This window comes from Melanerpes formicivorus, unplaced genomic scaffold (assembly GCF_026170545.1).
Source record: "Melanerpes formicivorus ecotype bairdi unplaced genomic scaffold, bMelFor1.0.p_v2 SCAF_37, whole genome shotgun sequence".
Classification (NCBI taxonomy): Eukaryota; Metazoa; Chordata; class Aves; order Piciformes; family Picidae; genus Melanerpes; species Melanerpes formicivorus.
In genome coordinates this window covers 2,430,648-2,642,174 of record NW_027142389.1, presented here as the reverse complement: position 1 = coordinate 2,642,174, position 211,527 = coordinate 2,430,648, and the positions used below count along the sequence as shown (strand labels likewise).

Sequence of the window (211,527 nt, the reverse complement as noted above, 5' to 3'; positions counted from 1 at the left end):
GAAAGAGCCCATTTCATGATAATGCAGAGCTATTTCCAGCAGGGCAGCTGCTGCTTCTACTTTGAGGAGGGACAGACGAGCTATGAATACACCAGCCAGGGCTGGTGTCTTGAGCAGGACAAAGGGCACTGCCCAGCCTTTGCCTGGGGGGCAGATGCCCATGCTGGCAAACCAGCCTGTTTCCTCCGCTGCGGGTCCACTCCTGCACTGCAGGAGACATGAGATGGCTCTTGGGGCACAAACAGGATGTGGGCTGGCACTGGGCTCTTAGGACACCAACATGCTGCTGGGATGCCACATGCTGCACCAGAGACCCAGCATGCCAAAGCCTGCCTCCCTGCTGAACAATTAGGCAATTACTTAACCCCCTGGTGTGACCTCCCGCAGCAAAAAGAAACAGTCCATGACCAGGCAGCAACTGTGACCTTCTGGGGCTGGAGGCATAAATCCCCCAACCCCCAGGATTAAGCAGCCAGCTGGTCCCATGGGCATCCCCTCAGCCAGGCCCTTCTCTAGAGGAGCAGGACCTTCTCCCAGCACTTGTTTCACCCCTGACACCCACTGCAGTTTTCCTTGATCCGTACTCCCAGTGGCCTCCCCTAGGGGCCCTGAGCCCCCCTGGCTGTATCCACAGCTGGATGAAGTCTCCTACCCCCCTGGGCAACCTGTGCCAGGCTCTCACCACCCTCATGGGGAACAACTTCTTCCTAACATCCAATCTGAAGCTATCCATTTCTAGTTTAGTTCTACTGCCCCCAGTCCTATCCCCCCCTGACACCTTCAAAAGTCCCTCCCCAGCTTTCCTGTAGCCCCCTCCAGATACTGGAAGGCCACAAGAAAGTCTCCTCAGAGCCTTCTCCAGATTGAGCAGCCCCAACTCCTTCAGTCTGTCCTCACAGCAGAGCAGCTCCAGCCCTCTGCTCATCCTCGTGGCCCTTCTCTGGGCACCTTCCAGCATGTCCAAGTCCTTCCTGTAGCAGGGCCTCCAGAAGTGGACACAGTGCTCCAGGTGGGGTCTCACCAGGATTCTGTGATCCTCCCCAGTCCCCCCCAGAATCCTAGGGCAGGCTGAATCTGTGCATCTGCCCCCAGGGGCTGGGCTGGGCTGGTTTGTAAGCACCAGTCAGTGTATTTACAAACACTGCTTTATTTAGTGTGTGTCCCCCCTCCAGAGCTAAATAAACTTCTCAGATGATTAGTCCTCCCAGACTTGCCAAACTCTTCAGTTTCACTAAACAACAGATAACATAGCTGCAAAAAAAACCCCAAGCAACACCCAGACAAAAGCCCTCAACCACCCAGTTGCTTTGGTGGAGTCTCTGCTGCACAAGCTGCTCCTGCCACCACCCCCCCTCCACTGAGGCTCCTGCAGATCTGTAGCCCACAGCTGTCAGCCAGAAGGCTTGAGGGCTTCAGCAGCAGGCTTGCACCGCTAAATGCCTTTAACATAAACCCATTAGCCTCGTTGTGAGGCTCCTGGCGCTCTCCAGAGCCGGATGCCCTCCCTGGCCAAGGCCAGCTGCTGCATGCCCAGGACTCCCCAGTACCCACCACCACCTCCACCCCTCCAGGGCTGTGGGTGAAAAATAACCCACCTGACTCTGGTGGGCAGTGCAGAGCTGGAGCAGAGTGGAGGATCCAGGTGCCTGGCTCCATCCCTCCTCCTTTTCCTCCTTCTTCATCCACCCACAGCAGCTATCATCCATGGGGGGCACTTGGGTGCAGCCTTCACATTATCGCTGGCTGAGCACAGGGGCCCAGGGCATTCCTCACTCTGTGTTTGAGGCTGACTGGGGGCTGGTTGAATTTCAGGATGCTGCAGTCCCAGGGCTTGTGGTCAGCACGGAGGGAGAACACTGTTTGGAAGAGTGATCATTGGAAAGAGCATCACTGCTGTGGCAGCGTCCCTGAGATGCTACAGACCACTCACACAGCGAGACCCAACAGACACAGGAGGGAAATGGCTTTTATTTGAGACCTGCAGACCTGACCAGTTTTGATTCTGCTCCTACTCAAGCACCTAAGTGTCTGGGAAGAGTCTACAAAGACTCCCAGACAAACAGGATCCAGCAGGAGCCCTCTGCTCTGCCATGGTTTTCCCAGAGGCACCTCGAGGGTAAAGAGAAATACAACACAGGCTGTGTTCTGGTGCAGGGCAGCATAAACAGAATGCTCCCAAGGCAGCTTTCCCTTCCCATGGGAATATTGCAGAGCTGCTACAGCCTGGGCCAGGACCTTAATCCTCTGCCCCTAAGGCCGGCGCCAGAGCAGCCCAAGGAATTGTGAGCATCCCATATTATTAGCAGGGGCAGGGAGGCTCCTGTGGCACGTGGAAAGAAAGCAGAGGGCTGTGCTATTAACAGCCAGAGGACAGCCCAGGGCCCTGGGGCATGGCCTGGCTCTGTCCAGGGAGATGGATGAGGAGGGACAATCCCGGGTGCCCGCGCTGTGCCCGTGAGCTCGGGGCCTGAAATGCAGCTGGGGGGCACCTGGGAACCCTTCCCCTCCACGGCCAGCAGCCACAGGGCACTGCCCAAGAGAGTGGTGTGGGGAGGGCTGCCATCACACAAGGGGCACCAACAGCAGCACCCAGAGCCAGCAGCTGGCTGGGAGCAAGGGACCTACTGCCACTGGTGCCTGGCTGCTCCCTCTGGCAGCCAAGACCCCCAGCAGCTCACCGGCTGATGCCCGGCAGCAGAGACACATCTGTCTGTCAGCCCTGCACAGCCAAATGCTGTTTAGTAAACTGCTCTTCAGTGCCTGGTGTGTTTCCTGCACATGCTCCTGGTGCCAGCTGTTGTCTGGGAAGGATCCAGCCCTAATTCTGGCCAGGGTTTGGGATTAATGAACAAGAAGAGGAATCTCGTTCAGGCGCAGAGCCCTGCTCCAGGCAAGCAGGGGCAAGTTCCCCCTGCGTGATGAGCTCACAAACAGCCTCCCCTGGCTTGGGCAGGGCTGGACCATGCCTGTGCTGGGCTTCCCACACCTGAATCCAGAGGCAGATCCCATCCAGCACAGCCTCTAATGCAGAGCATGGTGGCAGGACGTGGCAGCTCTGATCTTGGAGCCAAACCTCAACTTCCCTGGTGGGCCCAGCATCAGGATGTGCATCCCCTCCTGAGCAGGCAGGAGCACAAAGGGGACAGGACCCAAAGGTTTCCACAAGGCAACCCATGCCCAGTTTGGCTTAAGAGGCTCTGCTGTCACAGTCCAGCACTCTGGGGTCTCCAGAGGATGGCCACCACGAGCCAAGGGCTGTGCCCAACCTGCTACCTGGCCAAGCCTCCTTGCTTGGCCCATGGTACAAATCCCACCTCCAGGAGATGCTCCTAGACCATCCCCCACAGCCCAGCTTTGCTGCAATGGCTGCAGTCACCCCCTGACACAGCTGGGCCAATCTGGTAGGCACCTCAGCAGCAGAGCACCCCAAATCTGAGAGGGGAACTCAGGTCCATCAAGTGGGAAGCAGGTTGCTGCAGGAGGGCCACACCAAAGGCACAGTGCTCTTCCCTCCCAGGAGAACCACAGAAGACAACTGGAACAGATCAGCAGCAGGCACAGCTTCTCTTGGCACCTTCTCAGATCACTGCCACGATGCCCTTTCTTCAGGCCAGAAGCAGAGATGCTTCTTGCTTGGGCACAGCAAGTGCCCATCCCATGCCCACAGGCACCACAGCCCCAGAGGTATTTCCAGGCTGGAGAGAAGCCACACACACTGCTGCTGACCTTCTTTGGGGGTGCCAGGAAAACTCAGAGGCAGCTTCAGAAACCCTTTCTGCAAACCCTCACACAAAAGCATGATTGTTTAGCAGGGAATTCTTTTCTTCCCCCAGTGGCTACAGGGTCTGCCAGGCTCATCCCAGTCCTGAAGGGCTGAGCTGGAGCCTCATGCTCCAGCAAACCAAGAGGTAGAAGAGGAAAAGCAAAGATAAACAGGTGGGATCTCTCTCCTGCATGCTCAGCCCGAGCTGGGTGTGCTGCTCTGGGCAGAAAGCATCAAGTCCTGCAGGCCCCCTGGCTGCCAACCTTGCTGCCAGCCAGGGAGAGGGCTCCACGGTCACAGCTACATGAGCTCAGGTGCAAACCCACTAGTCTGGACACCTTCCCAGCCAGGTTATAGATCCCTTAGCAAAGCCCAAGATCAGGACTAAAGCACCTTTCCTTTCCAAATTCCAGAGACAGCTTGAGGCCACTGATTCAGAGTCACCTCCTGGAAGCCAGCGACCCCTGCCACATCTCCTCACTCGCCCTGCTCACTGGCCCACTGCCTGTTTCCCCAGGGTGCATCCTGGCCAGGGGCTGGGTGCCACACCAGGCTGTTCCCATGCCAGGGCTGCACTCTCTCAGGCTTCTGTTGCCACTGCTGTGAAGAATTCAGAAGCCCTGAGAAAGAAAGAAAGAGAGAGGCAGCAGCCCCATCCCAGCTCTCATCTGTGGGGAGTGATGGGGAAAGGCAGGCTTTAAATAAGCACAGCATGTGAATCATTGCAGAGTCTGTTTATGGTCCTGAGACAGTGACACAAAACACCAGGATAAGGCTTGAGAAGAACCAGAAAATGCAATCCAAGTGATACCCAGCAGCTCTTCTGAGCTCTGACACTTACCCTCTGCCTTTTTCTGGTAGAAAGCAATGAGATCCTCACAGGCTCCCACCTTCAGTCAGGTGGCATCAGAGAGGGCAGGAGGAGCACAAAGGAGCCCAGCAGCAGCAGCTCCTCTCAGGAGGAGCACAGAGGAGCCCAGCAGCAGCAGCTCCTCTCAGGTGGAACACAGGAGCCCAGCAGCAGCAGCTCCTCTCAGGTGGAACACAGGAGCCCAGCAGCAGCAGCTCCTCTCAGGTGGAACACAGGAGCCCAGCAGCAGCAGCTCCTCTCAGGTGGAGCACAGAGGAACCCAGCAGCAGCAGCTCCTCTCAGGTGGAACACAGGAGCCCAGCAGCAGCAGCTGCTCTCAGGTGGAACACAGGAGCCCAGCAGCAGCAGCTCCTCTCAGGTGGAACACAGGAGCCCAGCAGCAGCTCCTCTCAGGAGGAGCACGGAGGAGCCCAGCAGCAGCAGCTCCTCTCAGGTGGAACACAGAGGAGCCCAGCAGCAGCAGCTCCTCTCAGGAGGAGCACGGAGGAGCCCAGCAGCAGCTGCTCTCAGGTGGAACACAGGAGCCCAGCAGCAGCAGCTCCTTTCTTTCCCGCTGAGCAAAGTGCAGTGGGCAGAGCACCTGCTGGGAAATCAAACATGGGCCATGGGCCAAGGGAGGGACTTCTCATTTCCTGGGCTGAAGGGGAAAAACCCAAGCAAGGATCTCTGTCCTATCAGTGAGGAAGTATGGCCTGCTCCTCTAGCCCCTCTCCCAGCAGGGAGCTCTGGTGTAAGCCTGGTCCTGCTTGTCCTGCACCCAGCTCACCTTCCATCCCAAACACAGCCATCAACATCTGCACGGTGCAAGCAGACGACAGGGAACAATGGTCAGCTCCAGGACATGTTTGGGTGGAGGTAGGGCACATGCTCTTGGCTCTGGGGAGACCTAATAGCTAGTTGGACTTGAAAATCCCCCTTTGAAGTGCTTCAAAACAGTGTGCACGTTGGAGATACAGCACTTGGCCATAGCTGCCTGTTCTGTGACCAGCTCCCTGCTCTGTAAGCAGCTCCCTGTATGTTCACAGAGTCACAGAATTCCAGGGGCTGGAAGGGATCATGTTGTCCACTGACACACCTCCTGCAGAAGATGTTACCCACAGTCATAGAAACACAGAACTGGCAGGGTTGGAAGGGACCTCAAGGCTCAGCCAGTCCCAACCCCCCTGCCATGGGCAGGGACACCTCACACTACAGCAGGTTGCTCACAGCCACATCCAGCCTGGCTGCAAACACCTCCAGGGGTGAGGCTGCCACCACCTCCCTGGGCAACCTGTGCCAGGCTCTCACCACCCTCATGGGGAACAACTTCTTCCTCACACCCAATCTCAATCTACCCATTTCTAATTTTGTTCCATTCCCCCCAGTCCTATCCCTCCCTGACACCCTCAAAAGTCCCTCCCCAGCTTTCTTGTGGCCCCCTTCAGACACTGCAAGGCCACAATTAGGTCTCCTCAGAGGCTTCTCTTCTCCACACTGTCCCTCTGGGACCACTGCTCAGCCCTTCCCCACCTGTGCTGTGTGTTCTCCATTTCTCCCAGGAGCTCAGAGAGCTTCTTTTATCCTTTTGGAGGGAGTTTATGTTTCATGTTATGCTCTTGATGCTGCCAGCAATGCAGCACTGAAAGAAGAGAGGGGGCTTGGAGGGGTCTGTTCCACCTGGGTGCTATCTGACTGCTAGTGCAGCAAGGAGATGTGGTCTCAGGTGTCCAGGGAGGAGCTGTGGCCAGACCTTCTGCACATGCAGGAGTTCAGCCAAGGCAGATGGTGACTGCCCAGGCATGGCAGCAGTGCTGGGGGAGCTCATTCCCCTCACTGCCACCTCTGCTCTCTACAACTCCCTGAAGGGAGGTTGTAGCCAGGTGGGGGTTGGTCTCTTCTCCCAGGCAACCAGCACCAGAACAAGAGGACACAGTCTCAAGCTGCACCAAGGGAGGTTTAGGCTGGAGGTGAGGAGGAAGTTCTTCTCTGAAAGAGTAATTGGCCATTGGAATGTGCTGCCCAGGGAGGTGGTGGAGTCCCCATCCCTGGAGGTGTTCAAAAAGGGCTTGGATGTGGCACTTGGAGCCATGGTTTAGTTGTCAGGAGGTGTTAGGTATTAGGTAATAGGTTGGACTTGATGACCTCTGAGCTCTTTTCCAAGCTGGTTGATTCTGTGAGATTGGAGCATCAGGGTGGCAGGAGGCTGCCTGGCTGCTCCCTGCCCACATCTGCTTCCCTGTCCCCACAGCTCCTGTTGACATTCAGCTCCCTGGCTTCAGCCTCCAGCACAAACAGCAGCTTCTCAAACACAGAAGGCTGAGGAAGGGAGATGTGCCGAGGTGCCAGGCACAGGGAGGCTGTAACAGGCTGAACAAAACCCTCCCTGTTTGCCTCCCTCTACAAGCCAGTGGCCTTGAGCTCTGAAACTCAGAGAGGGAAATAACTGGGAAGAAGGAAGCTGCTCTGCCCACAGAGGAAGCAGCCCCCTGCCACACCAAGCCCTTCAGCCACGTTATCTCCAATGAGATACCTGCTTTGCCCAGTCCAGCTCCTGGGGAGGGCAAGCTCCATCCCTGGAGCTATTCAAAGTCAGGTTGTGAGCAAGCTGCTCTAGGGGAGGATGTCCCTGCTGACTGCAGGGGGGGTTGGCCTAGATGAGCTTTGGAGCTGCCTTCCAACCCAACCCATCCTACAGTTCTGTATCCCACCCACCAATGACCTGGGCAGAGGGAAAAGAAATCCCCTTGAGTGCTTGCCCTGGGGAATGCAGCAGTGGATGACACACTTCAGAGCAGGAAGGCATTCATTGACTAACAAGCAAATAACCCAGAAGGTTTCAATGATTTCCTAGGCACTGCTCTAAGTGAAGTTCCTCTAACCCAGAGCTTGATCATTAGAATCTTGAGGGCAGGGGGGAAGGGGAAGAAGAAGAACAACGACAATGATGGGGTGCTTGGTGCCATGGGTTAGTTGTTTAGGTGGGTTGGATTGGTTGATGGGTTGGATGTGATGATCTTGAAGGTCTCTTCCAACCTGGTTTATTCTAACAAAAAAGAGTTTGTTCCCTTGCTGCCCCAGCAGGCTTTGGGAATGCCTCTTGTTGAATCAAAATGGTCTTCAGGCTGCAGATCGTGTCAGTGCTGCAGAAAAGGCAGGGCAGGCAGCGACCCTCTAGCATCAGCAGGCAGGCACAGCAGTGTGAGGAATGGCCGAGCTCGGCCGCTCAGCACTCACCTCCCCCAGGCTGCCTGAAAGGGAATTGCCCTGGCTGAACCAGCGCAGCCCAGGTCTCCTGCGGTGTGGCAGTAAAAGCCAGGAGGAGGTTAGACAAAGCGAGAGAGAAAGTCAAGCTCTGAGGCAGCGCAAGGTCCTGCCGCCCTCTTGTGACCAGCAGGACGTTGTGGCTTCTTCTTCTCCAGCCGAACCACCGAGGGCTCCGCAGCAGGCTCGCCCGGAGCTCTGCAGCCACTCCTCCCAGGGAAGGCTCCGCAGCCGAGGGGCCAGACTGCTGCAGGAGAGTCCCTGCTGTCACAGTACCGCCAAGGTTAGAAGAGACCTCGAAGATCATCAAGTCCAACCTGTCACCCAACACCTCATGACTCCTCATGGCACCAAGTGCCACATCCAATCCCCTCTTGAACACCTCCAGGGACAGCACAGTGCAGGAGCTTGGATGTGCTTCAGATGTTTGCTTCACACTCCAGTACCAGTCAGGGATGGGGTTTAATTGCCATTCACCAGGCCACCTTCCCACCAAGGTTCTCATCCCTCCTTCCCCATGCCTTGTTTAGCCCCCTCCTTTCTTAGTCTCAGCACACCAAGCCCTGGCGAGCAGCACTGGGGCACAGCTGGGACACTGAGGTGGTTATGGAGATCTCCCTGCCCTGAAGCTGCAGGCAAGGAGAGAGAGGCTGCCTGCACAGACATCAGTTCAGGGGTAAGCCACCACAGCTGCTCATTGCCTTTAACATCAGAGAATTGTCAGGGCTGGAAGGGACCTCAAGGCTCAGCCAGTTCCAACCCCCCTGCCATGGGCAGGGACACCTCACACTACAGCAGGTTGCTCACAGCCACATCCAGCCTGGCTGCAAACACCTCCAGGGATGAGGCTTCCACCACCTCCCTGGGCAGCCTGTGCCAGGCTCTCACCACCCTCATGGGGAACAACTTCTTCCTAACATCCAATCTGAAGCTACCCACTTCTAGTTCTGCTCCATCCCCCCCAGTCCTATCCCTCCCTGACACCCTCAAAAGTCCCTCCCCAGCTTTCTTGTAGCCTCCTTCAGATACTGGAAGGCCACAATTAGGTCTCCTGGGAGCCTTCTCTTCTCCAGACTGAACAGCCCCAACTCCCTCAGCCTGTCTCCACAGGAGAGGTGCTCCAGCCCTCTGCTCATCCTTGTGGCTTAGCAGAGTTTGGGACCAGACAGACCAGGCAAGATTTAAGCACAAACTGATGTCCTGGCTCAGCTCTGATGACTTCACATCTGACATACTCTGCTCTGAGTGCTTGATGGGAGTGCTGGGCAGGCACTGGGGGAGGTTTCTTCCCTCCTGCCCTGCTGCTGTTACCAATCACAGCTCCCCACTGGTGCCCTGTCCTGCAGAACCAGAGCCTCTCTCCCATGGACCTGTAAGAAGAGCTGCAGGCTTTTCCTGCTCTGAAAGCAGCAGTGATGATCCTCCCAGCACCACCTCCCAGCCCAGCACACACAGACCACCTGCTCACCCTGGTCTTTGCTCTTAGAAAACAGTAGGCACAATGGCCCAGGACATGAGGACATCAAATATTGACATGCACCTGTAATAGCAGCAAGGTTCCTCCAGCAGAGGGGGAAAGGATTGACACCTCACCCTGCTGCTCCTACCAACGTGGATTAACTCCCTGGTGCACACACACAGTGGGCACTTGCAGCCCAGAAGGCAAATGGCATCCAGGAGAGGTGATTCTGCCACTTGGCTCTGCTCTGGTGAGACCTCACCTGCAGTACTGTGCCCAGCTCTGGACAGGAAGAACATGGAGCTGATGGAGGGAGTCCAGAGGAGAGCCTCTGCTACAAGGACAGGCTGAGGGAGCTGGGGGTGTTCAGCCTGCAGAAGAGAAGGCTCCAGGGAGACCTAACAGCAGCCTGCCAATACCTGAGGGGGTGTAGAGGCTGCAGAGGGACTGTTTGCAAAGGCCTGCAGTGACAGGATGAGGGGCAGTGCTTTGAAGTTAGAGATTGAGATTGGATGTTAGGAACAAGCTCTGCACCATGAAGGTGCTGGAACACTGCAACAGGTTGCATGGGAGGTAGTTGAGGCCTCATCCCTGGAGCTATTCAAGGTCAGGCTGGACAAGGCTGTGAGCAACCTGCTCTAGTGGAGGCTGGCCCTGCTGCCTGCAGGGGGGTTTGGACTGGATGACCTTTGGAGGTCCCTTCCAAACCCAAACCCAAACCATTGTGTGATTCACCTTCTTTAACTCACCTCACAGCCATACAAAACACCTTTCTTTGTCCAAGGATCCCTTTGGAGTAGACACTGACAGGCTCCCACCTACACAGGCTCTCAGCCTGCCCTCATAGCAGAGGTGTTCCAGCCCCCTGGTCATTCCTGGGGCCCTCCTCTGGGCCTGCTCCATCAGCCCAGCATCTGGGTGGTGGGGCCCAGGGGGGCAGTCAGCTTGTCCCATCTCCCTTGCCCTGGGGAGCACCAGGACAGGGCCATTCCTTACCTCCAACCATGGGTACAGCAAGCACAGCACCTGTAATCCACACACAGGGCTGTCCAGAGGCCTTTCAGTGCACTTTGAAGTTACATCAAAGTCCTTTTCATGGATATTAACCAGATCTTGTTAGAGCAGACTGCATTAAACCAGGACACTCCTACACTGAATGACTCCTAGGAGTCAAAACCCAAATGGAATGATGGAAGAGCAGACTGGAAGGCACCTCTAGGATGACCTGGTCCAGCTTTTCATGGCAAAAGAACAGCCTAGGCAGAGAGAAGGCACACCCCTTCACCACCCAACCTGTACACTTCTGCCTCTTCTTGCAGGTTCTTTCAGACCAAAAGCTTCATTGAGCAGCTGCAAAGTCAAGCTAGCCAACACAGAAGCAATAGGAGGGGGAAGAAAATGAGACAGAAAGCAATGATGAGGCACACACCCATGTTAAAAACAAGTCAGGAAAAAGCTGGGACTTTAATTCCTCTTCCATTTCCCTTCTTTACACAGAGCTAGTGCAGCAGTGAAGTGTGACTCCAATGACCTGCAAGATCCAGCAGCAGCTTAAGCCCCTACAGAGAGAATTCCAAGGATTTCCCCAAAAGGAAGGTTAAATCCCTATGCTGCAGGAAATGTTGGGCTCAAAGAACCCCACTGGACCTTTACCATCTACTTCCCTTGAGTGTTTTTTCAGCTTCATAAAGCCAAAGCAATGTGTAAATAAAATGGAAAGCTCTGCACTTGGAAAGGGATTGAGAAAACAAAACCCATCACAGCCCACAGCAGCAATCATTTAATGGAGGTTTTCCATCTCCTCATCCCCACCAGGTTCCCATGGGCATGGAACACTGCAGCTCCTCCTGCAGCACTGACAGCAGCTGTGGGTGCAGGTGTAAGGGAGGGCAGAAGGAGCAGGGTCAGCCCCTGCTGGGCAGCCAAGCTGGATCCCTGCTGAGAGCAGCTGTTCCCTGCCCACTGCTCTCTGTGCTCCCAGCAGGGCAAAGCTGCCCTTTGGAGCTGCACATTTGGGGATCCCCCATCCCAACTGTCAAACATCTACAGTGTTTCCAGCAGAAGTTGCACTTTCAGATATGAATGAGGCATGCTTGCACCTCAGCAGGGCTCTCACAGACCCATTCCAGGCCTCTCTGCATCACTCCAGGAAGAAGGAAATGAAATGCTGCTCCTTTCCAGGAGTAGTGCCATTTTAACAGCAGCTTTTCTCCTCCCCCAATGTGTTTCAGAGCTCTTCCCCTGGACACTGACAGTAACAAGTAACATAAATAATTCCCCATACAGGTTTCAAAGAGCAGTTGCCTAGGTCTCAGTCCCTGTGCTGACATGTAAGTGACACTGTACCCCTGTGGGTGCTTCTCCAGGCAGGTGCACAGAGCATCCACCAGGGAGCAGGAGAAAACTTCCTGCCTTCTCATACAAAAAGTAGTAAGCAAAAAGAACAAACCCCAAAGTAACCAAAGCCCAAAGTAACCAAAGCCCCAAACCTCTAAGCACCAAGACACCCTATGAAATCCACAGCCATTGCTGTTTCAGTGCTGTCCACACAGCCAACCAAATGAAGCCTCACACAAGCAGGTCAGAGCACAAGCCACCTCCTGCTTCACAGCAGCCACCATCTTCTCCATGATTCAGTTTTCCCTCTCCAACCCTGGTTTAAAACTTTCAGGCCCAAGCCCTGGTGCTGGATGTCAGCACCCAAACACCTCACCTACTGAGTCCTGGACTCACTTCACAGCAGCTTTGGTTTTTAACACACAGAGACACTTCAGTAGGAGCTCTCCAGACAGTTTTCCATTCTCAGCCTCCTAGGACAGCTAAATCTCTCCTGCAAACCAGTTCTGTTTCTCCAGGACTTTTACTTCTCCAACCTATGGTCACATGTCAAAGCTGTGTAACTACCATGTGTAAACAGACTCCAGCTCAGCAAATGGGTGGCTCAGTGGAGCTGGGGTGTCAAAGGCATTTGGCTGCAACACTCTTTCTTAACACATGAAGGGACAAAACCAAACACACAGGACTATAAGCAAAGGCAACTCCCTTCTGCCCAGCTCCTGTTTACCTGTAAAGCAGGCCCAAGTTTTTGCACAGCTGCAGTTTGAAGGTGAGAGCTCACAGCCCTGTGATGTGCTTTATGGACACTTCTCTGCTCTAGAAGGGAATGGAGCTGAACACATTTCCTTCCTTACCCAACACCTAACAGCAGTTCTGCTATTTCATAAGGCATCTTCATCCTCAGTGAGAATCCAGGCACAGCAAGGACTCTTCCACCTCCTGCCATCCTGTGGCTTCCTCTTCCACCTGCCCAAAGCCTTGCTCTGTTCCTCAGGGGAATGGTCCCTGTCACAGCTGGCAATTTTTATTTAACAGAACTGAAGAGCAGAGCTAAAGGAAAAAAAACCAACCCCTCAGCAGCTGGAGCTCTGCAGCCTTGCAAAAGAGGGACAGACAAAGGACCCATTTGTGCAGCTCTCTGGCTTTATCCCATAACCTGCCCTGCTTTACAACACCTCCATGTATAAATTAGAAAGAGATAAAGCCAAGGATCAGCTGCAGCAGTGTCCATGAAAACAAAACTCCAGTCTGTATCACACAGTCTCTTCTGGTGGGAGCTCACTGAGGTGTAAAGGTGAGAATCATCCAGCTGATGACGAAGTAGAAGAGGAAGATGGGGTAGACCACCAGGGCTTTGCGGTTGGGAGGCTGACTGTCCGCCAGGAAGGCTGTGGATGCTGCGGGCAGAGAGAGACGTTGGACATGTGAGCAGCAGCTAAAAGCCCAAGGCCCCCTGGAGATGCTGACAGCTCTGAGTGGCAAGCTGCACTGCCTTCAACATGGACCTGGTGGAGCAGGCCCAGAGGAGGGCCACGAAAATGATCAGGGGGCTGGAACAGCTCTGCTGTGAGGCTGAGGGAGCTGGGGTTGTGCAGCCTGCAGAAGAGAAGGCTCCAGGGAGACTAACAGCAGCCTGCCAGTACCTGGAGGGTGCTACTAGAAGGCTGCAGAGGGACTGTTTGCAAAGGCCTGCAGGGATAGGACAAGGGACAGTGGCTTGAAATTAGAGGATGTTAGAAACAAGTTCTGCACCATGAGGGTGGTGGAACACTGCCACAGGTTGCCTAGGGAGGTAGTTCATAGTATCATAGTATCTGTCAGGGTTGGAAGGGACCACAAGGATCAGCTAGTTCCAACCCCCCTGCCATGGGCAGGGACACCCCACACTAGAGCAGGCTGGCCAGAGCCTCATCCAGCCTGGGCTTAAACACCTCCAGGGATGGGGCCCCAACCACCTCCCTGGACAACCCATTCCAGGGCTTCACCACTCTCATGGTGAAGAACTTCCTCCTCACATCCAGCCTGAATCTCCCCACCTCCAGCTTCATTCCATTCCCCCTAGTCCTATCACTGCCTGAGATCCTGAGCAGTCCCTCCCCAGCCTTCCTGTAGCCCCCTTCAGATACTGGAAGGCCACAATGAGGTCACCTGGGAGCCTTCTCTTCTCCAGACTGAACAGCCCCAACTCCTTCAGTCTGTCCTGTCTGTAGTTGAGGCTTCATGCCTGGAGCTATTCAGGGTCAGGCTTGGCAAGGCTCTGAGCAAGCTGCTCTAGGGGAGGATGTCCCTGCAGACTGCAGGGGTCTTGGACTAGATGACCTTTGGAGGTCCCTTCCAACTCAAACCATTCTGTGTTGGAAGAGAACAGCATAATCCACTGCTCAGCACCAACACCAATTCAAACTTCACCATACAGGAAGGTAATTGATGAACACTCTGCAACAAGAGCCAGACTTCCAGATTAAGAAAATAAACAATGCAAGTGCATCTGTATAGCAATCAGCACTTTCCAAGAGCATTTGTAACAGACCACAGACTAAAACACTCAGTGGCCTCAAGTGGGCTTCAATGCTCATTCATCTTCCTTCTGCTGGAAGCAGCTTGCACCATGACAATTAACAGGAGCAGAGGCTGAAACCCTGCCAACACAGCAGCTGAAGAGTGATGCCTACAGTACTGCACAGCCTGGGGAACCCCTGGACCCCAGGGATCAGTGCTGGGCCCCCTGCTCTTTAACATCTTTATTGATGATCTGGATGAGGGCATTGAGTCCATCAGCAGTAAATTTGCTGATGACACTAAGCTGGGGGCAGGAGTTGATCTGCTGGAGGGTAAAGAGGCTCTGCAGAGGGACCTCGACAGGCTGGACAGATGGGCAGAGGCCAAGGGCAGGAGATTGAACACAGCCAAGTGCCAGGTTCTGCACATTGGCCACAACAACCCCAGGCAGAGCTACAGGCTGGGGTCAGAGGGGCTGAGAGCAGCCAGGCAGAGAGGGACCTGGGGGTGCTGGTTGATGGTAGGATGAACATGAGCCTGCAGTGTGCCCAGGCAGCCAAGAGGGCCAATGGCATCCTGGCCTGCATCAGGAACAGTGTGGCCAGCAGGAGCAGGGAGGTCATTCTGCCCCTGTACACTGCACTGGTTAGGCCACACCTTGAGTCCTGTGTCCAGTTCTGGGCTCCTCAGGTTAGGAAGGAGGTTGACTTGCTGGAACGAGTCCAGAGAAGGGCAACAAAGTTGGTGAGGGGCTTGGAACACAGCCCTGTGAGGAGAGGCTGAGGGAGCTGGGGTTGCTTAGCCTGGAGAGGAGGAGACTCAGGGGTGACCTTATTGCTCTCTACAACTACCTGAAGGGGGGCCGTAGACAGGCAGAGGTTGGTCTCTTCTCCCAGGCACCCAGCACCAGAACAAGAGGACACAGTCTCAGGCTGCGCCAGGGGAAGTTCAGGCTGGAGGTCAGGAGGAAGTTTTACACAGAGAGAGTGATTGCCCATTGGAATGGACTGCCTGGGGAGGTGGTGGAATGACCATCACTGGAGGTGTTCAGGAGGAGACTTGACAGGGTGCTTGGTTGCATGGGTTAGTTGATTGGGTGGTGTTGGATGATGGGTTGGATGCGATGATCTTGAAGGTCTCTTCCAACCTGGTCTATTCTATTCTACTCTATTCTATTCTACCCTATTCTATTCTACCCTACCCTATCCTATCCTACCTGCAGACCCCAGCCCAGTTTACCAGCCAGCACAGCACGTGTTGCTCCCCGCTCCCGAGGCGCCGCGCTGCCCTGCCCGGCACGCACAGGGCGCTGTGAGGCCGCAGCTACTCACCCAGCGTGGACCAGCCAAACATGGCCAGCACTACAATCAGACGGATGATGAAGCTGATGGTCCCAGAACCTGCCAGCAGGACCAGCCTGCACACCAGCATGGCCACTGTCAGAGGCATGACGCAGTAACCCAGCACGCACAGGCTCTGAAAAAAGGATCTGGGATGGAGACAGAAATGGGGGGGGAGGGGAGGGGGGGAGAAGCAGTCAAACCAAGCAGGGCAGGAGCTCCGTGGGCAGCAGCCTTCTAAGCGCTGCTCAGCTCCCCAGCACTCACATTGTGCCTCCAAGCAGCTTTGAGTTCAGTGTGATGACGACAGCACCGAACCAGATGATGACAAAGACCTCGGCGAACTGCGGCCCTCCGTCGTCTTTACTGTCTGCTGATCCTCCCTGCAGCATCCTGTGGCAGGGACAGACAAAGAAACCAGCTGCAATCAGGGACTGAGGTTTGGCAGACTTGTAGCAGAGGACAGGAACTTGACTCCAGTGAGACTCATCATTTCTCATCTGTTTCCCTGGTTTTAGTAGCATCCTCAGTTCCATGGGAGAAAGGGAAATGGTTGTGGCTCAGCTGAGGGCATTTCAGCCTCTTCACCTGTTCCGAGGGCTGGGCAGCCCACAGAGGAGTATGAAACCAAAGGCAAGAGCCTGAGAGGAAAATTAAAGCACCTAAAGTCTGCTAACTTCTCAGAAAGGCTTACAATGACTACAGGATGGAAGCAGCAGAGTGGAGCAGCTGGAAGCTACCACCATCCCCATCTGTGATCTCCTACAACAGCTTCCCTCCTGCCATAGCTTCTCCAGGAGGTGTGCCATGGACTCTGCAGCTCTTACACGAAGGGCCTGCTCTGCAGGTGAGGATCAAAGCTGACCAAATCATAGCAGTAGTAGTACTAGTAGTAGTAGTATCAGTCAGGGGTGGAAGGGACCACAAGGATCATCTAGTTCCAACCCCCCTGCCATGGGCAGGGACAGCCCACACTAGATCAGCCTGGCCAGAGCCTCATCCAGCCTGGCCTTAAACACCTCCAGGGACAGGGCCTCAACCACCTCCCTGGACAACCCATTCCAGGGCTTCACCACTCTCATGGGGAAGAACTTCCTCCTCACCTCCAGCCTGAATCTCCCTACTTCCTGCTTCATTCCATTCCCCCTAGTCCTATCACTCCCTGAGATCCTGAGCAGTCCCTCCCCAGCCTTCCTGTAGCCCCCTTCAGATACTGGAAGGCCACAATGAGGTCACCTCGGAGCCTTCTCTTCTCCAGACTGAACAGCCCCAACTCCTTCAGTCTGTCCTCACAGGAGAGGTGCTCCAGCCCTCTGATCATCCTCATGGCCCTTCTCTGGACACACTCAAGGACACCTCCCAGTAAAATTGCTCTTAGAACAGGGGACTAAGAAGACTTCACCCTGAGTTTAAAGAAGGGAGGGCCTGAGCTTCAAGTGGCTCAAAGAGATCTCCCAGAAAAACCTGAACAGGCAGCACCTGCAGAGGACCAGAGAAGGATCAGAGAACTTGAACTCAACACACATCATCAGAAAGGTTTCATTTCTCCTTTCTCCAACAGAAACAAGTATAAACTCCCACACTTCCCCACTCTAAGTACTTACAGAGCAAGCGAGACACAAAGCACCAAAGGGCCCCAGAGATCCCCTGCAAAGGGAAAGAAATAGTGCCTAAGTATCACAGAGTGCTCTTCAGTTTGATCTTCCTGTGTTCAGTAAAGCACCTTTCCCAACTCTCAGTGCCTCACTTTGCACACCATGCTCACTTACAGATTTCAGATCACGCACCTTGTGCCAGGTTGCAGCATCACAGAATGGCTTGGGTTGGAAAGGTCCTCCAAAGGTCACCTACTCCCACCCCCCAGAAGTGAGCAGGGGCATCCCTGGAGCCTCCTCTTCTCCAGGCTGAACAATCCCAGCTCCCTCAGCCTGTCCTTGTAGCAGAAGTGTTCCAGCCCCCACATCATCTTCATGACCCATCCATCAGGTCCATGTGCTTCCTGTGTTGAGGGCTCCAGAGCTGGCTGCAGTACTCCAGGTGAGGCCTCACCAAAGCAGAGCAGAAGGGCAGAATCACCTCTCTCTATCTGCTGGCCATGCTGCTTTTGATGCAGCCAAGGATGCCATTGGCCTTCTGGCCTGCAAGTGCACACTGTCTGCTCATGTCCAGCTTCTCATCCACCAGTACCCCCAAGTCCTTCTCTGCAGGGCTGATATCAACCTCATCATCTCCCAGCCTGTACTGATACCTAGAATTGCCCTGACCTAGGTGCCTGATCATACACTTTGACTTATTGAATCTCATGAGATTCCCCTCAGCCCACCTCTCCAGCCTGTCCAGGGTCCTCTGGATGCTATCCTGTCCTTCAGGCCTACCAGCTGCACCACCCAGCTTGGTATCATCGTTTGCTGAGGGTTCCTCCATCTTGCTGTTGATATCATTGATGAAGACACGGAGTGGCACTGGTCCAAATCCAGACCCTGGAGGGACACCACTTGCCACTCATGTCCATCTGGACATCAAGCTGTTAACCCTTTGGATGCCATCTATAATATCATCTATTCTACAGACTCTGGCACATGTTCCACTCTCAAAGCCCTTTGCCAGCACTCTGATTTCTCACATTTGCCATTCTTCAGTCTACAACAACAGGAGGAGCATGGAACAGCCAGTTCTGACTCCCTGCTCCCCTGAACTTTCCCCTTCCCTGCTGGCAAGACATCCTTTCAAGATTGTGAAAGCCTCCTTCATACTCACAGTCTCTGAGGAGTGCACTGCTCTTCTTGGGATACATGACATGGACAAACTTCTTCCCAACAGCCTTCAGATCTCTCATCTGAAACAGAAGAAGCAGCCCTTTCAATCCTCCCTTCAGAAACATCACAGTCCAAACTAAAAGCTGCAAGATGGAAGTGAAGAAGCACTGATGGTGAATAAAACAGGACCCAACTCTGACATTTCTGCAGCAAACATCACCTTCCTTTTTCCTCTGCACTCCTTAACAACACAGTGGTTTGTTCTTTAATGGCATCCAATTAAGAGCCAGAATTTCTTTGCTCCTCTAAGCAAAACAAAGGGAAAATCCTATGAGTCAGGAGAGTTTTCTCCCAAGCTCCAAGCACCTGACAGCTTTAGCTTTGCAAAGATTTTGAGGCCACAGAGAAACTTTGCAGGCAAGGTAGCTGCCACTTCCAAAAAGAGCTCTGGGAGCAAAAGATGTCTCTTAAATAGGGCTTTGTCTTCAGTCCAGCCCAACTGGAAGTTTATTTGGCTTCACCTTTTAGGAGGTGTTCAAAAGGGGATTGGGTGCAGCCATGGTTTAGTAGTCAGGAGGTCTTGGGTGACAGGTTGGACTTGATGATCTTTGAGGTCTTTTCCAACCTTATTGATTCTGTGATTCTGTCTAATCCACCCCCCCCTGCAGTCAGCAGGGACATCCTCCCCTAGAGCAGGTTGCTCAGAGCCTTGTTGAGCCTGACCTCGAATAGCTCCAGGGATGTGGCCTCAACTACCTCCCTGGGCAACCTGCTGCAGTGTTCCACCACCCTCATGGTGCAGAACTTGTTCCCAGCATCCAGTCTAAATCTCCTCTTCTCTAACTACAAACAACTGCCCTTTTTCTTATCCCTGCAGGCCTTTGCAAGCAGTCCCTCTGCAGCCTTCTTGCAGGCCCCCTTCAGGTACTGGGAGGCCACTATTAGGTCTCTTTGGTACACCAGTTGGCCAAGACCACCAGCAACACAGATGTTTTACCACAGACTCACAATGGTATCCCTAACAGGCTCATCCAGCGTGGAGAACTCTTCATCAGGAGAGTGAGATCCCACAGGAACAGTGATCTCCCCTTCCACTGGAATATCTTCAGATATTGACACATCTGTGAGGCCTGGAAACTAAACGTTTTTAAAAGACCTTTAGAAAGAGGAATGCAACCCAGCTGGTGTTTCCTTGAGCTGGTTTATCATCTGGGCTTAGAATGGAAACCACTGCTCAGAAGTCAGTGATCCAACACATAACACAGTCAACAGAGCCCTGCCTGCTTCACAGCTCAGTCTGAAGAGGTGAGCAGAGATGCACAGACAAAACATTTCTGTCTTCCCCTCTGACTCCCATAACCTGCTTCCCGTGGTTTATTCAGCCAGCAATGAACTAACAGAAATCAAAGGTTTGTTTGTGGTTGGTAACGCCTGACAGCTGTTCAGCCACACCAAAGCACACAGGGACGCTGTCCCTCATGGACCCCGTGAGGAAATAACTCACGGAAAAAAAGCCCAGGCATCTGCAGGCCCAGCACAAAGCCAGGGCTGTTAACGAAACGACCTCTTCCTCGCAGGTGGAGGAAGATGGAAGCAGAGAGGGCGCAGCCCGGCCACTGACAGCGTGAACCCGGAGCAGACAGGGCAGGCGGGGAGCAGCAGGGAAGGAGCGGCGGGAGGCAGACTGCTCCCCGTCAGGGATCAGGCAGCCCCCGCCCCTCGCCCGATCCCCCTGCCCCTGCCTCGGCGTTGAGGGCCGAAGCCCAAGCGCCAGCGGCGCGGCCGGCCCTGCCACCCCGGCCCAGGGCACCGGAGCTCCCGCTGCCGCCCAGCAAAGGCAGGAGTGAGGCGGGCCGCGGCCTCAGCCCCGCGGCCGAGGCCAGCCGTGCCCGCCAGGAGCGCCCGGGGACACCCCCCGGCCCCACTCACCAGCGGCGCCCCGGCGACACTCCCCTCGGCCGCCGCCATCTTGGCTGCCCTGGCGACGTGGAGGCCGCCTGTGACGTCATCACCGGGCGCGGCCGCGGCCGCGGCTACGTCCCGCGCCGCCAGGGCGTCCGTGGCAACGCGGGGGCCGCCTTCTCCAACTCAGCCCCGCCGGCAGGGGGCGCCCTCGCCGCGCCCGGCCGGTGCGGCCCGCCCGCCCGTCCCCTTGTCCCTTATGCGTCCCCTCTGAGCCCGTTCCGTGTCCCCTTTGTGTCCTCGCCAGCGAGTGCAGCACGGACTGAGCAGTAACGGAGAAACACCGGGGGTGCTGCTGCAGCGGATCCTCCTGGAAGGATGCACACGGAGGACAAGGAGGTGGCTGGGGCCAGCCAGAACAGCTTCAAGCTGAGCAAGTCCTGCCTGACCGACCTGCTGACCTTCTCTTATGGAGTGACGACAGCAGTGGGCAAGGGGACAGCAAAAACTGTTACCTGCTTGGACTTTGATTCGGTGCCTCAGAATGTCCTTCTCTCCAAACTGGGGAGAGGTGGGTTGGATGGGGACACTGTTTGGTGGGTGAGGAATTGGCTGGATGGTTGCATCCAGAAGGTAGTGGTCAACAGTCACCTGGAGATCACTGACAGGGAGATCAGTGGTGTCCCACAGGGGTCTGTTCTGGGGCCAGTGCTGTTTGATATCTGCATCGACAACACAGACAGTGGGATCGAGGCACCCTCAGCAAGTCTGCAGATGACACTGAGCTGAGTGGTGTGGTTGACATGCCTGAGGGACAGAATCCATTCAGAGAAGTTGTCCCTTATAACCCTCATGAGTTTGAACAAGGCCAGATGCAAGGTCATGCGCCTGGGGCAGGGCATCCCGAGTATCAATACAGGCTGGAGATGAAGAGCTGGAGAGCAGCCCTGTGGAGAAGGACTTGGTGGTGCTGGGGAATGAAATGCTGGACGTTTCCTACTCACAGCCCAGAAGCCAACCATGCTCTGGGCTGCATCCCCAGCAGTACTGGCAGCAGATGATGGGGAGGATTCTGCCCCACTCTGCTGAGACCCCAGCTGCAGTGCTGGGTCCAGGTCAGGAGTCCTCTTGGAGTGCTCCATGCCTCCAGGCATGGACCTGCTGGAGTGGGACCAGAGGAGCTCACTGAAGTGACTGAAGGGCTGGAGTTCATCTGGAATAGAAACGGGGACAGACTTCTTATCAGGGCCTGTTGTGAGAAGACGAGCCGTGATGCTTTTGAAATAAAAGAGGGAGATTCAGCCTGAATGGAAGGAAGACATCTTTTTATGCCGAGGGTGGTGAGACCCTGGCGCAGGCTGCCCAGAGGGGCGGCGTTTGCCTTATCCCTGGAACCATTCCAGGTCAGGCTGGACGGGGCTCTGCTCACTGCAGGGGCTGCACTCGGTGACCTCTAACGGTGCCTTCCCACCCGAGCCGTTCCACGTCTCCATGACTGCCTGAACTACAGCTCCCGGCAGCGGCGGGGCGGCCGGAAGCGGGGGCGGGCGGGGGTCGCCTCATCCAGCGCCCTGCCCAGCCCCGCGGCTCGGCCATCCCGGTGGTCCCGTTGCCGGCCCGGCGCAGGCGGACGGGCCGGGGGAGCGGCCGTGGGCCGGGGCAGGCTCCGCCCGTGCCCGCGGGGCCGGTCCGGGGCGGCGCCGGTGCCGGCGGGGCGGTGCCGGCGGGGCGGGGCGGCGGCATGGCCGCGGCGCGGGGCTCCGGGGGCCGGGGCAGGGCGGGGTAACCGCGTCCGCCCCGCAGCATCGCGGCGGGGCCGGCGGCGGGAGGAGCGGCAGCGGAGCCATGGGGCACCCGCCGCTGGAGTTCAGCGACTGCTACCTGGACAGCCCCGACTTCCGAGAGCGGCTCAAGTGCTACGAGCAGGAGCTGGAGCGGACCAACAAGTTCATCAAGGAGGTGATCAAGGACGGCAACGCGCTCATCGCCGCCATACGGGGTGAGCGGCGCCGCCGGCGGGGGGCGGCCGGGGGCTCGGCGGCCTCCAGCCTGGGGATCGGCCGGGGACCGGGGGCCGTGTCCTGCCCTCCGCCGCCTGTGCTGGCGATGTGCCGGAGGTGGTCCGGGGATGGGGCCTCTGCGGGGCCGCTCCGGCAGCACCCGGCGCCTCTGCGCTGGGCTGAGCGGGATTTCTCCTCGTGGAACACCATCCTGCAGACGTTCCGCTTGGCTTCTGCCGAGCTTCATGTCCCCGTGCCCCACTGCTCGGCGGCTGCCTTTGTCACTGACATCGCTTCGGGGCGGACTGGCAGGCCGGGGGCACCAAGCTCTGCCGTGCCTGGGTGTCCATCCAGAGCTGGCATTGCATGGGGACATCGAGCTCCAGCATCTGAGTGAGCTGGGCTGACACCACCGGCATCGCGGGGCGCCAGCTGCTGAGCCCGTGGAGCTTTCACAGGCACCACCTTCGTTTAAGGCAAATAATACCCTGTTTGGGGAAAGTGCTCCGTTATTTTGCTTCACCAGGGAGCGGGTGGAGCATGGCCAGGCCAGCACGGGTCCCTCCTCACCCAGCCCCGCTTCCCTGGGGTGGCTGATGTGAGGTTGAGAGGGCACCACCAAAGATAGCCCGTGGTCCTTTCTTTGTCTTTTTTTTAGGGGCTATGAGAGCTTTTCCCAATTAAATGTCCATTTCAACGACTTTGAGGGAATCCCTTGCTCAGAAATACCAACCGAGACCATCAGAGGTACCTGGGCCAGGTTATGTCACCTGAAACCATACAGTCCTGTGTGGTTAACTCTGCAATGACCTCTCCTTCTGTTTAGAAGGCATTTCCTCCCCCCAAGAGCTGCAGATAGCTTTCCTTGTGTCATATTTCATGTCGTATTTCGTGTCTTCTCTGCTTTTATAGATGCACATTGCAATGTGGCCAGAAAGGCGTGACAGCAGGGCAGCTGCATCAGGCCCAGTGAAGGCAAATGACAACATCAGCAGGGCAGGCTCTGCTCGTACGCTGTTTTTCTTGCCAGCTGGTTGGTTTTCAGTTGGTATTAATCGGGTTAGCTGCTGCCCTTTTGTTACAAGTAATTCAGAGCTTCCTTGTTATCGAGGCTGTGGCTGGAATAGCCCATGTCTGCCCATCTGGAAAACAGCAAAGACAAAAGCTAGTGTGACTGAGAGAGCAGACATCACAGAGCTGTAAGACCCTATACTGTGCTGCAAAAAAAAAACACCCCACCCCACCAAACCACCCCAAATCTCTGCCCCAAAACCAACCCAAAAAAAAAACCCCAAACCAACCCCCCTCCCCCCCCCCCAAGCAACATGAAAACCAAAGGGATTTTAACAGTCCTGCTTGATAATATAAATACTTTGCTTTTTTTTGTTGTTGTGCTTCATGGCTTTGCTCAAAACTGTTTCTATTTTTGATGTTTCCAAACCCCTGAGCTGTGCTCGGGGCAGGGATGTGAGGGGATTTTGCTGGGTCAGCAGATGCATCCCAGCGAGGCTGGCCAAAGAGGAAGGGGAGAAGTAGAAGGAAACTGAGTCCACCCAGACAGCACAGCTAACCCCCTAGGACTGCAAAACCCCACATTTCTTCCCTGAAATGCTGTGGGGGTGGCTTTGTGCTGGGCTCTGTTTAAGAGTGAGGCAGGGGCAGGCTGCCGGACGAGGCTGGGAAGGGAGCTGTGGACAGTACCCACCCCGGGCTTCCCTCAGCCCCTTTGGATTCACCCCTTCCCCTTCAGGTAACAGATGATTTGAAAACAATTCTCGACCTTCTTTTCTGAATCCTGCCCAGGATTCCCTGGAAGGGGATTTGGGGCTGCTTACTGTGTGTGCCCAAAGCTGCCTGGGCTGCTGGCTGGTAAATCAGAGGTAGTTGATGGTTGTTTCTGCCCCTGGGCAGTGCTGTGGGATGGATCTGGCCCTCAGCAGCTGAGAAGCGAAAGCGCTGATATTCCCACCAGGAGAGAGAGAGTGAGATCCCTTTGTCAGGGCCAGAGGGTTAATTATCCTGGGTTGGACCTGTCATCTGTGCAAGAGGTCCTGCCCCCCGCCGTAGCCTGTCAGTGGCACACTTCAACCCTCGGCCAAACCTTCCCAAGGTCCTGACTCACTGGGCGGAGCACAGACCTCTGGTGGTGTTACAGATGTGGATATTGTCAGTGTGTATGCTGATTAACACATGGATAAACTCCACCAGGAGGCTTAAAGCAAACCAAGCCCCCATTTTGCTCCGGCTCCTGGAGCCGTCCAGCACCTGCTGTCTCCAGCTGGCGAGCTCTGCAGCCGCCACCGTGATGGAAACTGCTGAACAAAAGCCTCAGAGCAGCACAGGCTGGGTGCAAACAACACATCCACGTGAATTGTGCGAGTCAGCAACACCCCACACAGCCCCCCCAAGGGAAGAGGAGCAGTTCCCCCGCTGCAGGGAAACGGGGTCTGCTGTGATTTGCATGCTCAGCCATAAGCACAGTCCACACTGACTGAAAAATGGATGTGAGGAGGAAGCTCTTCACCATGAGAGTGGTGAAGCCCTGGAATGGGTTGTCCAGGGAGGTGGTTGGGGCACCATCCCTGGAGGTGTTGAAGCCCAGGCTGGATGAGGCTCTGGCCAGGCTGATCTAGTGTGGGGTGTCTCTGCCCATGGCAGGGGGATTGCAACTAGACGATCCTTGTGGTCCCTTCCAACCCTGACTGATACTATGATACTATGATACTATGAAAAATCAAGAGGCTGCTCAGAGTTGTCTTTGGTTTTACATTTGTCCTCAGCACAAGGCACATTAACCTGTTTGGAGCAGGTCCAGAGGAGGCCACAGAAGTGATGTGAGGGTTGGAAACCCTCTGCTGCGAGGGTAGGCTGAGAGAGTTTGGGTTGGTCAGCCTGGAGGAGAATAGGCTCCAAGGAGACATATGGAGGTGCTGGAAGGTGTCCAGAGAAGGGCCAGGAGGATGAGCAGAGGGCTGGAGCACCTCTCCTGTGAGGACAGACTGAAGGAGTTGGGGCTGTTCAGTCTGGAGAAGAGAAGGCTCCCAGGGGATCTAATTGTGGCCTTCCAGTATCTGAAGGGGGCTACAGGAAGGCTGGGGAGGGACTGCTCAGGATCTCAGGGAGTGATAGGACTAGGGGGAATGGAATGAAGCTGGAGGTGGGGAGATTCAGGCTGGAGGTGAGGAGGAAGTTCTCCACCATGAGAGTGGTGAAGCCCTGGAATGGGTTGTCCAGGGAGGTGGTTGGGGCACTGTCCCTGGAGGTGTTTAAGCCCAGGCTGGATGAGGCTCTGTCCAGCCTGATCTAGTGTGGGGTGTCCCTGCCCATGGCAGGGGGGTTGGAACTGGATGATCCTTGTGGTCCCTTCCAACCCTGACTGATACTATGATACTATGATTGCAGCCTTTCTGTACTTAAAGGGGCCTGTAAGAAAGAGGGGGACAGACTTTTCAACAGGGACTGTTGTGACAGGACAAGGGGTGATGGTCTGAAACTAAAATGAGATTCAAGCTAGATAGGAGGGAGAATATTTTTACCCTGAGAGTGGTGAGACACTGTCCCACGTTGCCCAGAGAGCTGCTGGGTGCCCCATCCCTGGAAACATCCCAGGTCAGGTTGCAGCTTGCTCCAGTCAGAGATGGCCCCTGCTGACTGTAGGGGGGTTGGACTGGGTTCCTTCCAACCTAAAGCATTCTGTGTAATAGGGGAAAAAGTGAGCACAGCCTTCTGTGGAGCGCTGCAGGACCTTCAGTTTGTGCTCTGGGTGAGGAGGGAGGTTTCTGAGTTGCCTGTGATACGAGGAGCACGTGTGGTGTTCTGTTCTTGGTTGCTGGCAGTGCTCTTGTGGAAAGTGTCCAGCCAGTTAAGGTTGTCTCAGCTGATCTGCTGGGTAGTGTAAATGTTAGGAGTGTTCCATCACCGTTTCTAGAGGTTAGAAAAGAAAAAAAGCCCTCTTGGTATCACTTGACTGAGTCAGCAGCACAAGCTAGGCATCCAGCAGGTAGTAAGTGCTATTTCAGTGACTTCTAGTTGAGATCTGGGGAGGTTTTTGGCTGCTTTGGTAGCCCTTTTGCTTGTGGATTGATTCACCAGGACTGCATGTGTAGCAGTGTAGCACATGAAGTTGAGTTTAAACAGGTCTCAAGTGAGCATGGAGTGTGCTGTGCTGGTTTCACGATGTGGATCACTCCTGTTACAGCTGCACACACTCCCCTTTTCCCAGTTTTAATCCCATCCTGGGTGATGGTCAGTGAATCACTCTAAGTGTGACCCGGCTGCAGTGTGCTGCAGGGAGCAGTTTTAAGGCAGCCACATCTTTATTCCAGGTTCATGTACTGGTGTTTATACCAGCTGTCTAAAGGCTCACTGTGACCTGGGCCCTTCCTCAGAGAATTCCTACTGGTCTGAACAAGGGGTCATTTAATCCCTTTCCCAAAGGGATTCCCATGTATGGCACACGTGAGCAGTGCTTCCCTAGGGAGGTAAGTGAAGGCCTGGTGGGACCTTATGTGTAGGTGTCCACTTGCTATCCCAGAGAGGAGAGGCGAGTCCCCTGTTCGTTGGAAATGCCATGGCATGGAGATCTGCCAGGGGCTGTCCCTGCCAAGGGAGCTTTGTCTGTTGACACAGCTTGGGAGCATTGCTCCCGCTGGCTGCTGAGCCAGATCTGCCACTCCTGTGCTCCTAGGTGGGGAGACAAGGGCAGTGAGGACCCAGGGTGAGGGCATGTGGGCTTTGGGGAGGAATCATCTGCTTTTGAACTGCTGCTCCTCTGCAGGAGTCTGCCAACTTCAGCTTCTCTGCATGGTTCTAATGAGAAGCTGAGCTTCCCCAGCCCGGGAGAGGCTGGAAGCACAGCCTGGTAAATGCTTTCCCAGGCAGTAGGGCTTCCCCGCCTCTCGCTCCTCTGCACGGAGAAGCGAGAGGGAGAGCTCTGCCCAGTGCTGTTGTCCAGGGGCCAACACTGGAAGCCGTCCCTGGAAAGCCCTGCCTCTGCTGGGTTTGTGGTGGGGCAGAGCCAGAGCAGCTCCCACACAGGTTAGCTGGGGTTGGGAGTGGGCTCAAGGAGGGCTGCCAGCGGCAGCTGTGGTTTGTGCTGCTCCAGAGCGCACGCGTCGGAGGAGGCTTGTCAGGGGGCTGCAGAAAGCCCCTCACCATCTGCCCAAACCCACACAAACAGGAAGGTGTGTGCTCCTGGGTTTAGTCATGCTGTCTTGCTCTGCAGAATAAAGGAGAACTTCAGCTCCCTTGGTCTGCTGTATGCCTTGGATTCCACTTCTGCAGAGCAGGTCTTACTTCAGGGCTTTGTCTGAAGTGGGGAGCTGTGCACCCAAATGAGGGCTGTCTTTCAGTGCCTTGAATTCCTCTTGCCTTTCCAGTGATTAAGAGCAGTGGGTTCCACCACACCCACCTGACTCTGACATGTTCCCAGCTGAGAGGTAAACAAAATCATGTGAGATAAATAAGAGACCCTCCTGAGCACCCTGCAGCACCCCACATCCTGACGTGGGTCCTTGTGCAGTCACAGCCATGTCGCTGTCTCTGTAAGGCTGACAGTGACAGAAAAGCCACCAGCAGCTGGCTGTAGGTGGGATGCCATGGGATGGCTGAGTGTGAAGTTGTGCCAAATGAGAAATTAAACTGTCTAAAGCAGAGAGAAATATTGTTCATTTGTGGTAATCTTGGGTGTGAAAGTCAGTGATAGCAAATGCCTTTGCAGCAGTAAGGGTGAGTTATTTGTGTTGTGCCGTTGGCTACAGCCTCTCTTTTTCGTGCCAGGAGTATGCAGAGTCTCTGGTGGTGCCAAGTGACAGGGCCGGTCCCATACGTTGTGCTGGCAGTGCTGAAGCCTCCTCATGGCCTGGCCCTGGCCAGGGAGGGAGAGAGAGGGGCTGGGAGGTTTGCCTTCCTCCCCAGGGCTGGGTAGCCAGCTGCTCTCTTCATCTGTGACAGAGTTTTCCTCAGCACTCCTCAGGCCAAGAGTCCTGAGAAGCCAAGCTCAGCACTCCATGCTGGCCCTCATGGAAGCTGCAAGGTCTTCCTCACTCAGAGCACACCAGGCTGGCATCCCTCTGCCCCTTGAGGTGGCGTCTGGCCCCTCAGGCTGGTCAGAGCCCGGTGTGGGCAGCAAGGATTTGCCCCTGTCACCGAGGGTTTGGCGCCGGCATCAGCTTGTTTGTGTCCCGGTGCTCACAGCCTGGTGGCCAGCACTGGTGCCACAGGCAAGACTCACTGCGGGCTCAAGGCCACAGGCAAGGATGTCACAAGTAGGTGACTGTGTAGGATCATAGCTGGGCTAAGAATGGCTTCTGTAGAGCATTTTCTGTCTGTGGCTCAGTATGTTGTGTGTGTTTTGGAACCTCTCCTCGCTGCGCTCCGCAGTGTGTGTGGTAATGCAAACCCATCCGTTTCCCCCCGCTCTTTGATCTTCCCTCGCCAATTATGTAGCAAATGGAGTCTGAGAAATGTCAAATTGAGGCTCTTTTTATTAATCTGCAAGCACTGCAAGGGTGTAAACCGTCCTTTGAAGCTGCAAGAGCTTTGAGTCCTCCTGCAGACGCTGCATACGTGGTTTGGAACTTGATTTCTGCACTGCATAAAGCTTTGCAGATTGCCTCTGAGTTTGCATGTCACCTAACCAGCCTCCCCAGGCAGTGCAAGTGGTTTGTCCTGGAAGGAGAGCGTGCTGCAGGAATGTGCAGAGGTGTCTGTGCCTGCAGAGCACACAGCAGACTGCAGCAGAAGGGACTGGGTGGGCTTTTGCCTGAGGATGAGGTTGAGTGGGGGACCCAGGGACGGTCCCGCTGTCACCCTCCACCTGCAGGTCTGGTGTGGGGAAACTTTGCTGTCAACTTAGGGGACTCTGTGGTCCTCAGTATGACAGACCTGTTCTCCACAAGTTTCTGTGCTGTTGTTGGAGGTGGTGCTTGGGAGCTAAATGGTTTGGAGGGTAGCAAGCAGAATGTAGGATTTTAATGAGGTTAGAACCACCCTGAGTGGCCTGGTCTGGCCAGTTCCTGCAGAGACCCCAGGGGCTGTTCAGTCTGGAGAGGAGAAGGCTCCAAGGAGACCTTATTGTGGCCTTCCAGTATCTGAAGGGGGCTCCAAGAAAGCTGGGGAGGGACTTTTGAGGGTGTCAGGGAGTGATAGGACTAGGGGGAATGGAGCAAAACTAGAAGTGAGTAGATTCAAATTGGATGTTAGGAAGAAGTTCTTCCCCATGAAGATGGTGAGACACTGGCACAGGTAGCCCAGAGAGGTGGTGGAAGCCTCATCCCTGGAGGTGTTTGCAGCCAGGCTGGATGTGGCTGTGAGCACCCTGCTGTAGTGTGAGGTGTCCCTGCCCATGGCAGGGGGGTTGGAACTGGCTGATCCTTGAGGTCCCTTCCAACCCTGACAATTCTATTGATTCTATGTAGAGCCTGGAGACCAAGGCTTGAGTCTGGTTTGCATTGTGTTACAGCCAGATACAGGGCTTGTTTTTTACTTTTGCCTGTGTCAGAGCAAACCTAAAGCCCCCTGTGGAAAAGGAGGAAGAGGAAGGAGCCTGTCCCATGTGTGCCCTTCTGTTGGTGCAGGAAAGACTGTGGCTTTCCAGGCAAACATTAGCTCTGCGCTCCCGTCAGGGCTTGGCATCGCGGCGCTGGCATTAAAAATACCCTGTCCCACAAAGGCAGCTCAGTTGTGAGCCAGCATATGGCACATGAATGAAGATGTGCAGAGAAATCCTCCGTGTGGCTGCACAGAGGCCTTCTGTCTCGTGGAAAGCTGCTTGTTAAGCTGCTCAGTATAACCAGGGGGCTCTGGAGCCCAAACAAGACTCACATAAGCAGTTTCTCTGATGCCACCGGCCAAGCGAGTGTGAAGAGCTGCTCATGTGCCCAGCTCAGTCATGCAGCTGCTGCTGAACAAGTCTGACTGCTTAAAAATTGGTCCATCCTCTTCTTTCTCCTCTGGTTGTCTCCCTGCACTTTGCTTATGCTGCACCCCAGCAGCAGTCGGTGCCCAAGCCTTGACCTGACCTTGTACCAGTAGGCATTGCTCTCACCACAAAGATTTGGCCTTAGCTAGGTATAACCAGCTGAACAGGGGCTTGGGGGGCTTGGCCAGCATGCCATCCCTGCATTGGGAGATGCATTACACAGGCTTAGGGGGATCCTCCACTTGCAGTTGCAGATGGAACAAGTGATGGAACACTCCTGCCTGGAGCAGGGCTGAGTCCAGACAGGTATCAGCCCCACTGCCTCACCAGTCCCCTTCCAGCTGAAGGGTGTTGAGGAAAGCATCACAGAGAAGAAATGCAGATACGGGTCTGGTGGTTTTCTCCTAATGCTTTCCCACTGAAGTCTTTTGTTTAACTGGGGACCTGCTTTTCCACCCATGCTGGTGGCACTGGGTGGAGCTGCCTTGGGCCAGCTCTTCACATGTGGCTCACTGCCACAGGGACACCTTCCCCCTCACTCCCAGAACACACTACACTGCAGCAGCTCGTGCTGAGCTCTTTCTGGACTTCAGCAGGGGAAAAATGACTTGCTGGAAAGTACATCATTCTCCTCCAGCAATAATGTATTCTCCTTGTCTGCTCCTTGCTGGTCTTCTCCATCCTCACCAGGGGTTTAATCCAGTAAAGAGCTTCACTTATTGCTGATACCTTAAGGTGTTCTCCTAACTTCTCAGCTCTAGTTGTCTGGAAAGACTTCAGACCTACCTCCAGCCTAAAAACAAGTCAGTTGCTTTAGGGAAATGGACTTAGACACCTCCCAGGCCTAAACCAGTTACACTCAGTGAGTTACAGACGTGGAAGACATACTGATTTAGCCAGGAACCAGGATTCTCTGCAGAAGAGAAGCGTGCAGTAACAATGAAAATGTCTTCTTGAGGGATTTGGAGACCTACACACTCCTGAGCACCACTGCACTACAGCTTGCAGGCTGTGGTTTGCAGTGCCTTATAGCAAAGTGGTGTTAGGAGTACCTGCCTGGAAACTGTTCACAGAGACCTTGAGTAGCTAAACTGTGTGTGGGAGAGAGAACAGGGCCTGGAGGTGTTCAAAAAGGGGTTGGACGTGGCACTTGGTGCCATGGGTTAGTAGTCATGAGGTGCTGGGTGACAGGTTGGACTTGATGATCCTTGAGGTCTTTTCCAAGCTGATTGATTCTATGATTCTGCAGCGCTGCTCCCACACACTGCCATTTGCAGAAGCGATCCTGGGAGCACTCTGCCATCACTGTGTGTAATGACCTCCACCAAACAGGACTCCTGCCACTGGAAAAAGAAATCACAGCCTTTTTTCCTCTGTGTGTTTCTGCCCTTGGCTGAAGTGGGAGTTCAAATTCCCCATCCCAGCAGCAGCTCTGCAGTGAAGTTTCTGTCTGTACGTGGGCCCAGGGGGCTTCAGCTGGCTGCTGCCTCTGTCACTCTCCCTGGCAGTGAAGCAGCTCATTTTGAGGGGGCTCAGGGGAGACCTTCTTGCTCTCTACAACTACCTGAAATGAGGTTGTAGCCAGGAGGGGGTTGGTCTCTTCTCCCAGGCAACCAGCACCAGAACAAGAGGACACAGTCTCAAGCTGCACCAGGGGAAGTTTAGGCTGGAGGTAAGGAGAAAGTTCATCACAGAAAGAGTAATTGGCTAGTGGAGTGTGCTGCTCAGGGAGGTGGTGGAGTCCCCATCCCTGAAGGCGTCCAGAAAAGGCTTGGATGTGGCACTTGGAGCCATGGTTTAGTTGTCAGGAGGTGTTAGGTATTAGGTAACAGGTTGGACTTGATGATCCATGAGGTCTTTTCCAGCCTGGTTGATTCTATGATTTTCCTGGGCTGTAGGCTCTGTGCACAGAGTGTAGAGCCCCATGTTGGTGCAAATCTAAACCAGACATGTTCTCACCAGAAACTAGAAAACAATAGCACAAAAGAAGAAAAAACCCTTCCCAAAGCCAGCCCTCCCCAGGCACCAAAGCTGTATCCTCACTGGCAGGCAGGAAGGACATGGAACATGCACAGTATCTGCTTGCTGCAGTTGTGAGCTCACTTTGGGGCCCATTGGTGTATGTGTGCTAGATCTTGCTCCAGGTTGGGGCATTGTGCTTGCCCTGCACATTGGCAGCGTTGTGTTTGCTTTGCCGTGTGGCTGGCACACTGGACTTGGTCGCAGGGCAGTGTGGCTGCGTAGCACTGGCTCTGTTGCAAGCTGTCTGGTGCCAAGCCCTATGGATGCTGGGAGTCCTGGGGCAGGCTACCAGCCCTGGAAGCCAGGGCTGTCCCCCAGGCTGGGTCATTGGGGATCCCAGCCTCCTCCCCAGGAACTGCTGGCTTCTGCTGATTACAGCTGCTCCCTCGCTGTCCTTGTCACCCACACAATGGGTGCCCAGGGCTGGGTTTGCTGATGGAAGCCCAAGCCAGGAGTATCAGCTGGCATCTGCTGCCAGCCCTCTTCCTGCCAATAGAGGGGCTAGGGAAGAGGCTGTGGACCAGCCGTGGTCCACCTTAAACCAAACCAATGTGCAGTGTTTGGTGATGGCTTTTCCACCCTGATCAGCATCCCCATATGCTTCCTGGGAGCGGGCCTGCACACATCAGCACAAAGAGCCAGGACAAGAGGTTAAGTTGTTTTCATCTCTTTAAGTATCTTTTTTTCTTCTTTGCCACACATGAGACATGCAGAGAGAGCTTTTCATCCATCTTCTGTGTCCTTTCCTGGCTCCTTCCCTGGGAGGATGTGGGTGTTATCCATGTTTTGTAATGTGTCTGACAGCCCATGGGCTCAAAGCAGCACTGCTGCTGACCAAAGAGTTTCCTCTTGAGTCACCATCTGAAGACTCAGCTTTTCTGCCTTTTTTCTTGAGAAATTTTTGGAATATTTTAATTCATTTTGTGGGTAGCACACTGGTGACTACAGACATGGTGTCCATGTTTGCCCATAAGCTTTTCATTGGTGGCTTCTCTCCTGCTGTCTGCCAGCCTCCGCACTCGTCTCTGCCATGGCACGGACCCAGTTACCTCCCCATGGCACAGCCCTGGCCATGCTGCTGCTCAGCTCTCTGCCATGTTGTACCTGCCTGGAGAAGATGACTCTAGAGCCCATCTCTGCTGCCCAACTATCGATTTGGTCTGCAATAGTTTGTTCATTGAGCAGGGAAAGGGCCAAGAGCATGTGATGGATGCTGGGCTGCAGCACAGTGTGCTGCTGGAGCTGTAAGTGGTGCCAGGAGCACAGTCCCTCAGCAGTAGCTAGCAGAAGAACAGAGGTTCTGTGCAGTGTGAAGAGCTGCTGGGTCCCGCACTTTGCTCACAACAACCCCAAGCAACTCTACAAGCTTGGGGCAGAGTGGCTGGAAAGCTGCCTGGTGAAAAAGGATCTGGGGGTGATGGAGGACAGCTGGCTGAACATGAGCCAGCAGTGTGCCCAGGTGGACAACCTCTATCAAAAACAATGTTCAGCAGGAGTAGGGAAGTGATTGTGTCTCTGTACTCAGTGCTAGTGAGACCACTGCTTGAGTACTGGGTTTGATTCTGGGCACCAAAGTGTAGGGCAGACATTGAGGTCCTGGAGTGTGTCCAGGGAAGAACAATGAGACATGAGGGGTTTGGAGGGCATGGCATAGGAGTTGCAGCTGAGGAAGCTGGGTTTGTTTAGTCTGGAGAAGAGAAGGCTAAGGGGAGATCTTACTGTTCCCTACAAGTACCTAAAAGGAGGTGGTAGTGAGGCTGGTGTTGGTCTCTTCTCCCAAGCACCCAGCGAAAGGACAAGAGGAAATGGGTTTGAGTTGTGCCAGAGGAGGTTTAGATTGGACATTAGCATAAAACCATTTACTGAGAGTGGTGAGGCATTGGAACAGGCTGCCCAGGGAGGTGGTGGAGTCACTGTCCCTGGAGGTGTTCAAGAAGCCTGTGGATGTGGTGCTTCAGGGTGCAGTTCAGTGGTCATGGGAGCTGAGTGATGGCTGGACTCGATGATCTTAAAAGTCCTCTCTGACCTTAGTGACTCTGTGATTCCATTTTCCTTACAAAAACACTACATGAATGATCCCAATGTGTAAGCCTTCTGTTTGAGTTTCTGATGTGTGTGAAGGGAAAAAGCCTTTGGAAACTCCTGATCTTTGTTTTGGGGACTTTTCCGCACCCGCCTTTGTTTTGCCTTGCAGGCTGCTGAGGGCTGTCAGCCCAGCTCCTCCTTGGGGAGCAGCGATCCCCAGGTCATGCTGCCTTTTCTGGGGCAGGTCCAAACGCTCCCTTTGTGGCTGGTGGCCTTTGTTGTCCCCGAATTCTCCGTGAATGTGCAGTCACGAGTTGTTCTAATGACGATAAGGGCAGCTGAGTAGAGGGAGATAAAGTTTACAGGCGTAAGCTCGGAATTCAGGTTGCTCTCTGCAGTCTGTTCCCTCTGCTCTCTGCAGTCTGTTCCCTCTCCATTTTATTCTTTATCCTGTTCCTCCAGACAAGTCTGATTGTGAAGTGCTGAGGCTAGATATTTTTAAGACAAGAGTGATTTTATTAATGTTGCTGAAACTCGTGGCTGTGAAGATGGAAAATAAGGGACAAGTTTCTCCTGTGGCATCAAGTGATGAACTGGGGACCTGCAGGACATCGGGAGCCCCTCCGCGGTGGAGGCAAGAACCAGACCGACAAGTCTTTGTGGGATCTGGGGCTTACAGAGGTGCCCAGAAGTGGGGTAGCTCTCATCAAAGCTGAGCCAACCGTGCTCTGCCGGGCGGGTGGGTTTGGAACATCGCAGCACCGGTTGAGCTAAGGCGCTCAGGGAGCCACCGGGCGCTGCTGGCTGGTGCGGGACTGTCCCACTGCTTACTGGCAGCGGCTCCCAGCCCTGGAGCAGGAGGGATGCGGCTTCCTCCCCACGCTGAACCGCTTCGAGTCACTCCTAAGCTGCTCGCAAGTCTTGCCCTTGCACCGCGAGTGAGTCATCTGGCCCCCTGCCTGCGCCCTTATCGAAGGAAACTCTGAAATCACCGAGTCCCGGGGAAGGGAGCCGCTGGCTCCGCTCGCCCCGCTGCGGCGGCCGCCAGCGCTCGGCTTCCCCTCGCCTTGCCCCTGCCTGGGAAGGCTGGAACGGGATGCGTCTGATGGCTCTGCGGATCATAAGATATCTCTGTGGGGATTGCTAATGCTCTGCCCCGGATAAGAGGCTGTTGTTTTCGTGTTTGTTTTCCCTGCTTTCGTACTGCTTGTCCAGCGGGGAGCCGCGGCTCTTGGAGCACACCCTGCTGCCGCTTACGCCTAAGCGGCCGTGCCAAAAGCCTGCGCGGCTGCGCTCCCAGCCGGGGAGCTCCGGGTGGCCCCAAGCTCAGCAAGCTCTGTGCGGCTCTGCCTTGTCCTTGCCGACCAGCCGCCTCATGCGCCCAGGAGGCTGCTCAGCCTCTCCTCCACAGCTCGCACCTCCCGAGGGAGAGCATTCACTGGTGTTCCATGGCTCAGCTTTTTTTTGGGGGGGTTGTTTTTCAAAGGGTCTGTCTTGTACTCACCATAGAATCGTTAGGGTTGGAAGGGACCTCAAGGATCATCCAGTTCCAACCCCTCAGCCATGGGCAGGGACACCTCACACTAGATCAGGTTGCTCACAGCCACATCCAGCCTGGCCTTCAAAACCTCCAGGGATGAGGCTTCCACCACCTCCCTGGGCACCGACTCTAAGCCTTGTCCCCCAGGTTGGGGAAAGCTGTTAGAAAAAGGGAAGCACCACCTAATGGTGCTCTGCAGTGTGAGTGGTTTTGGGGTGTCCTGCTGCTGGTCTGGTTGAGGGTGCTTGGGAGGCTCCCAGGTGGTGCTGCCTGGCATGGCATGGGCTGGAAGTGGCTCCTGGCAGCTGGGCTGGATCCAAGTCTCCATGTGATGATGATATAAATAGGTACATAACTAGGTGCAGCAGACAGAGCCTCCTCTGAGCCTCACCCTATTTCCTTGGAATTCCAGCTGCTTGAGTTCCAGCCCTAGTCCCTACCATGACACCCAGCTGCCACAGCTCACCTGGCAGTGCCATCCCTGTGCTCATTGGCAGCCTCGGCATGCTCTGCTGCAGGGCCAAGTGTCCAGCAGCCTTGGTTCTTGATGTTTGGAAAGAGAGCAGCCCCATGCACTGCCCTTGGAAAACACTCCTCTGAAGAGTTTAAGGGCTGCTGAATCCCCAAGTGCAGGAATAATGGCACCACCTTCCCCTGTGGCACCAGTGCCTGCAGAGCTGGGCTCTGTGACTCTCAGCAGGCTCTCAGCAGACTCTCCTTCATTCCCTCCAGTTCAGAGCACTCCAGGGTGGTGCTGAGCAATTCAGCTTTGCAGTGGTGGTTTGATGTAGACACTAGTTGGTCTGAAATTCATGTGGATGTTGCAGCAGCCAGCCTCCACAGTGGGATTTTGATCCATGGTGGACCCAAGGGCTGTGGCAGCATTTCCTCCTTGGTAGATCTTCTCTGTGCCTGTGACCCTTTGGCTATTTGCTCTGAAACCAGTTATTCCTGTCTGAGTGATTAAGGTGAGTCTTATGCTGGAGACATGCTGCATGATGCCATCTGTAACCCTGAGGTGCAGAGCTCAACCACAGCCTGTCACCCCTGTCCTGCAGCTGTGCTGAGCCCAGTGCTCACCAGTGTTGCTTCCTGGCACCCTTGGCTGCTGTGCTCAGGTGGTCTTCATGAGGCATGTTCTCCTCTGTGCCACCTTAACTCACCTGGAATACAAACCCCAGTAATTTTCTCAACACTTGGACTTTGCCAGGGGCTTGGTCATGAATGAAGGCATCCCTGGAGTGAGAGTTGGGGGTGGCATAAGCTGTGAGGAGAGACGACTGCACCACCCCACAGATGTTTGCCAGCCCCTCTGCTCTTTGGGGGTGGTTGGAGCTCTTCAAGGCAGCTTCTCTGTAAGCCCAGGGTTCAAATTGGTGCAGAAAATTGGTCCTTCCCCCTCTGGCATACTGAGTGGGTATCATGAGATGTATGATTGAGATAAATGGGAGCATTTCTTAATGCACATTTCATCTCTTTTGCTGGTTTCTAAGGCTGCTCATCAGTTTTTCACTTCCATTTCAGCTAGCCATGTGGTCTGGGCTGCCTGCCTGTGCCCTTTTCCAGCATTGCTGAAGGAACCCTTCCAGCTGTGTGGGGCTGTGAGATTAGCTTGAAAGGCCAGAAAAATGCCAGAGGTAAAATTTAGTTCAGGCATTCAGAGTGTGGTTTTACCTCTCACTCATAGAAGGAGCACTCAGTGAAGAGCTGGTGCCAGTTTTGTTTGTGGGGAGAGCACAAGGGTCCATGTGTGCTGTTCCTTGCCTGGCTGGGCTGTGTTCTTGTCTTCCTGAGCAGCAGTATCTGGCAGTATGAAGGCCTGGGGAAGAGGAGTTGTGTTGGATAACTAGTGCTCAGTGAATCAAGGGTGAGGGAAGACTGCATCATTCTCCCCAGAAGCACAGCACTCCCTCCCAGTCTCCTCCAAACCACATCCATATTCCCCACAACTTCCAGCCTTTCTTACTTGCTTTTGGTTTTGACTGTCTTTTTTGAGCTGCTGTGTTGCCTGATTTCTGAGCTGTTCACAGAATCCCAGGTCAGGGCAATCCTAGATACCAATCCAGGCTGGGGGATGATGACATTGAGAGCAGTCTTTCAGAATCAGACCTGGGGGTGCTGGTGCATGAGAAGCTGGACATGAGCCAGCAGTGTGTGCTTGCAGCCCAGAAGGCCAATCTCATCCTAGGCTGCATCAAAAGAAGTGTGGCCAGCAGTTGGAGAGAGGTGGTGCTGTCACTCTGCTCTGGTGAGACCTCACCTGCAGTACTGTCTGGCTCTGAACACAAGAAGGACATGGACCTGATGGAGCAGGTCCAGAGGAGGGCCACCAAAATGATCAGGGGCTGGAACAGCTCTGCTACAGGGACAGGCTGAGGGAGCTGGGATTGTTCAGCCTGCAGAAGAGAAGGCTCCAGGGGGACCTAACAGCAGCCTGCCAGTACCTGAAGGGGGCTACAAGAAGGCTGCAGAGGGACTGTTTGCAAAGGCCTGCAGGGATAGGGTGAGAGGCAATGGTTTGAAATGAGAGAAGATTTAGTTTGGATGTTAGGAACAAGTTCTTTGCCATGGGGGTAGTGGAACACTGGAGCAGGTTGCCCAGGGAGGTAGCTGAGGCCTCATCACTGGAGATATTCAGGGTCAGGCTCAACAAGGCTCTGAGCAACCTGCTCTAGTAGAGGATGTCCCTGCTGAGTGCAGGGGGGTTGGACTGGATGATCTTTGGAGGTACTTTCCAACTCAAACCATTCTGTGATTCTGTGGGGGGATGGAAGTGACCTCTGGAGATCATCTAGTCCAACCTGCCTGCTAAAACAGGGCTACCCAGAGCAGGTTGCCTCTTGATGAGGAGAGACCTGTGGTCTGAAACCTCTCACTCAGGGCAGCCAGAAAAGCCTTCTTTGTGTGTTTGACTTCCTTGCTCTTCACTCTGGCATGACAAGGCCTGCCAGCTCCTCTGAAGTGTGATGGTGTGGTGTGGCAGGTTCCCATCAGTCAGCAGGGAGAGAAGACAAGCATGAGGAATGCATGATAAGTGTCAAGAATTGCTGTGTTGGTCTTGCATTAATTAAACAGTAACCAAAGCAATTAAGCCTGTTGAGCTGGTTTGTGCACTTGCCAGGAGGTTGCCTGGGCAAGGAGGAGGATTCATGAGAATAAGAAATCAGGTGTAGGACAGGAAACAGAAACTGGGGGGGGATGGAAGTGGGAGGGTGAGGTGTCAGTTCAGGTGATGGTACAGAGGGCAGATATGCACCTTGCAGAGCAGCAGGCAGCTGAAAAACACATGTGTGCTTGAACCAGAGCCCTGCAGTCCGTAAAAGCCTCAGTCAAGAAGGGCTGATTAGAAAAGAGAAATGCCTGACAGGCATTAGACATCCAATGGATTCCTTTGGGAGAGGCCTGGGAAGTGCAGCTAAAGGCAGGCAGCTATTTTTAGAGGCTCATGCTGGCCATTTCCATCTGGCAAATGGAAAACCCACGCCAGGCTGTGAAAAAAAAGGCCCTTTGGGAGGTGTGTTGGTGTCTCTGAACCCCCACAGCCCCAGAAAGCCTCCAGAGTCCTCACCAACAGCATGCCCTGGGTTGGTGCAGAGCATACTCTGCACTGGTCAGGCCACACCTTGAGTCCTGTGTCCAGTTCTGGGGCCCTCAGTTTAGGAAAGATGTTGAGGTGCTGGAAGGTGTCCAGAGAAGGGCAACAAAGCTGGGGAGGGGTCTGGAGCACAGCCCTGTGAGGAGAGGCTGAGGGAGCTGGGGCTGCTTAGCCTGGAGAAGAGGAGGCTCAGGGGAGACCTTCTTGCTCTCTACAACTACCTGAAGGGAGGTTGTAGCCAGGTGGGGGTTGGTCTCTTCTCCCAGGCAAGCAGCACCAGAACAAGAGGACACAGTCTCAAGCTGTGTCAGGGCAGGTTTAGGCTGGATGTTAGGAAGAGGTTCTTCATAGAAAGAGAGATTGGCCATTGGAATGTGCTGCCCAGGGAGGTGGTGGAGTCACCATCACTGGAGGTGTTTAGGAAGAGACTGGCTGGGGTGCTTGGTGCCATGGCTTAGTTGATTAGATGGTGTTGGGTGATAGGTTGGACTAGATGATCTCAGAGGTCTTTTCCAACCTGGTTAACTTCTATTCTATTCTATTCTATTCTATTCTATTCTATTCTATTCTATTCTATTCTATTCTATTCTATTCGGCTCAGTTGGTAGTGCATAAGACCCTTAATGGGAAGGTCATGAGTTCAAGCCTGCAGTGGGCAGTAGTGTCCTCCCTACCCTAGTCATGAGGTCTGTGGTGACAGGTTGGACTTGATGATCTTTGAGGTCTCTTCCAACCTTAGTGATGCTGAAATACTGAAATATTCTATTCTATTCTATCCTATCCTATCCTATCCTATCCTATCCTATCCTATCCTATCCTATCCTATCCTATCCTATCCTATCCTATCCTATTCATTGTCTGCACTCTGCCAGGCCAGATTTAATTACCTAATGGTGACCATTCCTTGTTAGTGCAGTACCAGCAGCAGTGTTTTCCTCACTAGAGGCTTGGAGATGTTTGGAGCTACCTGCAAGGCTGATTGAAGCCTTTCCCTCCTCTGGTTTTGTGTTTGAGCAGCTGTAGGGTGTTTAGGAGCATGCTAAGAGTCAGGACTCACCTCTGTCATGGCACTTCTGGGCTCAGTCAGGGCTGAGCTGTACTGATTCCAGAGGTGAGGTGTTTTGGTGGGACAGTGTCTGGGGACTTCATCCAGTTCCTACATGCTGTGTAAACGCACCAGCTCAGAGCAGAATCCGGCCCTTGGGCTAAGCACTTGGTGTGTTGGCTCATAAAGCTTTGCTGCAAGCACAGGGAGTCCACTGAGCATCATGGCCAGGCCCTCCTCTCCGGGCTGGCAGCATGGATGAACTCCCATCTCCTCCCTGGGAAGTTCTTCAGTGGGAGTTGGTTACAATGGGCACATTCTTTTCCCCTCAGGGATCAGAGCCCTCTCTCTTTCATACGCTGAAGGAAAACGGGTAGTTCTCACGTTCTGCATGTCCTGTGGCACACGCAGCTCTCCCTGAGGAAGTGAAAAGTCTTCCATAGTGATCAAGCACTGGGAAGAAATGTAGGTGGATCCTCAGCTGCTGTGACCCCCTCCCCAGGGTCTTGCAACCTTGCCCTGAGAAAAACGGATTTCCAGAGTTCAGATCCTGAGCCTAAAAATCTGTGCTTGGCTTCAAATGCTTCTATTTAAGTACAGAATGAACTTGTATTGTCTTTTGTTTGCTTATTTGGAGGAAGCACAGAGTGTGTGGGTTTGATATTTCTGTTTTCCAGCAGGAGGAGAAGAAAACACAAGGCAGAAATGGAACTTCTCCATACCTTGTCTCCATTTAGAATGGAATAGAATAAACCAGGTTGGAAGAGACCTTCAAAGATCATCGAGTCCAACCTGTCATCCAACACCACCTAATCAACTAACCCATGGCACCAAGCACCCTAGCAAGTCTCCTCCTGAACACCTCCAATGATGGTGACTCCACCACCTCCCTGGGCAGCACATTCCAATGGCCAATCACTCTCTCTGTGTAAAACTTCCTCCTAACCTCCAGCCTAAACCTCCCCTGGCGCAGCCTGAGACTGTGTCCTCTTGTTCTGGTGCTGGCTGCCTGGGAGAAGAGACCAACCTCTGCCTGTCTACAGCCTCCCTTCAGGTAGTTGTAGACAGCAATAAGGTCACCCCTGAGCCTTCTCTTCTCCAGGCTAAGCAACCCCAGCTCCCTCAGCCTCTCCTCACAGGGCTGTGTTCCAAACCCCTCACCAACTTTGCTGCCCTTCTCTGGACACCTTCCAGCAACTCAACATCTTTCTTAAACTGAGGAGCCCAGAACTGGACACAGTACTCGAGGTGCAGCCTAACCAGTGCAGTGTACAGGGGCAGAATGACCTCCCTGCTCCTGCTGGCCACAGTGTTCCTGATGCAGGCCAGGATGCCATTGGCCCTCTTGGCTGCCTGGGCACACTGCAGGCTCATGTTCAACCTACCATCAACCAGTACCCCCAGGTCCCTCTCTGCCTGGCTGCTCTCCAGCCACTCTGACCCCAGCCTGTAGCACTGCCTGGGGTTGTTGTGGCCAATGTGCAGAACCTGGCACTTGGATGTGTTCAATCTCCTGCCCTTGGCCTCTGCCCATCTGTCCAGCCTGTCCAGGTCCCTCTGCAGAGCCTCTCTATCCTCCAGCAGATCAACTCCTGCCCCCAGCTTGGTGTTGTCTGCAAATTTACTGCTGATGGACTCGATGCCCTCATCCAGATCTGGGGGGTTTCCTGGTGGCTTGTTGAAGCTGTTGCTAAGTGGCTCCTTGCGGGGCATATCCATGGTGTGGTCAGCTGGGCAGATGCAGAAGCATAGGAGTGGCTTGTTCCCTGGTGGTCAGACTGACATGGATCAAAAATGAAGCATTACTGAAAGTAGATGAAGCACACAGTTGTCTTGGCAAGCTGAAGCCTACTCCTCAGCACCCTCTGCCCCTCCAGCATTCTTTCTTGGAGTTTTCACACCCCCAGCTCCCTGCTTCCTGTTGAACTGATTTTTGGGTTGGTTTGGGTTAGTTTTGGTTTGCTAGGATCTGTAGTAAACCACAGCTGTGAGGAGCTTCCAGGTGGCCTCCACGTTTGCTTACTGTGCTACTGTGAGCATTCCATTCTGCTGTTACTGTCACACCAGGCCCACAGGGTTATTTACAGACCCAAAGCATTCCCCTCTGGAATTTATGGCTTCAGCATCCTAATCTAGGACTGAACTGGAGTAAGGAAGAGAGGGAGGACATGTTGCTTGAAGCACAAGCCCTGTGAGGAGAGGCTGAGGGAGCTGGGGTTGCTTAGCCTGGAGAAGAGGAGGCTCAGGGGAGACCTTCTTGCTCTCTACAACTACCTGAAGGGAGGTTGTAGCCAGGTGGGGGTTGGTCTCTTCTCCCAGGCAACTAGCACCAGAACAAGAGGACACAGTCTCAAGCTGTGCCAGGGGAGGTTTAGGCTGGAGGTGAGGAGAAAGTTCTTCATAGAAAGAGAGATTGGCCATTGGAATGTGCTGCCCAGGGAGGTGGTGGAGTCACCATCAGTGGAGGTGTTTAGGAAGAGACTGGATGGGCTGCTTGGTGCCATGGTTTAGTTGATTAGATGGTGCTGGGTGATAGGTTGGACTCAATAATCTCAAAGGTCTTCTCCAGTCTGGTTAATTGTATCTCTGCTGGTTTCTCATCCCTTAACTAGCCCTCTGCTGGCACAGTTCAGTTGCTGCTCACTTTCCAATGTGGGCAGGGGCACTCCCATCTCAGTTCAGCTGGTCTTGCCCTTGCATGGATTCAAGTCAACTTCCAGGACCACAGGAGGTTCCACCTCAATGTGAGGAGAAACATCTTTAAGGTGAGGGTGCTGGAGCCCTGGAGCAGGCTGCCCAGAGAGGTTTGGAGTCTTCTTCTGTGGGGACTTTCCACCCCTGCCTGGGTGTGTTCCTGTGTGGCTTGCCCTGGGTGATCCTGCTTTGCAGGGGGATTGGACTCAGTGGTCTCTAGCGGTCCCTTCCAACCCCTACCATTCTGTGATGCTGTGGTTTGTTCCAGTAGTGTCCCTGGCCAGTGACACTACAGTGATGAGGTGGTGGGGCTTGTTTTATTTCACTTTTTTCCCCTCAACTGCAGTGTGACACACAGGGAGCAGTGTGTGACTGAGGGGGAGCCAAAGACCTGCTGGACCTGCTGCCTGTTGGGTCCCTTAGCTGCAGAGGAGCAGCAGCTCTCGCCTGGCTACATCCTAGGGAGAAGTGGAGATGGTGCTGGCATTCCCAACATCTCCTCAGCTCACAAATGTAACAAAATTGGGATGTTCAGGTTGGAATAACCTGTGTGAGGCTCCTGGCAGCTGTGAGGTGCATGCTCTGTGGCTCCTTTACACAGTAGGAGGCTTTGTTGGGTTTCAGAGTGTTGTTTCTGCATCTCTGTGACACTCAACATCCTGTTGTGTCCCTGTGGTGTTAGGTGAGGCAGTTCAGGCATGATCTGCTCTGATCAGGACAAGGAGCAATGGGTGTAAGCTGCAGCACAGGAGCTTCCACCTCAACACAAGAGGGAACTTCTTTACTGTGAGGGTCACAGAGCACTGGAACAGGCTGCCCAGAGAAGCTGTGGGGTCTCCTTCTCTGGAGACTTTCAAGGCCTGTCTGGATGTCTTCCTCTGTGACCTCAGCTAGATTGTATGGTCCTGCCCTGGCAGGGGAGTTGGACTTGATGATCTCTTTGGGTCCCTTCCAACCCCTGACACCCTGTGATCCTCCTTTCCTGGTGCACAGATATCCTGGTGGCTCTTGTAGCTGTCCCCAGTGGGCTGTCACTGGCACTCCTATTTCCCTCTGCTTGAGGATGTGCTTTCCTCTCTCAGCAAGGCAGGACCATTGCAGTCATACAGTTGGAAACCTGGGGAAGTGGGACCCTTCTCTGAGGAGTGCCAAGCTGATTGGAGATGTCTGTGATACACTGAGCACCTTGGACCCTGGAGCAGCTCCTCTGTGCCCCACTGCCCGGCCGCAGCCACTTGTCCCCGTTGCAGCATGTGGTGGTGCACAGGGCTGCGTTCCCCCTCGGGGTCTGTCCTGTGGTCATGGTTTCCTGCTGGCTTCAATTCTAAGCTTTGGGGAGGAAAAAGCAGAACCACAGGCTGTTCCAAGGCTCCTGGTGGCAATCTGTGCTGTTTCAGAGGCCTGTGGCTTTTGCAGAGGTAGCAAAATGTTTGTGGTCTTCAGTTCCCTGTGGACACTGTGAAAGGCTGAGAGGAGAATCCTGCCCAGGTCTTTGCTGAGCAGGCTGTGGGGCACAGCCTTCAACAGCTGCAGTCTCTGGAGGTGTGTTTCTGTACATACAGAACCTCTTTACCATGAGGGTGGTGGAACTCTGCAACTGATGCCCAGGGAGGTGGTTGAGGCCCTACCCCTGAAGATATTCAGGGTGAGACTCAACAGGGCTCTGGGCAACCTGACCTAGTTGAGGATGCCTCTGCTTACTGCAGGGGGTGTTGGACAAGGTGACCTTTGGAGGTCTCTTCCAAGCCAAACCATTCTATGAAATACCAGCAGAAAGTCCTTTGTGTGCCTCCTGTGAGCGGTGCAGCTGCAGCTGATGCTCCTTGCAGCCAGGCTGGGGTTGCTCTGGGCAGGGAGATAGATGGGGCCTGGTTTTCCCTAGAGAAGCACGTTGCTGTGACCACAGGTTGTGGAAGCTGGCATCACTTGCTGTATGCTGGAGGGGAGAAGAGTCCTAGAGGACTCCTGATCGAATTGATTTTGGTAGGTTTCCATGGAAACAAGCTGAGCTGCACCAAGAGCAGGCCGTCCTTGCCAGGGGGTGGTGAGCCTTTGCATGCTGTTTGCAGGGATGTCGCTGGCTTGGGAGCACAGTGGGATTCCTTCAGCAACGATCCAGCTCTCCACACATGTTCCTGGTGCTGTGTGAGCAGGACAGACCCTGCAGCTGCCTCTTTCCAGCCCGCACCCTCTCCCTCCTGCCAGGCTCTGGGTGTGTGGAGCGGGGGCGGTTGGCAGCCCTGTGCTGCTCATGGGGAGGGAAGAGCTTTCTGAGTGCCTGACAGAAGGAAGGAGAAGATGGGTTTATCTCTCCCAGCGTGGAGCTGTGGCCCTGTTTTTTCCCCACAGCTTCCTGCCCAGCTCCATGACCATGGTGGCTGCTTCCTGCTGTCGAGCTGCTTTCCTGTGCCTGTGTCTCATCCCTTCCTCCCAACCCCCCGTGCCCTGCCCCATCCCCTGCTATCAGCACAGCACCGTTTGGGTGTCACCGAGGGAAGGGACAGCTGCTCACCGAGTGTGTGAGCAGCACAGGGCCACGGTGCTGTCCTGGCTGCTGCACCCTGCACAGACACAGCCCCCAGGCAGGAGCATCTCCTGTTCCCTCGGTGGCTGCTGCTGTCCTCTGTGTGTGCAGAGGGTTTGTCAGAAGGCTGTGTTCAGCCAAGGCTCTCTACGTGCTCAGGGATGAGTCTCCTTGGTCTGGAGCAGTCTGGTTTCCATTAGAGGCTCCTCAGGAGCAGCGCCAGGCCTGTGTAGCGCTGCCTTGGCCTCTCCTTTCCTAACCCTGCAACTTCCACGCTTGCTTTTCTGGGGTGGGGTTGCCACACAGTGTCAGGTTGCTGCCCTGGCCACCCCAGTGGTGTTCTCAGCGTGGGGCAGCAGGGATGGCTCTCTGCCTTCAGCCACCATCAGCTCCAGGTGTTGGCATGGCACAGCATAGTGAACGAACAGTCTGTTGCTCCAGGAGGCACATTGAGGTGCTGGAGTCTGTCCAAAGAAGGGCACTAAAGCTGGTGAGGGCTCTAGAGCACAAGTCCTGTGAGGAATGGCTGAGGGAACTGGGATTGTTTAGCCTGGAGAAAAGGAGGCTCAGGGGAAACCTTCTTGCTCTCTGCAACTCCTTGAAGGGAGGCTGGAGCCAGGTTGGGGTCAGTCTCTTATCGCAAGGAACAAGTGATAGGACAAGAGGAAACAGCCTCAAGTGGCTGAGAGCACATACATGAGTGAACTCCAGCACAGAATGATGTCATTGATTTGATGGAAAACCTCAGCAGATAATTCACTCTCAGTCCCTGCAGCGTTTGCCTCAGGCCAGGGCTGGAGGCTCTAATTCAGTTGCAGCTCAGCAGAATCTTTCTTTGGTCCCCTGCAAACCCTCAGCAGCAGGCAGCTCAGGGACTTCCTGAATGCCCCATCCCTGGAGGTGTTGAAGGCCAGGTTGGATGAGGCCTTGACAACCTGCTCTAGTGAAAGGTGTCCCTCCCCATGGCAGGGGTGTTGGGAGTGGATGATCTTTAAGGTCCCTTCCAACCTAAACCATTCCATGAATTTTCCATGGCTGCTGCTGGCCTCTGCCCAGGTCCTCCTCACTTCATAACCATGTTTATTAATTGCCCCATGGAAGGTGTAGGTTGGACTTGAGGAACAATTTCTTCCCCCAAAACGCTGTCAATGCCTGGAACAGGCTGCCCAGGGCAGTGGTGGAGTCCCCATCCCTGGAGTGGTTTCAAAGCCCTGTAGATGTGTGGCTGAGGGCCACGGCTTAGTGGTGACCTGGCAGTGCTGGGTTAGTGCTTGGACTTGATGATCTTAAAGGTCTCTTGCAAGCAAAGTGATCCTATGAGTGCACATCATCACTGCTTGCAGCCTGCTCCTAGCTTTGGTGACTCCCCAAAATGAAAACCCTTCCTTGTCCCAGGCCAAACTGCAGAGCAGTGCAGCAATGAAGGGCTGCTCGTTCCTTTTTCCACTGTTAAGCTGTGAGACGTGGCTGGTAGCACATCCACCTGGATCGCCTTCAGCTGGACAACTGGCAAATTCAGTTGCAGGCCAGACAGTGCTTTGAAAGGCAAAATGTAACTTCAACTGGTAATGTTGTTAATTTTTTTTCCCCCTCCTGATTCAAATGTATTGTGTTTGGCTTTTTCAGACTCTTGCTGCTGTTTCTCCACCCCCTGTTTCTATAAACTCCCAACAGCAGCAGCTGGCCAAGTCCTGTTCCACCAGTGCTGGAGCTAACCCCCGAGCTGACACGTGGTGGGAAAGTGGTGCACACAAACCTTGGGTCCTGGCCAGGGGCAGTGAGAGGGGTCTCTGTGTGCTCCAGGCTGGTGGGATGCACACAACCATTGCTGTCTGGGCCTTGCCACCTTCCCCTCAGCCAACAAGTGTGGAGGGAATGAACAGAGTGAGAACAATTTAAGGAAGAACAATTTTAAAGGTTGGAAGAGATCTGCAAGATCATCAAGTCCAACCTATCACCCAGCACCATCTGATCAACTCAACCATGGCACCAAGCACCCCAGCCAGTCTCTTCCTAAACACCTCCAGGGATGGGGACTCCACCACCTCCCTGGGCAGCACATTCCAATGGCCAATCTCTGTTGCTGGGAAGAACTTTCTCCTCACCTCCAGCCTAAACCTCCCCTGGCACAGCTTGAGACTGTGTCCTCTTGTTCTGGTGCTTGTTGCCTGGGAGAAGAGACCAACCCCCACCTGGCTACAACCTCCCTTCAGGTAGTTGTAGAGAGCAATAAGGTCTCCCCTGAGCCTCCTCTTCTCCAGGCTAAGCAGCCCCAGCTCCCTCAGCCTCTCCTCACAGGGCTTGTGGAGGAGACAGCTGGACACTGGCTGGGATGTGGGAGAATAGGACATGATGGGCTGCTCAGGGACCCAGTGCTGGGTGAGGGTGAGTGGGTGTTTGAGGGCAGTGATTGAAGCTCCCCAACTAATAAACATGGTTATGAAGTGAGGAGGACCTGGGCAGAGGCCAGCAGCAGCCATGGAAAATTCATGGAATGGTTTAGGTTGGAAAGGACCTTAAAGATCATCCACTCCCAACACCCCTGCCATGGGGAGGGACACCTTTCACTAGAGCAGGTTGTCAAGGCCTCATCCAACCTGGCCTTCAACACCTCCAGGGATGGGGCATTCAGGAAGTCCCTGAGCTGCCTGCTGCTGAGGGTTTGCAGGGGACCAAAGAAAGATTCTGCTGAGCTGCAACTGAATTAGAGCCTCCAGCCCTGGCCTGAGGCAAGCGCTGCAGGGACTGAGAGTGAATTATTTGCTGAGGTTTCCCCTCAAGCCAATGACATCATTCTGTGCTGGAGTTCACTCATTTACGTGCTCTCAGCACCCCCACCACCAGCTGTGCTTAAATAGTCACATTCAGGCCTGAATCTGCCCATTCAGGAGCCAAGGTCTGACCCCTCAGAGGAAACTGCTGAAGGAGGCTTTTGAGGGGAAAGCAGGGACTGTGTGCACTTTGAGGCCATGCTTCTCCTCTAGGCTGGCACCTCACTGTCCCCACATGCCATGGCCACTTCAGGACTCTGAGGTGCTCCTGGCCTATGGACAGGGGAAGCAGAGCAGTGTGGGGACCTGCCAGGATCCCACACAGGCTGCTTGAGTTCTTTTCCCAGCATCCAGTTCAGTGGTGTCAAATCTTTCTCTCCCTTTCATAGCAGAGTTTGAGGAACCCCCATGTCTGCCAGTGAGGTGATGAGTTCTCTTGTCACTGAGCCTGCAGTGGAAAACAAAAGAACCAAAACCCCACCTGGATCACCATTGTCCTCACTCTAGGGGGTAGCTTATGCTCCGCAGACACCATTGCTCCGTTACTGACACTTCATTTTTGGCTGCCATTTCCCAATAGCTTTTAACAGCTGATTACAAAACCACACAGATGTGGAAGCCACACATGTTTGGCAAAGTGTGAGCTGGGTGCCTGCAAGGGCTTGTAGTGCTATCACTACATGGAGTGAAGCTGGAAGAGGGAAGATTTAGACTGGAGATTAGGGAGAAATTCTTTAGAGTGAGGGTGGTGAGACACTGGAACAGGTTGCCCAGGGAGGTTGTGGATGTCCCCTCACTGAGGATGCTCAAGGCCATATTGGGACAGGGCCTTGAGCAACCTGGTCTAGTGGAAGGTGTCTCTGCCCATGGCAGGGGGCTTGAAACTAGATGATCTCTAAGGTCCCTTCCAACCCAATCCATTCTATGAAGTGTTGATACCAATGTGTGTGCCATCCATGACTTCCACAGTTGCACTGTGCACACTATCTCTGCTGCACCCCAGGAATGAACCCAGCCTAGGACTGTGCCTATTGCTGGAGTCCAGAGGTGGGGAATATAGCCACATCAGTCAAAGTATAAAAACTATTCCTTGGCTTTTGTTTTAGTGTCTACATCCTATTCACTGAGATCAGACAAGCTCAGCCTCCTTCTGTGTGTCTCTTGGGTATTTGCTGTTGGAGAAAGACACAAAGACTCACACCAGCCCCAAAAGTGCATGCAGGAAGCTGTGGTTGATGTGAGGCTGTCAAATCCACCAGACAGAATCGTAGAACCAATAAGGTTCTATGATCATCAAGATCCAACCTGTCACCCAACACCTCATGGCTACTAAACCATGGCACCAAGTGCCACATCCAATCCCCTCTTGAGCACCTCCAGGGATGGTGACTCCACCACCTCCCTGGGCAGCACATTCCAATGGCTAACAACTCTCTCTGGGAAGAACTTTCTCCTCACCCCCAGCCTAAACTTCCTCTGGTGCAGCTTGAGACTGTGTCCTCTTGTTCTGGTGCTGGTTGCCTGGGAGAAGAGACCAACCCCTTCCTGTCTACAACCTCCCTTCAGGGAGTTGTAGAGAGCAAGAAGGTCTGCCCTGAGCCTCCTCTTCTCCAGGCTAAGCAACCCCAGCTCCCTCAGCCTCTCCTCACAGGGCTGTGCTCCAAACCCCTCCCCAGCCTTGCTGCCCTTCTCTGGACACATTCAAGAGCCTCAATGTCCCAGTGCTCTGCAGGAGAAGGACATGGTTTGTCCTGTGGTAGAGTGTTACCCGAGGCTCTCACAGCCCTCAGGGGCTGGGGGATTTTGGGGTCTGCTGTGAGGGTCACTGCTCCCCTGCCTCTCCAGCTCCTCTGCCAGCATCGGCAGCCGCCTGCAACAACAGAGCCACTGACCAAGCTGTGAAGCAGCCCCACAGGATGCGAAGGCACAAAGGATCCTTTTGGCTAGAAACATCTCTGCAGAGTCCAAAAATAATTTGGGCTGAGCTACCAACCACCATCAGGAAGTGTTTTTGCTCCAAGACTGAAGGTTCCTTCACCAGCGGGCCAGGAGCGGGCCGCGGGGCCATCTGCAGCTGCTGTGATGAGCCCAGCTTGAGCCCTCCGGCTCTCTGTGCTCAGCTGCAGCACTGCTGAGCTGCTCTTAGGGCCTGTTTGTGTCCGTGACCCCCTGAGGAGGGGCAGTTATTTTGAGTCCTGTCCTCCTCCCCACGTTTATTTTCTGACTCTACAGATCTTTCTCTCCTATAATGGAAACATCAGCCTGAACAGTGCCAAGCCTGTCTGGCAGCCTGCTTGCTCCCAGGAACTGTGTGGATGCCTGTGTGGCACCAGGGGATATCTGCTCTGCCTCTGAAACCGTTCCTGCATCCTGCTGCATGGGCAGCTGGGTGTTTTCCTGCAGGGGATAGAATAGAATAGAATAGAATAGAGTAGAATAGAATAGAGTAGAGTAGAGTAGAATAGAATAGAATAGAATAGAATAGAATAGAATAGAATAGAATAGAATAGAATAGAATAGAATAGAATAGAATAGAATAGAATAGAATAGAATAGACCAGACCAGGTTGGGAGAGACCTTCAAGATCATCACGTCCAACCTATCATCCAACACCACCTAATCAACTAACCCATGCAACCAAGCACCCTGTCAAGTCTCCTCCTGAACATCTCCAGTGATGGTGACTCCACCACCAGGCAGGCTAGATGAGGCCTTCAGCAACCTGGGCTAGTTGAGAGGTGTCCCTGCCCATGTCAGGGAGGTTGGAGTAAGGTGATGTCTGAGGTTCCTTCCAATGTGTCTCTTCTGTGAGCTGCAGGGCAGGAGGCTATTGATCAGCTGTCTGCTTGATGTGAGGCATCCATTAGCATTGCAGAAGCACTTTCAGCAGTAGTGGGAAAGAAAAAGAGAACAAAACAAATGCTCTCTGCAGCCTCTCATGATTATCAACATCATGATGGTTTCTAGAGTGCCTAAAGTCAGGGTTTCTCCTCTAGCTTGGTTCCATTCAGGCTAAAGCTCTAAGACTTGCTGTTTCTGTGGAACAGCTACACTAACACAGCCGTGGTCATTGCTCTCTTCTTTTCCAGGTTACTCCTCTGCAGTACAGAAATTCTCCCAGACTTTGCAGTCCTTTCAGTTTGACTTCATTGGTGACACACTGACAGATGATGAGATCAATATTGGTAAGTTTTCTGCTTTTTGATGCAAGCTTTCAGTAACTGAGGAAGTCTCTCCTTCTCTCCTTCTCTCCTTCTCTAGTGCCTGGTTCTTAGAGAGCATCAGGAGCCAGGTTGTTCCATAGTGTGTTTTAGAGGCAAACTTTCATGGGTAGAATTTCACATTCCCATTTCAATGCATAATTTCATAGAGTCATAGAACCATAGAATGGTTTGGGTTGGAAGGACCTCCAAAGGTCATCCAGTCCCACCGCCCTGCACTCAGCAGGGATATGTTCCTCTACAGCAGGTTGCTCAGAGCCTGACTTTGAATATCTCCAGGGATGAGTCCTCAACTACCTTGCTGAGCAACCTGTTGCAGTGTTCCACCACCCTCATGGCAAAGAACTTGCTCCTAACATCCAATCTAAATCTCCTCTTCTCTCATTTCAAGCCCTTGCCCCTCATCCTTTCCCAGCAGGCCTTTGCAAACAGTCCCTCTGCAGCCTTCTTGTAGCCCCCTTCAGGTACTGGCAGGTTGCTGTTAGGTGTCCCTGGAGCCTTCTCTTCTCCAGGCTGAAGAACCCCAGCTCCCTCAGCCTGTCCTCATAGCAGAGCTGTTCCAGCCCCCTGAGCATTTTCGTGGCCCTCCTCCGGACCTGCTCCATCAGGTCCATGTCCTTCCTGTGCTGAGGGCTGCAGAGCTGGATGCAGTACTCCAGGTGAAGTCTCACCACAGCAGAGTAAGGTGGCAGAATCACCTCTCTGGATCTGCTGGCCACACTTCTTTTGATGCAGCCTAGGATGCCACTGGCCTTCTGGGCTGCAATTTGCAGAGGTTTCCCATGGCTCCAGCCATGCTCAGTGCTGCCAGGCCCTGCCTTCCCAGCAAGTCCTGTTTCCCAGTGCCACAGGTGGAGCGGGAGCACACGTGGCACTGAGCATCAGCCACATTGGCCAAGCCAGGCAGATGCTGCTCCTAACACTGCCTTTGCTCTGCCAAGAACAAAACCAGAGCTACCCCAGAATCCTGAAAACTGCTGGGAAAAATTAATTACTGGATGTGTTGTCATATGGAAAGTAATCACCAGTCTCTGCCTTCACAGCAGGGGAGCCTCTGGTACATCTGTTTTGGGATTAGCAATCCTGAAGCCATTTTATGTCCCTGCCAGCCTCATGCAGCTCTGCAGAGAACACAACTGCCAGCTGCACCCAGGCAGCTAAAGCAAATGGCCTCAGTGCCCCTAAACATGATGCTTCTCACATCTGTCCTGCTCTTGGCTCAGCTAGTGCTGGTGAATGGCCAGTGCAGGGGTGTGGGTGCAGGGGGGACAGCTGGCAGAAGGAACAACAAGAGATCCTCCAATACCTTGGGGCTCTTGGGATGTGGTGGGGGCACAGGGCCTGAGCCAGGCTGCTGCCTGAGGGGGCTGAACAGGCAAAAATCAACAAACCCCAAGCTTTTGTCAGGTTGTTGTTGAAGAGCAGCTGCCAAGTGTGACATTGCTGATGTCAGGTCTCTCAGCCCTCGTGGAAAGGGGAAGGAAGTAAAGCCTTTGGGTTGTTTTATTTAAAGCCCTTCAAAGCAGCTTGCAGCTTGCCCTGCAAAATCTGATTTCCTTTATGGAAAGTCTCTAGGTGAAACCTGCTGGAAGTGAGTCAGCCTCCAGAGCTAATGGCACCAGAGGAGCTGAATTTCCAAACCCCTCCAAAGCAGAGGAAAATGCTGCCTCAGAAATGCCCCTTCTGGGAGCAGAGGGATCTGAAGCAAACAGCAGCCCAAGGAAGGAGCCTCCCTCCTCTTGGCTGGAGAGGATGAAGCTCCAACACCCTGTGCCTCTGCACTGGGGGTGGGGAGCAGAGCAGAGCAGCAGGGAGCTGGTGTGGCAGGGCTGTGCTGAGCCAGCGTGGTGGGGCTTTGGTGAGCTGGTGCAGCAGGACCACGGTGCTTGGTGGGCAAGGAAGCCTGCTGGAAATGGCAGAGGTTGAGCAGGGGCAATTGTGGGCAGAGGAGAGCAGGAAGATGCACAGCAAATGTAAAGCCCTCTGTGGTGAAGCCAGCCTTTCCCCTCTTCTGTTTCTGCTGGGGAATGTTTGTGTAGCTTTTTCTTTCTTTCAGAGAGGTCCCTGGTTTCCCCACTGAAGAAGCCTGGGCTGTGTTGTTCCTCCTCCTCCTCCACAAACCCTGCAGTGCCTGCTGCAGCTGAGCTGCTTCACAGGGCTCCCTTATTCCCAAACCAGCAGCAGGGCGTTGACATCTCCCTAGCAGCTTCCATGTCCTGCAAGGGTGCCAAGGAGCTGCGTGGGAGCTCGTTTGATGTGCAGGGGCTGGGAATGAAGCAGAGCATTCAGAGGCAGCTCCTTATCACGCTGCAGGGAATGCCTTTGATCTCTCTGTCACTGATGGGGCAGTTCTTGCTGTCAGTGCAGGCAGACAGCAGCCTGGCACCCCTGGCATAGAATCATAGAATCAGTAAGGTTGGAAAAGACCTCAAAGATCATCAAGTCCAACCTGTCACCCAACACCTCAGGACTACTGAGCCATGGCTTCAAATGCCATGTCCAAGCTCCTCTTCCTAAACACCTCCAGGGATGATGACTCCACCACCTCCCTGGGCAGCACATCCCAATGGCTGACAACTCTCTCTGTGAAGAACTTTCTCCTCACCCCCAGCCTAAACCTCCCCTGGCACAGTTTGAGACTGTGTCCTCTTGTTCTGGTGCTGGTTGCCTGGGAGGAGAGACCAACTCCCTCCTGGCTACAACCTCCCTTCAGGTAGTTGTAGGCAGCATGTCAGGTGGTGGCTTTGAGCACTGCCAGTGTGAGGCAGGACACAGAGCTGGGCTGCTACCTGTGGTGAGCAGCACTTTCCCTCAGAGGTGTTGGTAGCTGCAGACCCATCTGTGGTACAGCGTGGCTGCGGTGCCTCCACCAGCCAGCCCTGGGGGAGCTGGGATCAGCAGCTCCTCAGAGGTGAAGGGAGGAATGAAATGAGATGAGGTGTCCTTCCCCTCCTCCCTCCCAGGCACAGGAGGCTGAAATTCTCTTTTGGCCATTCCTGGGTGCTGCTGACCATGGGCAGCTGAGCCACTGCCAGGCAGCCCTCGGGCATGGCTGGGCAAGCAGCGCTGGCAGACGCTGGCGACAGGCAGTGGTGGCAGGCAGCCTCCCTGCTCTGCTCTGCAAGGGTTTGCAAGTGTCAGCTCAGGCCAGGAGTGTGGCTACCCCCTGGTGCTCTCTGACCCTGCCTTTGGACAAAGAGGTTTGCTCTGTGGCTGTGCCAGGAAATGTGCTCCTGGAATCTTTCTGTAAAGCAAAGGAAAAATGAAACAATATCTAAAGACGTTTTTAGGCACTGATATTTTCCCTCTAAGTTCAGGGCTGGGTTCTCTTTCTCCCCTAGATAATTCCTTTCCTGGCTCTGGCTCCTGGTGTCTGTGTGCATTTCAGGTTTCACTTCATCCTGAGTAACCACAGTGAAAGTCCTCATGTCAGCCCTGTGGTGAAGAGTAGTACAGTAGTAGCACATTGCACTTGCCAGGCTTTGAAGCTCTCGCTTTGGAGGAGAACTCAGAAGTTCCCAGCTCATCAGGCAGGTTCTGTTTCGATGCTGCCAGCTGAGGGAAGGTGTCACAAGGCTGTGGTTTTCCCTCTGTGTCTGTCTCAGCAACTGCAGAATGAATCCCCTAACAGCAGGAGCTGCTGTGCAGCAGCATCACTGCTGGTCCTGAGCAGAGGGATGGGTCCTTCCCCACAGGTACTGCCTGTGGATGAGGGAGGAGGGCCTCAGCTTGCAGGCAGAACTCAAATGCATCCCTCTCCCCCTCGTCTGTGGGATGAGCTGTTGCTGTGTGTCCTTGTGCTATGCCTGATTTGATCCCTTATGCCAAGCCAGGCATGCTGGAGCTCTGGTATGAGCCAGGCACTTCTGGGGTTCTTTGAGTCATTCTCAGAGAGTCTTTAAATTGCTCAGTGTGCTGGCAGGGAGTGCAGGGTCCTGACTGCAAGCTCACGAGCTCCTGTAGCTCCCAAAGCCATTCTGTGCTTTACACATGGCTGCAGGAGTGAACATGAGGCCAGACAGACCTGTCCCCAGCACTGCTCCCTGCAGGGTGCTGCTCTGACAGCTCAAAGGCAGTAAGTGGCACCGTGGGAACCTCTCCCAGCCAACTCCCAGGTAATTCCCAGGAACACTGGGGTGATCAGATCATTCCCCACAGGCAGTCAGCACCCAGACACGCTGTGTGCATGGCCAGGTGTTTTCCCAGCCTTGTCTTACAGCCTGCTGGAGAACCACCAAGGCTTCTGCAGTGCTCCTCATGTCAGTGCTGTGAGTGATTTTCTGATGAGAGAGGTTTTGTTGCTGCCCTGCTACAAATCCAGCCCCTTCCAGTGGGCAGAGAGAAGGGCTGAGTGTTCCTTCTGGGTGATAACCCTGTTGGGGGGGGGGAGGAGAGTCACCCCCTCCTACTTGGTCTCCTTTTTTCCCAAGGCTAAATAAACCTTGTTTCAGTTTGTAAAATAAAAGGTCTCATGTGTTTTGTTGCAGCTGGACTCCAAGGGAAAAATGTTATCAGCAAGATCTGTTTAATTGTTAACATTTGGGGGAGTGGTGGTGATGTCTATGACCATTTCTACACCCACAGCTTTCCCTGCACAGGTTCAGGGGATTACTGTTTCTTGTCAATGACTGCAATCTCTGTCAGGCTGGGCTGCTTTCATTTCCCAGACTTGTCGTGGCCCTGGGAAGCACCTGCAGCACTTCCCAGCTTGGGCAGAGGCGCTGAGCACATTCTGGTGCTGCTGGCAGCCCTCCAGGCAGGGCAGGCAGCCCTGTTGTGCCTGTTGTGGCACAGCCCATCCTGCTGCAGGCCCTGGTCTCCTCCCCTCCTTTGCCCCTTCCCTGCTGCCTGCCTTGCTGGCTTTGCAATAAAATCCCTAATGAAAGGTAATTAACATCCTCCTGCTTTGCCATGGCACTACCCAGGCAGGAGGCCCTCCTCTCCAGTGCCTGAATCACTGCTCCTCACAGCCAGCCTTCCCCCCTGGCCACACCGGGCCACCTCTCCTCCCTTTTTCTGGCAAGCCCTAGTGTGGTTGATGCTGGAGGTGCAGCCAGGTTTGGGTACCCCCACGTGTGATTCCATGCTTCAGTGCCCCAGGCCAGCTCCACTTGAACAGCCTCTTCTTTTCTTGACAGCTGAGTCCTTCAAGGAGTTTGCAGAGCTGCTCCAGGAGGTAGAGCTGGAGAGGTCCATGATGGTAAGGTGATGTGAACTGTGCTCTGGTACTTACTGCCTCAACACCATGTTTAAATGCCAAATACATTTGGGAAGCCCTGGGAATGTTGTGCTTTGTGCCAGGTCTGGTCCGTGGTGCCATCGCTGTGGGCCCTGAGCAAATGGGAGGTGCTTGGCAGGGAAGTTCCACACAGTGTCCAACCCTTCCTCTGCCAGGTGGGAGCCCCAGGGCCTTGCCATCTGCAGCAGGTTTGCCCTGTGGAGCCAGGTGCATGTGAGCTGGTGACGAGGTGGGTTTGGGATGAAAGAATAGGAAGCAAGATGTACTTTTGGCTCTGGTTGTGCCCCCTTCCCCTGCCCTCGCTGGCACCGCTCCGCAGGCGCTGCGCTGCCTTCGCTCTCCCGCTGTGCTGTGCCCTCTGCCTCTGCACAGCTCCTCCAGCCCGAGCGCTGGCTTCCCGTTTCACTCCTCATTCCAGGAAAAACACGGAGGTTAGGCTCAGTGGAGAGCTTCTGCAGCATGCCAGGAATGTGCTGCTTGGCTCTGCTTTCCTCTGCCTCGTGCAGCAGCGAGGGCTTGTGCCAGGCTGCTGGCTGGGCCACGCCGCAGGGACGTCCACAGCGCGGGGCCGCAGGCAGGCAGGGAACGGGAGGAAACCAGTCAGAGGCTGGAGGAAAGCTGTAAGGTTTCTTTATTCATTATATCCCCAGGCAGTGTGGCTCCTTTGGCAGTAGCTAAGTGGGCAGAAGGGATCATGAATGCTCTTAGGGATGGTGTCCAACTTTTCTGTCCCCTGCCTGTAGGACCAGTCCTTCGCAGTAGCCCGCTCGGAAGGTTTCACACTCTCACCAACGCTGAGCAACTTTAAATCAGCTGAAGGGGCCGGGGCAGTGTAGTGCTGTATCCCCTTCTCTGCCTCTCTCCCCTCTCTGGAGCTCAGAAGAGAGCCTGTCACGGCAGCATACTCTTCTCTGCTCCCTTCCTTCCCCTCAGAGCAGGCAGGGCAGCTTGCTACGGGCTTGGACCCAGCTGAGCTGATGCCTCCAGTGCACTTTGAGGATATATTTGTTCTGGTTTGTGCTTCTCTGAGAGAGAAACAAGCAGCCCAGCCCCCTGGGACTGCTGCTGTGAGGGCTCGCCCAGCCAGTGAAGAACATGCAGTGGTCCCAGCCTGCCTCTGTCCAGTGGCTCTCTTAACATGCAGTGGGTGGCAGCTGCTGTCACTGACAGGACTGTCCTGCCTGGGCACAGCCTGTGGCACAGGGCTGGTGGCAGGCTGAGGAAACCCAGCTGGATTCTACAGAGTGTCCCTCAAGCCTTACATGCCATCAAGAGAAGGCTGAGAGGGGATCTTATCAACATCTGCAAATACCTGGGGACCTTATTAACATCTATAAATATCTGAAGAGTGGGTGTCAAGATGAGGGTGATGCTCTCTTTTGGGTGGTGCCCAGTGATGGGACAAGGACCAGCGGGTACAAGCTGGAGCACAGCAGCTTCCACCTCAACATGAGGAGACACTTTGTAATGGTGAGGGTGCTGGAGCCCTGGGGCAGGCTGCCCAGAGAGAAGAGAATAGAGTAGAGTAGAGTAGAGTAGAGTAGAGTAGAGTAGAGTAGAGTAGAGTAGAGTAGAGTAGAGTAGAGTAGAATAAGAACAGAATATAATTAGAATAGAATAGAATAGAATAGAATAGAATAGAATAGAATAGAATAGAATAGAATTAGAATAGAGTTGAATTGAATTGAATTGAATTGAATTGAATTGAATTGAATTGAATTGAATTGAATTGAATTGAATTGAATTGAATTGAATTGAACTGAACTGAACTGAATTGAATTGAACCAGGTTGGAAAAGACCTCTGAGATCACCAAGGTTGTGGAGTCTCCTTCTCTGGAGACTTTGAAAACCCACCTGAATGTGCTCCTGTGTGGCCTGCCCTAGGTGCTCCTGCTCTGGCAGGGGGGATGGACTGGATGATCTCTGGAGGTCTCTTCCAACCCCTGCCATTCTGTGGTGCTGTGAGAGGGGTTTCTGTGTATTAACAGCTGGGGGAGCGTGGCTGTGGATGGGTGAAGTGGCTCCACTTATGGAGAAAGAGCAAGTTTGCAAGTCAGAGACACTCAAAGTCAGAGTTTCTTGGCTTCTAGCCCTCTTCAGCCTCTGGTTAGGAGAACATGAACCTGGGTGCTGCAATCAGACCACTCCTTGCCTTGTGCTGCAGGTGCAGAACGCCAGCGACCTGCTGATCAAACCGCTGGAGAGCTTTCGGAAGGAGCAAATAGGATTCACCAAGGTAAGGCTCAGGTGCTGGGCTTGGTTGCTTTCAATCTGACAGGTTTGTTTCCTCTCTTTGAGTTGTGTTGGTTGGTTGCTTCTCTTTCCTGCTGCTGTGACAGAAGAGCAGGCTATTGTGGTGCTGCATTTCCAAGGCATGCCTTCAGAAACTTCCCCACGTAGCGCTGCCTTTCAGCTGCTGGCACGAGAGCCTCTCTGCTGTGGCTCTGAGTCTGATTTTTCAATCCCAAGCAGCTCCAAAACCTTTCTCCTGAATTCTTTGGGTTCTCTTCTGGCCTAATTCCAGCCCTGCCTCCGTTCTGAGCTGGGTTGGGTTGGACTGAGCACCGCTTGTGCTGAGTGGTGATCAGGAGACACTCTTTGCTTCCTTCTCTCTTCTCCCCTTTGTTTGCTCAGGGCTGTTGAGAACAAAATACTTTCTTCAGCTAAGTGACTGTCAGAGCAGCACAGGCAGGCAGGCAGGGCTTGGTTGTGGCCATGGGGCTTTTGTTATGAAACATTTCACTGAAGCATCTAATGAATCTTTCAGATGGACCAAACTTTTAAAGAAGCAACCTATGAAAAAAGCCAATCCTGCACATGTTGAGCAGAAAAGATTGCTTTTCCCTTCCCTGCTACCAAGAAATCCAGGTTCCATGTTGCTCAGCAGCAGCTTGAAATGGGGCTGGCTCTGAACCAGTGCAGAAATGGAGCTGTTTTGGAGAGAGTTTGGGGCTTGGATTCAGCCCAGCCCATCTGGAGCCTTTGACATTTAATAAGTAGAGGATCTGAGAAATGGTCCTTGGTCACCATCCTGCCCTTCAGAAGCCCCTGTGCTGCTGTGTGTGTGGATGCCTCTCTGAGAAGCTGCAGCAGCGTGGGCATGGCCAGCAGTCTCGTGCTGGTGAAGTCGCCCATGCCAGGCACAGGGAGAAGGCCTCCTCTCCTCCTAGCCTTCTCACCAACCTACCAGTGGGGTTTGCAGCAGATCTGTGAGTTATGAGCAGGTGCCCAGGGCTGGGAGGAAGCTCCCTCCTGATTGATCTGTCTGCACCAACAACAGGGCCAGCACAGATTTAGGAAGCAGTCATGGGGACAAGGCCAAGGCCAAGCTGATTTTCCCCTCTGTGTTTATGGAACACTGCAGTCAAGAGGACAGCAATCTAAAAATGTTAAGATGACATTAATAAAGTGTCCTTCAGGCTGTCTTCTCAAGTAGCCCTTGAGGCATGTAAGAACTCCTTTGTGTCTAGACTGGGGTGCCCATGGGGCTTGTACCCTGTCTCCTGCTCTGGAGCTGGTTGGTGCCCAGCTGGCAGCAAGTGTCTCGACACAATTGGTGTTGTAGCCCTGGCTGCAGGTGCTCTGAGCACTGACACAGGTTCACCTGGCAACATACAGCCCTTCCTTGATGTCTGCTGATGGGGCAAGGTGCTTGGAGTACAGGCATCAGTGACCGTGGCAGGATGCTGCTTGGAAGCTATTGAGAAAGGTGGCAGGTGGTAGGGGGTCACTGCAGGTTGTTTGGAGCTCTGCGTGGTTTGGCTTTGGGTTTTGTTTCATGGAAGGAACACAAATGTCAGAATAGAATAGAATAGAATAGAATAGAATAGAATAGAATAGAATAGAATAGAATAGAATAGAATAGAATAGAATAGAATTAACCAGGTTGGAAAAGACCTGAGAGATCATAGAGTCCAACCTATCACCCAGCACCATCTAATCAACTAAACCATGGCACCAAGCACCCCATCCAGTCTCTTCCTAAACACCTCCAGTGATGGTGACTCCACCACCTCCCTGGGCAGCACATCCCCATGGCCAATCTCTCTTGCTGGGAAGAACTTCTTCCTAACATCCAGCCTAAACCTCCCTTGCTGAGAAGAAGGGCTCTGCCACAACTCTGCATTTGGCCCCCACTGCATTTGTAGGTGTCAAAGAGTTATGGCTGGGCTGAGCACTAGATGAGTGACAGACACTGCATGAACCACTCTGCCTTCCCAAAGGGAAGAGAAAGGGAACAGGAGAGAGAGAGAGACTGATGAGCTGGGAACAAAAGCTGAAACTGGGTTAATGGAAACAACAATATCATAAAATAGCCACAGACCAGTATCAAACCCACCCCCCAGTGGCAATTAGGCACAGTCACCACTGGTGCTGTGGGCAGTCACTGGGCTGGACTCAGTGGCAGACAGGAACCAGGTGAAGCAGCTGGATTCTGGAACAGGATTCAGGAACACAAAGATCAGGACTGAAGACTGAGGCCTCCTTGGACACTGGGCATTGAAGAAGAGGCTTGACCCTGGCCATCCCTCAGCTTTATACTGAATATGATGTCCATGGGATGCAATCCTTTGTTGGTCAGTCTAGGGTCAGCTGTCCTGTCTGCTCCTCCCCACAGGTGCCACCTGAGGCTGACTGCACCCAATGGTGAAGCACAAGCCTGAGCAGTGACCCTGGTCACTGCCTCCCCCAGCCCACTCCAGAGCCTTGCCCTCACCTCTGGTGCATTCCTGACAGGAGCCCACGCTGGCCTGGGTCCCAGTGTGCTGTGTCCTCCGGGTCTTGCCTGGGCACAAAGCCTTCCTTCACTGCCAGCCCACAGAGCTCCTTGGGGTCAGTCACATCCCTCAGGAGAAGGCAAGAAGCACAACTGAGAGCTCCTCACAGTGGGGCTCTGGCACCTGGGGGTCTCTCTCCGCTTCTGCTGTACCTCTGCTGAGTGGCATCACCCGAGGGGATGCTTCCTGGTTTCCAGCAGGGAGGAGAGAGGCCGTGGGCAGGCCGTGCAGCAGGGCAGAGGCGGCACAGGGAGCTGTGGGCTCTGCTTCGTTGCCGTAGCTTGGCTGAGTCGCCTCCTGGGAGATGTTTTCGGTTCTCTTCGCAAGATGCTGAAGCCAGATAGGAGAGGGCTTTGAATTGGGTCTTTGTGGTGCCTCTGGTTGGAGAGCAGCCAGCCAGCCTTGCCTGAGCCATCTGAGTCTGCATTAACCCCTCTTCCAGGGGCTGAAGGGAATCTCCTCAGCCCGATGGTGAGCTCCCACACACGGCAGCCCCTGGGGTGGCGCTGGGACCCGCCACAGCCACCCTCTCCAGCCACCTTCCCCTGCTAGCCACACACCTGTGGGAGCCAGCTGCTGGTGGTGGCAGCCCCAGGTAGATGCAAGGGACCATGTGCTCAGTCCATGCAGTGAACTTCAGTGGATGTTGTGCCATGTGCCATCTCTGCCGGGCAGGAGCTGAGCTCCAGGAGTGCTTGGTGAAGCCATGCCTGACTGTGAGGCTTGAAATCCAGCAGAGCAGTGCATGGGGTGGTGGAGTTCTGGATGAGGAAGGGTAATGAGGAGGGTGCTCACTGCAAGTGGGCATGGGAAGCATGGTGGGGCTGGTTGTGGCCTGAAGCCCCAGATGAGCATGCTGCTACTGAGCACAGATTCCAGAGCCCTGCAACGGGGTCATGTGTGTGTTTGGCAGCAGATGCAGCTCTGCAGCAGCCTGGGGACAGCCCCTCCTCACCCCCTTGAAGGACAGACCCCCTCAGGGTGCTGCCACAGAGGCCTCACACAGTGCTTGTCCAGCAGCCTGCCAGCAGAGCCTTCAGCTTCCAGCTCACTGCTGTGGGCAAGCTCTGTAGCCTTGCTGCAGTCATGAAGTTTAGGAGGACTTGAACAGGCAAAGTTTCATTCCAAGTCCACTTGGAAGAAGACAGCTGTAACAATAAAATAAAATAAAAGCCCCCAAACCAAACCCAAAACACAAAAGGAAGAGAAAAGCAGAGGGGGGGAAGCTTGCTTGGGCTCACTGTAAGCTGCTGGAGCAGTGTGTGCTTCACTCTGGGATGCTGAGTCAGTGCAGTGTCCTTCAGCAAGCCCTCACCCAGGAGAGAACACATCCTCCTCAGAGCACCTGCTTCAGTCTCATTCATACTTCATTACTGATAGCTCCAAAAGAAAGGGAGGACAGAAACTTGTGCTTGCTTGTGTCTCTGTGGGAGGGGGATCTAAGGGGCTTGGAAGAGAAGGCAGCAGGTGAGGGGAGAAAGACCAGGCTGGACTGAGTGTGCCTTTAGAGCAATGCTCCTTCAGCACCCCCCTCACTTCTGCCCATCCTTTTGTTGGATCAGCTGCTGATGCATCACAAGAGTCAGTTGAACTCAAGCATGAAGTATTTCTTTCCACATGATGACACCAAGCTGTGTGGTGCAGCAGACAGGCTGGAGGGAAGGGAGGCCATCCAGAGGGACCTGGACAGGCTGGAGAGGTGGGCACAAGCCAACCTCATGAGCTTCAACAAGAGCAAGGGCAGGGTCCTGCAGCTGGGTCGAGGCAATCCCAGGCACAAATCCAGGCTGGGCAGGGACTGGCTGGAAAGCAGCCCTGAGGAGAGAGACTTGGGGGTGCTGGGGGAGGAGAAGCTCAACAGGAGCTCTCAGTGTGCACTTGCAGCCTGCAAAGCCAATCAGATCCTGGGCTGCATCAAGAGAAGTGTGGCCAGCAGGTCAAGGGAGGTGATTCTCCCCCTCTGCTCAGCTCTGGTGAGACCCCACCTGGAGTACTGCATCCAGTTCTGGAGCCCCTATTGCAAGAGGAATCTGGAGGTGCTGGAAGGTGTCCAGAGAAGGGCCAGGAGGATGAGCAGAGGGCTGGAGCACCTCTCCTGTGAGGACAGACTGAAGGAGTTGGGGATGTTCAGTCTGGAGAAGAGAAGGCTCCAAGGTGACCTCATTGTGGCCTTCCAGTATCTGAAGGGGGCCTACAGGAAGGCTGGGGAGGGACTGCTCAGGATCTCAGGGAGTGATAGGACTAGGGGGAATGGAATGAAGCTGGAGGTGGGGAGATTCAGGCTGGAGGGGAGGAGGAAGTTCTTCCCCATGAGAGTGGTGAAGCCCTGGAATGGGTTGTCCAGGGAGGTGGTTGAGGCCCCATCCCTGGAGGTGTTTAAGCCCAGGCTGGCTGAGGCTCTGGCCAGGCTGATGTAGTGTGGGGTGTCCCTGCCCATGGCAGGGGTTGGAACTAGATGATCCTTGTTGTCCCTTCCAACCCTGACTGATACTATGATACTATGATACATGAACAAGCTGCTTTCCTTCCTATTTCTTCCCTCCACTGGTTGGCAGAAGCTGAGGCAGAGCCTGCTGCCCATCCCATGCCCTCAGCTCCTCTCCAGCAGCAGCTTGGGACTCCTGCAGGCTGGGCTTTGCGTGGGTCTGGTGCTGTGGTCATCAAGTGGTGGTGACCACATCACCCTCTGTGTGCACTGCTGGGTGTCCATGGCAGGAGCACAGCAGCTCTCTGCTGCAGGGTTTTTTTGCTGTTACCTTCATCAACACAGGGAATGCTGGGGTGGGAGATGCAGCAGACATGGATTCATTTCATATGGTCAGGCCCTCAGCTTGTGGCATTGCTCAGAGCCATGTCTGAGGAGGCAGCCAGGATGTGAGAGCAGGGAGCCTGGGAGCACCCAGTGCCAGCTGCACACCCTGCTGGGGGCTGATCCTCCCTTCAGGGGTGGAAGCTGCCAGCAAGCAAAGTGTGTTTCATTTCACAGAATCACAGAATTGTTTTGGTTGGAAGAGACCTAAGAATCATAGACTCAATAAGCTTGGAAAAGACCTCAAAGATCATCAAGTCCAACCTGTCACCCAACACCTCTTGACTACTAACCTTTGGCATCAAGTGCCACATCCAATCCCCTCTTGAACACCTCCAGGGATGGTGACTCCACCACCTCCCTGGGCAGCACACTCCAAGGGCTAACAACTCTCTCTGGGAAGAACTTTCTCCTCACCTCCAGCCTAAACCTCCCCTGGCACAGTTTGAGACTGTGTCCTCTAAGAAGAAGAGAAGAAGCCATGTGAGCTGGGCTCCTGGCTGGCAGCTCACTGCCTCTTCCAGGACAAGAATTTCAGCAGATCCTAATTAGCAGCTAGTGGTTAAGGAAGAGTTCTGGCAACTTTGGCCCTCCCTCCTTGCAGTCCTCAGCTGTCCCATCTCTTGCTCAAGCTGGAACTGAGTGGCTGCTGAGGAGCCCCAGATTTGCCCTTGTCCCACACAGAGCTGGCTGAAGCTGCTGGTGGATCAGCTGCTGGACAGGCAGCTCAGTGCCCCAAGGACTCCTGCTCATTTCTGGTTAACACATCATCTGCTGAAGCTTTTGGAGAGCCCCTGGGTGCTCTCCCTGCTCCACAACTCTGCCTGCATTCAGGTGCAATCAGCTCCTTTCCTCTAGGTGAGCAAAGAAAGTTGAGTGGCTTCTTGGACTTGGCAGATCCTAAGGGGGAGACAATGCTGTCCTGTGTGGAATATTCATGAGGAACTCATTTGTGTTCATGCTTCAGTTCATGCTTCAGCCTGGGTGGGTTCTTGGTGCTGTCTGTTTTTGTCTTGGCTCGCTCTGTTCAGCAGCCAGCAGGCTGTTAGAAGCCTTGGCTTGACAAGCAGGCAGGATCTGTAGTTCATCCTTCTGCTTTTCAGTTATGTGTTAATTAGCCAGAGTGGGAAGTGATTGGCAAACCCCCTTTTAGCAGCCAGAGACGCTGCTCTCTGCAGCTCCCTGCAGGAGCAAGCTGTGCTCCACACACTGCTGTCCATCTAGGCTCCTGGTCCTGATGCCCTCAATCCCTAGGGAATGCTTGAACCTCCACACCCTTGGCACAGCTGTGTCCCCCTGCCCACCGGCAAGGGCTGATGGAGGAGAAAGCATTCCCTGAAGGAGCTGCTGGCTGCCCTCTGAGCTCCTGCTGTGGACAAAGCTCTTCAATTGCTCCCTAGAAGGCTTTTCCTTTCTTCTCACCAATCCCTTCCTCTCTCAGCCTTTGCTGCAGGATGGGCTGTGCCTTCCTGTGGTGAGCTGGAGGCAGAGCTGCTGCATGGCTCCCAGCTCGTGGTCTCCCCTGCAGCTGGGGCTTGTGGTCCTTTGGCCACTCCACCAGGGTGGGGACAGCTGAGTCACCCCATGTTTGCTACTCTGGCATGGGGAGGCAGGACAGGACACCTGGAGGCATGCCTCAAGTTCATCTGCTCATCTGTGGGTCCCCCAGGGAGCAGGGCTGAGAGGTCACCTCCATGTGCCACCTCTGCAGGGGGAGCTGAGGTCTCCGTGGTCAGGTTTGGAGCTGGCTTGCCCTCAGTGGGAGATTGCAGGACCTGCTGCTGGTGTAGCCATCCTCTCCAAGACACAAGAAGTTGGCAGCAGGAGAGGTGTGGGCTGCAGCCCCACAGAGCTGTGTTGGCCACCTGTGCTCCTGGTGCTGCTCTTCCACTGTTTCACTGCATTTCTTTGGCCTTGGGGTTTGGTGGCTCCTGGGCACAGAAACAGGAGCAAGCCCAGGCTCCTGGCTCTGCTGCACATGGCAGCTGGTGTCACAGCCAGCCCACAAGTGCAGCCTCAGAGCCCTTCACACTGGCTTCTGCTTCTCTAGCTTTGGGCTGGCCTCTGAGGGTGTTAGTCACCAGGGTGGTGGTTTGTTTGGACAGACCTTCCTGGCACCAGCTCCACAGCTGCAGTTCTGCTGCAGTTAGATTTCACTCGTGGAGGACTCTCTGCTCCTCTGGATTTGATATGGATCTCTTCTTGGAGAGGCATGGGTTTGCTAAGGCCAAGCTGCAGTATCCCTGGTGTTGCAGAAGAGGCTCTTCCCCTCAGGGGTTTAATTAGAGGGGCTGGGCAGGGCAGCAGGTCTAATTACTGGGGTAAAAAGGATGTGCTGGTCTAGGCCTGCCCTGCTCCAGACAGTTCATTCTGAGCAGGGATATCCAGATGGTGCCTCTGCTTTGTTCCATAGCTCTTGTGCTTTCACAATGGCCACATGCAAGGATTAGACTCTGGTGGGGTGAGGAAGCCTTCTTGCAGGAAGACAGCTGGCAGTGCCTCCTGTCTGCCTTTTGTCTGGGGTGCCTCTGAGGAGCCGGTGCCTTCCAGCGTGAGCCCGGGTGCTGGTGCCCTGCTGCTCCTCCAGCCAAAGCCAAGGTGGTGATTGCCAGGTGTGTGAGTGCCTTTGCCCTTCTGACAGATGCTACCCTCCATGGGTAATGTGGGGAGCTGGGCAAGCTTCATGTGCCCCAGAAAACAGCCTATGAGTGCCCACCCCAAAATAACCTTTCCTCTTCCATAGGCACTATGGCAGCAAAGGGCAGAGAAGAAAGCAGAGGGTTAGGCAGGGGCTGACCCTGCAGAGGCACACTGCTGGGTTTGTGAGTCCCCAGGCATCCTGCTGTGGGGACATCCTGTGGGACAGACCAGAGAGTCTGTGCAGGAGGAATGGGGAAGCAAAACTTCATGGCAGGAGAAGTGGCTACAGAAAGAGAAAGAGCTTCCTTTAGGAAGCACAGCTTCAGACTCTGTGGTCACTGCTGAGCTTGTGAGGAGGACAACTGACATCCACCAGCCTGGCAGAGCCCATCTCCTCTGTCTCATGGTGGCATCACTCTTTGTTTGCTTATCCATTCATTTCAGGGCTTGGAGCAGATAATTGTTAAAAGGCAGCAGGAATTCCACAGGAGGCTGGGGTTCCCTTGGACTCTTTTCCACCTTCTTGGGCTTCCAAAAGCTAGGCAGAGGATTTGAGCATCTAACACATAGCCTGCAGTATGTAGACACCAATGAGCTGCTTAAAGCTGACCTTGAGGCTGCTGCCAGGCTGGAGTTTCCTTCTTGTAGCCATTGAACTGCCTCTGAGCCATGACTGATGGCTCCTTTACCTAATCTCATGTGGCTATTTGTCAACCCAGCTGCTGCTCATGGTTGCTTCTTAAATTGCCACAGTCCTCTGTGGGGTCACAGTTGCTGTGAGGCACAAGCACACGGCCTGGTCCTCAGCTCAGCTCCTCCCTGCCTTCTCTCAGGGTGCTGGATGAGGCTCTGGCCAGCCTGATGTAGTGTGAGGTGTCCCTGCCCATGGCAGGGGGGTTGGAACTGGATGATCCTTGTGGTTCCTTCCAACCCTGACTGATACTGTGATACTATGATTCATTCTTCAGTCTCTCTTTTTTACCCTTGCTCTAGACCCCTTCAGGTTTGTCAGTGCAAACAGTTCTGGGTTTGACTCAACAGATCAGCCCACAGTCATGTTTATGTGCCTGTGGTGGGCATGTAAGAGGTGGACAGTAGCTCAGCAAGAACCAGACCATCTGCAGGGGGGGGGTGCTCCAAGAGGTGTAACTAAATCCTGCAGAGGCAACAGGCTGTGGATGGAGAGCAAATGGAAGGGGACCTCCTGTTCTGCTGGGTCAGGCAGAATTCCTCCACGCCAAAACTGAATTGCACAAAAGATCTTGGCCTGGCTGCATGGTCTGGGCTGGGAAATGCCAGTAAGTGGTCCTGTTCCAACTCTTGTATCTACAGGAAAGAAAGAAGAAGTTTGAGAAGGATGGGGAGAAGTTCTATTCCATGCTGGATCGCCATTTACATTTGTCTTCCAAGAAGAAGGAATCCCAGCTGCAGGAGGTGTGTATGGAGTTCTCTTCAGCCTTGGGTCCAGATGCAACCCCAGCAGCTGCTCCTAGATCTTGAGAATGGGAGGGGGGAAATGATCCCTTTCAGTAATGAAATCTCCTTAAAGCCTATTCACATGGAGGAGACCAGGACATTGAGGTGGTAGTTCACCACAGTCATCATCATCCTCACTACTTCTCACCCTCACAGCAGTGGGCAGTAAGCAGCTGTACTGGCCCAGCCAGCTTGGCCAGCCTTTCATCTGCCCTGAGGAACTGATCTGGCTGGAAAATAATTGGTTATGGTTGTTCTTTTGGCCAGCCTGGTTTCCTCTTGCAGAGGTAGCTGTGCAGCAGGCCCATGGGTGGTGGTGAGCCACAGGCAGAGGAGGGGATCCCCCTGGCAGATGCTGCTGCTGCTGCCAAGCACTGTGCAACAAGAAGGGAGAGCACCAGCTGCTGCAGCCCACATCAGAGGAGCTGGGTAAATCAGATCTGCCAAACCAGTTCTCAGATCAACCTACAGACATCTTTGCAAGGCAAACCCTGTGCCAGCTGCGGCAGTGTGGCATGCCATGTGGTCCTGCCTGCTGCTGCAGCTCTGGAATTGCTGGTTTGGGGTCACAGCTGGAGTCAGGCAAGAGGATCATGGTAATGGCCCTGCCCTCACCTCTGCAGGGCTGCAGCTGGAGAAGGAGCTGCTTGTGCTGAAGCAGCAAACACCCTGCAGGAAAGCTTTGTCCTTGCAGAGTGGGGTGAGGTTCTGGGTCCCTAAAGGAAAGGGAGCCAGAACAGGGCAGACCTGGGAAGAATGGCCAAAGTTCCACTCCTCTGGTTCTGTGCAGACCTGGGTAGATGTTCCAAACTTGGGCTGGACACCTTTGACAGGCTCCTCCTGAGGTGAGGACAGGGCTGTGTGTGTGCCGGCAGACAAATGCTAGGCAGGTATTGTCGGGCTAGAGGTGATGGGGTTTCTTGTTTTCACCTCTTCCCTCTTTCTTCCAGGCTGACCTTCAGGTTGACAAAGAGAGACACAATTTCTTTGAGTCCTCCCTTGAGTATGTGTACCAGATCCAGGAAGTACAAGAGAGCAAGAAATTCAGTATTGTGGAGCCGGTAGGAGCTTCCTTTCCTTTCAGGCCTTGCTGTTGGATGCTCAGATGCTGAGGCAGGAAGGGATGATTTACCAGGCTGTGTCTGGTCCTGGGCAGCGTTCTGATGGAGCAGGAGTTAACCTTGCACACTTGCAGTGCTGCAGTTTGTCAGCATTAGTGGTGTTTGCTGGAGCAATGTGAAACCACAGGCTTGTTTCTCCTGTCTGTAAGTGGATCCTGAGCAACAGGCTGGATGGAGAAGGGCCACGAGGATCATCAGAAGGCTGGAGCTGCTCTGCTATGAGGACAGACTGAGGGAGTTGGGGTTGTTCAGTCTGGAGAAGAGAAGGCTCCCAGGAGACCTAATTGTGGCCTTCCAGTATCTGAAGGGGGCTACAAGCAAGCTGGGGAGGGACTTTTGAGGGTGTCAGGGAGGGATAGGACTGGGGGGGATGGAGCAGAACTAGAAATGGGGAGATTGAGATTGGATGTGAGGAAGAAGTTGCTCCCCATGAGGCTGGTGAGAGCCTGGCACAGGTTGCCCAGGGAGGTGGTGGCAGCCTCATCCCTGGAGGTTTTTGCAGCCAGGCTGGATGTGGCTGTGAGCAACCTGCTGTAGTGTGAGGTGTCCCTGCCTGTGGCAGGGGGGTTGGAACTGGCTGAGCCTTGAGGTCCCTTCCAACCCTGACAATTCTATGATCCTATGATGCTGTGGGTAGCTGGAGCTCTCATTATGAATTATCTCAGCCCCTTTGTGTGTGGTGGCAGCTGTCTTCAGAGGGAGAGAGCTGACATCTCATCTGCTGCCCTGTCACAGCATGGGCTGCAGAGGTCCCAGCTCATGGCTGTGTGTGGGGATCCTGCCCTGGGTGGCTGGCTGGCTCTGCCCAGATGTGCTTGAGTGTAGGCCTGGGTAGGCCCCCTGGAATTTGTAGATCTGCTCTAGTGCTCCCAGGAGGGGCTTTCATTGTGGGTGTGCTTCCTTAGGACAGGGGTGTGGGTGGCAGACCTGGGCTTTAGGGACATGGTGGTGGCTAAGTAGCCCTGAGACCTACATCACTCCAAAACTGTAAGGAAAAAACCCAAACCCTAAACATTGGCCTATATAATTTCTGAAGCTTTCCTGTCTATCTTTCCTCCTGACTAGAAACAGAGAAGAGAAGCTGAATCCATGCCCTTCCTCTCCTTTGCAGGTGCTGGCTTTTCTCCACAGCCTCTTCACTTACAACAACCTGACAGTTGAGCTCACACAGGATTTCCTCCCTTACAAACAGCAGCTTCAGCTCAGCCTGCAGAATGTGAGTTCCTGCCCAGCTGAAGGATTTCTGTCTGGCTTTTCATGTGACTTACATTTAAATGTGGCAAAGCTTTTCCATGCAAAGCAGACTGTCCATGTTTGCACTGTGGGAGGTGCAGATAAAGCTGTTTCCTTCTCAGTTCACACATATTTTCCCTCCTCTCCTGCACAAGGGAGTCTGCAGGTGCTGCTAGAGTGGTTTTCAAAGCAGATTCTGTCTGGAAGGGGCTGCAGCAGTTGTGTCACTTAAGCTGGTGCATAAACAAGCCTGAGAATTTCTTCCAGTGCCATCAGGGAAGGGGGCTGCCTCAACCCAGCACACAGTTGTACTCATCCTGTGAATCACACAATGGCTTCAGTTGGAAGGGACCTTGAAGACCATGAAAAGGCTTCCAGTCTAGATCTTAATGCTTACCATGTGCTCCTCTGCTGGCTGAGTGTACTCAGGGGGTGAAATTCCCTTGTCCTGTTTCTTTTATCCTCACTCTTTCATGGCTGGCCCTCAGTCCTGTCAAACAGAACAAGAGGACACAATCTCAAGCTGCACCAGGGGAAGTTCAGGCTGGATGTTAGGAAGAAATTCTTCCCAGAAAGAGAGATTGGCCTTTGGAATGTGCTGCCCAGGGAGGTGGTGGAGTCCTCATCACTGGAGGTGTTTAGGAAGAGCCTGGATGGGGTGCTTGGTGCCATGGTTTAGTTGATCAGATGGTGTTGGGTGATAGGTTGGAGTCGATGATCTCAAAGGTCTTTTCCAACCTGGTTTATTCTATTCTATTCTATTCTATTCTATTCTATCCTATTCTATTCTATTCTATTCTATTCTATTCTATTCTATTCTATTCTATTCTATTCTATTCTATTCTATTCTATTCTATTCTATTCTATTCTTATTCAAGTGTCCCCTCCCTCCCAGTCATGACTCCTCAGCACCATTCCATGCATGCTGTGTTGGACCTTGTCTCTTCATCCTCTTCACGAGCCTGGTGTTCTTACAGCTGGAGTTCTCATGGGACTTTGTGGAGTGGCTTCTGCATTTTCCACACTGGGGACCAATTAATTTCTGCCAGAGCACCTAAAACTTCACCAGGGACACCTGAAGCTTGCTCTTGGCTCGTGTTCAGATGTGCTGCTTTGTGTTTTCTCTTTCACAGACAAGGAATCATTTTTCCAGCACGCGGGAGGAGCTGGAAGACCTGAAGAAGAGGATGAAAGAAGCTCCTCTGACCTGCAAGCTGCCTGGGCAGCCAACCATCGAGGGCTATCTCTACACTCAGGAGAAATGTAATGGATTTCATCTCCTCTTCCATGTGTTAAAGAATCAGAGAGTCACACAATGTTAGGGGTTGGAAGGGACCTCGAAAGATCATCGAGTCCAAATCCCTGCCAGAGCAGGATCACCTAGAGTAGGTCACCCAGGAACTTATCCAGGAAGGCTTTGAAAGTGTCCAGAGAGGGAGATTCCACAACCTCTCTGGGCAGCCTGTAAAGAATGTGTGAGCCCAGGCTGCCCTGCTCATAGCCCTGTTCATAGCCCTGCTCATAGCCCTGCTCGGCTCCTGTGCCCAGGCCAGCTTTAGCTGTGGCAGCACCTTGGGCTGTGCTGCTCAGGGTGTCACTCCCTGCCAGTACCCAGGGATCACTGACAGCTTGAGCTGCCAGCTCTCTCAGCACTGGCACTGAGCTGTCTCTGGGTTACATGAGCTGTGTGAGCAAGGAGCTAATTGCCCTGTGCTCAAATTAGATGAGATTTATTGCTCTGCTGTAGCGCTGGAGAGACCAGAGCTCTGGCAGGTTGCTCCTTGGCTGTGTTTTATCAGGACAAATCTGGTGGCCTGCCCAGCTTCCCTCTCACAGCGTCTCTGAGGGCATCTGAGCACAGTTAAAGTGTTCCCCAGCAGTGAGGGTGAAGCTTCTGAGGGCAAAGTTCGTTGTGAGTCTTTGCAGAAGCAAAGCAAACCAAATCCAGTCTGTTACAAACAGTGTAAAAGCTGCACCTTCCCATGGCCATGCAAGCAGGGAGCCCTCAGGGGACAACAGCCTGGGTGCAGAGCTGTGGCTTCTGGATCTGCAGCCAGCTTCCTCTCTGAGCAGTTGGGGTTTGGATGATAGAACCAGCTGTATTTCTGCATGCATTTGGGTGGATGTTTATCCTGCTTTCAAAACACAGAGGCAGCAACCTGAGACCACAAACAAATCCTGCCTATCCCTGCATGCCAGTGGCTGTTGGCTGCCTCTCTTTCTTTCCCCTACAAACTGAGTGTGAAGGGAGTTGTTCCTCCCAACAACTGCAACTTGGAAAGGAATTACAGGGGGTGGAAAATATCAGTTAAGTGTTTCATGTCAAGGGCTGCAGGTGAGGCAGTAGAGAAGAGTGTGGATAAACCTGCTGTGACACAAGGAGGAACTTCAGAGTGGCTTAAAGGTGCTCTTGTCCTTACTACCAGGGTTTTTTTCATCAACAGGAAGAAATAGTGGTGTCTGTGTGAAAGAAGCATTCAGGCCACGTAGGAGGCTGGCACTGTAGGTCTTGGCTGGACTTGGCCAAACCAGCCTGGCTCAGGACCAGAGTCCCACAAACGCCCTTTCACCAGCAGGGTCTTGGGAGGGTGTTGGAGGTGGCTGCTGCCCAGTGCTCCTCCTCCTTCTCCTGCTTCTCTTTCTCCTTCATCCTCCTTCTCCTCCTTCTCCTCCTCCTCCTCCTCCTCTTTCTCTCCTTAGTTCTTGTCAGTGGAGATGCTGGTGAGAGAAAGGAGTCCCCCGCCAGCGGAGCGTGGACACGTGGGGAACGCCCGGCGTGCCTCGCTGACTGCATCCAGCTGAGATGTTGTCTCTGACTCCAGCTTCCTGTGTGTTTCTGCAGGGGCCCTGGGCATCTCCTGGGTGAAATACTACTGCCAGTATGAAAAAGAGGCAAAAACCTTACGGATGACACCCATGGACCAGAAGCCTGGAGCTAAGCAAGTGAGTTGGCTTCCTGAGATGTCTGCAAACGCTGACCCACACATCAGGGCTCGCCTTCGGTCCACCCCCACCATCTCTTTCCATAAGCAAACAGATGTGCAGGGGCTATGTCCAGGGCAGCAGAGGCCACCCTTGCTGTCAGGAGCAGTTGCCTGGCAGAGCTGGTCCTCAAGGCATGCCAGCTGTGCAAAGGCTCCTGGCCACAGAACAGAAGGGTGGCCTTCTTGTCCCTGCTCTTCCTGGCTACACAGGCCAGGGACTTGGAGCAACCTGAAGGGATCACAGGATGTTAGGGATGCCAAAGCAGGATCACCCAGGGCAGGTCACACAGGAACACATCCAGGCAGGTTTGGAAAGTCTTCAGGGAAGGAGACTCCACAACCTCTCTGGGCAGCCTGCTCCAGTGCTCCAGCACCCTCACAGTAAAGTTTCTCCTCATGCTGAGGTGGAACCTCCTGTGTAGCCTGTACCCACTGCTCCTTGTCCTAAGCAGCTCTGTGAAGTTTCATCTCTCTCTCCCAAATGGCCCAAAGCCTGCAGGGTTTGGCAGCAGAGAGACAGGTTCCTGTAACATTGAGCATTAGTGGGGCAGTGGTGACTTGCAGGTTTGGTCTAGTGTGGAATCCCTGCCTTCCCAGATGAGCTCAGTTTGTGTTTACCCCTGCCTGAAACCAGGGCAGGGAACCTGCAGCCTCTTTGCACATAGGCCTCTGGCAGCCATTGCAAGTACTTGAATTCCTCAAGTCAGTGGAGTGCTTCCAGATGCAGTGTTTCTCTGCCTTTGCATGCTCACACAGTCAGTGGTTTGTGGCTCTGGTTTGTCTTCTTCAGAAGTGGTTATGTGTGGGGGGGAGCAGCGCTGGGAGAGGAGGAGCTGGGGCAGGTTTAAGCTGCAGAAAGGCAGCCCTGTGGGGAGCTGCTCTGGGTTCTGCCAGTGTCAGGGAGCTCCCTGCAGTTCCTCAGTGTGACAGAGGAGGGGTAGGATGCAGGATGATCCAATACAAGTGTGGCCAGCTGAGTCCACCCACCCTGCTCTGCCATGGAGCAACAGCCCCCAGGGACCTCCCAGTGAGGCGTGCTGTTCTCCAGTTCATGAGCTCACAGCCTGCTCTTTGGCAGCACTCTGCAGGCTGCAGCAATCAAATCAAATGTCTTTTTTGGAAGCCCTTGGCAGAGACCTTGGCAAAGAAAAGTCCAAAACAAGGACTGGAGAGATCTGTTGTCCTTTGTGCTGTAAACATCTATCCTAAGGGCAATTAATGGAGGGTGAGGGCTTGTAAAGATGTAAATTACTCTCCACCCCAAAGCCTTGCTGCCTGCTGAGCTGCATCTTCAGGTTGGGGTTGGACAGGCAGTCTCAAATGCTACAATTACAAGCTGTGCTCTTAAAAGCCCCAACCAATCAGCACACACAGAGAGCACAGCCAGGAGATGATCATCAGGGTGGCTGTAACCTTGCAGGAGGCTGTCCTTGCTCTCCTAGGGCTGCCCCATCCACCTCTGCCAGAGGTCTCACAGGCACAGTGTGGTGACAGCCAGGGTGATGAGCACATTCCAGGTTTGCAGAGGCAGCCCTAGGGTGTGGTTGGTTGTGAGGTCTCCTGGGTGTCTCTTAAGTGTTGGTGCAAAGGCCTGGGGATCTTATAACCATGCTCCCAATTGACTTTGCTGTAGGGTCACTCAAGGCCCCTTTATTAAGGGCCACAAATGCAAAGGGCCAGAGCTCAGCCCCACAGTGCCAGCCTTCCACCAGGGTGCCTCTGCTCCAGTTTGAGTGAGTTAGCTCTGATTTTTGTCAAAGATATTTTGTGTTGGAGCTGTTTGGATAGGATAGGATAGGATAGGATAGGATAGGATAGGATAGGATAGGATAGGATAGGATAGGATAGGATAGGATAGGATAGGATAGGGTAGGATAGGATAGGATAGGATAGGATAGGATAGGATAGGATAGGATAGGATAGGATAGGATAGGATAGGGTAGACCAGGTTGGAAAAGACCTTTTAGATCATCAAGTCCAACCTATCACCCAACACCATCTGATCAACTAAACCATGGCACCAAGCACCCCAGCCAGGCTCTTCCTAAGCACCTCCAGGGATGGTGACTCCACCACCTCCCCAGGCAGCACATTCCAATGGCCAATCTCTCTTGCTGGGAAGAATTTCTTCCTAACATCCAGCCTAAACTTTCCCTGGCACAGCTTGAGACTGTGTCCTCTTGTTCTGGTGCTGCTTGCCTGGGAGAAGAGACCAACCCCCAGCTGGCTACAACCTCCCTTCAGGCAGTTGTAGACAGCAATGAGGTCTCCCCTGAGCCTCCTCTTCTCCAGGCTAAGCAACCCCAGCTCCCTCAGCCTCTCCTCATGACCATGACTGCAATGATCAGCTACTGACTGGTAGCACAGATCAGGTCTGATCAAAATTAGGACTCAGCTATGTCAGATTCCAGACAAGCATGGTCCTGGCCTCCAGGACTGAGCACCTGCCTGGTGAGGTTTGTTGACAGCAGTGTTCCTGCCCTGTGGGGGCATGTTGCTTGTCACTGAGATATCCAGCATTTGGGGGGGGGGGGGGGGGTTGTGATCTGAAGTCTAGAACATTTTGTGGCAGAGGAGAGGAAGTCTGACACACAAAGCCTTTCATCCCTGGCTTTGTTGATGGTAGGAAGGACCATCTGTGCTTCCTGGTACCAGTGCCATGGGTAGAGAGCTGGTGCTCCATGGGCAGCGCTGGGCTGCAGCCAAAGGGCACCGAGGAGCCCTGAAATCTTCTCCTTTGTTACTTTCCTCTGATCTCAATGCTGTTTTTTCTCTCCTAGGGCACCTTAGACCTGACCCTGAAATCCTGTGTAAGGAGGAAGACTGACTCCATAGACAAAAGGTTCTGCTTTGACATTGAGACAAACGAAAGGTGAGGCTCTTCCCCTCCGGCCCTGCTCACCCAGGGGAAATCTCTCCTTGCTGTTTGCTGAAAGCCAATTTGCCTTCGTTTGCCTGCCTGCCCGTGGCTGATCGCCGTGCAGGTCTGGGACCATCACGCTGCAAGCCCTCTCAGAAGCCAACCGGAGGCTGTGGATGGAAGCCATGGACGGGAAGGAGCCGGTAAGTGCTGAGGGAGCTGCTGTGTGCTGTGCATATCCTGCCGAGCAGTGGCCTCTGCTGGCGGGTCCAGGGGAGGAGCAGGGACACAGCTGCCGGCAGTTCTGGCTTCTGCTACTGCACATCCCAGCTGCAGCACGGTGCTGTCCTGCTTGTGGCACAGCTTGCCGTGGGGGTTCGGTTTCCCCCCCCCCCACCTTTCAGCTGTGGTTGTTCCCCAGTTGTGCCAGAGAGCCCAGGGACTGTGGCCTGTCTGGCTCTGGAGCACTCCATATTCCTGCAGCTCACAACTCACTCTGCAACCTGCTGGAGATGATTCCTTTTGTTCCATCTGTCCTTGCTCTGAGCATTTGGAAAGTCTGCCCCATGGGAGCAGCCACCCTACAGCAGCATTCATCCACCTGTCTGGACCTGCTGCTGGTTCTTTCCTCAGTCCAAGCAAAGCACAGACTCCTGTGCTTCATTTGAGTGTCCTCTAAATGGGCAATGTGATGTGCAGTGCAGGGCAGCTCATTGCTGGGAGCCTCCCTTGCCTTTGGAGCTGTGCAGTGCAGGACAGCTCACTGCTGGGAGCTTCCCTTGCCTTTGGAGCTGTGCAGTGCAGGGCAGCTCACTGCTGGGAGCCTCCCTTGCCTTTGGAGCTGTGCAGTGCAGGGCAGCTCATTGCTGGGAGCCTCCCTTGCCTTTGGAGCTGTGCAGTGCAGGACAGCTCACTGCTGGGAGCTTCCCTTGCCTTTGGAGCTGTGCAGTGCAGGGCAGCTCATTGCTGGGAGCCTCCCTTGCCTTTGGAGCTGTGCAGTGCAGGGCAGCTCATTGCTGGGAGCTGCCCTTTGGAGCTGTGCAGTGCAGGACAGCTCACTGCTGGGAGCCTCCCTTGCCTTTGGAGCTGTGCAGTGCAGGACAGCTCACTGCTGGGAGCTGCCCTTTGGAGCTGTGTAGTGCAGGACAGCTCATTGCTGGGAGCTGCCCTTTGGAGCTGTGCAGTGCAGGACAACTCATTGCTGGGAGCTGCCCTTTGGAGCTGTGCAGTGCAGGACAGCTCATTGCTGGGAGCCTCCCTTGCCTTTGGAGCTGTGCAGTGCAGGACAGCTCATTGCTGGGAGCCTCCCTTGCCTTTGGAGCTGTGCAGTGCAGGACAGCTCACTGCTGGGAGCCTCCCTTGCCTTTGGAGCTGTGCAGTGCAGGACAGCTCACTGCTGGGAGCTGCCCTTTGGAGCTGTGCAGTGCAGGACAGCTCACTGCTGGGGAGTTGGAGAGTTTGGAGAGTTGGAGACTTTGGAGAGTTGCCTTTCCCTAAGGGAGCTCTGGGAGGATGCCTGGCAGTGAGGTGGCACAGGGCTGGGAGGGTGGGACGTGGGAGTGGGGAGATGGAGTGCAGGCTCCCTCCACAGCACTTTTGCCCTCACCTAAAGAAGAAAGGACATGGGGAAGCATAGAGGAGGGTCAGGGTGTCCAGGCAGGGCAGGCAGTGACTTGGGGGATGCCTGGGGCTCATTTGGTTTGGCTGTTGTCACTATGGCTAAAGGACTTTAGCTTTTCCTCCCCAGAATGGCACTCCCTGTTTGTTATTAGTAACCAGGTATCAGATTTATGTTGGTGTGGGGTGAAGGAATGGCTTGCTGTTTGAATTTGTAAAAGCAAGCAGGCAGACCAACCCCCCCACAACCCCTGTGTGCCAGAATTCCATTCCTAGACACAGATGCTCCAGTGAAAGGCAGCAAAAGCTCATTCCTGGGGTAGATAATGGTATCTTGCTTCACCATGGAAAGGGATGTTGGCTTTGGGTGAGGGATGGGGTGCTGCATGTTCTTTGGAGAGAAATAACTGAATCCTGTTGTGTTGTGGTTTTGTTTCTTCCTCCTCCTCCATTCCCTCCCCCTTTGCAGATCTACCAGAGCCCCATCACCAAACAGGAAGAAAGTGAGTTGTTTCTCTTGCTGTTCTCTGAGCTGCTAGAGCTGGCCTGAGGTTAGATGTTGAGCTGCTGGAAGGTGTCCAGAGAAGGGCAACAAAGCTGGGGAGGGGTTTGGAGTACAGCCCTGTGAGGAGAGGCTGAGGGAGCTGGGGTTGCTTAGTCTGGAGAAGAGGAGGCTCAGGGGAGACCTTCTTGCTCTCTACAGCTACCTGAAGGGAGGTTGTAGCCAGGTGGAGGTTGGTCTCAGTCCTGTAAAACAGAACAAGAGGACACAGTCTCAAGCTGTGCCAGGGGAGGTTTAGGCTGGAGGTGAGGAAGAAGTTTTTCCCAGCAAGAGAGATTGGCCATTGGGATGTGCTGCCCAGGGAGGTGGTGGAGTCACCATCCGTGGGGGTGTTCAAGAGGGGATTAGACCTGGCACTTGGTGCTATGGTTTAGTTGATTAGATGGTGTTGGGTGATAGGTTGGACTGGATGATCTCAAAGGTCTTTTCCAACCTGGTCTACTCCTATTCTATTCTATTCTATTCTATTCTATTCTATTCTATTCTATTCTATTCTATTCTATTCTATTCTATTCTATTCTATTCTATTCCATTCCATTCCATTCCATTCCATTCCATTCCATTCCATGTGTACAGATACAGAATCACAGAATGGTTTGGGTTGGAAGGGACCTGCAAAGCTCATCCAGTCCAACCCCCCTGCAGTCAGCAGGGACATCCTCCACTAGAGCAGGTTGCTCAGAGCCTTGTCCAGCCTGACCTTGACTGACCCCAGCGATGGGTCCTCAACTCCCTCCCTGGGCAACCTGTTGCAGTGTTCCACCGCCCTCGTGGTGCAGAGTTTATTCCTGGCTTTCTTCCCTGCTTCATGGTTGGACTTGTGATCTTCAGTGTCTTTTCCAAGCAAAACCCTTGTGGGATGCCTCCCAGACAGGCAGAGAGAGTCTGTGGCTAATTGGCTGGAACAAAACGTGTGTTCCGCTGTACCCAGCGTATCCAGCTCCATTGTGTCGGCTTCTTAATCCAGTCAAGTGGATAAGCAGAGATCACACCAACCTGGGATGCACCAGAGCTTTGACTGCCAACCCTGCACTGCTCTGGAAATGATTAACCAGCTCCTTATCAGGCACAAATTCCTGTGTGGTGGGGCTCTGATTTATGCTTTCCTGATGCAGCGCTGCAGGCTGGGGTCAGAGTGGCTGAGAGCAGCCAGGCAGAGAGGGACCTGGGGGTGCTGGTTGATGGTAGGCTGAACATGAGCCAGCAGTGTGCCCAGGTGGCCAAGAAGGCCAGTGGCATCCTGGCCTGCATCAGGAACAGTGTGGCCAGCAGGAGCAGGGAAGTCATTGTGCCCCTGTACTCAGCACTGGTTAGGCCACACCTTGAGTCCTGTGTCCAGTTCTGGGCCCCTCAGTTTAAGAAGGGCATTGAGATACTTGAAGGTGTCCAGAGAAGGGCAGCAAAGCTGGGGAGAGGCCTGGGGCACAGCCCTGTGAGGAGAGGCTGAGGGAGCTGGGGTTGCTTAGCCTGGAGAAGAGGAGGCTCAGGGGAGACCTTACTGCTGTCTACAACTACCTGAAGGGAGGTTGTAGCCAGGTGGGGGTTGGTCTCTTCTCCCAGGCAACCAGCACCAGAACAAGAGGACACAGTCTCAAGCGGTGCCAGGGGAAGTTTAGGCTGGATGTTAGGAAGAAATTCTTCCCAGCAAGAGAGATTGGCCCTGGGAATGTGCTGCCCAGGGAGGTGGTGGAGTCCCCATCCCTGGAGGTGTTCAAGAGGGGACTGGATGTGGGACTTGGTGCCATGGTTTAGTAGTCATGAGGTGTTGGGTGACAGGTTGGACTGGATGATCCTTGAGGTCTTTTCCAACCTTACTGCTTCTATGATTCTATGCCAGAAGGGGGTAGGGAGCGGTGCTGAAACTCAAATTCAAGGCAAAAGAGAGAACCAGTGGAACTGATGATTCCTTGTCAGGAGGTAGTGAGTGCCCCTGCTTTCACCAGTGCAGGTGCACATGTGAGCCCAGCTGGGTGCTGGGGCAGAGCAGGGGCTGGGGCTGGGGCTCTGCCTTGTGCTGTGCTCGGATCTAACCCTGCTTCTGTCCTTGGGAACAGTGGAGCTGAACGAGGTCGGCTTCAAGTTCGTGCGCAAGTGCATCAACGCGGTGGAAACCAAAGGTGAGCTGCCTGCCCTGGCATCAGGGGGTGCTGCCATCCTGGCACTGCTGCCATCCTGGCACTGCTTCCTGTGGCCTGGAATATGTTGTCTTTTCTGGTCTTAGTCAGTGAAAGAAGACTCTGACTTTTAACTGAACAACCCGTGTGAGAGCAGCAGGAATCCTGCGTGTCCAGAGCCTTGTCACACCCTGTTGGGTTAGGGTTGAACTTCCACCTCTGGTCTGCTTCCATTCATCAGTTTCTCATCTGACTCAGAGAAAACTCTTTGTTAGGCTGAAGGAGAACAGGTCTGGGAGTGTTTTCTGTCCTGGGAGGGCAGGCTGGGGTTATCCAGGCCCATTTTGTTAAAGCAGGAGGAGAGAGGCAGGCTGGACGGGGGTGGCTCACCTCTGCTCTCGTGGAATGCCCAGCCTGTGTCAGTGTACAGCACTGGTGTGGCTCAGGGGGTGGAGATCAGTCACTGCAGAATGCCTACATCCCTGCTGCCACAGGGACAGATGGTTGGGTTTGTTTCCAGAGGGCCAGGGCCAGCCAAGCCCCACTGAAGTGAGGAGGAGCAGGGTAAGGAGCCCCTCCTCACACAGCCAGGCAGATACAGCAGGGCTGGTTCCTAACATTGGCTACTGTGTTCAAAGAGCCTCTTTCAATGTGTTGGCCTTCTGTGACACAATCCCAGCAGGGGGGGTGTTGGAAGGGGACCTCTGGACATCATCCAGTCCAACCCCCTTGCTAAAAGCAGGGTCACCCACAGCAGGTTGCCCAGGATCACAACGGCCAGGTGGGTTAGGAATGTCTCCAGGGAAGGAGACTCCACAACCTCTCTGGGCAGCTTGCTCTGGGGCTCCAGCACCCTCACAGCAAAGGACTTTTTCCTCCTGCTCAAATGGAACCTCCTGGGTTCCAGTTTGTGCCTGCTGCCCCTATCCTGTCACTGAGCACCACTGAAAAGAGTCTGGCCCCATCCTCTTGCCCTCCCACTCTTTAGCTATTGAGCAGCATTGAGAAGATCTTATTGATCTCATTGAGATCTCATTGAGATCTAATTGAGAAGATCTTATTGATCTCATTGAGATCTCATTGAGATCTTCTTGAGAAGATCTTATTGATCTCATTGAGATCTAATTGAGAAGATCTTATTGATCTCATTGAGATCTCATTGAGATCTTCTTGAGAAAATCCTATTGATGCTATGAATCTATGATCTGCTCTCAGTGTCTGCTCTTCCCCAGGCTGAGCAAGCCCCAGGTCTCTTAGCCTTTTCCTCACCAGAGAGGTGTTGCAGTTCCCCTCAGCATCTTTGTAGCCCTGTTTGAGCCCACCCAGGTTTCAGCAGCACTGTTTCCAGAGGTGGTGTGTTTTGGCAGCTGGGGCTTGCAGCCCAGGCGTGTGTTCCACACCATGGCTGTGCTGGCCCGACCGGGACACAAGCCCAGCAGCAGGGCCCCAGCCCGACTCTGCTGGGGTGGAAGCCTAGGGGGGCAGTGGAGCAGAGCCCCTGCTGCTGGGACAGAAGCAGCATTTGGGCAGCGCCAGAGCCCTGACACCCGGGAGTGCAGTTCCACTAGATGGGGCTTGTGGACTTCCCAGCGGCAGGGGAGAGAGACCGCGGCTGATGCTCTTTGGCTTTCTCCCGCTTAGGGATTACCACGGAGGGGGTCTACCGGACCGTTGGCAGCAATATTCAGGTGCAGAAGTTGCTGAATGCCTTTTTTGGTAAGGATTCATTATTCTGTGACGCTGGATCCCGGGGTTTGTATTGTTGAGGAGGGACTAAAGGGCTGGGCTTCCACAGCAAGAAATGGCCAGCTTGGGGACTGGTCCCTGGGGCCACTTCAAGGCACATCCTTCCCCTTTCCCAGGCTGTTTTCTGCACCCCACTCTAGGGCCTCTCCCTTCAAACTGCATTTACATGGTGGTGGTGGTGGTGCAGCCTGCACTGTAAGTTAAGTGAGCAGCTGTGAGATAAAGGGAGGCAGCACCCCTGGGGCAGTGGGGACAAGACTTCTCCCATCAAGTGCTAAAAATACTGGGGCATTCTGAAGTCACACCCTGGGGACACGTTCCTGCCACCAACCCAGGGTGCAGGATGCTGGCCAAGGAGAGAGGAGCCCTCAGCCTCTCCTCCTGCAGAGCTGGAACTTGCCAGCTGCTGCTGCTAGGCATGGAGAGTGCCATGTCCCACGGATCCTGCATGGTGACCTCCTTAAACAGCCCCTGCAGGTCAGCTCAGGGGGAACCCTTTTCCTTGGGGGTGTGTTGTGGAGACCTGTACTGGGATGGTGGCCCCACAGGGAGGCTGTTAGCCTGGGACACCTCACTGTCTGTGCTGTGTGCATCAGTAGGTTCCTGTGTGCATTTCTGCTGCAAGCACTGATCAGTCAGTGCTGGCATGTCTGCTGCCAAGTCCTCTGTGCTCTGAACCCTGTGCTTCATACAAGGCTGTAAGTGCATGGGCAGTCTTTAAATGAGAGACAGGTGAGCTCCCTGCAGCAGGCTGTGGGGCTCAGCAACAGAGAATCATAGAAGGGTTTGGGTTGGAAGGGACCTGCAAAGCTCATCTAGTCCAACCCCCCTGCAGTCAGCAGAGACAGCCTTCACTAGAGCAGGTTGCTGAGAGCCTTCACCTTGAATAGCTCCAGGGATTGGGGCCTCAACTACCTCCCTGGGCAACCTGTTGCAGTGTTCCACCACCCTCATGGTAAAGAACTTGTTCCTAATATCCAATCTAAATCTCCTCTCGTTTCAAACCATTGCTCCTTGTCCTATCCCTGCAGGCCTTTGCAAACAGTCCCTCTGCTGCCTTCTTGTAGCCTCCTTCAGGTACTGGCAGGCTGCTGTTAGGTCTCCCTGGAGCCTTCTCTTGTGCAGGCTGAAGAGCCCCAGCTCCCTCAGCCTGTCCTCACAGGACACTGCCCCCTTCTGGGACCTGCTGAGGCCACCACGCCTGTGCCCTGCGGCACACATGGGCCAGGGCAGGCTGCCAGCCCTTAGGTCCAAAGGGTCCATCTCAAAGGCTGAGCCATGCTGACCACCCCTTCCTGAGGGGCTGGAGCTCACAGAAGGCACATTTACATTGATACCTGTGTGCCTCAGGCTCACTCCAGACAATCTGATATTAGGGGAACATTCAGAGGCTGTTGTGTTTTACTCTTGTTTACTACTGCTTTTACTACTTGCTGTTTATTAAAGTGATTGCTTTGAGCTGTCACAGAGCTGAACCCAGTTCCCATGGAGCTGCCACCCCAGACAACTCTCCAGTTATGCTTCCCTGATGACTAATTGCTTAGACCAAGTTTTTATTGCTTCTTCTCACCCTCCCTGTGAGCAGCTCTGTGGTTTTCTCCTCTGCACCAGTCAGTGGCATCTCATTTTCTTTATACTCACTGCTCTGGTTGACCACTTGCCACCCCACTGTGCACAAACTCATGAGGAAAAGGGCAACCACACAGAGAGAACTGCTGCAGAAGAGCTTCATCCAGAACTGCAGTGGGGAGAGAGAGGGTTTGAATCAGTATTTTTTTTTTCCCTCTAGTCCTGTTTCTTTCTTAAAACAAATCATGGAGCTACATTTCTTTAGTCCAGCTTCACACACACACACCCCCACACCCCCACACACACACCCACACCCACACCCACACACACACACATCCTCCAACAATGTCCCCTGCTTCACTGTACCACAGAAATGATGTGGTGGTTGGGTGAGGGTAGGCAGGAGCAAGGTCTACCTCCACACTGCTGTGCCTCCTCCTCCTCCTCCTCCCCTCCTCTCTGTGCAGCAAGAGGCAATGTTTGCAGCACAGCCTTCCGGGAGTCACTGTGAGGGAGGATCAGAGCTTGGACACTCAGTTTACTTTGTGTATCAGAAAGCTTGTCTTGAACCTGCAGGAATGTGGAATTTCTGCCATGTTTCTTGGCTGTGCTGGGCAAAAGCAAAGCATGGAGAGCCTGCCCTGACTAACTCTCCACCGCTGCTTAGATGTGACCTTCCGCTTCTCCTCTGTCCCTGTGGCACCGCAGCACACTGACCTTGGTGCTGCTCTGCTTTACCCAGCTGGGAGAATCAGCAGCTGCTTCCTGTGCTGCTGGAGCTCCATTTGTCTTGAGAGCCTCTTTATCAAACAGCCTCAAACTGAACCTTGGTTGTCTCTGGTTTTCTGAAGCTGTGTTGTTCTTCCCTCCAGATCCGAAGTGCCCAGGGGACGTGGACCTCCAAAGCGGCGACTGGGACATCAAGACAATTACCAGCTCCCTGAAGTTTTATCTCAGGTAGCACTGCAGGTCACCCCTGCCCTGCACAGGCAAAGGAGGAACGTGCCTGGTGTAGAAACCTTGCATCCTACTGGGAAAGCTGTTGAAGTAATACCGGCTGGGAGGGAGATGCCAGTGGGAAGTGGAGGTGCTGGAGGGCTTTGACATCAGTCCCAAGCGGGTCAGGCTGCCCTGCCAGAGCTGAGCTTTCTTTCTGGTTATTGCAGGAACCTGTCTGAACCTGTCATGACCTACAAGCTCCACAAAGAGTTGGTCCAGGCTGCCAGTAAGTCCTCCTGCTGCCCTGCCCTTCCAATCAGTGTGCATCAGAATCGCTTGGCAGAGCCCTGCCAACCCAACGTTGGGTGTCCAGCTGCTTCCCCCTGCAGAAGGAGGAGTCCCCCAGCTCTTCTGAGTGCTTCATTGTGCAAGGGTGCTGGTTCTTGCTTTTGCTGTTGCAGTGCTCTCCTCCTACAGGGTTTCATGCTTTCAAAAGGCCTGGAGAGCCAGAGGATGCCAACATACCTGCAAGCAGCACAAGTGTCCCAGACAAATACTTTCTTCATGCTGTTTTTATTTGCAAACCTGTGAGGGAATGGGATGTGCTGGTGCTGCACAGATAGATAGGTGCTCCTCTTGGGGCTGTGAGATTTGTCCTGGGATGTTGGCTACAAAGTGTCCACCAGTACACAAAAAGGCATTTTTCTGCTGCAGCCCTTGGACCCGAGCCACAGGCAGCATTAGCAGAGATAGCCAAGTACCATGGGTGTGCTAAACCAGCCAGTCCTTGGCTGTCCTTTTGTAGCAGCCATTTGAAATAAACCACAGTGATCTGGACTGGCTGCATCCTCTGAGCATGCTGAGAGCCTGCATGCTGAGATGGGGACCAGAGGGATGGAGTGAGTTGGTTATCTCCCTCAGCGTGAGAGCTCTGGCATTTGGAAACGTGTGGCACACCCTGAAGCACTCTGGATGAAAGCATCCTTCACAGCCTCCTGGAGTCAGGGTGGGGAAGGAGAGCTCCTGCCTCTCCTCACTGTGGGTTTGCAGGGAATTAATAACATTTGTTCTGTCTTTGGAAAGGAAAACTTTCCACCAGCTACTGACTGTGCCCAAGCCCCAAGATTTATTAGTCTCAGAAGTGGTCCACTGAGTGGTGCCTGGGTATGTGCAAAACCATCATCCCTTCCCTACCTTTCCTCAGGAACTTGGGCCATTGAGCTTCCCAGCTACCAAGATCCCACCCTATTCTTTTCACACCGAGTATCTTATTGTTTCTTGATTATTTATGCCTCTCAGGGTGACCTCTGTGGGTCAGGGACTCCATTTGTTTTCCCCTGCAAGACTCGTTAGCACGTTGTTTAGGGCCACAGCTCTCTGGGCTGATGGGACACCCGGCAGCGAGGCCAGCCCTGTGCTCCCCAGCTGTGCTGCTGTGCAGGGCAGTACCTGGCCATGCCTAGAGGCAGTGTGCAACCCTGAGCTCCCTTCAAGCTTCATTTCTCCCTCTTGCCACTTCATTTTGTTTCTCACAATGACTACCCTGTCGCTGTGCAACCTCACTTCCCTTCTGCCTCACGTCGCTGGGTTCAGCCAGCCCTGGCCTGCAGCAGGAACAGCTCCCACAGATTTTCTTTGCCTTTATCTGTCTCTCATGGTACTGACTTTGTGAAAGTGGTGGGCACAGACTTTTCTTTGTGTTACATTTCTCCAGAGTCTGAGAACCTGGACTACAGGCTGGGAGCCATTCACACACTGGTCTATAAACTCCCTGAGAAGAACAGAGAGATGTTGGAGCTTCTCGTGCAGCACCTTGTCAAGTAAGCAGGCGTTTGTCTCTCAAGCCAAAGTAAGGGGAATAATGGAATCAGCTTGATGGCAGGTTTGCAGAATGCTATCCACCACCATCCCCCTCAGGATTTACATCTAGACTGCACAAATGGTGTGATTATCCCTGCTACCTGCTGCACTGAGTGATGCTTCTCTAATTGCCAGCTTCGGGCCCCTTGCTGAGCAGCCCCAGCAGAGGATAATTCAAAAATGGGATTGCATGGAGCTGTCAGTTGTGACCTGTCCCTCCACTTGAAAAGGACTCCAGGGGTGGGGTCTGGGAATGGCTGTAGGGCCTGTGCCCGTGGGCTGAACGTGAAGCATGCCTTGGATTTGTCTCCAGCTCTATGGGTTCAATGTCGTGAGCAGCACAGAGGCTGGAGTGTGTCACTCTCTGCTGGATGCTTGGTGGCACTGAGCAGCATTGCTTCCAGCAGTGAGGGAGTGCTTCCACCACTGAAAAAGTCTGATAGTTGGTAATGGCACCAGCACTGCACTGCCACCCTGTCACAGCACACGTGAAGGCTCCGTGTGGAAGCTCTGCCCTCCTCACCCCAGGTAGGAGCAGAGGTGCAGCAGGGAGAGAGGCTTGTGGTGGGCCGTGCTGAAGCTCAAAAGGCAGGGAGTGATTCATGTGCAGGTGCTGAAGGACCAAGGCCTGCAGAAGCAACGGCTTTGGTATGGCAGGGCTCACTTTGGACCTTTAGAGAAGTTGTTTCCAAAACTGGCCTGTTTCAGAAGTAAGCTGGGCTGATGTGCAATTGCCAGCCCTTAGTGCTTGAGAGCAAGTGCTCATCCTTGGTGCAATGGCCACTCTGTGGAGCAAGGAGCTCTGGCTGGGTGATCCTGCCTGCAGATGGTGGGGGGAAGGTTTAGAAGCCTTCCTGTGTAATTGGCAGAGCTGAGCATGTCTGGTGCACAGTCCAGTAGAACTAACACTGCACTTGTGATCACTGTTTATTCCTTCAAGTGTTTACTCTTGAAGTCTATTCCCTCTCCCCTTCCTGCTGACAGACACCCCTTTAACACCAGTTGCAGGGCATACCCAGGATTCATTATGTGTCAGCTTCAGGGTGTCTCTCCTCTGGTCCACTCCTGGAAGTAGGCAGCACCCACCTAGGCAGTTAAGATTTCAATCAGCCATGAGTGCTACTCTAAGGCTTGCACATTCCTCCAGAGCTTGAAGGCTGTTGGACAGCCAGAGCTCCATGCTGTGAAAGCAGTGGTGCTGTGTAGAGACTTACTGAAGGCCCCCCACAGCCAGTCCTCCTCCTTCAGAAGGAGGGAAAAAATAAAGCCAGAATTCAGCTCTGGGTGAATAGGATCTTGTGATTGAAGTGCTGCCTTTTGTGTGTGTGTGCTGTGCAGATGACATGATTTCAGGGTTAAGAGAGGAGCTGGGAAGGGATCAAATGAAACTGCTGCTGGCATGCTGCTCTCCCAACCAGTTCCCTTAGCCAAGCACGTGTGTCATAGCCAGAGACATGTTTTATCCTGGTAGGCTTGGGAAACAAATCCTGCTGAGACAGAATGAAGACTGCTTCTTACTCTATCCCTTTACTGCTTGGGGTAAGAGCTGTTTGGAAGACACCAAACCCTCTTCCTTCCTTCCTTCCTTCTTTCCTTCCCCTCTGCAGCGTTTGTGAGCACAGCCGAGAGAATCTGATGTCGCCGTCCAACATGGGGGTGATATTTGGACCCACCCTCATGCGATCACAGGAGGACACCGTGGCTGCCATGATGAACATCAAGTTCCAAAACATAGTAGTGGAGATCCTCATTGAGCACTTTGGGAAGGTATGGATGGGTAGCAGCCCCGGGAGCCTTCACACAACTCCTGGCCGCTCCATCGCGTTCATGCAGACTGTTGCTGTGGTAACACTGCGGAGTGCTGGCTCCTTCTTCCCCAAGCCTCCTTAGAGGCTGTGATTGTTTTGTGTATTGTACTGCTCTGAAATGCTTCAGGAGGAAGCAAAAGGTGTAGCAGGTACCTTCCTCACTGTTGCCTTCAAGCTAGGCTTCAGCTAAATTAAGACTCAAAAGAGCCATTAACAGTGGTAGAATCACATAATCACGGAGTGGGTTGGGTCGGAGAATGGTTGCATGATTCCAGTTCTGAGGGAAAGCCTGCATCTAGGGGGGGCTGGTTTTCTTTTTGAATAAGAGGCATCTATTGGAAAGAAAAAACAACTATTCTAGGCAAATCTGGACACTCTGTTCTAGACAATTCTGGACATGACAGGGCTTTGCACTTCTCTTTGCTATAGGCAGGAGCTAGACCGGAGCGTAACTGGTTCCAGTGGGCACAAAGCAAGGTGAAGCACTGTACAGCTATTAATACAGGGGAAGACAGCCCAGAGCAGGCCACTATGGAAAGGCTGATGACAATCATTCAGCTGTTCAGCTGCAGGTGCAGAGATGGAGTGGGTAGGGCTGGGGAGAGGACCTCCCTGAGGGGCAGGGCTCTCCACAGGGCTCCAGCAGCTTTTGCCTTGCACGGGACCTCTGCTGAGTGTTTTTGTTTGAGTGCGCTGCCTAAACACACAGCCTGGCTCGGTCTGCTCTCTTGGATGCCAAAGTTTAATTTGTGGAGAGCAGCTTTTGGTGATGTGGCATTTTGTCTCCTGTGGCAGCACTTCCTTCTCGTGCTCTCTGATGCCATGGCTCAGGGTGGCTGGAGGATGATCCAGCTCTCTGTTCATAATCAAACACTTGAGCAGCCTTTGCAGTCAGATCAGCACAGAGGTCAGCTTGCTCTCCTTGTAGCAGCACAAGGTTCAGAGGAGTGAGTTCAGTCCTTCTCACTGCTTGACAGGACAGTGTCCAAGCAATCTCTCATGTCTTAGAGGAGGGGAAAGTCTTGCAGGGCATCTCTTGCTGTACAGAGGATGGGGCAGTGCCCCCAGCAGACAGGGCAGCACACAAATATTAGAATGGAATGGAATGGAATGGAATGGAATGGAATGGAATGGAATGGAATGGAATGGAATGGAATGGAATGGAATAGAGAAGAAATAGAATGAATAGAATAGACTAAACCAGGTTGGAAGAGACCTTCAAGATCATCGTGTCCAGCCTATCATCCAACACCACACACAAGCAGAAGTGCAGCACCTTTCTGGTGTGAGGAAGAGGAGGCTGAAGCTGGAAGAGCAGGGCTCTTGCACAAGTGAATGTGGTGCCAGAGCAGCCAAACAGGGACCAGATGGGCAGTGGAGGAGTTGGCTGTAGTGTCGAGGGCAGAAACCAGCGAAAGAGGATGAAAGAGTTGAGAGAGTCCTTTGAGTACCCACATGAAAATGACAAGCCAGTTTCTTTGTAGGTCTCTGCAAAGGCTTTTAATAAGCTCCTGCAGCAAAACAGAGACTTGTTTGTGTGCTGGGAGCCTCACACAACTCGCTCCAGAAGTGAGCCTCTGTCCTCCCCTGCCGTTCAGCCCACGGTGCGGGCTGCTGTCAGCACACCGTTTGCACTGCCACCTCCCAGAGCTGGAATGACAACTTTCATTAAGCCAGACATCTCTCTGCTTGCTTTTAATTTCTTCAGCAATAAGGTTTAGTTAGTCACATTTATTAGATTGAGCTGCTAAGTTCAGTGCCAGAGTTTAAAGAGCCTTCAGCTCACACATGAGCAAACACTTTAAATGAGCCTGCAGGAGGAGAGGGATGTGGTTTGTATGGTGCAATATGAAGGCCCTAAGGACAAAGTAGCTTATTCCTGAAGTCCTGGTGGATAATTACTGTTGCCAGAGCATATATTTCAGTTAAATTAAATGAGTTGCTTGCTCTGGAAACATCTTCTTCACTCTACAAGCCCTCAGTATATGAGGGTCTGTCAATATTGTTGTACATTGGGGTTGTTTAACTTAGGTTTTCATTTAGGAGGCAGAAGCAAAGCAGAGGCTGCTCCCACATCTTCCAGAAGAGCAGCTTGTGGTGGGGGTTAGCATGGTTTGCAGATGTGGAAAAGCATCTGGTGAGGACAGCATTCCATGGTCCCTGTATAAGCATCTGTGGGGAACTTAACACTTCTTTGTCTTTCCAAAACCATCTTGGATCCTTGTCAGTGTGTAGGAAGGAGGTTTGGTGTTTCCAGATCTTGCCTTGCTGCAGGTAGTAGTCCTTTGCTGTTTCAATAGCACAGGAGCTGCTGCTGCTAAGTCATGGGCTGTTCATGTCACAGCAAAGTCATCTGAATCCAGGGGGGGGGAACATGTAGGACCCTGCATTCTGGAGTGGAGAAAATGCTCCACCCCTGCAGAGGGCAGAGCCTCTGTTGGCATTAAGCATCATCAGCCACATAGTGCCACAGAACTGGGACAGAAGAGCAGCTGAAGTGACCAGACTCGGGTTTGGAGCTCTCATGGGCCCTCACCTGTTCCTCCTGTCTGGTTGCAGAGCAGGGCAGGCCAAGGCAGAGTGAGGGCCAAGTTCCACTGCATGGTTTTACAGGGGAAGCCTGGGCAGACAAAGCTGGGAGCAGCTCAGGTCCAACCTCACCCCTGTGCTGCCCAGATAAGGGAGGTGTGGGGAGCCTGGCTGCCAGTGCCACCCTGACCCTGGCACATGCTGCCTGCTTTTTGGGATCATAGTAGTATCATAGTATCAGTCAGGGTTGGAAGGGACCACAAGGATCAGCTAGTTCCAACCCCCCTGCCATGGGCAGGGACACCCCACACCACATCAGCCTGGCCACAGCCTCATCCAGCGTGGTCTTAAGCACCTCCAGGGACGGTGCCCCAACCACCTCCCTGCACAACCCATTCCAGGGCTTCACCACTCTCATGGGGAAGAACCTCCTCCCCACCTCCAGCTTCATTCCAAGAAGTTTCAAGAAGTTTAAAGTGGGGAAGTGTTTTTTTCTCCTAGAAAAACACTTGTTTGACCTCCTAGAGCTGCTCTGTGGCTGGCAGAAGGATGAATATGCTTTGGGCTTGAGTTAAATCATTGCAAATTTGTTTCCCTGTGTGACACAACAATATTGTTCTTCCCTAACAAAGGGTGCTCTGGGGGAGCAGCTGCCCTGGCCTTTGGTGGGCTTGGCACCAGCTCTTGCCCTCTGGGCTTCAGCCTTTTGCTGTCAACACTCAGGAAGGGACCAGCTTTGTGTTGTCCCAGTGTGGGCAGCTCGGTCTTGGGTCACAGCAGCCTATGCCACTCCGTCTGGAGTGACCCCCTTTTAAAAGCTGGCTATAAATCTCATTAATATCCATGGGAGGGTGGTGAAGAAAGCACAAAGAGCAGTTGGTTTTCATCCTCAGTGTGGTGTTTCAGATACTCAGGAGCCTGCCCAGAAGCTCAGTTCTGTTTTTTTCAGCTCTTGGAGAGAAAAAAACCAAACCCACTCCACTGACATCAACAAGAACCTCTAACTCAAATCCAAGCAAATAGGTGCCATATGAGCAGTGAGGAAAAGGGGATACAACTCCTTGGAAGCATTGTTTCCATGCCAGTATTTCATCCAAGAGAGTTGCCCAGTGCCACACACTCCATTGTAAGCCAGGAGCTGAAGGGTTTTCCAGCCTTAAATCTAAACCAGCTCCATGGTGCTTGCCATAGATTGTATCACCTCAGTGCTGTGGAGAATTTGCTGCTTCTCAGAAGCTGTTCTTGGCTTCTGCTCCAGGAGTGTTTGCTGCTACACTTTTTGTCTGTGCTGGTGATTTGGCTGCATTAATGAGGTTGGCACTGCAGCTGCTGCTGTGGTGGCTGTGTGAGGTACAGGGCAGGAGGGCCCAGGGCAGGATGTGTCACTGGAGACACCACTAAAGCATGAGCCCTGCTCCAGCTCCTCTCTAGCCCCAGGGCTTCCCTGGGTGCTGCTGACCCCTGAGAGTGGCTGGTTCTCACCTCTCCAGGGGGGCTGGAGGAGCTGGAGGTTGGCAGGGCAGATGAGGACCCTGCCAGGTTCCCATGGGCTGTGGCTGGTTGGAGCAGCATGGAGCTGCCAAAGCTTTTCAGCCCTCCTGGGTCAGTCAGAGGTGACTTGGGCTGCAGACAGCTTCTGCTGGAGAGCAGGGGAGCAGCAGGGCAGCCAATGGCAGAGGCAGCAGGAGCTGGGTCTGTGCTCCTGGACTGACTCAGCCTCCTGACTCCATCTGCTGTGAGCTGCCTTTCGATGACAGCCAGTTAATGAGGTGAACCTCTGAGGCTGTCATTCAGCTTGATGGGCCAGGAGGGTCATCTAAACGTGTCTGCCTTTACAGATCTATTCTGGGCCTCCAGAGGACACCACTGCACCTCCAGTGCCCCCTCCCAGGGTGACTGCCCGGCGGCACAAACCCATCACCATTTCCAAACGTCCACTGAGGGAGAGACCTGTCTTCTTTGGAGCTTCTGTGGAAGAAAGTGCAGGTCAGTCTGGCTGTTCCCTGATACCTTACCTGCCTCTCCCCTCTCCTGTTTCTCTTAACACCTTTCTAGGAGCAGAGAGGATAACAGGAGCAGGACTGCACTTCCCAGGTGAGGAGCCCAGCAGACAGGGAGGGGTCTGTTGGTCAGTGAGAAAGGAAAGCCAGAGAAGCTCCTCACAGATAGGCTGTGTCACCTCACAACTCCAGCTCCATGGGCATTTCTTTCCTTCTGTTGCTTGCAGTCTTCTCCCTTAGCTAAACTGAGACTGGTTCTTGTGCATGAGAAGAGCAGTGGAGAGGCTTTGCAGCTTCAGAGGCAGGAACACAAAGTGATGGAAATGCAACTGGGGAGCAGAGTTGGTGGGGCAGTGAGAACGGGTCCAGGCTGGGAGTGGCTGCCTGCTGCTGGAGCTTTGTTCCACCAGACCCTGACAGTAGCTGGTCCAGCCCTGCAGACCCTGCAATTTCACACCAGAGCTCTGCAGCACTTTTTCAGGACCCAGTGACAGGGTTTTCTAGACCAGGTACAAGCCTGCTCTTGATTTCACTCCACTGGAAGGAAATTGTCACATCAAAGGGCACATTGATTCAAAGCCAGGTTTCTGCCTCCACCCAGTTTGCTGTGTCCTTGCAAGCAGTGCCCTAGATCACATCATCACCAAAGAAACACAAAGTCTTTTTCTCTGTTAAAGCTCTCAGAGCTCTGCTAATGTTTTTGGCTTAATGCTGCCAAGTGTACTTCCTGGCACCAGCCAAACACGATCAACTCAGGTTGCTGTTTGAGTTCACGAGGCTGCTCATGGGGGGAGAGGTGGCCTCGCATTTAAATGGTTCCCCAAATGGGGAGCAGAAGCTGCAAGGGGGCAGTCAGATTCCACAGTGAGAAGGATGAGGCTGGTGGTTTGTGAAGCACGGTGCACAGCTGCTGTGAGCAAGAGTCTTGGGAACTGCAAAGAAACCCAGGAGTACATCCTGTGGTTCTCAGCCTTGTTTCATTTATTCCTCAGCACCTGTGTGAGCCACTTGCTGTTTGTGTTCTGCTTGGGCTGAGAATCTCTTGATCCCCTGCTGCAAGTGTCCTTGTCCCTCAGTATGGCAGGAGCTGCATGGAGGTCTGCACTGCCACGGGCAGAGACTCCCACAGCACTGTGCTGCTTCCTAAGCAGGGTCCTGAGCTGGTCCAGAGGAGGCCTCAGAAATGATTTGAGGTCTGGAACCTGTGAGGACAGGCTGAGAGAGTTGGGATTGTTCAGGCTGGAAAAGAGAAGGCTCTGAGGAGACTTAAAGGGGCTTGTAAGAAAGGTGGAGACAGCACAGGTCCTGTTGTGCCAGCACAGGGGGTGATGGTTTGAACTAAAAGAGGGACATCCAGACTAGATAGAAGGTCCCTTCCACCCAAAGCAGTCTGTGGTTCTGTGGTTGTAACCCGAAGTCTCTCTGCCCCTTTGGCCCCGCAGCAGACCGGCAGGGCCAGACGCCCAACGGCAGCAGCAGCGGCGGCAGCAGCGCTGGCACGGAGGTGCCCAAGCCGCTGCAGCGCAGCCGCCTGCCCGCGCCCCGGCCGGGCGGGGACGAGCCGGGACGAGCGCCCGCAGAGGGCCGGCCGGAGCCGCGGGCAGAGGCGGAGCTGGGCAAGCTGGCGGCCAGGCTGCAGGACGCAGGGGTGAAGCCGCCCATCAAGGCTGCCAACGGGGTGCTGGCCAGCCCTGCGCTGAGGACCGCCACGCTGCAGGCCAGGAGGCCAGCTCCCAGGCCAGGGATCTACGGCAGAGAGGGTGAGTGTGTGCCCGGGGCTCCCAGACAAGCTGAGGCAAAAGGTGTGCTCCCAGGGAGATCTGGAGGTGCCTGACCAGCCCTCCCCACTGTGCATCGTGTGCTGGGATGACTGGAGGTGGGTGGTGGGCTTCTCACCTTGGGTCCTCTTGAAGTAGCTCAGCAGGAGGGGTTTGGGAGACCAGAACAGCTTGGAGGTTTGATCCAGCCTTGGCCTCTGGGCTTGTCCCAGTTTATTTCAGACAGCAAATTGTAAGACTGCCTTTGGTCTGTGGCTTACTGGGGTTGCTACTGCTTGCAGAGCAGCTTGCAGGGCCTGGTACTGGTGCTGGTGCCAGTGCCTAGCTGGCAGATGCCACCAGTGTCAGATGAAGCAGGATTTCCATGCAGTAGCCAAGGCTCAGCTTGTTCTGAGCTCAGCCTAGCTGGGTGGACTGATAAAATCCAGCTTTGAGCAGCAGTATAAAGAGCCATTCAACCCCCAGCAATCTGTACCCACTCTAACCAGCCAGCAGCGCTCTGGATGGCCAAGGCTCTCCTCAGCAGAGATGGGGGAAATGGCAACAGTCAGTTTCCCGTTTTGATGTCTGCTGGTTTCCTCTGCAAGGCCCCTGTGACTCAGCTCCTGGCTCACCAAGGCAGGCCTGGGAACACTTCTTTCAGCTGTTGATCAGTTGGTGTTAAATATAAATCATGATTATTGTTTCTAATCTCTTAAGCTGTGTACAGAAAGCTATCACCAGTAGAAACAGCTCACTTGGGGCCAGGTCTGAGCTGGCATTGCCCATTTCAGGGGTGGAATGCAGGTGGGGGTTTGTGGATCTTTGTGTCTGTAGATGCTGTCCTCTGTGACAAGAGCTGGCTCCAGAACATTTTGCCTTGCTCTGGTTGGGGAGGGCACTTGGTGCTGAGTCTCATAAAGCACTCAGAACAGTGGCTGCAATAAAAGTCATAGAATCATAGAATCAATAAGGTTGGAAAAGACTTCAAAGATCATCAACTCCAACCTGTCACCCAAAACCTCATGACTACTAAACCATGGCACCAAGTGCCACGTCCAGTCCCCTCTTGAACACCTCCAGGGATGGTGACTCCACCACCTCCCTGGGCAGCACATCCCAATGACAAACAACTCGCTCAGTGAAGAACTTTCTCCTCACCTCCAGCTTAAACCTCCCCTGGCACAGCTTGAGACTGTGTCCTCTTGTTCTGGTGCTGGTTGCCTGGGAGAAGAGACCAACCCCCACCTGGCTACAACCTCCCTTCAGGTAGTTATAGGCAACAAGAAGGTCTCCCCTGAGCCTCCTCTTCTCCAGGCTAAGCAACCCCAGCTCCCTCAGCCTCTCCTCACAGGGCTGTGCTCCAGATCCCTCCCCAGCCTCGTTGCCCTTCTCTGGACACCTTCAGGAGTCTCGGTGTCCTTCTTAAACTGAGGGGCCCAGAGCTGTCATCTTCCTTTCTGCAATCTGCCAGCTTGTGGGTGCCTTTCAGCTGCAGCCCCACAGCCCTGCACTGAGGGAATGAAGCCCAGGCTGAACCGCTGACACAGGAGTCCCCGTGGGCAGCGGGGAGCCGGTGTGGGGCCAGGCAGGCCTCGGAGCCGTCTGACGGACACTGCTGGCTTAATGGGAATTGGTACCGTAAATGGTAGGTGGAAATCTGCTTTCAGAAGAGGGAGATGGCTTTTAAGGTTGATTTATACCTCAGCTGCACTCAGTGCTTCCATGGTTTATGGGCTTGCATTATCAGACGTGGTGTGCTGACAGCCTGTCCTGGAGCCACAGCTCGTAAAACCGCCCCTGCCTCTGGCTCCTTGGGCGGGGAGGGAGGAGAGCACTGAAGCAGTAAGGAAGTCCTCTTACATCTGTACTGATACTTGCCAGTCACTGCTGGAGGAGCAGTGGATTGAGCTTCTGATGCTCACAGTTTGGGGGTCCTTTTGGAAGCTCCATGAGGAAGAAGAGGCTGAAGAATTAGAAATCCTTGTATTGAGCGGTTCAGGTCGTGGAGCTTTACCAAGGAGAGCATTTAGGAGCAGGATTTACAAGTGCTAGCCTGGAGGAGAGGAGAGGCAGGGCTGGGGTGTTTGAGATGCATGCCAGGGTATGGTAAGGTTCACTAACAAAGCCTTGGTTGAGTAGTTGCAGCAGCTAGTTATGTTAGAAAACAAGAAAGCATCTCTGACTTCTAATGAGAAGCAGGACTCTAGCAGTGGAAACCTTGGAACTGGGAGGGCAGGAACCCAGCCCTTCAGATGGTCCTGAGCCCTCTGAAGGAGAGGGACTGAGGGAAGGTGTGGGGCCACCAGAGGTGTCAGGTAAAGTCTGACACTTATTCCATACTCAACCCTTGAAAGTCTCCAAGGGGTCAGTGAGTAAGGAGGTTGGCTGGACCTTGGGGAGCAAAGGCAGCAGGGACAGGAACCCCTGTGAGCAGAGCAGAGTGCCACTGGTGAAGGAAAATGTTTGGTGAAGCAGCAACCCCAGGCTGCAGGGATCCCCTGTTTGTGCTGCTCCTCCTCCTTCTGGTGGGCAGCACTGCACTGGCTGTGTAGAAAAAAAACTGGTTCCCAGGCAACATCACCTCTGCAACCAGCACCTCCATCAAGTTTGTCATCACAGGGTCCAGCGTCAGCCCCTCTGCCTGGTGCCAGGAGGGCTGTGCTGGGACAAGCAGTCTGGGAGCTGCCTTTTCCTCAGAGTCTCTCTGAACTCTGGGTATTGGCTGCTGTCAGAGAGGGGATGTTGGAGCAGATGAGGGGAACTAAGCCCCCTGTCTCCTCAAATGTCTCTTGATATCCATCCAGCCCTCTGCCAAAGCTCCCTGCTCAGTGCTTTCACCTTCAACCTTGCAGGTGAGTGTGACGGCGTCCCGAAGCCACGGTCCCACGGGGACAAGCCCGTGATAACACGGCCCCCTGTGAGACCTCCAGACCCACCATGCAGGACCTCCATCCCTCCCAGGCTGGAGCAGAAGCCAGATCTGATAGCAGGAACAGCAGAGGAGACACCTTCATCTGTGTAAGCTCGCAGTGCTCAGCTGGCAGGGGCTACCCAGGTGGGCAGCCCGACCACGGGGGCTGCTGATGCCCGTGGGCTTGAGGGGTGTGCAGGACCATGGGGTCAGCCCAGGTGGTAGGAGCAGGAGCTGGTGTCACCCATGGGCTCTTAGGTGAGATGAGGGGGAGAAATACCACATTGGTGTCCAGTGCTGGGGGCCTACAGTGGCTGGAGTCACCCCCTTCAGCAAGCCTGGCTTTGAATGGCATGCTGGAAAGCTGTGCAGTGGGCACAGCTCAGAAGGGGAACGTGGACATAGAATCATAGAATCAATAAGGTTGGAAAAGACCTCTAAGATCATCAAGTCCAACCTGTCACCCAACACCTCCTGACTAACTGAACCATGGCACCAAGTGCCACGTCCAGTCCCCTCTTGAACACCTCCAGGGATGGTGACTCCACCACCTCCCTGGGCAGCACATTCCAAGGGCTAAGGGAGGGGTTGGAAGGGACCTCTGGAGGCCATCTAGTCCAACCCCACTACTCAAGCAGGGTCACCTAGATCAGGTTGCTCATGAATGCATCCAGGCAGGTTTGAAACCTCTGCAGGGGAGGAGACTCCACAGCCTCTCTGGGCAGCCTGCTCTGGGGCTCCAGCACCCTCACAGCAAAGAAGTTTCTCCTTAAGTTCAAGTGAAACCTCCTGTGTTCTAGCTTGTACCTGTTGCCCTTTGTCCTGTTGCTGGCCACCACTGAGAAGAGCCCAGCCCCATCCTCATGACCTCCATCCTCTCGATGTTGCATGCATTCATGAGATCCCCTCTCATTCTTCTGTTTTCCAGGCTAAAGAGCCCCAGGGCTCTGAGCCTCTCCTCCTAAGAGGCAAGGCTGGAAGAACAAAGCTCTGAAGCTTCTCCAGCACTGCCCTGGGGCTGAGCTTTGCCCTGTCACCTTCTCTGTTGTTTCTGTTGTCAGTGAATCTGGAGAGCCCCTCCCTGCCTGGCTCTGAGCAAGCCTCTCAAATGAGGCACTTCCAGGGGAAGCACAAGATCCAGCTTGGATCTCTCTTAAGGAAACTGGGCTGTGTTCAGCTTCATTATCAGATCCCTTTCAGGTTTTAAAGAGACAAACCCCTGCTGCCTTCAGTGGTGACTAAAACCCTGGGGGCCTCAGATGCCCAGCAGCCAGGACTGGTTGTGGTCTGTGGCATGGTCTGTGCCATGCTGTGCAGCTGATCCAAGCCCTGCCTGATCACTGCTAGGTTCACCAATGGTGCTGCTGAGGTTCAGCTCCACACCCTCAGGGCAGGGTCAGGCCTTGCTTTTGCTTTCCTGAATCCTTTGTTAGAATCTGCCTGTCTTTGAAGACAGCTAGAAGCTACATGCAAAGCACATCAAAGCTGAGGGCCATAAGAAGGGATGGATGCAGGTTCAGGAACCAGCATGCAGGATTATGAGCACAAGCCTGGAAAGAAATGGGCTGGCCAAAAGGGAGCACAGGCTGTGTGGTCAGGGCTGTCTGCAGGCAGAGGGGAGCAGAGCTGGCAGCAGCAGGAGCTTGGCTGCTGCTTCAGCAGGGAAGGCATCATGAGGAGGTGATCCTCTTCAGTGTCTGCTGATGCTCTTTTCCCTGGTGCAGGGGAGATCTAATCAGCAAATTAGCAAACCTGCTCTAGTGTGAGGTGTCCCTGCCCATGGCCAGAGGGTTGGAACTAGACAGTCCTTGAGGTCCCTTCCAACCCTGACAGCTGTATGATTCTAAATTGCCTTGCAGGATCACTGGAGTGACCTCTCTCCTTCTCTTTGCAGGGTGGCCTCCAGGACAAAGTTCTTTGAGACAGCTTCCCGAAGAACAAGCAAGTAAGGCTGGCCCTGGGGTGTTAGCCTGCGAACAGAGCTTTGTAGGCTGCTGCCCTGGAGGCAGGGCCAGGCTCCTTGGGAAGCCCCAGCCCAGGCTTTTCTTGAAAGTAAATGAGGAGCATAAAGCATAAAAGTTGAGCCAGATAGGGACTTGATAAGCTAAATGCCAATCTGCTAAGTAATAAACATCTCTGCAGATTCCTTTTATCAGCTGTCTGGATCTGAGTCAGCCCGGTGCTTGTTGTGCTTGCTGCTCAGCCTTTGCAAGGAGCTCAGGGGAGGGATGAGGAGGAGGAAGAGGGCTGCTTAGATCGTGGCAGATGATCAGAGGTGCATGACCAGAGAGTGGATGGTCCTGCAGGCAGTGTATGTAGACGTGTAGCTCCTCCAGAGGCCGGGAAGGGAGGGCTAGCTGGGGCTAGGCTGGGACGGCAGAGCTCGGAGCTGCAGGCTTCGTGGCAGCACATTTCCATTTCAATCATAGCTGCTCAAATAAGCTTCGCTTTCCTGCTCTGAAGGATCACCAGCTGCTGCCAGAAGTGCCAGCAGGTTTGTGTGTCAGTGGCAAATGTTGCCTGCCAAGTGCTGACAGCAAGTCCACTCGGGGTCTTCAGCATGTCCCTGATGTGGTTGCCAGGCCTCTCCTTAGTCTGTGGATCCAATTGTGACCTTGCTTGCTGCATCAACTGCCTTTTTTGTTTGTTGTCTTGTGCTTCCTTCCCTGCAGTTCTTCATCACCACAAGGCAGGATCCCAGGTGATGAGAGCTGAGGTGTGTGTTTATGGCACTAAATCAAACAGTACCCCAGGAGCCCACACATGGAACTCCAGCTCAGCAACCAGGGGGTGGCAGGAGCTCAGTGGAGGCACTGGGAACCTCAAAAGAAGGATAAGAACTGTCCTCCCTGCAGGGCACCCTTGCAGAAAGGAAGATGATGACTAGAGATGGGAGTGATGTGGCAGGGTGGGGTAAATGAGCCTGTGCTGCCCATCCTGAGCCTCCTGCTGCTCTGCTGGTGCCAAGGGCCGGGCTGGCTCCGTTGTGGGTTTGCCATCGCTGATGAATTTCAGCTGCTGCATAGAACATCTTTGTCTTCTTCTTCCAGACTTTGTAACCACCTCAGCCCAGCCAGACCCAGGAGATCCTCTGTGCTTGTGAAATGGCTGTGTCACAGCTGAGACTTTTCCAGTTCCAGTGCCCCTGGACAGCAGTTTCAGAGCTCCCTGTCACGGGCGGCTCAGGAAATCAGGAGAGAGGGAGGTGACGCTGGAGAGCAGCCCCTGCCCACAGCCTTCTGACCAGCTGTTCCAGGCCCTCCACCGCTCCTCTCTGCACAGGCCACGAGGGACACTCCTGTGCCCTCACAAGGGACCATTGGCAGGGCTGAGTGAGCACCAGTGGGCTGCAGAAGGGACAGCAGGCAACGGGAGCAGCCCTCTGCCCACAGGCTCGCCGGGAGCCGCCTCGGCAGGGCTGACCCCGCGCGGACGTTGGACTCAAAACACGAGGGGCTGACCCCCAATGCTCAGCTGCAGGGGTGGAATGACTGGGCTTGGGGGTGGCCCCACCTTGCCTTCAGAAGCTCCTTCCTTTCTGTTCTGTTTTGCTCTCTCAGTAAGCTGTAGTGTGTGTGTCAGTGTGTAGAGCACAGTGTATGTAACTGGAAACTGCTGTGGCAGGAGGATAGGAACTGGTGCTTAGCTCTGTGGGACATCTTCATCTCCTGCCTGGCCTCGGGGAGACTGAATCCCCTGCCTGCAGGGCAGCACCAGGCAGCTCAGCAGCCCCCTGAGAGCACTGCTGGGAGAAAGAGGCCACAGGTGCTCCCCAGCCTCGGCCTCTTTCTCCTCCTCCTGCTCCTGCATGAGCCACTGTTCCACCAGATCCACTTCCCATGGCCCCACCATGAAACCTCTGTCCCAGGTTTATTCTGGGGGGCCAGCAGAGAGGTGGTGAGGAGCTGAAACTCCCTGTCTGTGGGTCCAAACCCACCATTTGTTTAGAGGGACCTAGTTCCTTGTTTGTCTGTTACATTGATTTCCAACCCAAGAGCTGTCCAGTCTCCTTCCCTCAGCAGCAGCCCTGCAGATCATGCCCTTGGGCTGGAAAGTTTCTGCTAGCCAGGACCACCCCTTGTACCCTTGCTAACAGTAGAGGCTTGTTTGTGGTTCCAGCTGGCACCAGGGCTCTGTTCCTGGGCTGTAGCATTTACCTGTAAATAGGCAACCAGAGGCTTCCCTGCTTCCTCCCACAGCCCAAAGGCAGCTTCTGTGTCCCACATTATTATCCTTGGGTGCTGGAAGCATTCCCATTCCCAAACCCATTAGCTGCTTCCCAGGTGCTCCATCCCCTCAGGCTGCTTTGTATCCTGCCCAGGGGAGGGGTTTGCTGGGGGGGGGTGCTGCCATGGTGCCATCTCCTCCTTGCCCTGTGTGTGCATCCAGCCCCTGTCTGCTTTCTATTGCTGAATGTAATTCTGGAGTTCTCTGGACACAGCTGTGTTGTGTCCATGGTGCTTCCACTCCTGCAGGCCTTGCCAGTGGCCCTGCTGCTGTGCTCCTGCTCTGACAGTGGCATGTCAGAGTGGGCTTGCAAAAGAACACCCCAAACCAAGAGAGCCAGTGGTGCCCACACCTCCACTGGCTCACACACGCCAGCTCCTCAGGGCTCCCCAGAGCTACGCTGAGCCCTTCCTGCTGCAGCCTCTGCCAGCAGCCAGAGATGTGAGCAGCACCAAAACACAGCCTGCCGTGGTGCCCTGCTGTGGGAGAGCAGGTAAGGCTGGGAGCCAGCAGGATGAAGTGGGAGAGGTGCCCTGGGCAGCCTGCAATGGCTGTGGTTGCTGGGAAGCCTCTCCAGCAGCCCAGCTCTCAACAGACCTGCCTGCTGCGGCCACTCAGCCTGAGCCTGCCCTTTGGTGTCCTCCTCCCCTCGGGGGGTGGCTGTCCCAGCAGTGTCAGGCCAGTGGCTCCTTCACAGAAGGCCAACGTCTCCCAGAATGCCTTCCCTCCTCGGGGCTGTGTGTGGAGGACCCCCAAGGCTGTTGATTTGGGAAGTGCAAGGCTTCCATGGACACAGGAGGCGTGTGGTGGTGGCACCTCCACACTGGCATGGACATGGGTGGCTGTGGTGGTGCCGCCACTCACACTGCTGAGGACAGGGGTGGCTCTGGCTGGCATGGAGGCTGTGCAGTGCTGGCACCCACAGGTCCCTGTCCCATTGGACACTCTGGCTGTTGGAGCACTGTGGCTGTTGGGGCACAGTGGCTGTTGGAGCACTGTGGCTGTTGGGGCACAGTGGCTGTTGGGACACTGTGGCTGTTGGGGCACAGTGGCTGTTGGGACACTGTGGCTCTTGGGGCACTGTGGCTGTTGGGACACTGTGGCTCTTGGGGCACTGTGGCTGTTGGGACACTGTGGCTGTTGGGGCACAGTGGCTGTTGGGACACTGTGGCTGCTGCCTCTCCCCCATGGCAGAGTCTGAGGGAAGAGGGCAATCCAAGGGAGCTGGGATCTGGTCTGGCTTTGTGAAGAACAGGAGGAAGCAGCCTGTTAGAAACCTCCTGTGTCCTTTGCAAGACATTGTCACCTGTGTCCTGCTGGCTTTTCATGCCCTGTGAGCGCAGCTGAGTGCTGCCCCAGCGGTGGAGCAGTGGTGGGATGTTGGGTTGTGCTGGCAGAGGGCTGGGGCACAAATCCTTGCTGCCAGAGCCAGAAGAGTGGCACAGCTTGTAGGGTTCACCCTGGGCAGCATGCCAGGGCCCCCAGCAGCAGCCCTGGGGCCGTTCTGTTGGTTCTGTTGGGTACAAGCACAGCTCATGGCAGTGTTTATAAAGTTTCCATGAAGTAAAACAAGAGCAGAGTCCCAGTGTGGTTTTTGGCCCTTTAGGCAATGCTGTAGCCATCCCATCCTCACTCAGACCCTGCAAGGAGCAGCCCCTGGCACCACAAACACCTTTCTGATTGTTTGTGATTACCACAGGCACAGCTCTGGCTTCTTCCCCCCACCCAGGAGCTTCTTCCCCATCCCTCCCAGGTCTGCCTCTCTGCACTAGGATTTGCTTTTCGAGCTCCTTGCTTTTATTTACCAACACAACCTCTCCCAGGAGAAAACAGCCCTTAAACAGGAGCCTTGCAACCTGCTTTTGGGCCTGAGTTTATGGAGAAGTGCCTGAGGTGAGCACACCGGAGCTGGCAGTGAGGTGCCAGGAGAGGTGGGATGGTCCCTGGGGGAAGCATGGGGCAGGTGAGCTGCCCCCTGCTGCTTGCACCCTGCAGCCTTTGCTTTCCTCTCCAAGCTGGAGGTGCAGCCTCTTTCCACAGGTTTCCCAAGTGCAGCCCTTGCTTCTTTGGTGAGGCATTTATTATTTTAACCTAATAAGGTGACTGGCAAAGGCTGCAGCTCCGGCACTAGGAGGTGAACTAATTAGTGCAGCTCTGGTGGCAGAGTCTTCAGCCGAACGAGGGGGAGCATTCTCACCTCCACCCCTATCCAGGCACTAATTGCTGTGTTCTCAGGCTCCCAGCTGCCATTATTCTGTACCACTCCCACCCTACTTAAAGGCTGCTGAGCTTTGCAACATGAGTCCAGGCTTGCAGGCTGGGAGCAGGTCTGTACCGTGCCCCAGCTCCAGAGCCCCGAGCAGGAACCATCTCCCCAAGCACGGTTCTGCCTTCCCCTTCCCTGCTCACCATTGTGGCACGGGGCCTGAGACCCCCTCAGAGTGGCCAGAACGCTCCCAGGTTCCCCCAGAGAGCAGCTGGACAGGGAGTAACCCTCCAGCATCCCCAGAGCTCCTCATCTCCTCCAGCCCTGGGGCTCAGCAGTGCCCATTGAGGGCTTGCACCATCCGCTGCTGGGAGGAGGAATGGGAATGGAGTCCGTGCAGCAGGACTCACTGCAGCCTGGGGCACTTCGGCATTTTTGGCTATTCTTCTCTTGGCAAAGAAGAAAATGAATCCCCCTCCTGGCAGGGGGAGTGAGGGCAACGTTGCTTTCTTCCCAGCCCAGCGTGGAGCGCGAGCGGCGGCCGAAGCGCCCAGCTCCAGCGAGGGCCTGTGGCACAGGAGGTGCAGGGCCTCCTGTGGTCCCTGCTTTGTTTCCCCTGGCTCTGCAGCTGCAGAAACTAATGCCAGTGGTGACAACTGGCTGAGGAGCCTGGCACGGCACCTTCCTCAGCTCCTCCAGCACCATGTGCAGCTCGGCTCGGCTCGGCTCGGCTCGGCTCAGCTCAGCGAGCGCTCGCAGGGCTGGAGCAGGGAGTCTGCTCCCTCGTGAGCCCTTGGACCAGACCCAGGATTAGGAGAGCTCAGAGCCCAAGCCATCAGCGTGGCTGTGGGGTGAACCCTCTGGTATGGGGCAGGAGAGGAGCTGAGGAGGGCAGGAGTGGGCCGGCAGCTCCAGCTGGCACCAGGTCATCACCTGGAGATGCCCCACGGCCTGGTGTGTCCAGCCTGCCACCAGCAGAGGCATCACTCCCTCTGTGTCCTTTTAGAAACTGATCTAGTCCCATCCTAACCACAGCTAGAGGCTGACTGACCCCCTGCAAGCAGGGATGCAGCCTCCAAAACCTCATTTACCTTGTGATTGGAAACCTCCCAGATTTCATCCCAGGAATATCTGGGGACCTTAGTGCTGGGTTACCTGTGGGGCACTGAGGGACAGAGCTTTACCAGCAATAATGTGGGGAGGGAAAACACAGAAGGGTAGGGGTTGGAAGGGACCTCCAGAGATCATCCAGTCCAACCCCCCTGCCAAAGCAGGATCACCCAGGGCAGGCTGCACAGGAGCACAGCCAGGCAGGTTTTGAAAGCCTCCAGAGAGGCAGACTCCACAACCTCTCTGGGCAGCCTGCTCCCAGTGTTCCACCACCTTCACTGTAAAGAAGTTTCTCCTCCTATTGAAGTGGAACTTCCTGAGAGGACAGCTGTCCAGGACTTCCAAGGCTGGATGAGGCACTTACTGACATGGCTGTAGTTGATTAGTTAGGGTTGGGTGATTGGTTGGACTTGATGAGCTTGGAGGTCTCTTCCAACCTGGTTGAGTCTAGTCTATTCCAGTCCTATTCTATTCCAGTCCTATTCTATTCCAGTCCTATTCTATTCCAGTCCTATTCTATTCTATTCTATTCTATTCTATTCTATTCTATTCTATTCTATTCTATTCTATTCTATTCTATTCTATTCTATTCTATTCCATTCCATTCCATTCCATTCCATTCCATTCCATTCCATTCCATTCCATGATTCTGTGACTTCATCTGCAGGGTGCTGTGGAAGCCAGGAGCAGATGAAGAGCAGGGCTGGCCCTGGGAATGGTGTGGGATGCAGGGAAAGCCTGGATCAAGTGAGCAGGGGTAGGTGGGCTCGAGAGCAGCCCCCATAACCTGCCCTGCCATCCCCAGACAAAGCACTTGTGCAGGTCTCACCTGGACCCAAAGGCTTCATCTACCTGCAGCTGTCACTGTGGGGCTGGCAGAAAATCCCACTGCATGATCCACCTGGAAACACTGGGGCTCCAGGCTGCTGGTGAAGCACAAAATGCTTCAAACCCAGGACAAACTAAAGGTCCTTAGTGAAGGGGGAGAAACTGGGGAGCAGCTGGCAGTGGGCACAGCCCCACAGAGAGCATCCCCAACAGGCACCTCCAGTGCTTGTCCCACCCCACTCCTCTGTCTGGAGCATTTCCTGGCTGGATGGACACAGGGTCTCCATGCCTGGATGGACACAAGGACTCCATGCCTGGGTGGACACGGGGTCTCCATGCCTGGGTGGACACAAGGACTCCATGCCTGGGTGGACACAAGGTCTCCATGCCTGGGTGGACACAGGGTCTCCATGCCTGGGTGGACACAGGGTCTCCATGCCTGGGTGGCATGAGGTGAAGCAGCAGCTTGAGAGGGTTTTTTCCCATCTTTTTTTTCTGGCTCCTTCTGCCTCTAGAAATGTTCCTTTGCAGCCTGTTGTTTTCACAGGGCCAGACCCCTCCAAAAGAGCAGTCTGGGGAGACAGCCTCTTTGCCTTTCCCTTTAGCCCTTGTATGAAATGATCAAGGCTCTGGGGAGACCTAACAGCAGCCTGCCAGTACCTGAAGGGGCCTACAAGAAGGCTGCAGAGGGGCTGTTTGCAAAGGCCTGCAGTGATGGGATGAGAAGCAATGGTTTGAAATTAAAGAGGAGATTCAGATTGGATGTTAGGAACAAGTTCTGCACCGTGAGGGGGGCTGGAACACTGCAACAGGTTGCCCAGGGAGGTAGTTGAGGCTCCATCCCTGGAGCTATTCAAGGTCAGGCTGGACAAGGCTCTGAGCAACCTGCTCCAGTGGAGGATGTCCCTGTTGCCTGCAGGGGGGTTGGTCTTAGATGAGCTTTGGAGGTCCCTTCCAACCCAAACCATTCTCTGATTAAAAGCACCAAGGCACTATCCCACCCTCTGGGGTGTCCCAGTGCACAGGTGTGTGCTTTGCTTTCTGACAGAAAATGTTTTGATTCAATCTGAGCCTAGAAAACTACTTCCCAGCAGGGGCAAAACCTGGTAGGGAAAGGCTCAGCAAGCTCAAAGAGTCAGAGCCGGAGGCTGGGCCTCAGCGAGGGCTTCCCAGAGGAGGAGGAATTTGGAGAGGTGAAAGGCACACTCCAGTAGACACAGCTATATGGTAAATTTAGACTGGAGATGTGCTCAGTGGGGCCCTGGCAGCTGAGATGTGTGTGCTGCATGCAGACCCCTAAGGGCAGAGGAATCCACCCACGCAGGGCTCCTCGGGAGATGGGAGCCTGGGCTTGGAGCTGCGGAGCTCTCCCTGGCCCCGCTCTCTGCGCGCTCAGCCAGCTGAAGCCTTTGATTTAGGAGCAGCCTTCTGCAGCAGGCGTTTTCTTGGCAGCTGTCAGCAGTGGTACTTGGCCTACCCAGCCATAAATCAAGGGCTGGGACACCAAAAATATCCTGCCATTGGCTTTAAAAGGAATCAGGAGATGCTTTGAACCCGTCAAAGCTGCGCTGTGATTTAGTTTCATCACATCTCCAGAAGTTTATGGGAGAAGGGCTTCCACGGCCTCTCTCAGAGGTCCCCAAAGGCTCTGAGGGTGCTGGGAATCCCATATAGAATGCTGCCATTCCCATGGAGGCTTAGAGACCTTCCCCTGCCCAGTGCATTATCCTCCACAAGACTTCCATCCTCCCACAGGTCCTGCATCCTTTGCTCCTCATCCTGCACACTCCAGTCCCTCCCTCCCTGCCCTGTCCCTGTGGGCTCATCCCAGCACCATGCCACCACACTGTGCGCCACACTGTGCCCCACACTGTGCACAACACTGTGCCCCACACTGTGCCCCACACTGTGCACAACACTGTGCACCACACTGTGCCCCACACTGTGCCCCACACTGTGCACAACACTGTGCCCCACACTGTGCCCCACACTGTGCCCCACACTGTGCACAACACTGTGCCCCACACTGTGCCCCACACTGTGCCCCACACTGTGCACAACACTGTGCCCCACACTGTGCCCCACACTGTGCCCCACACTGTGCACCACACTGTGCCCCACACTGTGCACAACACTGTGCACAACACTGTGCACCACACTGTGCCCCACACTGTGCATCACACTGTGCCCCACACTGTGCACAACACTGTGCACCACACTGTGCCCCACACTGTGCCCCACACTGTGCCCCACACTGTGCCCCACACTGTGCACAACACTGTGCACAACATTGTGCCACCACACTGTGCCCCACACTGTGCACAACACTGTGCCCCACACTGTGCCCCACACTGTGCACAACACTGTGCACAACAATGTGCCACCACACTGTGCCCCACACTGGCACCATGCCCTTACGGTCACTGCTCCAGCAGGGGCAGGGCACGGAGCAGGCAGGGCCCTGCCCACCCTCTCGGCATCTGCCTGCTGGCAGCAGTGGGAGGTGGCAGCAGTTGTGGGCAAGGAGCAAACCCCAGAGGTGGCCAAGGCTCCTCATGCCAAGAGCACACAAGTCAGCATGACCCTGCTGAGGTCTGTGGCTGCCTGGTGAGCTGGAGCCCAGCGCAGGCCGAGGGCAGAGCAGCTCCTGGGCTCAACCAGCTGTGCTCACTGCTGTTTGCTCAAGGCAGGCAGGAAGCAGGAGGTGCCAGCTGGACCGAGACACCAACTTCAAGCAGCAGACAACCCCCACCACTGAACAGCCAGGGCAGCTCTAGCCGTGAGGCAGCCCCCGTGGCGGCCACTCCTTGCCTGCCACATCACCTACTGGTGCTGTAGAAAGGACCTCCTGAGGGGTAACATCCCATGCAAAGCAGCCCCTGTCCCCTCCCTGCTGCTCCCTGGGCAGGGATGGGTGAGCTGCAGGGGCAGTCAAGAGCTGCCCCACCAGAAAGGGGAGGTAGAGAAGCAGGGCTAGGGCTTGGGGGCTCTGAAGAGGCTGATCTGGGGGCTGCTGCTCTGGGCTGGGCAGGTCACACATTTCCTGGTCAGAGAGTGACCACAGGGTGAACCTGCCCCAGCTCAGCAGCGCTTGCTGGGGATGCCTGCTGCCAGCATCATCGACCCATCACCCACCTCCAGGCTTTTGCTGACAGAAAGGCTGATTTCTGTGCATAGCCCAACCCCAAAGGCTTGGCACGGGCAGCAGACTGCTGTGCACCCATTCCCACGCTGGCTGCACACTGCTCTCCTGCTGAAACCTGCACCTTAAAGCTTTCTGTGGTGCTCCCACAGGGATCAGGGATGAACAAAGCACTGATCTGGGCAAGCAAGAAGCAGGGAGCTGCAGGAGCCCATCACCACCTTGCCTGGGGCCTTGGGCACTCCCAGGGCTCTGCACACCAGTAGCAGTGCTGGAGGGGTCAGTGGGAGACTGGCAGCCCAGTGCTCTCTGGGCTCCAGGTGAGGTCTGGGGTTGAAATGAGTTGATCCTTGAAGGAGCTGCAAGAACTTCTCCTAGGCAAACTGGAGAAGCTGAACTAAATTTAAAGGACTTTCAGAACAGCCAATTAATGTGCTCATTACCAGGCCCTGTGGCCATCATTCCCCTCAGCTTCTCACAGCTGGTGTCCTTCATCACCAGGGTTGTGTAAAGGGCACTGTCTGCAAATGCCTTGTTTAAGTGGTTGATGAGTGCTAGACCCATGGAAAGCCAATATCCTGGTGGCTCCTGGGCCCATTGCTGCTCCTTGGCTGAGGTCAGGGCTGTGAGGTGTCAGCAGTCACAGCAGGGTTCAGTGGGCAGATTCGGAGCCCTCAGTGTGATGCAGAGGCACAACGCAGGCTGCTTGTGCTCAGCACCCACAGTGCTCAGCCTGCACTGGCCCAGCAGCACGCTGGGGGTCCCCACAGCTGGGGCAGGTTTGGGCTGTGCTGCTGACTGAGATCCCTCCTCTCCTGGGATCATCCAGCACGTGGGGAGCATCTCCCTCCACTCTGGAGCTGCCTGAGAGGGTGAGTGCAGCCCAAACGCTGACACAACTGGACACACACAGAGGGAAGCAGCTGCCAGTGCAGCTGTGTCTGTGCACAGCCAGCCCCGGGGCCCCTGGGGAGGAAAACCACCGTCCAGGGGGTGAGAAAAGCTTTAGGGAATGGAACAGCTCTGCTGCTTTAAAAAGTTCCCACTGGCTGTGGGCAAACAAAGGCAAACAAAGAGCTTCACAGCACGGAGCCACTTTAGGGCTGCATGACATGAGGCACTTTCAGCAAATTGAAAAGACAAAGACCAAAAAAAACATCCAAACCCCCAACCAAACACCACCAAAACTCAAACCCAAGCCAGAAAACAATCCCAGATGACTTCCTCAGTGGATTTCTGCTGTTGGGAGTCCACCCTGCAGCAGCCAGGCATAGCTAGCTGTGCCACACGTGCTGCCATGTCCCCAAGCAGCTCCACTCCCAGAGAAGGTCCCGGAGGGGCATCCAGGAGCCTGCCTGGGACAGGGGCTGTTGGCTGAAGGGCCAGGGACCTGCAAAGGCCTTCAAAACCAAACCAATCCCCAAACAAACAAAACCACAAACAAACAAACAAAAACCCAACCCAACCCAACCCAAAAGCCAAAGAAGTACCTGGCAGCATGAAGTGAAGCTCTGCAGCCCTCTGGGACCTCCCAGCAAGTCCTCCTCCATAAGGAGAAGGAGAAGGAGAAGGAGAAGGAGAAGGAGAAGGAGAAGGAGGAGAAGGAGAAGGAGAAGGAGAAGGAGAAGGAGAAGGAGAAGGAGAAGGAGAAGGAGAAGGAGAAGGAGAAGGAGAAGGAGAAGGAGAAGGAGAAGGAGAAGGAGAAGGAGAAGGAGAAGGAGAAGGAGAAGGAGAAGGAGAAGGAGAAGGAGAAGGAGAGGAGAGGAGAGGAGAGGAGAAGAGAAGAGAAGAGGAAGAGAATAAGAATAGAATAAGAATAGAATAGAATAGAATTAACCAGGTTGGAAAAGACCTTTGAGATCATCAAGTCCAACCTATCACCCAACACCATCTGATCAACTCAACCATGGCACCAAGCACCCCAGCCAGGCTCTTCCTAAACACCTCCAGGAATGGTGATTCCACCACCTCCCTGGGCAGCACATTCCAGTGGCCAATCTCTCTTGCTGGGAAGAACTTGTTCCTAACATCCAGTCTAAACCTCCCCTGGCACAGCTTGAGACTGTGTCCTCTTGTTCTGGTGCTGCTTGCCTGGGAGAAGAGACCAACCCCCACCTGGCTACAACCTCCCTTCAGGGAGTTGTAGAGAGCAAGAAGGTCTCCCCTGAGCCTCCTCTTCTCCAGGCTAAGCAACCCCAGCTCCCTCAGCCTCTCCTCACAGGGCTGTGCTCCAGACCCCTCCCCAGCTTTGTTGCTCTTCTCTGGACACCTTCCAGCAAGTCAACCTCCTTCCTAAACTGAGGGACCCAGAACTGGACACAGGACTCAAGGTGTGGCCTCAGCAGTGCTGAGCACAGGGCAGAATGACCTCCCTGCTCCTGCTGGCCACACTGTTCCTGATGCAGGCCAGGATGCCATTGGACTTCTTGGCCACCTGGGCACACTGCAGGCTCCTGTTCAGCTGCTGTCCACCAGCACCCCCAGGTCCCTTTCTGCCTGGCTGCTCTCCAGCCACTCTGACCCCAGCCTGTAGCACTGCATGGGGTTGTTGTGGCCAATGTGTGGAACCTGGCACTTGGATGTGTTCAATCTCCTGCCCTTGGACTCTGCCCATCTGTCCAGCCTGTCGAGGTCCCTCTGCAGAGCTCTCCTATCCTCTAACAGATCAACTCCTGCCCCCAGCTCGGTGTCATCTGCAAACTTACTGCTGATGGACTCAATGCCCTCATCCAGATGATTGATAGAGATGTTAAAGAGCAGGGGGCCCAGCACTGATCCCTGGGGGACACCACCAGTGCCTGGCACAAGTAAAACTCTTGTAGGAAAGTGTTGTTTCTCCTGGCCTGATTGCTTGTGGTGGAGAAACCAGACCAAATGTCAGGGACTTTCCTAACAAACAATGGATTTTGCTCCTTACCAGGCCCCTGGCTCTCCTGGTGACTGGGCTGTGTTTGGAGAGCTGGGTGCTGGTCAGTTGGATGCTTCTCCAAGGGCTGCTCTGATCCCTCTAGGCTTGCAGATCACCACTGTGGCAGCCACCAGCCCTGCCAGGCCACACAGCTCCTGTGTGGTCAGACACAGAGAGGAGGATCAGCAGCTGGGGTGCAATTTGTAGGTCATGCTGAACATCAGGGTGGATCCCTGTGTGATGTGCAGCAGGAATGGCTGAGCAGAGCAAAACCACTGCAGAGGAAGGGGATTTGCCTCCTTGCCAGACACAATCACAGTCATGGAATTGTTTGTGTGGGAAGGGACTTTCAAAGGTCATCCAGTCCAACCTCCCTGCAGTGAGCTGGGACATCTTCAGCTAGATCAGGTTGCTCAGAGCCCTGCTCAATCTGACCTGGAAAGGCTCCAGGGATCTTCTGCAAACACTCAGAGGTTCCCTCACTGTTCTCATATGGGCTGAGGCTGGAGGACAGAGGTGGTGTTAAGACCAGGAGATGTGTAGCCATGTGAAGGACAGGGCCATGACCATGACCCCATGATATGTTGGAGAGGCAGCTCCTGAATATCCCAAGGGACATTAGTGGCCAAATAAAAGGCTGGTGGGGCTGGCATTGACAGGCACACGAGACAGCACCACAGCCTGGGCAGGACAGAGGAGTTTTCACTGCTAGTTAAGGGAGAACTCTTCAAATGATACATCCCCTTTTGGCTGGGACTCAAAGGGAGGGATGGGACCAGGCTCTCTGCAGACAACCAGCCATGATGCTCCTCCTCACAGGCAAGGCTCTTGGTGCTGCTCAGGACATTGCTGTTTCAGCTTGCAGTGCATTGGCCCAGGGACTACTGCTGGGCACCACCAGCAAGCTGTGACTGATGAGTGATGGTTGGTTGTTTTGGTTTGGTTTTGCTTTCCCAAGCTCTTTGGCTTGTCTCAAGAGTGAATAAAATCTTGACCCCCTGCTGCATTCCCATCTGTACCTTGAATTAAAAGCTGAGCTGATAAGGAGCCTTCTTTATGACTGGGGGAGCACAGGTCAGCTTGAGAACCAAGTTGCAGCAGAGGGGATTTACAACTGCTCATAAAGATACTGAGAACACCACCAGGAGGAGGAGGACACTGGCCTTTATTAGCTCCTTGCTTTGAGAAATACATTCATCAAATGAAACTGGAATTAAAAGACCCAAAGAGGCATACATGAAAGGATTAAGTCAGTCGGTGTGTAAATGGAGTTAACAGTTCAGAGGTGATCAAGAGCAAAACCTGACTGTGAAAAACAGCCCAGGAAGGACCCAACACACAGCCCTGGCTGCTGAAAAGAAAGGACCCACCGAGCCCTGGCATCCTCAAGAGCTGATGTTCCTCACACTGGGCAGGGTTTGCCATGCAGGCAGCTGCAAAGGGAAGCCAAAGAGAGGCGCAGAGCTGTGTGCCACCGAACGAGATGCTGCCTTTATTGTACTCAGCACAACAACAGACTTCAAGGTTACAAAAAAACCAGAAAGAGCTGAACACCAAGCGTGAGGCTCTGCCCCCTGGCACAGCACAGGCCCAGGGCTTGCAGGGGGCCCAAGCATGGACTAAACCAGGCAAAACCAGGGAGCTTGCATCTCCCCTGCTGTAGCGTGCTTGGGTTGTCTGGATCCCGGTGCTGGGCAGGCTTCTCTTCTGGGTACCAGAATCAATGTCCTTCAGGCCCACACAGTGATGTCTGAGTCACAGTTGTCTCCTGGGCATCTTCCACCACACCTCACCAGCCAAGGCAGCCAATGTCACTGCTCCTCATCATCAGTGATGTCAGGACATCAACCCTCCTTGGTCAGTGTATTCAGTTCCAATCGAAGAACGCAGAGCAGCGGCAGCGATCCAGCCAGCGTCCCTCTCCAGAAGCAGAACTTGGCCCCAGAGGCTGTCAGTGTGGGCAGAACGCTGCCCTTTCTGCAAGGTGCCTGAAACAAGACCACAATGGTGCAATCCCCATACAGCAGCAACCACAACAAACTGATCTCTGTGTGCTTCACCCTCTGCACACCTTGCAGGGGAGCAAGGTCAGCAGCGCCGCCCCCAAGTCCCACCAAAGCAGGGCAGAGGCTGGTCCAGGCCAGGTGTGGGCAGCCAAAAGCTTAACTCTGGCCTGGCAACCAGGCCTGGCTGTTGCACCTGAAAATCTCTCTGCCCTTTCTACAGGGTTCTTGTCCTTTCCTGCAGTGTGTCCTCAGTGACTTCACCCCAGGCCAGCCAAAGGAGCAGTTGCAGACATTATGCTGTGTTACTCTCATGAATGCAGCAGTGGGCTGGGAGTTACCTCCCCTCCCCAGGCAGAAAAAGGCACCAACAATGAGCTTTTTTTTTTGGCTTATTACAAAGAAAATAAAATATATCAATCTAGAGAACTCTTTTTTTTTTAATTACAGAGACATATAACAAATCAAATCAGCATTAGATTGCCACAGAACACAACACACCCGGCACAGAGAGCAGCTCAAGACAAATCTGCTGCGGTTGGATGTGTGCTGCAGACATTCACCTTTTGAATCACAAGTGCAGCTTGCCCTGCCAGGGCATGAGCAAAGTCCCTCCATGCTGCCCAGGAGCAGGTGAGTGTGCAGAGGTGGGCATGGGGGGAGCTGCAGCTGGAGCACTTCTCCTCCCCACCCCCATTCACTGGCCGGGGCTGTGCTGTGAGCACGCTGCAGGTCCCATCCCCACCACCCTGGGGATGCGCGCAAGACCCCAGCTCCGTGCTGCTGCTCCCCTGCCACACCAGCACAGCAGCCAGTTTCCATCTGAAGCAGGCACCAGGGCTGGTCAGCATGGTACCAGAAAGCACTGCTGTGGCTCTTAAGCCTGCTTGGAAACGGCCAGAAACCAGGCACCACTCTAGAACTCCAGGATTCTGCCCTGCGGTGTGAGGGCTCCGAGCAGCCAAAGAGAGCAGAGACAAAGGCCACTCCATCATCCCCCCCCAAGTGCAAATACTATCCCTGCCTAACCAGAAGCAGCTACAGGAAAGCTGGAGAAGAAGCTCCCACCAGCAGGCTGTGTGCCAGCATATGCTCTGCTCATGCCACCAAAGGCTGGCCCTGGGCAAACTGGGCAGTACTTAGCCAGGAACAAAACCTATTACCAGTTTCAGCACTGGCACAAACTGACTGCTTGCCTGGAGAGGATTTCGTTGCAGTCCTTGTGCAACCCAAGTAGAAACTCTCTTAGAGCATTACATAAATATCTTTAGCAATACAAAATGGGCATGCCTTTTATATACTCTCTCTCTATATATATATTTATTTGTTTATATATATATATGTATGTGCTTAACATCCCTTATGTTATTGAGACCCCTAGGGAGAGAGACCAGCCCTTGGAGCGCCAGCTGCAGACAGCAGCGAGCAGAAGCCAGCCTGAGCTGGCTCCTCCCAGTGATGCTGCGGGCCTGGGAGGCAGGTGACACCTCAGGGACCACCCCTGCACACTGTGGCAGCACCACAGGGCCAGAGTGAGTGATGTGAAGCCAGCAGATGGTGAGAAGGGTAGCGAGGGTGCTGCCTGCCCTGTGCAGGGCTGGCTCACTTGGCCATGGCATGGTGAGCGGTGCTCGGCGGTCTGGCTTCACACCTTTTCCCCCGAGCCAAGCTCCAAAAGGCCTTCTGACTCCCAGGAGAACCATGCTGAGATGCTGCCAGGCCCTGCAAAAGTGTTCACACCGTGTCTCCAGGTGGAGAGCTGCTGGCCCAGCTTAGAGCCATGCCAAGCAAAGCTCTCTGCTGACAGGGGCTGGAGCTGCTGGGCAAAGTTCTGCAGTTGCTGGCACAAGGAAGCTGCCTGCCTGGGCATGCAACTGCACCACGTTGTCTAGCTCACTGCTTCTGGCATGGCACAGGACTGAGGAAGAGCTCCTCCTACGCTGGCTAAAGGCCACCTCACCTTGCACCCTTTCTCTCACGAACCTGAACCCAAAAGAGCTGCTCCTGGGCCAACCCCAGCATGTGTGTTCCTTGTCTTCCATCTGCTGCCTTCAGCAGGAGCTGATGAGCTGAGCTGTGACTCAGATGGAGCCAGCACGAAAGCCCTCTCACTTCCCAGCTAAACCAGAGCAGAGCCAGGGGATCCACAGGGGGACAGGGACATGGGGCCCCTCACCAGGGCTGGGCTGCTCTGAGGGAAGCCTCAGGGACAGCTTTGACATGATGGGGAGGATGGTGAAATTCTCTTTGCTTTACTAAAGCAGAAGCAGACAAGAAGATGCAGAAGAAAACACAGAGATACATGTCAGGACCCAGACTTTGGTATGTCTTAAGCCTCTTTTCTTCCCAGCTCCTCCAGCAGCCCATGAAAACAGACAAGGAGCCAGAGTTAACTCTCCCCCCCAGCAAATCTCGATGTGGGGGCTGGTGCTCCTGGGCCCCACACTCTCTCTCCTGTCATCAGCTTCTGAACAAAGAAGTTGCAGAAGTTTAGCTGGATGCTGAAGGAACAGAGAACAAAACCCCAGTGCCCCACTCGAGGGCAAGGGTTGCTGTGGGGGTACCAGAACGCTCCTTGTCCCATCAGCTGGGGAGAGTTCAGCGAGCTCCTGCTCCCCCCTTAAAGGCCAGGCAGAAGGAGAAGCTGCACACCCATGAGCTGCACACCCCTGGCAGATGACACACAGGCAGTGTCCCCTGCTAAACCATTTTTTCCTTCACACTTCTTGCTTCCAGCAGTCCCTGTTAGGTTTGATTCCTTCCCCAGCCTGCAGCAGAAGAGCAGCCAGCAGGACACCCTCCCCTAAGGAAAGCTTCACTCACATGACCTCGTGCAGAATCTAAAGCTCTCCAGGAGCTGCTCAAGCTGCTCATAAACATCCTCCTCCTGAAGGCAGTGACCAGGGTGTTTCCCACCCAGCTGCTGCCACACTCCGCTGCTGGCAGCCAGAAAATGGTCAAGGAGAGAGGAGTGAACCAGCAGGGTTGGTTTTAACTGGGGCATTAACAAATGTTAGCCAATCACACTGGCATTTAAAATGCTTGGAGCCCCCTAAACCCGGAAAAGCTGCTGAGAACAGGGGCCCCTTGGCTGGCATTCAGGAAGGGTCTCTCTAGACTCTGTTGGCACCTAGAAGAAGGGATTTGAGAAAGAACATGATCTAGCAGGGCAGGAATCATGGAATTGTTAGGGTTGGAAGGGACCCCAAGGATGGGCAGGGACACCTCACACTACAGCAGGTTGCTCACAGCCACATCCAGCCTGGCTGCAAAAACCTCCAGGGATGAGGCTGCCACCACCTCCCTGGGCAACCTGTGCCAGGCTCTCACCACCCTCAAAGCCCACCACAAACAACTGCAGAAAAACTTCCTCCCCTTGAAGAGTTTTGGGTTCTTTCCTCTTCCCTGTCCCCTAATTAAAATCCCACAGAGTGATTGAAAAGCATCAGGAAAAGTGTACTGAGAGCTGGCACAGAGCCCAGATGGACCATGAGGGCACCTGCCTGAAGAAGGGGGTGATGCTCAGCTTGTGAGGGGCCCATTTGCACTAAGCTTCATTCCCCTCCCCGTTAGAGCCTCTGACAAGCACAGGTGGCTGGTGCCACGCAGGGGAACGCAGCCTGGCGTGATCCACGTGTCCCATCACAGTCTCCTCCCCAGAGCTGCCACCTGCTCCCTGCCCCTGGCCAGTCTCTGCAAGATGGTACCAGCGCTCCAGGGCACAGGGCTGTGGGTGGGCACAGTGCTCTGGCTTGGCACAGCATCCTGGGTGGGCACCGAGCTGTGGGTGGGCATGATGTTCTGAGTGGGCACTCTAGGCAGGTACAGGGTGCTGGGTGGACACCTTCCTCAGGGTGGGCATCATGTTTTAGGTGGGAATCGTGCTTTAGGTGGGCACAGTGTTCTGGATGGGTATAAAGCTCTGGGTGAGTACAGCTCCCCCAAAAGCTTCCCCCCACACCACAGTGGTGAAGGCACCACCCACCATCAACTGTCTGTGGCACCACAACCCCTTGCAGATGTCTCTGTTGGCAGAGCCAGATCGTGCCACAGCCCCCCAAGAAGTGCTGCCCTGGCAGGAGCCTGCACATGCCCCAGTCTCTGCACTCCCAGCAGGGTCTGAGCAGGCAGCTTTGGTGGGCTCAGGGCTGTGCAGGAAGGGGGGAGCCACCTGCCTGCACTGTGTGCTGGCTGTAGGACCAGTGTCCCTGTTAGCCAGGGCACATCTGCCTGTCCCTCATGGCAAAGCTGCAGCCTGGGCACGGGCTGAGTCACCACCGTGCCCTGTGGAGCTGCTGGGGACAGTGTGGGACAGTGCCTGGAGGACCACGCACGTGGGACCCAGCGTGTGGGACGGTGCACACGGGGCAGTGCTGTCCCGGGCTGCAAGCAGCCACTGCGGATAGGAGGAGCTGCAGGCACTGCTCCTCAGGGCAGAAGGTCCCTGCCACGGTTCCTTTACACCCCCTGAAGCAGCACCAGCCTGGCACCACAGCCGCCTCCCGAGGTGGACAAACAGCAGGAGCTCCGGGGCCTCGCAGGTCCCACAGGTCCCAGCCCCACTGCTGTGCTCCCAGGGCACTCCTCTGCTGGCATCAGAAAGAGCAGTTGGGACAGATGGGAAACCAGCAGCGTGGGGAGGCCGGGCTGGGAGGACACCCAGCAGGAGCAGAGCTGGGCAGGGGCTGGGCAGGGGCTGCAGGTGTCCATGGCAGGAGGGCAGAGCGTGGGGCGCGAGGGCGTCAGGCACTTGTGGGGCTGGGAACGGCTGTGTCGGAGGAGCTGCAGCTGCCCGGGACAGGAATGTGACCGAGATCCAGCTTGACCAGCCGCAGGAAAAGAACATCCCAGGTGGAAAACAGCAGCCACCTGCCACCTCTGGGGATTTCTGAAGGTCATCCAGCCCTTTTGCTGAGGACCCAGCCATGCTCCATCAGTTCATCCATGAGGGGCTGCAGGGCTGCAGGCAGCGGCATGGTGCCCAGAGCGAGCCCACCACGGCCAGCAGCAGGCCCTGTAAATTCATCTTGTCCCCTCAGCTCTTCTCTGTTCCTTTGCTGCAGTGTTTTTAACTCACCTGCTTCCCAGCACCGTAATGCAAATAAAGTCCTGAAGGGAGGCCAGTGAAGCAACCCACACCCAAACTGATCAGTTCAACCTGCTTCTTTCTTGGCTTGCTTTTAAAAACACCCCAAACCACCTCTGGCATCTGTCCCCATCTCCCCTGGCCACTGAAAGCCACTGCGGAGAACACTCAGATGAGAGAGCACAGACAGAGTGCCCCGGCAGAGCGAGCCAGCCAAAGCCAGGCAGAAGGTAGTTCAGTTCAGAGGTACCTCAGGAAAAACAGAAATCTCAGGAATCCCAGCAGGCTGTCCCTTGGGACTGTCCATCCTGGTGGCACGTGGCCTCTGTAGAGGGGATTCCCCAAGGCACTGCAGTACAGTAGTGCAGAAGTAACAGGCAGGAGATGGCTGAAATGGGGCATGGCAGAACTGGGAAGTCCCTCTGGAAGATCACTGTGCATGGAAGTAGATAGGCTTGACTTTTCCAGACAGGATCTTGGGAACCTGCACAGAGATGATCTCAGCCATCATTTCAGGGTAGTCCACGCTCACCATGTGTGCCTTAATTAAAAGGTCAAATGTAAACTGATGCAGGTCCTTGGCAATCTGGGAAAGGAAGAAAGTTTGTTAAAGGAGAAGTCTCTGGGCAGCAAAGCCTCAGGGAAGACAGCAAGCAGGCACAGCAGGTCAGGGCTGGACCTTGCTGCAACGGGAACTGCCTTGCTCTGCAGCCATCACTGCCCTGCTGGCAGCTCTCAGATGGCATCTTTGGGAATGGACCAGGGAACCAACCAGCCTGGAAGCATGGTGCCTAATTTGCCACAGTCCCTCCTACTCAGACATTACCAAGTAGCCAGGTGGGGGTTGGTCTCTTCTCCCAGGCAACCAACACTAGAACAAGAGCACACAGTCTCAAGCTGTGCCAGGGGAGGTTTAGGCTGGATGTTAGGAAGAAGTTCTTCCCAGCAAGAGAGACTGGCCATGGGGATGTGCTGCCCAGGGAGGTGGTGGAGTCACCATCACTAGAGGTGTTTAGGAGGAGACTGGATGGGGTGCTTGGTGCCATGGTTTAGTTGATTAGATGGTGCTGGGTGATAGGTTGGACTTGATGATCTTGAAGGTCTCTTCCAACCTGGTCTATTCTATTCTATTCTATTCTATTCTATTCTATTCTATTCTATTCTATTCTATTCTATTCTATTCTATTCTATGCTATTCTATGCTATTCTATGCTATTCTATGCTATTCTATGCTATGCTATTCTATTATACACTATTCTATTATACGCTATTCTATTCTATTCTATTCTACTCTATTCTATAACTGGGGCTGCACAAAAGCAGCACCTTCTTACTCCTGCAGCACCTTGCTGTCTGCAGGTGCTGCTGGCTGCACTTAGCAGGGATTACTTTTTGCTTGTAGACACTTCACTGTGTGGGCAGGGAGCTGAGGAGCGAGACAAGGTCTAGCTCGTGCTGCACCACTACAACTTTAAGTCACAAGCAGGAAATGTGTTTTCACTGCAGTAATCAGAGAAGATTCATTGGGGGCACATGGACTTTGAGCTGCTCTGCTAGGGCCAACGATGGAAAAGCATCCTCTACAAAGAGCTTTTCATGGCTAAAAAAGGAAGGCCACAAACCCCCGCAGCAGGCTGCTCACTGTGGGGACTGACTGACACAGAGAACTTTTGCTCCCTCAGCGGAGATCAGGTCTGGCTTTTCTCTGTCACCTCATCTGGGAGCACACTGCAACACTGTCCCTGCAGAGGTCCTCCAGCAGTTATAAAACAAGCCACAAAGAGTCAAGGAATCACCCAGCAGCCCAGGTTGGAAGGGACTTTGCAAGGTCACCCAGTCCAGCTTCTCTGGGAAGAGGAGCATGGCTGAGGCTACCCCGAGGCTGGAAAACCTCCCGTGGCAAGGGACTGCCGTGGCTCTGGGGAGGTGACTCCAGTGCATGCTTGCTCTCAGTGTGGAAAGTTTGTTTCCTATGTGAACAGACAGACATCTGAGTGTCCTCTTACAGGATGCACGGAGTCCAGGACCTTGGTGAGCTGGTAGAAGCGGCGGGAGCAGGAGGTGGGGTTCTTCCTCTTGCAAGCGATGATCCGGTCCAGCTCCTTAATGTAGTTCATTCGAAGCTCATCGAAGAGCTTCTGGTTCTTCAGGCCATCCACTGGAACTGGGTGGAACATGGAAAGCAATCCATAAGGGTTGGCCAGGGAGCACGAAAAGAGCGAGAGGAAGGCCGAAGAAGCGGTCAGTGCGGACCTCTCAGGCTGCTGGCCATCACTCTGATCAGCTTGCTGGGTACTGCCAACCCAAGGGCCCTTTATCAGCTCCCCAGAGGCGGTGTGCCACACAGCAGTGCTGTGCTCCTGCTCAGCAGCCAGTGCTTGGAGGTGCTCATGATGTGACAGCAGTCAGGCTGAGGAGTAACCTCTGGCATGAGCTGCAACGGGACAAGGGCTGCATGGCACCTCAGCAGGGTGGGCTGGCTAAGGGGGGCTGCGGAGGGGGGGAACCCTTGTGCTCAGCAGCTCGCTGTCTCTGGTTGAGCAGCTCAGGAACATCCACAGCCACCCCTTGGGGAGCAGGACTATGTGCACAGGGAAAGCACCCATGAGCTCTAGGGCGACAGAGCATGCAGCAGCTGGAGGTGAGCTGAGGAGGGGTGTGAGCACTCACTAATACTGAAGAAGAGCAGAGCCTTCATGCAGAGGAACTCCTGGGGCGTGATCTGCAGCCAGCCGAACTCCTGCGAGAGGTGCCGCATCCTGACGCACTGGCTGTACATCCTGGACTTGTGCATCCGGTACCTGGCAGGGCGAGGCGTGGAGCAGGGAGATCAAAGCCCTGCCTGCAGGATGTGGGGTGGACATGCCCTGCCTGGCCCCGCAGCTCCCACCTCGCCTGGCGCATCCCCGCTGCGCGCAGGAGCGTGTGCAAGCCTCTCTGTCTGCGCAGGGATGACCGCCCGGCGTCTGCAGGGCTCCCCTGAGCCTCTCTCTGCCTTCCCGGAAAACCACTGCAACCATGCCCCAAATGTGGTGGCTGGGAGGGCTTCCAAGTGGCTCTCACAGGGCTGTGGGGTTGTGCACTGCTGTGCTCAGTTGTTGCCTTTAAGCTCCTCTACCTCAGTGTCAACAAACCCTCCCCACCTCTAAGCTGACAGAACCCATCAGGAACTTACAATAAATGTCTGTTTCTGCTCACTCAAGCTGACCAACCAAGCTGCAAAGAGCAACTCCAATCCCTCAGAGAAAGGGCAGGTCTGTAAGGACCAGCTCCCCCACAGCCAGCACCAGCACTTGCTGCTGCCCTGAGCAAAGCTGAACCCAAAGCAAGGTTGAGGGGCAGGGAGGGAGGAGCACAAGAGGCATTACAGCTGACCTTACTGCTCCTGGGGATCGCTGCGGAGTAACCAGAGGGGAAAATCAGGGCCCTCCTGGGTTACTTGGGCTGCACCTTATAAGCAGCTGGGAAAGCAAGCTGTGTGTCTGGCTCTCAACTCTCACCTAGCCTGCCCCAGGCAAAGCACAGCAGTGGATTGCTGCTGTTTTGCACTCACTCGTTGAAGACCAGATCCGGAGCGAAGTAAAGCATCCTGGAATTGACGTTGGTGAAGGATCTCCAACCCATGGCAAAAACCATGAGGCCCATCCAGGAGTACTGGATTATGGACATCTGGTCATCCACGTGCAGGTTGCGAAATCCTATGGAGGAAGAAGGAGAGAGGGATGTCAGAGCTGAGGGGTGGCTCCCTGCAGTTACTGTTCTGTGCAGGCTTCAGCTCTCCTGATGGGATAAAGTGGGCCACAGCCTAACCTCAGCGGGTCCTGAGACACTTGCATGTGGCTGGGTGACACAACCTGATGTGCTTCACACCCTGATGTGCCATCCATCACAAGCAGCCAAACCAGAGCACTCAGCTGGGAGGGGAGAGAGGGGGTCCCCAGACACCCAGGGGGAATAACACGAAGCACAAGCAGCAAAGTGCTCTCAAGGAAGGCAGGGACAAGTGGCAGCAAATGGCATCTTCCCCCTCTGAGTCTCAAAGATCTTCACAGTTTGCACTGGAAGGCTTGGCTTGAGGTGAACAAGCATCACTCTGCAACAGACTGGACAAAAAGGAAAGACAAAGCAGGATGGGATTCAGTGAATTCCCTTAGGACATCCATCCAGGTAGGAGTGCTGAGCAGGTCGAGCCCCCCAGCACCAGCTCACCTGGGCACAGCTCTCACTCCTGGCACTAAACAGACACCCAGCTTGGCTGAACTCTCCTGTTCCACATGTTCTGCAGCTACCACACAACTCTCAAAGCCTCTGCTGCAAAACGTTCACCATTACCTTGTTCTGAGACTGGAGGTGAGCTGTGAGGATGGATTTGCTTTGTGCTGCTGACAGGGATTGATCAGCCAAAGGAGAACGGGACCCCCAGCAGCAACACTGCATTCCCCAGGCACCAGGGCAGGAACAAGCCCCCATTAACCAATTGCTGCAGGGGGTTTCACAGGATGTCAGGGGTTGGAAGGGACCCAAAGAGATCATCCAGTCCAACCCCCCTGCCAGGGCAGGACCATACAATCTAGCTCAGGTCACAGAGGAACACATCCAGACAAGCCTTGAAAGTCTCCAGAGAAGGAGACTCCACAACCTCTCTGGGGAGCCTGTTCCAGTGCCCTGTGAGCCTTACAGTGAAGAAGTTCCCCCTTGTGTTGTGGTGGAGCCTCCTGTGCTGCAGCTTACACCCATTGCTCCTTGTGCTGGTGCACACAAGGAAAGAAGAGGAAAATCTTCCTCTGCTCTCAACCCGCTAGGGACTTCACCCAGTTTCAGCAAATGGATTTTGTCGTCTAGCGCCTCGGAGGCAGGCAGGCAGGCAACCCCAAGGCCTCATCACACAGCTCACAGGCTGCTCTGTGCCTCTGTCAGCTGCACAGGGCATTCACCTAATGACTGTGCCCACGATGCTGCAGACCTCTGCAGAACCACAAGCCAAAGAGACATCCCAATGAAATTCCACCCAGGGCTCCCAGATGGGGGCTCGCAGCTAAACCCCAGGCGTGTTTACAACACATCACCTCCAGCACTGTGCTGCCTCTCCAGATGCTTGCAGTTAGTCAAGTGCAGTCTGGTTTCAAGAAAATCATATGTTATTTCCACCAAATATTAAAGCAATTCCAACACCTCCAGTGGATAATTATAATCCACTGAGGCAGGCATTTGTCTCTTGCTTGGGAAGCTGTCAGCTGCAAACAAGCACGCCGCCGTACTGGTGACTAAATTTGCTTTGCCTTTGTATATTTGCCTGTCAGAGTTCATTATAAAACTGAAGTCTGTGCCACAGCACTGTCCTACCAAACCCAGAGAGGTGATTCCCATCCAGGGGGGGCTCTCGGATACCAGCTGAACGTGAACCTCTGGGCAGCCAGAGAGGGACTCCTCAACAGCATGGAAGTATGGACAAAGCATCTGGGCAGCTGAAGACTTCATCAGATCAGTCAAACCACCTCTGGGATGTGTCTAAGTTAAAGCTTCATATCTCATCACACTACAGCATGCCATAAAAGCCCTTCTATTTATCCAGCAGATTTGGTCAGAGCTGAATTTACCACCAAGTAAAACCAAAGCCACTCACAATGACTGCTTCCCTGAACTTCCCCCTGCTCCATGCTTCTCTTTCCTTGCCCAGACATTCTAAAAAGCCAGGCAGAACTTGAGTTAGTTGAAGAGCAGCCATGCTGATGGCCCACTAGCAGAGGCTTTGCAGTGAGTAGGCAGTGAGATGGTGCAGGGAACACTTCCATACTGGCACTGAGCAACAAGGATGAAGGTTTCTGTCAGTCTGCTACACATTTTCCTCCTCAAATCCTCAAGGTTGGGTTTTATTCCTTTTGAAATTGCTCTCTGAAGGAAAGACTTTTGGTGTCCTCTAAAGGAATTTACAGACAATGCTCTATTACAAAGCAGAGTGAACATGGAACTGCAGAGCAGACTGAAGACTGATGGCCAGAACTTCTCCCCCAGTTTGAAGGAAGCTCTCTGCAGCACACCTGACAGCACCCTGAACTGCAAGCTTGGTGAAATACAGCCCTAATTCTCCCAGGTGATCCACCCCTTCTTTTGCTGGGTCCAGCATCAACAGGACAAAGCCACTGGAATTACCTACAGCAGAACCTTCACATCCCACCTGCCCCATGGTGATGCCATGAGCACCACTGTGCCCCTGCAGCCCTGCACCAAAGCCAACTCTATGGGCAGCAGGCTCTCAGCCAGGACCAGCTTTCCCTCAGCCGCCAAGGACCAGCTTTTCAGCCCATCTGTGGAAGTGTTTATTGCTCCTAATCTGTGCTATGAGAAGGCCTCTGGTGAGCTCCTTCATTACCTTGTAATTACCTTCACTAGCAATAAACCAAACATTTGTGCAATGCTGATCAGCGTTTAAGGAAAGGCATTTGAACACAACAGGTTTGTTGTTGTAGGGCTGGGAGTCTGCTTTCTGCTTGTCCACCAAAACAAGCTCTCTCTGTCATCTCACCTGGTCCCTAGGCACCACGGGGCTCAAACCACAAAGGGTTGTGGGCTGGTTCTGCCTCGGTGGGAGCCATGCTGCAGCCTGGCCTTGCTTCCCTGCCCAGCTCTGAGGCAGCCCTGCCCCACACACCAGGTTATCTTATGCACTGATTCCTGACAGTGTGGGGAACGAACTGGAGGCTTCTCATCTGCTGCTAGATAAAAGGATGTTCACCCCCATGTAGTCTGAGTGCTGATCTAAGTTAACTCTAACACCTTCACTGGACTTATGTATATGGAAAAGGGAAAACACATTTTCCTTCCACTTCCCTTGAAGTGGGCAGGTTTCATGGGTTTAATCAGACTGCTTAATTCTGCTTTTCAGCAGCTCTCTCAGCAAACTGTGGTTATTTAAGCTTTCCTTTCTGGGCAAACCACAGTTTGATTCCACCTTCTCCTACGCAGAATTTCAATTGCAGATGGTCCAAAGGGTCACCCATCACATTTTCTCCACCAAACAGAGGCTGATACAGCTACTGCAGGCAAGCAGAACTCAAGAAATGCTCCAACCTGATGCAGTCTTCTTTCAAGGATATCACTGAAGCCTCGCTGGAAGTGGTGCAGCAGCACCTTGCTGCATACCAATCACTCTTGGTGTCCAGGGGAAGTTCCATGCAGGGTGCAAGGTTAATCATCATCTATTAATCAGTATTAATCTATGGCCAGGATCATCAGGCCGAGGCTACCTCTCTTACAGGTTGGGTTCCCCCTCCTCCCACAAGCAGCAGCCACTGGCAAGCAAAAGTTTTGCCCCTTTGCTCTCCTGTGTCCTGCCAGGCCAGGCTGCATACACTTAGCTAAGCCAATGCTTGTGCCAGAGGTGCTCTGCTGCTGGGGGAGAGGGACGCTGGGATAACATTTCCATCCTCACTGCACACCACTGAGGACCAGCAGCACTTCCAGCAGGGAGCTGAGACCGCTGCTGGGGCAGGGTACAGAGCAGAGTTTGCCTGCCTGGCACCAGGGACACCAGCTGAGATGCTCTGCTTCGGCTGTCGGCCTCGGGCCCTGTTCCGCCGCACTGCTGAGCCCTGAGGTCTGCTCTCACTGCACCTCGCCAGCAATGCTGCTCATTAGCCGGCCCCAGCCTCCCAACAGAGCCTGTGAAGGGCTTTCTGTTTTGATATAAACAACTGCATCCCACTCTCTGAAGCCGCACCACCCCTCTCCTGAGCCGCCGTGTGCCGGGCTGCCCAGCCAAGCCGCGCAGCCAGGAACTGCAAACACCTTTGCTTTGCTTTACTGATCCAAACAGAGCTCAGATAAATTACAGACAGCAAACTGCCTCTGGCTATGGGGCAGGACTCTGCACACCTACCCGAGAAGAGAGGCGGCTGCAGGGTGCGCAGGGCAGGGCAGTGCCTGGGTACAGCCACCCATGCTGGCGCTGCCAGCTCTGCCCAGCCCTTGCCCAGCTCCCCTGGGAGCCTCAGAGCTGGCAGTAATCAGCAGTGGGTGAGATCCACCTCCCTACTATGACAGCTGGGGTGATGGGGCTGCAGAACCACAGCCCCGAGCACCAGTACAGCAACAGCACTGCCCTTGTTTATTCCTCCACTGGAAAACATCAGGAGGGTGACTGAGTGATGGAAGTGTGGTTACTGCTGTTGATCTCCAGCACTGGCACGAGTCAGGGAACTGCTGGAGAAAGCTGGGGAAAACAAACTGGCTTTGCCTCTTGCTCTGGGTGTGACATTGCTAACAGCGAGGCCAGGATCAGCTCCAGGGCCGGGGGATGGGGAGGGCAGCCAGCAGCATCCCCCACAGACAGTGTGTCCAGACAGGAGAGCTGGGCTCCGTGGCTCAAGGATCCCAGGCCTGTTGGTGATGCTGATCTGCCCCAAGAGCAAGGGCTGCTCAGATGTAAGAAGATCAGCATTAACTTTCCTCATTTGTCATTGCTGGCACTGGGGGCACCAGCCCCAGGAGGCAGCAGTGCAGCAGCTGGCACCACCATGCTGCCAGGCACCATGGGGCTGGAGATCAGGTACAGCATGAGAGTAAAGGCCTTTGATAAGGAGGTGATTACAATGGAGATGGTTTTTCAAAGCACTCTCCCTTTCCATTAGCACTGCTGCTATTTTACAGCCTCAGCCCCAGGCTGCCAGTGGGGTTTGGTGTTGTCTCCATGTACCTTGCTGAAGAAATCTTGATGTCTGAGGTAGATAAGGTGGAAGAGAGAGCACCTTTTGTCCCTGGTGTCACAGGGTAAACCAGGTGAATCTCTTCTAAGAAACAGAATGGGCTGCTCTGCATCTAAGCACACTCAAAGGAGCCCCTCCAGGACCACTGAGACTTACAGGGGGGTGCCAGAGTTCTGGGAACATCAAGCATTTGCTACAGCTCACCACTAGCTTTTGGCACATAGAGGCCAGCGTGGTTTACCTCAGTTTCCTCCTTGGCTCACACTGCCCTGCACATCAAGAGCAGGATCCCTGTGTTCAGAGGCATCTCCTGAGGAGCAGGGACAGGGAAGCAGCTCAGTATCATCCCCATGTCCCCAGCCTCAGGGATGCTGGAGGGATCCCACTGCAGCCAGAGAAATCTCAGCTTCCTGCAGTCTCACTCATTCAGCTGGCAGGACCACGACATGCAATGGGCAGCCTGCTACAGACTGGTAACCTCCAAGCCCAGATCCAAGAAGCACCTTCAGTGGAACACACACAGCACCAGGGGGTTTTCCTTTACAGCTCCTGCTAACAACATCTGGAAAGGTCTGAGAAGTTCTGCAATTTCACAGTTCTAAATGCATCACACAGGAGCAACCTGACAGCCAGGAAAAAGCCCTTTGGGATTCTCTCTCTTTTGCTATTTTACTATCCATTTGCTTGGGAGAAGAGACCAACCCCCACCTGGCTACAACCTCCCTTCAGGGAGTTGTAGACAGCAAGAAGGTCTCCCCTGAGCCTCCTCTTCTCCAGGCTAAGCAACCCCAGCTCCCTCAGCCTCTCCTCACAGGGCTGTGCTCCAAACCCCTCCCCAGCTTTGTTGCCCTTCTCTGGACACCTTCCAGCAACTCAACATCTTTCCTTTAGGAAAGAGGGGCCCAGAACTGGACACAGGACTCAAGGTGTGGCCGAACCAGTGCTGAGCACAGGGGCACAATGACCTCCCCACTCCCTGGAAGGAGGGCAAAAGCCCTGTGGGGAGAGCAGGAAGAGCACAAGACCCTGAGGCTCCGACCAGCAGCAACCCTTCCCAGGTGGGGAATCAGATGCATGGTGACACAGCGAAGCGTTATCAGAACCCAAAGAGCAGCTTCCTACAGACTTTGTCAGCCCCTAGCCTCTTCCATCAACCAGCCACCCAGAGGAGCCAAACCTGAGACTGCTGCAGCCCGCTTTAAGGTGCCCTGCGAAGATGCTCCCACAAGGATCTGTGTGATGGTGGGGGACAGACAGCTCCCTTGAACCCGCCCCAGGCGATGGAGGCAGAGGGGCTTGAGGGACATGCCAGGGAAGGGATCTGTGTGTTTTCTCCCTTACCTGGCAAAGCCTTTGCCCATTTGACCACGTAGACCAGCTGCCTCTCGCCGAGCTCGTTGAGGCTGGTCAGCAGGTTGGAGAAGGAGTCTGGCTGGCTGTTGTCGTGGCCGGCACACACCACGCCGGGCTCGATGGCCTCCAGGACGTTGAGGAAGATGGGCTGGCACTCGTAGCCGTCGATGCGCGTCATCACCATCTTGGGGGCTTGCTCCTCCGTGGGGCTGGAGGAGCTGGCTGCCTCTGCATCATCTGCTGTCTTCAGGTTACCCAGCTTCTTCAGCTTGCGGGCTGTGGGACGGACAGCATTCGGTGTGACACTTACAGACACGCTCCTGAGGTTTGCTGGCCTCCAGCCCCATCACTTTCATAAGGGAAAAGGAAACTGATGACCAGCAGCAGCTACTCCTTCAGTGCACATCACCCAAGAGGTGCCCTGGCACTGCAGACCTCAGGTGAGGGCAGAAGGGAGCACGCAGTGCACAGGCCAATCCATTTACTCCTTCATCTTACAGGGAAAGGACCAAGCATCGTTTATGTCTCCAGCTGTGACTGGTCTCAGATTAACCCCCACTTAGAAACAGAGAGGAATGACCAAGGGAAAAGAGAGAGACAGAATCACAGACTGCTTTAGGCTGGAAGGGACCTTTAAAGCTCATCTACTTCAGTCCCCCTGCAGGGACATCTCCAACTACAGCCATTTGCTCAGAGCTCCAACCAACCTGACCTAGAATGTTTCCAGGGATGGGGCATCTATCACCTCTCTGAGCAACCTGGGCCAGTGTCTCAACACCCTCTGCATAAGTATTCCTTACCCCTAGTCAAAATCTTCCTCTCTCAGTTTGAAATCATTGTCTTCAACAGGCCCTGCTAAAAACTCTGTCCCCAGCTTTCTTACAGGCCTCCTTTAAGCACAGAAAGGCCACAAGAAGGTCTTCCTGAAGCCTTCTCTTCTCCAGGCTGAGCAACCACAACTCTCACAGCCTGTCCTCTAGCCCTGGGATTATTCCTGTGCCCTCCTCTGGATCTGCTCAAACAGGTCCCTATCTCTCCCTTGCTGAAGACTCCAGAGCCGGAGGTGACTTGATTCAAACAAGCACTCACATGCAGACAAAAAGGGAAGCAATGCAAGCAAGTAAGCTCAGTAGATGGTCAAGTTCCAGGGGAAAAAGCCACTGCACTCAGAAGCTCAAGTGCAATTGCTCCAGCCCAGGCTGGAGTGGGAGCAGGCTGGAAGCAAGAGCTGCCTTCCCCCTGCCAGGGCTCCTGCGCTGCCTGCTGCCCCGTAACCAAGCTCTCCCAGCTGGGTCACCACTAATGAAATACATCATGGAAAATACATTCTAAAGCTAATCAATTGTTCCATGGCTGTTCCCCTGGAGTGTCCTCAGCTAACCCACTGGTGAGGCCAAGACTTGAGCAGGGGTGCTCCTTGTTCTGCTGGCCAGCTTCAGGCGCGACATCGGCGGAGCGGGCTCGCGGGGCGCGGACCTCAGGCAGCCCACGACTGCACCCATGTCCCCGTGAGGAAGTGACTCTCCTGTGCATCCAGCTCTTCATTACAGAGCCTTCAACATGCACCCAGGAGCTTCAGCTAGGTGACTCCAGAGCTCTTCAAGAGCCAGTGCTCACCTCACCTGCCTGATGGTGTTCAGCACAAGGAAGGCTGCGGCCTTCGCCCATCATCGACTCCAAAACCCTAATTAATTGGAGGGAAAAAGCCACCCTATTGTTTGATTCAATCAGAGAATGTAACATCAAACCAATTGCCCTTGGGGGTTTGGCTCCTTCATTACATGATACTTATCTCGAGTTTCCTCTCAGCTGTAATTAGAAAAACAAGCAGCAAACCCCATAAAAACGTCAAGTTAAGGCACAGCTTTGTAAATCAACCCAAAGGCTTGATCTTTAAGTAATGGACTTTGGATGATCTACTGGGTGAGCAATTAAGAGAGGCTGCTCTGCAAAAAGAGGAGGAGGAAAGGGTAATAAAATTAGAAGAGAGCAACAAGGAAAGCAGGCTGCAGTGCAGGGTGATATCCTCCAGCCAGCGCTGGCTCCAGTGCCAGCCAAACCCACGCTCTACAACACACATATGGCTTGCTTTCAATGTTCTCTTTTTTCCCTCAGTGCTGAAAGATCAGAGAGTTAGAGGAGGGTTTGGGTTGGAAGGGACCTTTAAGTTCATCTACTTCCAACCCCCTGCCATGGGCAGGGACAGCCTTCCACCAAGACCAGGTTTCTCAAGGCTCATCCAGCATGGTCTGAACACTTCCACAGTTGGAGCCTCTCTCTGGGCAACCTGTTCCAGTGCCTCATCACCCTCCTGGGGAAGAACTGCTTCCTAATCTAAATCCAGCTTCTTCCAGTTTGAAGGCATTATCCCTCTTCCTGTCATTACATGACTGCAAAAAGTCCCTCTCAAGCTGTCCTGTAGTCCCCATCAAATCATGAAAGGCTGCTATAAGGACTCCCCAGAGCCTCCTCTTCTCCCAACTCTCTCAGCCTGTCCTCACAGCAGAGGTGCTCCAGCCCTCTGATCATCTTTGTGGACTCCTCTGAGCGAAGTAAGAAGAGTGAATATTGAGTGAAGTAAGACAAGAGCAAGCAACCAGCCACACTGGCTCTGAGACTGCAGCTGCAAACCAAACCCAGCCATGCTGGAGGGCAGTGAAGCTGCCCTTCTCAGAGGAGCCCCATGTCCATGCTGTTCCACTGGTGTTACCAGGTGGAGAAAAGCCCAGAAGGAAAGAGGCACTCACACCCAGGACTCTGTGCACACTGACTTCAGCTGCAGGCAAAATGACACAGCAGCTGAAACCAGACCTGATCTCTGTCCTGCTCTTCATATTTGTTATCAACTTCATAGAATCACAGAATTGTCAGGGCTGGGAGGGACCTCAAGGATCAGCCAGTTCCAACCCCCCTGACATGGGCAGGGACACCTCACACTACAGCAGGTTGCTCACAGCCACATCCAGCCTGGCTGCAAACACCTCCAGGGACAAGGCTTCCACCACCTCCCTGGGCACCCTCATGTTGAAGAATTTCTTCCTAACATCCAGTCTGAATCTCCCCATTTCTAATTTTGTTCCATTCCCCCTAGTCCTATCACTCCCTGACACCCTCAAAAGTCCCTCCCCAGCTTTCTTGTAGCCCCCTTCAGATACTGGAAGCCCACAATTAGGTTTCCTTGGAGTCTTCTCTTCTCCAGATTGAACAACCCCAACTCCCTCACAGCAGAGCAGCTCCAGCCCTCTGCTCATCCTCCTGGCCCTTCTCTGGAGACATTCCAGCACCTCCAGATCCTTCCTGTAATAGGGGCTCCAGAACTGGACTCAGTGCTCCAGGTGAGGTCTCACCAGAGGAGAGTAGAAGGGCAGAATCACCTCCCTTTGCCTATTGGCTTTGTTTCTCTTGCTGCAGCCCAGGATGTGATTGGCTTTCTGGGCTGCAAGTGCTCACTGCTGGCTCATGTTGATCTTCTCATCCACCAGCACCCCCAGGTCCTTTTCTTCAGGGCTGCTCTCCAGCCAGTCCCTGTCCAGCCTGTATCAGTGCCTGGGATTGCCCTGACCCAGCTGCAGGACCTTGCACTTGGTCTTGTTGAACCTCATGAGGTTGTCATGGGCCCAGCTCTCAACACGTGGCTCGTCAAAACCAGACCCTGCCACACCACCAATCTCTTCTGGCACAACAGATTTAAGTTGATGACTATAACAGTACTGCTTCAGCAGACATCTTGGAGACCTCTGAGTCAGTCTGGCCCCCAGGAATTAAAACTCAATGCTATAGAATGAGATGGCAGTGCTCAATGGTTCCCAATCACCCAGGTAACACACCTCAGGAGTAACTGCAGATGTTGGAACAGCATCAGACAGCTCTGCTCCTTAGGAGGGCTCTTCACAGCCCTTCACTACTCAATGCCTACATTCATTCCAAAAAGGGGAATGAACCAGTCCTGCCAGGAAAATCTGTGCAAAGATGGGAAGGCAGTGATGAGCACAAGGACTGATCACTGAGCAGCCTGATCAAGGTCTGCTGAGTGCTCTGCAGAGCACACATCCCCTCCAAGGAGACAGATCACACACATCACAGGAGCACTGTCCAGTGAGCTCCATCCTTGGCTGCCTGAACTCACACCAAAAGCTGGCAGACAGAGACAGGGACCTGGGCTGATGGGGTGGTTCGGTGGCCACATGGCAAACAGGATACCAGGCCCCAGGGAGGAGGGAAGTACTGGCCTGGAGAGCAGCTTACTGCTGCCTGGAAGCACTGATGCTGCTGACACTGTGGTTGGACATTCCTGCAATCACAGAATGGTTTGAGTTGGAAGGGACCTTAAAGATCATCTAATTGCAACCCCCTGCCACGTGCAGGGATGACACCTCCTACCAGATGAGCTGCCTCAAGGTCCCATCCAACGTGGCTTTAAACACCTCCAGGTTTAGAGCCTCCACAACTCTGGGCAACCTCTTCCAGGACTCATGGGGAGAGTTCCCTCCTGATGTCTAATCTAAATCCAGCTTTGTCCAGCTTGAAGCCATTACCCCTCATGCTCACCATACAAAGGAGGGGATGGCAAAGTGCAGAAGCCACATCCCCACTAGAGACCTGACACACTGGGAGCAAGGAATGTTGGCAAGGCTGCCATGCAGGAGACTGAAGGGTTATTAAGCCACAGCCAACAAATATGCATGGCAGAGACAGAAAATCAATAAAAGCAGTGGGTTTTTTCCTCAACCTAGCAAGGAAAGCTGTAATGAAGATACAGCTGCTGGAAATCAAGGGCAGACAGGGTGCAAAATAAGGCACAACCCTGAGAGTAATTAACTGCTGCAACTGCAGGGCAAAACTGGGGGGTGACTCTCCACTGCTGGCAATGCCACATCAACACCAGAGGCTTCTGCAGGACCTGAACTCTGCTCAGCCACAGCAACTGGACCTCAGTCAGGACCATGCACAGGTGTGGCTCATGCCTTGGGCCATCAGCAGTTACTGCAGTAGGTCTCTAGTCCTGCCAGCAATGAAGTGAACTTTACATGTCAAGGAGGTTTTGCCCCCAGGAGAGGACCCATGTGGAGCACAGGCATGAGGCTGAAGGTGCACAGCACAGGCTGAGGTGCTTGCTGCTCACACTGAGAGAGCCCATGGGACCTCCTATGCCGTGGCTAAACTTCACTGGCCTTAAATCCAGAGCAGATTGGCAGAGATGAGTGGTGTGCAGGGGCTGGGCTGGAGCAGGACAGAGGGGTCTGGCTGCTCATGGCTGTAGCAGGATGGAGAGCTCTGGTTGCTTATAGCTGGAGCAGGATGGAAGGGTCTGCTTGCCCATGGCTGGAGCAGGATGGAAGGGTCTGCTTGCCCATGGCTGGAGCAGGATGGAAGGGTCTGGTTGCCCATGGCTATAGCAGGACAGAAAGGTCTGGTTGCCCATAGCTGGAGCAGGGTGGAAGGGTCTGGTTGACCATGGCTGTAGCAGGACAGAAAGGTCTGGTTGCCCATAGCTGGAGCAGGGTGGAAGGGTCTGGTTGCCCATGGCTGGAGCAGGGTGGAAGGGTCTGGTTGCTTATAGCTGGAGCAGGATGGAAGGGTCTGGTTGCCCATAGCTGGAGCAGGGTGGAAGGGTCTGGTTGCCCATGGCTATAGCAGGACAGAAAGGTCTGGTTGCCCATAGCTGGAGCAGGGTGGAAGGGTCTGGTTGACCATGGCTGTAGCAGGACAGAAAGGTCTGGTTGCCCATAGCTGGAGCAGGGTGGAAGGGTCTGGTTGCCCATGGCTGGAGCAGGGTGGAAGGGTCTGGTTGCTTATAGCTGGAGCAGGATGGAAGGGTCTGGCTGCCCATAGCTGGAGCAGGGTGGAAGGGTCTGGTTGCCTATGGCTGTAGCAGGAGAGGTCTGGTTGCCCATAGCTGGAGCAGGAGAGGTCTGGTTGCCCACAGCTGGAGCAGGACAGAGGGTGCAGGTGGCCCTGTGTGCAGGCCCTGGCAGGACCCATGCAGCAACATGTGCAGGGACATGCTACCCATACACAGGGCTGGCACAGGCACCTGTGCTCACAGCAGGAGCTGCTGTGGTGGGAGAGGCACCAGCAGGACTGAGCACACAAAGCCAGCATTAGCACTTCTTCTTTTTAGATATTTTTACTTCCCCCCCCCCCCCCTTTTCTTAAAAGTCTTTTCCTTCTCTGGGCCTTTTCAGTGCTGATCAGGAGAGAAGATTCTGTTTAATGGATTTCAGTTTGCAGGTCAGAGTGATCTCAATCAATAATGAGGTGCTTCGACATCTTGCCATCCTGTGCCAAAGCAGAGAGTCCTAAATAAGGGATGCAGGGTGTCACCCCCTCCTCCTCCCACCCAGCACTGAAAGCTGCAGGTCTGCTGGTCACAGGCAGCTCTATTAAAGCCTCCAAGGGATTGGTAATTAACAGGCAGTTAAAAACCAACTGTGTGGAGCCTTTTCACATGCTCTGCCTCGCTGCTGTGGCAGAAATAACTGTGGACAAACTCATAGCATGCATGTTTCTAACAATTGCCTTTAAACCCACATTCAAAACAAATGTAAAACAGACCAGGCAGAACAGGTCAGGGTGACCCAAAGAGCTTAAGAGAAAAAGAAAGGGGGGGGGGGGGGGGGGGGGATGGGCTGGGGGCTATCAGCATTAGCATTAATTTTGTCAGTGTGTCCTGCAGGAGGTTATATTGATGTATGCCCTCTCTCACTTAAGGAAGATTCACCAGAAAGGAAAAAAAAAGCCCTGAAAAACAAGAGCATGCTTGTTCTGGATGGCATTGCCAAACCCTCCTGCTGGCTGCAGCCCAGGAAGCTGGGTTTGGCTTCTCATCCCTGTCCTCCAGCTCTGGAGCCCAGCAATCCCATGGGCAGGGCAGTGGCAGCGTCCCAGTCCCAACCTTCCCAGGCAGAGAAGGGAAGGGTCCCTGAGGAGCCTCCCTCCTTCCTCGGGAAGCCATGGCTGCAAACAGCCACCAGCAGCTGGCACAGGAGCTCCTGCAGGACGCTGTGTGGATGGGCACGGCACAGGAGCTCCTGCAAGACGCTGTGTGGATGGGCACAGCACCAGGACGAGCTGCTCTGCCCTTGCTCCCTCCTGGCTGGCCTGGATGACCAGGGCTGAGGGCAGAGCTGGTGCAGGAGATACTGGGAAGCTGTAACTGGGAGACCACCTGGAAACCTCAGCAAGCAAACTGCCTGCTTGGTGGCATCAGGTGGGTTGGGCTCCTCTCTGGTGCTCCCAAACTGCGGTGTGCGTTCAGGTGTGCCACGCACATCACTCCCCAAGCGCATCGGTGCCGTGAGCCAACAGCTCACAGCAGGAGAGGCACACAGGAGCATGAGGGAAGAGCCACCACAGCCTGCCCAGGAGGCTGAGCTCACCAGGCTTTAGGACTGCATTGCCTTCAGAAACATTTGTCTTTCCTTCTTGCTACCAGGAGGAAAGGAGCACACTGAACACCTCTGTAGCCCCCCAAAGAATTGTGTGCCCACCGCTCAAACTGACTACCTGCTGCTGCAGAAGGGCAGAGGCTGGCTCCTGCCCTGCTCTCTGGACATGGCTGCTGGTGCCTGAGCTGTAAGAACTGTTCTGGGGAGAAAATTAAAACCACTGCTCCTCGATGAGCAATAAACCAGAAGCAGCTTGGTAGGAAGCTCTTCAAGAAAGCATTCCAGCAGCCCAGCAGCTCTCCAGGAGGCATCCAGAAGCCCCAGGAGGCATCCAGGAGCCCCAGGAGGCATCCAGCAGCTCCAGGAGGCATCCAACAGATCCAGGAGGCATCCAGGAGCCCCAGGAGGCATCCAGGAGCCCCAGGAGGCATCCAGCAGCCCCAGGAGGCATCCAGCAGCTCCAGGAGGCATCCAACAGCTCCAGGAGGCATCCAGCAGGCCCAGGAGGCATCCAGCAGGCCCAGGAGGCATCCAGCAGCCCCAGGAGGCATCCAGCAGCCCCAGGAGGCATCCAGCAGCCCCAGGAGGCATCCAGCAGCCCCAGGAGGCATCCAGCAGCTGTGGAAGTTTTTAAACTAAACTGTTGGCACATCAAACCAGCCAGAGCTGCCCACCTCCCTTTGTGCTGTGTCTGACCATGCCTGGGGCTCTCTTCTCTGTACCTCCCTGACTCCACTCCACTCCACTCCACAGCCAGAAGGCTTCTCATTGAGGGTCAGGTCTGTCAGCCCCATTTTTCAGAGGATTTTCTTTCTCCCTCTCACAGGAAATGACCTCAAAAGTTGAGCCACTCAGTGCTCTACATTGTAGGGTTTAGACTTTGAGCAGAACAGCTCAGGTTTTGGATAGGGACAGGCTTTGACAGAGCTACAGGTGTTTGGAACTGAGACAAACTGCAGCAAGGACCTTTACTTCCATTCAGTGAAGAACACCACTGGGGTTGTGGCTTTCTACAGAAAGATGCCTGGGGAAAAAACAAATCACCTTGAAACAGGAGTGCTCTGCCCAGAGAAGCTTTGGTGTGACTGAGAAGCCAGCTGATCTGATTTCCTCAGATGAACAAGGTGTCCCAATTAAAAAGCAGAATGCTTTCCCAAAACTCAAACAACTGCTCAATGAAATTCATAGTTTTGGGATCAGAAACCTGCAAATGCTTCCTGAAGCTCTTCATGCTCCACCAGCCTCATTTTTTCAGCCATTTACTGACTACTAACAGGCCAAGGACATCCTTTATCTGCAGGATTAGCCCAGCTGCCCCAGCCCATGGCACAGACTCAGGGGACATCATCCAGACTAAAGGGACCTTGGAGCTGCCTTCCAATACCTGAAGGAATCCTACAGAAAGGCTGCAGAGGGACTTTCCATAAGGGTGTTGAGCAATAGGACAAGGAGGAATGGTTTTAAGCTGAGGGAGAGATGGAATGGGATGGAATGGAATGGGATGGAATGGGATGGGATGGAATGGGATGGGATGGAATGGGATGGGATGGAATGGGATGGGATGGGATGGAATGGGATGGGATGGAATGGGATGGAATGGAATGGAATGGAATGGAATGGAATGGAATGGAATGGAATGGAATGGAATGGAATGGAATGGAATGGAATGGAATGGAATGGAATGGAATAGACCAGACCAAACCATGCTGGAAGAGACCTTTGAGATCATCAAGTCCAACCTATCACCCAACATCATCTAATCAACTAAATCATGGCACCAAGCACCCCATCCAGGCTCTTCCTAAAGACCTCCAGTGATGGTGACTCCACCACCTCCCTGGGCAGCACATCCCAATGGCCAATCTCTCTTTCTGTGAAGAACAACTTCCTAACCTCCAGCCTAAACCTCCCCTGGCACAGCTTGAGACTGTGTCCTCTTGTTCTGGTGCTGCTTGCCTGGGAGTAGAGACCAACCCCCACCTGGCTACAACCTCCCTTCAGGGAGTTGTAGACAGCAAGAAGGCCTCCCCTGAGGAAGAAGTTCTTCAGTACAAGGGTGGTGAGGCTCTGGCACAGGCTGCCCAGGGAGGCTGTAGATGCCTCCTGCCTGGGGGTGTGCAAGGCCAGGCTGGAGGCGGCCTTGAGCAGCCGAGACTAGCTGAGAGGTGTCCCTGCCCAGGGAGGGGAGGTTGGAGTAGATGATCTCTGAGGTGCCTTCCAGCCTAAGGCACTGTGGTTCTCTGGCTCCATGAGGCTGTACCTCCCAGAGTCATGCCGGCCTCGTAGCACTTCCGCAGGCGGCACGAGGGGCAGTTTTTCCTCCGGAACTTGTCGATGGTGCAGTCGTTCCGGCTGGCACAGAGGTACTTCTGTTTACCTGCAAAAAAAAACCCAGAGGAAATGGCAGATGGACAGTGGGAACCCCTCAGAGAAGGTTTGGTTTCCCAGTTCAACCCCCACCCCCAGCAGAAGGTTGGTGTTGGAAGCTGCCATCTCTTGGGAGAGCAGCACAGTGAAGGACAAGAGCACACCAGCGCCGATTTCCCAGTTCAATCCCCTCCAACAGAAGGCTTAAGCTGGAAGTTGGTGTCTTTGGGGGGAACAAAGCACAGTTCTTCCTCTGCTGCTCCAGGAGTGGCTCGTCTCCATTTACACACACTCTGTAGGGCAGCTGCCTGCCCAAAATGCAACCCTGGTCACTGCTGTCTCACCACATCCCAGCACCTTCCTCTCCCTGCCTGCCTGCGGCCGGGCAGCAGAGCTCCTCTTCACCCACACAATGGCAGAGGGCTTCAAGCACAAAACCACTCTGCACCTTGCAGCACAGCAGAGATGTCAACAAACAGCAATTACAAAGCAATGAAATCTGGATGGGGTGGCTCTCGTTTTCAAATGTCACCTGTCTGTGGCTGCCTTTTGGCCGTGAGGAGCCTTCCTCTCCCGGAACACCTCCAAAACACCTCCTGCTGTGGCATTCACCTACAGCTCACTGAACGTGGCTCCCAGACAGTGACCCTCCCTCCACGACCACGACTCTTTGCAGTGCTTCTTGGGGCTGAATTAACTGTTGTGCCACTCAGCAGTGCTCATTTGCTGCCTGCATGTTAGAGACACAGAGGTTCGGGGGACCGTTTGCACGGGGAGCTGCTACCTCACCAGCTCAGCTCACTGCTTGCCCTGATCCTGGGCTGCACAGAGGGCCAGCCAGAGGGAACTGGGACCAGCAGCTCCCAGTATGGAGCTGCAGCCAGTTCAGGGGGGCTTGCAGAAAACCTAGAAGCTGCTGCTTACCAGGCTCAGTGGTATCTCAGACTCACCTTCACACTTGCTCAGAGAGCAGCCCTCAGAGCTCCACACTTCAGCTCTTTTTTTGTTGTCCCCTGCCTCATTTGCCAGACATGCCAAAAATGAACTTTCCTTCCTGACTCACCATTTGTTTTCTTGTCAAGCCTAAACACATTTACTGGATCAGGAGTTATCTGATGATGCTCTCCAGAGCATTCCAAACGAAACCAGTCTCGGTCAACAGGAGAGCTGTGCACCAGCAGCCCTGCCTGAGAATCACTCTATACCCAGCCCAACCTTTATGTACCATCCTGCAAGGGTTTGCTTCCTATATTCCTACAGGAATAGCCCTTTGGAATTACCAGAGATCATTAAAAGCAGGAGGTTGGCTATAACTGCTCAGTGTCCCAGTTTTAGCTGGAAGAGATGCATGACTGCTTGTGCAGTGACTTAGCAGCTCCCCACCTCCCATGCTCACCCCCACAACTTCTGAAGATAGCAGAACCAGAAGGAAAGACAAACTTTTAGCAACCCAGCGTCACAGACCTCACTGGCACCGGCTGTGGCTTCCCCACCGCCCTCCCAGCTCCGGAGAGCACTTTGTTTCCCACACCCTGGGGAGGATGGAGTCCACCTAAGGTCCCACCGCCCCTTCCTGGCTCTGCCAGCAGTGCCCAGATGGGGCTTCAGTGCACTATCAGTGCCAGCTGCAAACTCCACCACAGCTTCTCCTCACAGGGCTGCAGGAAAGGCACTGTGAAGCTTGGCATAAACCCAGCTCCTCAGTGTGCAGGCACCAGGCAACACCCAGGAGCTGCAAAAATAGCACATGCCTGAACTTCTTGGAATCCTCCCCATTAAAAGCTGATCATTACACCACCTCCAGCTGTAGCTGAGAGGACTGGAGACGTAATGGGGCAAGAGAGCAGCACAGGATACCTCGCTAAACCCTTTTAACAGCGTTCTCTTCAGCACCTCTTCTCACTCCCCACCCCCTTGCTCATTACCAGCATTAAGGACACTCAGACAAGCCTCAGAAGCAGCTATTACACCAAAGCCCAGAGAGCACAAGCACCATCCTCTCTTTCAGCAGTTCATTGAGAAGGATGAGTAATAAACAACTTCAGCTGAAACTGGGTTACTTGGAGTTATTTCTGTGCTCTGGGAAATGAGTGTGCCCAGGCCATACTCTCTCCACTTGACCTCCTTACGTGCACACACCACACAAGAGTGGACGTCCTACTTTCCCAGGCACGGGCAGCTGCGAGATGATTGTGCTCTTCTTCCTCTCCAGCTGCAGCACAGCAGTCACTAGGATGCTCCAGAGCTCAGTATAAAGTGGCTGGGTTGAGCCCACCAGGACCACAGGGCCAACCCTGCCTCTGTCTGAGGCTGTTGGGCTGCTGTGAGCAGAGATACCACCCCCCTCCACCCTTGGCTCCTGCTCCTTCCCTATCTCCCCTCCCTAGTCTAAACTATGGCATTTTTGCAACAATAATAGCTCAAAATCTTTGAAAAGGTCAAGTGCCTCCAGTGACTGGCTGCAGCCAGGGCAGGCAGCACAGTCACTGCCCCAGCCCCACAAGGACGCTCCAGGGTCAGGCACAGCTTTATCTCAGTTCCTCTACCAACAGGAGGGACATCCCCAGCCCCCTTCTCTGCCCTGAGCTCCAGGCACTGGCCCCACATGTGGGCTCATCCCCTACCCCCCACTGTCCCCACCAGGCACCCACAGGAGGAGAGCAAGGGGACTGGGTCCCAGCCTGGCTCAGTGAGGCAGCCATGCCACCTTTCATCAGCTCTTCAGCTGCATCCACCACCTCTGGCACTGCTGGGGAGGAAGGGGGAGAGGAAGATCCCGGGCTGGGTGTACCCCCAGGCACAAGCTGGGCACATTAGGGGAGTCTCTGAGACAACATCACCTCCCTGCCGAGGGGCTGGGATGAGCACAAGGCTTTCAGCTGCAGTCCCCAACTCACCCCCACAGTGATTCTGCTGAAACATCATAAGCCTGCTTCCTGGTTCACAGAAGAAACTCTCTGGGGCAGGGATGGAGTTTCTGGTAACTCTGCATGCAGAGCCTGGCTGCCAGCCATTGATGCAAAGGGGAACACATGGCCATGCAATGCTTCTGCTCAGCACGGGAACGAGTCACTTGCTCATCTCACCCAAAATCCTAGGGACACACACAGAGGTTCCCCTGGAGAAACCTGGCACCCTCATCATTGCCATCCCCAGCTGTAGACATGGTTTGTGAAACAAAACCATCACCTGGGAGAAGGACCTCACCATGACACTGCCCCAGGGAAGCCAAACCATCCTGAGCCACCGGTGCTCCCCACGTCAGCCATCCAGACCCACAACAGCCAGGACACTTGTCACCTCCAGTGGGTCAGTACACACTGCCTGGCCAGCTGGCTCTGGTGGATGCTGCAGCAAGAGCAGCTCCTCTGCTCCATCCACGTTGGTGTAGTGTCCCTTCCCTCCAAGCTAGGAGCATGCACTGTATAACACAGAGGGAGGGGGAGAGGGAGGGGGAGAGGGAGGGGGAGAGGGAGGGGGAGAGGGAGGGGGAGAGGGAGGGGGAGAGGGAGGGGGAGAGGGAGGGGGAGAGGGAGGGGGAGAGGGAGGGGGAGAGGGAGGGGGAGAGGGAGGGGGAGAGGATAGAAGTAGAAGAGAAGTAGAAGTAGAAGAGAAGTAGAAGTAGAAGAGAAGTAGAAGTAGAAGAGAAGTAGAAGAGAAGAGAAGTAGAAGAGAAGTAGAAGAGAAGTAGAAGAGAAGTAGAAGAGAAGTAGAAGTAGAAGAAGTAGAAAGTAGAAGAGAAGTAGAAGTAGAAAGTAAAAGAGAAGTAGAAAGCAAAAGAGAAGTAGAAGTAGAAGAGACCAGGTTGGAAAAGACCTTTGAGATCATTGAGTCCAACCTATCATCCAACACCATCTAATCAACTAAACCATGTGCCACCTCAGTACACACAAATGTCTGTGCCATCTGAGCATAGGGACACGAGCAGCTGTGCCACCTAGGCACCAGCACAGACTTGCAGAGAAGAAGGGGCCCCTGGCCCCGGAGAGCAAGGAAAGGTGGCTGGGATAGAGCTGAGTTCCATTTGCCTTAAGTAACTGCTCCCATACAGAGCTTTGCTTTTGATTTCAGAATAAGTCAGTCTCTTCATCTTGGCACAAGATGAGACCTTGGCAAGGAGCTGCTCTTTATGCAGAGATAAATGAGCTGAGTTTGCCTTTCCTTTGCCTTTGCTTTGGTTTAACACTGGAATGATTTCTGTTCTCCTTGTCTATCCTGCAGACAACTGAGACCCTCTCCTGTACTGCTCCACACCAGAGGCTCCTACTTTGCAAACCTATAGGCACAGGTCTCAGCTTCAGAGTTCCACTCCTGCTTTACCCAGTGGCCCTGCTCTCTGCAAAGCCAATCACCCTACTGTCCTTACAAGAGGACCATGGGCAAGGCAGCAGCCTCAGATCTAATTACCCACTTGGTGTTGCATGTCTGGAGCAGACACCCCTCCTCCAGTGCTTGACTTCTGTGTTAGTGAGAAGTGGAAGTCAGGAGGTCCTCAGCACTCCTCTGCTATTTCCAACCAGCCCAGGATCCCCAGAGATCAGCCTAGACCTGGCAGGCTGCTGCAGGTCCCTGCTCTGCTGCTGTGGTAGTGCCCTTCAACCAAGTGCTCCTGCTCAGCCCCTGGGACTGTGACAGGAGTCAGGAGCAGAAGGCAGAGCAGCTCTGCTGCAGTCTCAACTGAGAGCAGAGATTTATGGAGAAAGCTCCATTGCTCAATCCCAGGGAGCTATTTGACTAACAGCCTGTTGGCACACGACCTGCTGTGCCCAGAGCAACTTTCTCTTCCAAAATGCAATCTATGCAAATGTCTGGAGGGAGATTTAGCACTGTGGATGTGAAAACCCACTAAATGCCTTTTGAAAGAGAGATCCACCCTTGCACTTCAGGGCATAAAGCAAATTCTGACTGTGGGGGCCGAGAGCAGGGTTTCTGAGAAGGTGAATCCCCAGGGTCTTGCAGAACCAAAGGGGTTCCAGTGCTCCTCTGCAAAAACTCTGCTCCCCATTCCTTCCACCAGCTGGGCTGGGCAAGAGCTGAGCCTGTGAGTTTGGTGCTGGGAACTCTCCAAAGCTCCCACTCTTTGTTCCTGTCAGAAAAAAACACCTAAGAGGGCACAGCTGCAAAGCTCTCAGGAGCCAACACTAAGCCTCTATTAATAAACTATCTTTGCAAAGTAGTTTCCTTAGTAGCCACCAGCATTTAGCAGGAGATGAAAGAAAACAGAAGAACCCAGCCCCAGAGACACAGCGCAGGCTCCAGCACCAGCTGCCTCCTCAGGGCAGGGATCTCAGCAGCCCAGGGGCCAGGAAGGCTGGGAAGGAGGGTAGCTCTGAGGGAAGGGCAGGGGAAAGCTCTCCAGGGAAGCAGAAATAAGAAAACATGGGCAGCCAGAGACATGCAGGCAGGGAAGTTACAGATGATGGCGAACTAAGAGCATGGGCAGGTAGCACCTCTGTACAGGAGGTACCTATGAGGGTGGTGAAACACTGGGACAGGTTGCCCAGGGAGGTAGTTGAGGCCCCATCCCTGGAGAGATTCAAGGTGAGGCTCAACAGGGCTCTGGGCAACCTGCTCTAGCTGAGGATGTCCCTGCTGACTACAGTGGGGGGTTGGATGAGATGACTTATTGATTCTAGGACCTCTGGAGGTCCCTTCCAACCAGCACCATTCTATGCTTCTATGACACATTCCAGCAAGAAGCCTGGAGCAAGCCAAGGCTAAACAATGAGCTTTAAAATTAGACAACTGTTGGACTGTGTAAACTGAAAAGGCTTTAAAGATGCTGAAATCCCCCAGGCAAAAACGTTTTTAACTGCTCATCTCTCTGGCCACAAGACAAAACTGCAAACTCTTTACCTCCTGAGCCTGCCTGAAGTCAAACTGCCTGCTTCAGACCCCAGCCAGTGTCATGTCCAACTGTTTGCTGACTGATGATTGCTGAGCATGGGCTGAGGCAGTGAGCAGCTGCCCAGCAGCAAGCACAGCACAGGCAGTTGCTACCCCTCCAGGCAGCCAGCAAGGCAGGTGCTGACAGACCAGGCTTGGGGAGCTGAGCTGGGGGTGCCAGGGGGAGAGGAAAGCAATCCCACCTAGCTGGCAGCACAGAAGACAGGCAGCAGGCTGTGCCAGGAGGGTCTCAGCTTCCACAGAATTACAGAATGTGCAGAGATCATCCAGTCCAAGACCCCTGCCAAAGGAGGATCACCCAGGGCAGGCTGCACAGGAACACATCCAGGCAGGTTTTGAAAGCCTCCACAGAAGGAGGCTCCACAGCCTCTCTGGGCAGCCTGCTCCACTGCTCCAGCACCCTCCCCATAAAGAAGTGTCTCCTCATGTTGAGCTGGAACCTCCTGTGTTCCAGCTTGTACCCTTTGTCCCTTGTCCTATCACTGGGTACCACCCACAAGAGAGCATCACCTTCAGCTATTGATAGACATTGATCAGATCCCCTCTCAGCCTTCTCTTCTCCCGACTAAACAGCCCCAGGTCCCTCAGTCTTTCTTCACAGGAGAGATGTTCAAGCTTCTCAACTCATCCTCATAGCTCATTGTTGGACTCTCTCCAGCAGCCCAGGGAGGTGGTGGAGTCACTATCCCTGGAGGTGTTCAAGAGGGGATTGGATGTGGCACTTGGTGCCATGGTTTAGTCATGAGGTCTGTGGTGAGAGGTTGGACTCAATGATCTTTGAGGTCTCTTCCAACCTTGGTGATTCTGTGACCCCTGTCTCTTTTGAACTGGGGAGCCCAAAACTGGACAGAGTATTCTAGCTGTGGTCTCACCAGGCCACAGTAGAGGTGGGGGAGAACCTCCCCAGACCTGCTAGACCTTTCAAAGGCCTTGGTATTCCACCTGCTGCTCTTCCCACAGATGTTTTTTAAGGCCAGTAATGAGAACCCCACCACTAGAACAGGAGCATTATGGTGCTGCAGCACCACAAAGTCTCCTGCAGACCTGACTCCTCTGCATGCTGCTGCCAGAGCAGCCACAAGGAGAGGAAAGCATTTCAAGACATGGTGATGGTCTTTAAAAGAGATCACTTTAACTTGCTGTCATCTTGAAAAGTGGCAGGAAACTGCTGAGTTGAGCCAGAGACCCTTCTCTGGTGCAAGGCCAATCCACAGCGGGTCGGGATGTGGAGCAATGATCCATGTGGAGAGTGACTGAGAGGGAATGGGAACAGACTGCTGTGCAGTCTGGCTGGTAGCCCACAGGGCAATCTGCCAAGTCCTGCGTTGGTTTTTCATTTAGCTCTCAGTTATTTAAAGGCAGCCCCATCAGGAAGGTAGCCGAAGGCGTCCCACTCCTGCGCTGCCAGCAACGCTGCGCGGAGGCAGCTCTGAACTGACCCAGGAGGCCCTCAGACCTCATGCAGGCTTGGAAGGATGAGGAGGGTCTACCATTTTTGATGGCTGGATGCAGGGGACACAAGAATTCCTCCTTTCCTGGGTGGGAGAGGACTGCCAATTGATTTGGAAGCATGTGACGTTCGGAGCGTTCTGTGTCAGGGACGAGGGCGGTGCCACGAGAACCAAAGCCTCGTGTCTTGCACTCATCTGAACACCCTAACCATGTGAAGCCATGCCCTGCTTACTTCTCTCAAGAAAAAACCAAAACCTGTGCTGAGGTGGATGCACTTCTTGCTTACCAAATCTTTGTTACTGTAGGAGAAAGAGGAATCAGGAGAAGTCGTCATAGAATCACAGAACTGTCAGGGCTGGAAGGGAGCTCAAGGCTCAGCCAGTCCCAACCCCCCTGCCATGGGCAGGGACACCTCACACTACAGCAGGTTGCTCACAGCCACATCCAGCCTGGCTGCAAACACCTCCAGGGATGAGGCTTCCACCACCTCCCTGGGCAACCTGTGCCAGGCTCTCACCACCCTCATGGGGAACAACTTCTTCTTAACATCCAGTCTGAATCTACCCACTCCTAGTTTTGCTCCATTCCCCCCAGCCCTATCACCAGGAGTCCTCCTGGCAAGCTGTGAATGTGTCTGCAGCAGAGGAGCAGCACCAGCACTTCTTGCCATGGCAGCAAACCCCAGCCATTAGCACTTGACACCAGAGAGGGGAGACAGAAAGGGAGAGGCAAATGCCAGGCTGGATCACAAAAATGAGGCTGGCCATCTCTCAAGTGAGGAAATCCACATCAGGGCTGCATAAGCTGCAGGGTGCAGCTCAGAGCTGTCCTATATATAACCTGGACAACTTGGGAGAGTCTATAAATCCCAGAGGCCCCAGAAAGAGAGCAGGAAGAGATTCATGTCTTTTCTGTTAACTCTGCCAACATCTTGCTGGAAGAACTGGCTGAATTTGAGCTTGCAAAAAAAAAAACCCAACCCCAAAACCCCCCAACACCCCCCCCCCCTCCCCCAAATAAAACCCACTGAAGTCTGTCAAACATTTAATCAGAGCAGGAGTTACCTGCTGGAAACCACAGAAATCCCTCAGCATGTTTCCAAAGGGGAGAAGAATCAATGGCTACCTTGATTTTCATTAAGTCTTTTCCCTTTCTTAGCCCTTCCAAGGCAGGGCATGTCTATAAGCCCTTCTTAAACAGCCCTGAGTCACTGCCAAGTAAATTCAGTATTATACTAGGCAAAGAATAAGAGAAAAGTGAAAGCTTTGTGTCTGGCTGTTCCCTCCGAGGTGATCTGTTTGTGCTGCCCCTCAGCTCCCTGTCCACTGCATCTGCTGCCCAAGAGAGGCAGCCAGTTCACACCAGTCAAGGGAAGGTAACAAGAGCAGAAGAAAAGGTTTCTTTGCTCCTTGGGGAAGCTTTCTGATCAGCTGATGGGAAAAGTCTCCAAAGGTGACCCAAGGTTTTGCAGAGAAGCACTTTCTGGACTTTCAAACATGAGAACAGCCTGAAATATCAGCTTTCCATACTGCTCCCCAGCTCTAAGAGGGAAAGGTCTTGCTGGAAAACCACCAAGAGTCAGAGCAGTAATCATCACCCAGCACTGCCCCTGCATTCAGTATTTATAAAGGACTATGATTTATTGCCTCTTCCCCAAAATAGCCTCTGCCCATGTCCCTCAGGGTAACATGAGGTGAAACCTCACCACCAGGCAAGTCCGCCCCGCTGCTGCTGCTGCTGCTCCTCACCGTGGGCACATTTTCACCACTCACTCCCCCAAGGGAGAGGCAAAGGGCTGCTGCTGCCTCAGCCCAACACAAACAAACACCTCCAACCCTCTGCCATACTTTGAGGCTTCAAAGCTAAGAGGAGGCATCAATACCGTTGAAATTAACACAGTGAGGAGCGGGAACACCACTGTGGCACAGGAGGAAGGGCAGCGCGAGCAGCCCGGGCTGCCTCATCTCCCCAGCAGCCACTCACCCACTCACCACGCTGGACAGAGCCAGTGGCATCACCTCAGGACCCACCACTAGATACAGGGCATTTAGTCAGCAGTTTGTCTGACAGAGAGAGCCAAGATCCACTTACTATGAATCAACAATAACTTGCTGACTTAAATAAGCGTCTGTTATTTACCCTGGCTGCACAAGCCCCAGCCCTCTGGCCTCACTCAGCCCTGCTGCACACCAGAGACAGGTCTGTAAATGATTTACTTGGGAAAAACAAACCAAGCTCATTAGCTATTAATACTCCCTGACTGCCCTATCGTGGCACCAGGGTGCTGTGGTCCTGGGGCACAACATCAACCCTTCCCTGAAATGTTTTTGCCAGCTTCACTCTTGGCATGCACAACCAGAGGGGGGAAAAATCCAGCCTGAGAATGTGCAGGATGCTGCTGGAGTTAACCAAGAAAGTGCTGGAGTTCACCTAGAAAGTGATGGGATTAATCTAGAACGTGCCTGGGGTCATCTAGAAAGTGGCAGAGTTGACCTAGAAAGTGCTAGGGTTAAGCTGGAGTGTGTCAAAATTGACCTAGGAAGTGCCAGAATTGACCTAGAAAGTGCCAGGGTTAAGCTAGAGTGTGTCAAAATTGGCCTAGAAAGTGCCAGAATTGACCTAGAAAGTGCCAGGGTTAAGCTAGAGTGTGTCAAAACTGAGCTAGGAAGTGCCAGAATTGATCTAGAAAGTAATAGAGTTAAGCTAGTGTCTGTCAAAATTGATCTAGAAAGTGCCAGAATTGATCTAGAAAGTACCAGGGTTAAACTAGAGTGTGTCAAAACTGACCTAGGAAGTGCCAGAATTGACCTACAAAGTACCAGGGTTAAGCTAGAGTGTGTCAAAATTGGCCTAGAAAGTGCCAGGGTTACTCTAGAGAGCTCCAGAATCAATCTAGAGCATGCCAGGGTTAATATAGAGAGTGACAAAATCAATCTAGAAAGTGCCAGGGTCAAGCTAGAGAGCACCAGATTTAATCCAGACCCTGCCAGAGTTTACACAGAGAGTGACAAAATCAATCTAGAAAGTGCCAGGGTCAATCCAGGGAGCAGCAGAATTCATCTAGACCCTGCTAGGGTTAATACAGAGAGCACCAGATTTAGGCAGTGCTCTGACACTGGCAGCTGAGTCTGGGACCTCTGACCAAGGCACGACAGGGGAAGGTCACAGTGGGACAAGACAGAGCCAGAAGCCTTCTCCATCGTCCTTCATCACTGGCCACCAGGAGGGACCATGGTGTCTGCCTCTCCAGGCAGGCCACAGCCTGGGACACTGATTGTCAGCAGTGTGCCCTGAATAAATGATGTCACCCAGGAGCAGTGATGGTTTGCATCGGTTCATGGCTCCAGTCAGATGCATGTTTCATTACCAGACAGTCAGCTTTCTTCAACAGAGACTCTGCTGCCCAGGAATCACCACCTTTAACTGCAGACCTTGCTGACCCACAGCCCAGTCTGCTGGGCTCTGTCCTGCCACATGCTAATTCCCAAGATGGTGCAAAGACCTTGCTGTTGACAGCTAACATCTAGGCTCAACACTTACATCTGCAGAGCCTCAAACTACAGAGCTGTAGATGGAGAAGTTGCTTTCTCAAGGGCTGGAGAGAAGGGTCATGGACACTGAGGTCAGAGCATGGCTCTCAATGCACAGCCAGTTCTGCTGGTTTGCAGGCATTGAGAGCAGTGACCCTCTGAATGGGATGGAAGAGAAGAAAAGCATCTCCTAAATGTGGAGTTGTGGGTCTGAGCTCACAGGAGGGCTGGGAATCAAGAGGAGAGCAGGAACTGACCACTGCAAGGTCTTACTGGGTCACTAAGACAATCAGGCATTGCCAAGGACTGTGTTTTGGCAAAGTGGTTTGGCTGCTTTTTGAGGGCAATCTGTAATGTGGAATGGCAAAGGCAGGACAAAGAAATCAACCTACCCTTGAATCCTCTCCTTAGAAACCCACCACCTTTTGTCCCCACCTCTTCTGCCTCAGCCCCCTTGGCTTGGCAGCTCCCTGAAGCAGGGCTGCTTAACCTCTTCCAACAAGAGCAAAGCATATCCTGATGCCTTCAGCACTGAGATGTTCATGACTGGACTGCCACAGGACCTGTGTCAGCAGGACTTGACTCTGGCTGCTTTGGAAGCCAGCACCTGGAGGTGGGAGTGGTTTCCCCTCCTCTCCCTGCACGCATTACCTTCAGCTGCCCGCTTGAAGAAGACTTTGCAGCTACCACAAGTGAGGGCTCCATAGTGGCACCCAGATGCTTCATCTCCACAGATCAGGCAAGTCTTTTGAGGTGGAAAGTAATAGTCAATGGGCAAGACATGTTCCCGGCCAGCCTCCAACCTGCAGCAGAAAACAGGGAGGGAAGAAGAGCAGAAGGGTCAGCAGATGTGGTTAGCACAAGTGGGTGAGCAGCTGGCAGAACATTCGTGGCAAACCCCAGCATCTTGGTGATGGGACAAAGCAAGCTCTGATCAGCAAAGAGTGACTGAGCCAAGCCTCACTCTGCTCAGACAGAAGACCAAGCTGGGATAGCTCTCCTGACACTGCACCTAGACACAAGGGGTGACAGTGTGTGACAGGCATGGTGACAGCACAGCCTGGGAGCAGGAGACTGACTCAGACTGGCTGTTGATGGAATTTTGGCTTCTAAATCAAAACCCAGCCCTGCCTGTTCAGCAAGCACCATCATCCCACTACACTGAGACCACTGCCACTTTACTACAGGATCAATTCATCCCTTTGATTCTTAATTTAAACAAATTAAGTTTCTCCTAAGCCATCACAACTCCCTTAAGCTATTATTTCCTTCCTGCCTTTTCATTTGTCTTGCTTCTTTTCTATTTCCCCCTTCCAAGACCCAGCAACAGCTGGGTGGAAGCTTCTTCTCAGATGCCTCACTCATCCACATGACTACTAAATCCAGCCAGAAGCCTCTGGTGAAAACATAAAGCATTTGCTGTGCATGTGTCCCAGCAATCCCATGGCCAAAGGCACTGCCTTTGCTTCTCCCAGTGACAGGGGGCACACTGGGCCAGTGCCACCGAGGTGCCTGCCCTGGGCTGCTCCCATGGGCAGTGCACAGCCCTGCCAACCACAAAGGAGTGAAAACAAACCTCAGAGTTAAAGTTGCAGGGTCTGCCAGAGAACGGTGACTGAATGCTGGAAGTGGGACAGTGCAGATCAGGGAGCTTTAACCTTTTCCATTTGCCAGCTCAGCACTCAGGAAAACTTGTTTAGGGGGTTCACTCTGGGTAGCTGGAAGCAGGAATGGGGATGGAAACCATCTGGAAGCAGGGGCAGAGCACGAACTCCACGAAGCTCTGGGGCCACCTTTGCCTGTTGCTGCTTTCCTCAACCTCCAGTTTTGACATAACCACTTCCAAGCTCTGCTGGGGAGGCAGGAGGAGCCTCCTGCAACCCTGGCACACCCCAGGCAGGTGCTAAGCATAAGAGGATGCAGCGGTTGTGGGGTGCTCAGGAGGCAGAGGTCCACCCTGCCACCCCTCCTGTCTCTCCCCAGCTGGCAGAGCCTGCAGCTCACTTGGGACTGCATCCCGAGGAGCCAGCACCCCGGGGGAGAATGTCACCCCTGCATGCCAGGCTGACATTGTGCCAGCCACCCACATTAACCCCAGCACTGAGATGCTCTCCAGCCCTCCTCTCCAGCTGCACATCCTCATGCTCCCCTCCACCCATCTGCCCCAATCCTTCCGCCCTGGTCGGTGCCCATCCTGCCGCCTCCCTCCCGACACAGGCAGCCACACGCCTGTCTGAGCAGATCTGTGGAGGAGCTGCTTTTGGGGAAGGGAGGGCAGCAAGGGTGGCACTTCTCAGAATCCCAAGGCAGCACAGATCCAGGCAGCACGAGGAGCAATAAACAGCATTTCCAGTTCTTTGCTAAGCTCTGCTCTTTCTCAAAGCAGCAGATGGGGCAATTAGCTTCTAACAGTCAGCAGCAGGTCACTGCAACTTTTGGGTCCAAATCAGATCTGCTTTTTGTTTCTGGTACTGCTCTGAATGCTGGCAGGTGAGCTCTTAGAAAGTAAGTTATATTAAAAGCAAATGTGACAATTGTGGGGCTTCTAGGAAAAAAAAAAGGGGGGAGGGGGAGGAGGGGGGGAAAAAAGGAGTGTTTATACTCAGAAAAGCCTCATTTGGGCTCAGGAGTAAAGCCAAAGTCCACTGAAACAGAGAACAGCCCTGGGAGAGGGGGCAGCCAGAACCCACGCTGTGAATCTTCTGCAAGGTCTGGCAGCTTCCAGGAAAAGGGGTCAAAGACAGAGCCCAGGGGGCAAGGGTCCTCTACCCCAAGAGGCCAGCACCTCTTCTCCCATGGCTCCACAGGTAGCTCTGCTCAGCTGGGTATGACACACACCAGAGAATATCTGAACACCAAGAGAGCAGCTGCCAACAGCAAGGTTTAACTAAGTGAAGATCTGTGTGCTGTCTGTGCTAGCCACAAGCTTTCCCACTGGGGTTTCCATGCTACAAAGCCAGGTATGGCTGCCTGCACTTGGAAGGCTGAGACTGCTGCAGGCACCTGGGCAGTTAGCTCCCACACCATCCTTCACCTCTCCCCCATTTCCCTTCACTGCTCCCAGAACAGAGGGAGATCCTGCAGCCTGCACAGGCACAAACAGCAGTCCCAGGGACACAGAATCATAGAATGGTTTGGGTTGGAAGGGACCTCCAAAGCTCATCCAGTCCAACCCCTCTGCATTCCACAAGGACATCCTCCCCTAGGGCAGGTTGCTTAGAGCCTTGATGAGTCTGACCTTGCATAGCTCCAGGGATGAGACCTCAACTGCCTCCCTGGGCAACCTGCTCCAGTGTTCCACCACCCTCATTGTAAAGAACTTGCTCTTAACATTCAATCTAAATCTCTTCTCTCATTTCAAACCATTGCCTCTCACCCTTTCCCTGCAGGCCTTTGCAAACAGTCCCTCTGCAGCCTTCTTGTAGCCTCCTTCAGGTACTGGCAGGCTGCTGTTAGATCTCCCTGGAGCCTTCTCTTCTGCAGGCTGAACAACCCCAGCTCCCTCAGCCTGTCCTCACAACAGAGATGTTCCAGCCCCCTGATCATTTTCATGACCTCTGGACCTGCTCCATCAGGTCCATGTCCTTCCTGTGTGGAGGGCTCCAGAGCTGGACACAGTAGTCCAAGGTGAAGCCTTACCAGAGCAGAGCAGAGTGTCATCTCTCCATCTGCTGGCCACACTCCTTTTGATGCAGGATTAATCTCCTTATTGTACACCAGCTTCAGGAGCCCTGCAGCAAGGACAGTGATGTGCTCACGCAGGGTCAGGAGCTTGCTTGGCACCTTCTGCTCAGGCATTTTCCTTCTGGTAATAGGAGCAGCTTCTTTAGCCCAGACTATCCACTCCCTTTTGTTCCACTTCCCAACAGACATAAAGATTTTACATGAGAGAAAGTGCTGCCCTCAAGAACAGATGAGGAACTGGTTTAAATCATGCCATGGGCTGAAAAATGCTTCCCAGTGTAGAGAGGGTAAGAGACTGCTCACAAGAGGGATGTGGAACTGATGGAGCAGGTCCAAAGAAGGCAAATGGAGATGATCAGAGGGCTGCAGCACCTCTGCTATAAGGACAGGCTGAGAGAGCTGGGATTGTTCAGCTTGGAGAAGAGGAGGCTCTGGGGAGTCCTTAGAGCAGCCTTCCAGTATTTGAAGGCAGCTACAGGACAGCTTGAGAGGGACTTTACAAAAGCATAGAGTGACAGGACAAGGGGCAATGGCTTCAAAGTGGAAGAAGCTGGATTTAGATCAGGTATTAGGAGGAAATTCTTCCCCATGAGTGTGATAAGGCAGAGGCACAGGCTGCCCAGAAAAGTTGTGGAGATTCCAAACCTGTCAGTGTTTAAAGCCAGGTCTGGATGGGCCTGGAGAAACTTGGTCTAGTGGGAGGTGTGCCTGCCCATGGTTTGAACTAGATGATCTTTAAGGTCCCTTCCAACCCAAACCATTCTACAGTTCTGTGATTCTGTGCTGCTGGGATGCCTCATGTCAAGCAAAGCCTAACTGCCATCAGAGCACCAGTCTGCTCTTCACACAGGTCAGGGCACTTCAGGGAAGAGCTTTTCTAAGCCACTCACACCTTGAGAGTAAAGCCTGAGATGGGACAATTCCTGGTGAGCTCACAACCCAGGCTCACCTCTCTGCTCTCATCTTGCTGTCATTTGCATCCTTCAGCTCCTGACATGAGAGCTATGCAGGTCCCACCTAAACTGCAGGTTAATAACTGGAGCAGGGTTTCTAATCTCTCTTCAGGAGGCAAGAAACATTCTGAATGATTCCTCATCTTTTCAGCAGCAGCAATTGGCATCAATGACTCATCTGTAGGTGCTGCTCAACCACTCTTCCCAGACAATCTCACATTCCAAGGCTCTTCTTGAATTACTGATTAAGGGGAGGAGATGCAGTCTGCTGCAATCTATCTGCCATGGCTAAGCCCTGATGCAGCACACAGCTCCCTGTACTGCCCTCCCCAGCACCCTGCCCATCCTCCCAGTGCCACCTCACTGAGAGCTGGGGTCTGAGAGCTGGGGTCGAGCAGGCACTGCTAAGAAACAGCCAGCAGCAGATATAAAAGCATGGCTAGAAATGCTTCAGTTATCCCACAGTTCTCTAGGTCCCAGCAGAACCAGACCTCCAGACCCTGACCACCTCTCACCTTTTTTCTCCTCTCTGTGTGATCAGAAAGCCAAAAAAAGGACTAATTTATCTTTTTTTTCCCCCCATAAGACTTTCCACACTGTGCTTTCCCTTCTCTTTGCACTGTTTCATGCTGGGAACAAACAGAAGTGGCTCTTGCAGCAGCAGAGAGCCTGTTGTGAGGAGAGAAGCAGGACCTCCAGAAGACCTTGGAGTGGGTTTGAGGCTTAATTATTTCAAGTTGCAAAGAAGCTTAGCAATGAATGCTGTAGGGGCATTTCAGCAGCTGTTTGTCCAGCAGAAGAGTTCAGCAAGGGCAGACACACCTCCAGGCAGGTCTGTCCCAGTGCACCACACACGTGCACCTACCAGGGGCTGAGCAAGCACATATTCTCCCTGCAAATCCCTTTGTGCTCTGCCAGTGTCCACTCCTAGGTGGAAATCAGGAGGAGCTGGTGGACTCTAGAGGTTAATCCTGGCTGTAGGACAGGCTCATCCCAGCTCTAACACCTTCGGGCTTGCACTGAGCAGGATTCAGCACCTGAGCCCTGCTAGGTCAGGACAGGGACAGGGCAGGACTGGGCACAGGCTGAGCCCCGAGCACCAGCACCACTTCCAGCTCCCTTCTGCACCTTCACCACCGGCAGCTGCTGCCCACAGAGCTCAAGGATTGGCCCAGGAACACCCCTGGTTTTAAAAAGACTCCAACTTGCCTTTTGGTTTGGATCTTTAGAGGGGAAATGGTGAGGAAAATACAGCTGAAAGCATGGGCAGCTGGGAGTGTGCTGCAATAATGGGACCCTCAACCATCCATCTGCTGGTTTCCAAGAGACCTTTCAAGGGCTTTCTCAAAATCTCTAGGTAAGAGTACTGCAGAAGATGGCTAAGAGTGGCTGCAGTGCCCTGGGGACTGGCAGTGCCCTGGGCAGAGCCCCTGACACCCCCCTGGCCCCGCCACCAGCAGCGACTGCAGCGCCTGCACAGGGGACTGGAGGGGACTAAGTGGTGTTTGCAGCTCCTGTGCCAGAGCCAGGAAGGTGGCTCTGCAGCAGGCTCATGGTGGGCTGCCCAAAAGCTTGCCCCGAGGGGAAGTTTGCACTCTGGTGCTACCTGCTGCCTGCCCCCACCGCTCAGGTCTGACAAAAGCAGCAGCCAGCACCTCCTGGGGGGCTCGGGGGGACATGGCCACTGCATGCACAAAATATGGCAAGTGTCACCGTGCCTGAGAAAGCCAAAGCAGGGAGATAGCCCAGCGCAGGCAGACACAACTGCAGCAGCAGTGACGTCGGGCAGAGATTCCAGCCCCGGCACACAGCTCGAAGGCCAAGGTCAGCGCAGCTCGCGGAGGAGCACGGCGGTTTCCAGGGGGAGAACAAACAACTGCAGCACCTCCCTGCTGGCTGGCTGCAGGAAGAATTTCCCTGGCCTTTCAGGAGGCTTCTTGAAGCAAATTGAGCTTCCTGAGCTCCTGCCAGCTGCAGATATTTCTGTGGAGCAGGAGGAAGAAAGGTCTTCCTTCTGTGCCTCCTGCGCGAGGCAGGCACTTGTTTGTCACTGCCCCATCCCACCCAGCAGCCCAGATGTCACAACACACCCAGGGAACCAAGGGCAAGCAGGGACAAGGGCCAAGGCAACCACTTCTCAGCCCACAGAGAGAGTAACCATCTCAGCAGCAGATGGCACACGCTGCCCAAAAGGAGCCAAGGTGCAACTGTCTGTCCCCCACACCCCCACCCCACCACCCCAAGAAGTTCTGAGCCCAGAGGCAGACCATGCAGGGCTGTGGAGCAAATAGAATAGAATAGAATAGACCAGACCAGCTTGGAAGAGACCTTCGAGATCAAGTCCAACCTATCATCCAGCACCATCTAATCAACTAAACCATGGCACCAAGCACCCCATCCAGTCTCTTCCTGAACACCTCCAGTGATGGTGACTCCACTACCTCCCTGAGCAGCACATTCCAATGGCCAACAACTCTCTCTGGGAAGAACTTTCTCCTCACCTCCAGCCTAAACCTCCCCTGGCACAACTTGAAATTGTGTCCTCTTGTTCTGGTGCTGGTTGCCTGGGAGAAGAGACCAACCCCCACCTGGCTACAACCTCCCTTCAGGTAGTTGTAGAGATCAAGAAGGTCTCCCCTGAGCCTCCTCTTCTCCAGGCTAAGCAACCCCAGCTCCCTCAGCCTCTCCTCACAGGGCTGTGCTCCAGACCCCTCCCCAGCTTTGTTGCCCTTCTCTGGACACCTTCCAGCACCTCAACATCTTTCCTAAACTGAGGGGCCCAGAACTGGACACAAAGGTGCAGCCAAGGTGCAACTATCCCCCCACCCCCACCCCCAGAAGTTCTGAGCCCACAGGCAGACCATGCAGGGCTATGGAGCCAAGGTGCAACTGTCCCCCACCACCCCCAGAAGTTCTGAGCCCAGAGGCAGAGCATGCAAGGCTGTGTGCTGCTGTCCCTGCGTGGTGTCTGCAGCCCACACACGGAGCCTACCTGCTCCAGTGAGGCAGTCTGGTTAAGCACCTCACCCATGCTGGCTGAGCACGATGCATATTCCTCACACTCCCTCTGTTTTCCATCAGTCTGACAGAACTGAACAGACACAATTTCCACCTCCTTCCCTCTCAAGTCTGACATTTTCCACGGCAGAATTGCTCTGGCAGCACAGCCCACCAGGCTGAACAAAGCGTGGCAGCCTGCTTCCAGGCTGGGCCGGCACAACCTCCTTGTGCCATTAGCTCGCTGCCGGAACTGCTGGGGGACAATGCCTGCACCAGAGGGCTTGGAACCCACTTTGAGATTAAGCTGCCTTCTCCAGAAGCATGCCTGCTAAAGCTGAGTGGTGGGTTTGCAAGCACAGGGACTCAGCTGGCCTTTGAAGAACCCCTACCAAGATCTGCCTGCTCACCCCCAGTGGCTGTCAGGCAGCCCCGCTCACGCCAGCCATTAGCTGGGAAGCCCCAGGGCAGAGAGCTTTTGGTCACACAGCCTGTGCTTCAGAGAAGGTGCCTGGTGGGTTTGCACCTTATCAAAGGTGCTTCACCTAAAAATCTGCCTGGCCATAGTGCTGGAGAAGATGCTAAGCCATGAACTGAGTGAGCACTTGCACACCAACCGGGATGACAAAGAATCCTGCCCGGTCAGCCAAAGTACTGGGCATTTCTGAGATGCTGTGGAACAGTAAATGCTGCCTTTAAAGTGGCATCTTCTGTGCCTGACATTTTCAAACACAATATTAAAGTAGCTGGCTGCCTGCCAGAGGAGTTAGGTGGCTGATGCCTGGACAAAGGTCTGTGACTCACGCTGAGGTGCCAGCCCCACCTTTCGCGAAGAGCACGACTGTTCACATCAGGCATGCTTCCCCTCTCCTGCTGCTGCCACTGGCTTCAGCCAGAGCTCAACTGAACCTTCCCTCAGCAGTCACTAAGCCACACTGATGCAGACAAGAAGGCACTTTGAAGCATCCCATCTGTTAACATGCTTGGAGCAGTTTAATCTCTGAGCACGCAGCCTTGTGCGCTGAATTCATTTCCTCCTTTCCTTTCTTTGTTGGCTTTTTTTTGCCTAAATAGCCTTGAATATGTTTCCAAACTGGCCATGCCTTGTTCCCCTGCCTAACTGCTGGAGGCAGAGAGGCCTCGATAGCATCTCTGGGAGGGCAGAGCACAGCAGGAACAGGAGGGACAGCCTGTGGTAAACACATCTGGGAACCGGATCTGCGCCGCGGATGACAGCGGGCTTGCCAAACATCCCTGCTATGGAGGGCAGGCGCAACCAGCAGGCCCTCAGGAGAAGGTCCTCCCACCAGCAGCTCCCAGGAGCGATGGCTGGGGCTTCTCCAGCTGAGACAAGGGCAGCAGGCGCCAGAGATGGCAGCAGGGAGGGCAGCAGGCTGCAGGGAGGGCAGCAGGCTGCAGGGAGGGCAGCAGGCTGCAGGGAGGGCAGCAGGCTGCAGGGAGGGCAGCAGGCTGCAGGGAGGGCAGCAGGCAGGGCAGCAGGCAGGGCAGCAGGCAGCAGGCAGGGCAGCAGGCAGCAGGGAGGGCAGCAGGCAGGGCAGCAGGCAGGACAGCAGGCAGGACAGCAGGCAGGACAGCAGGCAGGACAGCAGGCAGCAGGGAGGGCAGCAGCTCCCAAGCTGTCTCCCAGCCCAAGGGCCACAAATAGCTTCCACAAGCACAGCTGCAGGAACCTATTCTTAAATTAAAATGAGTTTTTCTTTTCAAGTGCTCTGTTTACTTGTTTTGACAGGGTGCTGTTTTCACACACTGGGTCCCAGGCACATCCAAAGCCCCACCTCTGGCAGCCCAGGCTCAGCAAGCCCATGGTTCTTTGTCCTTTGGCTGGAAAGGAGCTGGAGCTGCACCAACACGTGGCTGCCCTTAGTCCCAACACCCTGGGAACAGTCCCAACTGGCCACCCCAGCCAGCCAAACCACTGCTGCACATCTGCTGGGGGGGTGGACAGAAGAGGCCATGCCATAACCCAACCCACTGGGGACTCTCCTGACTTCAACAACCACCACTGGCTCTGTCCTTCCAGTCACCCTGAAGGAAGCAGCAGAAAATGAGGTTGCAAAGGTGTGAGGAGGTAGGCATGCTGTCCTGGGGTGCAAGTCACACTGCAGCCTCTGCAGCAGGCTACTGCCTGCATGTTGGATGCAGCACAAGACCAAAACTTCTGCCTCAAAACCCGAGCTCCAAGCAGGGAGCTCAGAGATCCGCTTGCATAAATCAGCTCAGAGAAGATTAAACACTTGATTTCCCCAGGGGGAGAAGGTATCTGTGGAAAGGGATGGCACAAATGGATTGCAAGGTTACTCATGATGGGAACTCACCTGATTATGAAGCATGTAGGGGACAAAAAAAACCAGAAGAGGAGTAATGCAAGCAAGCTTCAGCCCTGATGAGCACCCCAAGGCCACCAGGGCTGTACACCACATCATCCTGGTGACAGCAGTCACCTGGAGCCTCCAAGGACAAGGCCTTGGTGTCCTGGGTGCACAGGGAGCCATACTTATTGCCCAAGGAAACAATCTGTCCTGACTAGTGTTGCTTTAACTGGGTTCACCCCACAGCATAACCTTCCACCCTCAAATCCATCTCTGCTGCTGACAACAAGGAAATGTGCCTACAAAGACGATCACAAATAATGAGGTACTCTGGATCCACCTGTTTCATGTTCCAGGAGATGCTGCCAGAGAGGGAGCACAGGCTCCTTGAAAGCACCCTGGCTGCTCATGTGCTTGGCAGGGCACAGCAGGCTGGCAGTGCTGAGTACTGACTGCCTGCTTTTACAGGAAGCTCACAAGCTGAGCACAGGGAGACTAAACTAAACATCAGGAGAGGTGATGGGAGTGCCCTGGTGGCTTTTCACACCAGTCATCTCCACAGAATGGTTTGGGTTGGAAGGGACCTCCAAAGCTCATCCAGACCAACCCCTCTGCACTCAGCAGGGACATCCTCCACTACAGCAGGATGCTCAGAGCCTTGTGAGCTTGACCTTGAATAGCTCCAGGGATGGGACTTCCACCACCTCCCTGGGCAACCTGTTCCAGTGTTCCACCACCCTCATAGTAAAGAACTTCTTCCTGGTATCCAGTCTAAATCTGCTCTTCTCTAGTTTGAAGCCATTGCCCCTTGTCCTGTCACCACAGGCCTTTGCAAACAGTCTCTCTCCATCCTTCTCATAGCCCACTTCCATCAGGTCCATGTCCTTCCTGTGTTGAGAGCTCCAGACCGGTACACAGTACTGCAGGTGAGGTCTCAGCAGAGCAAAGTGGTAGAATCAGCTCTCTGATCTGCTGGCAACACACCTTTTGATGCAGCCCAGGATATGATTTGCCTTCTGGGCTGCAAGCTCACACTGCCTGCTCATGTCCTGCCCCCTTCAGGTACTGGCAGGCTGCTAATAGGGCTCCCCAGAGCCTTCTCTTCTCCAGGCTGAACAACCCCAGCTCCCTCTGCTTGTCTTTGTAGCAGAGGTGATCCCCCTCAAGATCTCTGATCTCCTCAGCCAGGGCCACCTCTCAGCAGCCCACATGTACCAGGGCTGGGAAGGGGACTGAAGGCTTTCCAGACCCAGGGTTGGCCATGCCACAAGCACAGCTTGGGACCATCAGAAAGAAGAGCAAAGCCACTCCCTCCCCATGCCCTTCAGATGCAGATTAATGCTCTCTTTGTGTTTGCTGCACACAGATCTTCATGCCAGTGCCACTTTGACACATCAGACAAGTAGTACCTGCTGCTGCCCACAAAGCCTCTGAGGGACAAGTCCTGCTCTGAGACTTCTCTTCTCCCAGGAAGGACACAGGGTAAGGGCAGGCTTTGCAGAGGCAGAGTGGTCCGCCAGCACAACCAGACCTGTGTCAGCACCCCCACGTGAACCCAGTATTCGATCTCCACGAATCATTTGGCCAATCTCCACAGTCCTGTTGCATCTGGAATGAAGACAACAGCTGCTGGAGGGGCAGCTGATCTGGTGTGCACAGCCTGATGTCAGTGCTGCTCACCTCTGCCTCTCTGCCACCCACAGACACCTCCTTCACAGCCTGGCAGCATTCACCAGCCTTGGCTTTTCAACACAGGGCAGGAAACCTCAGGGTCTGCATCCCCTCAGGTGCTGTCACCCCAAGCCCCATGGGCAGCAGAACCAGGCAGCCAACACCTGGGCACCCCAAGCATCAAAACTCCCCAAGACCCCTCCAGGGTCACCTCAAGCTGTGTTGTCTCTTTGCCAGAGCTGGCCTGACCCCTCCAGCCATTCCTCAGCAGGGACCTAAGGGGCAGGAGAAGGGTGCTGCTGCACAGGGCTCCCATCAGGGTCTCCAAGAACCTTCAGCAAACTCCACAGATCTGATAAAATAACTGCAGAAAGAAACCCAAGGTGGGCTGACCAACATCAGCATCACAGAGAGCATCAAATGTCAGCATCATTTAACTAGGCAACGAGGATCCCTCTGCTGAAACCATCCATTTCCAGCTTTTCTGTTGCAGGAATCCCCTGAAGAGCACATTCAGCATCATTCCTACCTTCACACTTCCTCTCTGCCATGTGCAGAGTGTGTTCATCTTCCACAGGGCCTGGCTGGTGCCTCTGCAGAGGATGTGACAGCTCTCTTCATTAGCAGGAGCCTGCTCCTCTAGCCAATACCTTCTCCTTTTTAGAGCAATTACATAGCTTGTCCTGACTCTTGCTTTTCCACTCTGTAGGTTAGGAAATGCTGTGCTACATACTTCAGATTGATTAGCTGCTGGGTTAATATTTTAGTTGGGACAAGTTCCAATCAAAGGCATCCCTCAATTCAAGGGAAATGTGGCCATTGCAGGTGTTCTGGTAAGCCAGCAGCACACCTATCAAAGCTGACCTTATTTCAAAGCAGTTCTCTATCAAAACCCAAGCCAGGCTTGTTAGTGAGCTGCAGACTCGCTGGCTGGCCTCCCCCTAAAGGCTCTCCACAATTTGACTAGCTGCTGGGTTCCATGCCTCATTCTCTGCATGGGCTGGAAGAAAACTTCCCCCATTTTCTGGCTTTGTCAGCCCTGAGGAGATCTCAGCTGGGGCCTTTGAGCTGAGCTGGCTGCAGGAATTGGATTTGCTCTGCTTTCCAGAGCTGGTTTAGCCATACAGTGGATTCCTGGTGCTGACTCCTGCGTGGAGCTCAGCGTCCGCCAAGATGCCAGCAAAAGCCATGAACCTCCCACTATCATATTTCACTGGCCTCCCCTGAGTTTCCCAGGCTCTAGTAAACACAGGCTCCCACATTCTTCCTTGATGAGAAAGTGAGACTGTGACTCCACACCTTGTCCTGCTTGCAACACATCCTCAGCAGCGTTCCTCTTGCTTGTGGCCAATGAACTGCCCCAGCAGCTCTGCAGCCAGAGCTGGCACCTGCCTCTGATCCTCTGCAAGCTCATCACATGGGCTTCCACACTTTCCAGTTTCTGGGCCACTCAATCTAAGAAGGACATTGAGACACTTGAATGTGTCCAGAGAAGGGCAACAAAGCTGGGGAGGGGTCTGGAGCACAGCCCTGTGAGGAGAGGCTGAGGGAGCTGGGGTTGCTTAGCCTGGAGAACAGGAGGCTCAGGGGAGACCTTCTTGATCTCTCCAACTACCTGAAGGGAGGTTGTAGCCAGGTGGGGGTTGGTCTCTTCTCCCAGGCAACCAGCACCAGAACAAGAGGACATAGTCTCAAACTGTGCCAAGGGAAGTTTAGGCTGGAGGTGAGGAGAAAGTTCTTCCCAGAGAGAGTTGTTGGCCATTGCAATGTGCTGCCCAGGGAGGTGGTGGAGTCACCATCCCTGGAGGTGTTCAAGAGGGGATTGGACATGGCTCTTGGTGCCATGGTTTAGTAGCCATGAGGTGTTGGGTGACAGGTTGGACTTGATGATCCTTGAGGTCTTTTCCAACCTTACTGATTCTATGATGATCCCACTCTCCAGCTACTCCCCTGCCAAACAAGTCAGTGCAAGAGGGGCTGCAGAGCAGAGCCCTCCCGGCCACGCTTGCGCCTCACGGCAGGCGCGGTGGGACGGCTCCCAGCTGCATTGCTGAGGGGTGTCAGGATTCACTCCCAGCCTGGGCTATTTAAAACTCATCACATTTTCCCCAGTTCATCTGCCAGTGGAGTTATTGCTAAGGAAACCAGTGCCACAAATCCTGCCTCGTTCTTTCTCTGTTGGATGAAGCAGGAGTTGAAGAGGGGCTGACAGCAGGGAGTGGAGGGATCCGGCATGGAAAAAGAAGACCACAAACGCCACTTGCATTGGAGGCACCCACCAGGGGGAGGCATGTCAGGCTGGCCAGAGCTGCCAGCACGGGCAGCAGGGCAAAAGGCAGCACTGCTGCCTTCCAGAGAGCTCCTGCTCCCGCCTCTCTGCTGCCAGGCAGGCCAGCACTCTCCTCCTCCTCCCAGCAAAGATGGGGAAGAGAGGAAAGAACAGCAGCACATAGCTCAGGGAGCAGCCCTCAGTCTGCAGCATCTATTCTATTCTATTCTATTCTATTCTATTCTATTCTATTCTATTCTATTCTATTCTATTCTATTCTATTCTATTCCATTCCATTCTATTGCATTCCATTCCATTCTATTCTACTCCATTCCATTCTATTCTACTCCATTCCACTCCACTCCACTCCATTCCATTCCACTCTATTCCATTCCACTCAATTCCATTCCACTCCATCTGTCTTGCCAAGCTGGGATGCTGAGGCTCAGTGTGGTAGCCATGCATGCCCAGCTGTGCCAGCTCCAGCACCAGGAGCCTCTGGTGGGCTTTTAGGGCTGGGACCTTCAGCCAGTGCCATAATTTATTGGCAGAATTGCTTCATTTTGAGACTTGTTTATCCCAAGAGCAAACCTTTGCAAAGACACAGCAGCAGGGGCATGCAAATGTCTGGGAACAGGTATAAGCTCTATCTACAGAATTCCCTCCAGCTCAGCTGGCAAACCACTGTTTTTTCTAGAGGAGACTTCACTTACACAACAAGAAGCATCTCCCCATGCCCTCAGAGCAGCTCATGCTTTGAATCATCTCCTGAAGAGTAAACAGGCCAATTATAACAAAGGTTTCACATATCTCTGCTCCTCTTGGCACTCTCAGCCCTGATCTTGGCCACAGAGGAAGCAGAGAGGCGAATTCCTCAGCATCCCTCAGCAACCAGCTAACATCCAGCCAGGTCCTCCTACTCCATGGCCTTGCCTTCCCAGCAGCTGCCCCACAGCTATGCATGTCCATGGCCCACAGCTGCCCATATCTGCCCACATCAGCTGGTGCCAGCAGGACTGCAGAAGCTCAGCGAGGCCAAGCTGGCAGGGATGAGCTGCAGGCTGTGCTGGTCCAATCCCCAGTGGCCTGCCCAGTGAGCCCAGGGCATCCCAGCCCGGCATGGCCCTGGAGGTGGTACCTTGATGCCAGCATGCTTTCAGTGACACAAGGTACAGCCAGACCTGTGGGAAATTTATTGGGAAATAGAGAGGGCAGAACCCTGCAGCAGCAGCAGCAACTGGCTGAACCCAGGGGATCTGTGTTCATGGGAAGTACCCCCAGGACCACAGAAACCTGCAGATGGGCCAGTCCCCTTGAGCAGCCACGTCCTGAGAGAGCCAAGGTGTCTTTGCTACCAGTTAGGAGCCCAGCACCCTGTCTGCTCTGCCTCGCTCCTCCGAGTGGGCAAAGAACAAAAGCAGCCAGGAATGGCTGTCTCTTAAGCCTGCCTGCAAACCAAAACACAGATGCCACATCTAATTTTAGGCCTCCTAGCCTTGAGATGTTCTCTCAGCTCTCTCTCAAGCCAGCAGCAAGATACTCATCGTGGGACAAAGCTGCCGGTGTGGCCGGGCACCTGCCACGTCCCAAGTCTTGGACAGCTGGAGCGTGCATAGGGGCAGAGCCCCATCCTCTCCTTCAGTCAAGGGCAAACAGGTATCTGCTGACCCCATGGGACCCCACAGGACACAGAGAGCCCCCTCCATTAACTGGAAACTGCAGAGGGACCAGCCCACCACCCTGCTAACCTCAGGCTGCCACCTTCTCCCTGCTGGGATGAGCAACTGTTCCAAGTCAGGTCATAACCGAAATGTTTTAGCACCAACACGGCCAAACAGAGGGGGGGGCTGGACAAAAGGACACCCCCCACATCCTCACCCCAGCCCCTCTCAGCTGCTGCCCCCAGCCCAGCCTCATCCCACCATCAGCACAGTGACAGGGGGAGGCTGCTCCATCCCACAAGCCCCTACCACTGCCCCATTCTGCTCCCCCTTCCCAGCTACTCTCCAAAGCAGGCAGGAACCAAGGACCCAGCATTTGGCAGAGGCTGTGCTGTAAACAAGACAGGGAAGAAAATCCCCATGCTGCTATTTTTCTTCTAACCATTTAAAGATGTTCCTGGGGACTTGAGAGCAGATCAGGAAGTAACAGATTTATTTGCAAGTGGAAGATCACATTATCAGGGAAAGCCTTTCTTCTCTGATCACAGGAGACAGATAAAGGTAGAGCAAATGCCTGAAAGCCAGCAAAATAAACTCCTGTGTGAGGATGACCTCACACATTCTGAAGTGTAGGAGCACACAGGGAGACAAAGCCCAGAGCCACCCAAGGAGGGGACACAGCCACTATGAGACCCACAGCTCCAACCTTCAGACCCTAGCCACCCAGACCTGCCCTCCTAAATGGAGCTGGCACTTCCAGACTCCCAGGATGACCTCACACATTCTGAAGTGTAGGAGCACACAGGGATACTGTGATACTGAGCACACTGTGATACTGTGACACTGAGACAAAGCCCAGAGCCACCCAAGGAGGGGACACAGCCACTATGAGACCCACAGCTCCAACCTTCAGACCCTAGCCACCCAGAGCTGCCCTCCTAAATGGAGCTGGCACTTCCAGACTCCCAGGATGACCTCACACATTCTGAAGTGTAGAAGCACACAGGGAGACAAAGCCCAGAGCCACCCAAAGAAGGGACACAGCCCCTGTGAGACCCACAGCTCCAACCTTCAGACCCTAGCCACCCAGAGCTGCCCTCCTAAATGGAGCTGGCACTCACAGACAGGAGAAGGGATAGGAGGTGACCCTGAGGGTTTCTTCTCAACCGGGTGTGGCAGCAGGGAGAAGTGATGCTCATCCCATACCTGATCCCACACAGAGGCTTGCAGAGCCCCAGGCAGCCTGGGGGGCCCTGGGACCAGCTCTCCCCACACAGACAGCATGGTGCAAAGCACCCATTTCTCTGCAACTCCCCAGGCAGGGTCTGCAGAGGGACTGCTGCGGGCACCAAGGCAGGGGATGGAGGAACACTCATCCCACAGCCAGGTGCTGCTGTGTTCCCGGGCAGGAGGAGCCTGTGCCCACAAACACACACACACATCCAAGAAAAACCCTCCCAACAGCATTTGCAGGCAGCCTTTCATTGTTCCAGTTAACGCACCTGCTCGCCAGCCAGATGAAAGCAATTAACCTCATCTGCACACAAATTACTTTTCTCCTTTTCTCCCCTTTGTCAGAGGAAAGAGGGAGCCGAGGAGATGCTCGTTCAGCTCCTCCCCGGCGGCCCTTTGGAAGCTGTGTGGATGCTCCTGCTCCAGCTGGGTGGGGAGGAGGAGGAGGCAGAGACAGAAGCCTTCTCTCCAAAAGGACTGATACAAACACTTGTGCCTGGATTCTCTTCTCAGCACAGCCCAAGGTCAAAGCATATTTTCTTCCCCCTGCTGTTTCCAACCAGCAAAGAAGGAAGGCAGTGCAGCTGAAGTATGTAACAGCAGGAGAACTGCCGAAGGGCTGCTGGAAAAAACCACACCAGAAAGAGCAGGGAAGGATCATCTTGGGAAAGACAAGCAGCAGCTCTCAAGGCCTTCCCCAGGCAGTGAGAGAACGTGGGGGAGAGGCAGCAAAGTTCAGGGTTTTCTCACCTCCTCCTGGGAACTGAGCAAGTCCCAGGGACTCTGTAAAATGTATTCTAGGAAATCTGCAGCCTCCCCCCTGGCATTTGTGGGCACTGCTCCCGAGGGCAGCAGTTCCAGGAGCACTCAGTGAGACGGTGGTCTGGCAGCACGGGGCAAGACTTTGCGAGGCAGTTTTTCCCCCAGGGGCTCTTCCCAAAGCCACCAGCTGCAGCCAGCCCCAGCTGCCAGTCCCAGCAGGAGCCATGTGGAGGGAGAGGGCACCCAGCAGCCTGCACCCAGCCAGCCACCCTCAGATGATCTGCCAGCACGCCCAGACCCACAGGCTCCACCGAGAGCTTAACCCCAGCTTTGCAGGCAGTGCTGGCACCCCAGAGCAGGCACCCAGCATTCAGGGACATCCTTCCCCGCACCACCTGTCAGAGGCACCTGCCTACAGCCACTGAAGGAGCCGAAGATGAATCATTACAGCCCTGGCCACACGCAGCAGCGGAGCAGCAGCAGGGACACCTCCCGGTGTGCTCTCCACACCCTGCACAGCTCCACTCCCCGCGGGCTCTGCCAGCCTGGGAGCACAGCAAGCACGTCCTGGAGGCACTCCAGCTCCCTGAGGTGCAGACCCAACGAACTCCACCGTGGCTACACACAGGAAAACGTGCCTGGCTGCTCTCCCCAGCTGACTCACAGCATGGCTCCCTGCAGCGTGGCCTCACAGCAAGGGATGCTCCATACAAACACTGTTAGTGCCCCAAAGCTGGTGGCTCTGCAGTCAGAGAATCATAGAACCAGAGAATTGCTTTGCTTGGAAAAGACCTGAGAGGTCATTGAGCCCACCCATCAGCCCACCATGGCCATCAAACCACGTCCCCAAGTGCCACAGCTACACGTTGTGTGAACACCTCCAGGGACAGTGACTCCACCACCTCCCTGGGCAGCCTCTTCCAATGCCTGACCACTCTCAGGAAAGAAATTCTTCCTCATGTCCAATCTCCACTCAGCTGGGATCTCCCCACTCAGCCAGGCCCAATGGCAAATGATGGTGCAGCAGGCCACTAACCACCTCCTCTTGGATTATAGGGCTTCATTCTGCTCCCCATTCCTGCCTTCTAGTCCATTCCAGTCTTACTACTAAAGGCTTAGGCAAAGAAGATGCTAAATAGCTCAGCTTTTACCACTATGTTCCCCCTGCATCCAAGACAGGACAGAAATTTGCCTTAGTCCTCCTTTTGTTGCTACTATGTGTGTTCTCTTCACAGAATCAGTAAGGTTGGAAAAGACCTCAAAGATCATCAAGTCCAACCTGTCACCCAAGACCTCCTGACCACTAAACCATGGCACCAAGTGCCACATCCAATCCCTTTTCGAACACCTCCAAAAAGGTGAAGCCAAATAAACTTCCAGTTGGGCTGCACCAAAGACAAAGCCCTCTTTAAGAGACATCTTTTGCTCCCAGAGCTCTTTTGGAAGTGGCAGCTACCTTGCCTGCTATCCTGAGGAGCTCAACATGGTCCATGGCATCACACAGCCCTTTGGCAGTGCAACGGAGGCACCTGACCAAGCCCTCCAGCAGTACCATGCCCTTATCCACTGCTTATCATGGGGGGGCTGCTAGCTGTTTATCACAGTCTGCTCCATCCCACTCCTTCACTGCACAGGAAAGTCACCAGGAGACCTGAAGAGAGCTCAGGGTGTCAGCCATGCTGTGCAGATACCTGAGCCGCCCGGAGCCCGGGCAGCATCCAATTGCCGTCCCAGTGGGAGGGGTGCCAGCTGCCAGGGAAAGGGCAGCAGCTATAAATACTGTGGAGCTGGGCTACATTTTGAAGATGATTTCCAGTACTGTGAAATTGCTTAATCTGTGGTCTGTCCCAACACATGATTCTCACCACTCCTGAGGATGTGTCAGCACTTGACTTTGCCTGTTCTCATTATTTAAGAAGGTCTCCCCGGACAGGGGGCTGGGGAGTTTCAAACTGCAGAGGAGATGGATGACCTTGCTCTGCCTGGCTCCTGCTCACATTGCATTGAACAGGAAAATAGCAGCAGCAGCAAATGAGCAGCACAAGCTGAGCAGCCTGAGCAGTCTGACTTGAGCAGCCCAAGCCGAGCAGCCCAAACAGCCCAAGCCAAGCCTGTCCTATCTGCCCCAGCCCATGAAGCCACCCAGGGAGCAAAGAATCTCCTACCAGGGTTCTCTGAGGTGAGATGCTGCCCTCCCATAACCCCTCTCCTGCAAACACTGTCCCAGTGCCTGGGAGATGGATGGGGTCAGACATCCCTGAGGACAGCAGTGGTGTCTGATAAAGCAAATGGGACTATTTACAGAGCATAAAGTCCAGGGCACAAGAAGGAGACTCTCCCAAAAGCAAGCACAAAATCCACCCCAGACCTCAGGAGCCCAGCTCTGATGGCTGCCAGGGCCCATGGCACTGAGGGACTCTTCCCAAAGCCACCAGCTCCTGACAAACCTCCTCTCCCCCCATCTACACAGGAGGAGTAATACCTACCCTGCACAGCTGCCCGGAGGCTGAAGGAACTGTTCCTCTTAAGTGCTTCAAAAAGAAGAGTGCCATAAAAGCTCAAAGTACTATCACTGGTAGCATTTTCATTACTGCTAGAAGATACATTGAACTTCACTTAAAAATACTCAGGAGGAGAACTGGGGCTGTAATCATGGCTCGTGAAGCAGAATGAAACACAGACCCACAGCGCAACGCCAGCCAATACTGCCTGCTGCAGGCACCCTGCCCAGGTGAGCACAGCACCTCACCACCCAGGGGCCACAGGGCTGCCCTCCTTTGCTTTGCTCTACATCCAGAAGTGGTGGGAGGAGGATTAAGGTGTAGCTGGTTGTGGGAGAGCAGCACCGGGAAGATCAGAGGAGCAGACAAAACCAGCAGAGGATACAGTGAAAGGGAACATGGATGAAGCACCTCCATCACAAGCCTTTGCCATGACAACTGGGTCAGTTCCTTTTCATTTTAATGAGCTCCCTCAGAGGACTATTCTTGTTGAAAAATAAAGCAAGTTCTGGTCCAGACAATGCACACTGACTGTCGATACCAGGGCCACCAGACTGCCCCAGTTAAAATCCCAGAGTGACCACACTGCTTGCCTCCCTTCCCAGGAAAACACAGCCTGGCCTCCCTGCAGCCTTCAGCCCCAAGAGGCCAGCTCAGGGCTGGACAAGGTCACTGCAGCTCAGGAGCCAGGAAGGCTCACCCACACCAATGCAGACAGGTTCCCTGTACAGCACACCCAAACCCACAGATAATTGCCAGTTACCTGCCACAGACCCCTAAAGAAGTCCAGAGATCCCCCAGGGAAGGGCTCTGAGCTGGTTACCAGTCCCTCCAAGTCCATGCTGCTGTACTTACTTCATAGTTTCATAGTTTCATAGTTTCATTCAGGGTTGGAAGGGACCACAAGGATCATCTAGTTCCAACCCCCCTGCCATGGGCAGGGACACCCCACACTAGATCAGGCTGGACAGAGCCTCATCCAGCCTGCTCTTAAACACCCCCAGGGACGGGGCCTCGACCACCTCCCTGGACAACCCATTCCAGGGTTTCACCACTCTCATGGTGAAGAACCTCCTCCTCACATCCAGCCTGAATCTCCCCACCTCCAGCTTCATTCCATTCCCCCTAGTCCTATCACTACCTGAGATCCTCAGAAGTCCTTCCCCAGCCTTCCTGTAGGCCCCCTTCAGATACTGGAAGGCGACAATTAGGTCACCTCGGAGCCTTCTCTTCTCCAGACTGAACAGCCCCAACTCCTTCAGTCTGTCCTCATAGGAGAGGTGCTCCAGCCCTCTGATCATCCTCGTGGCCCTTCTCTGGACACGTTCCAGCACCTCCACATCCCTCTTGTAATAGGGGCTCCAGAACTGGACACAGTACTCCAGGTGGGGTCTCACCAGGGCTGAGTAGAGGGGGAGGATCACCTCCCTCGACCTGCTAGCCACACTTCGCCTGATGCAGCCCAGGATCTGATTGGCTTTGCGGGCTGCAAGTGCACACTGAGAGCTCATGTTGAGCTTTTTGTCCACCAGCACCCCCAAGTCTCTCTCCTCAGGGCTATCCTCCAGCCAGTCACTGCCCAGCCTGTATTTGTGCCTGGGATTGCCTCGACCCAGATGCAGGACCCTGCACTTGCTCTTATTGAACTTCATGAGGTTGGCCTGTGCCCACCTCTCCAGCCTGTCAAGGTCCCTCTGGATGGCCTCCCTTCCCTCCAGCGTGTCTGCTGCACCACACAGCTTGGTGTCATCAGCAAACTTGCTGAGGGTGCACTCAATGCCACTGTCCATGTCCCCCACAAAGATGTTGAATAAGATAGGTCCCAGGACTGATCCCTGAGGGACTCCACTTGTCACTGGCCTCCACTGGGACATGGAGCCATTGACAGCCACTCTTTGGGTGCGGCCATCAAGCCAGTTCCTTATCCATCTAGTGGTCCACCAATCAAACCCATGTGTCACCAGTTTGGAGACCAGGATGTGGTGCGGGACAGTGTCGAAGGCTTTGCTCAGGTCCAGGTAAACGACATCAGTTGCTCGCCCCTCATCTATTAATTTTGTCACCTGCTCATAGAAGGCCACCAGGTTGGTCAGGCAGGATTTGCCCTTGGCAAAGCCATGCTGACTGTTCCCAATCACCTCTTCACTATTCTTTTGAGCGAGTAGTGACTCCAGGAGGATCTGTTCCATGATCTTTCCAGGCACAGAGGTGAGACTGACTGGCCTGTAGTTCCCTGGTTCCTCCTTCTTGCCCTTTTTGAAGATGGGGGCAATGTTTCCCCTTTTCCAGTCTGTGGGGACTTCCCCAGACTGCCAGGACTTTTGAAATATAATAGAGAGGGGTTTAGCAACCTCATCTGCCAGTTCTCTCAGCACCCGTGGGTGTAACCCGTCGGGTCCCATGGACTTGAACACTTTCAGGTTCTTCAGATGATCACGAACCTGATCTGCACTTACAATGGGCAGTTCTTCCTCCCTGTCCCTGGCTTTGACTTCCATAACATCAGGAGCGTGGCTAGAGGCCCTTGCAGTGAAGACTGAGGTAAAGAAGTTATTAAGTACCTCAGCCTTTTCCTCATCACAGGTGACCATGTCACCATTTTCTTTTCTGAGGGGGCCCACACCTTCCCTAGTCTTCTTCTTCCCATTAATATACCTGTAAAAGTTCTTAGTATTCCCTTTAATCTCCCTGGCTAGATTCAACTCAAACTCTGCTTTGGCTTTCCTGACCAGGACTCTTGCTGCTCGGGCAGCTTCCTTGTATTCCCCCTGTTCTACCTGTCCTTCCCTCCACTTCCTGTAGAGTTTCCTTTTAAGTAATAGTGTGTCCAGTAGCTCCTTGCCCATCCAGGCAGGCCTCCTAGCATTCTTACCTGCTTTTCTCTTTGTTGGTACACAGAGCTCCTGGACACAGAGGAGGTGGTCCTTGAATACTGACCAGCTGTCCTGGGTCCCTCTTCCCTCCAGGGCTTTGTCCCATGACACTTTGGCTAGCAGATCCCTGAAGCGATCAAAATCTGCATGCCTAAAGTCTAGGGTCGTGAGCTTGGAATACTTCCTCCTGATTGCCCTGAGGATGTTAAATTCAACTGCTTCATGGTCACTGCAGCCAAGGCCGTCTATGAGCCTCACATTGCTTACCAGCCCTTCTCTGTTGGTGAGAACAAGGTCCAGCATAGCACCATTTCTTGTTGGTTCCTCCACCATTTGGAGGAGGAAGTTGTCTTCTATGCAGTCCAGGAACATCCTGGATTGCTGGTGCCTTGCTGTGTTGTCCCTCCAGCAGATGTCCGGGTGGTTGAAATCACCCATGAGGACCAGGGCTTGTGACCTGGAAGCTGCTTCTATTTGCCTATGGAGGGCCTCATCTGCTTGGATCTGCTGGTCAGGTGGCCTGTAGGAGACCCCCACAGTAATATCTTCTTCCCCTGTCCTGCCTTTAATTTTGACCCATACACTCTCAACTAGCTTATCATCCCTCCCCAGTTGGAGCTCCACTGATTCCAACTGGCTATTGACATAGAGGGCAACACCTCCTCCTCTCCTTCCCTGCCTATCCTTCCTAAAGAGTTTATACCCATTTATGCCTACATCCCAGTCATGGGATTCATCCCACCAAGTTTCAGTAACAGCCACTATGTCGTGGCATCCCAGCAGCACATTGGCACTTAACTCATCCTGTTTATTGCCCAAGCTGCGCGCATTCGCATAGAAGCACTTCAGCTGGGCTGGCCCTGTCCTCCTCTTGTGACAAATCCCCTCGGTTTCCACAGAATGTCCTGGTGGATCATTCGTGGCTTGCCTCAGGGTAGCAAGTTGAGAGCCCTTACCAGCTCTCCTTCTCTCTACTGCTGGTGAGCTGCCCCTCTGTTTGTCACCAGCCAGCAGGAGACTATTAACCCCTTCCCCCTTCAAATCTAGTTTAAAGCCCTATCAATGAGCCCTGCCAATTCCTGCCCCAGGATTCTTATCCCACTCTGGGACAAGTGTGTCCCATGAGTTGTTTTCAGCTCAGGTGCCTTGAAAACCAATCCATGATTGTGGAACCCAAAGCCCTGTACTTCCCACACAGAAGATTTATAGTGACCAGAGAGGAACTTCCAGGTGCTCCCTGCTGGTATCTGTGCCAGCCTGTGTGGGAGGAAGAGAAGATCCAGCTGAAGCAGAGACTCACAAAAGACGCTGCCAGCCACCTCCTACAGCTGTGGGTGTGCCCCACAGAGGCCACTGAGATCCACTCTGGAGCTACCTCCAAACCCCTGGTGGCTCTGAGAAGTTGCAATGTCACAGATTGGTTTGCAATCCAGCTGGGAAAACAAGAGGAAGCCAGCTGGCAGAGGCAGGATGGCAGGTCGGCACTAGCCAGCTATTAAGAGATGACAAGCCTGCATCTGCCTCTGACTTGGCTACTGGGCATAAATGCTCCACTAAAATGGGGGGCAGGACATCTGCCTCTCATGCACGCTGTCTCCTGGATCTCCTGAGGATAAGAAAGAGCTGAGAAGAACCCAGCATCCACACAGAAACCCTGATGGGGCTGCATTCCTCCAGGTATGGAGCAGGACTGGGCTCATCCGAGGAGAGAGGAAATCACCCCGGCCAACGCTGACCTCGTACCTAAGGACCACAGCAAAGGAAGACACCCACACCCTCTGTCACCCACTGGATGTGGCATCAATGAGCAGCCTCTTCCCAGCTGACACAGGTCAGTTGGTCTACCCAAGATGACTTCTTGGTGTCTGCTCTGGACTAGCTTCTGGTGCAGGGGTCTCTTCTGCAGAACACATTCGCCACACCAGGACACATTCAGAAGAGCTGAGGAGCAAATGGGCACTGCTGCCTGAAGCTCCCACTCTCTGTTTCTCAGGGAAGTGGTGCCCTCCAAAATGGTGTTGCTATCAGAGTGATGAAGATGGTGCAGCTGTTCCATGTGTGTGCTTCATCAGAGACCTGAACGCTGCAGCACTTGCAGAAGAAGGAACATTCATTCCAAATATGCAAGAACCACTGCAGGAGGAGGCACAGGCCATGCTCAGAAGCCCTTCAGGCAGCCAAGCTTACCTGAAGCCTCCTGCTTAGCATTGCCTCCTGCCTTATGAGGCTGTGCTGAGATTTTTCCACTTGCAGATGTGCTCAAGATTGCAGCCAACACTCTGAAAACAGCAGAGGGGAGCAGAGGGGTGGTAGAGCACAACAAACACAGCTGACACCTCTCGAGGCTTCTAGATCATCTTGTGATACACCAAACCCCTCCTTTAAAAACCCACATTAGGAACAGGTTCTTTACTATGAGGGCAGTGGAACACTGGACCAGGTTGCCCAGGGAGGTGGTGAGGCTCCATCCCTGGAGATACTCAAGGTGGTTGAGGCTCCATCCCTGGAGGTATTCAAGGTGGTTGAGGCTCCATCCCTGGAGATACTCAAGGTGGTTGAGGCTCCATCCCTGGAGGTATTCAAGGTGGTTGAGGCTCCATCCCTGGAGGCATTCAAGGTGGTTGAGGCTCCATCCCTGGAGGCATTCAAGGTGGTTGAGGCTCCGTCCCTGGAGGCATTCAAGGTGGTTGAGGCTCCGTCCCTGGAGGCATTCAAGGTGGTTGAGGCTCCATCCCTGGAGGCATTCAAGGTGGTTTAGGCTCCATCCCTGGAGGCATTCAAGGTGGTTGAGGCTCCATCCCTGGAGACATTCAAGGTGGTTGAGGCTCCATCCCTGGAGGTATTCAAGGTGGTTGAGGCTCCATCCCTGGAGGCATTCAAGGTGGTTGAGGCTCCGTCCCTGGAGTTATTCAAGGTGAGGCTCGACAGGGCTCTGGGGAACCTGACCCAGTGGAGGATGTCCCTGCTGACTGCAGAGGGGTTGGACTAGATGACCTTTGAAGGTCCCTTCCAACCCAGACCATTCTGGGATTCTATGTATGAGGAGGTGCAAGGCTTACTGGGCCAGGGCAGGGGGGCTGAGCATCATGCAGCCAGGACTTGTCCCACCCAATACCATGTCCCCACGGGCTTTGACCATCACGTGGTATGACCTCCTGCATGGTATTGAATATTCATCATCAGATCCAACTCATAGGCCTATGAGGAGAAGCTTCACTTTCCTACCTATGTTTCACTGTCAGCACTGCACAGAGCTTTGGGATCTGCCAGAGCAGCTCAGCAAAGCAAAAGGACTTTACTAGAAGTAGTACAAAGTCTCCCACAGAGCTGTTGGTTTGTTTGTTTGGGTGTGGGTTTGGTTTTTTTTCCCCCAGAAAACTCTCATTTTAAATGTTCCAGGGGATGGTAGGATGTGTTTTTCTTTTCTATTTAGCTTTGTAACTTCAGCCTTCAGCCCCAAGCAGCAAGCCTCCATCTCAAGAGAATCTGCCTGCCGAAGCGGCCCCACGGCCGGGCAGAGCGAGCACGCCGTGTACAGACTGAAAGCCAGTTCAAGTGACAACTGCCAGCACAGAAATGGCACATGAAGGCAGTGTTTTGAAACCAGCAATTAGCAAAACATGAATGGAGTTGAGTGGTGAGATGGAAGTGTAACTAATAGGAACAGCAGGAAACTACCAGGGGCTGAGCTGCTGCTCTCCAATGCGAATTATTTTTAACTCTGCGAAACGAAATCGCTGTCAGCACACCCAACAAAAATGTTTCCACAGGGGCTACAAAGATTTCCAGGGCTTTAGGACCTAGCTGTGGAATTTCTGTCCCGCTGACATCTCCAGCTTGCCTCCTAGTTCGAGGAGCATGCCTCTTTTTCCCACCCCCCATCACAAGCAGACTCCAACTTGTGAGCAGCTCTGCTTTCCACTGTGCTTTTTCCTTGAGCTGCCTGCCTGCAATGTGCTCTGGAAGCCTTTATCTCCCATGTGCCTGGGTGCTGCCATGCCAGAGTGCCCCCCCTCCCCCCCCCCCGGAATGGGCACAGAGCAAACTGTTGTCTTGTTCCTGAGCAGAGCGTGGCCTTGGAGGCTCCTTGGGGCGGAGGTGAGGGGAGTTGTGCATCAGGCAGAGGGGCTGCTTGGGCAGCAGATGGCATTCAGCAAACACAGCCTCGATACAGTGTTTCTGCCCTAACTCCTGCCAGGATTGTCCCACACCTTCCTCCTCCTAAAGCCAGGGCTGGAGGCAGGGATTTCCAGGAATCGGCAGCTTCTCACCACGGGGACGTGCTGGCACAGTCCCAACATCAGCACTCACAAAGCCACCCGAGCTCCCAGGCTTCTCAGAACGGCACAGCCCCTGGCCCCTGCTCACACCACCTACCCCTCGGGGCATGCAGGTGCTCTCAGCAGCTTGGAGACAGAGCCCCACTGAGCATGGCTGCGCTGCCAGGAGCAGCACCAACCTCCTGCTCAGCGTGTGCTGGCAGCCCCAGGAGAGTCATGGCTCAAAGGACAGGGGGGATCCTGTCTGGGGGTGCATCCTGCCCTGTATCAGGAACAGTGTGGCCAGCAGGAGCAGGGAGGTCATTCTGCCCCTGTACTCAGCACTGGTTCGGCAACACCTTGAGTCCTGTGTCCAGATCTGGGCTCCTCAGTTTAGGAAAGATGTTGAGTTGCTGGAACGTGTCCAGAGAAGGGCAACAAAGCTGGGGAGGGGTCTGGAGCACAGCCCTGTGAGGAGAGGCTGAGGGAGCTGGGGTTGCTTAGCCTGGAGAAGAGGAGGCTCAGGGCAGACCTTCTTGCTCTCTACAACTACCTGAAGGGAGGTTGTAGCCAGGTGGGGGTTGGTCTCTTCTCTCAGGCACCCAGCACCAGAACAAGAGGACACAGTCTCAAGCTGCACCAAGGGAGGTTTAGGCTGGATGTGAGGAAGAAGTTCTTCACAGAAAGAGAGATTGGCCATTGGAGTGTGCTGCCCAGGGAGGTGGTGGAGTCACCATCACTGGAGGTGTTTAGGAAAAGACTGGATGGGGTGCTTGGTGCCAGGGTTTAGTTGATTAGATAATGTTGGATGATAGGTTGGATGCGATGATCTCAGAGGTCTTTTCCAACCTGGCTTATTCTATTCTATTCTATTCTATTCTATTCTATTCATGCCCATCCCCACAGGTGTGATCCTGCCCCAGGGGCTGTTGCCCATCCTGCAGAGGCCCTCCAAGAAGGAATCGTGGCTGGAAAGGCACAGGTGTGCACCAGGATGGTTGTCTTTCGGATACAGCAGTGTGCAAAGCCACAGGTTCCTACAGAGACTACAAAGCACCCTCCATCTCTCCTGCACAACCAGTCTAGTGAAATACATTGCACTTGTGGTCTCAGAAAGAGCAACAAATCACAAGTGGTCTGTAATAAGCTCTCTTTGGCCAGAATCAAGCTGTCAGAAGAGGAAAAGCAAAGGGTTATGCCACAGACTGGCTGGGAGCAGCACTACAAAGCACAGCTATCATCTGCATAACAAATGCAAGCAGCAAGGGGAAAAAAAAACTGTGAAAGCTGTACAAGTAGAATAGCTGTCATGGGCAAATCCTTTACAGCTTCCTGCTCTGAAGCCCTTGGGCAGGGTACACAAAATGCCTCTAGAGCTCAAACCCACCAATACTCTTAAAGCCTTTTATGCATTTCTGCTTTGGTGAAGTGTAATGAATTCTCAGGCACAGTCTTCTGTGCCCAGCATTATGCAGGGCTTATTGTTTCCTTGCAACTAACACTTAAAAAGAAATTGGGGGAGTGATACAATCACTGTTGATATCCAGCATGAGACTCTGAAAGCAGTTTCCACAGGGTTTAAGAGCTCGGCATGGAGAGAAGAGGATGGGAAAGCACAGAAGAAGATGGGACAAGAATCTGCCCTGCAACAGGGCAAAGAGCAAAGAGTTGGTTTGTTTTGTAAGAGCAGAGAGGCAGGCTTCACACAAACACCTCACATCTGTATGTGCCCTCCACAGCCTGTCCCTTAACAGGGTGATCCATCTCTTCTTCTCATGGCAAAGGAATAGTAGGAGAGTCAGGAAGAGAGGGAGGAACCTCTGAGGAGGGAGGAGAAAAGGAAACCATTTTATCACACTTGGAATATGCTGCAGAAATACTAAGAAACCCCAGAACCAAAATCATTTGAGTGGAAGGAGCAGGTTGGCAAAGAAGGAACACTGGAAACAGTTATTGTTCCTTCACAGGTGTAAACCTCACATCAATGGCAAAGGACAGGGCTGTGCCAGCCCCTTGGCTAGAGCATTCAGCACCTCTAGCACCCCACCAGGGCCCCTGCACTGGTAAGCACAAGCCTGGGTGAGGATGGAGAGTACCAACATATTTGTAACACCCGTGGGCTCAGCCCAGTTAATGTAAGGACCATGATCCTTCCAGTCTGGAGTGTTCCCTGGGAGATTCTGGGCATCTCCAAAAGAAAACAGCCAGTCTCTCCCTGCCTGAGACCACCAGGACCCAGGCTCCTGATGTTGGTTTTGGTGTGTAGCCAGCATCAAGTCAAACAGCCTGTCTTTACAAAGGGCCCACTCACTGCCCTCACACCATTGTGGGCTGAGTCTCAGTAACTTGCTGTGGAGAAGGAGAATCTGAGTTACCAACCAGCACAAAGCGAATGCTAACTGATGGGAGAGATAAACAGCACCTCCAAAACGAGGTGAAAAGAAGGGAAGTAGCTATGCAAAGAAGAAAATGAATAAGCCTAGGCTTGCATGTTGCAGTTGTGCAGACAGCAGCTCTCAGGAGCAGCAAAAAGAGAGCCACATCTGCTGGGCTCCCAACAGGGTGGCAGGGCAGCTGGCAGTGCCCATTGCTGCCACTCTCCTGGTCGTGAGGGGCTCGCTGCACCCACTGCTGTTCTGCAGGAGCAAGGCTTGGAGCAGAACCTGAGCATCCTGGCTGCTTCAGTTAACCAGCCTCAGCATATCGCTTGTTTCACAACCTTAACTGAAGCAGTGACAGATAAACATCTCATCACAGCTTGGTAGCATGCCAGCACACACTTGAAGGAGTCTCAGGTTCTCTAAACCAGACCCAGGAGTAGTTCAGGACTGGCTGTTTGGCCTCTGTGTAAAGCAGCCTTCCTGTGCCTCTCAGCAGGGACAAGAAGTGGAAGGTGAGGAGGAAAATGTTGGGTTTATGCTTTCTCTTCTTTTTTTTTTCCATCAGGAACCATCAAAAAGCTTGAACACATCAGTGATGTCCCCAAGATTTGCCTGCATGGATCCATACCATAGCTGCAGACCACGAGTGCCTGTTGTGAAGCTGGTCAGAGGGACAAGCTTCAGAGGGAGCATTCTTCAGGCATGGCCCATCTTCCAAAGAAGTGATTCACATAAAATCTCTGCTCACCCGAGCAGAAAGGTCACAGGTGGGAGAGTCATCCCCTTCCCAAGGGCTTTTAAGTACCCCCAGGGAACAGCTGAGGGTCCTCCAGACCCCCTGAGGAACAGGATGCCAATGCAGTGCTAGGTATAGGTGGCCAGACACAGGCTGGGAGCGAGGCCAGCCCAGGGAACGGCCTCTCACTTTGTCTCATTTGGTAGGGTAATAACCCACCCTTGATCTTTCTATCAGAACCTTATCTCCTCCTGCAGCAGGCAGCAATTATTACAGGTGTTATCTGTGAGCAGTATCACAAACACTGAGCTGGCCACCAGAAGATTAGACAGCCATTACACCAGGTGATGCATAAACACAGGGCACTGGCCCAAGCTGATTTCAGCCCAAGCAGATACAGGAATCCACAGGCAGGTGTGACCAGCAAACACAAGGGGTTCCAAAGAGAACTGCAGCAACAGCAAACACTACTTAGAAAAGACCATCTGAAACCACACAGATTTTTTTCTAAGCAAATTACTCCTTAAATGCATGTCTCACTTTCGTTTCCACCACTTCAGCAACAGCTCTGTCATTGATTCCACTTTAGCTGAAAGCAAACAGCCCCACACCACCCACCCAGTGCCCTGTCCTGATCTTAAAAGGCAGTGTGAGGCCAGAACTTTGGGTTTATTCTATCAACAGTGCATCTCACTCTTACATCAGGCTGTTGTTCAGTCCCCTCAAAGACTGCTGGTAATAACTGTGCATTGCCAGAGAACAAAGCTAAAGAGCTATGAGTCCACAGTGTAACAAAAGCTGGGATTAATTCACTAATTATACATAAGCATTGCAGACTCAGTCAGGTACTGGATCAATGCTTCCAATCAAACTAGACTGTGTTAACACCCACTGTGTTTTCTGTGGGATGCTTCAGAGCCTCCAAACCCAGACAAATCTCCTTCTCCACACAAGCAAAGGGGCAGGCAGCAGGTATGGGTCTGCACTGCTCCCACTGCACCTTGTGCCTGGAGACCGCCAACCCCTCCATGGCAAGGAGGGCTCCAGTCAGGAGCACCTTATTTCAGTCCTCTCAGGGCTGCTGGTTTCCGAGGCAGCACCAGAACTGTGTTTGGTTTAAAAGCTCTGTGCTGTATCCCAGACCGAGGTGGAAGCCAGCACCCCATTTTCCACTAACAATTCCTCAACCAACCAGCTCCCCTCTTTCAGGGCTTCAGAGCCAAACTCTTCTATTGGGAACCCCCAAATCCAAACCAATAGTTGCTCTTTAAAAGAGCAAATGTAAACGATTCCCACAGATATGAAGACACTGTTCATACTTCAGTGTCACAGACGAGGGAGGAGTGTATCTCTAACTTAAAAAATGCCTCCCTACGCCTGCCCCAGGCTGCAGCAGGGCAGGGCTGGGGTTCACCTGGGAGGGAAGAGATGCAATCCCACAAGCACAAAGCAGGATCGTTCAAAACCAGAAGGAACACAATGCACACAATGCTTCTTGCTACTCTTCAAAGGAGCCTGGGCTGCAGCTGCCGTTGCTGGCAGTGTCACGGCGCCGGGATCTCCCAAGGCAGGTAACGCCGCCGCAGTGAGCCCCAGCACTGCCCTCTACCCTCTTAAAGAGACCCCACTGCCCGAGGTGAAGCGGGTAGAGCTTTCTGTGCAATGCCACGCAGGACAGGAATCTAAACCTAGCACTTAGAGCTAGCAGTGCAGTACAGGTCCAAGTCAGATGGTCCCTCTGCGAGGGAGCCTGACTACAAAGCCCCTGCCCCCTTCTCCTCGCAGGCGCTGCTGTCTGAGCAGCTGCTGCACGATCCCCTGCCATCAGCTCCGGCTGTAGCAGAGGCTGCTCGCTGCACGGGCACTGCTGCATGCCCGGCAGAAAATGAAAAGCCATGCCAAACGATAGGCAGGACATTGTGAAGTTAATGGAGACTTTGCTGCAACGACACCTAACTCTGGCAGCAGTTAACCCATGAAGCTTCAGCCAGACCACAGAGAAGGGCTCTGCTTTCCTTACAGGGCTTTAAGATCCCATCCAACACTGCCGTCATGCCCTTGCAGCAGCTGCTGTACCAGTGAGGAGTTCATGGGACAAGATAAGAGCCCTGCAAAAGCTCTCTGGGCTAGCTCCAACACTGCTGATCCCTGCCTCAGCCTGCCGGTGGGAGCCCAGGCCCCCTCAGAAGCTGGGGATGTGGGGGACATACACACTTTATGCTGAATGGAGCCAAGGGAAAGAGGAGGATACGGCACCTGAGGCACTCTTAACAGGCGGCCCAGGCAGAGACGGAGTCACCATCCCTGGAGGGCTTTAAAAGCTGTGCAAATGTGGTGCTCAGGGACATGAGCTGGCGGTGACCTTGCAGTGCTGGGTCAGCAGCTGGACTCAACGATCTTAAAATGCCTCTTCCAAAACGACTATATGATTTCCCACCAGAATAAGGGCGATGACAATTATCTCCAAGGCAGGGCTCAGGCAAAGTCTACCTGCTGCCCTGGCTTAGCCCACTCAACAGCCTCTGCCCACCGCCTAAACCCAAACCTGCCCTCCTCCCTGCAATACTCCTTGTCTGTGTGCAGCTCTATTGCACGGGCTTCACAGACAAACCAACCGTGACAAGGCTGAGCCTTGTGATACCAAACCCTGCACCATCCACTGACAGCATCTGGACAGCTGAACTTTTCCAACTTTACTCAATCCTGCTCACTTTGCACTGATCCAGAGGAGCAGACACAGGGTACAGGACTCCTGCCACCCACCCAACACCTTCAGCTGGTCTTTCTGATCTGTTCTTTTACCCCTTGTCTTGCTTTTGTTGTTTTTCTCACTGAGTCTTCAACTTCTTTGTGAAATCCCCAAGTAAATGATTGTGTGGATGATACTGCCCGAATAAAGCTGTGAGCATTTCAAAGCAACAAAGCAAGCACAGAAGCACGAGTTATCCTGCTCTAATTCAAAGGGAAAATACAATTGCTCATTTTGATCTTCACTCCCCCAGACAGAAGACCTCAAGGTGAGCACATGGAGATGAACCTCCACCGACGCAGACCCGAGGTGAAGCCACACCAACAACCTGTGGCCGAGGCTGCCCCCAGCCCAGCATTAAATCCTTCTGCAGCAGTTTCTACCGGCTGCAGCGATTCCTTCCCACAGCAATGTGATGATGCAGTTTGCCCCTGTTTAGATGGTGTGCACCTCTTTCACAGGCAGTAATCTGCTTTTCTGAGGTTAGTCCCCTATGACAAAAATACTTTCGATCCAGCATTTCTTTGCACAAACCTTTCCCCCTCTGCTGTGTCCCTAAATACTCGTCTGCCTCTATTTTTACACATTTTCTGATGCTGAGCTCCAAGGCACACTCAGCGTTTCTCTGCCTACACATTCATCAGGTTTAGCCTGATCAGCACAGCTCACTCACTGTTCGCCTGGTGCGGGGAGAATCCCAACTCCATCCAAGATCAGTCCGTGCCCCAAGTGCAGCGTCCCGACTCCGGCACCCTGACTGCAGCCTCCAGCAGCGAGGAAGTAAATCAAGCCGGGGCCAGTTAGGACACAGATACCGGCGCGGGGGGAGGGGGGACGACACAGCAGCGGGAAGTGGGGAGTGAGGGTTGCCAGCAGGATGCGTGGTGCAGGATGCAAGGTGCACGCAGGACACAAGGTGCTGGTGCCGACAGAATGCAGGATGCCGGTGCCGGATGAGCAGTGCAGGATACGTGGTGATGTGCGGTGCAGGATGCAGGGTGCCGGCAGGATGCGCGGTGCGGGATGCAGGGTGCAACTGCTGGCGGGACTGGAGTACTCACCGAACATCGCCGTACGCGCCGGGGTAACCCTCGGTCCAGGGTCCCAGCTCACTCTTGATGCAGGCGGCGGGGGCGGTGAAGGGCGGCCGGCTCACCGGGTACCAGGCGTCGGCGGGGAAGTCGGCGCTGTCGGCGGGCGGTCCGCGCCCGCAGGCGAAGGGCCCGGCGGGCGGCTCGGCGCAGGGCCCGTAGAGCTGCCCCTCTTCGGCAAAGAGAGTGGGCCAGGGACCCACGGGACCCGGCGGGGTCAGCTCTGTGCCGTAGCGGCACGGCACGGGCCAGCCGCCGCCCGCCGCCGGCCCCGGCGAGCTCTCCAGCTTGATGCGGGCGGGCGGCGAAGTCAGGCTGAAGGCGGCGGGGGGCGGCCGCGCCGCGGGCCCCGGAGACCCGCGGTAGAACCCCGTCCCGGTGGGGGAGTCGACGGCCAGGGCGGCCTCGGGTCCCGCGAAGGCAGGCGGCGGCTCGGGCGGGTCCCCGGCGGGAGGGCGCGGGGCACGGGGCGGCGGCCCGGCGGGCAGCGCGAACATGCAGTCCTCCCGGGGCAGCGGCAGCGGGGGGGGCAGTGGCTCGGCCGGCGCCTCCAGCGTCTCCAGCGCCAAGCCCATGGAGGCTGACACGGCGCGGCAGAGCTGTTTAGCGCTGTCGCCCAGCGGGTCCTCCCCGGGCGCCGGCTCGGGCTCGGCAGGCGGCGGCGGCAGCGGCGGAGGCAGCAGGGGCGGCATCGCTCCCGCCTCGCATAGCAGCTCCCTCAGCTCACCGGCTCCGGGGAAGGGCGAACCCATGACACGACCGCCGGCCGGCAGCGCCTTCCCGGCGCCGCGGGGCTCCGGGGCGGAGGGGCAGGCGGGCGAGCCCGGCGGAGGGGGGCTCGGCGGGCAGGGCGCGCACGCCGGCGGCTGCAGGCTGCCCGGCGGCTCCTCCGAAGGCTCCTGGAAAGCCTCGCAGACGCTCTGGAAGAAGGTCTGAAAAGCCCCGCGGAAGCTCCTGCCCCCTGCCCGTGGGTAGACGCGGCCGACCCCCAGCTGCACCTCCATGCCAGCCGAGCGCGGAGCCGCGATAGCGGCAGCGGCAGGCGAGGCGGAGAGCCCCGGGAGGCCACCCCCTAGCTGGCTTCTCGACGTCCGGGTTAGCGGCAGCGCGGTGCCGGGGCGGCCATCCCCGCCGGAACGACGGGCGGGATGCGAGGAGGGCGCAACAGGCAGAAAAAGTTGCTGCCGTGGGAGCGGGAGGCTGCCTGCGGTCCGTGTGAGCGGCGGGCGGGCGCCGAGGGGAGGAGGTGCGGCGGCGAAGCCCGCCCCGTGCCGCCGGCGCGGTCCCGCCGCTGCTCTGCAGAGATTAATCCGGTACCGCGGGGAAGAGAGAAGCGGCGCCCGGCCGCCCCTCGGCTCGGCTCCCTCTCCGGCGGCGGGGGCGGTGAGCGGAGCCCCGGGGGCGGCTTCGGAGCAGTGGAGCCGCAGCGCCGCCGCCGGTCTCCGCCGTAATTTCTGGACTCGGTGCCTTCTCGGAATCGGCCCCGCGGGCGGAGCGGGACGGGACGCGACGGGACTGCCCGGCCCGCCGGGGCACCGCGCCCGTCACGGCGGCCTCTGGGCGAGAGCCGGGGAGGGGGCGCGGCTATGCCGGTCAACCCGGGACTGAAACTATGCAGCCTCCCCCGAACCCGCTCCCTCCACCGCCCTGGCCGTGGCCATGACCGGTTTCTCTCTGTCCTCCGCGCTTCCAGCCTCAGAGTGCACCCCGCTGGGCGGAATTCGGCAAAGGAACGCTCCTTTCGCAGGGGCTTGTGTGATCCTCACAACCCCAGCTCTTACCGAGGGCACTCAGCCGCCCTCTCCTCACCAAGACGGAGAGTTTGCTCCCTCCTTCCTCTGCTCCGCGTCGCCCCGTAATCCCCACCAGCACCAAACGGTAGCTCGATGGATCTTACGCTAGCCACCTCTTCGGTTACACACAAGGTTCAGCAAGCCCTGTCCAGCAGACAAAATTATTGTAGGACCTACCATAAACATGACTTGAGCTCCCCTTACTGGTCCTAAATAACAGTCCCAGAGCAGCAGTTTCTGGTAGGCACCATTCCCAGGCAACCTGGTAATGGAATCAGTCACCGGAGAGAGGTTAAAACAAGCCCATTAATTTCAACTCCTCTGGAGACAAAGGGAAAGAAGTAATAATTTGTTGCAAATGGAGAAGTGAAGCCAGTTGGACAACCAAAGAATCGTGTCCAGTCTTTTCCAAGCAGTTTTTACAAGCCATAGAAGATAAAAATAATCATAAAAAAACCCCAAAACCTAAGTACAGCCAAGCAAAATTTGGCAGCTTCCCCCGGAATGTCTGATGGTCAGAGGACTGCCAGGGCAGGCAGAGGGCTGCTGTGGAAGGTGTGGATGGCAGCAATACCCCCCCACCATCTCCAACCCCCCAGGGAGCTGCTGTCTGTGGGGCAGGATAGCAATGGGCAGGGCTGGTACCTGACCATGTCCAGTTCTTCCCAGCTGTTGGTGAGGAAAAGCATTTATGGAGAAACAGTGTTGGCTTTTGGTATGGCTGAAATGCCAGGCTGGGGTTTAATGCAGCCCCTGCAGAACTGAAGCAGCAGAGCTAGCACCTGAAAAAACAGAGATCCTGTACAACACCTGCAGAGTGGTTCATCAAACACTCACAGAAACAGAGAAGCATTTTGGTTGGAAGAGATCTGTAAGATCATTTGAGTCCAGCAGTCAACCCAGCACTGCCAGGTCACTACCAAACCATGTCCTTCAGCACCACAACTACATGACTTTTAAACTCCTCCAGGGATAGGGACTACATCACTGCTCTGGGCAGCCTGTTCCAGGCCTTGACAACCCTTCCAAGGAAAAAAATGTTCCTTGTGTCCAGCCTTAACCTCCCCTGGTGCAACTTGAAGCCATTACCTCTAGTGCTATCACTTATTCCTTGGGAGACCAACCCCCACCTCACTCCAACCTCCTTTCAGGTAGTTGTAGAGAGCAAGAAGATGTCCCCCCAGCATCCTTTTGTCCAGGCTAATCAATCCCAGTTCCCTCAACCACTCCTCAGAAGATGTGTGCTGTTGGCCTTTCACCATCTTCATTGCCTGCCTTTGGACACACTTCATGGCTTCAGTGGCCTTCTCGTAGAGAGAGGAGGGTTCAGCAATCCCCTCATGGACAGCATGGCCAAGGCTTTGTGTGGGCTTTCTCCACATATTGTCCAGAAGCCTCAGCCCCAAAGTAACCACAAGCTGCAGCTCCTGGAAAGAGGAAGGGGAATGACAGGAGAGGGTCAGAGAGGTGTTTTGGTGAGATGTGAAGAAACACTTCGGAACAAGAAGAATGTTTGTGTGGCCAAGCGGTAACCAGGTTACATGTAGGATGCTTTTCCTGGGCTTGGGAGAGAAGTGTCTGCTGCAGAAGTAAGGTCATGTGCATGGCTTTTCCAAAAGCTGATGTAAAGCCTTCATTGGATTTTATGAAAGATTAGTGCCAGAGTTCAAAGAATCTCTCTTTGCCCCCCCTTTGTTTCTTGCACACAGATGTGTGTAGAGCTCACTCCTCCTACCAGCCGTGCAGGACTCACTTACAGCCTGGCTGCTCTGCACCATGAAATGATGGCAAAAGTCTGGAGGCTTATCATCAAGACACAAAATTCCATCAAGAAATGTATTGCAAAAAGCTGAGGATCAGGGATGCACTGGGATATCCCTGCAGAAAGAGTTGGCTTTGTGGGGCAAATGAAAGAGAGTTGTCCACACCACCACATAAGAACCGTGACACCTCCAGTCCCACCAAGGAAGAGACATTCTCAATCCATACCCAACGAAACACCATGTGAGGACCTCAGCACAAGTCAGAACTTTCCTGCTCAATCAGTCTTTTCTGCCTGAGATTGGGCATCCCTGGGCTGTCCTGTGGGTTCCTGGCTCCCTGGCGTGTGAGCTGGTTCTGTTACTGCCACTCTTGGTACTCTCCTGGCCTCCCCCGAGCTCTGCCACGTCTGCAGGTGCTGGATTTTCCCAGCATCTGCAGCTTGCTGCCAAGGTTTGTGAGATGCTGATCACAACTGACTCATGAAGGCTGACTGCAAAATGCTTTCTGTTCTTCTCAGTTTACAGAGCCAACACTTTGCTTTTGACTGATTGTCTGTGTGGCTAAGATGTACTAGTTTAGAAGCAATTTTGTGATTAGATCTTCACATCAATTTGGGCTCTGTTTTCTTCTCTTCCCCTCCCCTCTTCTTTTTATACCCCCCACCCCCTTTGAATTTCTTTCCTGAAAAGCACCCAATGAGTGTTTTATTGCCCCATTGCTCTCAAAAAAAGATTCAATGTTGGTGGCTTTTCTGGGTGTGTATGGTTCTGGGTGCATGTGCTGGGTTTTCACAGGCTTTGTGGGGTTTAATCTTTGCACTTGGTGGACAAGACAAATCAGCCCTGCCAACGAATGCACTGAGTGCTTTACTTGCAGTTGCTATCTTACAAATATCAAAACATTACCAAGTTCTTTTGCTTGTTTCATTACAGCTGAGTTAAATCCTTTCTATTAAACTGTTTTCTGCAGTTCACAAATCACCCACAGCCTCAGCTGACACCTGGAATCCCCAGAGCTGTGACAAATGGAACAGGCACAGAGTCATAGAGACATAGAATCATAGAATGGTTTGGGTTGGAAGGGACCTCCAAAGCTCGTCCAGTCAACCCCCCTGCACTCAGCAGGGACATCCTCCACTAGAGCAGGTTGCTCAGAGCCTTGTGAGCCTGACCAAGGGATTTGGCTTCAACTACCTCCCTGAGCAACCTGTTGCAGTGTTCCACTCCCCTCATGGTAAATAACTTGTTCCTAACATCCAAATCAAATCTCCTCTGATTTCAAACCATTGCCTCTCATCCTATACCTGCAGGCCTCTGCAAACAGTGCCTCTGCAGTCTTCTTGTAGCCCCCTTCAGGTACTGGAAGGCTGCTGTTAGGTCTCCCCAGAGTCTTGTCTTCTCCAGGCTGAACAGCCCCAGCTCCCTCAGCCTGTCCTCATAGTAGAGGTGCTCCAATCCCCTGATCATTTTTGTGGCTCTCCTCTGGACACATCCATCAGGTTCATGTCCTTCCTGTGTTGAGGGCTCCAGAGCTGGACATAGTACTGCAGGTGAGGTCTTCCCAGAGCAGAGCAAAGTGGCAGAATCACCTCTCTCCATCTGCAGGCCACACTGCCTTTGGTGGAGCCTAGGCTGCCATTGTCCTTGTGGGCTGTGAGCACACACTGTTGGCTCATGCCCAGCTTTTCATCTACCAGCACCCCTCAAGTCACTTTCTGCAGGGCTGCTCTCAATTTCATCATCCCCCAGCCTGTATTGATATCTAGAATTGCCCTGACCTAGGACAGATCTGGCAAACTCTATGCAAGGTGCATTTTCCCTGTAAGATAAGCTGTAGATTGGATGATCAAATTTAGAATAGAGTAGAATAGAGTATAGAGTAGAGTAGAGCAGAGCAGAGCAGAGCAGAGCAGAGTAGAGTAGAATAGAATAGAATAGAATAGAATAGAATAGGAATAGAATAGAATAGAATAGAATAGAATAGAATAGAATAGAATAGAATAGAATAGAATAGAATAGAATAGAATAGAATAGAATAGAATAGAATAGAATAGAATAGAATAGAATAGAATGGAATAGAATAGAATAGAATAGACCAGACCAGACCAGACCAGACCAGACCAGACCAGGTTGGAAGAGACCTTTGAGATCATCCAGTCCAACCTATCACCCAGCACCATCTAATCAACCATGGCACCAAGCACCCCATCCAGACTCTTCCTAAACACCTCCAGTGATAGTGACTCCATCACCTCCCTGGGCAACCCATTCCAATGGCCAATCACTCCTTCTATGAAGAACTTCTTCCTAGCATCCAGCCTAAACCTCCCCTGGTGGAGCTTGAGACTGTGTCCTCTCCTTCTGGTGCTGGCTGCCCAGGAGGACACAGTCTCAAGCTGCACCAGGGGAGGTGGAAAACAAGGCATAGCATGAGCCTACCTGTGCCAGAGAGATGCCTTTCTCCTGAGCCTGTGCTTCTCTTTGGAGCTAAGTGTCAGCCCACGTTCTGAATGTTTGCTTGGACCCTGTGCACAGCTGTCAGCGCTGGAGGATAAGGTGTCCGTGCAGCTGACAGCTTTTTATTGCTGAAGGTATTTTGTTTTGCTTTGCTGTCTCACAAATTCTGAAGCCTTCTCTTCCAGTGTTCCAGCAGGGCTGGGTTTTATGTGATAAGTCTGAGCATAAGAACTCTGTTATGTAAATAACATTAAAATCAGCAATTCAGGATTCCAGTCTGAAAGCACTGCAGGTCACAGCAGGTCATGCTTGCAGACAGAGCAGCTCTCTGCACAGCTTAAAATCAAGGGTTCCTGGATAGTGGCACTGGCCCTGTGTGGGACTGAGAGTTGGGGCTGTTCAGTCTGGAGCAGAGAAGGTTCCGAGGAGACCTTATTGTGGCCTTCCAGTATCTGAAGGGGGCTACAAGAAAGCTGGGGAGGGACTTTTTAGCATGGCAGGTAGTGACAAGACAAGCGGGAATGAAACAAAACTAGATGTGGGTAGATTCAGATTGGATGTTAGGAAGAAGTTCTTCATTATGAGGGTGGTGAGAGACTGGCACAGGTTGCCCAGGGAGGTGGTGGAAGCCTCATCCCTGGAGGTTTTTGCAGCCAGGCTGGATGTGGCTGTGAGCAACCTGATCTAGTGTGAGGTGTCCCTGCCCATGGCTGATCCTTGAGGTGCCTTCCAACCCTGACAGTTCTATGATTCTATGGCTGAGCTGTGTCCACAGCTGCCAGGGCTGCTAGCAGCAGGCCACACACCAGGCTGCCATCTCTCCCCAGCCACTTGTTTTTGTAATGGGGTAACGCCTCATTTAGATGGAAAATTAGCCCTGAGTGGAAACATATTCTTTCACAAAGCATGTTCATTCTAAGGGAGGTACATGTGGCTTTCATTGTGAAGTAATGACTCAAAATAAAATCTGCTTATCTGAGTATTTGGTAGCAAATGTTCCTTCAGGTTATCACAGCTCCGGGAGTAGGAGGAAGGTGTTGCTAAATCACATTCCTCCCCTCAGCCCAGGGAGCTGGCAGTGTCTTTGGTGTGTGCCAGGTGAGTAGGTGGTGAGAAGCCATGGGCCTGTGGGTCCAGCACAGCTCCATGCCAGCAGCCTGCCAAGGGTATTCAGGGTCTGGCTGCCACTGCCAGGCTCTGCCCTCAGTTCCTCAGCCACCTCTGCCAGGCTCTGCCCTTAGCTCCCTAGCCACCTCTGCCAGGCTCTGCCCTCAGTTCCCCAGCCACCTCTGCCAGGCTCTGCCCTTAGCTCCCTAGCCACCTCTGCCAGGCTTTGCCCTCAGTTCCCCCACCACCTCTGCCACGCTCTGCCCTGAACTAACCTGGCTGCCTCTGCCAGGCTCTGCCCTCAGCTCCCCAGCCACCTCTGCCAGGCTCTGCCCTCCACTCCCTGGCTGCCTCTGCCAGGCTCTGCCCTGATCCAGCACTGCACAGATCTGCCCCTTAGGGTTCCTCTTCCATTGGCTCAGGAGGAACACAGCCATGAGCTGGTTCTGTTGTCCCACGCAGCTGGGCAGCACATCAACAGGGCAACAGTTGGCATTTAGAGAGGTGTGGATTAGTACAGTGGGGCAAGGAGAGCAGGAATAGAGCTAAAGGCCAAGTTTTGAAAGTAAAAGATGTCAAGTGCATGAAATGATGTTAAGAGAAGCATCACCCTGTCCTTCACCTGGTGAGTAATTACTGATAGAAACTAAATGCATGCAGAATAATTGCTTTTTGAAATGGAGACCCCAGATTCATCTCCAAATTTCGTACCTTTCACAAAAATAAAGTAAGTTAATGTTGAAGCCATCACATCATTCTCTGCATTTGCTTCTAGGATCACAGAGACATTTTTGCCCTTGGCCTGGTGGAGGTCACTGCCTGAGCACTTTAAAACTGGTGCTCATTGCAAGGCTAAACCATCCATGCCAAGCCTTACTGAGGATCACAGGCAACTGTTCATTTCAGTTCCTTCCACTTACCCAGTTCAGTAACTCATGTGCACTAAGCTGGGAAAGACAGGAAACCCCTTCTCTTTCTGTCCCATGATCAAAGTGAGATGAGGGCTGAATGGATGAGGTCTGATCCTTCTGACCTCATGAAGGAGGCTGGGACCATGTGCAGTTGGTTACACGTGGAGAGCTTCCCAAGACAAGTCAGAGCAGGATGCAGGGGGTGTTCAGATTTGGGGTAACCTCTGGCTGGCCTGGGGGAGATACACACTTCAGTTACACAGGCAATGCAATTTGAGTGTATGCCTAAGATGTGAAGGAAAACTGTGTGGAAACAGAGCGGGGTCAACCCTCATTCAAGGAAGGTTCAGACCTGCAGCCTTTAGAAATTCCCTCTCTCTGATCAAATAGGTAGAAAACTGTCAGAAATTGCTGCTTTTCCCATTATTCCTCTGGCTTCCCCATGTGTGAGCATCAAAAGGCTCTACAAGCTTTTTCAGAGCAAGCCTGGCTGCAGATGTGGGTAGAGGAGGTAGGTGATGGTACCGCTATAGGTCCCAGTTTCCCACCTGGGGAAGAGCAAGGGGGCTGTGCAGCAGCATGGCCTGGTGGGATCAGACAGTGAGTCAGTGGCAGAGCTGGGAGCAGCACTCACAGCTTGCTTTTCTTTCTGTGCTCTGATCCAGACTTCCCCCCCCCCCATGTGTGGCTCTTTGCACATTAGTCATAGTTAGAAAAGTTATCATCTCTTTGGTTACTTCATCATTTCTTCTCCCCCAGTCAGTCCTGGAGACAGCTCATTTGATAAACAGAGGATTCTTCCAGCTGACACAACAGCCAGGTTAGAAAGATTCCAGCTTGCTCTTCTCCCAGATTCCCAGCCTTCAGTGAGAGAGAAGGAAAGTGGCATTCAAAAGCCAGCCTGTCTCTCTCTAGCGCTGCTGTCTCCAGCTCTGTCAGCCTCTCTGCTTTCCAGAAGGCACAGAAGAAACCTGGGCTGCTGGCAGAGGAGGCAAACAAAACATCCTGAGAGAACAGCATGAAAAAGATCTTGTTCCCTGGTCCTCCTGCTTTGGGCACCAGGCATTATGTTGGAGATGACCTGTTCTCAATCTGAATTTGTTAAGGCTTTGCCTTTTATTTCCCAGTCTCTTGACAGCAAATATTGAGGCAACTTGTATCTGTTGGCAAATAGTTTTTAAAGGGTGAATCTTAAAGCCCCCTGCAGATATTTCTGAGGGACCTACACCATCCTCTGACCCCTGGATGTCACTGAGAGTTTTGTTTCTCAGCTCAGAGAGAGCCAATGTAGGTGCATGAGAAGGAGACCAGACAGAAAAATGGAATAGAATAAACCAGGTTGGAAGAGACCTTCAAGATCATTGCGTCCAACCTATCATCCAACACCTCCCAACCAACTAAACCATGCAACCAAGCACCCTGTCAAGTCTCCTCCTGAACACCTCCAGTGATGGTCACTCCACCACCTCCCTGGACAGCCCATTCCAATGGGCAATCACTCTCTCTGTGTAAAACTTCCTCCTGACCTCCAGCCTGAACCTCCCCTGGTGCAGCCTGAGACTGTGTCCTCTTGTTCTGGTGCTGGCTGCCTGGGAGAAGAGACCAACCTCTGCCTGTCTACAACCTCCCTTCAGGTAGTTGTAGACAGCAATAAGGTCACCCCTGAGCCTCCTCTTCTCCAGGCTAAGCAACCCCAGCTCCCTCAGCCTCTCCTCATAGGGCTTGTGTTCCAAATGATGGGCTTGATTCTGTGGTACTGACCAGGCGTTATGTCTGACAGCAGCAGAATGAGAGCTGGTTAGGGCAGGGGACGATGCTGAAGAGCAAAACCACTTCCACATGTTTCCCTCTTTAAATATATAAATAGTCCCACTGAAATCTAGGAAATACTCATGTGCTTAATGCTAAGTATTTGCCTAAGTGCTCTCCTGGATCCCTACCAGACTGCTTATTTATGAAGTGCTGTCAAACACACTGGACACCAAGAAGATGCTTTTTTTCTGATAAAATCCTTTGGCTCAGGATATCCTACGTGACTGCTCCCAATTTTTCAGAGAGATGGGGGAGATGCCATTAAAACTCCCTCTCTCTCTCTCTCTAAACTCCAAATTAATAGCTGTTCCTTTGTTTCCTCTCCTGAAAAGCTTCCAGAGGCAGGTGATCTCGAAGAGAACAAATCTACAGCCACTGAGAGCTCAAATGTTATCTTACTCCCGTGGAGCTTGCCAGCAGCAGAATCAATCACTTTCTGCCACTGATCTCTGGTGAAATGAGGCTGATAACACACAGTTCACCAGTTTTGCTTCCACTCATCTGAGGCAGGCTGCAGACACATTAGCCAGTTGCCTACGGCATTATCTTGACTGCTCCACTTCTTTTGTGCTGTCCCAGCCCTGCGGTGATTAACTTCCTTATAACGGAGCTGCAGAAGAGCTCTGCTCCGTTGACGTCCGGTGAATGCTAACACAATGAAGTCCTTCCCAGCCACATGTGGAATTAAAAATGTGTTTAAAACACTGGCACACGTTTAAAAGCATCTCGGGACTAAACAGTGTCCTGCTGTCCAGCTGGGGCAGAGGAATCAGCTAGAGGCCCTCCACCCTCCTGTGTGTGTATTGAACTGCTCCCACCTAACTGCGGCAGGGAAGCAAAGACTCCATGGCAGTGAAGCACACATAATTTGGGGGAAAGAAGCATCCAAGCAGGTGTGAGAAGACTTATTTGTATCTCCTCTGGCTGCAGTCGCCAAAGGAAGCACTGTGTGGGCTGATGGGTCGTCAGGCTCCAGAGAGCTGGTGCAGCCGCAGGGACCTGCCACCATCAGCCCCTGCAGGCGGTGACAACGCAGGAGGCTGGGGGGATCCAAGCCTCATCACTTCCACCACCCACAGCTTCTCCTCAGGACTGGATCGAGCCTGCTACTCTTAGGTTGCCTCAAGCGGCAGAGAGGTAGAACATTCCTTACAATGGGAAGTGTTTTGGGGGCATTTGTGTCCAGCCTGGGCTGCTAGCTGTGTCCTGCCTCGTCAGACGTGGAAGCGCACGTGGGTGGCTCAAGAGGCTTTCAAAATCGTCCTTGCAGGTGGGTGCAGAAAATGTTTTCACTTCCAACTATTTTAATCCTGAGCAGTAAGACTGTCTCACATCTCTAGTTGCCCAATATGTTGTGTCTTTCTGATTTGGGATTACAAGTTGCTGTGGTCTCCTGTGCCTCTCTCCCTGACATCCACAGCTCGCACTGCTTTGACCCAAGAAAGCCCAAACCTGGTGCGCTCCTGGCACTGCCTTCAGTGAGAGGCTCCTGCTCTGCCCAGCAGTCACCCTGCATGCCAGTGAGGGAGAGGATTGATTGAGCATCATTTCCTCTTGAGAAGAAAGCACTTAGGAGAAGATGAGTTTGATCAGTTCCTGGCATGCAGCAGGATCCACTGGCGGGTCCTTGCCCGGGAGCAGCATCAGGCCAGCTCCAGGTTGCTCAGCAACAGGCAGCAGCCCTGCACAGAAAGCAGCAGCCCTGCACAGAAGGCAGCAGCCCTGCACAGAAGGCAGCAGCCCTGCACAGAAGGCAGCAGCCCTGCACAGAAGGCAGCAGCCCTGCACAGAAAGCAGCAGCCCTGCACAGAAAGCAGCAGCCCTGCACAGAAAGCAGCAGCCCTGCATGCTGGCTTTCCCTGTACAGAAATCAGCAGCCCTGCACAGAGAGCAGCAGCCCTGCACTGAAAGCAGCAGCCCTGCACAGAAAGCAGCAGCCCTGCATGCTGGCTTTCCCTGTACAGAAATCAGCAGCCCTGCACAGAGAGCAGCAGCCCTGCACAGAGAGCAGCAGCCCTGCACAGAAAGCAGCAGCCCTGCACAGAAAGCAGCAGCCCTGTGTGCTGGCTTTCAAATGTCTTTGTTCACACATCATGAAACAAATCTTGCTTTAAATACAGGGCTGAGCAAAAGTCTTAGGTAATATTTCTGGAGCAGTTACAGCCGCCAGAAATGTTATTCTTCTCTTTGCCCAAACTCATCCCTGTCACCTCCAAATGATCCCTGAGGTATTTTTCCTTCTCCCAGGCTGAAGATAGATTTTCAGAACAGGCTGTTCATGCACCTTAACAAAGTGGCTGAGGTGCTTGGCCCCTGTGATCCCAGGCGATCGCTGTAGTGGCCAGAACATTAAGAAACTCCATTCCTAATCAAACCCACATTTGTACCATTTATGCTCTCTTGCCCAATTGCATTCTGGGCAGAGGCTGACATTCCTCAGGGAGCTGGGGAAGTGATAGATGGAGGTAAAACATTGTGACTTCCAAGCTCCTATATGAAATCTGGCCCAAGGCAGCAAGGCTGACAGATCCATTTTCCCAGTGCACAGCTGGGAGGAGCCTGGGATAAGGCTACTTCCATAACTGGACAGAGATGACCACCTAAGGTGAGATACCAGGGGCTGATGGAGATTCCTTGGCTCTACTGAAGTCCACAGGTGCTCTGCTGCTGCCTTCAGCAGGCCAGCATTTCATCCAGGCTTAAATATGTAGTTGGTGTTAGGTAGTTGCTGCTCCTTTGAAGAGCTCCATCAAAACACTGTCCTTTATCTGAAGTTCCTCTCATTACTGGTCCTTGCCAGCTCTTCTCCAGTATGTGTAGGAGGTTGGTTTAAGTTCTTATTTCCAACACTGCCATTGAAATTGCCATAGAGTAACAGAGAGCTGTGTACATGTCATATCACCTGTCCCCACTGACCAGGACTGGATGATCAGCATCCCAGTGGACAGTTCTCACCTGCAGATTTGAGAGGAAAAGAGCACATCCTGCTCATGTACAGAGGGAGCTCTCCCTGGGCCATCCTCTGCACTGATGCCACAGAAACCACCTGCTGTAGGTAGCAACCTCCTTGAAGTACCTCTTGCTCTCAGGTCTTATTTTGCTGTAGCATAAGAAACACCAGGTTGCACCAGGCTGACCCACCTCAAATGGAGTCAGGCTCCACATCTTAAAGACTGGAGATGAATTCTTCCTGTGCTGCACAGCAGATTCTGCAGTCTGCAGCCTAGGTGTCCCGAGGCGACAGCACAGACAGAGTGAAGACATCAGGAATGGCACAGATCAGTGAGAGCAGGTGCAGGTAGAGATTGTCATAGAAAGACATAGATTTTGTGCTGCTAATGACTTAAATCCCTACATGGGTAGCACAGTGGCTCCAAAGTGGCTCCAGTGAATCAAAATAAAGAACTCTCCTGGTGTGGTAGGCTGAAGTGACCAGGACAGAAGGGAAACAACATCCTACCCTTAACAAAGGTGAGGGTCATTTCAAGAAAGCTGGGAGGCTGGATGGGTTTCTCTTCACCAAGAGTTCTCCTGCAGCACAAAAGAAACCTGCTGGTGAAACAGGTTTTCAGTCATTCGCTTCCTGCTGCCCTTCAGTTGGTAATGAAACGTTTGGGCTGATAGCACATAAAACCTGCTAGTGACATCATTACAAGGCAGCAAATCTTGGCATAAGGAGGCAACAGAGACTTCCAGCCCTCCTGCATCCTGAGCAGTATGTCCAGAGTACTGCTCTCATGCTGAGAGAGATCCCATGCTTATTTCTTAGGCTTTGTCTTTGCTGCTCCAGTTCCAGCCTTAACAGCACACAAAGGTGCACACGTGGATACACAGACAGACAGACGGTCACATGCTGGAGCTCTTTCAGCCCCTGTGAATGACAGGGACCCAGAGAATGAAGCTCTATGCATGCATATTCATTACAGGAGGCAGTTGGAGCAGACAAAGCACTTTGTTTCCCGGTTGCTATTTATCAGCACATTTCACACCGCCTGTACAGAACATGTCTAAATCAGGGGACTTGGCAGCACCTTCATCTCTTGGCCCTAGCTGCCCTCTTTAACAACATCTTAACCCCACAGCAGGACAGGGCTGGTGCACTCAGTGCACCTCTGGAAGCATCCCTTTGCTCTGGAAAGGTCTCTTGGGTGCAGGAACGCAGCAGAGCCCTGCCACACCTCAGACAGGTTCCTGCTCTGAGCCAGCAGAAGCTGCAATGCCAGGCACTGCCAGGCCCAGCTGCCTTGTGCTGCACAGAGCCACACACAGCACAGGAGCTGCTTGACTGGCAGAATCTCTCTCCTGCAAAGACAGACTGAGAGAACTGGTGCCATTTAGTCTGGAGAAAGGAAGGCTGAGAGGGGATCTGATCAATGTCTACAAATATCTGAGGGCTGGGTGCCAAGGTGCAGCTGCCAGGCTCTTTTTGTGGTGCCCAGTGACAAGACAAGGACCAACAGGTACAAGCTGGAACACAGCAGCTTCCACCTCAACAAGAAGAGACACTTCTTTATGGTGAGGGTGACAGAGCCCTGGAACAGGCTGCCCAGAGAAGTTGTGGAGTCTCCTCTGGAGGCTTTCAAAGCCCACTCATCCTGCTTTGGCAGGGATTTGGGGCTCAATGACCCCTGCAGCTCCCTTCAGCCTCTAACATTCTGTGAAGTATGCAACCAAGAGTTGCTGTCAGAAATGCTTGAAAAGCACTTTATTAGGCTTTAAAATGTGAGTTCTCAGGGAAGGCTTTCACAGTCAGAACCAACAAGTTCAGGTCTTCTCAACATTAGGTTTACATTTGAATAGCCACAGCCTTGTCCCATACTGGGAAGGGAAGCTGCTAGTGGTTGTAAATCTTCCCTCACCCTTGGTTGAGCAGAACAGCAACACTGCTAAGGGAGGTGGTGGTCTGTGCTCAGCCACCAACCAATGTTTAGTGCATTTAAAACCTTATATAACCAGATCTGGAACTGGAGGCTTTGGACAATACTTTTTTCCAGAGCTGATTCTTGTTCCTCATGTGATGTTCTGGGGACTTTGAGGAAAACATTGTGGGTTCATGGTGGGGGTGGGGGGGCTTTTCATGCTTGTAAACTATTGGCAGCTGTTTCCTTTCCCTGAGACATCAAGAAACTGGCAGCTTTGATAGTGAAGAAAACAAAACCACCACAACAAGCAAGCAAGCATTCTTTGTTGTTATGGCAGCTCCCTATTAAACTCCCCAAGTCCTCAGTACTTGCATGGCTTTGTAGTGTGGTGGGGTTTAGCTTTGCCTGTCAGGAATCTGCCCTGTTGATGTCAAGCTCTAGTTTGAAAGCAAGGAGTAGAAAAGGCCATCTCTGTCTAATCCAGGGTTTGAAACCCCAGCCTATCCTCACAGCAGGCTTCACCAGCCTAGTGCCCATCCCTACAGAAACCTTTGCTCATTATCAGAGTTGTTCTCTAATTGCCACCCTTGTGAGCAGCAGTCCCTCTGCCCTGTCGCTGCAGCCAGCCACTGCCTTTTTACCAGCTGAAGAGAGGCCTGAAGGTGATGTTTCTTGTTCCAGATTTCATTCCTGGTCTCCTCTCCCTCCCCTGAACCTGTGACCACATTAGCCACAGCTGGCTGGCTGGGGTGACAGTGATAAGCCAGACCTTTTTAGCTCTATTAGAGCAACACTTTGCTCATTTCAATTCATTCTGTTTCATCTTTTTATTCCATCTGGACCCAGGTGTAACCCTTCAGAAATAAATTGATGCAGTGTCATGTACTAACTTGCACAGAGCCAGCCTGAAACACCAACTTGCTGCTCTTATTTGTGCCAAATGGGTAATAGCCAGCAAGCCACAGAGAGCACCAAACCCTTGTGAGGTGATTTTCCTTGCAGCAGCTCAGCCCAGCCATAGAACAAGACTGGGCCAGCATCAACACACTCAATGCTTCCTTCAAGCTGGTACATTCTGTGATCCCTTCAAGAGCATCCCCTGCAGTGTCCATGGGTTCTGCTGGAAGCAGGGCCTTTGGGATGGGGTACAAAGGTGCAGCCATCTCCTTGGGGCTGTCCTGCTGGAGGAGGAAGGTTGTCCTTGCAAACCTGCATGAGAAAGCTAGGAAAGAAATCTAGGCTAGAGAAAACACAGCTTCAAGGAAAGTGAACTCCCTGGTGTCAGAATCTGTCAGTTGCCTGACAACATTGTTTATACTCTTTTCTGGGAAGCCAAGAGTTTAAACCAATTATTTAGTGCTCCCTGCCTCTTCACCAGGGCTGCTCAAATCAGCTCATCAGGGCTACCTCTTCTTCTGCACCAAATTTTGTCACCAAAATTAAGGGAAGCAGAAGCAAACAAAGTGAATAATCTGTTACAAATTGATTGCTGCCACCACCACCCTTTTTGCAGCCATTCCAGAGCCAGGGGCAAGGCTCTCACCCAGCCAAGATACCACTCAGAGGAGCTCAGCCCTGGTAAGGAGGCTCAGCCAGCACCCGTGAAGGATAGTGGAGGAGTCATCAATGTTGGAGGAGTCATCAATAGTGGAGTAGTTTCCCTAGCTAGCCGGGGGGCCACCAGGCCCCCCGGCCTTTGTTGTCACCACCACCATCACCCAGTGCGCACCAGGGGCACTCACCTGAGATCAGAGGAGGATCCTCCAGCCCAGAAGGGCTCAACTTAGGGCTGCTGCCCTTCCTGGAGGGAATTAAATAGGGGAGTGGGTGGGGGAGGGCAAAATAGCCACACCTGGGGTGGGAGGAGACTCCAATAGAGCCCAGGTGCTGTGGGTTTGAGGGCAAACAGGGGGGAAAATAGGGTGGGTGGAGTGGAAAATGGGCAGGTATGGTGGGAAAGGAGAGGTGGTGGTGAAAGGAGGGGATTTTAAAGTCACTTTATTTTCCATACATCTTCCATGATGCACAGCTGCAGTCCCTGGTTGGCTTTGCCTCCATGCAAAAAGAACAAAGCCATCAGTGCTTCATAAAACCAAGCACCATGGTGGCTGTGGCAATGAAACCTTTCCATAATCATCATCTTGCTTGGTGGGAAAATCTGTGCTTTGCAGATCAAAATAGCAAATTTGAACAACAACAACAACAACAAAAGTTCTCCAAGAGTGAATTTTGTCCCTGGATGCCAGCAGACAACACCAGGATGCTGAAGGCACTGCAGCACTGCCCTGTGAGGAGAGGCTGAGGGCCCTGGGGCTGTTCAGTCTGGAGAGGAGAGGACTGAGAGGGGATTTAATCAATGATTATAAATATCTGAGGGCTAGGTGTCAAGAGGGAGGGGACAGGCTCTGCTCAGCTGCACCCTGTGATAGGACAAGGGGCAAGGGATATAAACTCCAGCACAGGAGGCTCCACCACAATGTAAGGAGGAACTTCGTCACTGTGAGGGTCACAGAGCACTGGAACAGGCTGCCCAGGGAGGTTGTGGAGTCTCCTGCTCTAGAGACTTTCAGGACCCATCTGGCTGTGTTCCTGTGTGACCTGTGCTGGATTCTGTGGCCCTGCTCTGGCAAGGGTGGGTTGGACTTGATGATCTTTGAAGGTTCCTTCCAACCCCTAACATCCTGTGATCCTATGATCCTGTTTGGCTCCTGCCTCACCACTGATCTCTGAGTGCTTGTCTGATGAACATCACTTGAATGGAGTTGGTCTGCACATGAGAGGAAAAAGACCAAACCACCCCAAAATGTTTTCAGCTTTTTCAGTCTAAGAGCAACAAGTGTAGAAGAAATGTGAAAAGCAGCTGGCTCAAAGAGCACAGTAAAGCCAAGCAGGTGATCTTCCCCCTTGCTATCCACCACCTCACCACAGCAAAAGGGAAAAGCAAACACAGAATCACAGAACATTAGGGATTGGAAAGGACCTCAAAGGATCATCCAGTCCAACCCCCCCCTGCCAGAGCACAGTCACCCAGAGGAGGTCACACAGGAACACATCCAGGTGGGTTTTGAATGTCTCCAGAGAAGGAGCCTCTCTGGGCAGCCTGCTCCAGGGCTCTGTCACCCTCACAGTGCAAAAGCTTTTCCTTATGCTCACATGGAACCTCCTCTGCTCCAACTTGCACCCAAACAGCTGCATGACTTTTGGCAGCCAATGAGCTAAGAGCTAAATTCACAGGCTGCTCTTCCTCTTTTCCTTTTAGTGGTGGCTAGTCCTTCCTTTCCTTTTTTTGATCTTCCTACAGCACAGCAATAGGTCTGCAACCTCTCAATGGCCTCAGTGCCTTTGGGCCATTGTGCTCTTTAGGAGACACAGGCAGTTTTGCATAGCTACACCAGCACAGGCAAGTCCAGCTGCTGTCCTTGGACCCAGCCCTGTGCTCCATCTGTCAGATGCTCTCATCTCACAGGGAAGTTTAATCATCCTGCCGTGCAGCCAGTGGAGCTCCTAAGAGTCTCCATCCCTAAAACTGAGTTGTCATAAAAGTGGACTGGAGTGCAAGGAGAAAACTGATCTGAACAAACAAGAATGAGGCTGGTTTATGTATAAGTAAACCTGTCAGACCTGGAAACACAAAACACATCCAGGATTAGCTCAGTGGACCACATGGCAAACAGGGAAATCTGAATTGGCTGCTTTTGCTCTCCAGTGTAACTGATACGCAAAGAGATCACAAAGGCCAGGAAGGGAAGTCTGAGAGTGAGGGTTCTGCAAGTCTCTGAGTGTCCTCAGCCTTCTGGGCTCTGAAGTTTGTGTAAAGTCCAAATCATCTGTTCTTTTTGGTGGTGGAATCAAGCCAGGCCTGAAGAATCAGAGACCTGATCCAAAGGAGGAGGAGGAATCAGCACGTGGAAGAGCGCTGGAGACAAGGTTGAAAATTCTTATCCACAGCCTTCTTGGGAAAATGATTTAGAGGCTCAGAAAAACAATGCTCTGAGAGGAATTGGTTGCTTTTAACCAGTCTGATACCAAATATCTGAAGTCCCACTGAAAAACCCCAGTGGGCCTCAAAGGGATTGAGCACAGCATTTCCAATTCATCTTCTTCTCTGCAGAGAAAATGTCTTTCTTTTCTGCTGATGTTCCAGACCTCAGTAACCACCCTGAAAATCCCTGTTAGCTGCCTGTTGGGTAATGTGGGACATGCTGCCTCCATCCTGTCTTACCTATCTGCAGGAAGGTGCCAGGTTCTGCCTCATGTTTACTGAATGACTTCTGCCTTCGTTCTGTTCACTAACTTGGTGAAGTGAAACCCAATCCCGTATCCAGCTCCATCTTCTTCTCAGCCAGGCAAGAACTTTTTGCCTGCAATCAGTTTCAGGGAATGCTTCCAGTCAGTTTTAAGGATGGGTGTGGTGGGTTGAGGCAGATCCTCCCTTGCCTCCCACCAGGGCAAAAATAAAATGAGACTCACACAAATGGATTGCAGAAGTGAAGGAAAGTTTAAATGGAAAAGCAGTGAGTGGCTTACAGAGAACCACAGGCACAGTGACAAAGGAGATCCCAAAGCATACCCAGCAGCATCCCAGCATTCCCTTTCTCCCCACCTGAGGGTACACCCAACCCCCCCAGGGCTTGCTCTTCCCCCACTCCACTGTTAGGCTAACCTCAGCTGGCCTGATCTGAGATTGCCCTTCCCCCTTTTCCTCTTGGCATTAAGCCTAGCCAGGCCTAAAAGGCCTTGAGATAACTCCCCCCCCCCGATTACCAGGCAGGGAGCATCTCCCATGAGGGCAGTGAGGGAAGAAAGAGGAAGAGTAGGACTTTGCAGGTGGTTTTATAGGGAGCAGGACATTATGGGAATGAAATACATAACTTCCTGTGTCCAAGCCCTGGGCTGGACACCCGGGGCACCACAGGTGTGTCTTGGGTGGTAGCAGCAGAAGGCACCCAGCCTAAACTACCACAGTGGGACCTCCTCATTGATTTTGGATGGAATTGTAAATTTGGAGAGGAAAATGGGGGGCAGGGAACCCCTGCAGAGATTGCAACAGGACAGTGAACGAAACACAAAAACATTGCTGAAAGAATCACAAAGAGCCAACAGAGAAAAGGGACCTTCCATGCCCTCCCTGAGGATGGCCAGGGGGTTGCTATCCTGAAAAAGCTGTCTTTTCAAGTGGAAAGAAAATTCCTTTCAGGCTGTGTAAGGCTGTTGGCATAAAAGACAGAATTCCCTCTGTAAAGCTCCCCCTGGTCCTCAGAGCAGACCAGCCTTTCCACCTCTGTCAACAGCTCTTCCCCTGCCAAATTCAGGCAACATTTGAGCTGGAAGACACAAACACTTTCTCCAGCAAAGTCCCAGTCAGCTTCCATGCTCTCTGTCACACAGAGGGGTCTCTGAGTATGCATGAACTCTCCCCAGAGCTAGAATCACTCCTGCATTCTTGTCCATGCTCTTGGGTACCCACGTTAATCATTTGCTGCTTTGGCACACCTCAGTGACATGCAGACCAGACCATCCACCGTGGTGCTGAGTGCTCCTGCAGCACAGAGCTGCCTGGCTGCCTTCTCTCTGGACAAAACCAGCTCCTCTACTTTCTGTGCAGCTGCAAAAGCAGTGCTGCTGGTATTTGCTTCTGACATCTGAGCAGGTGAGGGGAGAAAAAGGGCAAAGACTTGGACTTTGGTAGAGTCTCCTCTGCCACCAAATGATTCAGCAATGTATTCTGACAGAGCAACCTCAGCACCAAGCCGATGCCCATCTGTAGGTGTGTGTGCTCAGGCCAGGATTCTCAGCCACTATGACCAGCTGGCACTGCCAGTGGTATCCCGGGGTGCATCAAGAAAGGTGTGTCCAGCAGGTCTAGGGAAGTTCTTCTAGCCCTTTACTCTGCCCTGGTGAGACCACACCTGGAATACTGCATCCGGTTTTGGGCACCCCAGCTCAAGAAAGAGAGAGACCTGCTAGACAGAATCCAACAGAGAGCCACAAGGATGATTAGGGGGCTTGAGCATCTTCCCTATGAAGAGAGACTGAGAGCCCTGGGGCTGTTACTGAGAGGGGATCTCACCAATGTCTATCAATATCTGAGGGGTGGGTGTAAGTGGAGGGGGCCAAGCTCTTTCCAGTGGTGCACAGTAATAAGACGAGGAACAACAGGTTCAAGCTTGCACATAGGAGATTTCACCTCAACATGAGGAGAAACTTCTTTACAGTAAGGGTGATGGAGCCCTGGAGCAGGCTGCCCAGAGAGGTTTTGGAGTCTCATTCTCTGGAGACTTTCAAAACCCACCTGGATGCATTCCTGTGCAGACTGCCCTGGGTGATTCTGCTTTGGCAGGGGGGTTGGACTTGATGATCTCTTGAGGTCCTTTCCAACCTCTAATGTGATACTGTGATGCAGCTACAAGGCACAAAGACATGGAAGGAGTCCCAACAGTAATCAGAGAAGGGGTAAATTAGCTGCTGTAGCACCCAGTCTATGGGCCCTGGGATGTGCACTTGCCCAGGAATCCCCATACTGCACTAACAGTGTCACTCTGATAGCCTCGTGACCTACAGAGGTATGGTGGTCAGAAGCTGGCAGCTGAGTTGGTTTTCTACAGTATTCCCATTCTTGTATCTGAAACATTCCTGTTGCTGCCACTGAATGAATATGCAGCATGTATTTCATAACTTCCTCAGCTGTGGTTTGATCTGTGACCTTCTGTAAATGCTCTTCCCAGGTGTATCTCTGAGCACCTTTCACATGCAGAGCACCATGAAAATAAGCCCTGCTTAACCTGCCCAACTTCTTTGATAGGCTGGTGAGGTTTCTGATCCTTCATCTGTCCGTGGTGAAGTTCTCTGTTTTCTCCAAGCTTGTAAATGTCAATGCCAGAACCAAGGTTAAAACTCAGCGACTCTCAGCTCCTGTTCCCGGGATCTGACCTCGCTCCTCTCGCAGAAATCCTCCCCATTCACTGTACACCTGAAACCCTGCAGGATCCATTCCTGCCCGCAGTAACAACTGCCAGAGACTTTAACCCCTTCCTGCTCCCACTGCAACAGGGAAGCAGCTGCAGGCATGCAGCAATGCTGGGTACAGGCTGTTCCTGCCCGAGAAGACTGGAGTTTGCCCCAGACATCAGAGGGAGCTTTCCATCTCAGGGTAAAAGATCCTTGTTTAATTCAACATGTTCTATAGTGGGCATCTCTTACTTGCACCAAGAGTCAGGATAATTACCCTTCCTATGCACAAAGAGTTTACTGCATCGAGGGGAATTTACTCAGCTAGGGCCGTGGCAGATTTATAGCTTTTAAATGGAATGCTAGAAGGCTGCTGGCACTTAGAGGAATCCTGGCTTGCTGTTTCATAATCACATCTTTATGGTTCCCACAGCATATTGTTCTTGTCTTGGTGTTCATTTATTGCAGGTCTATTAAGCTGTCACTGCTGAACTTCGAGGCACTGCACTGTAATTCTAGCCACGGCTGTGACTGCACCTTCATTCTTCTGGGACTGTTCTGATGGAGATCAAGATCAGTGCCACGGAGGACATATAAGGAGCATGTTCTGCTCTGTGAAGCAGGCACGGGAGAGGTGAGGATTGTGAAGGAGCTCTTGTAGGAACACATTCCTCATGAGAAGGATTCATTGTCAGCAGGCCCAGGTGCTGTGCATTAGTTGGGCAACAGGATCCCATGTCTCAGTCCCCACCCGCACAGTTACGAACCATTTCTGTTGGCCATTTTAGCAGAGAAACCAGGGTAAAGTAGGTCAATGACATTTAGCTCCCCTGGAGAAAAAAGCCCCAAATTACCACTTGGAAAGTGTTGTGTGTTTCTTGCCTAGGCCAGGATTCTGCAGCTCGTTCTTGTTCCTGGTCTTGTCTCCTAAAGGGCACTGACATTCTTCACTCTGCTTCAGCTGCCCGGTTGTCCCTGTGCCGAGGAAGGTAAACCAGAGTCCTATGCTGGGCTGGAAACACCTACTGGAGCGTGGAGGGAAGTACTTTGCTTGAGAAAGGGTTCTGTGTGTTTAAGGGTGAAGCAGAAAGACCTGAACTTGGGATTGCTTCCAGCAGCAGCTGCCGACATGGGCGGAGGTGAGGTGTCGACGGCACCGTCTCCTGACACGGGAGCGCAGATGAGCTCACCGGGGAGCGTGCTGCAGGGACCGCACGGCTTCTGAAATGCTCCTGGGGCTCCCTTTGGCCCTGAGGCCAGAGCTTCTGCTAAGAAGGGTACTGAAGCAGCTGATTGCTTGCCTTTTGGCTTCTGGAGCTGGCCCTGGGCCCACAGTATCCAGGCTGGTGAGCTGAGCGCTGGATGTGTTGCAGGGCCATTGACAAGAGCGAGCAGACCCTCACACCTGCTGCCAGCTGGTTTCATGCAGAAACTTCACAGGCTTTCTTAGCCAGCACTGTCAGCTCATGTCTAGACCCACTCTTTTACCTTTCCCAGCTCTTTTTTAGGTCTTTCAGTCCAAACTCGTGAGCCTCAGCTGTTTTCATTTATCCTGCTGCTAATTTACCTCCCCCTGCCCAGCAATCCCTCTCTCTCTCCGCTTCCATCAAGGTATGGGGTGTCTGTGAAGCTTTGCTGGAACACCCAACCCCAGAACAGAGTAATTTCAGACTGTGACACCAGCTTGTGTTCTGGGAAAGCTTTTTCATCCATTCTCCCCCTCTGTGATCTGCCCTTCTCACTCACTGCCACAATCCCAGTCCAGCGGCTGAGCACCAGCAGGCCTCTGGCAGTTCCCAACATAATTCTCCTCTCATGAGCTCATTGCTTGTCAGATCCTACACATCTGCCATACGGACATGAATCTCCCACTTCTCTCCTGCTAGAGCATTTCTGCTGCCTTCTAATGCCCCTCTGTAAAGGCTCTCACTCTTCTGAGGGCTGCCTGGCTCTGCTGCTCTCCAGATCTCACTCTGTATTCCATCCTTCCTGTGCCAGCCATGCCTTCAGCTTTAGGCTCTATGCCCACCCCGTGGCTGTCCTCCTGTAGCGTTTCCCTTGCTTGTCCATACCTCACCTCTCTTCCTCAGGCTAGTCAGGCTCCCTCCTTCTGCTTCCAGCCCTTTTTCAGAACAGATGCACACACTTGAATCTACATATGAATACACTTCCAGATACACCAGCTCATCAATAGTGATTAAATCTATTAGCATCATTTCTCTCCGAATTAGACCTCGTTAATACTATCCTAAAATGCCCATATAGAAACTGGCAGTCTCTGGCATGTGTGTGCCCTGTGAATCAGACATCCTCCAATACATACTGTGAGATGGATTGTGTCCTTCAAAACATCAAACAGCTTAAACTTAAACAGCTATTTTCTGTTCCCTCTTGCCATTGTCTCTAATGCATGGCCATGCCAGCTCTTTGCTGTACACAGCTCCATTTCTTTCCAAACTAAAGTGAGGAGGAAGTTCACAGCATCACAGGATGTCAGGGGTTGGAAGGGACCCAGAGAGATCATCAAGTCCAACCCCCCTGCCAGGGCAGGACCACACAATCTAGCTCAGGTCACAGAGGAACACATCCAGACAGGCCTTGAAAGTCTCCAGAGAAGGAGACTCCACAGCCCCTCTGGGCAGCCTGTTCCAGTGCTCTGTGACCCTCACAGTAAAGAACTTCCCCCTTGTGTTGAGGTGGAGCCTTCTGTGCTGCAGCTTACATCCATTGCTCCTTGTCTTAAAGTTCAGCTCCTTGAACATGTCAGCATTTGATTTGTGCCTTCCCCAAAATCAGTGGCATTCAACCACCCAGACCAACCAGTCGTTCTCTCACTCAGTCTGAGCAAACTCACAGTTTGATGGCAATTTGATGGCAAACTGACAGTTGTGCAGAGGCAGGCTGTGGACTCTCTGGATCCCAGTCTGCCACTGGAATAGCAGCACGATCCAGACACAACCTGCTTGCCAAAGCCCCTCCATGGGAAGACAAGAGTGGCCTTCAGTGAGCTCAGCATCCCTGCCTCATCTGCTCACTGCTCACTGTTTCTTTGAGCTCAGGCTACACTGGATACCTCATTTGTTTGGAGGAGGGTTAGAGCCCTCCTGTGCTATCCAAGAGTTAGGGAATGAGGTGAAGCGAGGTGAGTTTGTGAACAGCTGGTGTTTTAAGATGTCTTTAAGAGGTGGTCTTATCTCAAAGGCACTTCTGGTCTCAAATTCAGGACACCAATGTGCAGCTGCTCCATAGTGGGTCTAGGGCTTGGGGCAGAACCTGGCAGTGAGTGCACTAACTGTGCCAGACCACTGCTCTGCACAGGCTGCAGACAAATGGACTGTGAGTGCCTGAAGCTGCTGCTCCAGCTCTTTTATCAGCCTCAGATTAGCTAAACCCACAAATGATTCATCCTGCCAGTAGAGATTTTTTTTTTCTTTACTTGTCCCTTTTTTCTTTAGTAGTAAAAGAGATTGGAGAAGGATGAAAATCCCTGTCCAAATTTCAGATTATTTCAGAAACATTTAAAGGCAGATCTCATGCTGTGGAGTAATTGAAGCTTTGCAGATGACTCACTCCCACTCAGGGAATAACCTGGAGAGTGCTCTCTTGTTTTCCTCTTGAATATCTCTGCCCTTTCTTTAGGGGGAAAAAAACAAACACCCCAACAGTTCTGAAGGTAATGGATACTCCAGAAGTCCACAGCTCTTCAGTCAAGTTTCAGATGCAAACACACCAACAGAAACCCAGAATCCCCACTTTGTTTTGTAGCCAAAAGAGAAAAATTGAAGCTTTGAAATTTGAATGCTGCAGGCAATGTACAAACACATTCACAAGGACACACAGACATTGCTGAGCCTGTTCACAAGCTGACATGAGTAACTCACAGAGCCCTCCATGCTCAGCGAGTCTGTGACAATAATTGACCATAACAGCTGCAAAGTAAAATAACAAAACCATATCATGAAACACTGAAAGTCATTCAAACCATTTAAAACAATGCAGAATGGGCCAAACCAAGAGAAAACAGAGCAGGAGAAGTCTGGATTTATTCATAGACTCACAGAATGTTAGGGGGTGGAAGGGACCTCTAGAGATTATTGAGTCCAACCTCCCTGAAGGATCATCAAGGGCAGGCCACACAGGAACACATTCAGGTGGGTTTTGGAAGTATCCACAGAAGGAGACTCCACAACCTCTCTGGGCAACCTGCTCCAGTGCTCTGTCACCCTCCCCATAAGAAGTGTCTTATGTTGAAGTGGAACCTCCTGTGCTCCAGCTCGTACCTATTGTTCCTTGTCCTATCCTTGGGCACTACCCAAAAGGGAGCATCACCTTCATCTTGACACCCACCCCTCAGATATTTATGGACATTGATCAGATTCCCTCTCAGCCTTCTCTTCTCAAGACTAAACAGCCTCAGGTCTCTCAATCTTTCCTTCTAGGAGAGATGTTCAAGTCCCTGAATCATCCTTCACAGAGAGAGTCGTTGGCCATTGGAATGTGCTGCCCAAGGAGGTGGTGGAGTCACCATCCCTGGAGGTATTCCAAAAGGGATTGGATGTGGCTCTTGAAGCCGTGGTTTAGTTGTCAGGAGGTGTTGGGTGACAGGTTGGACTTGATGATCTCTGAGGTCTTTTCCAATCTTGTTGATTCTATGATTCTATTCTATGATTCTATCCTTGTAGCTCTCTGTTGGACTCTCTCCAGCCGATCCCTGTCTCTCTTGAACTAGGAAGCCCAAAACTGGACCCAGTATTCTAGGTGTGGTCTCACCAGGGCACAGTAGAGAACTCCTCCACAGCAGGGAAGCTGGGGGCCAGAATTCAGCACCCTACACACTCAGCTGTGCTCCTGTACTTGAGACCATCACCACATTTTGTTTCCTTTGCAGATCTTGCATTCATTTCAGCAGCAGAAGAGTACCCACAGGAGTGATGAAAGCTGTGCCTTTCTGCACATAAACAGCAAGATTAGGCTGCAAACACAGTGGAACCTCTCTGATAGGTTTGGATGCCCTAAGATCAGGAAATAATCACAAGTATAATTATAGTATGAGAACTAGTAACTGTGGAAAGAGGCAGACAGGAAGGTGACAGTATTTCAGACTGAAAATGCTGCTCTGCCTAGAACAAGGCTCCTCAGCAAGATGTCATGTCAGCAGCAGAACCAGTGCCACTGTCAGCACTCCAAACCTCTCTTTGATTTGTAGTTCTGCAGCGCTTGAGTTTCTTGGGCTCGTCAGTTTGCTGTACCCAGAAGCAGACTCAGAGATGTGCACAGGAATTTTCATGCCATACAAGGCATCTTCCTAATGAGAGGGATGCTGACAGAGGTGGAACTTCTCTTCCCAACACACTGTGGTATCTGCATTAGGCATCTAACACCTACTGCCATTCTGCCTGAGACTGAGCTGAGCGACCCAGATCAGCAGATCTAG

The 211,527-nt window shown here is 53.6% G+C and overlaps 3 protein-coding genes across 6 annotated transcripts; 1 reads left to right on the top strand and 2 right to left on the bottom strand.

Moving 5' to 3' along the window:
• Positions 1 to 10,767: 10,767 nt before the first annotated feature.
• On the bottom strand, positions 10,768 to 20,254 carry YIPF6 (Yip1 domain family member 6). The gene is made up of 7 exons (XM_068157597.1): positions 20,195 to 20,254; positions 19,274 to 19,402; positions 18,267 to 18,345; positions 17,114 to 17,156; positions 15,777 to 15,902; positions 15,501 to 15,658; positions 10,768 to 13,067 (listed from the first exon to the last, which is right to left on the bottom strand). Exons 1-7 carry the CDS (start codon positions 20,231 to 20,233, stop codon positions 12,949 to 12,951), a joined length of 693 nt encoding a protein of 230 aa, XP_068013698.1. The 5' UTR covers positions 20,234 to 20,254; the 3' UTR covers positions 10,768 to 12,948.
• Positions 20,255 to 21,948: 1,694 nt separating this feature from the next.
• Positions 21,949 to 103,880, top strand: OPHN1 (oligophrenin 1). 4 transcript variants are annotated; one of them, XM_068157594.1, is made up of 24 exons: positions 21,949 to 22,166; positions 51,394 to 51,489; positions 56,664 to 56,725; positions 58,930 to 59,001; positions 68,325 to 68,426; positions 69,419 to 69,529; positions 70,701 to 70,805; positions 71,956 to 72,085; positions 73,665 to 73,765; positions 76,587 to 76,678; positions 76,791 to 76,869; positions 78,753 to 78,786; positions 80,900 to 80,962; positions 82,601 to 82,675; positions 85,147 to 85,231; positions 85,441 to 85,499; positions 86,928 to 87,033; positions 88,681 to 88,840; positions 93,249 to 93,396; positions 94,853 to 95,170; positions 98,023 to 98,188; positions 99,976 to 100,026; positions 100,754 to 100,797; positions 101,132 to 101,219. In XM_068157594.1, the coding sequence occupies exons 1-23, from the start codon at positions 22,013 to 22,015 to the stop codon at positions 100,794 to 100,796; spliced, it is 2,412 nt and encodes an 803-aa protein (XP_068013695.1). In that variant the 5' UTR covers positions 21,949 to 22,012; the 3' UTR covers position 100,797; positions 101,132 to 101,219. The 4 variants fall into 4 exon arrangements, with proteins under 4 accessions (XP_068013695.1, XP_068013694.1, XP_068013693.1 ...); XM_068157593.1 differs by lacking the exon at positions 100,754 to 100,797 and having other exon boundaries at positions 94,856 to 95,170; positions 101,132 to 103,880; XM_068157592.1 differs by lacking the exon at positions 100,754 to 100,797 and having other exon boundaries at positions 101,132 to 103,880.
• A 9,767-nt stretch (positions 103,881 to 113,647) lies between these two features.
• AR (androgen receptor) lies at positions 113,648 to 185,790 on the bottom strand. Its single transcript, XM_068157596.1, has 9 exons — positions 184,411 to 185,790; positions 150,942 to 151,093; positions 139,295 to 139,411; positions 129,635 to 129,922; positions 123,145 to 123,289; positions 122,262 to 122,392; positions 121,598 to 121,755; positions 119,842 to 120,177; positions 113,648 to 114,490 (listed from the first exon to the last, which is right to left on the bottom strand). The coding sequence occupies exons 1-8, from the start codon at positions 185,442 to 185,444 to the stop codon at positions 120,022 to 120,024; spliced, it is 2,181 nt and encodes a 726-aa protein (XP_068013697.1). The 5' UTR covers positions 185,445 to 185,790; the 3' UTR covers positions 113,648 to 114,490; positions 119,842 to 120,021.
• Between the last annotated feature and the right edge of the window lie 25,737 nt (positions 185,791 to 211,527).

Bases quoted from the DNA above. Each gene is read 5' to 3' on its own strand.
- AR (XM_068157596.1), bottom strand. From the start codon at position 185,444: ATGGAGGTGCAGCTGGGGGTCGGCCGCGTCTACCCACGGGCAGGGGGC. The intron at 139,412-150,941 runs GTAATGCGTGCA...TTTTTTTTGCAG, and splicing joins CTTCAAGCGGGCAGCTGAAG to GTAAACAGAAGTACCTCTGT. The intron at 129,923-139,294 runs GTACAGCCTCAT...TCCGTCCCACAG, and splicing joins GGCCGGCATGACTCTGGGAG to CCCGCAAGCTGAAGAAGCTG.
- OPHN1 (XM_068157592.1), top strand. From the start codon at position 22,013: ATGGGGCACCCGCCGCTGGAGTTCAGCGACTGCTACCTGGACAGCCCC. The intron at 70,806-71,955 runs GTGAGTTCCTGC...TCTCTTTCACAG, and splicing joins TTCAGCTCAGCCTGCAGAAT to ACAAGGAATCATTTTTCCAG. The intron at 72,086-73,664 runs GTAATGGATTTC...GTGTTTCTGCAG, and splicing joins TCTCTACACTCAGGAGAAAT to GGGCCCTGGGCATCTCCTGG.
- YIPF6 (XM_068157597.1), bottom strand. From the start codon at position 20,233: ATGGCGGCGGCCGAGGGGAGTGTCGCCGGGGCGCCGCTG. The intron at 15,903-17,113 runs GTAAGTACTTAG...TCCCTGCCACAG, and splicing joins CTTTGTGTCTCGCTTGCTCT to GATGCTGCAGGGAGGATCAG. The intron at 13,068-15,500 runs GTGAGTAGCTGC...CTCTGCCCGCAG, and splicing joins GTTTGGCTGGTCCACGCTGG to CATCCACAGCCTTCCTGGCG.